The sequence below is a fragment of the Pinus tabuliformis genome, chromosome 7 (assembly GCF_031772625.1).
Source record: "Pinus tabuliformis cultivar Carrire ecotype Pingquan chromosome 7, CPIR1, whole genome shotgun sequence".
NCBI classification, from domain to species: Eukaryota; Viridiplantae; Streptophyta; class Pinopsida; order Pinales; family Pinaceae; genus Pinus; species Pinus tabuliformis.
Window position 1 is genome coordinate 517174818 of NC_142293.1, and position 288358 is coordinate 517463175.

Consider the following 288358-nt stretch of genomic DNA (forward strand, 5'->3'; position numbering starts at 1 on the left):
TCAAACAAAACATAATAGTATAAGGTTCAATGCTATGAAAAGAATATGGAAAAAAGTTCATATCACCAGAAAGATGGAGGAAGATGAAAAAAAGGTTCAAGGAAAGAGCGAGCAACATATCTCCACTATGATTAGATGGCCTCCCTCACAAAATGGATCCTATCATAAGCTCTTAAATCTTTAGATATGACCATGATATTAAGATGCATCGTGGCATCATGAAAGCATTAGAAGCAAGAGCTTATGGCATCACCATGGGAATCATGGAAAACAAAATCCATGACAGTCAGACATGAAGGACATAACTCTTGGGAACCTCATTGGACATTGAAGCAAAGGAATAATTCATCCAAGACAGGTCTCATCATACATCAAGTCAAAAGGGAAACATCTTCCATATGAGGATATACAAGATCCTCAAAATTCTCTGATAGAATCCTAGTCGGAGGATTCACTAATCAAGAGAGGAAGCAAGTGTTTCATCAAGAACTCCAACTTATGGAATTTATGGATGATGGTATAATGTCATAAGAGATGAAGCAGATCAAGAGATTGAAGACACTTCAATCAAGGAAGCTGTTGGAAGAATCCTTGATGACCTAAAGATAAAAAGAGGTATATATGCTTGTATTTAAATTTTATAATGTCATATCATATGGTTGCAGGTAATATAGATCATCACTCCTATCTTAAGAAGCATTATCGAGGGAAAATGATCTCCTCCTCTAAAAGGATGCAAAAAGGCATAAGTCACACTAGATGAAATCAACATAATATGTCATCATATAAAGTATGAGGTGGTTGACTATGATTACTCTGAGTAGAAACCCCTAAGAATGGAATGTGTGAGGAAGGAAGAGATTGTGAGCTTTGCAACCATGATGAAGGCAATCAACATCCAAAAGACCAAAAAGAGTTGACTAGGAAATCTCCATGAAATATGAGAAGACTCTGATGGAAGTCTGGAAAAGATAGAGACCCTTGACAATGTATATCTTTGGGAAATGTGTCAACAAGTATGCAGGATGTTGATACCTACAGAAAGATGTCATGATAAAGAGCCATATCGAAAGGTACGATTTGATTTAATGCCATGTTTTTGAATAATATCTGGATGAGTTTATGCAGGACTACTGGAACAAGAGTTGTAAGCGCAAGTACAACTAAGCATTCATGTGGTGGATGGAAATTCCTGAAAGAAGCATGAGGAAGAAGTAGCCATATGATGAAGGTTTCGGATATGTATCAAGAAGGCCACTTTCCATGAAGAAAGGAGTGACATGACGAACCAAGAAGGAAAGTGATGGATGGCCAAATCCCTACACAGAAGAAGCTCGACTGAATTTCATGACGTCAAGGAAAGAAGTTGATCAAGCAACTGAAGGACCCACGAAGAAGAAGTTGTTGATGTATTGAAGAGTCCCTAGCTAAGAGGAAGCTCCGACAGGTCCCTGATTAAGAGGGAGCTTGAATTAGATCGCCCCTTATTACAAAGGAGTGACCGTTGTATTTTTTCTATTTCATGTGTCATGCAGTAGACCAGGACTAACAGTCATAAGTTTAGGTGGAGGCCATGAATGGAAATGTAGACACATGATATACACAACATTCTTGTCTTCAATGGGAAGAAAGAATGGAGGGTTAGGTAATCATCTGGCATCTGATACTCTTTGAGGATGTGTAGGGCATCCAAGATAAGAGTAGGCAAGAGGACCTATATTCTTTGAGGGTTGGGAACCCAAGATAAGAATAGTCCTAGAAGGTCATATTCAGTGAACACCCGGGTGGGTATGTACCTTAAGAGACAATGATAAAGGTGTCTATAAATCATTGGTCTCGCCAGCATTGTAGCTCATGGTCTCGTGGAGAGATGGAATTGTTAGTCAAGGCCTTACACTGTGACAATGCTGGTTAAGATGATGTTATGCATATGGGATTACCAATTCGATTCTTGTATGAGAAATTCTTCAGATTGAGAATGACCAAGTACCATTGTAAATACCTCCCTAGTCAAGAGGGAGTGTTGAAGAAAAGTGTAACTAGGTTCAATATTTGTCTATGTAATTTTAATCTTTGTACTTGTCAAGAAAAAGAAATATTATTTTTGTAAATTATATGAATGAGTTTCTTGCTCATTCCAAAGGTCTAGAAAAGTCAAAGAGTCAAAATCATGTTAAAGAGATCTTCTTGAGCATTTATGTAATGTACATAGGTCAACCTAGTGTCAAGTAACCCTCCAAGACAAGCACCATCCTCCAAAGAAGAAGCCTACCTGCAAAAACGATGTGGAAGTCAGCTAAGTCGGCATATAGATGACAAGTCAGCTCAGAGAATAAGTCACAACGATTCACCATGACATGTCGGCTTAAATAGGTGGGTCAAACCACTATAAATAGGCGAGTGAACTCAGAGTCAAAGCAAGAAAAATTCGGATACATCTCTGAAGCTTCGATGGCACAGTAGATAAAGAAATCTCGCATGAAGACAAGGTTACAATGCTTCGATGGAAGAAGGATTCTACGATCTTCGATGGGTATAACAGTATCACGCAAACACGATCTCGACACTCTATCTCGGTGAAGGAGGAATGCACTTTGTCTCGGCAGCCTTATGCTATCTCCACGCAAACATTGTCTCGGCATTCCTGTCTCGATGCTCTGTCTCGGTAGATGCTCTGTCTCCTTCTCAATGATAACAATCTCAGGATCGAAGTCACTGGAATATACTCTCGGCACACCTGTGATGAAGGATCACGTGACATCTCAGTCACCATCTCGGGGTAGCTGTGTAACACACTCTTGCAAATTCGGAACACAGTCACAATTGAACGCAGTTATAATAAATATCTGCCTCGGTACACAATCACGACATAACAATGATGGTCTCGAAGATAGATAGACACAACATAATTATGAAGTCTAAGATCTTAGTCATATATTCATAGTCTCAACATACTTGTAGATACAATTACAATCTCTGCATAGTGATAATTATGATTATCATGATTCTGAAGAAGATAAGGAGAAGATCTCGGTAATGGAGCAGCGACATTGATCTAGTTGACATTATGAAAGAACAACAGTGTAGTAGCAGTGATGATCTCGACAGTGACAAAGCAGAGGATTGGTGTCTTGGTCTTGGACTGGCTTACTAAGTCAAGGGTCGTGGTCTTGGTGTTCGTCAATAAGAATCTCTATAAGAAGAATTTTGTGCGGGTTTTCCTCTCCAAAAGGGAGAGGTTTTGGCCTTGGCAGAGTGTCATATCTTGTGCTCTTGTCTCTTTATTTTGATAGATATTTGTTGAAGTAAGAAATACTCACACTAATGATAATAAGCAAAAGATTGTGCTAAGACAAAATGCCTCACAAATAGTTATCATGCAAGAAGAATCTCATTAACTACCTGCCCTAGATTCTTCAAAACATCTCATTCCTCATTCCACTTAACTTTGAGGGCATTGCACAAAAAAAAAATAGATTAAATTTTTTGTGATGTAAAAAGATCATATAACATTATTTTCCAAAATGTGAAACTGAATAAACACAAGTCAACTCTTATTACTTGTGAACTAAGTCACAGGACACGTCCTCCAAGGTCCCGTGTCCCGTATTTTACATGCCGGACACGAAAACGGCCCTAAAACGTGTCGAAAACGTTTTTCATCGTGTCCTATAAAATGTAAAATGTATTTGCCGGTTTTCGTCATGTCCTACATCTGGAAAACGCGTATTCCGTTGATAGAAAACGTTCCCTGCATAAGCTACAATTTTTTTTGAAAAAAACAAATAATTTTTGAGTGGGGCAGCTTAATTATCAAGTCTAGACCCTAGTATTGATATGCTATTCATGGTAATGTTAAATTCTTAAATTAAAAGTGACATTCTCCTTAATCTTCATTTTCATCCTTTTACTTAAATTTTTAGCATTACCATGAAATGACTCAGGATGTTTGAGAGTGGTTCCAGCCTCATTGGATCTCATATGGAGAAAGTAGAATTTTAGATTTCATTCAAAATGCAGCAGACTTATCAGTTTTTCAGGATTTCAAGATTGGGATATTGTAATGTTTCCAGGTGACACCACTTGCCCGGGCTACCCCTGCCACCAGTAGAGGACGTGGTCTACCTCCTATAGCTCCTACTTCTAGTTCTTCAGCTTCTAGAGCATAGCAAACTCCACTGCCAACTCCACCAGCACCAACATCTACATCTAGAGGGAAAGGGAAAGCTGTGGCATTTTCTCGCAAGAGGGGCAGAGGAAATCAATAGGATTAAACTTTAGTTATTTTCTTCATTTTATTGTATATGACATTATGACATGATGAGATACATTATTATATTTTTTGTTGATATTTTGAGGCTGAGTTGGGACTCAGGAATCAGGACTTACTATTCAGGACATGATTCAATGTTATGTGTGATTTTAGCACTAGAAATGATATTAAACATCTTATATATTAGTTCTTTTATCATATTTATGTGTCAATGTATTTATTTTATGTTGTAGATGGTTTAGATATTAAAAAAATTGAAAAGAAATGGAAAAAAATGAATATTTTTGTACCAAACGATTTTTTCCCGATTATTTCCAATTATTTCCCAATAATTACGATTTTTTCCTCGCGCCGATATTATCCCAATAACGATTAATGCAACATTGTTGTAAACACTGAACAGTGATACATTTTGATTTTGATGACTTAATGGAAAATCTGCATTTTATGGTTTTAATATCTAAGTTCTAAATTTATAGTTAGTAGTAAGTACTTAGTAGTTTCTTATGTGCTTGTAAGTTGTACATGAACATTGAATATTCAAGAATCAAGACCAAGCATATCACATTCTAATTTCTAAATAGTAAATTTTGATTCTATTTATTTTTTTTAAGTGAACTATGAACTTTGAGAAGTAATTATATTTTAATTTAACTAGATAAGCTGCAACCTGCAATTTAATATGGATAAAAAACTATATTTCGGTATATATATATATATATATATATACGTGTCCCCCGTGTCCTGTTTTCAGGTCGCTGAGTTTCGTATTGAACACTCGTATTTACGTGTCCTCCGTGTCTCGTGTCCTCCGTGTCTCCGTGTCTCGTGACTTAGCTTGTGAAATGTTGTAAGAAAAAGTATGTGAATTGACATCATAGTTAAAACATGTTTGTGTGAGTGAAATTTTATCAAAGTAAAAAATAATTAGTGTTTCAGATATATAAATTAAGTAAATTGATATGATAGTGAGAATGGTTTTATGTGAGGAAAAATTTATCCAAGAAAAAATTAATAAGTATTTTAGATATATAAATTACATAAATTGATATTATAATTAAAATGTTTTTATGTGAGATAAATTTTATCCAAGTGAAAATTAATAAGTATTTCAAATATCTAAATTATGTAAATTGATATCATAGTTAAAATATATATTTTTAGGTAAATTTTATCCAAATAAAAAACAATATGTATTTCTGATATATAAATTACTTAAATTGATATCATAGTTGAAATAGTTTTCTGTGAAATCAATTTTATTGCAGTAAAATTTCAGCTGTGCAAGTCCATGTTGACAATGTGGATGCATAATAAACAAAGTTACATTTGAACCCTTCAAAGCATGCAAAATCTACCTTTGTGTTCATCAATAAGAAACTTGACAAGAAATTTTGCAGGGAACCTGAGCTTATGTGAAACCATATTATATTTTGAGGCCACTAAAGTCTTCTGAAAAAAAAAAAACATATACATGAAATAAATGGAAGCAAATAAAATCCCAATCCCTTTTTGAAAGGAAATCATAATGTACAACCCTGGAAGTAAAAAAGCTCACAATTTAATCATGTTTAGACCCCTCCAAAACGCCAAGTCCGTACAACAAAAGCTAAGAATCCCAGACAAACAATAACTGAACCAACATAGAGGGTTATCTTAACCCATAAAAAAGAAGTGAAAGCTTTTAGCACAACAGCTTTCCAGAGCGAAAACCAAACAATTGCTGCCACAGAACCCAGTAGTGCTCCCACTAATACTTGATCGTAAGTGTGCAACCCCTCTGATACTCGTAACCATGCCTACAAGAGTAAACACAACTATTATATCAAACATTTCTGTGATTCATTTTTCCTCCCCTTTTTAATGTTGTTGATGAGAAAGAAGCTTCCTTTGGTAGTCTAACATGTTTATAGAGCTAGATTCCATTAACTGAAAGATCACAAGAAAACACTATTATTTGGAAAAATAGAAGATCACAAAACAAGATGACAAATCAGCTTACACTCTTGGAACAGAGCAATAACAGAAGCAAAAGTTATATGTCAAGTACAACTAGTAGTATTAAGTAAAGTGCCTTAGTTTAGAAAAGTATCTCAGATGTAGAGAACTTTTTTGAAGCTATTCTTTCTTCTAAATATAAAGACACTTTCGACAGGGAATAATGGTAGCCTCCTGTCCCTTTAAAAAATTCTGATATTTGGCTATCAAGACACAACTTAGAGAACAAACACAATTTAGAGAAGCACTAGTCCTACATTGTTTGGTGCACAGATAACTGATCCTCTTTCTCGTTTAGGTGCTGTCCTTTTTTCTTTTACTGAGGAAATAACTAATGCATCTTTTTTTGTCAGTAATCCCATGCAGTGTCAAAGAGTTATCAACTTTGAAATACTCCCCAAACTACTGAAAACCCATTGGTTCTTTTAAGGTTCCAAAGGCTTTCTCCATATACCACTTATTTACGGTTTATGTGACTCGCGATTTATATGGTCATAGCACATTTCAAACTCAAAAGAAAACATTAGAAATCGAGGGTTTGCTACAAAACATAAAATTTTCATTGTAACAATACAATATTGAGAAACTTGATCCTACCATTCCCTTGGACATCAAAAAATGGTGACCAATAATATTTCATTGTTACATTTGTTGGTCAGTAATTTCAACAAATCACTTGTCAAGCCTTCCACTATTTAAGAATTAGAATCAACATAAGCCTTGCAGCAATCGTTTTGCCAGAAACTATATGTTTAGATCTTGTTGATTGAGGGTAAATTCGGTTGATAATAAAATAAATTCGTTGGAAGAATAACATATGGGAAGAGATTCTGATGTAATTTCCGATTTCAAAGACATTTAGGGTTAATTATTTTCTTCTATGTGACATTCAGTATTTTAAGGTTTAGTGGAGCTTGCATGACCTTGAGGTTGAGGCTTTTCATGCTTATCATAAGAGCATAGGGGATTGTTTAAATGGCACTCTTTTGTTTGAAATGGTCATTTTGGCAACATACAAGGAGAGTTCAATCCAAGAGCCGGTTGGCATGGTTTCTCCCAAGGCCCTGTGAAAGCTCACCTTGAAGGCAGTGCATGAAGTAATGAGACCCCCCTTGACAAGTTTCCTATTGATATTCAAGATTTTGGTATTATTCAGTATGTGATAATCTCAAAAAGCAGTTGGTATATGATAAATTGAAAAGGCACATGCTATTGGGGTATTTACTATTTTGTGGGTTGTATCTCACCAAAGCCTACGATAATTTTAGGTCAAGGAGGCCTAGGCACACCATGGAGGGATTTGCACAACCATTTGTAGCTGGAGCAAGAATTTTTCCAAGTATCCTTGGAAGAAAAAATCATTCTCATGAAGTGATATTTGACAAAACTTGGATGTGTCTGAACACCTTGGTTTTTTTGTTCAATGGAAGGAAGAATTCTTTTCTAAACAAGCCTTCAAACTGTATTGCCTAGTTTGGGTGGAATTCATAGGGCTCCAAATACAATTCTAGGATTTTTGGAACAAATCTCAGCCCCAGTTGACATCTTAATCTGCCACAAGCCAGCTTGATTCTTTAACCTGGGTCCTCGAAAAAGGGTTTGTCTTAGAGTTAATACTTCCAAAGTTCTAAAAAAAATTGTGTATATTCAAGACTGGGGGCAGGGTTGAGTTTTCTAATAGCCAGTGCAATATATCGAACTCCTCGACACCTACTTAAGGTGCCAAAGTCCCACCATAGAATCAAATAATGTCCCTTGATGACAAAAGTTGACACATGAACCTTCAACCTTTGGTACAGTTACTGCTCCTGTTAGTAGGGATTGTTGAAGATCCATACAACCCTACGCAGCCAACACACATAGGACAGAGGCCCACTGTCACTTCAGCCTAAGTCCCCACTCTTTAAGCCCAATTCCCACCAAAAAGGGTTATGGGAGGCTTCTTGTGGATGACTCCAGCCAACCAACACAAGACCGTTGCCTTGTAATGGGGTCAAATGGCTGAAGTGGAGGAGTTTTTACTACTGTCCAATTGTCCTACTACGAAAAATCTGCATAAAATACACTAAAATAGCACAAAGTGCTCCAAATACTAACAAACTATGGTTAGTAGTTAAATTTGAAGTACAAAAAATATTCTAACAAATGTAAATATTTTTATGATTAAACACTTGGTTTGGGGGATTGCTGTGTAAAACAGCTTGCTGCCCTGTTTTTATAGATTTGTAATTTCAACAAAAAATATGGAAATCAACAAGCTAACCCATTGAAAACTCACCCATAAAGTGCTTAAACATTTATAGATCTTGGATTTAGGGGTGGGAAGGCTAGAAGGGAGAATATTGGTCTATTTAGACCACTTCTGAGTCTCCAGATTTACAATAAAATGAATTTTCAGCAAGTTGAAAATCCAATTTATGAAGTTTTAGGGTCTAAAGTTTGGAACCCTCACGACCTCAATAACTCGGCCTCCCTGTCTAAAGAAGAACTCTGGGAGAATTCCTCCTCCGGATCTTAAAAATTGGAAGAATACTGATGAAAGAAAACCCCATAAAATATTCACTGCTTCAACCGCTGTTGAAACCCTCACTGGTGTCAAACTCAAAAACCATGATCATGATCTCCAGGGCTGTCTGTCGTTTTCCTTTATAATTTCTCATTGAGAAATCAACAACCAAGATCTAAAAATGAAATGATCTAATCAATGGCTAAGATCTCTTAAAAACTTTTCTAGAAAGTCTCTAGAGGAAAATTGACCATGTCTCAATTATTACTAATTAATTAATCTATTTCCCTAAGTTAAAACTTAGGAAAATATAAAAATTTGATTAATTAATTTAATCAAGACATTCCCATTCAAAAGAATAACTTAGGCTTGGAGATATTTTTTAATCTTGTGTTCCTAGCCTCATTGACACCACTTGAGGCTAGAACACTTGTCCAAGCTACATCAACCAACAGTCCCAATTAGCTTTTGAGCAGTAATTCCCTCACCTACAATAGAAATTGAAGACAATTGAAAAGAATTTCCTCTAATCAGGGAGGAAATGATGGGACTTAGTCATAAGAAACTGCTAATAATGTATTATAGTTGTATTTTTGCACTTTTATATTTGTACGTCACCCAACACTCCGACTACCTCAACTATAGCTTATCAATGCCTATCTGAACTGTTTATAAAATATTCCCTACATACTAATGTCCTACTTCTTTACATATCGAATGAAATATGGTTTACATCATGTGCACAGTTGCAGCAATTCTTCTCTTTCATTTGCTTCCTTATTTTTCCAATCTGATGTTCAACCCCCACAATTGCTTTGGTCTAAATCCGCTGGGCAGTCATCAATGACCTGCCTTCTGCCACTTGAAGGGCTGTTTTCAGTGAATCCAAGGTCCCCCTCCTGTATTGGGATCTGGCCACCTTGCTAAAAAGGACCCCAGCTAGCACATTTGAGACCATCTGCCAACTATTGGACTTGAAACTGAGACCTCCTGGAGCTCCAAAGAACTGAAGGAGGGTGGATTTGCTAATTCACCTACATGACTAAGCCCTACTTATGCACATATTAAACCCATTCCCTGAATATCAACCATGAGCGCGTAGTTAGGATGCAGTTGAAATGTTATTCATTGAGGAGAGTAAAAACTGATGTTCATGCAATGTCCCATTATCACCTATTCTGATTAATGACTGTTTTCTCATCATTAATCAGCTAGCCCATAGGTTGCAAGCCAGCCATGCCTGATGAAGCTTTAGCTTTCTAGCCCAAGAGTGGTTTTTAAGACTTGCTTGATAATTCTATAAATAGAAGTATAAGTTAACCTAAGTGGGCAGGAGTCTCTGAATAAACATGTGGATAGAAATTGAAGAGCTTCAACTAAGGCTAAGATGACCAACGGAATGGACCATAACTAAAAAATAATTCCACCAGTTGAGAGTGGAAATATTCGAAGTTCTATAGCGGCTGTTCCTAGTCCTAAAGAGCTGTTCACTGCTTGCCTGGTATTCTTGTTTACTGTATATAAGCAAATACTAGAAGTGATACTTCAGGGATGGTTTTTAGAGAACGAGTTCAACAACTGAATAGGATGGGAACAACAAAATCACCATAACCAGGGCATAAGTTGCATACAATGTGTATAAGTCTGCTATGGTTCCCACCGGCCTATTCATGACTCTTAACTGATAGCATAGCCCATCTTCTAACAGATAGTCATCTTCCACCTGACCTAGCCCATATAGCCCTTATTAAAAGTATTCCTGTTAATCAGTGACTGTTGATAGATGAGTACTGTGCAAGTTGCAGTCTATTATAACAAATGCTAAAATAAGCAAACTGGAAATCCATATTGTAGAAAATAAAAAAGTCCACATATAATAGCATTATGGTTTTAAAAGAGTTAGAGTTTTACATAAAAATTCCATTTATATTTGCTAAGAATATCTAAATCTAGGGGGTGAAATGAGTAGATCTACTACAAAAGACACATGTAAGACAATAGAACTCTACTATTTGGGAGATCTTATAGCACATACAAGTTCATTCAAGCAGGATTTGAATTCTCCTGGAATATTGGAGACTACAGGATTTGTTGGACTGAATATAAATGCATAGTTTATCCAGTACAACTAATCTCTCCATTAAAAAATATGAAGTTATCACAATTGCTCCACTTACCAAATATGCACCACATATTAAGATTGCAAGTCCACCCACAACAGTAAGTATGCTGAAACCTTGCCAAGAAATCACTGCAACAAAATGTCCACTTATTTTATTCCTTCGAACTTTGATACAGCACATGGCATGAAAAGCAGCAGCTCCAATTAAAATACCAAGTCATCAAAAAATAGTGCATGCTAAAAATTACAAGCAAAGAGGCAAGGAAGCATACCAAGTAATCAGTAAATAGCACATAATAAAACCTACGATTGAGAAGGCAAGGAAGCTAAGTTGATGAAATGTTGAAGCACGTACAAGTTCCCAAATCGGGAATGCTTGGAAACTTGACCCCCCAAAAAATGGGTATGTAGAGGAAATGTAATAATATAAATTAATATAGATATATAGTTTTTTTAAATAACACATTATCTTGCCAGAAAATAAGAATGACACACATAAATGACACTTGAGAAGGAAACCCATGTCTATATTAACTCTCATAGATGATTACATGATGCAAAATCCCATAGCTTTGTGGTCTTGACTAATACCAATCCCATACCTTCATACATAACAAAATCCAATGGAAATGCTACAATCTTATGAACCTTGAAATCCTAAAAACTGTTTAAGTCTGCTGAATCAGGAATGGGTTATGAAATTCTACTTCCTCCATATAAAATCTGATGAGGTTGAAAGCACCCTCAAGTATCCTGAAATAATTAATGGTATGTTAAAAATTTAAGTAAAATGATAGAAAATGTGAGATAAAGGAGAATGCCAACCTAAAAGGTAAGATAAAGGAGAATGCCAACTCCGTTATCTTACCTTTTAAACTGACATTCTCCTTTATCTCACCTTTTCTATACCTCGAGAATTGAGTATTACCACTAGTTACCAAGGTGACAAACTCCTCAAAGCTCAATCCCCTATGTTTGTTTTGTCTTAAAGGGTGATTGACATGGATAGAGCATTACTTTCCTATGGGTCTTGTTAACCCTCTTTCAGCGAGGCTACGTATATCTATTACAACATTCTTAAACACCATTGTAAGCCAAAGGTCATGTTGACCCTGTCGCCTACACCTACCTACAAGTCAGTGAGAAAAGCCTTCAACCCCACAAGGTTTGGTTGGTGGCAGGGAACTCAGAGAAGGGGCTGTCACACTAATCCCGACTCTCTCCATTTGAGCTATCTCCTAGGTTAGCTAAGGGGGGTGGTCCCTAATGAAAAGTTAAGTTAAAATATGTGAATTTCTAGGAGAGTGTTATAGTGAAAATGGATTACTTTAAAGGATTTATGGGCAAATATGAAGTGAGCAACTTGAAATAACAATGTCAATCATTAATATGATTAAAAACCATAAAACCAATGCCTTATAAGGAATTTGCTCAACAATTTAAAGATATATTTGCTCAAAGTAAAATGCAATGCTCTCAAAAGAGAAAACAAAGTAACCCTGAAATGTAAATAAGAATTGTTAGCACAACATATGTAAGATACAAAATGCTTTTGAGATAATCAACTTTATAAATCAAAACATGTGAATCATATCTAGCCAAAACCCAAAAATTAGTAATTAACTTGGAAATGTAAAAGAAAGAAAGTGCTAAACCAAGACATCAATATGCAATTAGGCTTGAAACATGAAAAGAAAACAATTGTTTGAAATGATTACAATACTTGCTTTTGGAATAGACTTTGCATATGAAAAATCAAACCATCAAGAGACAAGTAAAGTAAATGTAATGTAAAGTGTTCTTGGTTAATTTTATTAATTAACTCTACAACAAGATTACAATTTAACTCTTCAATCCTCAGACCTCACTCTCGCCCAATGATATGGATCTCACAGTGAGGAGTCAATAGAGGAGTAGAGGATCCCTAAGATGTTTACTTCAACCAACTTATGTTGGAGGTAAAATTTTAATGAGGCTTGAGGCCTTCCTACACTAAAATGCCTAGATGAAATGCAAATTGTGTTAATTCCCCAAATTAAAATAATGATACATGCAAATGCTTCAAAGAGATTGATTTGCAATGCTTGAAAATGAAATAGTGTTCAGCATAAGTTGCAATTATAACTTCAATTCAATGTTACTTGGGAGCGGGAGCGAAAGCGGGGAGCGGGAGCGAAAATGGGAGTGGGAGCGACATTTTCAGAAGCTCCCGGTTTGGAAGCGAATCCCAGAGCGTTTTTTATATAATATATATATATTTTATATTTTGATACATATATGTCAACAAAAACATGTAGAATAATGAATTAGATATAAAAAACATAGATTGAACCATACAACAACAATCATCTAGAAGTTATAATCTTCATCAACCACGTCCACAAGTTAGTAACATAGTAACATACAACATATTGAGTCTCATGATTCATCAATCTTAAAGTTTCAAGCTTTCAAAATTCAATATATAACATTTATCATCATTGATCACCAAAGTTGTACTTGTAAGCTAAGTGTAACCATTACAACAAATAATATCTAACATGAAATGAAATGTTATAAAATGAAATGAAATGAAACAACTTTCAACTTTCATGAAGCATCATATTCATAATTCATTACTAATGAGTTATAATTGCCAACTTCAAACTTAAATTGTCATATATTGTTTAAAAAATATCATAATAAATATGAAAGAGTCAATAGTTATAAAAGCTACTAGAAACTAGAAAATAGAAGTAAATCTATTATATATTTCTTATGCTTGGGCCTCTTGCCACCACGAGAAATGTCTAATTTTTTAGTCTTGTTGGAAAATCAGGATCTTTGTCATTAATATCACCCTCTAAGCATTAATATCCAGAGGTATCTTTGTCATTAGCTCTGTATCTGTAGGAATCTTTGTCATTAATATCACCCTCTAAGCATTAACATAAGATAGAACAAGCATAGCATGTCAAGTCAAGATTTTGTTTGAGTGATGCGTACATTTTTAGGAGGGTCATGATAGAGGAGTTCGACAAACAATGTCACTAACATCAAGGTACATAGAGGGATTGGTGTTCTTGATTAAATACGAGTTCCATACCCTAATACATGACAAAAGTCAATGGAAACATTGCAATCCCCGAATCCTGAAATCCTAAAAAACTGATAAGTCTGCTGGATTTTGAATGAAATCTAAAATTCTACTTTCTCCATATGAAATCCAATGAGGCCGGAACCACTCTCAAACATCCTGAGTCATTTCATGGTAATGTTAAAAATTTAAGTAAAAGGATGAAAATGAATATTAAGGAGAATGTCACTTTTACTTTAAAAATTTAACATTACCATGAATAGCATATCAATACTAGGGCCTAGACTTGATCATTAAGCTGCCCCACTCAAAAATTATTTGTTTTTTTCAAAAAAAATTGCATTTCAAACACTACTACAAAAAAAAAAAAATTGCAAAAAAGGCAAAATGCTCCCGAAATCGCTCCCATTTCGGGAGCGCGCTCCCAACCCGCTCCCACCCGGAGCGTGGATTGGGAGTGGAATCGAGGGGGGGGAGGGCGCTCCCCCGCAACATAGCTTCAACTGGAGGAATAAAATTAGCTTACAAGTGTTGCATGTGTTTCATCAATGAATTAAAATGATACAAGTAATTTGCTTGAAAGTAAAATTTGTTTCAAATAGACAATGACAATAAATTGCTCCAATATTCAAGATAACAATGTAGCATAAAATTGAAGCATGTATTCAAGTGCTCATGAAACAATTTACCAAGGTAAATGGAAATGAATCAAAGTTTGTTAAGAATATAAATTGCTTGCATGTAAAGGATGAATTGCCCAAAGTAAAGTGTAAGCTTGTAGCTCCAAACAACAATGAGAAAGAAAATGCAAAGCTCAAATGAAATTGTAACGAACTTTAACTTAATGAAATGTGATAGTGAGGTTGTGTTAATTCCCAATTAAAGCATGCATGTGAATGAAGTATGAAAGCTTAAACCATGCAAATGTCAATCCACCCAAGAGAAGCCTCCCTTTAAATGGGGAGATAGGATACCATGGGAGAAATCCCAAGCTTCCACAAGCAAGTTAGATCTTTTATTAATATTACAAGGAGAAGAGGGCCCATCAAAGTTCTCAACTATACTTCAAGGAGAGTCCTCACAATAATTGCTTGAAACTTGGACACTAGACCTCCTTTCTTGAGAAAGTAGTGACAAGATCTCACAAAACTTATGCAAGGGAAACAAAGTGTGAGATTCCTCCAAATGCCCATGGCTTAAAGAGGAAAATGGGCAGCCCTCTAGTGAATTCGACTTGGCCAAAATAAGCCTCAAAAGGGCTCACGACATCCTTGGAAATCGAACCCCCAACACTTGCCAAAGGTCTTGCAAACACTTGTTAGATGTTGCGGGAAGTTGCTCTTCAAAATATACCACACAAGAGTTAGCATGGGCAGCCCTCTAGTGAATTCGACTTGGCCAAAATAAGCCTCAAAAGGGCTCACGACATCCTTGGAAATCGAACCCCCAACACTTGCCAAAGGTCTTGCAAACACTTGTTAGATGTTGCGGGAAGTTGCTCTTCAAAATCTACCACACAAGAGTTAGCAAACAATCCAAACAAAGGCTGCAAAATAAGTTAAGTATTAATGGAAAAATAAGCAAGATAAAATGTATATGTACAATTATAATTTACAAAAAGCTAAGCTAAAGAGTGAGTAAACTCTCGTCTTTGCTTAGCCATCTTCAAGCTCTTAGATAGCAAATGAAATAAATGAAGTACAATGTTTTTTTAAAAGAGATTTAAATTTAGAAGTTCTCAGCTTGTGCACAAGCTATGCCGAAATCCCTGCGAAACCACTTTGTAAGATAAGACTATGAAGGTTCAAAGAACAAATGAGAACTCCTTTAAGAATGTATCAAAAGTGGGTTGGTCTCTCCAAAGACTTCCCTCACACTTGATTCTGTAATCCCAACAAGATGTTCCCTCTACAAAACTTCAATCAAGATTTTTTTTTTTTTTTTGTAGGTAAGCCACCCACGAGGGATTTGAACCAGTGACCTATCGCAAGGAGTGCCTCAACAGTGCACCCATTCACCGTCAATCCAAAGCCCCGTGGGCTTTAATCAAGAATTAGTTCCATATAGACTTAGCAATAAACAATGATAAGAAACTCTAGAGATTTATTTAAAACCAACTAGAGCATTCTATACCTAGAGCATACTTCTAAATCAAATGTCAATGCAAGATAGCTCTACATTAACAAATCTACAAGAGCATATGGAAGCAAATTAGATCAAAGCATGAGTAAAAGGAATTATACCAATGCTCAACAATTCATCACACTCGAAAAGGAGGAACACCTCATGAATGAAACCCCAAAGTCTTTATTGATATTTTTGAAAGTGTACAAAGCAGTAGCGCTTCTGCAAGCACAATAGCTAGTAACAATATGATGCAATGTGAGAGCCCATGGCTCTATTATATAGAGAGTTGGGAGCAAATCCCAATGAAGAATGACAATGACAAATGGCATTGGAGCCAATCCCAATGTAGAAGTGATTAAACAAGTGGCATGAGGTGACAATCCCAAAGAGAAATTCGAATTTGTTGAATGGAGCTCCAATGCCAAGTGTAAAAATCGAATTCTGGCAAGTGGACATCATTTTCTTCTTCCCTTATGTGCCAAATTCGAATTTTATGGTGGAATGACAAGTGTATATGGGTGGTAACCCATGTGGGGACAATTTCCCACAAAAATCTCCACCAAATATTCTCCCAAATCCTCCCAAATGTGCATTAACTTCACAAATTCGAATTTCCAAGCAGTTTTTTCATTTAATGCCAGAAATTCGATTTTATTTGAGCACATGTCATTTCCTTGATTTTAGGAGTCCACATCACCTTGGGACTTCACTTTAACTCCCCTATAATTTTCTACCTCATTTCCACAACATTTAGCATGTGTGGATATTTATTTTTCTCCATTTATTTAATTTCTGGCTTAATTAATTGCCAAATTTCTCACTAAACTTAAGAAAAGTGGGTTTTAAAGGTCTAAAACACATTATCAACCCTTCAAAGTGTGTCATAATAGAAAGTTGAAGGTGAGAAGTGTAATTTTGATTACTCATACCCCATACAACTTCTTTAGACTACACTTATTACAATTTAAATACAATTTTATTTGCAATTTTTAACCTACAGGAAATCTAAAAAATTAAAAAATGACTACCTAGACCTAACCAAATTCCACAATATTTTTTGTGTGATCTAGTATGGTAATATACATCGACTCTAGACACTAATATGTGTCAGGGGTTCAACCTTCAAACCGTCACCCCGACTTTGGGGTAAAATGTGAGTGAAAAAACCTAGAAAATTATCCGCCTTTGAAAAAAAAGGGATAATTAACTAGATAAAAAAACACTCCAAGGTGTACTTGTTTGTTGATCGAGTCCCAACATCCTAGGCCTGTTACAGACTCAAAACTCATCATTACTAGTATCACTTATTACAATTCTCCGTAGGGTGTGGAATCTGGGTACAAGAAAGATGATGAGAAGATAGAAGTAGAGTTAAAAAACTCTGTTGACTGGCGATATCTGATGGTCCAAGTGTCCTCTGGATCATCCTTGGGCATGAAGTCTTCATATTATCATCAGGTGCCACTCCAGTGGTCAACAGGTCACAAATCAAAAACCATGTAACAACCATGTGAGGTCCTATAGGCATCCTAGACCTTGTGTCATATTGAGTCAATTGGTTTTTCATCAGACCATGGCCAATACCATTGAGTTCCATCTCGGGTTCCTATCATCCTATATAGGATTGGCAGGTTTTAGATGGGCTTGTATGAGGACTCATGGTTTTATGGGAGCCTTGCTTATGTAGGGGTGATTGTTGAGAAATCAATAGGGCAGCAATTAGGGTGATTTCTCTTTCCTTGATAATTTCTTCTGAAGATATTGTTGACATTGGTAGCTTGGGAGGTACTCTAAACCCTAGGGTACAGGGTTGTGGAGGAATTTAGCACCACAAACTCACTTGTGGGCTAAGAACCCAAGATGTGGGCTTTGCAGTTTGCACCCAAGCTTGTGGATGTGAAACCATGCATGCATTTGATGATTTGACACTTGGAGATGATAGAGCACCCTTAAAGGAGCAAGGGGTTGCTTGAAACACCATGAGAGGCCTTGTATGTGTTTCAAGTGGGCAAATTGTCTTAAGTTTCAAGTCAGCCTTAGTTGAAGAGACCCCTCTTGGAAGGGCTAGACAATACCTAAGGAAGCATATAAATAGAGAAGGCTTGGAACCTCATTCACTATCCAAGTGCAACACTTCATAGTGGAAGACACCTATGAAATAGCCACAGCCAAGGGAAGCTTAGTGAAGGAGAGAAAAGGAGCAGTTTGTGGGTCTAATTTCTCATGACAGCAGGCCGAGTTCTTGGAGAAGGCAGTGAGTAAGAGGAGTATTTTTGGGCTATTTTTTTGTTAGTTTGTCTCTATTTAGCATTCTGCATTATCTGTGATACCTCAGGTTGGACAAAGCCCTAGTTAGGGCAAATCTGGGCCATACGAAGTCTGTTATATCAACTTAGGAGGAGGTCGAGCACAGTCAAGAAGCAAGGCTAACGACAACACAGGAGTTGAAGGAGTTTTGAGGCCGAGTTGAGGGCTGTTGCAGTGGCACAGAAAGCCCTAACCAGTGGGCCAAAAAACTCAGAATCAGGGTCACAGAACAGAGTCGCATCTCAGGCAGAAGAGGTATGCTTTTGTCTTCTTAAGTTGTTGTGTTGCTAGTGGATTAGGAGTCCTAATTTAGGACAAATTTGTTGGACATCTAAAGGTTTGTTTGGAGGGTAGCAATAAGGTGTTCTTGATGCCCTAGATCAGTTTGTTGAGAAAGACAATGACAGTTGTAAGAAGGGTAGATTTGGAGAAGCCTAAGGGTTTGTCTCTTGGAGGAATAAGGGTAGCCAAGTAGGTTTGTGAATCAACCCTAAGTTGACCGTTGGAGAAGGATGTTTGACAGTCATAGTGGGAAGCCCTCCATGCCCTAAGTTTGTCTTCATTGGAGTAGCACAGGAAGGCAATAGTGGGAAGAAGTCCCTAAGTGTTGAGGAGCAGCAATGGGCAGCCTAGGAGTTGTTCACAAACGGAGTTGTGAACAACTCACAAGAAGACCCTATGTGTTGATTTGTTGATGGAATAATGATCAGCTAGAAGGGAAATTGGATCCATGTTCAGTGACCTGAAGGATGTCTATCACTGATAGAGGCAGATTTGTGTTGTTGCATATTGGAAGCAGAAGGACCAAAAGAAGTGTTCAAGACACGTGGACTGAAAGGGCTGTGGGGTGCCACATTAGCAAGTGGGTCAAGTGTTGTCTTGTTCACGGTAAATTGGTTGTCGAAGGACTGACACCAAACCCTAGTTTGTATTCTTGTATCAGTGATTGTATGAGGGCCATGATCCTTGGTACAAGAGCCCTAGACTGTTGTATTGTAGATTTGATAATATAACGAAGTTGGGTTGTTGAAAAATTGTAAGAAGTTCTCTATTTGTGCACTAGTTAATTTGCTGTTGTATTTATTCTGCTGTGCAAAGTAGTTTGTTGTGGCATTTGAGTTGGTTGTGTCAGAGATTCTACAACCCTAACCTAGATTCTCCAGTGTCATGGAAAAACAACAGATAGGTTGGCTTCTTATTACTTTTATTATGTTCTTTTCATCAAACAATTACCAAAACCAAATCCAAGAACTCGACCTTCCACAAGATGCAAGTTAATCCTCCTTCCAATCTCTTCCAACAAGTCAAAGTCAACTCAAGTCAATGATAATCACAGCGCTCCAAGCTTGCTCAAACTTTATATTTTCGGCCCTATAACAAAATTTCGACCCCTGCAATTCTTGAAATTTTCACACGTGTGGCAGATTTTAGGGCAGATTCTTTGCATGTGTGGCAAAATTCTTCCTTCCTTGCATGTGTGGCAAAATTCTTCCTTCTCTTGACTTTTTCACTAGTATTTCTCTCTCTTCTTGGTACAAAAATCAAACTTGCTTGCTTGTCTCCAAATGAGGTCGAATTGTTCTTTATTTATACACATCCAGGAGGTTAAATGGGTCCCTTTCAGGGCCGACTTGGTCTTGTGGGGACAAAATTGACAATTTTTACTTGAACAAAAAATATTTTTCCATCTCTTTTCAAAAGTCCAAATGGGACTGTTGACCACTGAAGATTACTTGAAGACTCCAGGTCCAAGGATATGTCAGAAAATTCATGTACCTGCAAAGTTCAGATATCATCAGATCTTTTTAGCTCTTTCTTCTTCTTCTTCTTTTTCTTTTCTATTGCACTCAGATTCCACAAGCCCTGCGGGGATGTTGTAAAGTGATGCTAGCATGATGAAGTAGAGTCATATAATAGGCCTAGGTAGCTTGGGACACTGTCATCAAGTGAGTTCACTCTGGAGAGGTATTTTTACATGGTTAATTATTGGTACTTTTTAGCACTTAACAATTAATTGAGTTTTTTCAAAATATAACCCCAAAGCTGGAGTGCGGCTTGATGGCAAGGCCTTGGGTGAGTCCTAATGTCTATTACCATGCTAGATCACTCATAAAATTTTGCGGAATTTGACTAGATCTACGTAGGATTTTTTAATAATTAAAATTTTACTACTACACGAGATTTTTTAATTATTTTCTATGTAATGATGTAAATAAGTGGTCCTAAGAAATGTCTGGGCCGTGTGACTATTCGAAATTCATCCTCATAGGCCCATCATTATCCTAGGACCCACCCTCAAAAGCCAACTTTTCTAATATTAGTGGCAAAAATGAGGAAAAAATTCAAAAAAAAATAATAATTGGAGAAAAATTTATATTTTCTCCAAGGCCAAGAGGAGTCAAAAGGGTGACATGGAAGTTCAATTGGAGAATCAAAGGTGATATGTAAGCTACATGGGGCCCACCAAAAGGAGCCTAACTCAATTACAAAGTCGAAGCCAACTCAACTAGAGTGGCTACCCACTCTTGGTGTTTCAAGCAACCCCTTACTCCTTTAAGGGTGCTCTATCATCTCCAAGTGTCAAATCATCAAATGCACGCATGGTTTCACACCCACAAGCTTGGGTGCAAAGCCCACATCTTGGGTTCTTAGCCCACAAGTGAGTTTGTGGTGCCAAATTCCTCCACAACCCTGTACCCTAGGGTTTGGAGTACCTCTCAAGCTACCAATCTCAACAATATTTTCAGAAGAAATTATCATGTAAAGAGAAATCACCCTAATTGTTGGATAAATGCAAGTCGGACGACATTTGTATGATGGCGTTTGTCACAATACAAGTGGTTACACAAACATGATGGGTGGTGCTGCAAGCCGGACAACGATGCGTCACGACGAAAGAGCGAAGGCACAGTGGTTACCCTCGTTGTGGTTGCGCGGTATGTGAAAGCGTTGGCACAAGGACAGTGTCGACGTGGGTACGATAGCTGATCACACTTGCTAGCGTTATCAGCGCATGTGGTGGTCTAAGAGTTCTGGCGGGAGTGTGTACGATGTGGATGACAGGGAGGTAGATTAATTTGGATGGATGGTGCACCCTAACAATTGGATGTATGGTGCAAATGGGAACAACAACAGGGTCAAGGATGGCTTGGTGGCAGTGAGCAGAAACACGGATATTACAAATCGGCAAGTTAGGCGTGTATCGTCAGGGTAAGGTGAATACACAATCGGACACGTTCTACAATTGACTGTTGTCTAGACTGCGAATGCTGGTGGGTGCAATAGAACAGTAACAATGCTATTAATGATGGTGGTTGCTTGCAGGATGTGGGCTCGGGTCGTGCGGTGGAGACCAATGAGCGTTGGCAGCCAGGTAAGGTTTGTTTGTTTTTTATTATTATTTTATATTTTTTTTTATTGGTTTGATTTATGTATATACTTTTTTTTTTAATATAACCCTTTTGAAAAAAAAATTCCTTTTTAGTTTTTTTCTTTTCTATAATTTTTTTCTCTATTTTTTTTTAATAGATATAATCTCTTCTTCTTCTTTTTTAACCTTTAATACTATTTTTTGGGCCTTTTTTTTGGCCTAGCGATAAATGGGAATCTCCCACTATATAGAAAAACGCTTCAATTACGACAACAATCAAGTTGACGACGAGTTGATGGCCAAAAGCCAAGATCAGCCAACGTGGCTCTGATACCAAATGGAACAAACAAAGTTCGTTCTTCAAATTAAATACTCCAAAAAACTTGGAATATAAAGATCTCCATTGAGATACAAGAATATATATTAAAATGTATGAATGAGAATGATGTTACAATTGAGGGTGAGGGGCCTGCTTATATACCAAGCAGATGTCCCTTTATGAACGGTCATGTCTCCTTAGACATGTCTCTTTGTTTAACTAATTATTATTTATTTACATATTATTATGTTTATCTATATTTATTACTTTTACATAATTATACTCGTAACACCAAAGCTAGAGTGTTGCTTGATGGCAAGGCCTTGGGTGAGTCCTAGTGTCTAGAGTCATAGTATATTACCATGTTAGATCACTCATAAAATTTCGCAGAATTTGACTAGGTCTAAGTAGGATTTTTTAATAATTAAAATTTTACCGCAAAACAGGAATTTGACCAGGTCTAAGTAGGATTTTTTAATAATTAACATTTTACACAAATGTGATGGGTGGTGCAATAAGCTAGACAATGATGCATCGCAGCAGAAGAGCGAAGGCACAGTGGTTACCCTCATTGTGGTTGCGTGGTATGTGAAAGTGCTGACGCAAGGACGGTGTCGACGTGGGTAAGACGATTGGTCACAATTGCTAGCGTTATCAACGCATGTGGTGGTCTAGGAGCTCTGGCGGGAGTGTGTATGATGTGGATGACAGGCAGGTAGATTAATTTGGATGGATGGTGCACTCTAATGATTGGATGGATGGTGCATACGGGAACAGCAACAGGGTCAAGGATGGCTTGGTGGCAGTGATCAGAAGCACAGATATTACAGATCAGCGAGTTAGGCTTGTAGTGGCGGGGTAAGGTGAATACACAGTCAGACACGATCTGCAACTGACTATTCTCTGGACTGCGGATGCCGATGGGTGCAGTAGAACAATCGCAACGATATTAACGATGGTGGTTGCTTAGAAGGTGTGGGCTCAGGTCGTGTGGTGGAGACCGATGAGCGTTGGCGGCCAGGTAAGGTTTGTTTTTTTTTATTATTGGTTTGATTTATGTATATACTTTGTTTTGTTTTTTTTTTAATATAACCCTATTGAAAAAAAATTATTTCTTTTTAATTTTTTTCTTTTCTATAATTTTTTTCTCTATTTTTTTTAATAGATATAATCTCTTTTTTTAAAACCTTTAATAAAAAAAATTTGCCTGGCAATAAATGGAGAATCTCCCACTATAGAGTGAAACGCTTCAATTATGACAACAATCAAGTTGACGACAATTTGATGGCCAAAGGCCAGAATTAGCCAACGTGGCTCTGATACTAAATGGAATGAACAAAGTTCGTTCTTCAAGTTAAATACTCCAGAAGACTTGGAATATAATGATCTCCATTGAGATACAAGAATATATATTAAAATGTATGAATGAGAATGATGTTACAATTGAGGTTGAGCAGTCTGCTTATATACCAAGCAGGTGTCCCTTTATGAATGGTCATGTCTCCTTAGACATGTCTCTTTGTTTAACTAATTATTATTTATTTACATATTATTATGTTTATTATTTATTATCTATATTTATTACTTTTACATAATTATATTCATAACACCAAAGTTGGAGTGTGGCTTGATGGTAAGGCCTTGGGTGAGTCCTAATGTCTAGAGTGATTGTATATTACCATGTTAGATCACTCATAAAATTTCGCGGAATTTGACTAGGTCTAAGTAGGATTTTTTAAAAATTAAAATTTTACCACAAAACGAGATTTTTTAAATTATTTTCTATGTAATGATGTAAATAAGTGGTCCTAAGAAATGTTTGGAGTGTGTGACTACTCGAAATTCATCCTCAGAGGCCCAACATTATCTTAGGTCCCACTTTGAGGGTCAAAAAACGACTTATAGTTCCTCAAAAGCCAATTTTTCTAATATTAGTGGCAAAAATGAGGAAAAAATTATTTTCTCCAAGGTCAAGAAGAGTCAAAAGGGTGACATGGAAGTTCAAGTGGAGAATCAAAGGTGATATGTAAGCTACATGGGGCCCACCAAAAGGGGCCTAACTCGATTACAAAGGCAAAGCCAACTCAGCTAGAACAAGATGGCCCATGAGTTGCAAAACTACGTACAAGCAAATGTTGAAGCTCATAAAATTATTAAGGGAATGAATGAATGAAATTTTAACATCCACGAGACTAGAAATAGTCTATGGGACCACCAGCTTCCCTACTTTTCGCCTTTTGCAATTCAATCCTTTTATTATTCAAATTAATGATGCGTTGACCCAACCTTCTAACAGTCCCCTCACTGAAAAGACAATGCCAAGGAATCGATGTTAACATATTGTTGTAACTGTCTCTAATGTCTCTGAAAGAATCACATTCCAAAATGAAATGTTTTTCCGATTCCACTACCCTAGAAGTGCAAAAAGTACACACCCATTCTTCCCAAGCTTCTTTAGGTCTTTTCCACCGACCTATTTCACACCGTAGTTGATGCGAATTAGTTCTTAATTGAGCAATAAGAATCTTTGCTCTCCATGAAATGTTAGATCCAATGTACTCTTTTTGTTGGAGATCACAAGTGGGGTTGAATTCCTAAACATAGTACTTCTTCTTTCCCCATATACGCTTACAAAACTGCTCCATAACAAAACTCTTTAACTCCTTGCTATTTGTGGGACATGCATTGAGGTAAATAATCCATTTTTGCATCCATTTGTTGTTTTGTCTCATCCATGATTTCGTTCTTTCACTCATTCCTTCATTGGAGATAACTTTAGGCCATCTACATTCCCCCATTTGCTCAATTCTTTGTAGGTACCTTATGAGATGAACCATAGCAATTGCTTCGATGGGAGTTGCTCCTATTTCACTCAACATTATCTCATAAGGAACCAAACTTTTTATTTTAAACTTGCTCATGATCAAACGCTTTTGAATTTTCTCAATTTGTTTCCATTTTGAGACAGGGATGCTGCTAGCCCACAGTTCACACCCATATAATATCACTGGACAAACTAGGAGCCCAAAAAGCACTTTAATCGTTTTCCAATCCCATAACTCTTCCTTTCTACATCAGTTTTGAAGAGCATATAAGCTTTCCACCCTCCTAAAATTCTCTTCTTTCTGCAGTCCTCCCAATTAAGCTTGTTGAAATCAATCCTAAGGTACTTGTATTCATTTACTTCTTCAAGAATGTTGCCTTCAAAGAAGAACGTATGCTGACTCTGCTTCTTTTTATTTGAGAAAATCATTATTTTGGTCTTGCTGGTATTGATTTGCATCCCCACTACTTTACAAAAATGCTCAAGGGCATAAAGGTGCATCTGCAATCCCTGGGCCGATTTAGCAATCAGTACAAGGTCATCAGCATATAAAAGAAGCTTTATCACAAACTCCCCAACCGAACACCATCCCCACCTTGCAGATTTAGCCACTCTTCAAGGTGGGGAAGAAGGTTAAAGTCTAAAGTTAAAACTTTTTAGAGAAATGAGTGGGGAATGGACCCCACCTTATCTCAACGCATGGTTTACGAAAGGGAATTACGCACATGCAGAAAAGAAGTCCACACTGCCCAGCAAAGGATTGAACGCAAATTTGAGGGTTGAGTAAAGTTAAACATTACATTAATTAATGAGGCTTGTCTCCACTCTCAAATTCGCTCCAAACTCCATGTATCAACAAGAAGATGGCACTTTTCCAACGCACAGCCAGTGCTACAGCTAATATGCAGTCCCAATGACAATACGCATCAATTTTGGAAGCACACATTTCAGGGGCAACTACCACTTGTTTGTTATGAAGATTTTTTTCCAGATTTTGTGGGAGTATTTTCCCTCTTTACTTCACATTCTTTTCACACTTGGCAACCAGGCATATCTACATTACTCTACGAAGATGACACCTACAAAAACTCACACCAGTCAGGTAACATTTGTTAACAATCACCTATAGCAGTTGGTTACACTAGGACAGTTTAGATGCCACTTGAAAATTCGTTTTTGCCTTGGTATTGTTAGCTTCTCCACTTGTCACTTGCATTCTACATTGGGATTTGCTCCCATAGTTCTATTTAAATGAGCCTTGGGCTCTCATTTGGTATTATTGATACGAGCTCTTATGCTTGCAGAAGCTCTGCTACTTTGTATACATTCAATATCAATAAAGACTTTGGGGTTCACAAATTGGATGTTCTTCCTCCTTGAGCATGGTATGGATTTTTGTTGATTAATGTGCTTATTTCCTTTTACATGTGTTATCTATTTCATGCTTCCATATGCTTTAGAGATGTATGGGTGTAGAACTATCTTGCATCAATACATGATTTAAAAATTTGCTCTAGATTTAGATAGTCCTAGTTGATTTCACATAAATCTCGAGGTCCCATTTTTCATTGCATAATTTTTTTAAATCTATATGTGGAACTAATCATTGGTTGAGTTTTGTAGAAGGAAATACTTTTGGTGGATCAATGATCAAGTGTGAGAGGAAGTCTTTGGAGAGACCAACCCACTCTTGATACGCACTTGAAGGAAATCTTATTTGGTTTAGCCTTATAGTCTAATCTTTTGAATTTTATTGTAGGGGTGCTAGCCATAGTTTGTATACAAGCCAAATTACTTCAAATCTAAATTATTTTTCTCAAAAAATCTCTTGTGCTTTGTTAGTGTCCTATGTTATAGTAGTCAAAGCTAAGCTTAGTCTTTTTTATTATTTTGGTCAATTTGTAAAGTGTTGTTATGATCTCATTGAGATCAAGTCTTAGTGTCAATAAGATATACTAAAGTTCGAGTGGTGAATAAAAATCAAGTTGTCAAAGTCTTAAAAAGTCTAGGTTTAGTAAGTCTAGGGTAATGTGTTATCCAAATCATGAGTGAAGATAGTAGTGGGCCTTTGTTTTCTCATCATTGGGACAAGTCAGTGTTGTCTTATCAAGAAAGTTGCAAGGTCACATCAAATACTTCATCGTATCATTATCACCACAAGTTGTTGTTGCACTTCTCCATTATGCTGCACTTGAACATTTCAAATTAGAAAGTCATCATTACAGTTAAAGGGAGTCCTGGGCCACGTGGAGGATTGCAAATACATGCATTGGCTCTCAAGAAGGCATCGAGCAGGTTTCTCGTTCTCCTCAGATACTCTGAACAACAAATGAAAGTCGTTGTGTTTTGGCTGCAAGGGATCTGCTGCGCTTCTACAAGTTGAAGGTTTTCTTGCTACCATGACCATCCTTAGGTTCCAAATTTCTCTTTTTTAGCATAATTCATGTTATGTGTTGTTAGTTTCATCTTTAGCAACCAAGGAGAGCGCCTAGAAGAGCTTGCAACCCTCATAACCTCTAACTCGTTGCGCCTGTGTATTGGCAAATTCGCTGCATATAGAAACAACAAATTGCTGCATTTTGGTCTGTGAGTTGAGTTCTTGTAGTTTGAGCTTTTAAATATAGGGGATTTCCATCCAAAACTTGCCAGAAACCCTCATCTAAACCATAATTTCATAATTGTTGCACTCTTGCTGCACTAAGTTGTTGAGCGTTGTTACTGCATTTTGAAGCCCTATAATTCCCTTTGGGAGGGTTTATCAGTATCACTTCAGGTTGTTGATGCATTTCATAGGTAAAATCCCCGAGTATACCTTTCTACTTGTTTAGGAGCATTAGTAAGATGGTAGATAAGGTTCAAGGTAAAAAGAGTCAAGTAGAGCCTAGTCTCTTTCATTTATCTTTCATCAAATTGTTAGTGGTGGAGGAGCTGAAGAAGAAAAACCAGTGATTGCAAGCATTTTTGGATTCATCCAAGTTGATAGTTGAACTTTCAGATAGTCCCTGGAGCAAAAATGATACACCCTCATCAGTGGCAAAGAATGTTCAACCAGTAGTAGAAAGCTCAGTCAAAAAGCCATAGACTTCAGTTGACCAATCTGACAGGAAAAAAGGAAAAAAGCTTCATTTCTCTCCTGAGGTGGTGGAAGTTCCCAAGAAACCACACACAAGAGTTGCTACAAAGAGGTTATCCATGGAACAAACCCCTGAAAATCTCACTGAAGTCCAAGACACCATATCAGAGAATGTTGATTTAGATGACAGGGATAAGGAGATTATGGAATTGCGGGAACAGTTGAAAAAGGCTCATTTGGTCATTGCTTAGCTTCAACACAACAATAGGGAGTTGAAGAAGAACATTTTGGAGAAGGTATCTAAAGCTGATGAAGCAGAACTTGTGATGAAGACAACTTCACTTGCCACCGAGTCTAAAGGTAAAGGAAAGGCAAAAACAAAGGACATCCAGGAGCTAGAGACTTCACAATCAAGGGTCCCTATGACCAAATCTTCAACTAGGAAATTGGAGCTACAGAAAGAAAGTCTGATCAAAGGAGAGTCAATGCAAGAAAAGAAGAAGACTGAGTTGGATGAAGGGAAACACACTTTCCATAGGCTGAGGAAGCAATTGAAGAAAGCTCAAGATGAAATTACTAGGCTTAAAGAACAAGATGAAAGGGCCAAACAAAAGATACATGACCACTTGAATATCTGTGAGTCAGCATTGTTTGAGGCTAATTATATGTTGAAGAGAACTTTGCCCTTACATAGATATCTCAAGAACATTTGCAAGTAAAATCTCACTTTGAAAAAGGAGTTGAGGGCTGCAAAACAACAATTACAAGAGGCATTGCAGGAAAAACAGAAGGCAGAAAGAGGAAATCTAGACTAGTTAGCTGGGACAGCTAATGTTTGAGTTTGGAAAGGAACCCAAGATAATTTTTGCTTTTTTGCCTTTTTGTTTGAAGTGCACTAGCCCTATATCAATCATACCCTCTGCATTTTTGGAAATTTTTTGTAAAGGAGGCAAGTGACATAATAACGCAGCAAATTTGTTGCGCTACTGTCAAAAGCATTAAAATTTGATAGAGGACTAGGATTTTGGCACTATTTCTTATGTATGGAGGCTCAAGAAGGTTTTTAAGGTTGTCAACATCATCAACTAACTATTTTTCTCGGTCAAAGACCCCAAACCTTAGTCAAACCTATGCAGGTTCAAATTTGATGCGCTCAGTCATTGCGCTTCTGCTATTGGTGATGATTTTCAAAGATGGGAGTTTACAATTTGAAAAAATGTTATCCAATAGGTATTTGATGTTTTAAAAGTTGTCTTTCACATGTGTGACACATTCAGAAGTCTAGGAGGTGATCAAAAGCATGCAAATCATAAACTCGCTGTGTTTTTTCTTGCACTTTTGCTAAAGAAAGGAGTAATGCAGTGAATTTGTTGTGCTTTCACATAGTCAGCAATTTGACCTTTCAATTCGACTCTAGACCTCCTGAAATTGGTCATATGATTATTACAAGTGTCATTAAGTGTTTTGGAGGTTCGAGCCTCATCCTTATGCAGGTATTCAATGTAATTTGTTAAAGATTCCTTTAGTCAAAACAATTCCCTAATTTCTAGAAAGTAGTTCTATATTCGCTGCTACAAGCAGAAAACTAAATCTTTTTGGGGAATTTGGTTCCTAAAGGGAGGAACTAATAGTTTTTTATGTATATATGATGTATTTTTTACTAAGAAAAGGGTTGGTCAGGGTGTGATAGAGAAGACATTGAGCATTGTACATTTTCATTAAAAAGTTTCAGTGAATGATGAAGGTCGAAGTCTACTTGTTCAAGGATTCATGTGTCAGTCATTTATGGTGATGTTTATCTCCTGTTTTTGTTTCATTATCTTATGTTATTGCCATGCTTAAATGTCATGTCTTCAATGTTTAGTTAAGCAAAATTTATTTCAGAATTCACTTTTAAGTGCTCTGTTATAAGTAACTGAACATTTTAGTGTTTTTCCTCCATTGTAATATCTAAAATTCATCCTCAGCTAGATGCTTTAGATGTTATCAATTCCACTACTCCTCTGCTCACCTCTCTACAATGAAATTTGACAAAGACACCATAAGGATTGCCTACCTTGCCCCTATCTAAGGATTCCTCATTTTCCCATCATATCACTGAAAATCATTAGCTCAATATGACTCCATGCCCAATGGATTTTCCCTCTTCCCTACCATCAAACTGTTAAAACCTATTCCTCTCTGATCTTAATACCTAGCCTAAAACCTAAGACAACCAATCATCTAAGTGACTGAAGATTCATATAGAGAGAGCCCTCTCTGAAGCTGGAAGGGCTAGATTCCAATTTTAAAGTGGTTTGTGGTTACCTTTGGGTTCCTCTCCTCAGCCTGAAGAAACTACGAAGTGATAACATAGTGGCGATGTTGTCAGATAACGAAGCTTGAGAACGTCCCTGGAAAATTCTGCTCTTAAGGACAATTCTGGTTCCTGAGGGTGACAATGAACTAGAGACTGAACAGGCTGAATATTTACCCAAGTATTAGTGTTTCCAGAACCAGCTGTAATCATTTTCTTTAGGAAAATCTGGCTTCAAGAAGAATACATACTAGGCATCATCTGAATCCCAATCCACTTGAGATATTGACCAGTCTAGAGAAGCTATTTAGGAAAAAGAGGCCTGCAAAAGAAACGAATACCAGTTTTCTAGAAAGATCTTTGTCCCTCCCTGAAAGAGTAAAATCAGTTGATGAGGTTCAATTTGATTTAAAATTTGAACAGAGTTTATTCAGATCTAAATCAGAAACCAACCTATCAGAAGCAGTCTTTGATCAGGCTAAGCTAAAATCCTATATTCCTTTTCAGAAAGTGAGTGTATCAGAAGCAGATAGGGATATTTGGGTACAGTTTCATAAACTAGAACATCTTGTGCATCAGCTACAAGAAGCCCTCCAAATTTCAGCATCCTGTTCCAATAGTTTCTGCTCCATTTTTTTTGCTCCACTGAATATTCCATCTTGTTTTGCTCCTATTGTTTTTGTTGTTTTTACTCCTCCCTCCTCATCAATTGTTCAAACAACAGTCTCCTTACCTCACTCATCCTCATTACAAATCCCAAAGGTTAGCACAAGTCCACCTCACACAGTCATGGCTGCTCGTTATGCTCCTTTAAATTTACAAGGCCCATTGCATGATTTGCCACAAAATTATGGTCAGCGCTTGCCCCAGTTTGATGGTACAGGAGTTATTACAGCACAACAACATCTTGATAAGTTGAATGACTTCATAGACCTAGAAGAGGTAGACCATGAAGATGCTAAGTTGAGACTCTTTGCTCAAAGTTTTTCAGGGGAAGTCAAGAAATGGTTTAGAAGTCTATCAGCTGGGAGTATTGCCAATTTCTAGCAGCTTGAGCAAAGTTTCCTTGCTAGATGGGAAGTAAAGAAGAACCCTCTGCAGATATTAGCTGAGTATGACAACCTAAAGAGAGGTCCAGGAGAATCAATTCAGGAGTTTTCAGCCAGATTTAATAAGGTGTATAACTCAATACCTACTGAGATAAAACCCCCCTCGGGCCATCTTTGCTACATTACGCTGATGGTTTTGATGTTGAGCTTGCTTATCAGCTCAGGAAAGGAATCCAGCCACATTGGAGGATATGCAGAGAAATGTTGTTGGAGTGGAAGCAAATTTACTGAACAAAAAGGCCAAAATGAAAGCTAAAAAGGGGGAGTGGTTAAAGAGGAGCCTTTATCGTCATCGGATAACAAGTTGGATGATATGGTGAAAAGAGTGGAAAAGTTGGTAGAAAGGTTATCTTTGGAAAACAAAGTTGTTGTTAGAGAACAGGCTCCCCCTCAAGTAAGAAATCCCAATTTCCGAAGACTTCAAGTTCAAATAAAACAAAGAGAACAAAGAAATCAGGGAGATTAGCAGCAAATAAGACCTCTTTTCCAAGAAATATTTGCGGAAGAAGATGAAGAAATACCAAAAGATCAAATAAATTATTTTGGTGAGGAGGAGGAAACAATCCTTTTGACAAAAGAAGAAAAAGATTTGTTCTTTCAGCCACGGGAAGATATCATGCTCATGGAATCATAAAATTATAAGAAAGGGTACCAAAATGCAATCATGGAAGTGAAAAGACAATATAACTTGAGAAACAGGAAGGTTCTAGTAAATCCTCCAGAGAAAGGCCAAGTTGATGTACCTGCTCCCAGTTAGAAGAAAGATGATCCTGCAAAGGAGATTTCAGAAAAGAAAGACACAACCATCAAAGAGGTAGATAAAACTCAATCTTCTTTTAGTTTAGAAAATGAAATATCCAAAATCAAAATATCCATTCCATTTAATGAATTGATCAAGAATGAGAAATACAAAATTCAGATTGTCAAAGCACTAAAGATAAGAGATGTTTCAGATACTGTTAATTTGAATGATGATCATCCTGAACTTCTATTTGGTCCAAAAGTTGAAGAAGATTCTCAAGATGGATATGTCCCACCTTTCTATGTTAGCTTGAATGTACATGACCTGATTTTACATAATGCAATGTTAGACTCAGGTGCATCACATAACCTAATGCCAAAGGTTATCATGGAGAAACTTGGTTTGGACATAACTAGGCCATATAAAGACCTCTTTTCCTTTGATTCAAGTAAAGTGAAGTGTTTGGGTTTAATTAAGGATATGGTTGTTTCTCTCACTCAAATTCTAGCAAAGAGTGTAGTAATGGATATAGTTGTTGTTGATATTCCTCCAAAGTTTGGTATGCTTTTGTCAAGATCGTGGGGTGAAAAGTTGAAAGGCGCTTTACAGATGGATATGTCATATGCCACCATTCCTGTTTTTGGACAGCGAAAGAGATTGTACAGAGAAACCTTGATGAAATACATGGTAAGTGGCAAGGAAAGGCCTAATAATCATCCTATTTACTCAGTTCATTCTGATATGGATTCTTTCATATTGTATAATGACTTGTGTTTGGAGGAAGAAAGTCAAAACAGGGTCAGCCTATTAGAGGAGAAAGAAGGTGAATTGCAGGAAAAGAAATCAGATCACAAAGATGAAGATGATGGCCTTTGGAACATGGATTTTGATGGAGCAGTTAGCAAAGAAGGGGTTGGAGCTGGTGTGATGATAGTTAGCCCAAAGATGGACAAGTCAAAACTATGTTCTTTCAAGCTAGCCTTTGACTATACAAACAATGTGGCCGAGTATGAAGTGTTGATTTTGGGATTGCAAGTTTTGAAGGATTTGGGGGCAAAAAGGATTTCAGTTCATGGGGATTCAGAGCTGATTATCAATCAAATCAAAGGTGTGTATCAGACTAAACACCCCAGGATGAGAGCCTATAGGAATGTTGTCCTAGAATTGCTACAACTTTTCTCAGAATATAATTTATCTTTAATTCCTAGAGGACAGAATATGATAGCTGATGCATTGGCCACTTCAGCTAGTGTGTTTAATATTCCTATCTATCCCAATAGGAAGTATGAAATAGAAGTCAAACATAGACCAGCAGTCCCTGATAATGTAAAATATTGGCAAGTGTTTGAAGATGACAAGAAACTTAATAGTTTTTTGCAAATGTCTGAAGAATTTTCCAGCTTGCGCATAGATGAGGAAAATTGTTTTGATGAGGATGAACAACAGGTTTTTGGTTCAGATTCAGATGGTTTTGAAAATCAAGTTGTAGATCTTGAGGTCATACAATTGAAGAATAATGTAATACCAAAAGGTTTGGTTCCTCTTGAGAAGTTATTTGATCAAAATGATGTAGCTAAGAACCCCAAAGTAATTCCCACTAAAGCTAAAGTAGAGGACTACAATATAGGGACAGAACAAAAGCCTAAAATTGTCAAGCTTTCCAGATCTTTGACCTATGAAGATAGACAAAAATACCTTGATCTTATGAAGCAATATTCAGATATTTTTGCTTGGGGATATGAAGACCTCAAAGTGTATGATAAGAGCATTATCCAACATACAATACCAATTAAGCAAGATCAGAAGCCTTTTAAGAAAAAACTGAGAAGAATCAATCCCTTGTTGCTTCCTCTTATTGAAAAAGAAGTGAGAAAATTGTTTGATGCCAAAATTATTGTTCCTTTAAGGTTTTCAAAATGGCTTGCTAATTTGGTCCCTGTAAGAAAGAAGACTGGTGAAATAAGAATTTGTGTTGATTTCAGAAACCTCAACAAAGTATCTCTTAAGGATAACTATCCTTTACCCAAGATGGACCATATACTGCAAAAGGTGGTTGGTGTTGAAGAATGTAACTAGGTTCGGTCTTCATAAATTATATTTGAGTCACAATGAAATGTATTTATCAAAAGAATGAAAAATATTTTTTTATTATTATTATGACTTATTAAGGCATGGGTTTCATGCTTAGGTCATCATGTTTTAGGTCCCCCATTGAGGACTTCTAAGATTTACTCTGAGTCATTAAAATCATTGTCCATTTAAAGAGACCCTTCTTGGGCTTTTGAATCATGTAAAAAGCTAAGTCACCTGACACGGGGATTCGGGATTCATAGGATTCGGGATTCGTAGTATCGGATTCGGACACGTTGACCCCCCGGAACAGGACACGTAGGATTCGTTATATATTATTTTATTAAAATATATATATATATATATATTAAAAATTAGATATTTCTTACACAAATTTTAATTAATGATACAAATTTATTGATTTCAAACATAGATCTTCATCTATAGCATGCATAGTACATACAAAATTCAAATACATGTCAGTGGTCACATAAATCATGATTCATAATTCATAAATGAAAGACAACTTACAACTACAAGATAGTAAGATAAACACACTGACAACTGTAGTTTTCTCATTAAGTCATCAAATCAAAATGTGTTACATAGGTAGTGTTGGTGTAATGCCAATGGCAAATAGAAATAGAAAATATAAAACAACTACAGGTATACAAGCCTCAAGGCATCAATCCTCATCATCAGCATCAAAATCAGCATCAATGTCCTCATCATCATGGTCCCCACTACACTCCTCTGCATCCTCCTCCTCCCTCGTATCCATAGTCGCCTCTGCATCTGCTGCTGTGGAGGATGACCCCTCTAAGTCATCAAATCTAACAGGGTCTAGCACTGGATCATTGAGATCCATGTTGGCCAATGACAACTCAACACTGGTGTCTAGACCCATATCATCAAGAAAGACATCCCACATCTTTGTCTTTCCCCTCAACCACTCTTCCCTCTGCCTGTAAATAAGACGAAGGTTGGTGTGCACATACACCATTGTCTCTGCCCTGGACTGCTCAAGCCTGCTCTTCTTCACACTATACAAATTCCCATATGTGCTCCAATTCCTCTCGCAACAAGAGGATGAAGTCACCTGAGAGAGGAGCCTCATGGCTAACTGCTGAAGAGGAGGGCTTGTTGCCCCATGATTTGCCCACCAAGAATAGGGCTTCTTAGCCCCCCTGTCTCTAATCACATCATAACCTCCAAATCGACCACTGCCAGTGGAAAACTCTGCAAAGGCATCCTCCACCTCATCAAGCAATGCACTATCCTGAAAAATCCGCCTGAATGCCTCTTTCCTCCCCTGTGAGATTTCACCATCCATGTGAGGAGGGAATCTGCAAGAAGGTCCACCATTCAGCCACTCATGGCTGTAGTATTTGGGGTTCAATGAGTGAGCCAAACAATGTAAAGGTGTACAATTCTTGTCCCATCTGCTGACAAGAATATTCTGTATAGTATCACAGAAGGCCTCTAGTGATGTCTCATACTCGGGGCACTCACTCTGTAGAATAATGCTCCTCACAGACTCAATCATGGAATCCCATCCCTCATAAACCTCTCCTAGGATGGGTTTGTCTGTATCTACAAATCGAAACAAAGAAATGATAAGGTCCATGATCCGAATAATTAGATCTACCCTCTCCCACCAAGCATCATCTAGCACTATGTCCTTCACTCTTTTAGAGGCTACCTGATCTGTCTTTCTCCAAAAAGACCAAAACTCAAAAATAACCATGGACCCAAGAGCAGTCTTGACCTCCTTCAACCTCTTCAACATCATGAATGAAGAGGCAAACCGTGTATCAACAATCTTCAACAATGATAGATTGGTGTACTCCTTGTAAATAGTGAGGGCATTTGTATGATTTTGCACAAAGTTACGGATATGTCTTGCATTCTCAATAATGCTTCCAATCCAAAGCACATCAGAAGCAATGGATTTCAGTGCTAAGTTCAATGAATGGACAATGCAAGGTGTCCAAAACACTTGTGGATATTTAGCTTCCACAATCATGCCAGCAGCCTTGCAAACAGGTGCATTATCTGTAATGATTTGCACACAAGAATCAACACCTACATCTTCAATAACTTTAATAAATAACTCACCAATAAATTGTGCATCCTTGTATTCTCCAAGTGTATCCACTGCTTTCATGAAAACTGGACCAGTCAAGGAAGACACCATGAAGTTGATGATTGGGTGTCATGTTGGATCTGTCCATCCATCAAAAACAATGCTAACCCCAGATGTTGACCATGATGCTACATCAGGCTCAAGCATTTTTTGCACCTATTTTTTTGCCTTCGTCAACAATGTGGTTCTCAGCTTCTCTGACCCAGAAGGCACATACCCTGTTGGAGCCCCTTGAGTTAGAGCTCGGCACATCTCAATAAATAGAGGTGAGCGTGCAACATTAGATGATATGAAGTTTTGATAGAAGAAGAAGGCAATGGTGAGATCAAGCTCTTCCCGTCTCTCTTTTTGGAAAATCTTGTCCATTGGACCAAGTGCAATTGCTCTTCTTTTTGCTGCTTGTCCCCCAATAGAAGTAGAACTCTCAAATGGAAATTTGGTGGTGGCTTTCCTCAAAAATGGAAGGGGGTCTTCATTCTTGGGTTTTCTTGATTTTGAAGCCACATTTTCCATACCAACAGTGGACTCCTTTTCCAATTCTTTTCTCTTTTGTAAAGAAACAACTTTACAAGCTCCAATCCCACAACCCAGTAAAGCCAACAAATGTGCTTTCACACGGAAATATGTGCTTTTGAAAGCAATGTGACAAAAGTTGCATCTCCATTGCACATTGCCTCCTCCCTTCCCCTTGGTGCTTGTCCCATCCTCTCTTGTGACATATTTCCACAATGGATATTTATCAATGTTGTCTCTAGGTCCTCCTCTTCCATCAACATTACTTGCAGCAGACTCTGATGATATTGGGGGAGGAGGGGCATCTCCAATGGAGACATTCTTGCCCTTCCTTTGCCCCCTAACTGCTGCCTTTGATTGAGCCATGAATACTGTAAAAGAAATGAACAAAACATGCACAAATTTGTAAACAAAAAATCATATACAAACTGCTGTAATAGAATAAGAAATGCAAAAAAATGGAGCTGAAATGCACTTACCTGGTGCTTGAATCTCCTTGCCGAACACTCTACTCCCTTAGCTCCTTGCTCCAAACCCTTCTCTCCTTGCAAACAGCTCAAACAATGCAGACCCAAATGATAAACAGCGTGAATGAAATGAAGAAATGCGGCCTTTTTTAACCCGCGGCAGTCACTTTTCTGGGATACGAATCCTGGAATCGTGATTCGCTGGCCAAAATCGGGATTCGTTTAGGATTCGACGAATCCTAATAGGATTCGAAGAATCCGAGTTTAGGATTCGATTTTTGGGCGAATCGTACCGGACACGCAGGATTCCGGTTCGCCGGGCTATATGGACGAATCCAGTTACTTAGGTAAAAAGGTATTTGTCACCTCCACGCCAAGTCAGCCTCAAGGAGATCAAGTTGGCCTCAAACTGGGTAATTCGACCTCACCAGATTCATTTGGAGCACTCTTTCACTCAAGTTCGATATCCAAGAAGAAGAACTGGAAAAGTGCAAAGTTGGAAAAGGAGGCTAAAAGGAGTGCAAAGTTGGAAAAGGAGGCTAAAAGGAGTGCAAAGTTGGAGAAAAGGAAGAAAAGGTCAAGATCAAAATGTTAGGCTATCTATCTCTCTCTAGTGTGGATTCCTCTAGGAGATCAAAGTATCTCTTGTCAAGTCGAAGTTATTGTTGCTGCTGTTGCTAGTTGCTGGGTCGAAATCGCTGTTGCAAATTGTTGCTGCAAGGTCGAAGTTGTTGCTGAAGGGTGATCATCTACAAGAAGGAAGAAAGGGTTGACTTGGTGTAGAGGAAGTTTGTGTCTAGGTCAAGAGTCTTGAATTATCTCAGGATGTTATTAAGGAAGAGTTGTTGACTGGGTTTTCCCTTAGATAGGGGTTTTACCCTGGCTTTCCACCTATATCTAGTATCTATGATCTTTGTGCTATTGTTTTGATAATTCTTGGATGAACATAAAGATAAGAAAGTCACAAGTACTTATCTATATGAAGAAAATATTTCTACCTTTATGATTTGTTAAGTTATGGTATGTTCTATGCTTAGAGCAGTTTACTTATCTTTCTTATTATTATCCACAGATTAGCAATCACATGTACATTAAGTAAAGTGCAGATAGAACATTTAAACGATCAACAGAAAACAAGCCAAGACAAGAGACACAAGATGTGGTGGCTAGCCAGGGACAAACCCCAATATGGGGAAACCCTTTGATCAAATCTTCTTTTATCTTCAATAATTCAGCAGAGAGAAATAGTACAAAGATCTGATTTATATCAGCAGAAGCAAATCCTAGATCAGCCCTAGGGCCTAAACTAGGGCAGCAAACCCTAGATCGAGCTTGTCAAGTCTCCACCAGTGAGTCGTTCACCGTGCACCAGTCCAAGACTTCGCCGTGCACCAGTCCAAGACTTCGTCGTGCATCAGTCCAAGACTTCGTCGTGCATCAGTCCAAGACTTCACCGTGCATCAGTCCAAGACTTCGTCGTGCATCAGTCCAAGAAATCTGCGTCCTTCTTTTCACACGTGTGAGAGAGAGAGCCTTTCTACGCAGGAGAGAGAAGAGACTCTTTTTCTGCGCAGGAGAGAGAGAGATATGATGAGAAGTGAGTGACCAAATGAGGAGTCATCCTGTATTTATATCCAAACGTTGAAGGTGAATAAATGTGTCTATTGGGTATCTGAGCCTACATAAGTTGCTGGCCGACTTTGATAATTTGTCAATAATCAAAATAAATTCATATCTCCATAAATACTTATCGGAATCGGATGATCTTTAGATCAATCCTACACCTCTCGACGAGAGGAATCTAGGAAAAATATTATCAGCCATGAATAAGGTGAACCACATGGAGTTTGGCCCTAGTTGCCAATTTTAACACTTCAAGACTTCGCTGTGCACCAGTCCAAGACTTCGCCGTGCACCAGTCCAAGACTTCACCGCGCATCAGTCCAAGACTTCGTCGTGCATCAGTCCAAGAAATCTGCGTCCTTCTTTTCACACATGTGAGAGAGAGAGCCTTTCTGCGCAAGAGAGAGAAGAGACTCTTTTTCTGCGCAGGAGAGAGAAGAGACTCTTTTTCTGCGCAAGAGAGAGAGAGATATGATGAGAAGTGAGTGACCAAATGAGGAGGAGTCATCCTGTATTTATATCCAAACATTGAAGGTGAATAGATGTGTCTGTTGGGCATCTGAGCCTACATAAGTTGCTGGCCGACTTTGATAATTTGTCAATAATCAAAATAAATTCATATCTCCATAAATACTTATCGGAATCGGATGATCTTTAGATCAATCCTACACCTCTTGACGAGAGGAATCTAGGAAAAATATTATCAGCCATGAATAAGGTGACCCACATGGAGTTTGGCCCTAGTTGCCAATTTTAACACTCCCTCTCAACTAGGGAGAACTCCATCTGCAATTCGTCTGACCGTCGCTACTATTCATCCATCAAATGCACTGCCTTGTACAGCTTGACCCCTGCTTTGCTCTGCTCTGCTCGAACTATGAAGAAGAAGAAGTGATCGAGGATGTCTCATACCATCCTCCACTGACCCGAAGTCAGTCTGGAGTGTGTACCACTTTCACTGGTCCTAGACCAGTCCTCTACTGACCCAAAGTCAGTTTCAAAGGGTGTACCACTCTCACTGGTCCCAGACCAGTATCATTGATCCCAGATCAATGGAGGTCATCCTAGCATAGGGAGTACGGTAGATACAACGATGCATCCATCAATAGAACTACTATGGTCCCTATCCTCATTTCCCTGCTCATTGATCAGATGAGAGGTACTTCCCATGAGTCCCAGATTGCATGGGTAAGATGCCTCGACAGGAGAACTAATCATCCTATCCACAAGAGAACGAATCATCTTGTCCAGTGGATGCCACGGAGAACTAATCATCCTGGCCTACAGGAGCACGATCATCCTGTTCCATAATCGCCATGGAGAACGAATCATCCTGGCCCACAGGAGAACTAATCATCCTGTTCCATAGTCGCCACGGGGTGTCAGGGGAAGGTTGAACCTTTTACCTTGTACAAAGTGCACCAACAGGGGATGGTGAGTTACCCTGTGGTCATATGTTGCTCCAAGAAGTACCCCGCGCCCCCCTGGAGCTCCCAGAGCTCAGTACATCATACTTGACCCTCAAAAGAGGGTCTCTGAATGACTCCAAGTTGTTCTCAGAAAGTCAGAAATTTGACCTTTCCTAGGGGCTTTGTCAAAATGTCAGCGACCTATTCATCTATACCGATATGTTGGAGCCTTATAGCTCCCCGCTGCACCATGTCATGAATATAATGGTACCTGATATTGATATGCTTGGAGCGATCATGGAATATGGGATTCTTTGATAAACGAATCCCGCTCTGGTTGTCACATAGGATCACGGTGGTATCCAATGTAAATCCAAACAGCTCACTAAAGAGCTTTCGTAACCAGACTGCCTCACAGGAGGCCATGCTAGCAGCAATGTACTCTGCCTCGGCAGTGCTCAAAGCCACAGACTTCTGCTTCCTGCTCATCCAGGATATCGAAGCAGATCCCAAGGAGAAACAGCACCCGGAAGTGCTCTTACGGTCCACCACATTGCCTGCCCAATCAGCATCAGTATATCCAAGTAGTCTCACATTTCCGGCAGTGTATCTTAACCCATAAGTAATTGTGCCACGAAGATATCTCAGCAGATTCTTGGCACCAATCCAATGTATGTGGTGAGGTTCAACCATGTGTTGACTCAACGTGTTGACTGCAAAGCATATATCTGGATGGGAGTTCACTAGGAACATCAATGCTCCGACGAGTTGATGATACTCTGTGGTATTTCATAAAACAGGTCCAGCAGCACTACCGCTTAACTTCTTGAAGTCAAGCTCCATCGGGGTGGTTACGGGCTTGCAGTCCACCATGCCGAATCTCTCCAATATCTTCACCACATATTTTCCTTGAGATAGGAAAATCTCCCCTGGTTTCTGCCAGACTTCTAGTCCTAGGAAATAGTGCATAAGTCCTAGGTCTTTCATCTCGAACTCAGAAACTAGCTCCCTCTTACATTCGTGAATGAGAGGGTCTGCACCTGTTAGAAAGAGGTCCTCAACATATAGCACCAGTATGAGAGGCTTGTCATCTGTAACCTTAAAGTAAAGGTTGGGGTCGACTTCACTCCTAGTGAATCCCAGCTTCATCAAGTAGCTATCGATCCTCTTATACCATGTTCGAGGTGCTTGCTTTAGCCCATAGAGGGCCTTCTTCAACTTGCACACATGAGATTCTCGATCATGAATCTCAAATCCTTCGGGTTGCTCCACATAGACCTCTTCTTTGATCGAACCATGTAAGAACGCAGTCTTGACATCCATCTGATGTAGGTTCCATCCTTGCGAAGCAGCAAGGGCTATGATCGAGCGGATGGTGGTATATCGGGCAACAGGTGCAAATATCTCGTCATAGTCTATACCTTCCTTCTGGGAGAAGCCACGAGCGACAAAACGAGCCTTATACTTTTCCGCACTTCCATCAATTGCATGCTTTATCTTGTAAAGCCATTTTGAAGTGACAACTGCCTTGTCCTAGGGTCTGGGGACTACATCCCAGACATCGTTCTTCATAATAGACTCATATTCTTCGGTCATAGCATCCTTCCATACTTGATGCTTGACGGCATCTGTGAATGATGAAGGCTCATTTTGGATGATTGTGCTCATGATGGTCAGGTATCCCTGATACCTGTTTGGTTTCTTACTTTCACGGAAGGTTCCTCGGGGTGTTGTGTGTCCTTCAGCGTCATCAAGTGTCCCCCTAAGCCATGAAGGCCTCTTCCTTGAAGAGGAGGGCTCAGGCGGAGGAGGATCAATAGGATCCAGGGGTTCTTCCACATCAGGCATTGTCTCCTATTCTTTTTCTTTCGGTTCCCTGGGGTCAACTTCTTGAGTGTTCCTCAAAGTAGGAAGATTGTCCATCTTGCTAAGGGCCATATCTTTGTCAATGGTGACATCATGAATAATCTCGACTTCCATTTGACCAACTACATAGATTCTCTAGCCCTTAGTATTTTCACTATAACCCACAAAGATTCCTTTCTTTCCAGATGCACCCAATTTATTCCTTTTCTCTTTCGGCACATGAAAATATACCGGGCTTCCAAAAATTCTAAAATGAGATACGTCAGGTTTCTTACCGGTGAACATTTCTTCAGGAGTTTTGGAACCCAATGCTTGATGAGGGCATCGGTTTTGTACATATACAGCAGTGTTTGTAGCTTCGACCCATAGAAACTTCGGAAGTCTTTGATCATAGAGCATGGCACGGATAGCTTCCACAATCGTACAGTTCTTCCTTTCCGCCACACCATTTTGCTCAGGAGTATAGGGTGTAGTGGTCTCCCTCTTAATGCCAACCTCTTTGCAAAAGTCATGAAACTCATTGGATTCATATTCAGTCCCATTATCAGTCCTTAGGATCTTGATCTTCTTTTCGATTTGATTCTCGATCAAGGCTTTGAAGTGTCGAAACCAGGAGAACACTTCATCCTTCTTTTTCAAGAAATATATCCAAGTCTTGCGAGAATAATCATTTGTAAAAGTGAGGTAATATAAATATCCTCCCAAAGAGTTCACAGGCATCATACCGGATATGTCTGAGTGAACCAACTGCAATATATCAGAGGTCTTGCTTTGGCTTGAGGGGAATGGTCCCCTTTTGAGCTTCCCTTCGGCACATCCTGGACATACACCTTCTTGCTCTAATCTGAACTTGGGCATCCCAGTTACCATTTTTCTTACATCAGGTAGAGCTTTATAATGAAGGTGAGCAAACCTCCAATGCCATAATTCGAACTGAAGAGATGTGTCACAAGTCATGACACCCAACGGACTTCCTCCGACCTGATATAATGAATCAACTTGAAACCCAAGAGTAAAAGCATCTTTAAAGTTCTTTTTCCATACACGTACCTTGCCATCGCTGAAAGCCACCTTGTAGCCTTTGTCTTCCATTGCCGAAATGGACACCAGGTTCTTTTTGAGATCAGGTACATATAATACATCTTGTAAGTGGATGGTATTACCCTGATTTAGTTGAAGAGTGACATTTCCTATGCCTTTCACGGGATATTTTGAATTGTCTCCAAGAACAATTTCCAGGTTGGTTTCTTTCTCTACCAGATTATAGAGAGCTTCTTTGTAACCAGTGAAGTGCCTTGAGGCACCACTATCAATAAGCCAATTTCCCAACGAGTCCGGGGGAGCAGTAGTAGATAGAGCAGCTGGTAGATAATATTCATCTTGCTTATTGTCAACAGTGTTAGATTCATACCTGGAATTTCTTGCCTTCTTGAATGGTTGTCCTCTTCCTTGATTTCCGGCACTTCTTTTACCTCTGCCATTTGACTTGCCATTCCTTTGATTGCTTTGAGAGGGATTTTGATCATCGTCCCGGTGTGAGTCCCTTTTATCAGGGCACTCCCTTGCATAGTGACCTGTTTTATTGCAATTGTAACATCGTCCTTTTCTTCCACCCTTTGGTCCAGCCTTTCCTTTGAATTTAGCCCCGGAATTGTTTCTTCTTTTAGTATGAGAAGAAAAGGCAGAGGGATGACCTTTAAGTATGGGTATTTCTTGCTCTTCCATCCTTGTTTCTTCTTGAATGCATCTGGCCATTAATTCCTCAAATCCAGGAATTACGTTATTGTTGAGAAGAGTAGTCCTGAATATATACCATTCAGATGGTAGTCCTCCAAGAGTGGTGAGTGTCATTTCCCTGTCAGGAATTACTTCCCTAATAGATAGGAGATCGTTCTTGATCTCGGTGATTCTTAAGAAGTATGCTTGCATACTCTCATCTTTGCCCTTCTTAATTTCCTTCAGCTTATTTCTAAGAAACAAGACTTGATTTGCATCATTAACTTTAAATAAACTCACCAGTCTATCGTAGATTTCCTTGGAGGTGTTCAACTCAGAAACATAGGCCACCAAGCGTTTGTCGATAGAGTCCCGGATGATCTTCTTTGCTTTGACTTCTCCCTTGGTCCATTTGTTCCTAGCAGCAGTGGATGCATTTGATGGAGGCTCAACAATTCCGCCTCTCACATGGTCCAACACTTCCTGTTCTTCTAATGTTAGATCGAGAGACATCTTCCATCCGTGATAGTCAGACTTCTCACAGAGTTTGTCTTCAGCAGGGAAGTGTGTTGAGGACCCCATGATTTCTTTCAGATAGCCTTGCCAACCTTCTCTTCGGTGATTGCTCTTGCTCTTGCTTGGGCTTTGTCTTCACCTCAGCTCTGATACCATGTTAAGTTATGGTATGTTCTATGCTTAGAGCAGTTTACTTATCTTTCTTATTATTATCCACAGATTAGCAATCACATGTACATTAAGTAAAGTGTAGATAGAACATTTAAACGATCAACAGAAAACAAGCCAAGACAAGAGACACAAGATGTGGCGGCTAGCCAGGGACAAACCCCAATATGGGGAAACCCTTTGATCAAATCTTCTTTTATCTTCAATAATTCAGCAGAGAGAAATAGTACAAAGATCTGATTTATATCAGCAGCAGCAAACCCTAGATCAGCCCTAAACTAGGGCAGCAAACCCTAGATCGAACTCGTCAAGTCTCCACCAGTGAGTCGTTCACCGTGCACCAGTCCAAGACTTCGCCGTGCACCAGTCCAAGAAATCTGCGTCCTTCTTTTCACACATGTGAGAGAAAGAGCCTTTCTGCACAGGAGAGAGAAGAGACTCTTTTTCTGCGCAGGAGAGAGAGAGAGATGATGAGAAGTGAGTGACCAAATGAGGAGTCATCCTGTATTTATATCCGAACGTTGAAGGTGAATAGATGTGTCTGTTGGGGGTCTGAGCCTACATAAGTTGCTGGTCGACTTTGATAAGTTGTCAATAATCAAAATAAATTCATATCTCCATAAATACTTATCGGAATCGGATGATCTTTAGATCAATCCTACACCTCTCGACGAGAGGAATATGGGAAAAATATTATCAGCCATGAATAAAGTGACCCACATGGAGTTTGGCCCTAGTTGCCAATTTTAACATGATTTTCTAACATGGTATCAGAGCTAAGGTGAAAAGGGGAAAAAGGCAACTCAAAGATCCATTGAAAGGAGAATAAGGAGTTCCAAGAAGCTTTGAATAAGGATCATCAAAAGGAACATATAAGAAGTCAAATCTATCATCTTCAAGGATAATGTCTAACTTAATGAAGGGTGAAAACAAACTAGAAGGAGCATCTAACTACAGGGCATGGAAGAAGAGGATAGACCTCATCCTCGAAAAGAATAAATTTTGGATCTAGTCAAGGGAAAGGTGAAGAAGCCTACAAATGAGTCAAGTGATGCAGAAAAGACAAAATTCAGAGAGACAAAAATATTGGCTATGACCCTAGTGGTAGATGGAATAAAAGATAACCTCATCCCCTATATATCTAACATAGACTCTGCTCAAGAGACGTATGAGGCATTATCAAAATTATTCACTATCAAGAATCTTCATCAAATAGCAAGCCTTAAGAATGAACTCTGTGTTGAGAATTCAGTCGGGCAATGAATATGTTAAATCTCTTTAACTTGATAACTGTTTATGTTACCCTTTTTCTTATTAGCTTAGTTCCTTATTATTATAATGTGCGATACATCAAATAGCTACCAAAACAATAAGAACAGTGACACAGTATATAGGCTGCAAGCCAGGGCCAAAACCCCTCCTCTTGAGGGGAAAACCCTTAAATATCTTCTCTTCTTATAGATCCTTCAATTGACGAATACCATAACCTTGTGACTCAAACAAATACCCTCCAAGATCAAGATCAACCACTAACTCGGCCTCTTGTTGCAAGAACTTTGACCTCCTACTGCAGATCCAGAATTTAGTCTCCCGCAACTACTGCAACTGCTACTGCCACACTAGAAAACTTTGATCTTCTTCTTAGATCCTTCCTCTTCCCTTCGCTTGCCTTTCCTTGTGACTTAGGGCTAGAGAGATGCCTTAAGTGACCTTCGCTTGACTTCTTTCCTCTCTTCCTTCCAAGATCAAACTAGGGATGACCCTTGCACAGAAACCCTAACATCGTCTTGCACGTGGGAGAGAGAACTAGCCCAAACACTTTTACTTCCTTCGACCTCTTCTTCGTCCTCTTCTTCGGATAGAATGAGAGATGAGTGAGTAATCCTTTTGAACACAAGTTCCTCTCTTTATATAGGCCTCTTCTAGGGGTAGACGTGGTTCTTCACTTAGGCCGACTTGACATCTTCTATGCTGACTTGATCTTGGAAGACATTTTGACACTTTAAAGACAAATATTTTTTCTTTACAAGATACAATGTGCCTATTGGGATCTTCAATATATGACAATGACTCTTAACCTAGGACAAACCCTAGAATCAATGGGTGCTTGACCTATAAAATAAAAGAACTTGAGCATGAAACCCATGCTCCAATAATAATTTCTTTTCATTTTATAATATACAAGAATGCATTTCATACTTATGAAGAGTGAACCTAGTTACACATTTTTCAACACTCCCTCTTAACTAGGGAGGTATTCATAAGAGGTACATGGTCATTCTCAATCTGAAGAGATCTCATAAAAAGAGTCAGATTGGTAACCCATTTGTCTAGCATCATATTAACCAGCGTTGTCACATAGAAGGGCCTTGACTAACAGCTCTATCTCTCCACAAGATCAAAGCACAATGCTGGGGAGACCAATGATTTATAGACACCATCATCATTGTCTCTCAAGGCACATACTCCACCCGGGTGTTCACCGAGTATGACCTTCTTTGGACTATTCCTATCTTGGATAGCTAGTCCTCAAAGAATATTGGTCCACAACTACTCTTGTCTTAAATGCCCTACCACATTCTCAAAGAGTATCGATGCCAAATGGTTACCCAATCCTCCATTCTTTCTTCCCAAGTGAAGACAAGAATGTAATGTCTATCTCTCCCTCTCAATTAGGGAGGATATATCAACCAAACCAAGCTTGTCTCTCAAGTACACAAGCTTCAAGTATTTGAGAATCCAATAGAGCAATGAATATGTCAATTCTCTATAACTTGATAATTGTTTATGTTACCCTTTTTCTTATTATCTTAGTTCCTTATTATTATAATGTGAGATACATCAAATAGCTAATAAAACAATAAGAATAGTGACACAGTATATAGGTTGCAAGCCAAGGCCAAAGCCCCTCCTCTTGAGGGGAAAACCCTTAAATCTCTTCTCTTCTTATAGATCCTTCAATTGACGAATATCATAACCTTCTGACTCAAACAAATACCCTCCAAGATAAAGATCAACCACTAACTCGACCTCCTGCTGCAAGAACTTCGACCTCCTACTGCAAATCCGAAATTCTTTCTCCCGGAACTACTACAACTGTCGCTGCCACACTAGAAAACTTTGATCTTCTTCTTAGAGACTTACTCTTCCCTTCGCTTTCCTTTCCTCAAGACTTAGGGCTAGAGAGATGCCCTAAGTGACCTTCGCTTGACTTCTTTCCTCTCTTCCTTCCAAGATCGAACCAAAGATGACACTTGCACAGAAACCCTAAGTTCATCTTTCTCGTGGAAGAGAGAACTAGACCAAACACTTTTACTTCCTTCGACCCATAGTTGCAGGAAGTGCCCCCCCCCCCCCGGATCCTAGGCCGGAATCGCGTCCCGTACGGAAGCGTTCCGGAACCTCCAGTCGAAGCGCGATTCCATTTTTGACGAAGCGCGGTTCCGAGTTTTTGGAGCGATTCCTGGTTTTTAGGAAGCGTTGCCCCCGATCCGCGCTTCGGAGGGCGCTTCGGGCCTCCGGAAGCGCCACGCTTCCATATATGGATTGGCATCACATATAATTGTGTGTTCGCTTTTACATCATGTGGACATTAGACATACACATACCGTTGCAAAAAATTCGTTTCTTTTCGGTACAGATCTATACTTGATATAAATGGGCACACAGCTTCACGCAGATTATATTTTATAAATAAACTTTCCAGAATGGACAATAGCTATAGAGAGGTTGGCTTGATTACTGAAGTCGATATATGTAAATCGCATAATAATCAAATACCATCTGCTTGTCACCGTGAAAAAGTGATAAAATCCGTAAGTATTGTCTGTCTCCTGCAATCATTCAATGTAGCAACACGATATTATATAGAAATATAATAAGTAGCTTATGGTTGGTAAATGTGTATAGAAATCATTTCACCATAAATATTTTTAATATTTATGTTAAAAATAAATAAATTTAAAACTATAAAAAAAAATCATAAAAATTAATTAAAGCATAATTTTATTTTAAATTATTATGATTAATTATAAAAAAATTAATATATGAATTAAATAATATTTGTAATTATGGTAATTGCTTTTTTATTTTACTATAAAAATTTTAATTTGCAAATAGCTTTTATTATAATGGGTAAATATTATAACTTATCAATACCAAGTATTTAATATAACATATGTTGATATAATATTTCGTGTAAATTAATTAAAAAATCATAACAAATTTGAAGATAAATCTTAATTTTGATATATGTATACAACTAGAATATTCCAACATATTCCATAGAAGTTTTATGTTTTATAATATGCTTAAAAATTTGATGTATGTTTGTAATAGCTAGAATATAGATGATTGTTGTACATACTAGTAACTACAATGGAATCATGGATGCCATATCTATCTTGATTTATGCAAAAATATGCATGTTTTCATGTCTTCTACAATTAATTTGGTATTTGGGATGTTTGTTTTGAGTATAAATGCAAAAAAATATAAATATATATATATATATAGCAGACGCTTCCACGGACGCTTCGCTTCCTAGATTTTTGGAAAATGACGCTTCCGCGCTCCCGCTTCCGCTTCCGCTTCGCTCCCGCTTCGTGCAACATTGCTTCGACCTATTCTTCGTCCTCTCCTTCGACCTCTTCTTCGCGTAGAATGAGAGATGAGTGAGTAATCCTTTGGAAGATGAGTTGCTCTCTATATATAGGCTTCTTCAAGGGGTAGACGTGGCTCTTCACTTAGGCCGACTTGACAGCTTCTAGGCCGACTTGATCTTGGACGGCATTTCGACACTTTAAAGACAAAATAATTTTTCTTTACAAGATACAATGTGCCCATTGGGGTCTTCAATATATGACAATGACTCTTAGACCTAGGATAAACCCTAAAAGCACTCAATGGTTGCTTGACCTATAAAATAAAAAAACTTCATCATGAAACCCATGCTCCAATAATAATTTATTTTCGTTTATAATTTACAAGAATACATTTCATACTTATGAAGACCGAACCTAGTTACACATGCTTCAACACTCCCTCTTAACTAGGGAGGTATTCATAGGAGTTAAATGGCCATTCTCAATTTGAAGAGATCTCATAAAAAGAGGCAGATTGGTAGCCCATCTGTCTAGCATCATATTAACCAGCATTGTCACATAGAAAGGCCTTGACTAACAGCTCTATCTCTCCAGAAGATCAGAGCACAATGCTAGCGAGACCAATGATTTATAGACACCATCATCATTGTCTCTCAAGGTATATACTCCACCCGGGTGTTCACTAAGTATGACCTTCTTTGGACTATTCTTATCTTTGATAGCTAGTCCTCAAAGAATATTGGTCCACAACTACTCTTGTCTTGAATTCCCTACCACATTCTCAAAGCGTATCGAATATCAGATGGTTACCCAATCCTCCATTCTTTCTTCCCAAGTGAAGACAAGAATGTAGTGTCTATCTCTCCCTCTCAATTAGGGAGGATATATCAACCAAACCAAGCTTTTTTCTCAAGTACATAAGCTTCTTGTTCAGAAGTTATTTCGTAAATATATCAGCTACCTGCTCATCAATGGAGATATAATGTAGTTGCAGCACACCATTTTGTACTAGCTCTCAAATATAGTGATACTTGTTGTTTATATGCTTTGTCTTTCCATGAAACAATGGATCTTCAGACAAACGTATACAACTGGTGTTAGTGTCTATCTCTCCCTCTCAATTAGGGAGGATATATCAACCAAACCAAGCTTTTTTCTCAAGTACATAAGCTTCTTGTTCAGAAGTTATTTCGTAAATATATCAGCTACCTGCTCATCAATGGAGATATATTGTAGTTGCAGCACACCATTTTGTACTAGCTCTCAAATATAGTGATACTTGTTGTTTATATGCTTTGTCTTTCCATGAAACACTGGATCTTCAGACAAACGTATACAATTGGTGTTATCACAAAGTATCACTGTAGGGTTCATCGGTCCTTCAAACAGGTTGGATAGCAGCTTCCTCAACCATACTGCTTCTCTACTTACTTCACAGGTTGCAACATATTCAGCCTCAGCACTACTCAAAGCAACTATGTCTTGCTTTCTGCTCATCCATGAGACCATGGAGGATCCCAAACTGAAACATCCTCCTGTAGTGCTCCTTCCATCTTGCTCACTGCCTCCCCAGTCAGAATCTGTATATCCAATCAATTGGACATCATTCCTTCTATCATACTTCAAACAGTAGTGGATGGTTCCTCACAGATATCTCAGAATATGTTTTGTTGCTATCCAATGATCATGCTTTGGCTCCACTTGGAATTGACTGAGAACATTTACTACAAAGCATATGTTGGGTCGAGTATTCACGAAGTACATCAATGAGCCTATAAGTTGTCTATACTTGGAAGGATCTGCAAGGCTTGACTTGGAACTCCTTAGTCTCTTCAAGTTTGTGATCATCGGAGTGGTCATAGGTTTGCAGTCCATCATGTCAAACCTCTTCAGCATCTTGATCACATACTTTCATTGACCCAAATAAACTTCATTAGGCTCTTACCAAACTTTTAGTCCCAAATAGTAATGCATCAGCCCAAGATACTTCATGTCAAATTCTGCTCCTAACTACTTCTTACATTCTTCAATTCGACCTTCTACACCTGTCAAGAGAAGATCATCTACATATTGAAGAATGATTACAAGTTCTCCATCTACAACCTTGATATACAAGTTCAGATCAGCAGAACTTTTTGTGAAGCCTATTCTTTGTATGTATGCATCCATTCTAGCATACCACGCCCTTGGAGCTTGCTTGAGGCTATATAATGCTTTCTTCAATATGCAAACATATGCCTTCCTATATTTAACTTCGAATCCCAAGGGTTTCTCTATATAGACTTCTTCATCTATTGTGCCATTCAGAAAAGCAGTCTTGACATCCATTTGGTGGATGTTCCATCCCATCGATGCTGCCAGAGAGACTAATGAATGAATCGTTGTATATCTTGTTGTAGAAGCAAATGTCTCTTCGTAGTCGATGCCTTTTAGTTGAGAGAAGCCCCTAGCCAAAAATCTTGTGTTATACTTATCTATACTTCCATCTGTCGCATGCTTGATCTTGTAAATCCACTTGGAAGTTAACATAGATTTGTGTTCGGGCCTAGGTACGATCTCCCAGACTCCATTCTTCATTATAGATTTATACTCTTCATTCATGGCATCTTTCCATTCTTGATTATTTACAGCTTCTTCAAAAGTGGATGGTTTTGCTTCTATTAGTTTTGTCATGTATGCAGCATACCCAGAATATCTTTTGGGTTTCTTGCTTTCTCTAAATGAGCCTTTCACTGCCTCATGACCCTTTGCATCAAGTAGTGTAGATTTCAACCAATTAGGTATTTTCCTCATTTCAGGGATGAGCACGGGTTGAACAGGCTCACTAGGACCTTCTTCTTCATGGTGTGATTCTTCTTCTCCCTTGTCAACTTCCTCCTCAAATACCAGAAGTTCTTCATCATCAAATTCTATGGAAAGTTCCTTTGATTTCTTGAATGTTATGCTTTCATCAAATATGACATCTCGACTGACTTCTATGTGATGTCCTCCTTTTATGTAGATCCTATAGGCTTTCGATGAGTTGTTGTACCCAACAAATGTTCCCTTCATGCCTAATGGATCTAGCTTCTTTCTTTTGTCCTTAGGTATATGGATATATACAGGACACCCAAAGATCCAGAGATGATCTACAGAAGGCTTCTTTCCAATGAACACTTCCTCCGGAGTTTTGATGTTTAGGGACCTGCAGGGACTTCGATTCTGAATGTAAACAGTTGTCTTCATGGCTTCTCCCCACAGAAACTTAGGTAGATCCTGATCATGTAACATTGCTTTTACACTTTCTTCAATGGATCTATTCTTTCGTTCTGCAACTCCATTTTTCTTGGGATTATATGGGACTATCAGCTACCTCTTAATCCCAGATTCCTTACAAAATGCTATAATCTCTTTGGATGTATATTCTCCTCCATTATCATATCTTAGTATTTTGATTCTTCTTTTTGTAAGGTTCTCCACTTCAGCTTTGAATTCTTGAAATTTTGTGAATACTTCGTCCTTGGTTTTCATTAAATAAACTCAGGTCTTTCTTGAATGATCATCTATAAATGTGACATAATATAGATGACCTCTAAGTGATTTAGGAGTCATAGGGCCACATAAATCGGAGTGAATGAGATCCAAGATTTCTTTTGACCATGAAACACTACTTCCAAATGGTCTCTTGGTATTCTTACCCAATGCACATCCCTTACATACTCCTTCATGATCTTCCTTCAGTTCAAGTATTCCATCTACTATGGAACTTAGAGTTGGAAGGATCTTGAAATGTAGATGACCAAATCTTCTATGCCAGAGTTCACACAGGCTAATTTCAATGTGAACTGGGGCTTGGGCCACAGAAGATATCAGTTTGAGTCTTCCTTCTTGAATGCCAATGACTTTAGCTTGTTCTATACTTAAGTCTTTACTCCATACAAGGACCCTTCCATCAGTGAAAGCTACTCTATCACCCTTATCTTCTAAAATTGAAAGGGAACGTATGTTCTTATGCAAACCTGGAACAAATAGAATGTTGTTGAGGTGAATGTTGCTTCCATACTCCAGCTTTATAGAAGTCGATCCAATACCCTTTATGGGATAGCTCTTGTTATCTCCAAGTTCCACTGAATAAGTGGATTTTCCTTTTGATAAGGTCTTCAATTGTTTGGAATGCCCAGTCATGTGTCTCGATGCACCATTATCAATTACTCAAATGTCTTCATCTTGGAATATGCCAGAGAGAGCTGAGAAGAGACCTTCATCCTTTTCTTTGATTGATACCTTCTTTGAAGAAAATAGGAGACTCCATGTTTTCTTGATACCTTCCTTGAGATGGCTTGCTATCTTGGAACACTTCTTAATGAACTTCTTCATTGTAGAGATCTTCATGATGTCCTTTGCTAACCTTAGCAATGTTGCAAAAATCACGATTTAACCGCGATTTTTCAATGAAACGATTAAATTGGCGATTTTTTCATTTTGAAAAAATCACAATTTAATCCTAATTTTTTTGAAAAAATGGCGATTTTTCCCCAAAAATCTTGATTTTTGTATTTTCTTTTGTATTTTTTTTTTTTTGCTGATTTTTACCGATTTTATCCCAATTTTTTCCAATTTCGGACCCTCGCCGATTTAATCTCAATTGCGACGTTCGCAACATTGAACCTTAGCTCTGATACCATGTTGAGAATTCAATAGGGCAATGAATATGTTAATTCTCTTTAACTTGATAATTGTTTATGCCCTTTTGCTTATTAGCTTAGTTCCTTATTATTATAATGTGAGATACATCAAACAACTACCAAAACAATAAGAACAGTGACACAGTATATAGGCTGCAAGCCTGGGCCAAAACCCCTCCTCTTTAGGGGAAAACCGTTAGATCTCTTCTCTTCTTATGGATCCTTCAATTAACGAATACCATAACCTTGTGACTCAAACAAATACCCTCCAAGATCAAGATCAACCACTAACTCGGCCGCCTGCTGCAATAACTTCAACCTCTTATTGCAGATCTGAAATTATGTCTCTCACAACTACTGCTGCCACACTAGAAAACTTTGATCTTCTTCTTAGATCCTCCCTCTTCCCTTCACTTGCCTTTCCTTGAGACTTAGGGCTAGAAAGATGCCCTAAGTGACCTTCGCTTGATTTCTTTCCTCTCTTCCTTCCAAGATCGAACTAGAGATGACCCTTACATAGAAACCCTAACTTTGTCTTGCACGTGGGAGAGAGAACTAGCCCAAACACTTTTACTTCCTTCGACCTCTTCTTTGTCCTCTCCTTCGACCTCTTCTTCGTCCTCTTCTTCGCATAGAATGAGAGATGAGTGAGTAACCCTTTAAAGGACAATTTCCTCTCTTTATATAGGCCTCTTCAAGGGGTAGACATGGCTCTTCACTTAGGCCGACTTGACAACTTCTAGGCTGACTTGATCTTGGAGGGAATTTCGACACTTTAAAGACAAAAATAATTTTTCTTTACAAGATACAATGTGCCCATTGGGGTCTTCAATATATGACAATGACTCTTAGACCTAGGACAAACCCTAGAAGCACTCAATGGGTGCTTGACCTATAAAATAAAATAACTTGAGCATGAAACCCATGCTCCAATAATAATTTATTTTCATTTTATAATTTACAAGAATACATTTCATACTTATGAAGACCGAACCTAGTTACACATTTTTTAACACTAAGATCTATAAAAATCACAAAGGAAGACATTGTGGCATCTTTCTTTGTGAGAATAGCCAAATTAAGAGATGAACTTCAAGTGACTTCAAGTGATTGATGAAATAATACTAGAGAAGGAACTTGTAATTACTGCACTTCTAGGTTTATCAACATCATGGAGTGCCTTCTCATCAAGTTTCAACAGTTGGAAGGAGACTCCTACATTTGAACAACTATGGAATGCTTGCAGTCAGGAAGAAGTCAGGATTTCTCTAGTAAGCAACAAGGAGAATGAAGAAGAAAAAGTTTCAATAGCCTACTCCACTTATCACAAGAACAAAGGATCATTCAAGAAGACTAAAGGGCCTAGAAGGAAGATTGACATATCCAAAATCAAATGCTACCACTGTCACAAGATGGGTCACTACCAAAGCGATTGTCCTGAAAATCCATGAAATAGAAAGAGATATAGACATCATGCAAATGTTGTCGAAGAAGGATCTCCAGAGAAGCACAAGACAAAATAATCATAAATAAAGGACTTATACTACTAAGCCCTTCTACTTTGAATATTTGATTTGTTTTGTACTTTGATTTCTAGAACTTATAGGTTTAACATTCTTTGGAAAAACATTGTTTAATTGTTCTATTAAAGTTTTAGGTATCCCTCAACATTGGATTAAGAGGGAGCCCTCACCATTTTCCAAAGATAAGTATCTTACTCCATGTATTATCTTTTACATTTGGTTTTCCTTTTCTTATCTAGATGTGTTTACACTAGATACTAATCATATTTCTTTTATATATTTTCCTTGTTTAGGAAAAGCTTGTTGTTATGATCAAGGGCTATGGAGAAGACCTCACAAGACAAAACATAGAAGTTCTATTGGAATTGATGTCCTATAAGGTTTGTCTAAATTCAAAGGTATGTCTTGACCTTAAGTTTTATTTCTCTTCATAATAAAAGTACATTCATTCATTCTAAGAAATCTGCTTTACATTACTAACAAGTGTTATGTCTAGGACTATTGAATCATAGAGATTCTTGTTTGGGAGATTAATCATTAGATTGAATCTACCCTCATTAATCATTATGTTTGTGGAACCCTAATAGGTTCCCTGTAAAACCCTAACCTAAGGGTATGCCAATGTTAATGTGATAAACCCTAGTCTACTTAGGGTTACTGATGAAATCTAGAAAATATTATTCTTTTGATGTTTGGGGTTTTGATGATAATGTCATGTTTGGTATCTTAGTATTGTTATGGAAACCCTAGTCCTTTAGGGGTTGGTTGTTCCTAGACCTTGAGATTTTGGTGAATTAGGGTTTGTAAGTAAAATCATTATGTATCAAGAGTTAGCTCCTAGGAATGAAACCCTAGGTATATGTTTGTCTATATGATCAAAACCTTAGTTTGATCTAGATTATTATATGTCTGACTTTAAATGTATTGATATTTGTGTCTTGGGTTTGTCCTATAAATATTATGATATGCTTGTGCATGATTATCCTAGATGTGTATTTGTGCTAACCTATTTGTTGATAAGTTCTAAGGTTTGTAACTAAGCCCCAGTAGAAGTTCGATATTCTAGGATGTGGTGATATTGTTTCCATTATGATTATAAAATCTAGGGTTTACAACAAACCCTAGTAGAAGTTGGTCATTTAGTTGAAACCTTAGATTGTGTTGTGATTGGTTTATTTGTTGACATCTAAGGCTTAGCGTCTCAAAGATGGAATCTAGGGTTTGCATTTAATCCTAGTAAAAGTCTAACATATGAATTCCAAAGTTTTTGGATGCATTGTAAAACTATACTTGTTTAAACTGCTTCTAGGGTTTTCAATATATTATAGTAGAGTATGCCATATCTCTAGAAGAAATATTGAGGCCCTAGATATAGTAAGACTGATATCTTGATTGAATTACTAATGTGATCTCGGGGTTATAACCTAACCCGTAAAAGTAGTTGAAGTATAAAAGTATGTGTCTCTTGTTTGTGAACCTAACTAAGTTTAGGTATTAGTTGTCTAAAGTCTAATGCTTCCATTATTGTATGATTATGATAAAGTTAAAGTTCATGCCTCTACATATGTATTTGGTTGTACTTGTTGTCCAAGTTGTGCAGGTATTATTACCCACCATTTTGTGGGTGATATCCCTAGGAGAAAAAAATTCTCCAAGATGGTCCTCAGTCGGCAACCAACAGCGCCTTGCAACCGCCAACTAGCTCGTTGTGCCATTTCTCCGCCACCTAAGCCAGCTATGTGGGCCCTCACCCATCTTTCATGATCATATGATTGAAGGTGGGCCCGCCAAACCTAAAGGTATGCCTTATCATTTGGTAATTAAGTGTTGTAGTTTGCTTATCATGGATACTTCTGGACATAGATTAATGGGGGGATTCGACAGAAAAAGTGGGCTAGGTCTGTGCTCTTGTCCCCTAGAACAGCAAAACACATGGAGCACACATAGGTTAATAATGAACAAGTGCAAGTTTATAAAGATTTGAAGATTTCTATGGAAAAGTATGTATTGCATTCTGATTTTTATGCTTCAGATATGGCTAATGAGGATGTTGTTTTGGGATACCCATGGATGGAATCTGTGGGTACTATCAATATTAATGTGCAGAAGAAATTCTTGAAGCTTTGGTATAAAAAGAAGAAAATTACATTACAGGATATTTCCATCAATAAACAGGTAGAGTACGTGGAGGCTGAAGAAGAAGATGTTCCAGGGACTGACATCTCAGATGATGAGCCAGTGATGATCGACAATCAAACACAAACAGAGGCTGAAGAAGAAAAGGTTACAGGTGTTGATACATCAGATGAGGGCTCAGTGGTTGAAGTAAAATTGGAAGATAAGACACCACAGCAAGCACCACAACATGCACCAAATAACAGTTAGGCTCCAGTAAAGGGTGAATTAAAGAAAAAGACATTGTGGGTTAAAACTTCAACATATCATCACCCACAGCACCCCGCAAGAAAACAACCAACAAGATGGCAACCAATTAACCACAAGGACAACAACCCCCGCATGATGGATAGCGAAGAGCACAGATCCACTTACTACACATCAACACAGAAGAGTTGCCACGGTCAACTTCCATCTCAAGCAAGCGAGGCACCAGCAAGATCGACGGTTCACCTTTCTCTTGGATGGCTAGATGCACGTGCATGGTACCAGTGGACTACTCTTTTGAGTAGATTTTATTATTTGTGTTCTTCCCATGTTTCGGGGACGAAACATGCTAAGGGGGGTGGAATGTTATATACCTAGGGGGGATAATATGGGATACAAAGGGAGGTACCCAAGGTAATAATGTAATAATGGGATGGGCCATAGTAATAAATAAGGTGGTTAACCCATATCATGTAAGGGACCACAAGTAGTTAGTAATAATGTAAGGGGCCCATGATATTAGTTCGATGGTATGAGGGAACCATGGTAATGATCCATGGTATTGTATGTATGAGGCTTATATAGAGGCTAGAGACTCCACATGGAGAGAGGTCAAGGAATATTGTATGAACAGGCATATGGCTTGTGGAGTGTTCTCCTTCCTTAAGGAGTGAATGTATGGTGTTGCCCTACCTTAAGAGTTTTGATATCAATAAAGAGAATCATTTCTATCTATTTCAATCTTATTATTCTTGGGTTTATTTCTATTATCATATATTTTTGGGTTAGATCTATAACAGTTAACCTTGGACCCTAGTCCTGTGGGATCTCTTTTACTGACCTTTGGGCTTTAGGGTGTTGATTTCTAGTAGCATCGGATGTGCTCTAAGTCTCAAAATTTGCAAGGGGGATTAGACACATGCATTCTCCAATACCCATAAATCATTTTGGAAAATTCCACTCGGAGACAGCTTTAGTAAAAAAATTAATTATTTTTAATCAGTCCCTAAATCTAAACTTAGGAAATTAAAATAATTAATGAGTATTAATCTAAACTGTGGGTGAAACTTCTAAAAGAACATGAAGATCAAGTCAATATGATCCTAGCTATTGATTAGAATCTAATCTGGGTCGTTGATTGATCAACGAGAGGATTACAAGAAGAGGCTTGATGGGCACTTGGAGAACACATCAAATGGAGATCAGAAGATCGAATTTCTAAAGCACGGCAGTTGCCAGGAGAGGAATTCGAAGTGATCTTTTGCAATGAGGGGTAGGGATAATATCCGGTGGGGAGTTTTCCTGGGCCAGAGAGTACAAGGCAAAGATGGCAGAGCAACGTCGAGAGAGGCTGACGCTGGGCCATGCAGAGCCTGAAGGGAGATCAAATTCCTGCTAAGGAAATCGAGTTTCAGAAGCCAAGAGTCGGGGTGTGAGACCGAGAGGCTGAGAACTGAAGTTTCCAGCTAGCAAAGGGTCAGAAGGAGGTGTAGCGCAGTCCTTAGTTGCAATGACGCGGGAACTGCGTGGGAGTGACACAGAACTACGTGGAGGCTACGCAGAGGTAGGGTAGAGGGGCATCTCGAGTGCAGACCAGTGTCGATTCTTCCAGTGACATAGTGACATCATCTCACTATTCATTTTGTCCAATTTCTCTCTATATCGGATGGCCAATTGGGCATCCAATGAATTGTACTCAGAATTACTACTGCATAATAATAAAACCCTCAGTTGTTGCACCGGTTATCCCACACTGGGTTTTTCCAGGGACATTTGTCCAAAAATAATTGTGTAGATGTGTGTGATTATTATTTCTCGTGTTGTTTTTAGTTTCTGCAGTTTTTATTAGTGTAGGTTGCAATGTATGTATTTCAATATTTACCATAGATAACTACAAATAACTTGTTCAAGTAATTTAACAAGTAGGAGAAATATTATCAGTTTGCTGCAGTAGGAATCAGGTAACCAATTTTTCACATAGGGATGGTACTACATGGGAAACCTTCATTTTGGTTGCGTGGCCCCGCTCCCTCATCCACATATATCACTCCCCTTCCACTCATTATAACTCCATTCATCATTTCTCCCACCTGGATCCACATTCCTCCACTGGGTCCAAATAGGGTTAGCCTTCCCCCTCCCCTTGCCCATACCTTGGGTCGAACTTGGAATGATACCCTAGAGGTTGATGCAGCTGAAAAGAAAAGTAAAAGCATAATTGGCCACATTCAACAGGAACATGTACCACAAAATGCAAAAGATGATCGAAAAAAACACATTTAGCACATGGGCAAAAGCCAATACATGAGCTCTACCTCATCATCATGGCCATCACCCTGGTTCTTATAGGGCTTGTTGTCGCACAAAGTGTCTAGACACCACGATAACACTCAGAGTAAGGGCTGTCACTCTTGATCCTTACTCACTCCATTTAGACTCTCTCCTAGGCAAGTCAAGGGGAGTAGTCCCCAAGGTAAATGGATAAGGATAGCCTGTGAAACACAGAATCTAGGAAATTTTAATGATGGACAACTTGATGAATCTAAAGCAAGTCTCGGCCAATTAAGATGGATACATTAAAATAAGACACAATCGCAAGATATAAATAACTACAGACCAATGCCTTTATGTTCAATTAACCGTAATTAAGTAAGAAAACAAGTTATCCAGAAAAATTTTCCAATGTGTGAAGAATAGTGACAATCATGAATGATCAATGTAAACGCCCAAAACTTTAACATGCAAGAGATTTAAAATGATTTTCGTTAGGAATTCACATCTAGAATATTCAACTTTCTCGTATAGCCAATATGATTTAAAACATTTATCGCACTTGACAATAGAGAAATATCAAAAACGCATTTAATCACCAAATAACACTAAGGAACTTCAAATTTATTTAATTATTCCTTAGGGAATAACTTTAAACTTTTTAAATTTTTTAGATTTTTTAAGATTTTTAGAATTTTTTAATTTTTTAAATGTTTAGATTTTTATAAAAATTTTAGATTTTAATTTTTTTAGATCTTTTAAATTTTTTGAATTTAAAAAAAAATCAAAGTCAAAATGAAACAATGTCAAATCAAAATAAAAATAAAACAGAAATCGAATTTTTAGTTTTTGGGACTTTTAGATTTTTTCTTTTTTTTTTTTCAACATTTTTTAATTTTTAAAAAAAATTTAAATGTTTTAGATTTTTTTTTTTATGTTTTTAATAAAAAAATTTAAATTTAAAATCACAAATTAAAATGATAAACTTTTTCCCAAAATAAAATCAATTTTCTCAAAGTGAGAAGCACTCCAAAAATAAATGACGTCAAAGCTTCTAAGAGGAACTTTTTATAAAAAAAATTGCTTTTTATGAAACTATTCTTCTCAAAAGGGAACAATTTTTCCCAATTGAAATCCTTTAAACAATTTTTACGTTCAAACCTAAGGAAATCAACACAATTTAATTTTTATAGTCTCAAAAAAAAATTATGAATAAAATCCCTCTGCCCCAGATTTTCTTTTATTCCAAAATGCAGACCTCAAAGAAACTTCGGCCACTCATCGATTTGATTCTTATGTCCATGAAAAGCTTTGCACCAGGCAAAAGAGATCAGCTCCCTAGGGCTTGCGGCCTCACTGGAGTGGCTAGGAAAGTATTTTTAAGAAATAGCTATGACTTCAAAAAATTGCAGCAGGCCCAAAAAATCATTATGCTATTAGAAATCTAAAGACGGCTTCTTAAAGAAAATGATTTGAACTTTGCAGGCTTTTAAAAAAAAATCGATTTCTTCCAACAGCAAACCAGAAAAAGGCTTGACACCCTTTTAGAAAAAAGAAAACAGAGAATCCACCCTCTGCATAGACTGTTAAACGTCTAAGGAAGAATGGTACAACAGAGCGGAGAGTCAAAGAAAAAAGAGAAGAGGAAATATATATGCTCAGAAAAATATACATGGCTTCCTCAAAATAAAAATAAAAAATAGATTTCTTGCCAAACGCTGATGAAAATCCCTGTCACAACAATGGTTATTCTCTACAACAGATTTCAAAGGTTAACAAATTTAATAATGAAGAGAAATCGAGCCTCTCAGAACTTCCAAAGCAGAGGACTAATCCCAAAACCCCTGTGGCTTCCTCAGAAAAAATTTAATGGAAATTACGAGCCACAAATGTTCATATCTCAAAAATAGTTTTACTCCAATGATTGCAGCGTCAACAAGGAAATAAAATCTTGCGGCTTGAAGAGAGATTTTAAATTTGATATACAACTTTCAAAGGGTTTGGCCCTGGATTTGTTGCAGGGATGGTGGATGGCAGCAGCGAAGAAGTAGCGGAAGCGGTTTGCAGATTCGCGTGAAGGTTTGCGGCTACTGCAAGGAGAGGAACGCAGCGAGATGGTGATGACAAAAGCTGGAATGGAAAGGTAGCAAGCAGGTAAAGTTTTGCAGATGGACATGTGTAGGCAGCGTGGAGAAAAGATGGATGGATGAGGAAGCTGCAGGCAGAGGAAAGGCTGCGGGGTGAAAGGATGACGAGCTTGTTGCAGGTTGAAGCTTCGATGGCAACGAAAGGGTTGGATTGGATAAGGTTGAAAGCTGGATGGAATGTAGATCGAGTGAATGGGACTGTTGGATATGCAGAAGAATGGCAGCGAACAGCCAAGAGAGAACGCAGACAGGGGTTTGATAGCTGAGAGGGTAAAAAAAAACGAATTTGCACAATGAAACCCAAAAACCAGGCAACAAATCAAAGAAATCGAACAAATGGTAGCCCAGAAAACTCCAGAAATTCTGAATAAAATGTTAAATCCTTTTGCTTCAGATTTATTTGAAACCCTCATAAAATTTTCCAGATTCAAAACTTTTGAAAACCTTGAGCTGTAAAATCTTTTGAATAGTATCCCTGCAAAATGATGTTGATGAACCCAAGAGATCCAGATCTTACCCTCCAGGGCGTAGATCTGGACTCTATACAGATTTCTTCATTAGACCTGTAGTTGTAAGGCAACAAGAAACACCCAAACGATATATACAATGATAAAACTAAAACCCAGAAAAACCCAAGTCAAGAAACCAAAAATAATTTACAGATCTATGCACAGAATTGACAGATCTATCAGATCTAAGGAGTGCGAGTCCAATTCCGCTCCCAGACCTGATAGTCTAAGGCTCTCAACAGCCAAATCTATCAATTTCGCACATAAAAATTAAAAAAAATTAAAGTTTAAAGGAGGTGCTCAAATCAAAACCCTTCATGCATCACCCATAAAAAATCTTATGATAAGCTTGGGATTAAATTAAGTTGGGATCTTCAGAAACATGGATCGGGAGTTGACTGGTCCAACTGAAAACTTCCCCGAACTCCCGATGATCTAAAAATCAAGACTTTCCTGCGAAACTCAATTCAACCATCAAAACACAATGAGAAAATGATAATAAAATTCAGATAAATAGAGATACCTGCTATCACATTCAAATTTAAATTATCACTTAAACCCCAGCGACTAAGCAAGATACCTGTATTCAAATCACTCTTCAGAAGCTATTATTAATAGCTAAAAAAAAATTACGCATAAAAAACGATACATCTTACAGTATTTCCATGAAAAGTAACACCGACAAAAATTAACCCCAAAGTCATTCTTTATTATCTGAATAAAAATTACAGAAGAGCTTTTCACTTAGCACACGACTCAAAGGTCAGATCGATTGACTGACAAATGACTTCCTATTTAAAGATAAATCCTCCAACAGCTAGTTCGACTGATCCTCGTCAAAGCAATCTCGACCGTTGATGAGGATCAAAATTTCTTTTAATCTCATATGTCGAAATTTTAAATTCTTGAGGAAATTCGAATTTTTCAATTAAATGCATTTTAATTAGTTCAAAAAATAAATTTTTGAATTAATTTCCTCAAAATTTTGACTTTAACTTAACCTTAGGGACCAAAGGCTTAAAATTTAGCAAAATAATTAATTTACCTTAGTCCCGGGACCTCTTAAAATTTAATTTTAAGGACCAACGAAATTTTGCCTTCGGAAAATTTAAATTTACCTAGGACCTAGAATTAATTAAATTTCTGGCTTAGGATTTTAATTGATTTTTGGCCAAAAAAATTAATTAATTAACCTATGAGAGGATAAATTATTTTTCCAACCCTCAAGACACTTTACATCAAAATTTTCATTTCTTTTACATCATAAGGGGAAAAATCCATCTGTAACAGACCCTCACAGACTACCCATTTCTACGACACAAATATAATCCAGCAGACCAAACAATTTGTAATAAAATAACCTAACCAAAAAGTTAGGGTTATTTCCAAATCACTTTTACATAGACTCGATCTATAACACCAGGACTCGCCTAAGATTCCAGTGACAAGATACACTTCGGCTCTGGGGTAAGGCTAAAGGAAAACTCTGCCAACCATTCGAGAATGGACTGGTGAGACAAAAAACCTCCCAGAATGTAGATCGTCACCAGAAAAGTAGGTTTACCTACGCAATTACATACATAACACGGATCTGCTGAGATTATTTACTTCATATACATGCAGAATGGGTTTACATTGTAACATGATAATCAAGCTGATGATGATAGCTAAACGGCACGAACACATCGATCAGGCGCTATCCCTTTTGCGAAAAAACGGGGTGTACTGCTATGGGTCATTGACACTTAGTGGTCAACATCTGACTCTACTTGGGAACACGTTGTTGCATTGGAGGAATGTGAGAATCCAGAATCTGCATCCACGCAACACAACATAAGTAGCATCCATCCAAAAACATCATATAACGTTAAGCAAAGGAAAAATATAAGCTCTTCATTTATTAACTATCCTAATAACATGAAAAACACAAATCTAACTACAAAATGAAATACTAAAATAACAGGGTATAAGGTTAGAAATACAATACAAAGATGCCCAATGGCATCATATGTGTTCAATATAGTGCATGCTGGCATTTGCTTGCTTTCAGGCAAATCTGTCGGTTGTTTCTCAGATGTGCCATGTTTAATCCTGCACACGATAAGACCTTTTCCTATCCGAAAATCAAGCTGCTCTCATCCATCTGATGCATCAAACCGCTTTTCCATTCTCTTTCTCTTGCGTTTTTTCTTTATGGCAAGTTGTATCACTAATGTTGTGGAACATTTTGCTTCAAAACTCTCAGATGAAGTATGTAAGATATGCATAACACGTCTTTCTTCATTCTGCATCTGCTCTGTCAAGAATAATGGATCAGTCTCACAGGGGTCATGAGCTATAACTTGATCTTTTATGACCGGTGAATCAAACATGCAAGCATCAACCTGATTCTTATTAATTTCCATTTTATCCGGGTCACCTTCAATTAGCCACTTTCCAATGGAACAAATGACCTCAAAATAAGATGGAGCTTGCTGCCGCAGATAGGGAGGCTTATGATCTGTTGACGTTTCCTTGTTTCTTTCATCCTTTGACTAATGCTGAAGTTTCTGTACCTGTATTGTTATGGCATCCATTTGGGTAGAGTGTTCAACCTTCATAGCACTGACTTCCTTGGCATGGTTGTCCTCCATGGTCAATAACTTATTCTGAAGACATATCTGACCAACGTCCATATTTTTTATTACTTTGTCATTATCTGCTTTTATGGTCATCAAGCAGTGTTGCATAGAGTTTATCTCTTTCTCATGATTTGCTTGTATGATAGTTAATTGGTTATTATAATCAAATCTAATGATGGTCATTTCTTCATCCATAGTTGACAATCTGTTCTAAATCGAACTTATTTCTTCTTGATAACTTGTTTCCATGGCAGTCACGTGATTTGAATGATTAAATTCCATGATCGTCATATTTTCCTCTAGGGCTAATAACTTGCTTTGCATAGAATTAATTTCCCTATCATGATTAGCTTTCATGGTTTCCATTTCCTTAGCATGCTGACTCTGCATGTCGGTCCTCATATCCTCCATATTCTGAGCACACTTTTCTACTATGGTGGCTACGTGATCGGAGTGTTTAATTTTCATGATTTCCATCTCCTCATCACGTTTTTCCAGTTGAGTGTACAAAGTTCTCATATCCTTGACGTAATCAGTTATAAATTTTTCTTGATTAAGCTCCATATTTTTTACCAGCTGTGTTTGACTGAACTGCATGTCTTTAACCAACTGCTTTAGTTCTTCTATAAGATGCTTATCATTCTCCCTTTCACTATCGACACTGATTTGATAACTTGTTCCTGCTTTTCCACTATCATGGATTCGTCCTGCAACAGTACAAGTGGATGGCACATTCTGATATGGAGAATTGTCTTGAAATCTTTCATTGACAGTTGGATCCTTTACAAGATCACTCTCATTCTGTTGCATAATGTTAGGGCCACAAGGCGAGCTACCTTGATCACCATATCTATATGTAAAAGCATTGACAATGTCTTGTAAAGAAGCGAAAGAATCTTCAAGACAATTATGAAACCAATTCAAAGCATCACCCTCTAAAGAAAAGGCAAATAAACGCATTTTGACGTCTTCATTTTTATATTGGGGAGAGCTACAATATTTGATTATTGTATGGGTAACCTTGCATAGATGCTTTCTAACAGCGACTGAAGCACCACCCGAGAACAAAGGTAATTTACGAATGGCCACTTCCAGCATATCATGGAGAAAATCAATAAAATGACACGGAGTAAACAAATCAACCATGATGACTTGCTTAAAGGGATAAGGAGGGACCAAATGGATGCTAGAGAGAGACCCCTGCTCAAGAAAATCAAGAGATTCACAAGAAGCGAGCTTCTAGTAGAAAATTTTGCAAGAAATGAAAAAAGTGGAGTTGCCACTTAAACATGAATCTAGCTCTAGGATCCAAAAGACAAAAACAACTGGATATAAGGGAGGGCTTCTTGTCTAAGAAATAATAAATGAAAGAAGTGGAGTCACCACCCAAACAAGAAACGAACGGATATGTCCGGGTGCTAAAGGTGCAAATGAAACGATTAATGAGATGACGAAAGATGAAGCGATGAAAAGATCAAATGACGCCAAGAAATGTTGTGCCGCTTGACCGGCTAATGAATGGCGAAAAAGATGAGATAATTAAAATGATGTTGAAGAAACCATGGACAGAAAAAACTCTATCCCCGTCAACGGTGTCAAAAAAAGTTGTTGTTTCCGGCTCAAATGAAAAGATGAGAAATGAGAAGAATGATGAGGAAATGTCATTGAAGCGCCGAGAATAAAATATCCCCGACGGCTGCACCAAAAATGTTGTCGTTGCCGGCAAAAATGATAAAGATGATATGAGGAGAATGAAGATAAAATGTCATTGAAGCGCCGAGAATAAAATATCCCCAACAACGGCGCCAAAAATGTTGTTGTTGCTAGCAAAAATGATAAATATTATATGAGGAGAATGAAGATAAAATGTCGTTGAAGCGCCGAGAATAAAATATCCTCGGCAACAATGCTAAAAAATGTTGTCGCACAAAGTGTCTAAGCACCACGATAAAGGTCAAAGTAAGGGCTGTCACTCTTGATCCTTACTCCATTTAGACTCTCTCCTAGGCAAGTCAAGGGGGGTAGTCCCTAAGGTAAATGGATGAGGATAGCCTGTTAAACACGGACTCTAGGAGATTTTAGTGATGGACAACTTGATGAATCTAATGCAAGTCTCGGTCAATTAAGATGGATAGATTAAAATAAGACACAATCGCAAGATATAAATGACTACAGACCAGTGCCTTTATGTTCAATTAACCGTAATTAAGTAAGAAAACAAGTTATCCAGAAAAATTTCCCAATGTGTGAAGAACAGTGACAATCATGAATGATCAATGTAAACGCCCAAAACTTTAACATGCAAGAGATCCCAGATTTAAAATGATTTTCGTTAGGAATTCAAATCTAGAACATTCAACTTTCTCGTATAGCCAATATGATTTAAAACATTTATCGCACTTGACAATAGAGAAATATCAAAAATGCATTTAATCACCAAATAACACTAAGGAACTTCAAATTTTAATTTTAATTATTCCTTAGGGAATAACTTTAAACTCTTTAAATTTTTTAAGATTTTTAGAATTTTTTAAATGTTTAGATTTTTATAAAAATTTTAGATTTTAATTTTTTACATCTTTTAAATTTTTTGAATTTAAAAAAAATCAAAGTCAAAATGAAACAATGTAAAGTCAAAAAAAAACAAATCGAATTTTTAGTTTTTGGGATTTTTGGATTTATTTTATTTTTTTTTATATTTCAAGATTTTTTAATTTTTAGATTTTTTTTAAATGTTTTAGATTTTTTTATGTTTTTAATGAAAAAAAAAATAATATCACAAATTAAAATGATAAACTTTTTTCCCAAAATAAAATCAATTCTCTCAAAGTGAGAAGCACTCCAAAAATAAATGACGTCAAAGCTTCTAAGAGGAACTTTTTATAAAAAAAAATTGCTTTTTATGAAACTATTCTTCTCAAAAGGGAATGAATTTTCCCAAATGAAATCCCTTTAAACAATTTTTACGTTCAAACCTAAGGAAATCAACACAATTTAATTTTTATAGTCTCAAAAAAATTATGAATAGAATCCCTCTGCCCCATATTTTCTTTTATTCCAAAATGGAGACGTCAAAGAAACTTCGGCCACTCATCGATTTGATTCTTATGTCCATGAAAAGCTTTGCACCAGGCAAAAGGGATCAGCTCCAGAGGGCTTGCGGCCTCACTAGGGTGGCTAGGAAATTATTTTTAAGAAATAGCTGTGACTTCAAAAAATTGCAGCAGGCCCAAAAAATCATTATGCTCTTAGAAATCTGAAGACGGCTTCTTAAAGAAAACGATTTGAATTTTGCAAGCTTTAAAAAAAATCAATTTCTTCCAACAACAAACCAGAAAAAGGCTTGAAACCCTTTTAGAAAAAAGAAAACAAAGAATCCACCCTTTGCATAGAGTCTAGACTGTTAAACATCTAAGGAAGAATGGTACAGCAGAGCAAAGAGTCAAAGAAAAAAAAGAAGAAGAGAAAATATATATGCTCAGAAAAATATACATCACTTCCTCAAAATAAAAATAAAAAATAGATTTCTTGCCAAACATTGATGAAAATCCCTGTCACAACAATGGTTATTCTCTGCAACAGATTTCAAAGGTTAACAAATTTAATAATGAAGAGAAACCGAGCCTCTCAGAACTTGGAGAGCAGAGGACTAATCCCAAAACCCCTGTGGCTTCCTCAGAAAAAATTTAATGGAAATTACGAGCCACGAATGTTCAAATCTCAAAAATAGTTTTACTCCAATGATTGCAGCTTCAACAAGGAAATAAAATCTTGCGGTCTGAAGAGAGATTTTAAATTTGATATACAACTTTCAAAGGATTTGGCCCTGGATTTGTTGCAGGGATGGTGGATGGAAGCAACGAAGAAGTAGCGGAAGAGGTTTGCAGATTCGCGTGAAGGTTTGCGGCTACTACAAGGAGAGGAACGCAACAAGATGGTGATGACAAAAGCTGGAATGGAAAGGCAGCGAGCAGGTAAAGTTTTGCAGATGGACGTGGGTAGGCAGCGTGGAGAAAAGATGGACGGATGAGGAGGCTACAAGCAGAGGAAAGGTTGCGGGGTGAAAGGATGACGAGCTTGCTGCAAGTTGAAGCTTCGATGGCAACAAAAGGGTTGGATTGGATAAGGTTGAAAGTTGGATGGAATGCAAATCGGGTGAATGGGACTATTGGATATGCAAAAGAATGGCAGCAAACAACCAAGAGAGAACGCAGACAGGGGTTTGATGGCTAAGAGGGTAAAAACAAAAAAACAAATTTGCACAATGAAACCCAAAAACCAGACGACAAATCAAAGAAATCGAACAAATGGTAGCAAACCCCAGAAATTCTGAATAAAATGTTAAATCCTTCTGCTTTTTATTTATTTGAAACCCTCATAAAATTTTCCAGATTTAAAACTTTTGAAAACCTTGGGCTGTAAAATCTTTTGAATAGTATCCCTGCAAAATGATGTTGATGAATCCCAAAGATCCAGATCTTACCCTCCAAGGCCTAGATCTAGACTTTATATAGATTTCTTCCTTAGATCTGTAGCTGCAAGGCAACAAGAAACACCCAAACGATATATACAATGATAAAACTAAAACCCAAGTCAAGAAACCAAAAATAATTTACAGATCTATGCACAGAATTGACAGATCTATTAGCTCTAAGGAGTGTGAGCCCAACTTCGCTCCCAGATATGATAGTCTAAAGCTCTCAAAAGCCAAATCTATCAATTTCACAAATAAAAATTAAAATTTTTTAAAGTTTAAAGGAGGTGCTGAGCTCAAAACCCTTCATGCATCACCCATTAAAAATCTTATGATAAGCTTGTGATTAAATTAAGTTGGGCTCTTCAGAAAAAATGGATCGGGAGTTCGTTGGTCCAACTGAAAACTTCCCCGAACGCCCGATGATCTAAAAATTAAGATTTTCCTGCAAAACTCAATTCAACCATCAAAATAGAGCGAGAAAATGATAATAAAATTCAGATAAATAAAGATACCTGCTATTACATTCAAATTTAAATTATCACTTAAACCCCAGCGACTGAGCAAGATACCTGTACTCAAATCACTCTTCAGAATCTACCATCAATGGCTGAAACAAAATTTACGCATGAAAAACGATACATCTTACAGTATTTCCATGAAGAGTAACACTAGCGAAAATTAACCCCAAAGTCTTTCTTTATTATTCGAATAAAAATTACAGAAAAGCTTTTCACTTAACACACGACTCAAAGGTCGGAGCGATTGACTGACAAATGACTTCCTATTTAAAGATAAATCCTCCAACGGCTAGTTCGAGTGATCCTCGTCAAAGCAATCTCGACCGTTGATGAGGATCAAAATTTCTTTTAATCTCATCCGTCAAAATTTTAAATTCTTGAGGAAATTTGAATTTTTCAATTAAATACATTTTAATTAATTCAAAAATTAAATTTTTGAATTAATTTCCTCAAAATTTTGACTTTGACTTAACCCCAGGGATCAAAGGCTTAAAATTTAGCAAAATAATTAATTTACCTTAGTCCAGGGATCTCTTAAAATTTAATTTTTAAGGACCAATGAATTTTGCCTTCGGAGAATTTAAATTTACCTAGGACCTAGAATTAATTAAATTTTTGGCTTAGGATTTTAATTAATTTTTTGCTAGAAAATTTAATTAATTAACCTATGAGGGGATAAATTATTTTTCCAACCCTCAAGACACTTTATATCATAATTTTCATATCTTTTACATCATAAGGGGAAAAACCCATCTGTAACAGACCCTCACAGACTACCCATTTCTGCGACACAAATATAATCTAGCAGACTAAGCAATTTGTAATAAAATAACCTAACCAAATAGTTAGGATTATTCCCAAATCACTTTTATATAGACTCGATCTATAACACTAGGACTCGCGGATCTAGGAGGATCCGTTGATTTAATTGCAAAGGTGTTCAAGTGTTGTCATCAGTATTCAGTGTCATCATCAGCTTGCAGTTCATGGGTGTCGTTTAGTTTCGACAGTGTTGGTTATGATCAGGTTGTACAGGTAATGTTCATAGTTTTTCATGGCGTTCAGTTGATATGGGTTTGCATCTAGTTGTCGACTTGTGTTCATCGACAGTTCCGCCAAGATTAGTCGATGACATGTGTTTTGTCGTTCGACAAGCAAGATTTGGGTTCGACATGGGTGTCATCCGTGGCATAGGTTCATCGTCAGGGTTGTCATTGCAAAGATAGCTGGAGTCGACGATGTGCGTGGATTTTGTCGTCGCATGTGTTTTTATGTCACATTGTGACAAATGATTGTAAAGGGTTTTTTTTTTAATCCTAATGACCAAAACCTAATCTTAAACACCAAACCCCAAGTCTAAACCATACATTCATGTGTTAAAACTATGCTAAACCCTAACCTAAAGTCCAACCTTACCATATATTACAACACATTAATCCTCACTTATCACATTCAAAAAACCTAAGAATTATGTGTTAAAACCTAGTCCTAAACCTATCGCATTAAAACTATGCTAAAACCTAAGTCTCGGGCTATATGTTTTAATAAACAAAAACATTACAAAATACATAACATTGTCCAAACCGCCAACTAACTACATCGAAGGAGTCTGGTCATGTGAACAGCGGAAAGATAAGCCGTTGGGTTAGCATGACCGCAAGGTCCTAACCGTCGGGCTCGAAACCACAGCGGGACTGCATGCCATGTGAACGGCCAAGGGAACCGCCAGGGGTTAGCAGCGGACGTTAACCAAAAACCGCAGCAGAAATCGTAACTGTTATCAGAACCATCGGGGTTTACCATAACACAGGTCAGCGGAACCGCCGGAGTGATAACCGCAGGTTATTTAACAGTGTTCACATGCGTTGTCTTCTCCTCCGAGCGGTTAGCGAACAGCTAACGGGTTCCAGGATATTATAAGGTTTATTTTGGGTTTTTTATGGTTTAAGTTGTTAAAAACTATTGCGATGACCAAGAAATTCAGCTGAGGTGTCTCCTAACTACAAGATCGAGGGCATTTGTAACCCTAAAGTCAGCAAATTCATCCCTAATTCAGCCTGAGGAGGTTTCAATGTACTTGCAGCCCTATAAAAGGCAGTTTTGCTCATTAAAGAATAGGTTGGTGGTTTTGTGTTTTTGTATGCAAATTCTGGAGGTTAGAGGCTATTTTGTTTTCAATGTTTCGGGAACATCGGGAGTCGGAATTGGAAACCGTAAGTGGCGTTGGAAAGCTGGTTCAGAGGGCTATTTGATGACAGTGATCAGAAATACTTGTGTGCACATTCAGTCTGGTCTTTTCTCTGTGTAATCAACACCTTCTTCTCATTCCTAATCAAAACAGTCGTCCATCTTGAAAGCGGACCCGAAGATGTAGTCCATCGGGGACGAACTCCGTAATCAATCTTGTTGTCTGGTATAACTGTGTTTTTACTGTTTGCACTTCTATTATGCATCGATTTCAAGTTTAATCAGTTGTCGTAAAGTGTTCTACTCAAGCAGTTTGCCTTGATTTCTGTGCTTTTAGTTAACATTCAACTCATTAATGGCTAATCAATTCTACATCAATATTTAGTTTATGATCATTTCAGATCATATAATTTAGTATCAGAGCAGGTTGCATTTGTAGAATGTGTCATTGAATGTTAACTACGTCAAAGTCGCAACGAGGAGAAGGAATCCTTGAGCAGATCGATCCAAAGATTGGAAAGTGACGAGTCGTTCAGAAATCGAACATGTCAGGACCTGATGTAGGTGAAAACACTGAAACTAAGATGAGTGAGGAACAGTTTCAACAAGCATTCTTAACTATGCAGCAGATGTTGGGAGAATTGTACAAAGACAAGAAGGCGAGAGATGCTTCTTCTTCAAAGACATCGAAGAAGGACAAAGGTAAAGGGAAGACTGATAAACCTCCTTCACCTCCATCATCTCCATCATCCTCTTCTTCTTCTTCTTCTTCTTCTTCCAATGCAGAATCTGAAACAGAAAAGAAACCTAAGAAATCATCTCTTTTGAAACTTGATGTTAAATTTGAGTTACCCGTTTATGATGGCAAAATGAATCCTAAAAAGCTAGATAATTGGATAAAGTAGTTAGAAGTGTATTGTCGCATTCAGAACATTTCTAGCGATAAAACTAAAATTCAGTTAGCTACACTTAGAATGGGGGGAACAGCTTTAATCTGGTGGGAAAGTAAAACTCAGCTAGATGTAAAGCGTAAAGGAAAAGTCATCTCGTCATGGTCTAAGTTTTTAAAAGCTCTTAGGAAACAGTTCTATCCTTTAGGATACATGCAACAAGTTGTTATTGATCGGCAGCATTTGAGGCAAGGTAAAGGGCAGAGTGTTCAGGAGTACAGAAACAAAGCATTGGCGCTTGGTATTTCATTGGATACACATGAAACTTTGTTAAAATACATCAGCAGTTTACGTTCATATTTGCAGCATACTTTATTGATGTTTAATCCTGATGATTTTGATGAGGTGTGTGTCCAGGCCATACATATTGAATCAAGTGGCAGACCATTCAAGTTTTCATCTCAGTGATTCAAAGAGTTGGAAACCAAAGATTCCAATGACAGTAAGAGGAAGAACATTTCAAAGACAAAGAAATCAGCGATAGCTCAGAAAGAAATAGCTACTTGTTCTCATTGCCAGAAAATCGGTCATGATGAATTGAAGTGTTGGAAACTTCATCCAGAACTTAAGCCCAAAAAGTTCCTTTAGGCGAAGGATGAAAAGAAGGCCATTACAGCAGTCTAGCAGGATCTAGGTTCAGATTCAGGTGATGAAAGGAGGATAACCGCCATGGTTACAACAGGTAAAACTTCTGATACTAGTTCAAGTTCAAAAACTAATGTATCTTCTTCAAACATAAATCCTTCACATGAGGATAAAAGAGTTGAACTCTTCCACATAAGGATAACTTCTAAGCATACAAAGATTGACACAATGTTTGACAGTGGATCGCAAGCAAATTTTATATCTGAACATATAGTGAATCAACTGGGATTGGAGACACGGGAACATCCAAGACCATACCCATTAGGTTGGATTAATAAATCAACTCAGATACATGTCACAAAGCAGTGTCGGTTAAAATTTGCAATTACATCTAAGTACATTGATGAAGTGGATTTAGATCTGGTCCCAGTAGACATATGTGGAGTGGTCTTAGGAAGTCCTTATCTTTATGATAGAGATGCAGTGTTTTACAGAAGAGAACATAAATATCACCTAAAGAAAGAAGGGGTTGAATTTATTGTTAGGGCACATAAAGTCAAATCAAACTTGGATTTAATTGTTACAAATCAAGTTAAGCAGTTAATAAGTTCAAGTAAATATGTACTCATGTTTATTAAGGAACAACATAAGGATGATTGTTCGGAATGCGAGATTCAGTTTATAGATCAATTGGTCAAGGTGGTTAATTCTTTTCCAAGAAATCTTATTCATAAACAAGATAAGCAACATGAGATACATTTAATGTCCTATGAACATCTTCTTAAAGACAGAATGAATCTCAATTCATTCATTCAACTGAATTCTAGAAACTATCATCATCAGCAGTGTATTGCAGGGAATGGTACATGTGAGTCTAATCAGAGACTGGTTTCAGATGGTATGTTTATTTTCAGTTTCAGGGGTGCAGGTCAGTATTGGGGAAAGTCAGTGTTACATTTCTTTGGTATTGCATCATCATTTCATGCTTTAAAAAGTAATGAAGCCTCTTTTCAAGTGGAGAGGAAGTCTATAAGTTTTCATGACAAAGCATTTTCGAAAGCAGATCTAAAGTTTCCTTATCATGATTTGAAAACTAATGCATTAAGTGAAAGTGTTAGTCAATGGAAATATCAGTTAATAGACGAAGAAATAGTGATTCAAGTAAATCAACAATTACTTAGATACTTTCAAAGTCAAACTAAGTTGCAGCAGTCTTTACATCACAGTTGGATGAGTTCTATGCAGCAAGTTCACTTAGTAATCAGTCAATAGGAAAGTAAATCAAGTCAAGTAATTGATCTGAAGTCAAAATCAAAGGAGTCTTTGAAAATTTCAGTTATTCCAGAAAGTAGATTGTTAATACCCATCAGATGCATTGAACAAAGCTCTACAAATACTATTTTCAGCGATGTTTTTGAATCACTAACTCATGATTCTTCATGGAAAAAATTCAATTGCCATGTTGATAACAAGTTGTTTGCCCATCGTCGCAAGTTGTTCATACTGCGGATGGAAGAAACAAGTCACCGAATCAAAAAGTGCCATGGTCAGCGTCATCAGGGTCATCACATGCAAGTGATTGATCAAATGTATGGGTACATCGTCAGGTCAAAGTGGAAAGAGAGGGAGTTCTACCCTCACCAACTATTTGTTTAGTCAAACTTTTGTGGTCCAAAATCTTTCAAGTGGAGAGGAATGATCCAGGAGGATCCGTTGATTCAATTGCATAGGTGTTCAAGTGTTGTCATCAGTATTCAGTGTCATCATCAGCTCGCAGTTCATGGGTGTCATTCAGTTTCGACAGTGTTGGTTATGATTTGGTTGTACAGGTAATGTTCATAGTTTTTCATGGCATTCAGTTGATATGGGTTTGCATCTGGTTGTCAACTTGTGTTCATCAACAGTTCTGCCAGGATTAGTCGAAGACATGTGTTTTGTCGTTCGACAAGCAGGATTTGGGTTCAACATGGGTGTCGTCCATGGCATAGGTTCATCGTCAGGGTTGTCGTTGCAAAGATAGCTGGAGTCGACGATGTGCGTGGGTTTTGTCATCGCATGTGGTTTTATGTCACATTGTGACAAATGATTGTAAAGGGTTTTTTTTAAATCCTAATGACCAAAACCTAATCCTAAACACCAAACCCTAAGTCTAAACCATACATTCATGTGTTAAAACTATGCTAAACCCTAACCTAAAGTCCAACCTTACCATACATTACAACACATTAATCCTTACCTATCACATTCAAAAAACCTAAGAATTATGTGTTAAAACCTAGTCCTAAACCTATCGCATCAAAACTATGCTAAAACCTAAGTCTTGGGCTATATGTTTTAATAAACAAAAACATTACAAAATATATAACACTATCCAAACCGCCAACTAACTGCATCGGAGGAGTTTGGTCATGTGAATAGCGGAAAGATAAGTTGTTGGGTTAGCATGACCACCAGGTCCTAACCGTCGGGCTAGAAACCGCAGCGGGACCGCATGCCATGTGAACGGCCAAGGGAACCGCCAGGGGTTAGCAGCGGAGGTTAACCAAAAACCACAGGGGAAACCATAACTTTTATCGGAACCGTGGGGTTTAACATAACACAAGTCAGTGGAACCGCCGGAGCAATAAATGCAAGTTATTTAACAGTGTTCACATGCGTTGTCTTCTCCTCCACGCAGTTAGCGAACAGCTAATGGGTTCCAAGATATTATAAGGTTTATTTTGGGTTTTTTATGGTTTAAGTTGTTAAAAACTATTGCGATGACCAAGCAATCCAGCCTAGGTGTCTCCTAACTACAAGACCGAGGGCATTTGTAACCCTAAAGTCAGCAAATTCATCCTTAATTCAGCCTGAGGAGGTTTCAAATTTCAATGGACTTGCAGCCCTATAAAAGGCAGTTTTGCTCATTAAAGAATAGGTTGGTGGTTTTGGGTTTTTGTATGCAGATTCTGGAGGTTAGAGGCTGTTTTGTTTTCAGTGTTTCAGGAGCATCGGGAGTCGGAATTGGAAACCGTAAGCGGCGTTGGAAAGCTGGTTCAAAGGGCTATCCGATGACAGTGATCAGAAGTGCCTGTGTGCACATTCAGTCTGGTCTTTTCTCTGTGTAATCAACACCTTCTTCTCATTCCTAATAAAAACAGTCGCCCATCTTGAAAGCGGACCCGGAGACGTAGTCCATCAAGGACGAACTCCGTAATCAATCTTCTTGTCTGGTATAACTGTGTTTTTACTGTTTGCACTTCTATTATGCATCGATTTCATGTTTAATCAGTTGTCGTAAAGTGTTCTGCTCAAGCAGTTTGCCTCGATTTCCGTGCTTTCAATTAACATTCAACTCATTAATGGCTAATCAATTCTACATTAGTATTTAGTTTATGATCATTTCAGATCACTCGCCTAAGATTCCGACGACAAGATACACTCCGACTCTGGGGTAAGACTGAAGGAAAACTCCGCCGCCCATTCGAGAATGGACCGGTGAGACAAAAAACCTCCCAGAATGTAGATCATCACCAGAAAAGTAGGTTTATCTACGCAATTACATACATGACACAGATCTGCCGAGATTATTTACATCATATACATGCAGAATGGGTTTACATTGTAACATGATAATCAGGTTGATGATGATAGCTAAACAGCACGAACACATCGATCAGGCGCTATCCCTTTTGCGAAAAAAAGGGGTGTACTGCTATGGGTCGTTGACACGTAGTGGTCAACATCTGGCTCTACTTGGGGACACGTTGTTGTATCGGAGGAATGTGAGAATCCAAAATCTGCATCCACGCAACACACAACATAACATAAGTAGCGTCCATCCAAAAACATCATATAACATTAAGCAAAGGAAAAATATAAGCTCTTCATTTATTAACTATCCTAATAACATGAAAAACACAAATCTGACTACAAAATGAAATACTGAAATAACAAGGTATAAGGTTAGAAATACAATACAAAGATGCCCCATGGCATCAGATGTGTTCAATATAGTGCATGCTGAGCATTTGCCTGCTTTCAGGCAAATCTGTCGGTTGTTTCTCAGATGTGCCATGTCTAATCCTACACACGATAGGACCTTTTCCTATCCAAAAATCACACTGCTCTCGTCCATCTGATGCATCAAGCCGCTTTCTCATTCTCTTTCTCTTGCGCTTTTTCTTTGTGGCAGGCTGTATCACCGATGTTGTGGAACATTCTGCTTCAAAACTCTCAGATGATGTAAGATATGCATGACATATCTTTCTTCATTCTGCATCTTCTTTGTCAAGAATGATGGATCAGTCTCACAGGTGTCATGAGCTATAACTTGATCTTTTATGACCAGTGGATCAAACATGCAAGCATCAACCTGATTCTTATTAATTTCCATTTTATCCGAGTCACCTTCAATTAGCCACTTTTCAATGGAACAAATGACCTCAAAATAAGATGGAGCTTGGTGCAACAGATAGGTAGGCTTATGATCTGTTGACGTTTCCTTGTTTCTTTCATCCTCTGACTGATGCTGAAGTTTATGTACCTGTATTGTTATGGCATCCATCTGGGTAGAGTGTTCAACCTTCATAGCACTGACTTCCTTGGCATGGTTTTCCTCCATGGTCAATAACTTATTCTGAAGACATATCTGACCAACTTCCATATTTTTTATTACTTTCTCATTATCTGCTTTTATGTGTTAGGATATTCCGACACATAGGATATAGTTAAGTTCAACTTGGTCTAGTATAGAGTTAGGTTAGAATTAGGTAAAGTGTGTTTCTTTACCGTTGTACATTTTGTAACTTACAATCCGACGGTCACGATATGTAGTGATCCGACGGTTCACTCTCACCTCGGTATTACCGACACTTGATCCGTGGCTTGACACCCGATTGGTCCATGAGTTCTATTTAAAGCGCATGGAGGGTCATTGTTCGGGTAATCCGTGCATGAGAGAAGCTTATGTAAATTTTCATTCTTTGATTAATAAATTGCCTGTAGTACCCACGTTGGGACAGGCCGTGGACTGTTTCCCTCCTTGCACTCTGAGGGTTTTAACCACGTCAAAAATACTGGTGTATTGATTTGAGATCTGGTTGTGAGCGGTGTCCTTTTGGTATTCTTTCTGTGGAACTTACCCTGTAAATTCCTACATGGTATCGGAGCTATTTGAGGGCCGCGTCCGTTGGTGATCCAAATCTGAAGCCGGTAGAACTGCATGCGGCTGTCGTTTCCTAGATCTGCTGTTTCTGACTGCTTTCGGGCCGAGAGGACTGCTCTGTTGCGTTCGGAGCATCTGTTCCAGTGAGGAACCCCTTTCGTTTCACGCGAAAAGGTTTCCGGTAGCCCTAGCTGCGTCATTTTTCAGATCGGGAGGTATACAGTGTTTTTTTGCAGTTTACTGTTATTTTCTCTCTGCTTATTTCGGTCTCAGTTTATTTAGCCTTTTTTTAACCGGATCTATACCTTTCATTTCTGCGTATGCTCTTTGCCCTGCGACTCTGTGCGATCTGGGCAAATCAGAAACAGAAAGGAAGGATTTTTCTCATGCGTATGCTCTTTTCCCTGCACCTTAGTGTGATCTCGGAAAATCAGAAACATTGAGAAAAATATTTAGTTTTTCGGCTAAAGCTAACTTTGAGATTTTTTTTAAAATTTCTAGTTTTTTTGGCTAAAGCTAACTTCGAGCCGTAAGGTTCGTTTTTCTTTGCATATTCGTGTTGGGTTTTGTGTTTTGTGTTTTGTAGGGAAAAAGAGCTTTCTCAAGGCAAGCACGCAAACCAAGGCCCCCCCCCCCCCCCTCTCTCTCTCTCTCTCTCTCTCTCTCTCAAATTTTTTGTATAGATCAATTGGTTCAAAGCTATTTTAAGAGAGTAGAGGTCTTGGGTTCAAGTCTCCATTTTGTGGGGGCGGATTTTTTTCATTCCCGCACATTCGCGCACTTTGCCGGCAACGTCAACATTTTTTTTTCAAAAAGCCATAACTTCTTCATCCGGAAGCCTTTTTCAGAGCCGTTTTTTTTAAAACCGCCTATTTTTTCGAGATCTATCCATTGGAACACTTACTTTCAGCATCTTCAGCTTCAGTTTTTTTTAAAATGGAAAGTCCATGCCAAGTCATTCTTGACAGCACTAACTACTTCCAATGGGTAGCCTACATGGGAGATTTACTTAGAAGTAAAGGTCTCTACAGAATAGCCACAGACCAAGAGAAGAAACCAAAAGATGAAGACAAGGCGGCAAAATGGGAAAATAGACAAGATCAAGCACGTGGTTTGATAGGGATGTCTGTTTCTCCTGATCTTAGATTCCACATTGCAGAACTTGAGACTCCTCATGAAGCATTAGAAAAACTTGCTAAAGTTTTTGGAATTAAAAATGAAATTAGAGCCCATCAACTTGAAAATGAGCTGCTTACTTTGGATCCTAATAATTTTTCTTGCATTGAAGATTTCTTGTCCAAATTCAAGACCCTTAGATATCTCTTGGAAGGTGTTAAAGTTAAGAAAGAAGATGGTAACCTTATTTATTCCATCCTTACTAAGTTGGGACCAGCCTACTCTGTATTTGTTTCCACTTTCCATTCTACAAGGGAAGCTTTCATTTGTCAAGGACAAGACTACAAGGCCCCTTCCTTTGACTCCTTTTGTGATTCCTTAATAAGAGAACAAGAAAAACTCTTACACCTTGGTCTTCTTAATCTTGGAAACTCTTCCACGAAAGCGTTAGCCGCCCAGCAGCAACCAAATTCAAAGAATCCTAAGAAGTCATATCCTCAAAAGAATGGTCCTAAACCATCTCAGCCTCAAAATGAAAGATCATTTCAGCAAAATGATAAGACCAATAAAAACAAATGGAAGAAGACTGATAGACATTGTAACTTTTGTAATCGAGATGGCCACTTAGAATCTAAATGCTTTAAGAAGATGGAAGCCTTGGAAGCCGCAATGAAGAAACATAACATCCATGTGGAGCCTACTTCAACTTCAACTTCCGGAATGGCACTTTCTGCATGTCATTGTCAATCATCTCAGTCTGGTTATGCATTAAATGTATCTTCTTCTTCTTCTCATTCTCATGAGTGGCTCATTGATTCTGGAGCCTCTTGTCACATGGCCAAAAACCAAGCCATGTTTTCTTCTTTAAATGATTGTAACACCAAAAATATATATATTGGTGATGATAGATCTCTTAATGTTGTAGGGACTGGAACTGTTCATCTAGACAATGGTCAGTTTAATGATGTATTATGTGTTCCAACCTTATCCTGCAACCTTCTATCTGTCTATCAGATAACTCATTCAGGTGAAGGTAAAATTGTTGAATTTTCACCTCATGATGTTGTAATCAAGGATCTAAAAGATCCTAAACAGATTCTAGCTACTGGTCTTGCTGATGATTCCAAAAGGTTGTATAAGTTTCACAACTTTGGGTCATCCAATCTTCCCTCAGTATTTGTTGCTCATAATGATGAAGTGAGCAAACTTTGGCATGAGCGATTTGGTCACTTAAACTATCGCTCCCTTCAGCATCTATGTAAAGAAAATATGGTGACAGGTCTTCCTATGGTATCTTGCAGAGATGGTGTTTGTTCCGGATGTGTACTCGGAAAACATCATCGGGACAGTTTTGACAAACGTGCCTCTTGGCACGCCTCAGCCCCTTTACAGCTTGTGCACAGTGATTTATGTGGTCCTCTTCCTGTTGCTTCATTCTCTGGCTGCAAGTACTTCTTAACTTTCATTGATGATTTCTCCAGACGCACTTGGGTATACTTCTTAAAACTCAAGAGCGAAGTATTTAACACTTTTTTGGCCTTCAAAGCCTTTGTTGAAAAACAATCTGGACATCAAATTCTTAAGCTAAGAACTGATAATGGTGGAGAATATGTTAAAAACACATTCATCAACTTTTGCACCGAAAATGGAATTCAAATGCAACATACTGTTCCATACACTCCACAACAAAATGGTGTAGCTGAAAGGAAAAATCGCACCTTAAAGGAAATGGCTAATTGTATGCTGCAATCTAAAGGACTCAGTCTTAGTTTTTGGGCCGAAGCAATTAATTGTGCAAATTATATAATCAATCGCACTCCTACTAAGGTTCTAGAGAATATCACTCCAGAAGAAGCTTGGAGTTCCATTAAACCAGATGTAAGTCACTTTCGTGTGTTTGGAAGTGAAGCATGGGCCCATATTCCAGATGAAAAGCATAAAGCTTTAGAACCTAAGAGTGAGAAATGTACTTTTGTTGGATATTCTGAAGATGTAAAAGGTTATAGACTTATTCCATTTAAGTCCAAAAATGTTATCATTAGAAGAGATGTAAAATTTGATGAAAATAAATCGGCCTGCGAGCCTAGTCCGGCGGATGTGCCACCTCTTCCTATCTCTTCTACTTTTGAAAACATTTCTTCTTCAGATGATGAAAGCGAGGATGATAATCCTCCCCCACCTTCTCAGGATCCTCAACTTCCAAGATGGGTCCGTGCTACTCGGGATGCAGCAGGTGATCTTGCCGGTGATCCTACAGATCAGCGACGTACACGTTCTCAGTTTGAAAGAGCCTCTTCTTTACTGGCTCAAGCTCCAGTAAATCATGATCCTGACACTTTTGCAGAAGCTTCAGGCCATCCACATTGGGAAGCAGCTATGAATGAAGAATATCATTCATTGATGACAAATGATACATGGGATCTTGTTCCTCTACCAAAGGGACGCAAACTTGTTAGATGTAAATGGGTTTACAGAACCAAGTATGGACCAGATGGGAAAGTTGATAAACATAAAGCTCGTCTCGTTGCTAAGGGCTTTTCACAGGTTGAAGGCATTGACTACACTGAAACCTTCTCCCCTGTTGCCAAAATGAACTCTATCCGCCTTGTTCTTTCCCTTGCTGCCTCTTTAAAATGGGAAGTCCATCAGATGGATGTTAAATCTGCCTTCTTGCATGGGGACTTGCAGGAAGAAATCTATATGGAACAACCCATTGGCTTCATACAAACAGACTCCAGCCTTGTTTGTCGACTTAAGAAATCCCTTTATGGCCTCAAGCAAGCTCCTCGGGCTTGGTATGCCAAAATGGATAGCTTTCTTTTAGAATCTGGCTTTTCTAGGTGTCATTCTGACAATACTGTCTACACCAAGAAAGTGGGCAACTCTCTTATCATCCTTGTTCTTTATGTTGATGATCTTATTCTTACTGGTAGTGATCCCAACCTTATAAACCATGTGAAGTCAAGCCTTAAAAAGAAATTTGAAATGACAGACTTAGGACACTTACACTATTTTCTCGGTCTTCAAGTCTTGCAATCCCAAGAGGGTATTTTCCTTTCCCAGTCCAAGTATGCTTGTGATATTCTTCGTCATTTTCACATGGAAGACTGTAAGCCAGCCCCTTCTCCCTTTCAGTCTGGAGTCAAACTTTCAGTCTCTTGTACTTCTCCTGAAGTTGATGCTACCTTATACCGTCAACTTGTCGGAAAACTCTTGTATTTAACCCATACTCGTCCTGATCTTTCCTTTGCTGTTGGCCTTGTTGCTCGTTTTATGCAAAACCCCCGTGAAAGTCATTGGAAAGCAGCTAAAAGAATACTTCGTTATGTTCGAGGTACAGTACAGTTTGGGATTCATTACAGTGCCAAAGCAGCTCCTCTGTTAGTTGGTTTCACTGATTCTGATTGGGCTGGTGACCCTGATGATCGGAAGTCTACTGCCGGTTATGTCTTCACTCTTGGTTCAGGACCTATTACATGGGCTTGTAAGAAACAGGCTGCCATTTCTCTTTCGTCAGCAGAAGCAGAGTATCGTGGTGCCGTGGAAGCTAGTAAGGAAGCCTTGTGGCTTCGTCAGATCCTATCAGAGTTTGGCTTTGAGCAGCAGCATCCAACCACACTTTGGTGTGATAATCAAAGTGCCATTCAGCTATGCAAAGATCCAGTCCAGCATCAGCGCAGCAAACACATTGAACTACACATGCACTTCATCAGAAAGCTCATTCATGACCATGTTCTTGAAGTGCAATATTGTCCAACAGATGATCAGGTTGCAGACATCTTCACAAAGGCTCTCACAGAGGCGAAGTTCACTAAACTTCGATATATGCTTGGAGTTCAGGAAGTTGTCACTAAGGGGGGATAGGCTCTAGTGCCTCCTTCCTTCTCCTATTGTGTCATATTTGTAAATCCTTCAATCCTATCCCAAGTTGTTCTTAAGGGGGGATGTTAGGATATTCCGACACATAGGATATAGTTAAGTTCAACTTGGTCTAGTATAGAGTTAGGTTAGAGTTAGGTAAAGTGTGTTTCTTTACCGTTGTACATTTTGTAACTTACAATCCGACGGTCACGATATGTAGTGATCCGACGGTTCACTCTCACCTCGGTATTACCGACACTTGATCCGTGGCTTGACACCCGATTGGTCCATGAGTTCTATTTAAAGCGCATGGAGGGTCATTGTTCGGGTAATCCGTGCATGAGAGAAGCTTATGTAAATTTTCATTCTTTGATTAATAAATTGCCTGTAGTACCCACGTTGGGACAGGCCGTGGACTGTTTCCCTCCTTGCACTCTGAGGGTTTTAACCACGTCAAAAATACTGGTGTATTGATTTGAGATCTGGTTGTGAGCGGTGTCCTTTTGGTATTCTTTCTGTGGAACTTACCCTGTAAATTCCTACATTATGGTCATCAAGCAATGTTGCATAGAGTTTATCTCTTTCTCATGATTTGCTTGTATGAAAGTTAACTGATTATTATAATCAAATCTCATGACGGTCATTTCTTCATCCATAGTTGACAATCTGTTCTTAATCGACCTTATTTCTTCTTGATAACTTATTTCCATGGCAGTCAAGTGATTTGCATGATTAAATTCCATGATCGTCATATTTTCCTCTAGGGCTAATAACTTGCTTTGCATAGAATTAATTTGTCTGTCATGATTAGCTTTCATGGTTTCCATTTCCTTAGCATGCTGACTCTGCATGTCGGTCCTCATATCCTCCATATTCTGAGTACACTTTTCTACTATGGTGGCTACGTGATCGGAGTGTTTAATTTTCATGACTTCCATCTCCTCATCACGTTTTTCCAATTGAGTGTACAAATTTCTCATATCCTTGACGTAATCAGTTATAATTTTTTCTTGATTAAGCTCCATATTTTTTACCAGTTGTGTTTGACTGAACTGCATGTCTTTAACCAACTACTTTAGTTCTTCTATAAGATGCTTATCATTCTCCCTTTCACTGTCGACACTGATTTGATAACTTGTTCCTACTTTTCCACTATCATGGATTTGTCCTGCAACAGTACAAGTGGATGGCACATTCTGATATGGAGAATTGTCTTGAAATCTTTCATTGACAGTTGGATCCTTTACAAGATCACTCTCATTATGTTGCATAATGTTAGGGGCACAAGGCAAGCTACCTTGATCACCATATCTATCTATAAAAGCATTGATGATGTCTTGTAAAGAAGCGAAAGAATCTTCAGGACAATTATGAAACCAATTCAAAGCATCACCCTCTAAAGAAAATGCAAATAAACGCATTTTGACATCTTCATGTTTATATTGGGGAGAGCTACAATATTTGATTATTGTATAGGTAACCCTGCATAGATGCTTTCTAACAGCGACTGAATCACCACCTAAGAACAAAGGTAATTTACGAATGGCCGCTTCCAACATATCATGGAGAAAAGCAGTAAAATGACACGGGGTAAACAAATCATCCATGATGACTTGCTTAAAGGGATAAGGAGGGACCAAATGGATGCTAGAGAGAGACCCCTACTCAAGAAAATCAAGAGATCCACAAGAAGCGAGCTTCTAGTAGAAATTCTTGTAAGAAATGAAAGAAGTGGAGTCGCCACTTGAACATGAATCTAGCTCTAGGATCCAAAAGGAAAAAACAATTGGATATAAGGGAGGGCTTCTTGTCTGAGAAATAATAAATGAAAGAAGTGGAGTCACCACCCAAACAAGAAACGAACGGATATGTCCAGGTGCTAAAGGTGCAGATGAAACGATTAATGAGATGACGAAAGATGAAGCGATGAAAAGATCAAATGACGCCAAAAAATGTTGTGCTGCTCGACCGGCTAATGAATGGCGGAAAAGATGAGATAATTAAAATGATGTTGAAGAAACCAAGGACAGAAAAAACTCTATCCCCGACAACGGTGCCAAAAAATGTTGTCGTTGCCGACTCAAATGAAAAGATGAGAAATGAGAAGAATGATGAGGAAATGTCATTGAAGCGCCGAGAATAAAATATCCCCGACAGTGGCGACAAAAATGTTGTCGTTGCCGGCAAAAATGATAAAGATGATATGAGGAGAATGAAGATAAAATGTCATTGAAGCGCCGAGAATAAAATATCCCCGACAATGGAGCCAAAAATGTTGTTGTTGCCAGCAAAAATGATAAAGATTATATGAGGAGAATGAAGATAAAATGTCGTTGAAGCGCCGAGAATAAAATATCCCCGGCAACAGCGCCAAAAAATGTTGTCGCACAAAGTGTCTAGGCACCATGATAATGCTCAGAGTAAGGGTTGTCACTCTTGATCCTTACTCACTCTGTTTAGACTCTCTCTAGGCAAGTCAAGGGGGGTAGTCCCTAAGGAAAATTGATGAGGATAACTTGTGAAACACATACTCTAGGAGATTTTAATAATGGACAACTTTATGAATCTAAAGCAAGTCTTGGTCAATTAAGATGGATAGATTAAAATAAGACACAATCGTAGGATATAAATGACTACAGGCCAATGCCTTTATGTTCAATTAACCGTAATTAAGTAAGAAAACACGTTATCCAAAAAAAAAATTCCAATGTGTGAAGAACAGTGACAATCATGAATGATCAATGTAAACGCCCAAAACTTTAACATGCAAGAGATTCCAGATTTAAAATGATTTTCATTAGGAATTCAGATCTAGAACATTCAACTTTCTCGTATAGCCAATATGATTTAAAACATTTATCACACTTGACAATAGAGAAATATCAAAAACACATTTAATCACCAAATAACACTAAGGAACTTCGAATTTATATTTTAATTATTCCTTAGGGAATAACTTCAAACTTTTTAAATTTTTTAAGATTTTTAGAATTTTTTAATTTTTTAAATGTTTAGATTTTAATTTTTTTTAGATCTTTTAAACTTTTTGAATTTAAAAAAAATCAAAGTCAAAATGAAACAATGTAAAATCAAAATAAAAATAAAACAAAAATCAAATTTATGATAAAAAAAATTCGGCGTAAATCACATGATAATACATTTATCGACGTGTTTCGAACCAACGAGTGTGGTCCATCGTCAGGACAAGTTGAAGAATCAGATCATGGCTACATGTTAAATAGGGATAGCAGATCTTCCAACTGCTAGGTTTGATTGGAAAACGGCTATATTGACCTAGACTGGACAAACGGCTATAATTGACCATGAAATGGCTAGATTTGACTAGTCAAATTATTTAATTATAATAATATTATTAGATAAATAGTTATTCAATGTATTAGTGTTTAATATCAATATATTTTATAATGTTCTGAATGTCATTAAAGTCTAGAATGCTAAATACGAATATTATTTTAATACTTTTAGTACTTTATTAAAGTCTGGAATGCTAAAACTTAAAAGTATTAAAATAATATTCGTATTTAGCATTCTAGACTTTAATGACATTCAGAACATTATAAAATATATTGATATTAAACACTAATACATTGAATAACTATTTATCTAATAATATTATTATAGTTAAATAATTTGACTAGCAAATCTAGTTGTTTCATGGTCAATTATAGCTGTTTGTCCAGTCTAGCCCAATATAGCCGTTTTCCAGTCAAACCTAGCCGTTGGAAGATCTGCTATCCCTATTTAACATGTAGCCATGATCTGATTCTTCAACTTGTCCTGACGATGAACCACACTCGTTGGTTCGAAAAACATCGACAAATGTATTATCATGTGATTTACGCCGAAATTTTTTTATCATGAACTTGATATGGATCACAAAAGCCTCAATTTAGAAATCGAATTTTTAGTTTTTGGGATTTTTAGATTTTTATTTTTTATTTTTTATATTTCAAGATTTTTTTTTAAATGTTTTACATTTTCTTTATGTTTTTAATGAAAAAAATAAAATTAAAATGATCAACTTTTTCCCAAAATAAAATCAATTTTCTCAAAGTGAGAAGCACTCCAAAAATAAATGACGTCAAAGCTTCTAAGAGGAACATTTTATAAAAAAATTCGCTTTTAATGAAACTATTCTTCTCAAAAGGGAAAGATTTTTCCCAAATGAAATCCCTTTAAACAATTTTTACATTCAAACCTAAGGAAATCAACGCAATTTATTTTTTATAGTCTCAAAAAAAATTATGAATAGAATCCCTCTGCCCCAGATTTACTTTTATTCCAAAATGCAGACGTCAAAGAAACTTCGGCCACTCATCGATTTGATTCTTATGTCCATGAAAAGCTTTGCACCAGGAAAAAGAGATCAGCTCCCTAGGGCTTGTGGCCTCACTGGAGTGGCTAGGAAAGTATTTTTAAGAAATAGTTGTGACTTCAGAAAATTGCAGCAGGCGCAAAAAATCATTATGCTCTTAGAAATCTAAAGACGACTTCTTAAAGAAAACAATTTGAATTTTGCAGGCTTTAAAAAAAAAAACTAATTTCTTCCAACAACAAACCAAAAAAAGGCTTGAAAGCCTTTTAGAAAAAAGAAAACAAAGAATCCACCCTCTGCTTAGACTGTTAAACGTCTAAGGAAGAATGGTACAGCAGAGCGGAGAGTCAAAGAAAAAAAAAGAGGAGGAGGAAATATATATGCTCAGAAAAATATACATGGCTTCCTCAAAATAAAAATAAAAAATAGATTTCTTGCCAAACGTTGATGAAAATCCTTGTCATAACAATGGTTATTCTCTGCAACAGATTTCAAAGGTTAACAAATTTAATAATGAAGAGAAACCAAGCCTCTCAGAACTTGCAGAGCATAGGACTAACAATTTTCAGTAGCAATCACATCAACCATTAATCACATTGACAGTAAATGCAAATAGAACATAAAAACATATGCAGAAGACAAGCCAAGACAAGAGGACACCAGGTTTGGCTGATGCCAGGGAAAAACCCCGATGTGGTGAAAACCCTTTGATCAAATCTTCTTATTATTATTCAAAAGTTCAACAGAGAGAGAGAGTACAAAAGTCAAATAGACTAGCCCAATACAAAGTCAAATCAGCTCTGTCAAATTTTGTAGTCAACTGCATTCAAACTATAGCGCTAACCAAAAAGTCAACATTGGTCAAATCAACAGCAAGTCGCCTCCTTTGAAGTTTGGTCAAAGGTAGATTAATTCGGCCTCCATCAAGGGTCAAAGTCAACCCAAAATAGTCCCACAAATATTGGTCAAACAATAGTCAACCCTGCAATCTATGAAACCGGATTCGTCCAAAACCCTTGACGAATCGCGAATCGGTCGAATCGGACACGATTCTATGCGGACTCGTGTCAGGATTGCAGGGCACGTCGTGTCCTATTGTGGCACGTCGTGTCCAGTAACGTGCCCGAATTTCCAAATCGTGTCTCGACTTTTTATGACGAGTCCTGGTTTGCGATTCGTTTTGAGGGTTTGCGATTCGTTTTGAGGGTTCGGAACACCTGCTAGGTTAAAAAGGGGCGTCTCTCTCAGCTCATTCAGTCATTCTGCAAGGTGGTTGGCAAAGGAATGCTTTGTTGCAGCGAGGAGCGGACCGCCCAACGTCCACAGTCCACCCAACGTCCAGTTTAAACTTCAGGTAAGTAGGCACAGCCGCACAGGCATCGTTAAAATCACCATTCGGATTTGAAAACAATAGATTCATTTAACTGTTTATTCAAAATCACGTGGCTGTGCAGAACAGATTTTAATTTTTGTATGATGAACATTGAAAAGATAGCATAAGTTTCTATTAGAATAAAACCTCCGGTTACAACCTTCAATCGCCACCATGAAAGCCGTGAATGAGCATCAAGTTAGCACGTTTTGTCATGCTTCTATATAGATGAGTCGATGCTAAATTTAGTTTCTAAAGTTTTAGTATTTGTAATCATTTTGTAAATAAAAAATCCGTGTTCAACATTTAGACCCTTCATTCATATCCAGTTGATACGATTTGCAAAAATTAAAAACCCGTGTGGTTGTAAACCCAAACATGTGATTGGCTTCGGGATATTATACATATGTTGTGATTATCTTTAAGTTTAGGTAAATAGTTTCGTAATATATTTAGACTTTTCAAAGTTAAATTATAGATTGAGATACGTGAAACTGAAGAGTGTTCATTCATGTTGTAATTTTACAGTTAATGGTAGTATTATCTCAGGCTTCAGCATTGTCTGTATATAGAGCTTATCTCACAGTATATCGATCTACCTCGGTATATATACATGTTTGTGTGTCAGTGTATCGATCTATATCGATCTACAGCAGTTTGTTCATTTTTACAGCAGTTTGTTCATTTAAATTTTTACAGCAGTTTGTTCATTTTTTTTACAGGTTGAGGTAACATGGCTCAATCAAAGGCAGCAAGGAAGGGCAAGAATGTCATGGGTAGAGATGCCCTTCCTCCCCCAATATCATCAGAGTCTGCTGCAAGTAATGTTGAGGGAAGAGGACTTAAAGACAATGAAAAATATCCATTGTGGAAATATGTCACAAGAGAGGATGGGCCAAACAACAAGGGAAAGGGAGGAGGCAATGTGCAATGGAAATGCAACTTTTGTAACATTTCTTTCAAAAGCACATATTACCGTGTGAAATCACATTTGTTGGCTATACCTGGTTGTGGGATTGGATCTTGTAAAGTTATTACTTCACAACAGAGAAAAGAATTGGAAAAGGAGGCCAATGTTGGTATGGAACATGTGGCACTGGCTTCAAAATCAAAAGCACCCAAGGGCAAGAATGAAGACCCCCTTCCATTTTTGAGGAAAGCCACCACCAAATTTCCATTTGAGAGTTCTACTTCTACTGGGGGACAAGCATTAAAAAGAAGATCACTTGGTCCAATGGACAGGATTTTCCAAAAAGAGAGACGGGAAGAGCTTGATCTCACCATTGCCTTCTTCTTCTATCAAAACTTCATATCATTTAATGTTGCACGTTCACCTTTATTTGTTGAGATGTGCCGAGCTCTAACTCAAGGGGCTCCAGCAGGGTATGTGCCTCCTGGGTCAGAGAAGCTGAGAACCACATTGTTGACGAAGGCAAAAAAAGAGGTGCAAAAAATGCTCGAGCCTATTAAGGCATCATGGCCAACATCTGGGGTTAGCATTGTTTCTGATGGATGGACAGATCCAGCACGACACCCAATCATCAACTTCATGGTGTCTTCCTTGAATGGTCCAGTTTTCCTGAAAGCAGTGGATACACTTGGAGAATACAAGGATGCACAATTTATGGGTGAGTTATTTATTAGAGTTGTTGAAGAGGTAGGTGTTGATTCTTGTGTGCAAATCATTACAGATAATGCACCTGTTTGCAAGGCGGCTGGCATGATTGTGGAAGCTAAATATCAACAAGTGTTTTGGACACCTTGCATTGTCCATTCATTGAACTTAGCACTGAAATCCATTGCTTCTGATGTGCTTTGGATTGGAAGCATTATTGAGGATGCAAGACATATCCGTAACTTTGTGCAAAATCATACAAATGCCCTCACTATCTACAAGGAGTACAGCAATCTATCATTGTTGAAGATTGTTGATACACGGTTTGCATCTTCATTCATGATGTTGAAGAGGTTGAGGGAGGTCAAGACTGCTCTTGGGTCCATGGTTATTTCTGAGTTTTGGTCTTTTTGGAGAAAGACAGATCAGGCAGCCTCTAAAAGAGTGAAGGACACAGTACTAGATGATGCTTGGTGGGAGAGGGTAGATCTAATTATTCGGATCATGGACCCTATCATCTCTTTGCTTCGAGTTGCAGATACAGACAAACCCATCCTAGGAGAGGTTTATGAGGGATGGGATTCCATGATTGAGTCTGTGAGGAGCATTATTCTACAGAGTGAGTGCCCCCAGTATGAGACATCACCAGAGGCCTTCTGCGATACCATACATGATATTCTTGTCCGCAGATGGGACAAGAATTGTACACCTTTACATTGTTTGGCTCACTCATTGAACCCCAAATACCACAGCCATGAGTGGCTGAATGGTGGACCTTCCCGCAGATTCCCTCCTCACATGGATGGTGAAATCTCACAGGGGAGGAAAGAGGCATTGAGGCGGATTTATAAGGATAGTGCATTGCTTGCTGAGGTGGAGGATGCCTTTGCAGAGTTTTCCACTAGCACTGGTCGATTTGGAGGTTATGATGTGATTAGAGACAGGGGGCTTAAGAAGCCCTACTCTTGGTGGGCAAATCATGGGGCAACAAGCCCTCCTCTTCAGCAGTTAGCCATGAGGCTCCTCTCTCAGGTGACTTCATCCTCTTGTTGCGAGAGGAATTGGAGCACATATGGGAATTTGCATACTGTGAAGAAGAGCAGGCTTGAGCAGTCCAGGGCAGAGACAATGGTGTATGTGCACACCAACCTTCGTCTTATTTACAGGCAGAGGGAAGAGTGGTTGAGGGGAAAGACAAAGATGTGGGATGTCTTTCCTGATGATATGGGTCTGGACACCACTGTTGAGTTGGCATTGGCCAACATGGATCTCGGTGATCCAGTGCTAGACCCTATTAGTTTTGATGACTTAGAGGGGTCAACCTCCATACCAGCAGATGCAGAGGCGACTATGGATACAGGGGAGGAGGAGGATGCAGAGGAGAGCAGTGGGGACCATGATGATGGGGACAGTGATGCTGATTCTGATGCTGATTGATGCCTTGAGGCTTGTATACCTATAGTTGTTTTATATTTTCTATTTCTATTTGCCATTGGCATTGCACCAACACTACCTATGTAACAAATTTTGATTTGATGACTTAATGAGAAAACTACAGTTGTCAGTGTGTTTATCTTACTATCTTGTAGTTGTAAGTTGTCTTTCAGTTATGAATTATGAATCATGATTTAAATTTTTAATAGATTTATCATTTATGTGACCAGTACCACTGACATTTATTTGAATTTTGTATGTACTATGCATGCTAATAGCTATAGATGAAGATCTATGTTTGAAATCAATAAATTTGTATCATTAATTAAAATTTGTGTAAGAAATATGCTAAAGCCTAATATCTAATTTTTAATATATATATATATATATATATATATATATATATTTTTTTTATATATATTATATATATATATATATATATATATATATTTAATAAAATAATATATAACGTGTCCTATTCCGGGGGTCAGCGTGTCCCGAATCCGACACCACGAATCCTGAATCCGACACCACGAATCCCGAATCCTACGTGTCCCAAATCCCCGTGTCAGGTGACTTAGCCTGCAATCAATGCTAGTCAAACAGTCCCAAACACCTTGTTTTTTGTGCCAATCAATGCGGCCTCAAGAGAGTGAAATTATGCCTTCAAAAACGCAGTCAAGTTTGGTCAAATCAGCCTCGGTCATTGCTAGTCAACAATAGTCAACAATCTGAAAATTCAGTTCTGTTTTGGCCAAGAAAAACAGTTCTCCTAGTCGAACATGTGAGAGAGAAAGAGAAGATCCGCACGCTGTATGAACCAATCTGTTGTAGAGAGAGAAGAATGATTGAGTGAATGATGTCCAAATAAGGAGAGAGATCTCTTCTATTTATACACTTTGATGTGGGTGAAGAGGCACAACTATTGGGCTTCTTGAGCTTGCATTAAGCTGAGGCTGACCTTAACAATTTGTACATGTAAGAGAATAAATTCAAAAGCACACTTTTGCTTGTCCGAATGAGATGATCTTTATATCAAACTTGGACCTCTCAAAAAGAGGAATCCAATGCAATAATCATCTCCATCATATGAGTTGTCCCAAGGTGGAATTTGGCCCTAGTTGCCAATTTTAACAAGAGACTAGTTCCAAAGCAGTTAAGAGGAAGGTTACACTTAGAATAGGCATCTAACTTAAAATTAACCAAGATTTTGCATTTCACCTAGTTGGTAGGATTTGCATCTCATATAGGACAGTGAAGCATCCACTAAGCAATGATTGCTCATCCAGTTACTTGGTCTCTAATTAATATAAAGCAAAAAGTTCACTGCATAAGGCATTGGTTTCACATTTAATTATAATCTAATCCTTAAGTTTTGATAAAATTAACCAGGTAGCTAGGCCATTCAATCGTGTCTCCCGGACTCATTGGTTGCCAACTTGTCCTTCATCTCCACATTTCTGTAGGGACTACCCCCCATAGCCTGCAGTTTGGCGACAGCGAGAATGGAGTGAGTCAAAAAGGAGTTTCTAGCATAATATTAAAATAATGAAAATAAGATGCTTCTAGAGACTTGGAGATCTATCTATGGAGTTTTTGAAAGGAGGAGATCAATTGGGACATCCTTGAGTTGAGCATTTTTCTTGTAGAGAGGTTTGGAGAACCGGGAGTTCCCAGCTTCAATAGTAGCTCCAAGACGGAAACCCTCAAGTGATTCAGCGAGAGTGGGCAATTACTCATCTATCTCCTTGGTGAATTCATCCAGAATTCACAGGTTGTAGCTTATTGATTTTCAGTCAATTTTGGAGGCCAACTGTGGCATTGTTGCAGAGCTTTTTCAGGCTATCACCTCAGCCATTCCCATTTCTTTTTATCATAATAGTAGATATTAATAAAATAAGGTTGAGTTTGTTTCATGTGTAGCTTGTCTATTCTTTAGTTGCAGTTTATATTTTCTGTTTTTGCCATTACATTTGTGGATCAATTTGTGCAAATTGTTTATAGAGTTGACAGCTAAATATTTGAAGAAATTTTGCTGCCAAATTTATATTTGGAACATCACAAGGGTATCAAAGCTGAGTTGCAGATTGTATTTTCCAGATTTGTTGTTAAATTGATGGTTGAATTTGTAATTGACGACATAATTTTCAGAAGCAATTTTCAGCAAAATTTATATTTGGGACATTACAAAAATACTGAGAAAAATTCCTCCGGGCTCCTGCTCTCAAATCTTTGTTGAAACCCTTGCTTCAATGCTTTCACTAGCTTCAATTGTGCCCTTGTTGAAAACCTGGAGTTGGGTAGTCAAACTGCTTGTTAGTTTTTGTAGCATCGGCTGTGTTCTAGCCTTGAAATTTTGTGGAGACTAGAATAAATGAGATCTCTGAAACCCAGAAATCGTTTCCGAAAATTCCGCCTGGAAATGACTTGATTAGATTATTAACCAGTTTTTAAATATTTCCTAACTCTAAACTTAGGGAATAGGGTTAATTAATGAGTATTAATTAAGTCAAGGCGTGAATGATTTGGAAACTCACACAAGTCGACTCCAAGATGATCCTAGCCATTGATTATGTTTTAATCTTGGTTGTTGGTGCTCCAACAAAGGATTATAAGAGGAGGTCGAGGTAGTGATGGAGAAAACACTTAAGAGGTTCAATTTCATGAGTAGATCGATTTCCAAAGTAGCAGTAGTCAGTTGCCAGAGAGAGAGCTAGTGAGATCGAAGAAGTGAGAGAGGGGCAAAGACAGTGAAGTCGAAGGAAGGTTTCCAAATCTGGTGAGTGCATTTGCAGAGAGGTAAGAGAGCCACAGAGAGGCTGACGTTGGGGTAGCGCAGTAGCCTCTAGAGGTAAAGTCGATTCGCTGGGAGGCATTGACGTTTTCATTTCCAGAGGCTGTAAAGGAGTCCCAGAGTGCCGGAGAAGCCTCTTTCTGGTTAGCAGAAGGCAGAACAACTTCATCAGAGTCTAGTCTGAGGCTACACGTCCAGCCAGCTACGCAAAGTAACGCAGAGGCTCAGAGGGTCAAAATTCAAAAGGCAAGTTGTCCCGGGAGATTGCCTGTGGGGTGAGGAAAATTCCTCTCTAGATTTTTGCCAGTATTTCTCTGTAGGATTGCCAGTTTCGGCATCCAGTTGTGCTCAGATTATTTCACTTCTGCATAATAATAAAACCTTCAATTGTTGCACCGCTTTTCCCAAGATGGGTTTTTCCGGGACTTTTGTCCAAAAATAACTGTGTTACTTTTATGTGTGCGTGCTAGTATTTCTTCCAACGTTTATTCTTCTGCAACGTTATTTGTGTAGATTGCAGTGTGATTTATTCAGTATTTGTCATAGCAAACAGCTAATAAATTGTTAAATTAAATTAACAATTAGAAGAATAATTTCCAATTGTTACAATAGGATTCTAGTTTTCGGAATTTTCACATGGTATCAGAGCGCAGTTGATCAGCCGGAGAGCTCAGAGGCGAAGAGAGAAGGAATTTCGCTGCTCATTGTGGGCAGCAGGCCGAAATTCCCAAGGGCAACGCAGTCATTCTGCTAGGAGGCCGAGTTACTTGAGGAGGTTCGATTTTTCTGAGTGAGGGGCAGAAAAATTCGATCCTACCAGATCGAGTGATTCCAAAGGCAGAGGGAGCAGCCCAGATTTTTCATGGAGCAGATCTCTAGCTGGACGCAGTGGTTTTTGCAGCAGTTTACTAGAGAAAAGCTAGCGTCGAGTGGAAGGAAGAAGAGCACACACAGAGGGAAACTTTTCCTCGGGGAACTCCTAGTCTCAAGAAGTTTGATTTTTCCTTGCAGTCTTTGTGAGCAGATCTTCTCACTCTAGAAGGGAGTGCAAATAGCATAGCAGCAACTGCGCAGAAGGAAAGAAGAGATTTTTGACATTTTATTGAGATGGCCACTGCTGGGCTATGTGATCAGGACAAGTTGGATGGAGCTTCCAACTATGTCATCTGGAAGGTAAGGATGTCCTTCCTTCTAGATGAGTTTGGCCTGAAAACATATATTGATGCAGTGGTAGCAGTTCCCACGGATGCACATCAGCTAAAAGAGTACAAGAAGGAGATGGCACAAGCAAAGAGGTTCATCCTAGATGGAGTCCGGGATTATATTGTCTCACACATAGCTGGCAAAGATACAGCCAAAGAGATGTGGAAGACCCTCTCTACGTTATATCAGGGTACTTCCGAGAAGCAGAAGAGTACTTAGAGGAGAAGCTGAGGTGCATCAGGATGCAGAAGGGGCAAGGCATAAATCCCTTCCTCATCAGGATTCAGGAGGTCTGAGACCAACTTGCAGATGTTGGGGCAGTGCCTCAACCCATGGAGCTAGTGCGGTTGGCACTCAACAGTGTCTCAGAGGAGTGGCAGGTATTCGTCCAAAGTAGCTTGGGCAGAGCTACCATGCCAAGGTGGGACAACATGTGGGTCGACTTGCAGCAGGAGGAATTGAGGCAAGCTCTTCTAAAGAGTTCCATCAGTGGCAGCAGCAGCGAATAGAAGCAAGTGAAGGAGGAGGAGAATCTAGCCCTCACATCTAAGGGTCCCAATCAGGGACGAGGGGAGCAGAGGAAGAAGAAGAATGTTAAAATTGGTAACTAGGGCCAAACTCCACATGGGTCATCTTATTTATGACGGTTGATATTTTTCTTGTATTCCTCTCTCCGAAAGGTGTAGGATTGATCTAAAGATCATTTGATTCTAACATGTACAAATGAAGTTATGAATTTATTTTGATTATCGTCAAATTGTCAAGGTCGGCCTGCAAACTTATCTAGGCTTAGAAGCCCAACAGTCACGTCTATTCATCCTCAACGTTGCATATAAATAGAAGGTGACTTAGCCTCATTTTTTCACACTCACTTCACACTTCTCTCTCTCTCCTCATTGATTGGGTACGGATTTTTTGGCCTCTCTCTCCACACGTCCGAAATTTCAGGAGACTGAATTTCTAGATAGTTTGACCCAGCGTTGACTGTAGCTAGGGCTAACCACAGGTGGGTTGTTTGACCAGACTTTGACTGGGCTAAATTTGACTGTTTTGAGGGTTGTTTTATCTTGCTGTTTGGAGGCCGAAGTTGACTGAAGTTGACCGATTTGCTGAGGGTCAAATCTACCCTGTTGACCAATGTTGACTTTTCTAATTAGGGCTCTTTGGTTGCTGTTATAAATTATCAGAATTTGTAAATTGTACTATCTCTCTTTGCTAAACTATTGAAGACTAAAAGAAGATTTGATCAAGGGTTTCCCCACATGGGGTTTGTCCCTGGTTGGTGCCACATCTTGTGTCCTCTTATCTTCCACTGCTTATGTTTATGTTCTATCAGCATTTTACTTACATGTTTATGTGATTGCTAAACTGAAATTGATATTGGACTCATAAAGAAATTGAAGTAAAATTGCTCTAAAGCATAGAACATACCATTGTTGCCTAAAATTAACATGGTATCAAAGTTGAGGTGAAGACGAAGCCCAAGCAAGAGTGAAAAAGCAATCACCAAAGACAGTTAGACAAGGACAAAAGGTTCAATGGGTTCCTCATCCTACTTCCCAGCTGAAGACAAGCTCCATGATAAATCTGACAATCATGGATGGAAGATGTCTCTTGATTTGACCTTGGAAGAAAAAGAAGTGAGGGACTATGTGCAGGATAAAAGACCTGAACCTCCTTCAAATGCATCAGCTGCTGCGAAGACTGAGTACAATAGGGCTGAAGTCAAAGCAAAGAAGATTACCAGGCATTTCATTGACAAGCATCTGGTGGCCTACATCTCTGAATTGAAGACCTCCAAGGAGATCTACGACAGGTTGGTTGGCATGTTCAAGGTTAGTAATGCTAATCAAATTCTATTTCTCAAGAATAAGTTGAAGGATATTAAGAAGGGCAAGGACAAGGATATTCAATCCTATTTCCTGAGGATTACCAAGATCAAGAATGGTCTACTCTCAATTGGAGAAGTCATTCCTGACAAGGAACTTACTCTCACCACCCTTGGAGGACTCCCACCTGAGTGGTATGTATTTAGAACCACTATACTCAACAATGATCAAATTCCAGGGTTTGAAGAATTGATGTCGATATGCATTCAAGAAGAAACAAGAATGGTGGAGCAAGAAATGCCTTCTAATAGAAGCAACCCCATTGCATTCTCTGCTCATGCCAAGAGGAAGAACAATGCAGGTTCAAAGAAGCAAAGTCAAGGAAGACCAGGATTCAAAAATGGAAGGAAGGGAAGATGCTTTGTTTGCAATAAGTTTGGCCACTATGCAAGGGAGTGTCCTAATAAAAGGGATACACCTCGAGATGATGACTATCATAACAACTCCAGGGGCAACTTCAACAACAACAATCAAAGGAATGGCAGGTCCAATAGCAAAGGAAAAAGGAATGTGGGACATCAAGGAAATGGTCGACCCTCCAAGGAATCAAGGAACTCCAGGTATGAAGAATCAAATGTTGTTAACAATAAGAAAAAAGAGTACTATCTTATATCGGCCCTCTCCACTGCCTCTCGTTCGGACACTTTGGGAAATTGGTTGATTGATAGTGCTGCCTCAAGGCACTTCACCGAATACAAAGAAACCCTCTCTAATCTGATAGAAAAGGAGACAAACTTGGAGATCATCCTTGGAGATGATGCCACCTATCCCGTGAAGGGAGTAGGGAATGTTACTCTTCAATTGAATCAAGGTAACACTATTCATTTGCAAGAAGTACTATACATACCTGATCTCAAGAAGAACCTGGTGTCCATTTCAGCCATGGAGGGCAAAGGATTCAAGGTGGCATTCATCGATGGAAAGGTACATGTTTGGAAAAGAAATTTTAAAGATGCTTTACTCTTGGGTTCAGGGTTGATACTTTGTATCAAGTTGGAGGAAGTCCATTGGTAGCCATGTCTTGCGACACATCTCTACAATCTGAACTATGGCACCGGAGGTTTTCCCATATTCATTATAAGGCCCTACCCGATGTGAGACAGATGGTGACAGGTATGCCCGAGTTCAAAGTAGAGCATGAAGGTGTATGTCTGGGATGTGCCGAAGGAAAACTTACAAGAGGACCATTCCCCTCAAATAATAGCAAGACCACAGATATATTGCAATTGATCCACTCCGACATATCTGGTATGATGCCCATAAACTCTTTGGGAGGATACTTATATTATCTCACCTTTACGGATGATTATTCTTGCAAGACCTGGATCTACTTCTTGAAGAAGAAGGATCAAGTGTTCACCTAATTCCGACGCTTCAAAGCCTTGATCGAAAACCAATGCAAGAAGAAAATCAAGATATTGAGGACTGATAATGAGATCGAGTACGAATCCAATGAATTCCAAGGTTATTGCAAAGAAGCTGGCATTAAGAGGGAGACTACAATGCCATACACTCCTAAGCATAATGGTGTGGCTGAAAGGAAGAATCGCTCTATTGTAGAAGCAGTTTGTGCCATGCTTCATGATCAAGGCCTTCCGAAGTTCCTATGGGTTGAAGCTGCAAATATTGTCGTGTATGTTCAAAACCGATGCCCTCATCAAGCATTGGACTCCAAGACTCCCGAAGAAATGTTCACTAGTAAGAAACCCGATGTCTCTCATTTTAGAATTTTTGGAAGTCCTGTATATTTTCATGTGCCGAAAGAGAAAAGAAGCAAATTGGGTGCATCTGGGAAGAAAGGAATCTTTGTGGGCTATAGTGAAAATTCTAAGGGATATAGAATTTATGTGGCTGGTCAAAAGGAAGTTGAGATAAGTCATGATGTCACCTTCGACGAAGATATGGCCCTCAGGAAGATCAACAACCTTCCTATCCTAAGGAAGGACAAAGAAGCTGACACCGGAAATCAGGGTGCAAAAGAAGACGAAACGATGCCTGATGTTGATGAACCTATGGATCCTATTGATCCTCCTCCTCATGAACCCTCCTCCTCCAAAAGGAGACCCTCATGGCTTAGGGAGACTCTCGAAGATGTCGAGAGACACATTGCACCAAGGGGGGCTTTCCGTGAAAGCAAGAAGCCGAACAGGTATCAAGGATATTTGACCGCCATGAGCACTATCATTCAAAATGACTCTTCATCATTCGAAGAAGCCGTGAAGCATCAAGTATTTAAGGATGCTACGAATGAAGAATATGTGTCAATTATGAAGAATGATGTCTGGGATGTGGTCCCTAGGCCCCAGGACAAATCAGTTGTCACCTCTAAGTGGCTCTACAAAATCAAGCATGGAGCTGATGGAAGTGCAGAAAAGTTCAAGGCTCGCTTTGTTGCTCGAGACTTCTCTCAAAAGGAAGGAGTAGATTACGATGAGATATTTGCACCTGTTGCCCAATAAACCACCATCCACACGATCATAGCCCTTGCTACCTCGCAAGGATGGAACCTACACCAGATGGATGTCAAGACCGCTTTCTTGCATGGTTCAATCAAAGAGGAAGTCTATGTGGAACAACCCAAGGGGTTTGAGGTTCATGATCGGGAATCTCAAGTATGCAGGTTGAAGAAAGCTCTCTATGGATCGACGCAAGCACCTCGGGCTTGGTATGAGAGGATCAATAGCTATCTGATGAAGCTGGGATTCACTAGAAGTGAAGCCGACCCGAACCTTTACTTTAAGGTTGAAACTAATAAACCTCTCATTTTGGTACTTTATGTGGACGACCTCTTTCTGACAGGTGCAGACCCTCTCATTCACAAATGTAAGAGGGAGTTGGCTTCTGAATTTGAGATGAAGAACCTAGGACCGATCCACTATTTCCTAGGGTTGGAGATCTGGCAAAAGCCAAGTGAAATTTTCCTCTCTCAAGGAAAATATGTTGTGAAGATATTGGAAAGATTTGAGATGGTGGACTGCAAGCCTGTGACTACTCCGATGGAACTTAACTTTAAGAAGTATGTGGTAGTGTTGCTGGCCTTGAATTGGGAAATGTTTCTGAGTATTATCAACTCATAGGAGCATTGATGTTCTTGGTGAACTCCCGTCCGAACATATGTTTTGCAGGTAATACATTGAGCCAATATATGGTTGAGCCTCATCATATACATTAAATTGGTGCTAAGAACCTTCTGAGATATCTTCGGGGCACAATCACTCATGGACTTAGATACACTATCAGAGATGTGAGGCTGCATGGTTATTCTGATGTTGATTGGACTGGCAGTGTGGTGGATCGCAAGAGCACTTCTGGATGTTGTTTTTTTTTGGGTTCTGCATCGATACCCTGGATGAGCAAGAAGCAGAAATCGGTTTCCTTGAGCACCAGCCAAGGTCGAATATATAATTGTTAGTATGGCCTCCTGTGAAGTTGTCTAGTTGAGGAAGCTCTTCAATGAGCTGTTTGGACATGCGCTAGATACCACCGTGATCCTCTGTGACAACCAGAGTGGGATCCAATTATCAGAGAATCCCGTGTTTCATGATCTCTCCAAGCATATAGATATCAGGTACCACTTTATCCAGGATATGGTACAACAAGGAGCAATAAGGCTCCATCACATTGGGACTGATGAGCATGTCGCTGATATTCTGACAAAGCCCTTGGGAAAGGTCAAGTTCTTGGCCTTCCAAGAACGACTTCGAGTCATGGAGAGACCCTTGTATGAGATGGACATTGAGCTCTGGGAGCTCCAGGGGGCTTGGGGTACTTCTTGGAGCGATGAGCAACCATAGGGTGAGAGGTTCAGCCTTCTCCTAGTGGTTTGCTATGTACAGGGTGAGTGGTTCAGCCTTCCCTTGCGATACCCCTTGGCGACATGAAGGCAAGAAGAGTGGTTCATCCTTCTCCTGCTGAGACATCCTACCCATGTAGTCTGGGACTCATGGGAAGTACCTCTCATCTGGCCAATGAGTAGGGAAATGAGGATAGGGACCATAGTACTACCGATGGATGCATCATGTACTACCGTACTCCCTATGCTAGGATGACCGATATTGATCTGGGATCAATTGGAACTAACTTCGGGTCAATAAGAGTGGCATGAGACACTCTCTTTTGATTGGAACTGACTTCGGGTCAGTAAGAGTGGTATGACACACTCTCCTTTGATTAGGACTGACTTCAGGTCAGTAGAGAATGGTATGATACATTCTCGATCACTTCTTCTTCTTCATAGTTCAGCAGAGCAGAGCAGTGCATTGATGGCAGAGATAGTACAGATTGGCAAATGGATTAGCAAATGGAGTTCTCCCTAATTGAGAGGAAGTGTTAAAATTGGCAACTAAGGCCAAAATCCACATGGGTCATCTTATTTATGACAGCTGATATTTTTCTTGGATTCCTCTCTCCGAGAGGTGTAGGATCGATCTAAAGATCATCTAATTCTGACATGTACAAATGAAGTTATGAATTTATTTTGATTATAGTCAAATTATCAAGGTCGGCCAGCAAACTTATGTAGGCTCAGAAGCCCAACAGTCACGTCTATTCATCCGCAACGTTGCATATAAATAGAAGGTGACTTAGCCTCATTTTTCCACACTCATCTTCACACTTCTCTCTCTCCTCATTGATTGGGTACGGATTTCTGGGCCTCTCTCTCTCCACACGTTCGAAATTTCAAGAGAGCGAAATTTCAGGAGACCGAATTTCTGGACAGTTTGACCCAGCGTTGACTGCAGCTAGCGCTGACCGCAAGTGGGCTATTTGACCAGACTTTGACTGAGCTGAATTTCACTGTTTTGAGGGTTGTTTTATCTTGTTATTTGGAGGCCGAAGTTGACTGAAGTTGACCAATTTGCTGAGGGTCAAATCTGCCTTGTTGACCAACGTTGACTTTTCTTGTTAGAGCTCTTTTGTTGCTGTTATAAATTATCAGAATTTGTAAATTGTACTATATCTCACTCTGCTGAACTATTGAAGACTAAAAGAAGATTTGATCAAGGGTTCCCCACATTGGGGTTTGTCCCTGGTTGGTGCCACATCTTGTGTCCTCTTGTCTTGGCTTGACTTTCACTGCTTATGTTTATGTTCTATCAGCATTTTACTTACATGTTTATGTGATTGCTAAACTGAAATTGATATTGGGCTCATAAAGAAATTGAAGTAAAATTGCTCTAAAGCATAGAACATACCATTGTTGCCTAAACTTAACAAAGAAGGACCGTCAAAGGTCAAGTGCTTCAGATGTGGTGAACTTGGTCACTACAGTACCCAGTGTCCTCTCAAGAAGAAGGGCAAGGAGGAGAAGCAGGACCAACAGGCCGCTTCAGCAGAGATCGATAGGTTGTCCTCCAGGCTGGAGGAAGACTTCGCCATGTTTGCTGATATACCTCAAGGAGTGAGGTGGGGAGATTTGGTGTTGTAGCCCCTGAGTGCTACAGATGGGCAACATCCTTGAGGAGTCCACCTCATGGATCAGTACCTGGCTACGGGGGACCACAGTATTCAGTAGCAGAATGGATCAATGACAGTTGATACAATCAGATGCCAGAGTGACAGTTGCAGAGACTAGTAGTAGTCAGACGCTGGGGAGCGCAGTGCAAAGTTGGCAGTTGTGCAGTTGGCACAGTGAAGAGTCAGCAGCAGCGCAGAGTCTTCAGTGGAAAGTGCAGAGGCTAGTAGCAGTTGGAGACTCGAGTGACAGTTGCATTATACTAATCACAGTTGATTCAGTATTTTGGATTCTTTTCAGTTGCAGATGTTGCAGTTGCAGCACCAACAGATGAAAGGGAGTTGCAATGCAAATGCAATGTTGGTAGCAGTTCAACAAGGTCAGCAGCCACACAGATGCAACGGATATCAGAGCTGCACAGTGGTTGGTGGGCAAATGGCCAGACATCAACAGTGTGATAGGAGATGACCCAGAGACAGGGTGCTGCTTCAGGGTGTCCAGTAGCACTAGAACACATTCCTCGCTAAGAGGGAGTGTTAGTTTTTGTAGCATCGGATGTGTTCTAGCCTTGAACTTTTGTGGAGAGACTAGAATATATGAGATCTCCAAAACCCAGAAATTGTTTCTGGAAATTCCGCCTAGAAATGACTTAATTAGATTATTAACCAGTTTTTAAATATTTCATAAATCTAAACTTAGGGAATATGGTTAATTACTTGGTATTAATTAAGTCAAGGCGTTAATGATCTAGAAACTCACATGGATTGACTCCAAGATGATCTTAGCCATCGATTATGTTTTAATCTTGGTCGTTGGTGCTCCAACAGAGGATTATAAGAGGAGGTCGATGTGGTGATGGAGAAGACACTTGAGAAGTTCGATTTCATGAGCAGATCGATTTCCAAAGTAGCAGCAGTCAGTTGCCAGAGAGAAAGCTAGTGAGATCGAAGCAGTGAGAGGGGCAGAGACAGTAAAGCCAGAGGAAGGTTTCCAGATTTGGTGAGGGCATTTGCAGAGAGGCAACAGAGCCACAAAGAGGCTGACACTGGGGCAACACAGTAGCCTCTTGAGGCAAAGTCGATTTGCTAGGAGAGATTGACGTTTTAAGTTCCAAAGGTTGGGAAGGAGTGTCGGAGAAGCGTCTTTCTGGTTAGCAGAAGGATGAACAACTTCATCAAAGTCTAGTCTGAGGCTACATGTCTAGCCAGCTACACATAGGCTCAGGGAGTCGAAATTCTGAAGGCAAGTTGTGCCGGAGATTGCCTATTGAGTGAGGAAAATTCCTCTCCATATTTTTCCCAGTATTTCTTTGTAGAATTTCCAGTTTTGGCATCCAGTTCTACTCAGATTATTTCACTGTTGCATAATAATAAAACCCTCAGTTGTCGCACCGGTTTCCCAAGTTGGGTTTTTCGGGGACTTTTGTCCAAAAATAACTGTTATTTTTATGTGTGTGTGCTGGCATTTCTTCTAGCATTTATTCTTCCGCAATTTTATTTGTGTAGATTGCAGTGTGATTTATTCAGTATTTGTCGTAGCAAAGAGCAAATAAATTGTTAAATTAAATTAACAATTAGGAGAATAATTTCCAGTTGTTGCAATAGGGTTCCGGTTTTTGGCATTTTCACACTGCTCAACTCATACACTGTGTCTTCTCCAAACCCTTCGACCTACTCTTATAATCTCTCATTGGAGTCTCAACAGCCATGATTACATCTCAACCGATGGCTAAGATCAATTTGATTTCATCAATAGAAGCCTCTAGAGCAAAATCGAACTTCCTTAATTAATTCCCTTTAATTAACCAATTTTCCTTAGTTAGACTTAAGAATTTTTTAATTATTAGCTAATTAATTTAATTAAGGCGTCTCCAAGTCTTTTATCGTGAAACCTTTTTTGGGTTTTGGAAATCTCGTGTTCTTTAGCTTCTTAGACACAATCTGAGACTAGAACACCTGTCCGCTGCTACCATATCCAAAAACTAACATCCTTGGGATTTTTCAGCTGAAAGTTTGTAACTTTCCAATCTAGTAAAACCATTATTTCAAGTGAGAAAAAGAAAAACCTACTTTGTCCTATATAGATGGATAGTATATGTAATTCTTATCTGTGACAAGGATGTGAAGCTAAAACCAATTGAACCATAAATGCAAAGATTGACATTGCTGGAACACCTACATGATAAAGCAGCATACACGGCAAGATACCCAAGAGACTGTGCATGTGAAGATGGCATCCCTGGATCAGTCTTCAGACTCAAAGCTGAAAGAGGACGTTGTTGATTAAAGAGATATTTCAAAATTCTTGAACTCCCTGTATTAAGAACGCTGCCTGATACAGCCCACATGACTTCTCCATCATGTTTCCAAACCACTATAGCTGCAAAAGTCACTGAAACTGCCCACTTGCTCTGCAGTCAGTTGCATAAATAATCAGCATCATCAAAAAGGTATAACTAATAAATCATTGCAAGCCCAAATTTGCAGAAAACCTAAAATACCTTTTCAAGCCTCAAGTCAATGACCGTTCATCACAACAGAAACTTGAACTAAGGGAAACGATATGGAAAAACACTGAAGCAATCCAACCTAATATAAAATTATTTATGTGACATTTTCTTTTCTCTGAGCATTGCTCATTGTTTAGACTATCACGCATGTGTTATAAAATCCATTTACACCACCCAGACACAACTTTATCAGTAACAAATATTTCAGAAATACATATCACTTATCTATATGCATACATAAACTGCACTGGGTGAATCATCAAAATGACATAAATTGACCCAAGTTGTAGTAAGAATAAGCTTGATTTACAGCTATTCCTGTCAGAATCAGAATCAAAACTCCACAGACCCAAGGAGATTCCAAACTCCTAGGAATGCACTCCATAAAAAGAAGAAATTTTCTATGCAAGTAGCAACTGGGATAATTACAAATAGCATCAATGAGTGATTCAGCACTAACTGATCAATGAGTGATTCAGCATAAATTGATCCAAACTCCAATTACTGGTGTCTGACAAGAAAAGCCAAGTCTACTTTGGTGTACCATGGAACAAAAATCACATCAATCTAAGATCAAAATTACGAGGAAATTCCCTTCCTAAAAAAGCCAGAAACACTAACGTTTAAGCTGGTGCCCCATATAAGTAGGGACTGAACATCTGTACAGAATAAAACTAAATTTGGCTTTTACAAGCAAAGACAATACCTGCTTAAAAGGCCTGAATTACCCTAAGCTAAGAGGGGATGATTTCTCATGAAAAGTAGCCTTACACCTAGATTTCCCCAGGAAACCAATAGCACAAAGACAAACTTTGTACAATAAAAATTTGTAGCTCTCACTTATCGTCCAAGTGTCCCCAAGGGAAGGGCATTTCCAAGAAAGTAGGGCAGTGAAAAATTAGTCAAATTCAATGTGAAACCATCCCCAAAAGGACATCTCCAAAAGACATGCTCAACCGTTTCATCTCAACAACAAAACTTGCATACAGCATTTGTAACACCAACTTTTTGAAGACTGGTCTTGACAGCCAAATCTTGATGGAGCATAAGCCACCCCAATACTTCGTGCTTGAAAGAAGAAAGAGATTTAATGTGTATTTTTTAATCCCCATTAATGTATTTTACCCATAAAGCATACTTGGAAATTATGCCAATTCAATTCAATTACAACATTTTAGTTGCAATCATCTTTGGATGAAAATTGTGAACCAAGCAGTGGTATATAATATATCATATGTTTCTTTCTCAATTAGGTCTAGTAGAGTGGTAGAAAGGAGATATTGTTATCCCCCTGTTGTCACACAAAATGTCTAGGCACCGCGATAACGGCCCAGATCGGGGGTTTTCACCCCGATCCCCAATCTCGTTGTTTAAGCCGTCTCCCAACAGCAGACTAAGGGGGGTAGACCCTACGGAAATGGAATGAAGGAGAACTAGTTGGGAAACAACCAGTTCGGGAGACACAAGCGACCAAGTACTTGTTTTAGATTTAGCAAGACTTATAGGATTCGATTAGATTTAGATGATTGATACCAGTGCCTTATGGAGTCAACTATCTTGCTAGGAAATTTAGGACCAAGTAATTGATGAGCAATTGTTGCTTGGATGAATAACTATCTTATATGAAATGCAGATCCTAAAACTAATGTGAGATGCAGGAATCTTGGTTAATTTTAGTTCAATGTTTATCTAAGTTTTAACCCTTCGATATTTTCTATATTGAGCCTGATTTTGTAGTAAGTGGCAGAAAGAAGATAAGGTGAAACACACTCAGGTGTGATTAATGATACCTCTCCTGAAAATCTAACATACCCAGTGCCGCCGACGCTGTAGAGAATTGTGGCTCTGATGACTGCAAGGTCACTGTTTTAAGTACTAAGAGAAACGGGCTTCTCAAGCAAAGAGGCTTCTCAAGCAAAGATGGATGGGTACCTATCTTTCTATCAACCAAGCTTATTCTTCAAAGTAAATTTTAGTTATGCAAGACTAACTTAATATGCAAGTGCACGAGATGATTAGAAGATGGAGCAAGATGAAGCTAGATCAAGGATCAAAAGTGCTTATATCACGATTTATTTCTAAGTTATATGCCAAAGCCTTAATTGCCAAAACAAATATTCACTTCACAAGACAGTAACTGAAAGATAAACTACTTAAAACATTCAGCTCAGTGATGTGCTTAAAATATCACAGTATAATGCCAAAAATCACAAGCCTATCACTTCAATTTTTCTAGATTCTTTCCAATGCAATTATAGCTCAAAGAGAACAAAAATTTCTTCACAGTTATTTTCAGATCCTTCAAGATCACCCTTTCCTCAAAAATTTTCCAAGATAATTCCAATTATGTAGATGTTCAAAATACTCAATTTAGGAAACAAAAAATATACAATTTATCACAGCTCCACAACAGAGTACTTAATAAAATGTTGATCGAAATTACTTGAAAAAAATTCCAAACTTAAAACATTCGATAAATATCCAATAATTCAAGTAAATAGATGCAAACTTCGAGTTAGTTTCCTTCTTAGATAATGAGCGATTTCAATTAAAATTTAAAACCCAATGCCAATGATCATGAACCTTAGCTGAAGTGCATAAATAATGAGGACACAAACACTTAAATTTCAACAATTAATTACCATAAAAACAGTGAAATTTAAATGCTAAACGTTTTTTCAAATAATTCTAGAAGTCTATAATTTTCTAAATAACTCAAATCCAGAAAATTTATTTTCTCCTGTAGTCAAATTTAGAGGTATTCAAAAAATTTAAATTACTTTGACTATAAGAATCTTTCCCACAATTAAATATTTTCTCAAACCTAAAGATTTTAATTTGATGTCCCAACAATTTATTTTTCAAAATTTTACTTCACAAAAGTAAAATAAAAAATTGATTTTTTTCTTTAATGTGCTAATGTTAAAAATTTTCAACAAAAATTAAAATTAATAAATTAATAAATAAATAAATAAATTTACTTTTAAAAGTTAAACTATGGCTTAAGATTAAAAGGGACAAAGCCACTTAACAAAATTTACTAAGAAAAACAAGGTTTGATTTTTGTTTTTTATTTTGGGAATTAGGTAAAGTTGAGGAGCGTAAAGGCAGAATGGACGCCAACTTGAGGAGGGAAACGACAAACGCAGGTCAAAGGGATGAGAGAGGGGTCCGAGGAGGAAGCAACGAGCTCGAGGAGCACAGAGGGGAGGAGCTCACACGGGAGAAGGAGGACGATGAAATAAGGGTGGGTTGCGGGAGGAGGAGGAGCATTGACTGCGTTCAGAGGGACAGAGCTCGGGCAGCAAGGAGAAGGGACGCAGGGAAGATGGGGGTTGCAGCTTGAAGAGAAGGGAGCAACAAAGTTAGGGCAGTTGTGTGAGGGAGATGGCAACGGCAGGAGGAAAGGAATTACGTAGAGAAGAAAAAGACGAGCAGAAAGATGAGGATTATGCGAGCAGAGAGGAGAATGAGAAGGGAGGAGTTACGAGGAGGAAGGAGAAACGGGTTTGTAGAAGAAAAGACTGTGAGTTAGGGTCGCGGCTCAGAAAAAAGAGAAGAGCAGCGTTTGAGCTGCTGAGGAAATAACGCAGGGATTTAGCAGCAAATAGAAATTGCTTTGAAATGCAATGGAGCAGGAAACAAGGGAGCAGAGAGTTGGAGCTTGAAGGTAGCGAATAGGAGAAGAAAAATGGTAGCCCAAGGGCCCTAAAAATTAAAAAAATAAATTTCCCATAAATTTATATTTCAAACAGATGTATTTATACTTCAAATTTGTTCTCAGAATTCACTTCGAAAACCTCAAATCTAAACCTTTAAGCAAATGATTTCGTCGCTTAATCCCTGCACATAAAAGTTTGAGGCTAGATCTTTCCCTCCAAGTCCTAGATCTGCCTCAAAACCCCAAAATTTCTTTGACAAGTTTTAGATCTGAACCTGCACAAAACAAAGATAAAAACCCAGATCCCACATGTACAAAAATCTTAAACAAAAACCCAAATCCCAAGTTAGAAAACAAAGAATAAAAAATTAATTTTTCAAATCTACACACTTGTATTACAGATCTATCAAATCTAAGGAGTATGAGTCCAACTCCTCTCCCAGGTCTGTAGATTTGAGACGTTTTCTAGTCTGATCTAACAAATTAGCACAATATTTTGAAGGTAAATAATTTTTTTTAAATTTAGGCATTAGCCCAAGACACCCCTGCAAGATATAATTCGTTAGATAATCTAGGAATTTTAATCCGGAAGGCTCTCCAAATCTTAAGTTTCAGGAGTCGGCTGGTTCAACCGAGAACTTCCCCAAATGCCCAAAATTTCTGAATCAAATGATTTATGCACACTTATAAAATAAGCCATTAAACCAATAGAGGTATAAAATAACTATTAAATCTTTAAAAATTAGAGATACTTGCTAATCAATTAAAAATCTTAATGCTATCTTAAAACCCAACAGCCTAAGATACTTGTGCAATAGATTGATCTAGAAGAGCTATTAACCAGTAGCTTATAAATAAGATCAGCAAAACTTTAAATACAAGTTGCCATAAGACACCAGAGAGGAACACTACCATCAAGTCCCCATAGACTCTGCGTTGTATTATTTCAAAAAAAGTTTACAAGAGCTTCAAAAGTTAGTACACGATTCAATGATCGGATCCTTTCGACTAACAAATGACTCCTAATTTATAGATTAATTCTCCAATGGTTAGTTGGTTTGATCCCCGTCAAAGTAATCTCAACCGTTGAAAAAGATTTAATTATCTTTTAATCTCCTCCGTCGAAATTATTTTATTTTTTGAGGAAATTCAATTTTTTTATTTAATTGAATTTTAACCAACTCATAATTAATTATTTTGAGTTGATTTCCTCAAAAAATTGACTTTGACTTAACTACCAAAGCCCAAGGGTCCAAAATCTCTTGAAATTTTCAATATTCCCTTAGCCAAAGACCTCCAAAAATTAATTCTTCTAGAACCCACGAATTTTTTAATTTGGAGAATTAATTTTTCCTATGACCTAAAATTAATTAAATTTTTGCCTTATAATTTTAATTTATTTTTGCCAGAAAATTTAATTAATTTACCCATGATGCGATTAATAATTTTTCCAACCCTCAAATAATTTAGCCATAGTGTCTAAATATGAGGGACCATGCACTAAAATATTTTTTACATCAAGATATTACAATTTAACACATGAAAGGGGAACACCTATTCGTTATAGACCCTCAAATATCTAGCAAATTATGCGACTCAAAATATGATCTAGTAGACCAAGTAATTTGAAATAAAATAATCTAGCTAATTTGCTAGGATTATTCCCAAATTATTTTTACAATGACTCGATAAAAAACACTAGGACTCACCTAATATCTTGACAACAAAATCCACCCTAGCTTTTGGGTGAAGTTGGAAAGAAAAACTCTACCGATCATTTGTGTCTAGAGATAGATGTATCAATGAAACGAAAAACCTCCTAGGATAGAAATCATCACCAAAATATTATACTTACTTAGATTGTTACATACATGTGGTCTTACTACGATCATTTACATTATAACCATGCAGAATGGGTTTACATCTTTAACAAACTATCGACTGATAATGAAATCTGAATGATGCGAACACTTGAATATGATAGATCCTTTTTGTGAAAAAAAAGGTGTACTGTTATGGGCTCGTTGACACAGAGTGTTCAACAGCTCCCAAACTGGGTTGAAATACCACTTGTGACATGTTTTCTCTTTGTGAGACAATTGTTGTTTGGGGCTCTTTATGAACTAAACGTGAGTTGGGGCTAATAACTTAACAAGGTACAAGCAATCTCACTCGAAGTATATATTTCATAGATACAAAAATATGCATTATATTCCTTATTTTAGAAGAATTTCAGCCTCACAAAGGAAAAATAAACTAGAAAAAATAATTCATTTCTTGAAAACGTATCAATGTAATTTATATTTATGAGTTTTTTTAGTGTTTTGTTTTTTAATATTTTTGAGGATTTTGGGGTGTCTTATTGGGGCTTATAGGTTAACAAGTATCAATGACAAAAAAAAGTAGGTTGACCATACCATATCCATATTGCATCAAAAATTCATCGAATCTTTTACTGCTACAGAATTCCCTTAAGCAAAGGCCAATATGGCCAAATCTTGCTACTATGTTGTGAATTACAAAAATATAGACTTCCTAACCTTTGAGATCAACTAAAGTGTAAGGATAAAAATCCCAAGTTTAATTTATAAATTGAATGTTATATCAAATAAAATAAAACGAAGGATGGCAATAGTTGAAGAGCTTCATGATTTGTCATCAGTGTAGGCACTTGCAACCTGCAGGTGCAAATACATGTAAATTATCAATGTACCACAGGGGTGGAGGGAAATCCCCTAGATTTCCTATGCCCCAAGAACATAGGGATAGTTAGGAAACATCCCCTGCCATCCCCAAAATGAAGGGGACAACTTGCGCACATCATCTAACCATCCTCTATCCAGTGGGAACATCCCAAGAAAGTATAAGAAAAGTCCCTTGTCATAGGGGACACCAGGACGTTCCTCAAACCCCGTGAGAGGTATCCAACCATCCCCTTCGATGGGAGCAATTCCCAAGGAAAAATATTTGCAAAGAATAATCTCTTATGGGCAACTTCCCCGGGGTTTTGAAACCTCCCACTTGTTTTGAAAGCTACCAACGCAGATATGTCTTCACCCAAGATCTATCAACCGCTAAGAGAGATCATCCATTAAGGTGCAAACATTTTTGAGAGTGCCAAGACTTGAGTAAAGATTTGCACCTCAAGAGATTTGATCCCTCTTGACATTTGATAGATCCAGAGTTAAGATGGATCTAGGTTGGTTTTCTTGTGAAAAATTCTAACCCGAAATTCTACTGCAGCAACTGATTTATTTCACCTACTTAATCTTCACAATAAGTTACTTACAAAATCCCTTCAGCAAATATTAAAATAAATTATATTGCAGTTATCAACATAATTACACAGATAAAATACATACACAAGAACCAATCACATCAACGCAGTTGTTTTTGGACAATTGTCCCTGGAAAAACCCAATGAGGGAAAACTGATGCAGCAAATGAGGGTTTTATTAATCTTCAACAACAATCGCTTTTACAAGGAATGATTTTACAGAGAAACTGAGAGAAAACACTTGAGACTTTCCCCTGGTAACTTTCTGACACCTTGGAGACCCTTCTCCCCCTTCTGCGTCACTTTTGCGTGGCTCAACGTGGCTCTGCGTCCCTCTACGTCAACCTGCGTGAGGGTTGTGCCTCCCCTGGACTACGTCTCCCTCTGCATTGTCTCTCAATGTCCCTGTGTCACCTCCTCCTCAGTCACTGACTGTTGCTGATGCCCTCCTCTTCCTCCACCCTACAACTCTCTCTCTGAAATCGATCTCCTTCTCTTTGAGAATCGATCTTCCGTGATATACTAAGTACCTGTCGGTGTGTCTCCAAATGAGCCTCAAATCTTCTCTTATACTTTTCCTGTTGATGAATCAACGACCGAGATTAAGTCTCTAATCAACAGCTAAAATTAAAACAGACTTGATCCTCATCTCTTAGAAGCTTCTCACCCTTATCTTTATTAATGCCCATTAATATTTTTATTTTCCTAAGATTAGACTTAGGAACCCATTAAAAATATTAATTATTTTAATAACTCCTCATCTGGGTGGAATTTCTCCAAACGATTTCTAGGTCATGGAGATCTCATGTGCCTTAGCCTCTCCACCAAATTTCAAGGCTAGAGCACATCTGATGCTACCCAAAATCAACACTCCCTCTTAGTGAGGAATGTGCTCTAACAATGCTTCACCATAGAAGCATCACACTGATCCTTCGCATTGGTCCTCTGTCCTAATGCTTTGCCTCACATCCACTGCACTGCTGCTGCCCATGACACTGCCACTGCCACTACTACATTTGTACTTCAGCTCGCTCTCAACATGTTGCATCATGCTGCCCATAGCACTGCCACTGCTAACTGTTGCACTACAACTCCAGATACCTATCCAATTCTGCTACTGAAATGGATTCTTCACCATTCCCATCTTCTCGCTGAAATAAACAAACTTTGTTCTTCCTAGAGCCTTGGTGAGGATGTCTGCCACCTGTTCTCCTGTAGGAGTGTACCTCAACTGTACTGCCTCTTGTTGGACACAGTGTCTGACAAAGTGACACCTGATATTAATGTGCTTCGACCGGTCATGAAATACTGAATTTTCAGAGAGCTTGATGCAACTCTAATTATCACACAAAATCCTGGTCGCTTCCATCTTTCTCCTGAATAGATTCACAAGCAATTTCCTAAGCCATATGGCTTCGCACGAAGTTGTGCTAGTTGCCATATATTCGGCTTTAGCTGAGCTCAGAGCCACAGATTTATGTTTTCTACTACACCAAGAGGTCATTCCTAATCCAATGTTGAAACAATACCCAGTTGTACTTTTCCGATCTACTGAACTTCCAACCCAATCTGCGTCAGTGAACCCACTCAGCCTGATGTCATTTCCTTGGGTGTACAATAGTCCATGCTCCATTGTTCGTAGTATATACTTGAGAACATGTTTGGTTGTTGCCTAGTGCGCCCTCTTAGGTTCCACCATGAACTGACTGAGGGTGTTGACAGCGTAACAAATGCCTGGCCTGGTATTGACCAGATACATTAGAGACCCTATAAGTTGCCTGTACAAGGTGGGATCGACATCCTTTTCTTTTGCTGCATCATCTTCTTCCAATTGGTGATCATTGGAGTAGCCATAGGTCTACAGTCCTGCATCTTGAATCTCTTCAAGATCTTTGTAGCATATCTCCCTTGTCCAAGGAAGATCTCACCCTTCTGCAACCAAACTTCCAACCCCAAGAAATAATGCATTTGTCCCAAATCCTTCATGTCAAATTCTGTGGCTAGGTTTTTCTTGCAGTCTTTGATGAGCCTGGATGATCCTATCAGGAAAAGATCATCCACATATAATACCAGGATTAGAGGCTCATTTTCTACGAGAAAATAGTAGAGATTAAGATCTGCGTCACTCTTGACAAACCCCATCTTCTGCAAGTAGCCATCAATTCGACCGTACCATGCTCTAGGTGTCTGTTTAAGCCCATACAAGGCTTTCTTTAATCTGCATACATGAGATTTCTTCTCATGTGTCTCAAAACCCTCTAGTTGTTCAATGTATACTTCCTCTTCTATCACCTCGTTCAAGAATGTCGTCTTGACATCCATCTGGTGAATCTCCCACCCCATCTGTGTTGCAAGGCATATCACAGTTCTAATAGAAGTATACCTGGCTACTAGGAAGAAGGTTTCCTCATAGTCTATCCCTTCCTTCTGAGCATACCCCTTAGCCACAAACCTGGCTTTGTATTTCTCCACACTGTCGTCTGCAGCATATTTGACTTTGTAGATCCATCTCGAACCTACCACTGACCTGTCCTGAGGCCTAGGTACCACTTCCCAGACATCATTGACCATTATAGAACTGTATTCCTCCACCATAGCATCTACCCATACTTGATGCTGAATGACCTCCTGAAAACTAGAAGGTTCCCCAACCTGAGCTACTAGGGCCTGGTATCTATTTGGTTGTCTTCGCTCCCTTTTATCATTCCTGGGTGCACCAATGAAGTCCTCTGCATCCCGTAGAATTTGTCGGAGTTCTCGGCTCGTTCTTCCACTAGTAGTGGGTACATCTATCAGCTCTTTCTCTTCCTGAAATTCCTCATGTTCCGAAGCTTTGCCTTTAGGGGAATTGCTGGTACTAGTTGTTATAGACATATTTGGGCACTGCAACCCCAATCACATATGTCCATAAACCAAGGGCTTCTAAACCCCTAAAAGTGTTGTTTCATACCCTAAAAGAACAAGGTTAGCGGATTACATCATCTCCTAGAAGTTCTCCATGAAAAACTACTCAGAACTGGTCAAAACTGGACCATACAAACTGCTCCATGCATAGGGTGCAATGCATCTCACCTATTACACACGGGGGGTGCGATGCTTACTGGAAAGCCCTTCTGTAAGGTGCGATGAGCGAGAGCAGACAAATGGCAGAAGCAGTTTGCTAGGTGGAAACCCAAAGAATCTTCTAGAAACATATGACACTTGCCTCTCTGAATTCGCCCAAGGATGAGTAAAAGCTCTGAAATCTCCAAGTGGAACCAAGAACTATCAGTGAAATGACACTAATCAAAATCCCAGACGCTGACTCACTCTCTTGTAAACATCTATATATGGATCCCTCATCCAAGAGATCCAAAGGCTGGAATTTTGTAATTTGCAAGGAAGTGTTGTTGGTTTCTCTTTGAAGACATTGTTGGGTGATCTTGCTTTGTATGAGGTGAAGAGAGCTTTCATATTGGGAGGATGATGCTGGATCAGACAGCTTGGTTGTAATCCTCTCTTCTACTACTTCTATCAATAAAGCTATTTGAGTTTTCCTCCATATGTTTGTATATCTCTGAATCTTGTATTTGTATATGCATTTATATGGTTAATGTACATTTGATCCTACATTGCTTATGATTATAGATCTCTATGCTTTGATGGTATTTTGCTGCCTTGACTCTACAGGTGTTCTTTGAAGCGGGACAAGCGAGAAAGGAGTGGCGAAAGCTCTATCAAAGGGGAGAGGAAACAAGCAAGGAGACTAGCGAAAGACTGAGGTTGGTACTCTCTGCTTCTCTCTCATCTATCTCTCATAAAGGAAAACACAAGTAACTTTAGTTTGTTTGTTTCTAAGATAGCTACCCGTCTTAGTGGGACTAGCAGCTCTGAATGGACACTAGTTTTCCCGATAACACTAGTTTCTGCTGGTCGAAGTGGTTCGACCATTGGATTGTCTTTTGATTGTTCCTCAGAAGGCATTTCTTGGGATTTCCTGAAAGCTCTGTCCTCCATGAACTTTACATCCCGCAGAACTACTACCTTCCTACTCCCTTGAAGATAGACTCTATATGCCTTAGCATTTTCACTATATCCCACAAAATATCATTTCTCAACAATTTGATCTAATTTCTCTCTTTTCTTTGGGTATACGGCAATACGCCAAACTCCCAAATATCCTAAAATCACTGACTTCGGGTGTCTTCCCGGTGAACACCCTTTTTGAAGTGATTTTTCCCAATGCCCTGTGTGGAGTCTTGTTCTAGACATAAATTGTCATGCTGCATGCTTATACCCACAAGAATTTGGGCATATCCTAATCATACAGCATTGCCCTAGCTGCGTCCACAATAGTCCTATTTTTCCTTTCTGCTACTCCATTCCTCTCCGAATTATAGGTAGTTGTCCACTCTTTTCTGATGTCTTCCTTAGCGCAAAAATCGGTGAAGTGCTTGTCAACATACTCTCCACCATTATCTGAGCACAACACTTTTATCTTCTTTCCTGTCAGATTCTCCACTAGAGCTTTGAACTCTTTGAATCGACCAAAAACTTCATCCTTGGTTTTCAAAAGCAGATCCAAGTCTTCCTGGAATGGTCATCGATGAAGGTGACGAAGTATTCGGCACTGTTGACCACTACGTGTCAACGACCCATAGCAATACACCCCATTTTTTCGCAAAAGGGATAGCGCTTGATCGATGTGTCCGTGCCATCCAACTATCATCATCAGCCTGATCATTATGTTATAATGTAAACCCATTCTGCATTTATATGATGTAAATAATCTCAGCAGAACCGTGTCATGTATGTAATGGCCTAGGTAAACCTACTTTTCTGGTGACGATCTACATTCTTGGAGGTTTTTTGTTTCGCTGATCCATTCTCCGATAGTCGGCAGAGTTTTCCTTCAGTCTTACCCCAAATCCGGAATGGATTTTGTCACTGGGATCTTAGGCAAGTCCTAGTGTTCTAGATCGAGTCTATATAAAAGTGATTTGGGAATAATCCTAACTATTTGGTTAAGTTATTTTATTACAAATTGCTTGGTCTGCTAGATTATATTTGTGTCACAGAAATGGGTAGTCTGTGAGGGTCTATTACAAATGGATTTTCCCCCTTATGATGTAAAAGAATGAAAATCATGATGTAAAGTGTCTTAAGGGTTGGAAAAATAATTTATCCCCTCATAGGTTAATTAATTAAATATCATGGCCAAGAAATTTACTAAAATCCTAAGCCAAAAGTTTAATTAATTCTAGGTCCTAGGCAAATTTAAATTCTCCAAAGGCAAAATTTGTCGGTCCTTAAAAATTAAATTTTAAAAGACCCAGTGACTAAGGCAAGTTAATTATTTTGATAAATTTTAAACCTTTGATCCCTGAGGTTAAGTCAAAGTCAAAATTTTAAGGAAATTAACTCAAAAATTTAATTTTTGAGTTAATTAAAATGCATTTAATTGAAAATTTCGAATTTTCCCAAATATTTAAATATTTCGATAGATGAGATTAAAAGAAATTTTAATCTTCATCAACGGTCGAGATTGCTTTGTCAAGGATCACTCGAACTAGTCGTTAGAAGATTTATCTTTAAATAGGAAGTCATTCGTCGATCGATTCATCCGATCTCTGAGTCGTGTGCTAAGCAAAAAGCTCTTGCGTAATATTTTTTCCTAGATAATAAAGAAAGACTTTGGGTTAAATTTCACTGGTGTTATTCTGCATGGAAATACTGTAAGATGTGTTGTTTTCATGCGTAATTCTTTTTTAACCATTGATGGTAGATTCTGAAGAGTGATTTGAGTACAGGTATCTTGTTCAATCGCTGGGGTTTAAATGATAATTTAAATTTTGAATGTAACAGCAGGTAAATCTATTTATCTGAAGTTTATTATCATTTTCTTGCTCTATTTTAATCGTTGGATTGAATTTTGCAGAAAAATCTTGATTTTTAGATCCTTAGGCATTAGGGAAAGTTTTCAGTTGGACTAGCGAACTCCCGATCTGTGTTTTCTGAAGAGCCTAGCCAAATTAGCTCCGGGCTTATCATAAGATTTTATGTGTGATATACGAAGGGTTTTGAACTAAGCACCTCCTTTAAAATTTAAAATTTTAATTTTTGTGTGGAAAATTGATAGATCTGTCGAACCTTAGATTATCAAAGATCTGGGAGCGGAGTTGGAGTCATACTCCTTAGATCTAATAGATCTACCATCCTTGTGCATAGATCTATAAATTTTAATTTTTTTAGTTTTTTGACTTGGATTTCTGGGGTTTTCTTCTTTTTTTTTGTATATCTGGATTCTGGGTGTTTTTGTTTTCAGGTATAGGTTGCAGATCTGAAGAAGAAGTTTGATTTGAAGCCAAATCTAGGCCCTAGAGGATAAGATTTGACCTCAATACCATTTTGCAAGGGCATTATTTTGCAATCCAAGTGTATGAATTTTTTTTTAAATCTGGAAATTTTTATAAGGGGTTCTCTGACAAATCTGAAGCAGAATATATCAACTTAATCAGAAATTTCTGGGAAATTTTTAAGGGTTTTATTGGGCTACAATTTTCCTTTCTATTTGCTTCATTTTCCCCTCCAGAAAATTTCGAAAATTTTTCTTTTACAGTTTGTGTTTCGAGGTTTTCTGGAAAATTTCAGATTCCTTTATCCTCTGCCCAAACCCTCCTCTCTACTGCCATTTCCGCTACTCTCTTCTCCGTTTTCTGCTACACTATTACAACTCCTTCAACCTGTAAATTGTGGTCTCCCTTCCTAGCGCAGTCTTATTCCATCGCTGCTGCAAACCCTCCATCTACAGCCACGCCAAACTTACTTCCCTTTCCGCTTTTCCTCCTCGCGTACCCTCCTCTCCATCCGCAAAATATCTGAGTTTCTTCTCCTATCCGCAGCCTTTCCCTTCGAAACCTGCAAACAGGTTTGCTCCCTCTGCCAGCCCACATCCTCCGTCTTTCTCTGCGGCTCTCTTTCCCTGTGATTTCCTCATCAGCGACTGCCTCATCTCCCTCCTTCACTTCGCTGCTATCATCGTCCAGCGCCCCACTGCCATTGAACTCGCTTCCGTAGACTCCCTAACCCACGGCTCTGTCTCCCTTCGAGCCTCCTGCATCCGTCATTGAACCTCTCCACACCTGCACACACAACATTCAAGCCATTCGACTTTTTCATTTTCATTTCATTTGTATTGTTATGAGTTAGGTTAGATTTAGGTTTGATTTTTATTTTTTAGGTTTGGTTAGGTTTCATTTCGTTTTAGTTTTAATTTGATTTTTTTTTTACTTTTCATTTCATTTTGATTAATTTTTTATTTCATTTAAAAAATCTAAAACATTAAAAATTTTAAAAATTAAAAAATCTAAATTTGTATTTGATGACTTTACGATTGAAAATGAAATAAATTAAAAAAAGGATTTGTGCTTTAAATATTTTAATGTGGCCTATGGCCCATTAAAATTTTAATTTATTAACCCTTTGATTTGTTTTACTTCTTCATTTACCACATTCAATTAATTGTCTAAGGAATAATTAAATTGTTAAACTAAGTTTCCTTGGTGTTCTTTCCTGGTACTTATTTCTCTATTTTCAGGGGCGATAAATGTTTAAAAAAATCATATTGACTTTTGGAGAAAGATAAAATTTGCTACATTATCCCGCTTGCTAAAGTTTTGGGCATTTTACAATTAATTGTTCATGATCATCTCTTTGCCACATCATAAATGGCTCTGGGTGACTTGTTATTATTTAGTCTTTTGTTAATTCAAATTAAAGGCACAGGTCTGTAGTTATTTTTATCTTGTGATTGTGTCTTATTTTAATCTATCTATCTCAATTGACCAAGACTTGCTTTAAATTCATCAAGTTGTTCATCCTTAAAATCTCCTAGAGCCTATGTTCCACGGGCTCTCCTCATCCATTCAACTTAGGGACTACCCCCCTTGACTTGTCTAGGAGAGAGTCTAAACGAAGTGAGTAAGGATTAGAGTGACAGCCCTTACTCTGAGTCTATGTTGCAGGAAACGTGGGGGGGAGGTGCGTTTCCGGCCGGAAACGGGGGCGAAACGCGGAAACGCGTTTGGTACGGCCGTGAAACGCGTTTCCGGCCGTACTGCCACGTTTCCCGAAACGGAAACGTGGCCAGTACGGCCGGAAACGCGTTTCACGGCCGTACAGCCCACGTTTCCCCAAAAACTTGTGTTTTTTTTTAATTTGTTTTTTAATTTTTTTTAGGCTGTCTAGTGAGTTCTAGAAGCCTGTCTAAACTTATAAAAGAGAAGTTTGTCTCATTCTCTCATCACACTATTCAGCAAGTCGTTTCTCTTGGAGACTGGCAGTTGTTTAAGCTAGGGTGTTTTGAGCAGTGAGCAAAGTAGATTTCAGCAGCAGGAGAAAGAGATTTCAGCAGCAAGAGAAAGAGATTTCAGCAGCAGATTTCAGCAGCCACAGATTTGGCTCAGCTACAGCCATATTTCTCTTCTCTTTTCTGGCATTTTGGGGTAGTTTCAGCCACAGAAAATTAATTTGGGTAAGCCACATTCATTTTGTTAGTTTTTTCTTACTATTTCTTCAATTTTTCTAGGGTTTATGCAGCCAGAAATATGAAAAACGTTTTTTATTTATGGATTTGTTTTTTAAATTTATTTTTGCAGCAGATTTGGCTCAGCTACAGCCATATTTCTCCTCTTTTCTGGCATTTTAGGGTAGTTTCAGCCACAGAAAATTAATTTGGGTAAGCCACATTCATTTTGTTAGTTTTTTCTTACTATTTCTTCAATTTTTCTAGGGTTTATGCAGCCAGAAATATGAAAGACGTTTTTTATTTATAGATTTGTTTTTTAAATTTATTTTTGCAGCAATGGCTTCCAGCCAAAGTGCAGCTGCAAGTTCAAGCCCTAGGGCCAACCCAAGGGCTGAATATTATCCTCTTTGGAGGCATGTGACGAAGCTTCAAAGATGTGGAGGTGGTGGCTCATGGGAATGGCGATGCAATCTTTGCAATAATACGTACAAGGGCTCCTACCCAAGAGTGAAGGCACATCTATTGCATGGAGGAGGACAGGGGGTTTCAGGTTGCACAAAAACAGCAGATCCATTGGCAAGGAGGGCATATCAAAGAGAGCAAGATGAGGCGGATGGTACTAAGAGAAGGCATGATGACCTTACTCAAGCTCCATCTAACATTGAGCCAAGGATTGTAGCTGAAGCAAGAAAGAAGAGCGCTGGTCACACTCAACAACATGAACAACCAGCACCCAAAAATACCAGAGACCCAGGGGCATCCCCTTCAGTTCAGGATAGCAGAATTGCTAGATTGGTGAATGGGCAAGCAAGAGAGGAAACTGATTCTAGAGTGGCTAGGTGCATTTATGCTTGTGGTATCCCATTCAATGTTGTTCGCTCTCCTTACTGGCAAGATATGATAAGGGCAGTTAACAAAGCTCCTCAAGGGTACAAGGGGCCCAACTATGAGAAAGTCAGAACCCAGCTTCTTAAAAATGAGAAGGACCTTGTGGAGGAAATTTTAGCTCCAATTCGTTCTTCCTGGAGTAGCTCTGGGGTTACCATAGTCTCAGATGGTTGGACAGATATAAGGCGCAGACCATTGATAAATATCATTGCCACTTCCCCCAAAGGAGCAATGTTTATCAAGGCAGAAGACTGCTCAAGAGAGGTGAAAGATGCACAGTTCATTGCTGATGTTATTATAAAAGCTATTGAACAAATAGGGCCTAACAAGGTGGTGCAAGTTGTCACGGATAATGCACCAGTTTGCAAAGCTGCAGGTTTAATTATTGAGGGGAGGTATGACCACATCTTTTGGACACCATGCATTGTCCATAATCTGAATCTGATCTTAGAGGAGATCGACAAGAAAGTTTCCTGGATAAAGGAACTCACAGGGGAAGCAAGGGAGATTATCAGATTCATCACCAACCACCACCAGTCTCAGGCCATATTTCGAGAGTACTCCAAATTGGAGTTGTTAAAAGTTGTTGAGACAAGATATGCCTCAAACTTCATGATGTTGCGCCGCCTTGTTGAGGTTAAGCATGCATTAGTTTCTATGGTGGTGAGTCAACTTTGGATTGAGTGGAGACAAGCAGATTCAGAGCGGGGATCTATGGTGCGTAGATTGTGCCTTGATGAGGATTGGTGGAGCAAGGTAGATTTCTTGCTAAAGTTCACAACCCCTGCATTTGAGCTTCTCCGGAGTGCTGATACTGACCAACCTTTCTTGGGAGAGGTATATGATGGCATGGATTCCATGGTTGAGAAAACTATGGAAATCATTTCGCAAGAGTCTCCACAACTTTTGTTTGTTGATGATCATTTTGCTGGTTTGATCAAGAAAATCATTGTTGATAGGTGGAACAATTTCAATACTCCATTGCACACTTTAGCACATGCTTTGAACCCCAAATTTTATGATGAGGAGCTTATTGCTCAAAGCAATGGGAAGAGGAAGGCACCCCATAAGGATAGAGAGGTGGCTAATGGGGTGAAAAAGGCCCTTATGAGAATGTTTCCTTCTCATCTACATAGGGAGGTAAAGGAGGAATTTGCCAGTTTTGCTGCAGGAATAGATGATTATGCAGATATATCAGCTTTGGAGGAGAGAAGCACCATGAATCCAGTTAGGTGGTGGATTTGTCATGGAGCAAATGGTGTACATTTGCAAAACCTTGCCATTCGTATTCTTTCACAAGTGGCAAGCTCTTCATCAGCAGAAAGGAATTGGAGCACTTATGGTTTTATTCATTCTGTGAAGCGCAATAGGTTGGGCTCACAGAAAGCAGAGGATCTTGTTTATGTGCACTCCAACCTTCGCCTTGCATCTCGTAGGGGTTCAGAATACAACAGTGGTCCTTCTAAAGAATGGGATGTGGATGCAGAAAATCCTGATTTGGAGCTCTCTCTCGCTGCCCTGAATGTTGAGGCCGAATCTGGAAGTGGAATTGGTGCATCATCTTCTTCAGCACCACCATCCAATGTTGAGCATTGTGCTGCTTCTATTTTTGATGAGGATTGTTATGATGAGGATTAGTCTTTTGTCTCTATAGTTCTTGCAGCCTTATAGTCTTTGTTGTACTTGCAGCCTCATATACTAATATAAATAAAGGCTGATTTTGAGATTTTGCCCTTGGATATATAATAAAGGTTGCTTTGGGATTTTCCTATATTTTTATTTTCATTATGTGATCATTCATGACTCATGAGTAAATGTGATGTAAAGTTAATCTTAATGTTTAAATGTAATAAATTATAATGTATCATTAATGCTTTATGATTGCACATATATATAATAATTTTTAAATATTTTTAATATATATACATGTATATATATATATATAAAGTTAATCTTAATGTTTAAATGTAATAAATTATAATGTATCATTAATGCTTTATGATTGCACATATATATAATAATTTTTAAATATTTTTAATATATATACATGTATATATATATATATATATATATATATATATATATATATATTCGCGTTTCCCCGTTTCCTAAATTTGGGGAGGTCGCGTTTCGTATCGCTTCCCGTTTCGGAAACTCGTTTCCGTTTTCCCGTTTCGTGCAACTTAGCTCTGAGTGTTGTCGCGGTGCCTAGACACTTTGTGTGACAACATTTTTTGGCATTGTTGCTGGGGACAGAGTTTTCTATCCTTGGTCCTCTCATCTCTTCTCATCATTTGGTCCTTCCATCTTCATCTCATATCATCTTCTGTGTATAAGTTAGATTTCTGTCCGGGTGGCGACTCCACTTCCATCATCTTCTACAGGGGCATGTACTAGGAGGAATCCAAGCAGCTTGGCTAATCCTACTCCAGATCCTGAAAGGGCTCTCAGAGTTAGATTACACAAGCTCTCTTCTCGTACACTCCTTGACAATCTCGGCTAGGAAGCTCTCCGTGACATCCATTCACTCTTCTTCCAGACATCATTGATATCTATTAGCCTCTTAACTTTGCCAACATCCAAGGTTATCCCCATAACCTTCCTAATACTGGTCTAGACAAGCTACCCGCTTTCCAAGGAAATAATGCAATCACTATTAAAAATCATTTATATGCTTTTCAGACTTGGTGGGCTAAATTCTCTCAGACTCAAAATTATGAGGATGTGCAAATGAAATGCTTCGTCTTAACCCTTGAGCAGGATGCTATGAATTGGTTTAGGGATAGGCCTGATCATATCATTGATTCATATGATTCCCTCCTTAATGCTTTTAGAGAGAAATTTGGTGATAAGAAAGAAGATCGATTTCTAGCAAAAGCCATTAGCGCCATTAAAAAGAAAGAAAATGAGACATGTGAAGAATTTAATAGAAGGTTTAATGGTATGCTTAAAGAGATATCAATTGATTATAAACCAACTGAGAAAATGCTTCTAGAATACTATCTCGATGCTTTCAATCCTGACACTTCTTATGAACTAAGAAGGTCCAAGCCTGGTGACTACAAGGCTTGTCAAATCACAGCTGAAGAGCTGGAAAAAGATAAGAAGGCTTCTGGAAAATCTGAAATTCCTAGGTTTGATAGATCTGATGTTAAATTAAAAGAACCTAAAGGAAAAGAAAAGGAATCTGAAGAAGAATCTATGCAAAAATTGCTTAAGAAGTTAGAAAATATGGAGTTAAATCAAGCTAGGATGATTGATGATCATGCTAAAGAGATAACTACATTACAGTCTAGGTTGATTCAAATGGAAAGAGCTCAAATGCAAAATCATCAACCTAGGGGTCAGGATAATAATAATAATCGAAATAATTGGCAAAAAAAAGATCAAACCAGTGAGCAGAGGCCTCCTAATCCTCTCGAAACTAATAATCTTGTGGAGGATACCCCGCCTTACTGTAGGGCCTATGACAAGCTTCATGAAGAAGCTACTTGTCCTGTTATCAAGAGAATCATACATCATGACATGCTTAAGACAAATAATCAGATAAACATGGTTGGTAAAGAATATCATTCATCGTACGAGAATTTGAAAGAGGTCAAGGAAAATAGTCAACCCATCATACCTTTTACATCTTCATATAGCATTAATAATTTTGGTCAAGAAACTGATGTCTTGGTTAAACTTTTTAGTGAGGAGCCTCCTCCTAAGCGAGTTCTTGAAATTGCTAAGGACAAGGGGTTAACCTATCAGAGAAGAAGTCAAAATGATAATCAAGTTAATTCTCGAAGTCTTAACCCCGGATCAGCTTCTGGTATGAATATTGATTTAGGAGGTTGGTTTAATAATTCTAAAGTTTTGGTTCCTGTCACCGAAATAGTGAAGATCCCCTCCCAGAAGGCCAAGTTACTAAGTGCTATTGGCAGTACCCAGGTGAATGCAACTCAAGAGGAAACTCATGAGGCTTTCTACCAGGATGCTCCCGTGTATTTGCAAAGTATGGAATCCGATAACAAAGGGCATTCTCCTTTTTTCATTACTTTGCTTGTTAATAATTATTAGTTATATAACTGCATGCTTGACTCTGGTGCTTCTGCTTGTGTGATGACTAAGAGAGTCATGGAGCAACTTAACTTAAGGATATCTAGGCCTTACTATAACATATGTGCCATGGATTCAAAGAAAATTGAAGTTCATGGGTTGATTAAGGACTTACAAGTCCATCTGTCTGTCTACCCTGATATCATGATTGTCATGGACATAGTTGTGGTTGACGTGCCTGATGCTTGGGGTATGCTTTTGTCTAGGAAATGGGCCTCTGATTTAGGAGGAAGCATTCAAATGAATTGGTCATATGCTACGATTCCTTCCCCTAATGGTCAAGGATTTCTTAAATTAAACAGAGAGCCCAAAAGGAGATTCCATGTCGAAGATCCTAAAAGTCCCCATAATGAGATAATATGTGAGCAACCTAACCTTGGGAATCATGCTATTTTGTCTAATTCGATCATTCCCATAGAGGTCAAGGTTGATAAAAAAGAGGGTGATTTAAAAGATAAGGTTTGGCATTTATACTTTGATGGTGCAGCATCTAGGCATGGTAAAGGTGTGGGAATTGTCCTAAAATCTCCCCTTGGTCATATTTTCAAATTTGCCTATCGGTTAGAATTTGAAGCGACCAACAATGTGGTTGAATATGAAGCCTTGTTGTTGGGTATTGAATTGGCAAAAGCTTTAAAAGTTAAATTGATAAGTATCAAGGGTGATTCAGATTTAGTTATCATGCAAATAAAAAATAAATTTACATGTAAGAATCAGAGATTAAGAAATTATAGAAATGTTGTGTGGGATACCATGGAGTATTTTGATGCCATCAATCTTGAAGCTATCCCAAGAGAGAAAAATTGCTTAGCTATTGTTGCTTCTACCATGCAGTTGTCTGATAAATTAATTGAAGATAAAACTAGGACGAATATCATTTTTAAACCTTCTATCCCAGATAAATCTGAACATGGGCAAACTTTTGATAATGAAACAAGTGTTATTCACTTTCTAAATAATTTGGATAAATTTCAAGGTTTTTAGGTATCCAAACGGCTTAATTTTCAGAGAAGGAAGAGTCCTACCATATGCACGATTAAAAATGGCACGTCTGAAAAGCAGCCTACAAATTTATCTGAAAACAGGCAAATGCTTAGCATATTAGAATATATCTCTATTTAGTAATGCTCAGTCTTTTAGATGTTTCTATTTTTATTCTTTTAGCAGTTTCTTAGATGAAACTGTTTGTTCTATATTCTACATAGAAACCTGATGTTTCTATTCTTGTAAATATCTTTGTATTATCATTGAGCTGTTTGCTCCATGTGAATTAATTCATTCAACATTCTTTTATGGTATCAGAGCAAGGTTAAGAGATTCTTCTTGAACAGTAATTCTCTTTGCATCGTAATCTCTTGAGTCCTTTCTAAGGTCGAGCCCTCTGTAAGCCAGGCAGCCTTCACTGAGTCTTAGCCTCGGCTTTGCTCGCTGTGATAAAAGCTTACAGTCGTCCATCTCGATACAGAAATGGATTCTTCTCTTGCATGATCATTTTATTAAGGAAATAACTTTGTGGCGGTGACTGTTTTCGTGGGAGCGGAATTTTTTTGGCTGGCCAGTTTTGCTTGGAATCGTGGATCCGGCTATCTTCTTCTTCACCTGGCGGCTACTCGACCTCACCGTGGAATTTCTCAGCATTCGTGATCCAGGTGTTTTCTCTCAAAACTCATTTGTTTGTTTGAAAGTCAGACTCGTGGTTTGAAAATTCGATCTGCGGGCAAATTTGTGGTTTTATTTTCAAAGCTGTCAAACCCGTGGATACGCATTTTGAAACCTGTGGATATATAGTTTTGTGTGATTATATATTTCCGACCCGTATTTGAAACCCGTGGCAGTTGAAACCCGTATATACAATTATTATATACAGTCCATAATACGGGTCCATATTACAGTCCATAATACGGGTTTATACAGTCCATAATACGGGTATATACAGTCCATAATACGGATCCATATATACAGTTGAAACCAGTGGCAGTTGAAACCCGTGGATATATACACCTGTGGATCTATATAGCTGAGCCGTATATAGCTGAGAAGTATATCTCTGAGTCGTTTACAGCTGAGACGTGACGTGAAGCCTTGATAGCTCACGTGGGCCAACGTGTTTAGATATTCGTATTTGATTTATCAGCGTTACCAATCCGTGGTGCTTGCCGGAATTTTTATCCGTGGTATTTGTTGTTCTGGTTGCCGGAATTTTTTATCAGCGGAATTCAGCGTTACCAATCCGTGGTGCTTGCCTGAATTTTTATCCGTGGTATTTGTGATTCTGGTTGCCGGAATTTTTTATCAGTGGAATTTTTTTTGGTATCCTGACAGCCTTCTTTACAAGCTATACACGTGTGGTAGACTTGCATGCTCCTGTGGGAAACTGTATTCTCAGAAATATATATTTTGTGCTAGCAGTATTACCATTGTTTTAGACTGGAGAGATATCTTTGCTGGGTAAAATTTTTTTTAGCAAGACAAAGTCTGTTCTTTAATTTACACCAGGATAAACAGTCAGCTACATTGTTCTTGTGTGTCATACTTCTGTATTTTCTTTGTGAAAATGGCCACACTTACCAATCTGATGTTAGAAGGAAATCAACGCTTTAATGGCAGCAACTATAACATTTGGAAACAAAGAATGTTGACCATTTTTTAGTACAGGCGTCTTGATCAACTCATTTTGGGCAAAGAGCTTCGTCCAGGTACAGCCGGGACCGATCAAGATAAATTTGATGATCGAAATCGAGAGGCTGTTATGCTTCTCAAGCTCTCTGTCGCTGATGATCAATTACCACAGATCCCTTCTGGCAAGACAGCTGCTGAAATCTGGCAACAGTTGAAAGAATTGCATGAGACATCTGATAAAAGCAGAGCTTTTTTTCTCAAAAATCAGTTGTTCTCCATCATGATGGATGAACATATGTCTTTACAGGAACATCTCAACAAAATTAAAGACATTCAAGATCAGCGCGAAGCCATTGGTCGGACCATGGAGGAAGAAGATATGGTAGTCATTACTCTGAAGAGTCTACTAAAATCTTATGAACACTTCATTGAAACACTCAACATTACAACCACAAATGTTGATCTGAAGTTTTCAGATTTATGTACCAAACTTCTGCAGCAAGATAGGTGGAAACAGCAGTTTGGTAGTGGTACTTCATCAGTGCCCTCGGAAAATGCATTTGCTGCAAAATATCAGTCCTCTCAGTCTTTTCAGCAGAAAGGATCATCTCAGTCTTTTGATCCTAACAGGAAGAAAAGTGTACAGTGTAATTACTGTCACAGGTTCGGTCACATGAAGAAAGATTGCAGGCAGAGGATTGCTTCTGAACAAAAGAAACAGGGAGGGCCACATCAGACAGCGAATGTTGCAGAACATTCCGAGCCGACAGATTCTGCCTTTTACGCCTTTATGGCTAAAAGGTCTTCAGAACATGTTCCTTCCTCTGCATGGTACATTGATTCTGGTGCATCACGCCACTTCTCTCACAGGCGTGACTGGTTTATTGACTTTTCACCTTTCAGTGATTCAGTAGTATTTGGTGGAGGTGAAAAGTACACTGTTGCTGGCAGGGGTACAGTTCAAATTCAGTCTGGTGGACGCACGCTCATATTTCTAAATGTATACTATGTTCCTGGTATGGAGATTAATCTGCTCTCTGTCAGTCAGATTATGAGGAATTCTCCTCAGCTTGATGTTGTGTTCAGTGCACACAAGTGTTCCATCATTGACAGGGAGACCAGTCTGACAGTTGCTACTGGCCTCGAGGACCATGGTCTATACAGGCTACTTGACACCGGTGACTTTCCAGAAGTGGCTCTAGCAGCTCGTGTCTCTCCCATCAATACTCTATGGCATCAGCGATATGGGCATCTCAATATGCAGTATCTCTCTCAGCTCTCTCGGGAGGGACTTGTGTCAGGATTACCTGATATTCAGACTCAGCAGTTGGGGGTATGCAGCGCCTGTCAAGCGGGAAAGCAACATCGGTCGTCATTCAAAAATGGAGAATCTTGGCGCGCATCCCAGGTACTTCAGCTACTTCATGCTGATATTTGTGGTCCTATGAATACAGCTTCTATCACTGCTTGCAAATACTTTTTACTTATTGTAGATGACTTCAGTAGAAAGATGTGGGTGTATTTTTTAAAAAATAAATCTGATGCTCTTAGTACCTTTCAGAAGTTTAAAACTTTAGTTGAAAACGAATCTGGTTGTAATATCATGACCCTTAGGACCGACAATGGGGGGGGAATTTTGTTCCTCAGCTTTTGCCAACTTCTGTGATATTCATGGCATCAAACGTCAATTAACCACACCTTACACTCCCCAGCAGAACAGTGTTGTCGAGCGTCGCAACCGCACGGTTGTTGAAATGGCTCGTTCCATGTTACAACACCGGAGTGTTCCAAACAAATTCTGGGCTGAAGCAGTATTTACTGCTGTTTACCTTCTTAACAGATCCCCTACTCAGGCTGTTAAAGGGAAGACTCCTGAAGAAGTGTGGTCTGGTCGTAAGCCTAGGATCAGTCATCTCAAAGTTTTTGGCTCAGTTGCATATGTTTGGATTCCATCTGCTAAGCGATCTAAGTTGGATTCCAAAAGTCAGAAACTCATGATGACAGGTTACAGTGATCATCACAAGGCTTATAGGCTGATAGATATAGCCACTGGTCGACTTAGCTTCAGTCGAGATGTAGTATTTGATGAAGACAGAGGATTCTTTCAGTCTTCTTCTTCTGAGCAGCGCTCTGAGGATCCGCCTCATAGTGTTCTTCTTCCAGTCAGTCCATCTGATGGGAGGGATGATGTAGCATCAGGATTTGATACTACTCTATCTGAGCTTCCTCCAGAAGCTAATCCCCCTCTTGTTGTTCCTATTGCTCTTGAGCCTGCTTCTCTTCCTCCTGATATTGGTTCCTCTAATCCTGATATTGGTTCTTCTTCTCTTCGGCCTAAATGGTGGGCTAAAACCATAGGTGATCTCCGGGATGATGAGCTCCTTGAAGGTAGAACTTCTAGGCATAAGAACAGACAACAGTCTACAGTCAATTTTGCTCTTATGGCTAACCTTCACAGTACTTTTGAGCCTCAAACATATTCAGAGGCTAAGGGTACATCTGAGTGGGAACAGGCTATGGAAGCAGAATTTCAGAGTCTTCAGAAGAATCACACATGGACACTTTCTGATCTTCCTGCAGACAAAAAACCCATAGGCTGCAAATGGGTGTATAAAGTCAAATACAAAGTTGATGGAACCTTAGACAAGTATAAAGCTCGGCTTGTGGCTCGAGGATTTTCACAGAAGGAAGGCATCGACTATGAGGAGACTTTTGCTCCTACAACCAAGATGAGTACCATAAGGCTTGTTCTTGCCCTAGCAGCTCAGTTCAATTGGAAAGTTCATCAGATGGATGTAAAAAGTGCTTTCCTAAATGGTGATCTCCAAGAAGAAGTCTACATGACGCAGCCTCCAGGATTCAAGGTTGCTGGTCAAGAACAGAAAGTGTGTCGGTTAGTTAAAGCAATCTATGGATTGAAACAAGCTCCTCGGGCTTGGTACATGAAAATTGATCAGTACCTGACAGATCAGGGTTTTCAGCGGAGTCCATCTGATGCAAACCTGTATATCAAGCATACTGGTGATGATATCTTGTTTGTAGTTGTCTATGTGGATGATCTTATCATTACTGGCAGCTCTGCACATTTGATCCATGGGATCAAACAAGATCTATGCAGAACTTTTGAGATGACAGACTTGGGACTTCTTCATTACTGTCTGGGGGTTGAAGTGTGGCAGACTGAAAATCAGATCTTTCTTTCTCAGTCCAAGTATGCCAAAAATCTTGTGGAAAGGTTCAGAATGCAGGATTGCAAACCGGCCACGACTCCTATGGAACCAGGGCTCAAACTTTCAGCACAGTCATCCTCTCCTCCTGTGGATGAAACTTTATTCAGGCAATTAGTGGGCAGTCTCATCTATCTTACTGCTACCAGACCTGACATCAGTTTTGCAGTAAGCTACATTTCTCGCTTTATGTCAGCTCCTAAAGCTGATCATTGGATAGCAGCAAAGCGGGTGCTACGATATGTGCGTGGTACTTCTGATTATGGCCTCTTATATACTCGCAGCTCCAATCCTATTCTCAGTGGCTACACTGACTCTGACTGGGCCGGTTCGGTTGATGACCGTAAATCTACAGCTGGGTATGTGTTTAGTCTAGGATCTGGAGCTGTTACTTGGACTAGTAAGAAGCAACAGGTAGTGGCTCTCTCCTCAACAGAAGCAGAGTATCGGGGAGCAGTTAAGGCAGCCTGTGAGGCAGTTTGGCTTCGTCGTATGCTTGCAGATATGCATGTTTTTCAGACAGGGCCTACTTCTTTGTTTTGTGATAATCAGGGAGTGCTCAAACTTGCCAAGAATCCAGTCTTTCATGAACGAACAAAGCATGTGGAAACTCACTGCCACTACATTCGACAGCTGGTTGAAGACGGCTCAGTTCAGTTGCACTATGTTCCCACAACAGAGCAGCCCGCCGATATTTTCACCAAGCCTCTTGGTCCTGATAAATTTGTAAAATTTCGCGGGTCTATTGGTGTTGTAAATAGATTGAGCATTAAGAGAGGGTATTAGAATATATCTCTATTTAGTAATGTTCAGTCTTTTAGATGTTTCTATTTTTATTCTTTTAGCAGTTTCTTAGATGAAACTGTTTGTTCTATATTCTACATAGAAACCTGATGTTTCTATTCTTGTAAATATCTTTGTATTATCATTGAGCTGTTTGCTCCATGTGAATTAATTCATTCAACATTCTTTTATAGCATGCACTACGTTGAACATATCTAATGCCATGGGGCATCTTTTGTATTGTATTCCTAACCCTACCCCTTTTATTTCAGTATTTTATTTTGTAGGTAGATTTATAGTTTTCATGTCGTTAGACTAGTTAATAAATGAAGAGCTTATATCTTTCCTGTGCTTAATTTTATATGATGATTTTTGGATGGGAGCTACTTATGTTATACTGTGTGTTGCGTGGATGCAAATTTAGGATTCTCACATTCCTCTGGTGCAACAATGTGTCACCAAGTTATTACAGATGTTGACCACTATGTGTCAACGACCCATAGCAGTACACCCCCTTTTTTCGCAAAAGAGATAGCACCTGATCGATGTGTCCATGTCGTCCAACTATTATCATCAGCGTGATCATCATGTTATAATGTAAACCCATTTTGCATGTATATGATGTAAATAATCTCAGCAGAACCATGTCATGTATGTAATGGCCTAGGTAAACCTACTTTTCTGGTGACGGTCTACATTCTGAGAGGTTTTTTGTCTCACTGATCCATTCTCGGATAATCGGCAGAGTTCTCCTTCAATCTTATCTCAAAGCCGGAATGGATTTTGTCACTGGAATCTTAGGCGAGTCCTAGTGTGTTAGATCGAGTCTATGTAGAAGTGATTTGGGAATAATCCTAACTATTTGGTTATGTTATTTTATTACAAATTGCTTGGTATGTTGGATTATATTTGTGTCGCCGAAATTGGTAGTCTGTGAGGGTCTATTACAAATGGGTTTTCCCCCTTATGATGTAAAAAATATGAAAATCATGATGTAAAGTGTCTTGAGGGTTGGAAAGATAATTTATCCCCTCATAGGTTAATTAATTAAATTTTCTGGCCAAGAAATTAATTAAAATCCTAAGCCAGAAGTTTAATTAATTCTAGGTCCTAGGGAAATTTAAATTCTCCAAAGGCAAAATTTGTCGGTCCTTAAAAATTAAATTTTAAGAGGCCTAAAGACTAAGGCAAATTAATTATTCTGATAAATTTTAAACCTTTGATCCCTGGGGTTAAGTCAAAGTCAAAATTTTGGGGAAATTAATTCAAAATTTTAATTTTTGAGTTAATTAAAATGCATTTAATTGAAAATTTTGAATTTCCCCAAATATTTAAATATTTTGACGGATGAGATTAAAAGCAATTTTAATCTTCATCAACAGACGAGATTTCTTTGACGAGAATCACTCAAACTAGCCGATGGAGGATTTATCTTTAAATAAGAAGTCATTCGTCAGTCGATTCATCTGATCTATGAGTCATGTGCTAAGCAAAAAGCTCTCGTGTAATATTTTTTCCTGGATAATAAAGAAAGACTTTGGGGTTAAATTTCGTTGGTGTTACTCTTCATGGAAATACTATAAGATGTGTTGTTTTCATGCGTAATTTTTTTTTAGCCATTGATGATAGCTTCTGAAGAGTGATTTGAGTACAGGTATATTGCTTAGTCACTAGGGTTTAAATGATAATTTAAATTTTGAATGTAATAGCAGGTATCTCTATTTATCTAAATTTTATTATCATTATCTCGCTCTATTTTAGTGGTTGGACTAAGTAATGTAGAAAAATCTTGATCTTTAGATCCTCGGGCATTAGGGAAAGTTTTCAGTTGGACCAGCCAACTCTCGATCTGTGTTTTCTGAAGAGCCCAGCCAAATTAGCTCCGGGCTTATCATAAGATTTTATGTGTGATATACAAAGGGTTTTGAGCTAAGCACCTCCTTTAAAATTTAAAAATTTAATTTTTGTGTGGAAAATTGATAGATCTAGTTGTTGAGAGCCTTAGATTATCAAATCTAGGAGCAGAGTTGGACTCATACTCCTCAGATCTGATAGATCTACCATTCTTGTGCATAGATCTATAAATTTTAATTTTTTTAGTTTTTTGACTTGGGTTTCTGGGGTTTTATTTTTATTTTTTTGTATATCTGGGTTCTGGGTGTTTTTGTTTTCAAGTACAGATTGCAGACCTGAAGGAGAAGTTTGATTTGAAGCCATATCTAGGCCCTGGAGGGTAAGATCTGGCCTCAATACCATTTTGCAAAGGCATTATTTTGCAGTACAAGGGTTTGAAATTTTTTTTTAAATCTGGAAATTTTTATAAGGGTTTCTCTGATAAATGTGAAGCAGAATATATCAACTTAATCAAAATTTTCTGGGAAATTTTTAAGGGTTTTATTGGGCTACCATTTTCCTTTCTGTCTGTTGCATTTTCCCCCTCTAGAAAATTTCAAAAATTTTTCTTTTACTGTCTACGTTTTGGGGTTTTCTGGACAATTTCAGATTCCTTTATCCTCTGCCCAAACCCTCCTCTCTGCTGCCATTTTCGCTACTCTCTCTTCTGCATTTTTTGCAACACTGTTACAACTCCTTCAACCTATAAATCGTGGTCTCCCTTCTTAGCGCAGTCTTGTTCCATCGTTGTTGCAAACCCTCCATCCGCAGCCACGCCAAACTTACTTCCCTTTCCGCTCTTCCTCCTCACGTACCCTCCTCTCCATCCGCAAACTGTCTAAGTTTCTTCTCCCGTCGGCCTGTCCGCAGCCTTTCCCTTCGAAACCTGCAAACAAGTTTCCTCCCTCTGCCAGCCCGCATCCTCCGTCTTTCTCTGTGGCTCTCTTTCCCTGCGATTTCCTCATCAGCAACTGCCTCATCTCCCTCCTTCACTTCGCTGCTATCATCGTCCAGCTCCCCAGTGCCATCGAACTCGCTTCCGCAGACTCCCTAACCCACGACTCTATCTCCCTTCGAGCCTCCTGCATCCATCATTGAACCTCTCCACACCTGAACACACAGCATTCAAACCATTCAACTTTTTCATTTTCATTTCATTTGTATTGTTATGAGTTAGGTTTGATTTAGGTTTGATTTTTATTTTTTAGGTTTGGTTAGGTTTCATTTCGTTTTGGTTTTAATTTGATTTTTTTCTTTACTTTTCATTTCATTCTAATTAATTTTTTATTTCATTTAAAAAATCTAAAACATTTAAAAAAATATTTACAAAACATTAAAAAATTAAAAACTTTAAAAATTAAAAAATCCAAATTTTTATTTGGTGACTTTAGGATTGAAAATGAAATAAATTAAAAAATGAATTTGTGCTTTGAATATTTTAATGTGGCCTATGGCCCATTAAAATTTTAATTTATTAACCCTTTGAATTGTTTTACTTCTTCATTTACCACATTCAATTAATTGCCTAAGAAATAATTAAATTGTTAAACTAAATTTCCTTGGTGTTCTTTCATGGTAATTATTTCTCTATTGTCAGGGGCGATAAATGTTTTAAAAAATCATATTGACTTTCGAAGAAAGATAAATTTCGCTAGATTATCTTGTATGTTAAAGTTTTGGGCATTTTATAATTAATTGTTCATGATCATCGCTTTGCCACATCATAAATTGCTCTAGGTGACTTGTTATTATTTAGTCTTTGGTTAATTCAAATTAAAGGCACTGGTCTATAGTCATTTTTATCTTGTGATTGTGTCTTATTTTAATCTATCTATCTCAATTGACCGAGACTTGCTTTAAATTCATCAAGTTGTTCATCCTTAAAATCTCCTAGAGCCTGTGTTCCACAAGCTATCATCATCCATTCACCTTAGGGACTACCCCCCTTAATTTGTCTAGGAGAGAGTCTAAACGGAGTGAGTAAGGATTAGAGTGACAACCCTTACTCTGAGCATTGTCACGGTGCCTAGACACTTTGTGTAACAACAGGCGCCACTAAGAGCTTTTGTGGACATTGGTCCGTAGATGTTTGAGTGTATCAATCCTAGAACACTCTTAGTTCTATTGTTACTTCTGGAAAACACTGCTTTGGCATACTTGCCTAGAGCGCACCCTCTACATACATCATCTCGTTCGGTACTTAGTTCTGGAATTCCTGATACTATTTTCTTGAGAATTCTCAGAGCCCCATGGTGTAAGTGTCCCATCCTCTTGTGCCATAGTTCATTCAAATCTTTATCTCCATCGTTGCCTATCAGTGCCATTGGAAATTCTCGTTGTAATCTATACAATCTGTTACTTATGATTCCAACCTCGGCCTTCTTTTTCCAACTCAGGTATTTGACATATACTTTCTCCTTAATGAAGAAAACGTCATAGCCCTTGTTTTGAAGTTGAGATACAGAGAGTAAGTTCATCCCCAATCCTAGCACATGCAGCACATTGGTTGCTCGAAGCCGCTCTCTTGCTTCGGTTTGAAAGACTACAGTACCTCTTCCTATGAGGGTACACTTTGCCTTATTTCCCATGGTGATCTGAAAATTCATCCTTTCTTCCTGATAATCTAAAAAACATTCTCGAATTCTTGTCATATGCCAGGAAGCTCCACTATCTATATACCAAACCTCAGAAGAGGCAAAGCTTGCTAGGCAAGCGACTTTTTCTTCCAGTCTGGAAGCTAACATAGAATAATTGTGATCCATGCCCCTTGTGCTTTCTTCTGGAAATCTGCGAGTCCCTTTGAGTTGATGCCTCTGCATCATGCTCTTGACCCATAGCCGATTCTTCTCTCATGTTGTCGGATCTCTACTCTGATACCATGTGAAAATTTCTAACCCGAAATCCTACTGCAGCAACTGATTTATTTCACTTACTTATTCTTCACAATAAGTTATTTACGAAATCCCTTCAGCAAATATTAAAATAAATTATATTGTAGTTATCACATAATTACATAGAGAAAATACATACACAAGAACCAATCACATCAACACAGTCGTTTTTGGACAATTGTCCCCGGAAAAACCCAATGCGGGAAAACCAGTGCAACAAATGAGGGTTTTATTAATCTTCAGCAACAATCGATTTTACAAGGAATGATTTTACAGAGAAACTGAGAGAAAACACCTGAGACTTTCCCTTGGAAACTTTCTGACACCTTGGAGACCCTTCTCCCCCTTCTGCGTCACTTCTGCATTACTCAACGTGGCTCTACGTCCCTCTGCGTCAACCTGCATGAGGGTTGCATCTCCCCTGGACTGCGTCTCCCTCTGCACTGTCTCTCAATGTCCCTGCATCACCTCCTCCTCAATGACTGACTGCTGTCGATGCCCTCCTCTTCCTCCACCCTGCAACTCTCTCTCTGAAATTGATCTCCTTCTCTTTGAAAATCGATTTTCCTTGAGACACTGAGTATCTGCCGGTGTGACTCCAAATGATCCTCAAGTCTTCTCTTATACTATTCTTATTGATGAATCAACATACGAGATTAAGTCTCTAATCAATGGCTAAGATTAAAACAGACTTGATCCTCGTCTCTTAGACGCTTCTCACCCTTATCTTTATTAATACCCATTAATATTTTTATTTTCCTAAGTTTAGACTTAGGAACCCATTAAAAATATTAATTATTTTAATAACTCCTCATCTGGGTGGAATTTCTCCAAACGATTTCTAGATCTTGGAGATCTCATGTGCTTTAGCCTCTCCACCAAATTTCAACGCTAGAGCACATCCGATGCTACCCAAAATCAACATTTCTTATCACTTTGTAATGTTAACCTATTTTTTTATTATTTTATTGTTCTTTTTATTTTATTATTAATATATTATTTATGATTTATGAGGCCAACCTTTACATTTTATGAGCGTTACACATGTTACATTACATATCTCCCCCACTTGGGCAGTAGAATCTCAGTGCAACAAAGCTTATTTTATTAAGATAAGAGAGGGAAGGACCATATCGGTAGAAGAGTTTATGAGCAACAGTAGCCAGTTTGTGCTTGGAGGAGAGACTTTTGGATTAGGGTACCGAGATTTTCAACTTGGATTAGTGGAGGAAATTTTTTGGGATTGAGAACAAGCATATTTTGAAGTTCTCTCTCCAAGTTGTAAGATTTTTATTTCAAACATTTACTTACAGCCATCAAAACTTGAAAAAAAAAACTATTTAAGCAAAACTAACCTACACCAAAGACAAATGGCTCATTCTGATCATTCCAATTCTGAGCAAATGGAAGAAACAAAGAGTGGGAAAGCAGTTAGAAGGGGGGTGGTAAACCAATTCCCTTCCAATGTTCTGTTATTATTTTGCAAAGGGCCCATAGAACCTGTTGTCACCTGGATTGTACAGGCACCGAAACAACACTCAGGACGGGGGTTGTCACTCTGATCCTCGCCCACTCCATTCTAGCTGTCTCCCAACAGCAGGCTATGGGAGGTAGTCCCTATGGAATGAAGTGAAGGACAGCAAGTTGAAATCAACTTACTTGGAAGACACGGATGAGTGGCCTAGCCACTTAGTTGAAATCAAGCAAGATTATGATTAAATTAGATTTTCTATTATGAGACCTGTTATCACCAAAATAGGACCCTGATAGGCTGCTGATCAGACTATCTCAGTGTAACCATTTCAAACCAATCTTTTAGCTAAGGCTTAGCCTCCTTAGCCTGAGAGGGCTCTCTCAAAGGGTTAATGATATTGATTAAAGATATGGATAGATGGCTAACTCTATGGTTTGTGATTTTATATGTTTATAGATTGGAAGATGGAGACTTGCTACCATTGGGCTATGGAGTCAGTGATAGAGATAAGGATAACAAATAGCTCTTCTTATAAAACTGAGGCTTGTATATACTTCAATGAAAGAGTGACACATTCAAGAAAGTCTCAATAACTTGAAGTTCATAGGAGTCAGAGCATGTGGGCATGAATTCTGAGTAATGATACATCAAGGTATTCAAAAGGAAAGAATTTAAAGTGATAGATCAGAGTTTAATACCTAAAGGAAGTCAGAGCATGAGTAACCATGAATTCTGAGTAATAAGTATTAAAACATTGAAGAAAAACATCCAAAGATAGGACCCAAGAACTCAATTCACCATAGTTTAACACTTAAAGGAAGTCAGAGCATGTTCCTCCATGAATTCTGAGTAATAAGCATTAAGACTATGGAAGTAAAGCATATTAAATATAAAATATGAAGCTCACTGAAGTACACTAAGAATCTCAGCTTCAAAAAAGTCCAACTGCTTCTGTATATATCAATCCCTGCATAGCATTTACAAAAGTAGTCTTTTTCTCTAACATTTTCCAACCCTTTGTACATTAGTTCTTCTCCCATATATAGAGTTCATGTAGATTCCTTCCTCCAGCATGAGGGGAATTCGAATTCCTCCTAATTTGACACCTATTGACACTTAAAACTAACTATTTAATACAAAGGACAGCTAACTAGGAGTCCTAGAGACCTAATACAACTAGGAGTGTAACTCCTTATTATGATTACAACAACCTTATCTAAACATTTAAAACATTCTTTGACACCTAAAACTCCATGAAGTCGAATTTGATGGTGCTCATAACCTTCCAGCTGGCCCTTGATGACTCATCCCTTTGTTGTTCCTAGAAACTAGGAGACTGTCCCTTGCTCTGTTCTGGCTGAAAAATAGGTCTTGGGACAGAGCTCATAACTTCTCATAAAAACTGTATTTGGAAAAACTGAAGGAGGCTTTTGTGAAACAATCCATGCTGAACAAAAACCTCTCTTGGTTTTTTGAAACATCTTTCCTACCGCCCAGAATGAGTCTTTGAAAAACAGGTGTAAAAATATGCTTGTGAAAAACTGCACCTACAGCAGTTTCGTAGCGCAAGTTTGATCATTCATTTCTCTCAAATAATAATGGATTTGAAGAAAGTGGAAGAGGTTTTTGTACTTCAGTATCTTAAGAATGAAAACCTCTTTCACTTTTCAGAGATGAGTTTTCCATTGCTTGGTAATCCCCTTGGAAGTTGGCTGCTGTTTTCATAACATGAAATTTTGGAGTTCACAAATGTCCTTCTTTGTTTCTTTTAATTTGCATAAAAATGCATTTGATTATTTTGTTTTCCATGCCAGGTGTACCTTGCTCCAAAAATATTTCCCTTTGTTCTTCAAAATTGGCCCATCAAATGATAATATGTAGCTACAGCAGTTTCGTAGCGCGCTACGAAACTGCTGTGTAATTTCAAAAACACAGCTTACATGCCAAATTCAACTGTCTTGAGCTTCTTTATCTTGAAATGTCCTTCTCATCTGCCTTGAAACTATTCAAAATTGAATGCAGAGGCACCATTTTTCAAGGAGAACTTCAAAAAGGTAATTCATATCAAAATTTAGGATTACCTTACTTGCCTTGCTTGAGCCTTCAAAGAACTTTGATGTATGCTGACCCTGAGTTTGCCAAGTGCTTCTTATGCATGAAAGGAGCATGAGAATAACCAAGACCAAATCTTTCTTACCTTACCCTTTTCCTTTGAAATTTGTTTAGTGATAACAGTGGCTCCACTTGGGATAGTGTGCTCCTGTAGTACACTAAGAACTCGCAGGTCCAGTGCTTTATCCTTTTATGACAAACGAAAATTTGCTTGACAAGTGTTCCCTTTAAGCTTCTTGAGCCTTCACCTCGGGCTTAAGCTTGATGATCACTGTAGGAGAAAGAAATCTATATCTACTGAAAAAAATGCTCAGTCAACTTTGAGCTTATTTGCATTTTCCTACCTACCTACTAGCTGCAATTTCCACTTTAGGTCAAGCAACATGATATTTCCAATAAAGCCAATCAATTGTCCTTTCTGATATTGGAGGCTCTTGACTGCATTCAACCTCAAAATAACCATGATAGTGAGATGACCAAATCAACTTATAATGTATATGATCTTCATAATGCAAATGAAAATGAAATACTGATGTGCAAAACTTTGCCATGTATTCATTTATAGGGTCAAAGAAAACATGGTTATTTTGATAATCATCATAACATTCTATCTCTTCAGACAACTGATCCTCAGCCACACAAAATTCCTTTGATGTGCTATCCAACTGCTTTTCTGCATGATTCTCATAGACATTGTAATTTTCCTCACTATTGTGATCATTCTTTGAAGTACGCTGTTGCAAGGAATTACAAAATTGAACAACCTTTTCCTCTGCCTGAGGGCTATAAAACCTATTTTCCAGTACTTCTTCTTGATGTTTGCAATCAATTTCATACTCATAATGATCTAAAGCCTGAAAAATCTGCTGCATCTCTACATCAATCTCAGAGGATGTAATATGATTTTCATAAGTAAACCCCTGCTGATCTTCATGCTGCATTTCATGAGATGTTATACTTTCTTCTTGGTGTTGAAATGCATTGTTATGAAGAGCCTCTAAAATTTCTTCATCCATAAATTCATCATCATCATAACAATCCTCCAAGTACTGAATAAGACTTAAAGAATGTCTACAACAATCTTTGAGCAACAATAAGGAAGGATAACATTCTTTATACATCTCATAGAATTCATGATGAAAATTAGCAAGCGAATATATTGAACCATTTTCCAAACCTTTATACCAAGACCATGCTTTTCCTTCTAAAGTGGTCATAAACATCTTCATGAGACAATCCTCAGGAAACTGAACCTTAAGATTGCGTACATGCATATGAAACCTAACCAAATGAAGAGCAGCATTGTCTTTCTTTTCATCTTTGAATATTGGAAGATCATCTAACCAATCAACCTTTGGCATAGGATTTGGAAAACCAGGGATATGAGACCGATTCATAGGAGCATACCTGGCATTCATTCTTGCAGTGGAACTCATCTTGAAACTTCATCAAGCTACTGATCTTCTAGCAGTGGAGTCACCTTCCAATTTCTTATTCGATGTGTGGAGTCGCCAAGGTAGATTTGCAGCCTCAAAAAGAAGTCTGAGCTCCTGCTACCTTCAGAAGTTTAGCCTCTTAATTTCGGGAATGAATAGACTTCAGGCTCCCGACAGACGCACCAAAATGTTATCTCAAAATCAGGCCCTGGAAGGCTGCAGACCAGGAAGACTTCAAGTAACTGTTTCAGACCAATCTTTTAGCTAAGGCTTAGCCTCCTTAGCCTGAGAGGGCTCTCTCAAAAAATTTAAGGTTTGTGATTATAATTGAGATGGCTAACTCTTTATGAAACAAATAGGAATGAGGCTGGTAAATTCTAAGTTAACAAGCATCCATTGGGCTCATGGAGTCATATGTCATTTAGCATTAACAGTGAATTGGCTTTGCAATAAAATCAAGGCATTCAGACTTCAATATAGATAAAGTACATTAGACACAAAGGAACGGTATATGAGCATATGAAGGAAATTAGAACACTGCAGGTGATTTCTAAGTAATCAAATACTCATAATACTGTAGACAACATGAAAGACAACAAGAGGAATTCTTACATTGAAGTCACTATGATTCTTGAGCCGCTGAAACCATTTACTGTATTACCAAAATAAACAGAGTCTTTACATAAGCTTGACAACAGAGCTTTTTTACATAAACTTCCAACCCTGATTACATTTCCCTTTCTCCTATATATAGACTTGACTGAGATTCCTCCTTAAACATTAGGGGAACTCGAAATCTACTTCTAATGACACCTGTTTAACTTTTAACTGCCTATTTAATGCAACAAACTTCAACTAGACTTTCTAAAGATCTAAATCAAGTAGGATTCTAACACCATGTTATGCTAATAATAGCCTTGATTACAATGGTTCTCGTTCTTTGGCAGCTGGTTCTTTTTTAGTTTGGCTGTGAAGAGTGTTCAAAACTCCATGCTGGTCTTCAATGCCACATCTTCTCCATTGTCCTGAAACATAGGAAACTACCCTTGCTCATCGGTCTTTAGTTTGCCTTACAATTTTCGAATCCAAAGAAGCATGTCCTTTATCTTTGATTATCCAAAATGTAACAGATGGCCACGTCCTTGATGTGCTGTCCACCTCCTTTATGTGTAAAGGCAAAAACTCTTTCAAGTTGTTTTGACATATCTTGAACGGTGGTAAATGTGCTCACTTTATGACAAAAAATTTAAAGTTGGATTCGAATCCATATTTTCTCCACCTGTCTTGACCTGGTTGAATGTTGAAGCTTCAGATGATGCCTTGTATATATTCCCCTTTCAAATTTCCCGCTTATGTTTCAAAACTGGTTGATTGATATTGGATTATTTAGCTTCAGCAGTTTCGTAGCGCGCTACGAAACTGCTGAGTTGTTTCAAAAATCACAGTTTCAACCCAAAACTTTGCTATTTGAGCACTTTGTTGTTAAAACATTCTTTCAACTGTTTCAAGACCTTCCAAAACTGAATGGGAATGTTTGAAAAGATTATACCAAGCAAAACCATCAAAACTTTGAAACATATCCTTACTTGAAGTGAGATTTCTTTATGGAGATTCTTTTTGCTGGTTCAATTGTATCTTTAAGTCTTCAATTTGTTTCTTCATTACTTTGATCCCAGACCTAAGGTTTGTGTTGACTTTTCTGATAAATTGAGCTTCTTTTATTGCAGGAGTAGTCCAGCTACGGAATTGAACATTAAAATCAACCACTTCAGGAATTTGAAATGTTTGGTCCTCCCATCGAGCCTGCATTTGGTTGAAATAAGCCTCCTTAGCTGCAAATTTCCTAGCAGCTTTCTTCAATCTAGCAATCTCAAAGTTGGCAGATTCCAATCTCCTTTTCAAGTCTTCCACACTACCTTCTTCTTGAGTGGCAACTGTTTTGCCTTTATCCTTTCTTTCATGAGGCCGTGTCACCTCCCCTGTTTCATCAGCTCTTGGTGGTACCTCCTGTACTTGTTTGAACTTCCTTGTTATGGGTCTCCTGGGCTTAAAAACAAATTGATCAACTTGATCATCAAACTTGAGTTTCTTTGAGGCTTTGACCTTCTTAGCCTCCTCTTTTCCTGACTGTATCAACTCAGCTTGAACTAGTGGGGACTCTTCAATGTCAATTGCTTGCAATAAATCATTTAAGTCTCCCTTTGAAACAGGGCTTTCTTCAATACTCACTGACTTACCTTTTTCTTTGGTCACCTGGCTCCTAGTTCTTCTTCTTTGAACTCCTCCACCTGTGCTTGATTCATGTGCAGTTTCTTTGACCTGAGTTTTTTCTTTAATTGACTGCTGGGGTGTATCCTGAATAGTCAGTGGCTTGGTAGACTCTCCAACTTGTTTCCTTGCTTTTAACTTTGAAACCCTCTTGGCTCTTGTTTCTGCTTGAGGACTGGTTGTTGTTGAAGGTTCTTTTGCCGCTTGAGGGCTGAGACCGGTCTTGCTCTTGAAACTAGACATGAATATGAATGTGTCCCAGTCTCTGCCTACCCTCTGGAGTTCATGCAGAACCATTAACTTAACCAAGCCATGGTGGAATAGTGAAGTCTCACAGGCTTCTTTTCTCAGTTGTACCTTGTCACACATTTTACTTAAGCTGTGGAACAAGTAAAAAGGTAGATCAATAGATGTTTTCCCTGTGAAATGCAACAGCAGTTTAAAATGGTATGAATACACTTTGTTATATCTCCCTTCACAGGTCAGATACTTCTGTATACAAGTAAGCAATTGGGCATATGATTCTTTAACATAACTTCTAGGAACAGACTTGCTCAAATCTGAGTTAATGAACTCCTGCTTTAGAAATTCTTTGCATGGATTCATGTCAAATTTGAAATTCTTGAACCAATTTTCTTGCCCTCTTGGAATTTCTGTAACTGTGGATATCATGTCTGGTGAGACCTGCAATTCCAGCATGCCAACCTTTGAGTTTAGCCCTGTGAAATTCAGTGCAAATTCCTTAGTCACTTGTGCATGTCCTCCCTGGAGCTTCTTGCAAAAATTCCAACATCCAGCTTGTTTAAATGCCTGTTCGACCTCTCTGTTCTTCAAGGTTATATCCAAACCTTCAGGCTCGTTTCTCAGACATTTGCCTGATCTATGGTCTTTCCTTTCTGTCGATCCCTCCATGAAAACTCAGTGTAATGGAGGCTGAAATGCTAGCACTGCTCAAACTCCAAACTCTGCCTCGCTTGAATTGCTGCCTCGCCTGAATTGCTGCCTCGCTTGATGACAATGTTTTTCAAATTGAAATCTTGCAGATTTGTTTCTCATGCAAGGCTTACAATCATCATTAAAACTGTGCATACCTGTCTTTCCTTGGAACTTGTATTCCGTGTGTATCAACGTACCTGGTGGTTGTAATAATTGAGATAAGCGGTTGGACGTGATATGTGGAGTGCACAAACTGACAATGAATGACGCAACCATAGATTAACTTGACAGATTTGACAGTTGGGAAAGATTCGCTGCAGAATGCACGAATCTCCGATTTCGCAGCGCGGTCAGTGTAAATTTTGAATGATGCGCTGCGAAATCACCTAAAACCTAACGCGCTGCGAAACTGCTAAACAGGATTAATGCGCTACGAAAACACTTCAGAATGGTTACATGTGCTACGCAATCACCTAAAAAGGCTTTGTGGTACATAATGATTTTTAAACCAAACTGACACATGGCTATGAGATCGGTGATGAATGAGGGTGACCAGTGATAGATGAGAATGCATGCTTGACTCAAGACCTCCTAAGACTCAGACTCTAAGGAAAAACGACATCAAACTTAGACTAACACTGACCTTTATCATCAAGCTAGTATGAGAAATTTTGGCATTAGAATTCTTAAGTGATAACAAGACCAGTGCTTTAATGGAGTTACAAATTCTTGCTTCTTATGAATTGAAACCAAATGACCGGATGGACACCCATTGCTTTGAATGATTGACTAACCTATGTGAGATGCTTATGCAAGAGATTATGAGTGAGGTTTATCTTGAGTTAAGATTCCCTTAAGTTGTTTGAGTACTTTGATTAGAGACATTTTAATGGTACTTTAACAATAGCGAAATGCAAATCTTAACAAGATAAATTGCTTATAGATACAAGTGCAAATTTCACAAGATATCAAATAACCCAAAATGCCAAATGCTAAAAAGAGTTAATGAAGACGTTGATCACGGATTTATGATAGTTTATATCAGCACTACTACAGAAAATTCAGATTTATCAATGTATAACAGCAGTGCATAAACCACTCTAAATAATGAAAATTACTTAACACATTGAAGCATAAAATTTCCAAATTAACCAGTAATGTAAATTAGCTTCTTTAGCACACTTTACGATAGAGTATTCAGCAATATCAGCAAGAAGTAAAGACAGATCAGCGAGATAAAAACTTTCCAAACTAGATATCCAATATGCCCAAAAATAGCAAACGCACCATAAATTTAAAATTTTAAAATTTAGGGCTCTAGGTGAGTTTGCCTTAGCAATTTTCAGATCTGATATGATTATTGCAGCAATGAATTTACCACAGATCAGCAAATTAACTCAGCCAAAAACAGCTGCCCAATACTTTCTAAAAATAGAAACTTTTCACCAAAATTGAAAAAAAAATGATTTTTTGAGTTTTTAGAGAATATGATTCAGAAAATTCAAAACTAATAAACTAATTACAACAGTTAGTTAGTTACAGATCAGCAAGCTAAAAACACTGAATAGGCTGCCCCAAATGTCTAAAAATAGTAAGTTTTTGCTAGAGAACTGAAAATTCAAAATTTTAGTCCTAATTAAGTATATGCTTCAGAAATATTTCAAACTCGAATTTCACAGTTATGCAGTGAATTCCAGCAAGCTAAAATGTTAGATCTATGTCAAAATAGAGATACCCAAATGGCCAAAACTTGTGAAAACTTAGATTTTGCAATTTAAATCAATTTTGACCAATTAGAATATGATTTTAGGGCCTAAAAATTAATGATTTAACTGTTGTAATGAAACTAAAGCAAAATGAGGGTTTGGAGGTCAAACCCTAGGCCCAAGGCCTTGAAGATCCCACCATTGAAAATCGTTGAAACTTTGAGATTACATTGTCGCTTGCTAGATATGAATTTTAAGACCTTAATCCTGCAAAACCACCAAGTATTTAGCCTTAAATCTTCAAATTAGGGTTTCAAGTCAATTTTGGGGCAAAAGAGGCCAAAATTTGGAGAACTAGAACAAAGGAAGCGAATTTGCGGGGATAAATGGGCTAGGATGATAGATCGGGCCACAAGGAGACTGGAAATGACCTAGGGCCTAAAGGCTCCACAAGGGAGCCGCAACCCCCTAAGGGGTTGCGGCTAGGGGAAGAGGAGAGAAGGTCAAGGGAGGAGGGTTGAAAGGAGGAGAGGCCTGTGCAGGTCTAGGAAGGGCTAACGGCTAGCCTAGGAGGGCCGAAAAGATTATGCAGAGGGCAAGGAGGGCTAACACAGGCCAAGAGAGAGAGACGCTGGGCCTAGAGGAGGTAGATTTAGCCCCAGGAAAGCCAAAAACTGAAAACCATTGCTCCAAAAAAAAATTATGCTTCAGCTCTTTGATTTTCTGAAAATTTTGTCATGGGGAACCTACAAAAAATTCCAAAAGCCTAGATCTTACCCTCAAGGGCCTAGATCTAGCTCTTTTTCCACTTAACTCCTTGATATACCCTACGAAAATGAAAATAAAAACAGCCAAACCCTAAATATATACAAAATAGATCTAAAACCCCAACCCAAGTTAGAAAAAAATAAATTACAATTTAAATTTACAATCTTATTTACAAAATATAAATGGGTTTTTAAATGGTTTTTGAGAAAATAATTTTTTCAATATTTTTTACTTGAAAGAATGGCTAAAATACTTCAGAAAAATTAATGATTCACTATAGCCCAAGCGAAGATTAAATCCACCATATAAAAACTATAGATCCAAGCAACAGTGATTCTTGCCCAAGTTTGTGAACTTGGAGGCCAAGGACTAAAGTACCTGCAAACACTATGTATTTATCTCAAAAAATAATTTGTTAGATCACATGGGGAATCAAACCACCTAAGATTAGCCCAAAACTATCAATAGCATGATTTTATCTCCATCTAATAAAAAAACAATTCTTACCAATATTGAACACAACATAGAGATGTCCGTAGTCAACACATACCACAAATCAATAAGCAAGAACACCTTGAATTGCACCCCAAAGTCTTTTATTATGATAGAAAAAATAGTTCACAGCAGGACAATAGTTTACACAATGCTTCAGCAGTAATTCTAACCAGAGATCAAGATGACTAGAGACTCAAATGACTCTAATTTATAGATTAATCCTCCAAATGGAAAAATAACGGCTAGCTTCTTTGATCATCGTCAAAATAATCTTGACCGTTGATAAATACTTCAAGATCTTTTAATCTTGACCCTTGATTTCTTTTTTTTTTATGAATTTTCAAATTTATCATTTAATTCCATTTTAATTAACTCAAAATTAATTATATAGAGTTAATTTCCTCAAAATTTTGACTTTGACTTAACCACCAAAGTCCAAAGGTCCAAATTTTCTTGAAAAAGACAATATTACCTTGGTAAAGGACCTTTAAATTTTGATTCTTTTAAGACCCCACGAATTTTTCCATTGGAGAATTTATTTTCCTAGACAATTTAACTTGACTCTAATTAATTAATTTTCTGACTTAGGATTTAATTTTATTTTGCCAGAAAAATTAATTAATTTACACATGAGGGGATTAATTATTTTTCCAACCCTATAATACATATGATTTTTCATTTAAAGACTCAAAGAGGGAATACACATTCGTCTTAGACCCTCAAGACACATAACCCATGTGCGACTCAATATGAACTAGTAAACCAAGTGATTTGTAATAAAATAATTTAGTCAATTAACTTAAATTATTCTCAAACCACTTTTACATCAGACTTGACTAAAACACAAAGACTCACATAATAATTCGACAATAAATTTCACCCTAGCTTTGGGAGTTTAAGTTGGAGGGAAAAAACTCTTCTGATTAACTGTGTTGAAAAACACAAGTGATGAGTGAGGTTAAAAACCTCCTAGAACGGAATTCGTCATCAAATTATAGGCTTACCTAGATTGTTACATAGACTCGAGGTTTTACTAAGATCATTTAAAATATATAACTTGCAGAATGGGATGACTTTGACACACAGAATGCTGATACGTGATCCGATCCTTGTTGAAAAGGTTGTTACGTCTACTTCCTTGGAACTTTGACAATTTCAGTGCAACACAACCCATGAGAACCACTCCATTATGTTACAAAGATAACCAAGGGGAGTTGGGGGAAATCAAATTATAGTGGGTCACTTAAATGGTTGTGCAACGTGCTGCATTTGTGTTGATGATTTTACCAAAATTTACAGCTGGGTAAAACAAAACCTTCCATGCATCTCTAACAAGGGAGTTACAATCTGCTCGTTAACCTTGGAACGAAGGGCTAAAATACTTGGGTTGCATTTAGCTTCAAAAACTAAAGGAACCCTTTCTAGCAAGAATGTCTCTTCATATTCTAAGCCCAATGGATCAGCGAGGAATAAACCAAGTGTTGAAGTGAAGGAAGAAGGAAGGCCTTTTTCTAGAAACGAGATTGTTGTGGCCACAATCTCTGAAATGTATAATGTTTAACTACATGAAAACATGACAATGCAGTTGAAACAGTCAGAAGATTTAGTTATGTTAATGGCATTAGCTTCCATGTTTCCTGCTTTCGTTTTTTGAAGGAGATGTTTAGGAAGGGTTTAGTTGTAAGGACTTCATAGTTCATGCATCTTCCCATCTAAAAAATAAACTCAAGACTTCACTGCTAGAAAAAAAAATGTTGAAGATTAGCTTGCAGATGAAGGAGCTAAGAGACTTGTGTGAGGGCAAGGTGATTCATTCCTACGAGATGGTGGACTGATATTAGTTGGAAGCCACTCATTTCTATCATAGTTATATCTCTAGTAGGTCCATTCTTTCTTAGAGCAGTTGATTGTTATAGAAAGTGTAAGAATTCAGCTTTCCAGTTTGAGGCTCCTTAAGATGCTATAGAGGACGTTGCACATGTTTATGGGATAACAAGGTCATTAGTTCAAAGCAGGTACAAACATATGTATGGGACACCACATTGTGTGCATGCAATGAACAACACACTCAGGAATATTGGTAAGAGATCACAGATATCAAATGTGTGAAGGTTGATAAGAGATGCGTAGATATTTACCGAAAACCACCACACCTCCTTAGCTATGTATAAGTCTCAATAAGGAATTCATTCTTGTTTATATGCCAATTACTTCCTCTTATTGGAGACAATACATGAGGTACAGAAGGCATTACGGGCAATAGATGCCAACGCTGATTGGTTTGAGGTTGGGAGAGACCTGTTAGAAAACCAGAAAGGCAAAAAGATTTTCTTATGTTGATAATTACTTGTGATATTTTTGTAGTCTTATTAACTTTCTTTATGCTCTTCTTTTATCTTCTTTTCATCAAGCAATCATCAAATCAAAACATGAAGATCAATGACACCAGATATAGGCACTCAGCTGAGGCTAAAACCCCTCTATAGGGGAAAACCCAATCAAACTCTTCCACTAGTAAATCAAATTAAGATAGACCAAGACCTTGTCATATGTTGGCAAGTGGCAATCCCCCCAAGTGAATATAGGGTGATAGATTAATCTACCCTATTGACCATGGATATAGGGTGGTAGTCGGAGCTGCCCTATGATGATTCTTCTTCATTAGAGTGAGACATCATTGTTCTAAATGATACAAAGCATAGATGAGCAGAGAAAGCGGAAATCTTTTGTTGCAGAAAGAAATTCCTCCATAGCTGAGAGGGAGTGTTGAAAATTTGGCAGCGCAAGGATGAATTTCTAAAAATAGAATTCCTAAAAACAAAAAGTCTCAAGTATGACGTTCCAAAAATAGTAAATCACCTTGCATTAATTGGTAATCAAGCATTGTTGATGGAAAATCCCTTATGATCATTAATCAATCCTAATAGTTCAATTTTGACTTAATCATCAATATTATCATTAATAATAATAGTAATAATGTTATTATTATTATTAAAAGAAATTCAAGTCTCTCGATCATGGCTCTCAGTAATGTTATCTTACACTCTCATTAATGCTCTTACACTCTCTTACACCCATTAAAAGATTTGTCTAAAATATTCCTCTTACGCATGTCATAAAATATTCCTCTTACGCATGTCATAAAAGATTCCCCTTACAAGGCATGGTATGCAAGATTTCTCTTACACACTCATTAAAGGCACGACATAAAAGATTCCTCTCACCCTCTCATCTAAGGCATGTGTTGCCTCTCCATAATCAAATTCGAATTGTCTCTCTTTAATGGCATGAGTTATGTCATGTCCCTTCTCAAACACATTTGTAACAAGGTGTCTCTACACATTTTTTGCACATTTTTGGCTCGGGAAAAGGAAGTTGGGGACCACCCATGTGGGAATTCGAACTCGGCCATTCAAATGGCTTGGAGGGAATTTGAATTGCTGAATGGAGGGCCCACATGAGGCAAGGAAGGCCCACGAAGATAAAAGGAGGAGGCTCTCATTTGCATATTGACCTTGCAAATCAAATTTACTTGACTGTTTGCTCAGCTGCTTAGCCGAGTCAACTGGTTGTTAAGCCACAAATCTCTCAAGCGGGAGATTCAACCTTACCTTCGGGGGACCTTGAGTCCCTGCCCTAGGAAGGCAGTTCCATTAGCGTTTTCAAGAGATCCGGGAGTTTTTCTACAACACCATCATTCAGCCACATTCAAGAAGTGCGTATTTCTAGGCTACCAAGAGAACACACAAAAGGAGATTCAGCCACAGCAGATCAACCATTTGCCGGACGAGGCGAGGAATCTGAAGGGCAGCCTTAGGCCAGCATTTCTTGAGAGTTTTGGAGCCAAGAAGCCAGCAACCCAGCAATTCGAATTCTAGGCCTGGGAGATAGCGCAGAGGGCCAGTCTAGCAATTTCGTGGGACTTGGGGGCAAGTGCTACAACCCGGAAACTCATTCGGGAAGTCAGGATATTTGTAGGAGGGAGCAGCCCGGCATTTTTTGACACTTTCCAGGGGTTTTATAGTCAGAATCCAGCAATCCGAGTTTTGCAGTTGTAGTTGAAGTTGGGCTCCTTGGGGGTCAAATTTCAGAAGTCTGAACCAGCTAAATTCCTTCATGGGTTTTTCTAGGTTTAGGCCAAGGAGTCAAGAGCTCGAATCTCATAATTTTTTGAGCACGAGAAGTGGTGTTTCCAGTGATTTGAATTCAAGAGAAAGAGCAGTTTTCTAGGCAACGCAGTGCAGATTGGTGCAGCAGTTGTAGCAGCCTTCAATTCAGCTATTGCTCACTTGGGTTTGGCCATGCTTGTCTCTTGAGACAAGCCCAGGTGCACCATTTTATTTACTATTGTATTTTGCTCTTCCAGAAGTAATAAAATGGCTCAATAGTCCCTTATTTCTAGTATTTCCATGGGTGTTTAGTGTCTATTTCGTTTTCTATTTGTTGAACTGATTGTATGCTTGTATATCACTTACATTCCTACTTAGGAACATTACAGTGGTATCAGAGCCTAGATCTTGGCTCAGCTGTGGGGATTTTCTCCTATGAGGGAAGGGGACCAACAGAACATCACATACAGAAGGCAGAGGTACCAGAGCAGAGAAAGAGAGTTGGAGATTACTCCAGACATGGAGGACAAGGGGAAAGCAGTGGTAGAAGAGGAGGACATGGTGGAACCCAAGAGCAGGGAAGAGATGGCTTTCGACAACCTCCTGAGGGCTTTGAATGACTTAGCCAAGGGACAGAAAGATATGCTAAAAGATAAAGATGCAGAACAGAGAGAGAACCACTCCTAAAGGGTTTCTATTTGGGGAAACTTCTAGGGCCTACCAGCCATTCGATCACCCCTCACCAATAGCACCACACCAATCAGCTAGTGGGCATACTTGAGCCACACTGCCCTCTTTCGTACCTGTGGCACAAATCGAACCAGCAAGGGGTGAAGACCCCACACAAATGGGAGACCATTTCAAAGAGTGGCAATCTATGGATGCAGAATTCAGGGAAGCACTCTCTTTTAGAGATTTCTGCAAGCTTAAGCAGAGTGAGAAGAACAAGGGCTATGAAGGACAGGGTACACAGAGCTATGAGCTGCAAAGGACCATATGGAGGATGTACTTCCCTACTTTCGATGGCATTTCCAAGTGCACTGTTAGGGCTTGGGTTGAGAAGATGGACACCTACTTCCAGCTCAACCAGATGACAGAACAGGAAGCCATCAAGATGGCCACGTTGCACATGGAGGGGGAAGCCCATGACTGGTGGTTTCATGGCTTGGCCACCTTAGGGCATGCCAATGTGGCTTCTTATGAGGATTTCACCAGGAGGGTGGTGGAACGTTTTGACCAGAGGGATCCGGAGGCCCATTTCAGGGAGTTGACCCAACTGTGCCAGACAGGCAACCCAAAGCAATATATTTCAGAGTTTCTGCTAGTGTCAGTGATGGTTCCGGATCTATCAGAGGCTCAGAGGGTATACACCTTCATTGAGGGCTTACTTGAGCCCCTGCGTGGACTGGTGAAGTCACGCAGACCCTCCACGCTGCAGGAGGCAGTTTTGTGCACTAGAGATCTACAAGGGGCCATCCCCAAGACTAGAGTGCCTTTTCCTGCATGGACCCCTTTTCCACAGAAGGGGCATGACACTAGACCTCCACCTCAGAGGACCACACAGGGACAGCGGGTGTCAGTCCTAGTTGACAGTAGGACTACCCACAACTTCATAGATGCCCAGTTGGTTCAGAGGAGGGGCCTCACCACGACTGAGTTTGAGGGCTTTTTAGTCCTAGTACCAGGTCACCATACCATGCAATGCACTCGGTATGTGCCTACTTTGAGAGTAGTTATGGAGAACTACTTGATGACGGACCACTTCTTTGTGGTCAATGTGCTAGACACCAACGTGGTGATGGGTGTCCAGTGGCTGTACTCCCTTAGGTGAGTCACTACAGACTGGAAGAAACTAGAGATGGAGTTTACCAGGCCGGATGGCAAACCAGTAGTTCTCAGAGGCATGCATTCCTATCCACCCCAGACAGTCTCAGCCCACAGGATGGAGGCAGATCTACGACATGGGGACATCGCATGGGCAGTGGAGCTGAGGATTTCGGAGGTTGGGGGACAGGCCCAACCACCACCACCAAACATATAGGCCTTGCTAGACAGATACGCAGTGGTGTTTGGGGACATTCCACCAAGGAAGTCGCCAGAGAGGGGATTCGAGCACACTATTGAGTTGGAGCCAGGTGTGCAGGCAGTGATCACTACCCCTTATAGGCATCCCAAGGCCTATAAGGATGAGATTGAGAGGGCCATTCAAGAGTTGTTGGCATTGGGCCATATCAAGCCAAGCTCTAGTCCGTTCGCTTCTTCAGTAGTACTAGTGAAGAATAAGGATGGGACCTTACGCATGTGCATTGACTACCGGGCCCTCAACCAGAAAACACTGAAGAACAAGTACCCCATCCCCCGCATAGATGAGTTGATGGATGAGCTTAGAGGAGCCAAGTACTTCTCTAAGATCGATCTGCATTCGGGGTACCACCAGATCAGGGTGAGGGATCAAGACATCGCCAAGACAGCTTTTCGGTGCCATTATGGGCACTTCGAGTTCCTAGTCATGCCATTTGGGCTGACCAACGCTCCGACTACCTTCAACTCATGCATGAACCATGTCTTCCGGAGACAGTTGAGGAGGTTTGTGCTGGTTTTCTTCGATGATATTTTGATTTACAGCCGGACGTGGGAGGAGCATCTCCAGCACTTGGAGGAGGTGCTACGTATTCTGGAGGAGCAGCAGTTTTATGCCAAACTATCCAAGTGCGAGTTTGGCTTGACAGAGATGCTCTACTTAGGGCATATCATCGGTGCTGATGGGGTGAAGGTCCATGAGGAGAAGATATGGGCTATCCGTGACTGGCCAGTGCCCCGAGATGTGACAGCGCTGAGGGGTTTCTTGGGCATCTGCACCTACTACAGGAAGTTTGTCAAGGGGTTTTCACAGCTGGCAGCACCCTTGACAGATTTGACCAAGAGAGGGGCTTTCGCATGGACTGATGGAGCACAGGTAGCCTTTGATCGCCTCAAGGAGGTGATGAGCAGTTGCCCGATCTTGGCACTTCCAGATTTTTCCCAGCCCTTCACCGTGGAGTGTGATGCATCCAAGGAGGGAGTTGGAGCGGTTCTATCACAGGATGGGCATCCCATTGCTTTCAAGAGTCGGAAGCTCCTACCACATGAGCAGTCATATTCCATGATGTTGGCCATCATGCATGCATTGGCCAAATTCCGACAGTACTTGCTAGGCAACAGGTTTCAGGTGAAGACTGATCACAACAGTCTTCATTACTTCATGGGGCAGCAGGACCTCAACGACAAGCAGCAGAGATGATTCAGCCAAGTGCGGGCCTACGACTTCGATATAGAGTATGTGCGGGGAAAGCACAACGTGGTGGCCGATGCTCTATCTCAGAGACCCGCTAGTCTATCACTCATGAGCATCTGCCATGATTGGAAGGCTCAGCTACTAGTGGAGTACTCCAAGGATAGGAGGGCATGTGAGATCTTGGAGGGTACCCACGTAGATGAGTGCTACCGAGTGATGGATGAGGTCATCTATTACAAGGGGCACATTTTTCTGGTGCCCAACTCGCAGTTGAGGGAGAGAGTGCTCCAGGCAGCACATGACTCGCCATTATCCAGGCACCAGGGGTTCCGAAAGACATATATGGCAGTCAGGGAGAGATTCACATGGAAGGGCCTCAAGGGGGACGTGCTGAAGCACGTACAGGAGTGTGAGGCATGTCAGCGGAACAAGGGGGAGTTGATTCACCCTGCAGGATTGCTACAGCCGCTTCCCATCCCCGAGGGGAAATGGGAAAGCATATCTATGGATTTCATCATAGGGCTCCCCACAGTGCAGGGCAAGGACTGCATTTATGTAGTGGTCGACCGGTTGACCAAATATGCCCACTTTTTCGCCATCCCCACCAGGTATTCGGTTGCACAGGTTGCAGAGTTGTTCTTTAGGGAGATCTTTCGGTTGCACGGGCTTCCTAAGAACATTGTGAGTGACAGGGATAGCAGGTTCATGGGAGGTTTTTGGCAGGAGCTTTTCAGATTGGTCGGTACCGAGCTCACTCCTAGCACGAGCTACCACCCCCAGACAGATGGCCAGACAGAGTGAGTTAATCAGTGGCTGGAGGGGTATTTGAGGAACTACGTGACAGGACAGCAGAGGGCTTGGATCCGGTGGCTGCATTTGGGCGAGTACTGCTACAACACCACCCACCACATGTCCATTGGTATGACTCCTTTCCGTGCTTTGTATGGATATGATGCATTATCTTTTGTTGATGTTGTTTTTGGAGACAGCCGGGCCCCAAAGGCCAAAGATTGGATCCAAGAGAGCCAAGACATCCTCAAGGCTCTCAAGGATAACTTGGTGATAGCACAGCACCAAACAAAGAGGCATTTCAAGGAGGGGGACTTGGTGTACATCTGGCTACAGCCATACAGGCAGTCCACATTGAAGCAGAAGGGGGCCAAGAAGCTACATCCCCGCTTCTATGGGCCATACTGGGTGATCAGACAAGTTGGGGAGGTGGCCTATGAGCTGGAGCTGCCTCTGGGGAGCAGGATTCACAATGTATTTCATGTCTCGTGCCTTAAAAAGGTGTTGGGGCAACAAGTGACAGCAACAGCAGAGTTACCCCCACTAGATGATGAGGGCCACTTGGTTTTGGAGCCTGAGACCATCTTGGAGAGGAGGGAGAGGAAGCTGAGGAGCAGGACCATCAGGGAGTTCTTGGTACGCTAGAAGAACTTGTCGGATGAGGATGCCACCTGGGAGGGTGAGCACATTTTGGAGCACCCAGCTTTGAGGTTGCTTGAGGGCAAGCAACATTTGGGAGGGGAGGACTGTCATGTCCCTTCTCAAACACATTTGTAACAGGGTGTCTCTACACATTTTTTGCACATTTTTGGCTAAGGAAAAGGACCCAGCAGTTTCGACTTAGGGACTTAGGAGAAATTTCGGCTTAATTTGGTTGCTAGTGGAAGGTGGGGGCCACCCACGTGGGAATTCGAACTAGGCCATTCGAATGGCTTGGAGGGAATTTGAATCGCTGAATGGAGGGGCCCACATGAGGCAAGGAAGGCCCACGAAGATAAAAGGAGGAGGAGGCTCTCATTTGCATCATTCATTCACCTTGCAAATCAAATTTACTTGATTGTTCGCTCAGCTGCTTAGTCGAGTCAACTGATTGTTCAGCCATGAATCTCTCAAGCAGTAGATTCAACCTTACCTTCGGGGGACCTTCAGTGCCCGCCCTAGGAAGGCAGTTCCATCAGCGTTTTCAGGAGATCCGAGAGTTTTCTACAGCACCATCATTCAGCCACATTCAAGAAATGCGTATTTCTAGGCTACCAGGAGAACACACAAAAGGAGATTGAGCCACAGCAGATCAGCTATTTGCCGGAGGAGCCAAGGAATCTGAAGGGCAGGCTTAGGCCAACATTTCTTGAGAGTTTTGGAGCCAAGAAGCTAGCAACCCAGCAGTTTGAATTCCAAGCCTAGGAGACAGTGTAGAGGGCCAATCTAGCAATTTCGTGGGACTTGGGGACAAGTGCTACAACCCAAAAACTCATCCAGGAAGTCAGGAGATTTGTACGAGGGATCCGCCTAGCATTTTTTGACACTTTCTAGGAGGTTTTATATTTAGAATCCAGCAAGCCAAGTTTTGCAGTTGCAGCTGAAGCATAGTTGCAGGAATCCCCCCCCCCCGGATCCTAAGCCAGAATCGCGTCCCGTACGGAGGCGTTCCGGAACCTCCAGGCGAAGCGCGATTCCGGTTTTTCTGAAGCGCGATTCCTATTTTTTGAAACGATTCCTGGAATATCCGCTTACCATCCGCTATGAGTTTATTTTATTTATGGTGACGCACAAGTCTTATTTAAAGTTTTGTTGTAATGCTAATGGGGGTAAGGATTGTTGGAGCCCCGCCAACCTAGCAGCCCCGCTAAACCATTAGACAATGTTATCAATGCTTGAAACTCATGGATAGCAGCAACTCAGCGCGAAGTCAATATGGCGGAGTATGTCTAAACTTTGGTTTATATGTCCGCTGGTTCATTATATTTGGCATTCCGGAGTTGGTTAGCAACACTCCAAATATCACAGGAATCTCCACCAAACTCGGCGTGGAGAAATTTTACGGCAACACCATATTCCAAAGTCAAATCGTATATCACGAATATTCCGCAGGGAGCTATGTCAAACTTTGGTTATATTTGATATATGCCACGGGTCGGAGTAATATTACACCGTCAATGTTTGCCACACCACTGAGGGGAGTTACATAACTATCGGAGTTCATGCGCTCATATGCCAAGGTTACATTTTTTATAATTGTCATATCCAATCACGGATGGCGCACCGTCGGACTTTGGTTATAATGCATATGCCAAAGTTATCAAATATATGCCATGCGGAACTCAAACATATCATCTGTCGGTTCAATTGAGCTTATGTTTATCATATGGTTACGACTATATCATATCTGATGCCACAAGGCCTTGTCACTGTCGGGTCTTTGTTATACCATATGTAGTATATGGTTGCACCAAAGCGAAGTGTTAAGTGCAAACTTCGGTTTTTTAACCAAAATGTGCCACAGAGATTCGTATATCCGCTTAAAAATTTGATGTATGTTTGTAATAGCTAGAATATAGATGATTGTTGTACATACTAGTAACTACAATGGAATCATGGATGCCATATCTATCTTGATTTATGCAAAAATATGCATGTTTTCATGTCTTCTACAATTAATTTGGTATTTGGGATGTTTGTTTTGAGTATAAATGCAAAAAAATATAAAAAAATATATATATATAGCAGACGCTTCCGCGGACGCTTCGCTTCCTAGATTTTTGGAAAATGACGCTTCCGCGCTCCGCGCTTCCGCTTCGCTCCCGCTTCGTGCAACATTGAGCTGAAGTTGGGCTCCTTGGGGGTTGAATTTCAGAACATTGAACCAGCGAAATTCCTTCGTGAGTTTTTCTGGGTTTAGGCCAAGGAGTCAGGAGCTTGAATCTCATAATTTTCTGAGCACCGGAAGTGGTGTTTCCAGCCATTCAAAGTCAACAGAAAGAGCAGTTTTCTGAGCAGCAGAGTGCAGATTGGTGCAGCGGTTGTAGCAGCCTTCAGTTCAGCTATTGCTCACCTGGCTTTGGTCATGCTTGTCTCTTGAGACAAGCCTAGGTGCACCATTATATTTAATATTGTATTTTTCTCTTCTAGGAGTAATAAAATGGCTCAGCAGTCCCTTATTTCCAGCATTTCCATGGGTGTTTAGTGTCTATTTCATTTTTCTATTTGTTGAACTGATTGTATGCTTGTATATCACTTGTATTCCTATTTAGGAACATTACAAGTTACTCTTCCCTAAATGGAAAATGTAACTCTTCCTCAAGGCATGCGTATTGCTCCTCCTTTATGTCAACAATTCATTACTCCTATATATATGTGTCTCATATCATCTCAACTCACTTACTTGTGCATTGTGAATTCGAACTTGAGAGGGAGTTGGAGAGACTTGAAGGAGATTGTGAGAGAAAGAAACTTGGAGAGTTAGAGCAGAACTTGGTGAGCCAAGGTTGATTATTTGTTTGCTTTAGTTGCTGCTAGTAGTGATCTTCAAGCTACAGTTTGTTCAGATTTGGGTGAACTTTCTCATTCTCTTGATCTCTCATTGTACTTTGTATCTCTACTGAACTATTGATATCTAATAGAAGAAGAATCTGGTTGGGTTTTCCCCTTGTGGGTTTTGCCCTGGTCATTGGACCGAATTTCTGTGTCTCATTGTGTTCTTGGTTGTCTTCTATTGTGCATATGGTTTATGTTCTATCTACAATTGCTTAATTAATATTGCAGCATAAAGAGGTTTTGTAATAAGTGATTGTTACAACATAGAATATCTGAATTTCAACATGAGGGGTTTTCTTCTCTCATTTTTCTATATAAGGAAGCTATCAAGCTCCTATGATCTATCTTTGGATGAAGTAATTTTCAACTAATGTACTAAGCTTTGCTCTGCTGGAATTATTTTTCACACAATAGAAAGACTTTGGGGTTTCAGTTCATGGTTTCTTCTATCTGTTGATCTGTGGTTCTTTCATGCTCTATATTGTGCTAAAATTCATAATTGTTATTTCATTTCTTGGTGATAAGAACATTTTATTGGCACAATTATCTTACCTTAGGTGATTTGATTCACCTCATGATTTAACAATTATTTTCAAGATTAAATAGAGATCTACAAGTACACTAGCCCTTGGACTCCAAGTTCACAGACTATGGGGAAGGATCGACCTTGTTTGAGCTTTGGGCTTTCATTTTGACGAATGATTTTGCAGGAGGGTTTTGGCTAGTGATTTTTTGAAATTATTCATCCATATTATCTACTCTAAAATCTCAAAATTTATTTTTTTTATTTTGCGCTATAAAGATTTGATCTGTTAATAAGAGCAAACTTTTTAATTTTGTAAATATTGTGAATATTTGTAAATAAATCTAACCCTTGTTTATTTTTTGAAGTTTTGTAAATAATTAATGGGGTTGTGGAGTTTTATTTCAATTTTTGTATATATTGGGCTCTTGGGTTTTCTTCTTTTCATTTGTGCAGGTGATAACTCAAGGTTTTGAAGCAGCAATTATTTTTTGGGTTATTCATCCAAGAGAGGAAGGTTGATCTAGGCCCTTAAGGGTAAGATCTAGCCTCTCTAGCTTCCAGCAACTCAACGCACATCCAAAGAGAGAGGGCCGCATGCCCTACAAGGTAAACTTTGAGGTTTTTATGGTAAAATTTGTGTTTTCCTAACTCTCCTTGTTTTGCAGGGGTCCGAAAAAATATTGAGGCCTCCAAGGGCTCTTTTCCTCTTGCGGAAGCCCTATTTTCCTCATTTTGGTGAGTCACAGCCTTGTTTACCCTTTTTTCTTGGTGTCGCAGGCCATAAGGCTTCTTCTCCCCTCTCGACAGCCCCTCTCCTTCTTCTTTTTGGTGTGTCGCGGGCCTATAGGCCTCTTCCCTTGCCACCGCAGGCCTTCTAGGCCTTGATCCCTTGAGCTGTAGCCTTTTGGCCCCTTCAACCCTTGAACAAGCCCCTTTTTTCCCCTACCATGAGCCCTAAAGGGGCTTCTCTCCCTTACGACAACCTCTAGGAAGCTTCTCTCTGAGTGTCACGGGCCTAGAAGGCCTTTTTCCTCATATTTGTGGCCTTATTAGGCCTTGAGGCTCGAACACTAGGTCGAGGCCTTATTCAAGCCTCCTATCCTCATCGTTGTCCTTTTTCTGACCCTAGTTTATCCCTCCTAGTCATATCTTGGTCATTACTTGGTTTTGCAGTGGTATTTTGGACTAACAATTTTTTTTTGTAGGTGTTTCAAGTGGTTTTGGAGCTAACATTGGTGGTTGCAAGTTGACATATTCATTGAAGGATCCCTAGAAGTCAAGTTGGTCACCAACAAGGGCCATAGGGCCTAGTGGTTTGCCTCCTCAACCTCTCTTTCTGATCACTATTTCATTACAACCTTAAGATACATTTTTACAGTGGCATAAAAGGCATAGCAGTGGCCCCTAAACTTATTGGACATTCAATCTTTGCATCCCTTGCATCTTTGGTAATGATCTTGTTGTTGGCAAAATAATTTGAATGGGCTACTTCTCTTGCTGCTATGATCATTGGTCTCTTGCATTTCATTGCTAACTCTTGCATCCATCTATCGCATTCTTGCATTCATAAGTATTTCACTATTAGCAATCTCATCTAATTGACAAAATATGTGATGCTCTAAAAGATATTGGCATTCCTTATATAAGATAGGCTTGTTTCTCTCACGAGTTTCCTCTTGGTCTTTTAATGTCATTAACATCAAGTAAAGAATAATATCTTTGAGCATATCATCATTCTCTAAGTTCCAATTGCAAGCATTCCTACATGTTATTGGTTGTCAAATTAGCGAATGTTTTGTAGCTTGCTCTCTGCCTTTCATTGTCATTGAATATCTCCTAAACGATTGCTAGCATTGTGAAATTTGGGTACTTTTTCTTGTCATTGCTATTAACCAAAGGAATTGGATATTTGCTTACCATTTGAAAGTTAAATTGCTTTCCATAATTAACATTATAAATTTTTCTTGTGAGTTTACTTTTGTAATAAGTGCACTAACATATTGTCTTGCAAGTGAGCATCACATCCAAGAATCATAATCTTGTAACATTGAAGTTAACTCACTCTTAAAGCACTTAATTGATCACCATATTGATACTAGGATAAGAGTAATCTTGAAGTCATCTAAGTAATCTCAAGAATTGTTAATTGCGTTGATATCTTATTGAAGGATTGGCATTAACTAATTGGCACATTAACATTGTTAAGAGAAACATCAGACTTGTGCACTTTATGTTTATTTTCATTTGATAAGCAATCGTCCATTGTGAGATTTCTAATCTTGAATTGCCTTACACTCTACTTGTCATTGTGTAACCTAATTGAGGAGTTCATTGAGCACCGCTTTTGTTAAAGATTGTCCTTGTAATTGTTAAGTACTTTCCTTTATTGCTCTAAATCGAATATTCTTGTTTAGATAATTTGTCTCAAAGTACTTAAAACATTTAACGATCTCACCTAAAGCTAATCACTCATTTTGCACTTGCATTCTAGGAGTAGTAGTGCATTAAGCAACTTACCTCCAAGCATAAGCTTGGTTGATCGAAAGATAGGACCACCTTTCTTACCCAACTTGCGGAATTTAGACCCTCACTTGTGGTTAACACGGTGACCTTGCAGTCGTCAGGGCCACAGTCCCTGCAACACCAGAAGCATTCGGGTGGTTAGAACGCCAGGGGAGGTATCGTTAATAAAGTCGTAGCTTTCTTCCCCTTAGTTTCTCTCCACAACTTACACTTGAGACTAACTTCAAAACAGTTGAGAGAGAGGACCCACTTAGATAGGAATCTAATCTAAAATTTACCAAGATCTTGCATATCACATAGATCTAGGTGTCACATCTCATATAGGATAGTTTTCATCCTAGCAGCAATTGTTCATCTGGTGACTTGCAAATTAATCCATATTATGCAAGTAAATTGACTCCATAAGGCATTAGTCTTTCAATAATCTAATTAAATCGTGCTAATAATTAAACTTGTCAATCATCATTAACCAAGTTGCTAGGCTATTTAGTTGTCTCCCGAGCTTGTCGATTCCCAACAAGTCTTTCATCCTCACATTTCATAGGGACTACCCCCCATAGCCTACCTGTTGATTTTTCAGTAGCTTGGGAGGTACTCCAAGCCCTAGGGTTCGGGGTTGGAGGTTGAAGCACCACAAAAGTCATGGTAGGCTTGGAACCCGAGGTTGGGGTTTTGCACCCATTGGTGTTTGGGCCAAAACCATGGAGCATTTTGGACATGTGATGGATGGAGATGATAGAGGGCATTGACGAGAATCCAACGCAACGAGAATCATCGAATTCCGAGTTGTCTATGATGAGATGAATTTTTGAAGATAATGGTGGGCTTTTGGACAGTCAAGTCATGTAGGCTTGAGATGGTTATGTCCAAAAGACATCTCTCTTCAAGGAATTCGTGGAGCCCTTCTTTTGGATATAAATAGAAGGTGATGTGAAGTCATTTCATGATCAGCAAGTGCACAAGTCATAGCAATTCTTCAATTTGAGGTAGCCGCAACTAAGGAAGGGAGGCCGAGTCGGAGCGGAAGCAGGCCGAAGCCTCAAGGGACAAATCTGGGTTGGTTTGGGAAGTATTTGTGTCATCACTCATTATTGTTTGGGGTTGCATACCGTACAGGTGTATGAACAAGGAGATCAAGCTCAGAATAGAGGGTTGTTGGGTAAGTTCAAAGGCTGGAATTTAGCCCAACATCTCAGCGACAGTCAATAGCAAGGAAAGGAGGTTATGTCGTGGTTGTAGGAGGCAATTTAGAGGTGGAAAAGAGGGCTGAAAGGTAGTTGTTGGAAGCTCTAACCAGGCAGCCTCATCAACAACAGTTTACTCCAGTCCAAGGGTAGTCAAAGGTATGTGTGATTGTTGAATTGGTGTTGAATTTGTTGCTAGGTGGATAGTTCATGTTTGGACAGTTTGTTGCAGCCTGTGGGAGCCATGTGTTAGGGTTGTCTTGGGCATTTAGAAACCCTAACTAGGAGCAGATTTCACAGTGAATTTGTGACAGAAGTATTGGGCATCATTGGATTGTTGGAGGGCAACATGTTGGTAGCCCAAAGTAACCCTAGAGAAGCATACAAGAAGGACATTGATTGTTGCGTGATTGGGTGAAGATTGGAGCCTAATGTGCAGTACATTGATGGACTAATGGATTGCTAGATTGGCATATTGGAGCTCAGGTGTTGGCCAGCCTAGAAGAGCAGATTGGATCAGCACGTGTTCATTGAGGTACAAGTGACTTGCAGCAGTGACAGGTGGCAGCATTCCTGGAGTCTCTATGTGTTGTTTCTTGATGGACTAAAGGGCAGCTAGAGATCAGAATGGAAGCGAAGGACCGGTAGGACGAGATACGACATAAAAGTTGTGATTGTGCACTAGAGCAGCGTTATTATCATTGTATCTTGTATTCTTGTACTTATGGATTGTTGCACTCAAATTATCAAAGTTCCAGGGAAGTGGAAGTACAAGCCTTCTTTCAACAAGGATCGGATCACATATCAACAGTCCATGTGTCATGGTCATCCCATTCTGCAAGTTACATATTGTAAATGATCTTAGTAAAACCTTGAGTCTATGTAACAACCTAGGTAAGCCTATAATTTGGTGAAAAATTCCATCCTAGGAGGTTTTTTAACCTCACTGATTACCTATGTTTTTCGACATAGCTAATCAGAAGAGTCTTTTCCCTCTAGCTTAAACACCCAAAGCTAGGGTGAAATTTATTGTTGGATTATTAGGTGAGTCCTAGTGTGTTAATTGAGTCTGATGTAAAAGTGGTTTGGGAATAATTTAAGCTAATTGGTTTAATTATTTTATTACAAATCACTTGGTTTACTAGATCATATTGAGTCGCAGATGGGTTATGTGACTTGAGGGTCTACGACAAATGTGTATTCCCTCTTTGAGTCCTGTAAATGAAAAATCATGTGTATTAGAGGGTTGGAAAAATAATTATATCCCCACATGTGTAAATTAATTAATTTTTCTGGCAAAATTAAATTAAATCCTAAGCTAGAAAATTCATTTATTAGAGTCAAGTTAAATTGTCTTAGGACAATAAATTATCCAAATGGAAAATTTAGTGTCTTAAAAGAGTCAATTTTTAAAGGTCCTCCACCAAGGGAATATTGTATTTTTCAAGAAAATTTGAACCCTTGGACCTTGGTGTTTAAGTCAAATTCAAATTTTTGAAAAAATTAGCTCTAAATAATTAATTTTGAGTTAATTAAAATGGAATTAAATGATAAATTCAAAAATTCCTAAAAAATAAAAAATCAAGGGCCAAGATTAAAAGATCTTGAAGTGTTTATCAACGGCCAAGATTATTTTGACAAGGATCAAAGAAACTAACCATTATTTTTCCATTTGGAGGATTTATCTATAAATTAGAGAGTCAGTTGAGTCTCTAGTCATCTTGATCTCTGGCTAGAATTGTTGTTGAAGCATTTTGTAAACTATTGTCCCACTGGGAACTATTTTTTCTACTATAATAAAAGACTTTGGGGTGCAACTCGAGGTGTTCTTGTCATTGATCTGTGGTATGTATTGACTACAGGCTTCCTATGCGGTGTTTTATATTACCAGCATAGATCCATCTTAAATACGGATCTAACATGAGCCGAGAGGGATCCACTTTCTTTACGTGCAAATTTATTTATAACCAGACATTATTTAAATCTTTTGTATAGTTATTTAATTTTTATTTTTATTTTTAGATTTTTTTTAAATTTTTAATTTGGTCGACATGAACAAAATTACTTTGATGATGAACAGACAGCATTACACATCATACTGGGTTGTAGAATGAGCCTCTTGGCTCAATTATTTTGGGATGATACATAGTGTATGCAGGTACTCAATCCTTGGTCTCCAAGTTCACAGACTATGGGCAAGGGTTATTTTGCTTGGATCTCTAGTTTTTATATGGTGGATTGAATCTTCGCTTGGGCTATAGTGATCATTAAATTTTTTTGAAGTGTTTTAGCCATTCTTTCAAGGAAAAAATATCATCAAAATTATTTTCTCAGAATCTATTTTAAAAACCCATGTACAATTTGTAAAATAATTTTGTAATTTTAAGTGTAAATTATTTTTCTAAGTTGGGTTGGGGTTTTAGATCTATTTTGTATATATTTGGGGTTTGGGTGTTTTTATTTTCATTTTTGCAGATTGGATCAAGGGAGAGAAGAGCTAGATCTAGGCCTTTGAGGGTAAGATCTAGTCTCTAGACAACTTTGCAAGGACATTTACTAAAGGTTTGACAGCAAAATTCAGATCCAGTAAAAAAAAAATTGTGACACACGTTTTCAGTTTTCAGCCTCCTCTTGCCATTTCAGCCCCCGATCTATCATTTCAGCCATTTTATCCCCACAAATTGGCGTTCATTGGCCTTGTTTTGCCTTTTCTTGGCCTCTTTTTCCCTAATCTGCCCTAAACCCTTATCTGAAATTTTTAAGGCTAAATACTTGGTAGTTTTGTAGGCTTAAGGTCTCAAAATTCATATTTTGCAAGCGGCAACGTGATCCCAAAGTTTCAACAATTTTCAATGGTGGGATCTTCAAGGCCTTGGGCCTAGGGTTTGACCTCTAAACCCTTGTTTTGCTTCAGTTTTATTACAACAGTCAAATCACTAATATCTAAGCCCTAAAATCACATTTTAATTGGTCAAAATCAATTAGAATTGTAAAATCTAAATTTTCACAAGTTTTGGCCACTTGGGCATCTCTAATTTGACCTAGATCTAACATTTTAGCTTGCTAGAATTTACTGCATAACTGTGAAATTCAAGTCTGAAATATTTCTAAAGCATACACTTGATAAGGATAAAAAAATTTGAATTTTCAGTTTCCGGTAAAAACTTACTATTTTTAGACATTTTGGGCATCATCTTTAGTGTTTTTAGCTTGTTGATCTGTCACTAATTTACTGTTGTAATAAATTTATCAGTTCTGAAATTTCTGAATCACACATCCTAAAAGCCCTAAAAATTGAAATTTTTGAGTTCTGGTGCATTTTTACTATTTTCGGGCATATTGACCATCTATTTTTGGCATATTTCATTTGTTGATCTGTGGTTGTTTACTGTTGTAAACAAACCAATCAAACTTGAAATTTCACTGAATACATCATTATGAAGTGGGCTAGATAAGTAAATTTACATTTGTTGGTCATTGAAATTTTTTGTGTTTTATTGTCTCAGGCAAATTTCATGTTTTCAAGTGGTTTCCTCACTAACGTTGATTAAGTCTGAATTTTCTATATATTTACTGCTAATATAAATTGTTATGAATTTAAAATTGGCTTTTCTCATCGCTGCACTCAAAATCTGACATCGATTTTGTTAATTGGCATAATATCTTGTGTTAATAATCACTGGAGGATAAAGCTGGTTACTTGAAATTTAAACTTGCATCTCTTAGCACTCATCTTGTTTAAGATTGCATTACAACATTGTTAAGTACTTTTGCATTAAGACAAATTTCACATGAGTACTTAAATAACTTAAACAATCTTAACTCAAGATAATCTCACCCATAATCTCTTGCATAAGCATACTAGATTTAGATTGCATTAATAATTTACCTCCTAGCATAAGCTAGGTTGATAGAGATATAGGGAAACCCTTCTCACTTAGCTTGAGGGGCCTCGGCAACTCTTCGGTGGTTAACACGGTGACCTTGCAGTCGTTAGAGCCACAGTCTCTGCAGTGCCAAAGGCATCGGGTGATAGGAGCACAACAGAAGGTATCGTTAATCAGGCCCTAGCTTGCTTCCTGTTGGCCTCCTTCCCACAACCTACCTTGGAGCCCAACTTCAAAATAGTTAAAGGAAGGTTACATTTAGATTAGGCATTTAATTAAAAATAACCAAGATCTCTGCATCACACATAGGTCATAGGTTTGGATATCCTTCAGGATTAGCCAATCATCTTAAGCAGTGGGTGTCCATCCGGTCATTTGTTTCCATAAGCAAGAATTTGTGACTCAAGGCACTGGTCTCATACTTTAAAATTTAATCTCATCAATAGTCTTGCTCGAATTTAACCAATTGGCTAGGCCACTCATCCGTGTCTCCCAAACAAGTTGGTTTCCAACTTGTCTTCCTTCATCTCATTCCATAGGGACTACCCCCCATTGCCTGTTGTTGGAAGACAGCTAGAACGGAGTGGGCGGGGGTCAAAGTGACAGCCCCCGTCTTGAGCGTTGTCGCGATGCCTATGCAACCTGGTCGACAACATGGATAATTGAGGGCCACTATCCCTTGTATGGGAGCCCTAGATTGTTGTATTATATGTTGATTAATATAACGAAGTTGAGTTGAAAAAATTGTAAAAAGTTGTTGATAATTGTGCATGTGTGATTCACTGTTTTTTATATTTCGTTGTGCAAAGTAGCTTTGTTGAGATTCTTGGTTTGGTAGCGTCAAAGATTTTAAGATTCTATCCTAGCACTAGGGTACCTCCCTCGCTAAGAGGGAGTGTTGATTTTTGAGTAGCTTGAGAGGTAATCCAAGCCCTAGGGTTCAGGGTTTGGAGGTTGAAGCACCACAAAAGTCATTGTGGGCTTGGAACCTAAGGTTGGGGTTTTGCACCCATCGATGTTTGGGCCAAAACCATGGATCATTTTGGACATGTGATGGATGGAGATGATAAAGGGCATTGAGGAGAATCCAACGCAACAATAATCGTTGAATTCCGAGTTGTCTATGATGAGATATGATTTTTTGAAGATAATGGTGGGCTTTTGTATAGTCAAGTCATGTAGGCTTGAGATGGTTATGTCCAAAAGACATGTCTCTTCAAGGAATTCGTGGAGCTATTCTTTGGGATATAAATAGAAGGTGATGTGAATTCATTTCATCATCCACAAGTGCACAATTCATAGCAATTTTTCAATCTAAGGTAGCCACAGCTCAGGAAGGGAGGTCGAGGTTGGAAAAGAGTGTTGTTTTAGGGTTGTTCTTACCCTTTCCACAGGCCGATAATCAGGCCGAAGCCTCAAGGGACAAACGTGGGCTGGTTTGGGAAGTATTTGTGGCATAATTCATTGTTGTTTGGGGCTGCATACTATACAGGTGTATGAACAAGGAGACTAAGCTCAAAACAGAGGGTTGTTGGGTAAGTTCAGAGGCTGGAATTTAGCCCAACAGCTCAGCGAGGGTCAGCAGCAAGGAAAGGAGGTTATGCCACAACTATAGGAGGCAATTTGGAGGTGGAAAAGAGGATTAACAGGGAGTTGTTGGAAGCCCTAACCAGGCAGCCTCATCAACAACAGTTTACTCCAGTCCAAGAGCAGTCAAAGGTATGTGTGATTGTTGAATTGGTGTTGAATTTGTTGCTAGGTGGATGGCCCATGTTTGGACAGTTTGTTGCAGCCTGTGGGAGCCATGTGTTAGGGCTGCCTTGGGTGTTTAGAAACCCTAACTAGGAGCAGATTTCATAGTGAATTTGTGACAGAAGTATTGGGCATCATTGGATTGTTGGAGGGAAACGGGTTGGTAGCCCAAAGTAGCCCTAGAGCAGCATACAAGAAGGACATTAACTGTTGCGTGATTGGGTGAAGATTGGAGCCTAATGTGCAGTACATTGATGGACTAATGGATTGCTAGATTGGCAAATTGGAACTCAGGTGTTGGTCAGCCTAGAAGAGCAGATTGGATCAGCCTGTGTTCATCGAGGGAGAAGTGACTTGCAGCAGTGATAGGTGGCAGCCCTCCTGGAGTCTTGATGTGTTGTTTCTTGATGGACAAAGGGGCAGTTAGAGAGCAGAATGGAAACGAAGGACTGGCAGGACGAGATGCGACATAGAAGTTGTGATTGTGCACTAGAGCAGCGTGATTGTCATTGTATCTTGTATTCTTGTACTTGTAGATAATTGAGGGCCATTATCCCTTGTACGAGAGCCCTAGACTGTTGTATTATATGTTGATCAATATAACGAAGTTGGGTTGAAAAAATTGTAAAAAGTTGTCAATAATTGTGCATGTGTGATTTATTATTGTTTATATTCCGCTGTGCAAAGTAGTTTTGTTGAGATTCTTGGTTTGGTAGCGTCAAAGATTTTAAGATTCTATCCTAGCACCAGGGTCGTGGAAATTCAACATACACTAGGGAGACAGCTTAAACGGAGAGGGTATGGATCAGAGTGACAGCCCCTGCCCGGAGTCATTGTCGCATTCACTTGTACAATTTGGGAGACAACAGGGTGTACGTCCCAACACTCAAAAAGGCAGTGATCAGTGATGATGTGAAGTTCGAGGAGGAAATGGCTCTCAGGAAGTCCTTGAAGCGTGAACAGTGTGTAGTGTTGAGAAACCAAGTGCTAGAAGATAATGATTGATTTCTCTTAACTTGATAATTACTTGTGAATGTTTGTTGGCTTCTTATTACTTATATTATCTTCTTCATCAAGTAATTATACAAATATGCAAAACATAAAGATCAAAAAGAGACAAAGAACACCAGAAATTAGGCTCCAAGCCAGGGCAAAACCCCACAAGGGGGAAAACCCAACAATCCTTCTCTTATAGAATCAGATCAAAATGAGATATCCAAGACCCAAGACTAAGACCCAAAACTGCCACCAAAATGTCAAGTCCAACCCTCCTCCAAGTCACCTCCAAATCTGGTCAACTCTTGTCAAAGTCAATGATGGTCAAACTATCAAAATTTGGTCACCACTCTAAAATTTCAGACCTGCATTGAGAGGCTGAAATTCAGCCCTATGGAAACCTCAAAAAATTCAGCCCTTTTCACAAAAATCTCAGTCACACGTGCAAGCTGCTCCAAGGTCAAAATTTCGGTCAAACTTGGAATTTTCTTCTTGCTTTTGACTTCGTCCTTCTCTCTCTTTTGACTCCTCTTCTTCACTGATTTCAGATGTATCTTGTTGGTTGAATGGATGATCTTCAATTGGATTGAACTTGCCTCTAATATATAGTTGTCTAGGAGGTCAAATAGGTGGCTCTTGGAGGCCCAGGCCAACTTGTTCCAAGGAGGGTCGACTTTGACCATTTTGGTGGACTTTGACTCAATATAAAATTATTTTTCTTTTCTTTACAAAAGTCCAAATGGGACTTGACTCAAATACATTTTCTTTTTGACTCATAATAAATTATTTTTGACTCTTTAACTCTATAAGCATGAAGAACATGCTTTGACCAAAAATAAAATAATAATAATGAATATAATAAATATGTCAATGATAAAAATTACATTTTATTACATTATGAAGACCGACACTAGTTACATTATCAACATGAAGCACAGGAGGAGGAGGAGCAGGCTCCCAAGCAGGAGGCTCAGCCAGCTCCTCGAACTTCATCATAGCCAGTTATTGGGCAGGCCGAGCAGCACGTATATGAGGAGAAAGCGCAAGAATAGGAGGAGAGAGTAAAGCGAGTGGGGCCCACTCGGCTAGCAACTCCCAGCACAGGGACAGGACGAGCCAGGTGGGCAGATCAATTGATCAAGGAGGCTCAAGAGAGAGTTGGAGCCCCTAGCCCCACATTCGTGCAGAGTCAACAAACACAAAGATACATAAGGCACATGGCGCTAATGACTGAGTTGATAGACTCAAAGCCTTCTTTCTATAAGGAGGCAACCTCTCAGCAGGTATGGTGAGATGCCATGATAGAAGAGTATTCCTCTATCATGATGAATGATGTTTGGGAGATAGTGCCAAGACTAGTTGGCAAATCAGTGGTTGGTTCACGATGGGTGTATAAGATTAAGCACGCAATTGATGGGAGTGTGGAGAAGTGCAAGGCTAGATTTGTGGCCAAAGGGTTCTCTCAGGTCGAGGGGATAGACTACAATGAGACGTTTGCACCCGTGGCCCGATACTCATTCGTTAAGACCATATTGGCGATTGCAGTGCAGATGGGGTGGAATATCCACCAAATGGACATGAAGACTGCCTTCCTTAACGAAGTTGTTGAGGAAGAGATTTATGTTGAGCAGCCTAAGGGGTTTGAGACTTTCAGCGAAGACACACATGTTTGCAAACTGAAGAGGGCCCTTTATGGGCTCAAGCAGGCACCAAGGGTATGGTATGCCTGGATAGGCAACTACCTTCTAGGATTGGACTTCACCAAGAGTGACGTTGACCTAACTTGTATTATATTGTGGTTGGGGGACAACCTCTCATTCTTGTGTTATATGTTGACGATTTGATACTGACAAGGGACGAGAAGCTCATCAGTGACTGCAAGAGAGATCTTGCATAGGAGTTTGAGATGAAGGACATAGGGTTGATGCACTATTTCCTTGGGCTGGAGGTATGGCAAGGTGATGGGGAGATCTTCTTGGGGCAGGGCAAGTATATAGGAGATTCTCAAGAGGTTCCACATGCAGGAGTGCAAGCCCATGACCACGCCTCTAGCCACAAACTAGAGGAAGGTGGACGCTACCAGAGCAGAGCAAGTTGATGCCACACTTTACAGGCAGCTTATTGGGTCGTTGATCTATCTGGTGAACACATGACCCAACATTTGCTTTGCAATTAACCAGTTGAGCTAGTTTATGGTTGAGCCAACCAAAGTCCATTGGGTTGTTGCTAAGCACATGTTGAGGTATCTCAGGGGCACAACAGATTATGGGTCGTTGTACAGGCAAGCCGATGGTGTCAGCCTTCAAGGATTCACAAATACAAATTGAGCAGGGTGTTCAACGGATAGGAAGAGCGCTTGAGGTTGTACTTTCAATGTTGGGTTTCCTGGTTTAGCAAGAAGCAGAGATCAGTGACACTGAGCTCAACTGAGGCCGAGTACATGGCTACCAGCTTGGTAGCCTGCAAGGCCATATGGTTGAGGAAACTACTTGTTGGGTTATTCAGTCAGAAGTTGGAGCCCACAATCATACACTATGACAATCAGAGTTGCATCAAGCTCTCTAAAAATCCAATGTTTCATGACCGCTCCAAGCACATCGAGATCCAGTACCACCATATCAAAGATTGTGTTCATAGGGGTAAAGTTAGACTCCAATACGTGCCTATAGAAGAGAAGAAAGTTAATTTTTTAACTACTTCGAAGATAAACTAGGTGTAGTACAGAACACCTTCTTCCCTAAGAGGGAGTGTTAAATGGAGTAGGAGGAGGAAGGGTCAAATAAATTTAGAGGTGCACTACTTTTAGAAGGGGGACCCACAGGTGGGCCAAAGGCGCAGTTTACACTTTATCTCATTGTTTTGACATAGGAAAATTAAAGTTTTCCTATAGTCAAAGAAATTGAAGTGATCTCAACCATCCATTGAGATTTAATCTTAGCCATTCGTGGAGATGGTGGGCCGAGGTCCACTTCAAAGGAGGAAAAGGGCACAGACTAGGCTCATTATGCACTAGACAGCTTGTGTGTTCAGCTCAACAGAGGAAAGGGTGTTTAGTTCAATGCCTAGGGTTTTCACATTAGCGCATCTAGGGCAGACAGAGAGGTCGAACAACCTCAAAAAAATTACAGCCAGCGTACATCTTTATCAAGGCCGCATTCAGCTGCGCAAAGGGTCGTATGGGCCTGTATGATTCCGTACAGTGCGCATACAGGCAGGTTGAGTGGGGAAGAAGGGCGCATATTAGTTGTGTTGAGGGATTTGTTGAGTGAAGGGAAGTCTTCCCTCCTCTTTGTAATATTTTCTGAATATTTCGTTGAGCATAATAAGAACACACAAGTTGGCAGGTTTTCCCCAATTGGAGTTTCCTGGGTAAATTTCTGGTGTATTATTTTTATGGTGTGCTTGTGTCTTCAAGTTTGCTTTTTTCGCTGCAATATTGAGTTAGGAAACTCAATATATTTGATGAATGGTTTTTGAAAGTTCAGGTTCAGCTCTTTCATTTTCAGAAATTTCATTAAATTAGTTGTTGGGTTTTAAAACTAACAGTTGCTAGCGAATAGAGGGAAGAAAAGAGCCTTGTTGACTAGCAATGGCAATCTATGCGAGCTTTGGCATAGAAGATTTGGTCACCTGAACCATGTTTCCTTGCTTCTTTTGAAGGCCATGGTGACTGGATTCCCTGACTTCAAGGTGGAGTAGATAGAAGTGTACAAGGGATATACAGTCAACAATCATGAAAAGTTACTTTTCCAATCAGTGAGCACAAATCAAGAGGGACATTTGATCTGATTTATTTAAATGTCTCTGGACCCATGTCATTAGCATTGTAGACAAGTAATCTTTATTCTGTTACTTTCATTAATGATTCTTCCAAATAAACTTGGACATATTTTATGAAGACCAAAAATGAGGTATTTAACAAGTTCCAAGAGTCAAAGCTCTTATTGAAAATAGGACAGGTAGGAAGATCAAGGTATTGAAATCAGAAAATGGAGGAAACTATACCGCTAATGACTTTGATTTCTTTTGCAAAAAAGCAAGGATCAAGCGGGAATTGACAGTTCCTTACAACCCATAGTAGAATGGGGTTGTTAAGAGAAAGAACAAATCCATATTAGAGAATTCTAAGTGTATGGTTCATGACTTGGATAGACCCGTGTTCCTTTGGGCAGAAGCATATTGTGCTGCAATCTACACACTAAATAGATGTCTTCATAGGGTGTTGAATAATAAGACTCCAGAGGAAGCCTTCACAAAGGATAAACCAGATGTTTCTCATTTTAGGGTGTTTGGGGGTCCAATTTATATTCATGTTCCAGAGAAGAAGAGGACAAAGCTTGAACCCTCCAGCAAGAAGTGTGTTCTAGTTGGCTATAATGAGTCCTCTAAAGCTGATAAGATCTAAGTTCAATTTTAGATGAAGGTTGTAAGTCAAGATGCGAAAATTAATGAGGATGCATAGTATTCTAGGTCATAAGGGCTCCCAATAGTGATTGAGGAAGAAACAACACGCACTACTCCAAGTGTTGATCCATAGGTTTCAAGGAGTTTCGGTTCTAGTATAAGTACGAGGACAACTTTAGCACCTAGTACATCCAAGGGACTTATGTGGCTTACACAATCATTGCAAGAGGCAAAGGAGCAAGTTGGTGCTCTAAATACTTCTTTTCGGGTGAGTCATCCTCCTAAGAAATTTCTCGATTACATTGCACTAATATCTTCCTTTATTGATGGGGAGCCTTCCAATTATGAAGAGGTAACAGGTGTGCAAATATAGCAGAATGCCATGGTGGAGGAGTACAACTCAATCATGAAGAAAGATGTGTGGAAGATTGTGCCAAGACTAGAGGGGAAATCAATGATTAATCCCAAGTGGCTATGCAATGTGAAGAATGCAATAATGGCAGCATAGAGAAGTACAAGCGTTAACTCATAACTAGAGAATTATCCTAGAGAGAGGGAGTAGACTATGAGGAGACCTTTGCTCCAATTGCTAGGTATACTTCTGTCAAGACCATTGTGCCTTTAGCATCAATTTTGGTTGGAAGTTATAATAGATGGATTTTAAACATCCTCATCGATGGCCTAACCGAGGAAGAAGTATAGATTAATCAGTAGAAAGGGTTTGAGGTGCATGGGCAAGATACCCATATCTGCAGATTGAAAAAAAACCTTTACTAGTTGAAGCAGTTATGTTGTGTTTGGTGCTTCAAGATTGATGAGTACCTATTAGATTTGGGCTTCACAAAAATAGTTGCATATCCCAATCTTTATTATATATTTGACAGATCTAACCTACTTGTTTTGGTCCTATATGTAGATGAACTAATACCTACAAAGAGTTCATAGAAGCTCATTGTAGGATGCAAGGCTAACTTCGCAAGAGAATTTGACATGAAGGGCATTGGATTGATGCACTATTCTTAGGTCTATAGGTGTGGCAGATTACAGGTGAGGTTTTCCTTGCGCAGGGAAAATACACAATAGTGATCCTGAGAAGGTTCTGGATGATGGACTATAAACTCATTACCACAGCTATGACACCAAATCTCAAGTTGCATGCTAGCTTGGATTCAAATTTGGTAGATTTTTCAATGTATAGATAGTTGATTGGATCCTTGATGTATCTAGTTAACACCAACCTTGATCTATGTTTTGTAGTGCACCTTGAGCCAATTCATGGTTGAGCTAAGGCAGATTCACTAAATAGCTTCAAAATATGCGCTCCAATATTTGAAGGGCACAGTGCATTATGGTCTAAGATATGCAAGAGATGGTGAGTTGATCCTACATAGATCCATTGATAGTGAGTTGCTCTTACTTGCAAAAGATGCAAGTGATAAGAGTACTTCAGGGTGCTGTTTCAATTTGAGTTCAGGAGTAATTTCCTGGTTCAGCAGGAAGCAAGTTTCAGTGGCATTGAGTTCAGCAAAGGCAAAGTACATGGTAGCCAACACTGCTAGTTGTGAAGCCATGTGGCTTTCCAAGTTGATTGCATAATCGACAAGCAACATTTTGGAGCCCACTATGGTCTACTATGACAATCAAAGTTGTATCAAATCTCTGAGAATCTAGTATTCCTTGACCACTCCAAGAACAATAACATCAGGTACCATATTCTCAGGGACAGAGTTCATAAGGGTGCTGTAAGTCTAGTTTAGATAGGGTGCAGGCAGTATAGTGGTAGGGCACATATCCCAAGAAGATCTTATCTCTTTGGAGTGCACAAACTAAAGACTGCAGTAGACCATTATGAAAAGATAGGGTGCAAATCCCAAGGATACAGTAAATTCAGGAGTCAGGTCTAATTTTGTAACCCTAAAGCAACCTTGTTTCACCATATAAGAAGGCTGGGATATGCGTTTTATTTATTCAATTCAACAAAGTACAATGAATTAGTTCTCCGGCTTTCCCTCTAGCAGATTTCATTTTAGAGTTTATGAGAAAGCAGTAGCAAGTTTTGAGAGTTTGTTTAGTCAGTTTCTGTTATATATTTTCTGCAGTACATGTTTGTAGATTCAAGATTACTAGAGTTGCAGTTTTGAGGGGCTTTCAATGTTCAATTGACTAGTTCTTTTAGGAATTCTTTTAGTGTAGACTTTGCTTACCATGGTCCACAAAATTGAACAGCTAGGAGAAGCTTTGTGTAATGCCTTGGTAGGCCATGATTGTTGGTTAAGGTTTTGTAATGTCCTCTTCTAATTAGTTTACCAAGGGAGGACGAAGTAGCCTATCTAACCCCATAGGCTATAGTCTTTTGTAAAAGGGGAAACCCATTACTTGATGTTGTTGGGGTAAGATTGGGTAATTTGGGGTAATTGGAGAAAACTTGTGATAAAAGCCAAATTTGGGATAAAATGGAGAAAAACTTGTTAGCCCCTCAATTTACAATAAGGAGGAAAGAGTCCAAAAGGAAATTTATAAAAAGGAGAGAGGAGAATCATTTTTCTCATCATGGATTGTTGATTTTGTCTGATTTGTGAGCTGAGGCTCTTGAGGGTTTTAAGACCCCTTTTCTCTGGTTGGTTTTGGTGGTGAAAGATTCCACCCTAGCCAATCCCTCTCTCCCTTTACTCTACTTAGCATAATTTCTGAGGCATCATCCATCTGTATTGACAAACAAGGATTTCTGAAGGAGTTTTCTGTGGCAGTAAAAATTATTGAAGCGATAAACTTGATAGCAGAGCATCCTGAGGCAGCAGCCACCTTAGAGAAGCATTTTCCTGTGGCAGTAAATGCCCTAAATGAACAGCAAGACCTACCTGAAGTAGCAAGGCATAATTCTGTGACAGCAAGGCTTGTTTGGTGCATTGCTTGTGGCAACGAATGCCCTAACTGGATAGCAAGGGCCTCTGAGGCCACTTTTCTGAAACAGCGTTGGACATCTGAGGTTTCCCTGGGCAGCAAGGTTTGAAGGTGACATCCTGTAGCTGCAGGCCACTTCTGGAGTTCTCTGTATGGCAGCGGCCCCTCTTTAAGATCATTTCTGGAGGCAGCAAAGGCATATATGGCTAAACTTGGTCTGTTCCAGGCCAAATTCTGTGGCAGCAGGATTCTGTGACACTATCCGGGCAGCAAAGGGCAATTCTGGGACAGTGTATCTGTGGCAGCAAGGTTTTCGGGCATTTCTGGGCAGTGGATCACTTCTGTGCCCTTATATGAGGCCAATCGTGGTAGTCAAATGCCTTATTTGGACAGCGAAGCCTATTAGGGATTCTCTAGATGGCAGCAAAGTTCTGTTCAGCCAAATTTGTGAAGTGCAATTTGAACAGTAAAAGGGATTGTGTGTCCTGAGGCAACAAGGAACTGATAAAACTTGTAAGTTGGTCGTAGGTGTGTGGAATCAGAATAATATACAGTATTGCTAATAGGATTAACCGATATTGTTTTCCAGTTGCACTAAAATAAAGATTGCTACTATTTGTGAATTGACGAGTACTGTACAGCAAGGTTTGGTAGAGTAACAGTACTTGGAGTAGGATTGAGAATTGTAACTTGCTACATACTGTTGGTATCATTGGTAAATCAGCTGCTTGTTTAGATTGTGGCATTCAATAATCATCTCTGTTTGAAATTAGTAAAAACACTGTGATACTGGTGCAAATTGTCATCTGCTCTTCCAACCCTAAGGGTAAACTCCCCTAAGGGACATTACAGGTTTGCTATTGATGACGGATACCCTAGCGAAGATTTGGATGCATTGAAGAATCCTAACTTGTCATAAGCTTAAAGGATTCTCTTGTACCTGCTTTGATAAGTTGTTTGCATGTACTTGTAACTTCATTCTTGTGCCTATATGAAGTGTACTTTGCTGTCCAAGATTTGTGTACTTGCGGCTCTGATTTTCAGCTTATGTTCTCATGGCAATTGAGTAGTTTCTAGTGTGAGTTATGTATGCTGATTTAACATAACAGAGCTTTTGATGAGAGATTTGACGAGTAAATAGAAGTTAAGAGGGCAGATTTGTGGCTATAACAAATCTGTTGTTTATAAGTTATTTCCAGATCTGTTATATGTTGATGATTGTACCTTAGGGTTAAAAATATAATTCCCTTCAAGTACAATTGCTTGGTGTTTATTTTCTTGGGCTGCCTTGTGTATTTGGTTTGACAAAAGTGAAATATATGCAGCTGCAATTTATGTTTCAGATTGAGCCATAAGGTTGACAAGTTCAAAGATCTAGAAAACCTCAAGTAAATAAGGTGAAATTTCTAAAATTGTCTTAAACACAGATTTTCGAAATTTCCAGAGAATGGCTGCTATATAATGTTAACTTTCTAGAATCTAAATTTATTTTTTCTAAAGAAGCAATTGCATGCTTTTCGTACTAGTGATATTCATTCTCTAGTAGATTTCTGTATTGAAATTTTCCCATTCAAAACTATTCCATATCACCACATATCCAAATTCGTATATGGTAATTATGACTTATTTGTGATTATTCATGATTCTTCGATTTTTTTCTCAATATTTTCTAGAGTCTTCTATAGAGGTTCTCACGTCTCTACCCTATGTCCCTTGAAACTTGAGGACCTCTCTTGCTATCTCAAAAACTTGTCCACCAGTTCCCAACTTCGCTGAAACATAATGAAACACCCTGGATACCGGTCTTAAGTGTTCTATAGAGCACCAGTATGTTAAGCCTGGTCCCACTGGGAGTGGTGAACGCGGGAACTGATTATCAATGTGGCTCAAACCTGCACCCTGTGCATTTGTGATCCCCATTCAGCAATTTAAACCACTTGCAATAAGTTCAGTCAAGATAATCAAAAAATTGAAAGTAAGAAGAGATACACTGCAGGAAGCCATCCAAATTAAAGTTCCAAAGCTGGGATGTGGAATCCCCGGAACTGAAAAACGGGGATTCAACCAGTGGCTTTGGGGTAAAGAATGATAAGTCGGGACTTAAAAATTTTGACACACATTATGCCTGAACTAAAGAAAATTTGCAATCAAACAACACGGAGAAACAGAGGGGGTGGGAAGATTATTAACTGCTTTGTTGACATAGTGGTTGAATCCTCTTAAAGAAGGTGCTGAAGCAGAGGGGAGCCCATTCTCAATTATCGCTTCAGTTTCGTCAGATGATTCATCTGTTCCCATGCTGTCGCTGCTACCTTTTCTGCTATGTGTCCTGTTCATCATGGAGATTGAGAATAACACTGAGAGTGGACTACGCCTTTTTCGCCTGCGCAAATCACATACAATTCGAGGACTGCTAGAAAGATTGCAATATTGAGGAAGATGAGATTGGTTTCTACTGCAGTTTCCAACGCTATCAAAGCAAATTGGTATGATTGATTTTGCACTTGCTGTGATAGCTACCATGTTCGCAAATGGCCTCGGCAAAAGAATAGATTATTTGTGTTTCAAAAGTCGTTAACGTCTTCCATGGGAGATTGTATCCGATTAACTATGGGCTAGTACTTTAAAATGTTATCTTAATTTATTATAAAATCTTTACAGACTTAAAGTAGAAAGGAAGGTAACATGAGGGGGACATTATTTTAAAGTAAAGTTAATTTACATAAATTTCAAAGTAAAAAAAATATATATTTTTGTAATTAAGTAGAGTAGAAGAGATTAAGTATTTATACGAAAAAGAAAGAAAGAAATTATTTTAATGTCTATGAGGTTAAAAATAGTCTATGTGACACATTGCTTCTTCATCTGCTTGATGTATTCGGCTTTTTTTGTGAAGCTTCACAATAAATGCTCTCAGTTTCTCGACAAACCCCTCGTTAAATAAATTATCCCAAGAGCTAGCTGCCAGCATATCTGAATAACTTTCCATGTTGTCTTTGAAGGCCTTGCATTCTAAAATGAAATGTTTTTCTGTTTCCACTTTTCTGGAAGAACAAAAAATACATATTCTTTCCTCCCACACTTCTTCTGGCCTTTTCCAACACCCAGTTTCACAACGGAGTTGATGAGAATTAGTCCTTAACTGAGCAATAAGAATTTTGGCTCTCCAAGAGATATTGGCCTCTATGTATGCTTTTGGTTGATGACTATGAGTGGGATTAAATACTTCAATATAGTACTTTTTCTTTCTTCCTAGCTCATTATCCCAAGTACGCTTGTGGAACTTTTCAATAACAAAATATTTTATCTCTTTGTTGTTTATGGGACACGTGTTCAAACAAATACCCCATTTACTAAACCATTTGTTATTTTTTTTTTTGCACAATCTGTCATTAAAGACAACTTTAGGCCATCTACCCTCTTCCATTTGCTCAATTTTTTTTAAATATCTTATGGCTCGCACCATAGCAATCGTTCAATAGGAGTAGCTCCTGTTTCACTTAACAAGATAGCATAAGGAACTGCACTTTTAATCTTGAATTTGTTTGTAATCAAATGCTTCTGAATTTTCTCAATTTGTCTGCATTGCATGTCAGATGTACTGCTGGCCCATAGTTCACAACCATAGAGAATCACCAGAATCACTAGAAGCCCAAAAAGAGTTTGAGTGGTTTTCCAGTCCCATAACTCTGTCTCTCTACACCTATTTGGAAAAGCATAAAATGTTTTCCAACCCCCCAAAGTTCTTTTCTTTCTACAACCATCCCAGCTTAGATTTTTGTTGAAGTCAATTCCAAGGTATTTGTAATCTACAACTTCTTCCAAAATGTTGCCTTCAAAGTAGAACTTATGCTGGTTATTTTTCCTTTTCATAGAGAAAACCACTACTTTCGTGTGGCTTGAGTTTTTTTGTTTGTGACAAAGTGAGAGAGGGAAGAATTTTTTAAGTGTGGCTTGAGTTTTTTTTGTTTGTGACAAAGAGATGGAAGAAGGGTGGGAGACTATTATTTTAGAGAGGATGAGAAATCGAAAAGGTCAAACAAGTATATTTATTATATATCCTATTAATTATTATGTTAGTGGATGAGAACATTATTTTACTGTTGTCAAGTAAGGGTAGATTAAGTGGTTGAGGTGGGTTGTTAATTCTCTCGCTACTCGTGTTTGATCTCCTGAAAATGGTATGTTTAGCCTATATTGATTAGGCTCGAGGAGTAGGGAGCCCCACGGAGTTTTCATTCCATCTGTGGTAAATAAATGACGTCTCAGCTCTTGCTTAATAATTGGGTCATTATTGTTAAAAAAAAAACATTATTTTATGGTTGTTTTTTTTAATACTAGTTTAGATTTATTTTTGGAATTCACACCCATTGTGGGGGTTAGTGAATCTGGAATAAAATAGATCTAAACTAGTATTAGTGAAGACAATTTTCATAACCATGCAGGCAGTGCGCAAATTAGACAGCCATTTGGCTCACATAAACTTCTCTGCAGATTAGCACGCGTGGTTTTATTTCATAGTGATGCATGTCCTCTTTCATTTCAGGTTCTAGTACGAGGTCTCTCTCGCGGCTCGCAGATTAATCATGAAGTCTCATTATTTTGAGGAAAGGTTTCAATTGGGGTTGTGTGAGGGTAGCGCCATGGCTAGCCAACACATTTCCTCAAGTTTATATCAAGACCAAGTGCACCACTCAGTTAAGTCAATACTCTATTTAGTTATGTTTGTGCCTACGTTTTGTCATGCTCACCTTCTTGATTCTCTCCGTACATTTGTTGGTTGGCCCCTACATTGGCTTGTACTGGTCTTCACGAAATTGGAGTGTTAGTATCACCATCCTCCTCTGTTTCGGCACCTTTCATCCTCCACCGAGAACATGGGGAATATGGGGCTTCACCTAGCCTTCTCGATTCTTTGTGATGGTGCACCTCTCAAGGAGGTTGCTCTGCTTCCTCTCGGTGAGAAAGAGGCTTTATGTAATGTCCCAAATATAAATTTTGCTTAAAATTGCTTCTAAAAATTATGTCGTCAATTTAAATAACAATTTGCACAAAGTCAACCATCAATTTAACAGCAAAATTGGGAAATACAATATGCAACTCATCTTTGATACCACTGCAATGACCCAAATAAAAATTTACCAAATAATGCTTCAAAAAATATAAATTTGCTCCCAAAATTCACATTGTTAATTTTACAAACAATTCGCACACATTGAACCACAAAATTAATGGCAAAAACGGGAAATTAAATCTGCAACTTGAGAATAGACAAGAAAGACATGCAGAAAAACTCAACCTTATTTTATATTAGTAAAATAAGCTAATACAAGAAACTGAGAATGGCTAAGGTGATGGCCTCCAAAGATATACAATAATGTCGCAACTGGCGTCCAAAGATAAATTGAACAGCTGAAAACACTTGTGAATTCTGGATGAATTCACCAAGGGGAGAGATGGGTTCTCACCCACTCTCACTCAATCTGTAACAGCCCTGGTGAAAATTTCATGTAATAAAAGTTAAAAACAATCACTACAGATGAATGGGACACTTATTCCAAGTTGAATGTTGGGAAAGACATCATAAGGGGTGTTCATTTGGTTGTTTATGGCTAAGGAAATTGGCAAAGGCTATGGCTAAGGCTTCGCCAAGGCAAAATGGCATTTTCGGCGCAATTATTTATGAAAATAACGGAAATTAGGAGAAAAAGGAGGTGAAAGGTCTCAGGTTGCATGTGAGGAGGAAAATGAAGAAAATGGAGGTCTCATTCATAAAAAGGCTTATGAGGATCAGTTGGTAACATTTTGTCAGTTTAGCTTTGGAGGTCTTTCATTATTCTCTCTCTCTCTCTCTCTCATACTCTTGGACACTTAGAGTTTTCTTGGGGCACTTTGGCATTGGAGCAAGAAAGGCAAAGGAGGCAAGAGGAAGCAAAGATCAAGCAGGGAAAGGCCAGATCAAGTAGCTACAGCAGGTTCCATTGCAGGTATCGACTTGCAAGTGTATTTTCCTTGCTAGAATTGGCATGCATGGGATTGTGTGTGTTTATTTTCTACCATGGCATGCGTTTGCCAGGTGTGACAGTATTTTCAGCCTAGCCTTGCCATTTCTTGATAGCTTTGACGAGCTGGGTTCTCTCATTCGGTTTATGTGGGATGGCCGATTGGATTTGAAGCTGAGTGGGGTGGATCTTCGAATTGACAAACACATGGTGTAGTGGTCCTTGAACCAGACTGAGGATGCACGAAGCCACTGGCCTAGTACACCCTGAACCGGACTGTGGGTTGCGGTAAAGCCAGATTGTCTGCCTTTGTGGGCTTAGGAATCCTTGTCGATGAATGGTGGGATATAAGGTAAATCCAAAAGGTGGATTTTCTCTTCGTTGGGCCTAGTGATCTTGGGATGGAATGCGCGGTAAAGCCTGAAGAGTATATCTCGGTGTAGGGCCTAGTGATCCCTGGATCAGACTGCCGATGCACGATAAAACATGAGAGATTAGGAGGCAATCAAATTCCTCGTGGTGTAGGCGGAGAACTCCGGTGGCATCCACATTAATTAGTGTTTTTTATGTGTTCAATGAGTCCCACATTCATTGTAACAACCCTGGTGAAAATTCCATGTAATAAAAGTTAAAAACAATAACCATGGATGAATGGGACACTTTTTCCAAGTTGAATGTTGGGAAGGACATCCTAGGGGGTGTTCATTTGGTTTAATATGGCTAAGGAAATTGGCAGAGGCAATGCCTACGGCTTTGGAGAGGAAAAATGGCATTTTTGGCACATTTATTTATGAAAATAATGGAAATTAGGAGAAAAAGGAGGTGAAAGGTCGCAGGTTGCATGTGAAGAGGAAATTGAAGGAAAATAATGGAAAATGAAGATAATAAAGACCTCATTCATAAAAAGGCTTTTGACGATCAGTTGGTAACCTTTTATCAATTTAGCTTTGGAGCTCTTTCATTATTCTCTCTGCCTCTCATACTCTTAGACACTTAGAATTTTCTTGGAGCACTTCGGCATTGGAGCAAGAAAGGCAAAGAAGGCAAAAGGAAGCAAAGATCAAGCAGGGAAAGGCAGGATCAAGCAGCTACAACAAGCTTCATTGCAGGTATCAACTTGCATGTGTATTTTCCTTGCTAGATCTGGCATGAACGAGATTGCATGTGTTTCTTTTCTACCATGGGATGCAAGTGTGAAAATATTTTCAACCTAGCCTTTCCATTTCTTGATAGTTTTGATGAGATGGGTTCTCTCATCCGGTTTATGTGGGATGGCCGGATTGGATTCAAAGTTGAGTGGGATGGATCTCTGAATTGACAAACACATGGTGTAGTGGTCCCTGAACCGGACTAAGGATGCACAAAGCCACTGGCCTAGTAACCCCTAAATTGGACTATGGGTTGCGGTAAAGCCAGATTATGTGCCTCAGTGGGCCTAGGAATCCTTGCCGGTGAATGGCGGGATATATGGTAAAGCCAAGAGGTGGATTTTCTCTCCGTTGGGCCTAATGATTCTTGGATGGAATGCACGATAAAGCCTGGAGAGTATGCCTCAGTGTAGGGCCTAGTGATCCCTGGATTGGACTGCGTATGCACGGTAAAATCTAGAGAGTATGTCTCGGTGTAGGGCCTAGTGATCCCTGGATTGGACTGCGTATGCACGGTAAAATCTAGAGAGTATGTCTCGGTGTAGGGCCTAGTGATCCCTGGATTGGACTGCAGATGCACGGTAAAGCCTGAGAGAGTAGGAGGCACTCAAATTCCTCATGGTGTAGGCAGAGAACTTTGATGGCATCAACATTGCTTGGTGTTTTTATGATGTGTTCTATGAGTCCCACATTCATGCTTGGAATATGGCACGGGTGTGATTGGCTGAAGAGATACTTGGTTCAGCCAATCTATGGTCGGGTGGAATGTGGTAGTCCCATCACCGGTTGGTTCATTCCATTGATTTTCATATATATATATATATATGGATTTTGATGGTTGATATGTTCATTGTAATTCTATTCTTATTATGTTGGTTAGATGTATATTTTGTGACAACAACTATGTATGGCTATCAACATTTTTTTACTTGTATTTGAATGGATATGGTATCTATGACCTAATATGTGATAAGGAAGCAAATGACATGAGGAGACAATGGTTCATGGCGATTCTCAAATAAGTATGAGACCCCTACACTTAATTATGTTGTTTACACATGTAGGTTAAATGGTGACAATATGTTTGATGAAATGCCTGTCATGGCTAGTAGGGGTCCGGTTAAGGTCTTCATCAACTATTTACTATTGCAGCATTATTTCCCTGTACTTTACTTGATTATGAGCTTTCATTCCATTTTGGGCAGCGGCCTGGGCTCTGGGCCTAAAAAAGTGGCTTAAATCTCATGGTTGTTGGCACAGAACTGGCAACTTTAGTCCACGATCGCTGGTAGGCAGACCTATGAGAGTGACTTTAGGTCTTTGGCTCCCTTTCCTATAGCATGAGAGCGACTATGGCCTCAAAGATCCATAACAGTAGTGGGACCCAAGGACAGGTTGTCTGAGTGGCTGACTTGTCTCCTAAGGATTTTGTTGATGATGTTGGATGTTTGTGTTGTCTGTGTGCGATGTTTTGTCAATTCTGCTTCCTTAAGTAGCCTCTCGTCTCATGTTTACCCTGGTTGACATGGTTACTTGGGTGGATGTGGGAGGAGGGTGTTACAGAGTGGTATCAGAGCATGGTTCAACTCTCAGACTGGATGGGTTGAATGTGTTAGTCATGCATGCATGTCAGTTGCATGTGTGTCTCTTACACTTATATACTTGTTACATTTGCTTGATGTTGGATTAGGGTTGCAGTATGGTTATCATGGAGAATTTGATGTTGATTTCGTGAAGAGTATTTTACATGAGTATGTGACTGACTGTATATGGTTATTTGTCGCTTACATGTTGATTTTATATCACCTACTTACATCCTTATATGTTAGGTTACATTCTTGAATTTTTTGCTTACATGTATCACTCTTGTAGGTTGATTGCAAAAACTAATCGTTTATGTTCAAATACATGTGTTTATGCGTAGGTGTAGTTGATTTGGCATTGCTTATGCATATTGTCGGTTGCATGTAGCAATGTGTATAATGGAGTAATGGTTGTTATCATGCATGAGGCCATAACATGCACTGTTGATATGGCCTTGCATTGATGACTGAACCCTTGTTAGACTAATGTTTATATGTTGATACATTCATTTGCATATGTCTATATGTTGCTATGTTTGTGTTATACATGTATCACGTTGATTTGGTGATTTGGAGACAAGGTATCCTCCCCAAGTTATATTTAGGTGGGTCGATTTATTATGATTTGGTTTATCTGACATATTATGCATTATAGGAAGAGAGATCAAATCGCAAGCAAGGTGGTAGACTATGTAGAATCTCCCTATGCGTCAGATGAGAAGCATGGTGTGGGGCATACTTTTGATTTGGGCGAAACATTGAGAAGCTTGAAGGAAGAGATAAGGATTTGTAAGGTAGATAATGATCGGATCATATAGGCACAAGAGAAGCAAGCAGAGGTCAATGCTATACTTCTTTAGAGTTTGTCAGAACTGCAATGACAAGGGCCGCTTCAGATCAGCCATGCACATGACGATGGGACTAATGGAGCATATGGCAATAGGTCTCCTGGTAAACATCGGTTGGATTGATCTGATACAGTGGGAGATGGCGAGTTGTTGGACACTCTAGAAAGGAGGGGTGATGACTATAGGTATTATTCTAGTTATGGTTCTGATAGACATCATGATCGTCATCGCTATCATCCTTACAGGAGGAATGATAGAGGATACTTGCCCGATGAGTTTAAGAAAGCGAAGCCACCTACTTTTGATGGAGATGTGAAACATATGGAAGATGCAGAGGCTTGGATACTTGGAATGAACAAATTCTTGGAGTTGCATGAGTACACAGATAACATGAAGGCCAAAATAGCTATCTTCAATTTGAAAGATAAAGCAGACATTTGGTGGGAAGATGTTAAGCGGGTTAGAGACATCAAGACAGATGACTTGAGTTTGCGGGAGTTCAAGAGACTTTTCAAGAAGAAATACTTGTCAGAAAGGTACTATGACAGTAAGGCAAAATAATTCTATGAGCTAAAGATGGGATCAATGACAGACGAAGAGTATATGACCAAATTTATGGAACTATTGAGGTATATACCGTATCTTACCGATGAGAAGGCAAAAGTTCAACGATTTGTCAGTGGTTTACCATTAGCATTTAGAGATCGGATTGAGTATGATGAGCCTCGATCACTTGAAGAAGTTATTGGGAAACTGAAGCATTGCAATGAGAAATCAAAGTGCAAGAATGAATCTCAACATGGATGGAAGGGAAAAGACAAAGGTAGAAGTAAATGGCAGCTTAAGAGGACAAGGCCTCAACATGCAGATGGGAAAGAAAATGTGACTCCGCAAAAGATATTTAATGCAGCTAGACAGGGACATGGTTCATAACAACAACAACAATAGCATAGAGGTGAGGGCACCAGTCGGTTGGAGTGTTGGACATGTGGCAAGGAACACCTTAGGAGAGATTGTCCATAGCATCAAGGTAGAAGGCCTAATATATACAATGCACAGGAGGTGTAGACCGTTGGGGATGTTGGTCAGATTATTCCATGTATCTATGCAGCAGTGGACAATGGGCAAGAAGAACACCAGGCATCTATCATTGGGATGGACGGTAAGCCTTGTGATCAAGTTATTTCTATTTTGATTGACCCTGGATCTAATTATAGCTATGATATTCCTGTCTTGGTGGATACGTGTGGTTTGAATAAGGAGTTGCATGCAGAGTCTTCGTTAGTGTAGTTGGATACAGGTATGAAGAAGTGAGTGCATCATTGGGTAAGAGCTTGCACATTTGACTTAAATTGTATGCCTACAAAAGTACATTTGAATGTATTACCGTTGGGATCATATAGTATGTTGTTGGGCATGGATTGGTTATATCTACATAGAACCAAGGTTGACTGTTATGAAAAAGATATTGAGTGTGTTGACGACAATGGAGAACCAAGAGTCTTGCAAAGTAAGAAGAATGCCACATCAGTTAGGATGGTGACAACTATGCAAGCAAAGCGTAGCCGCAGGAAACGGTGCAAGCTATTTGCAGTACACATTTCTAGTGGTAAGGGTAAGGAGGCTGAGGATGCAGATGTGTTGAGTAGATATCCAATGTTGCAACAGTTTCAGGATGTATTTCCTGAGGACATTACAGAGTTTCCACCTCACAGGGAGGTAGACTTTTAGATTGAGTTAGTTCCAGGGGCAACTCCAGCGTCAAAAGCACCTTACAAGATGAGCACACCTGAGTTGGTTGAGTTAAAATTGTAGTTGAAGGAAATGTTGGACAAAGGATACATTAGGCCAAGTGTATCACCTTGGGCGCACCGGTCTTGTTTGTGAGGAAGAAAGATGGTACCCTCAGATTATGCATTGATTACAGGCAGTTGAAAAAAGTGACTATCAAGAACAGGTTCCCTTTGTCGAGGATTGATGACTTGTTCGATCAGCTAAAGGGAGCAATAGTGTTCTCAAAGATGGACTTGAGATCCGGATATCATCAAGTACGCATCAAAGAGGAGGGCATTTACAAGACTACATTCAGGACCGGGTATGGGCATTATGAGTTTGTTGTTGTTCCATTTTGCTTAACTAGTGCTCCAGCTACATTCAATTGTTTGATGAATAGTGTGCTACATCCATATTTGGATAAGTTTGTTATTGTGTTCATTGATGATATATGGTATATTCTAAAAATTAGGAAGAGCACCGAGCACTTAGCAGCAGTGTTGAGATTGTTGAGAGAGCATCAGTTGTATGCAAAGCTCAGCAAGTGCAGTTTCTTTCAGACTGAGGTACACTACTTGGGGCATGTGGTCTCCAAGGAGGGCATTGCAATAGATCTAGAGAAAATAAGGGCCATCGTGGAGTGGGTAGCTCTTAAGAATGTGGATGAGGTGAGATCTTTCATGGGGTTGGCAGACTATTATAGGAGGTTCATGAGGAACTTCTCGCAAAAGGCTTATTCCATTACATCATTGCAAAGGAAAGGTAAGAAGTTCGAATGGACTGAGGAGTGTGAGGCTAGCTTTGAGTAGCTTAAGTAGTTGTTGACGCATGCACAAGTGCTATAGATTGTAGATCCAGACAAAGAGTTTTTGGTATGCACAAATTCTTGCAAGAGAGGGCTTGGTGGAGTCCTTATGCAGGATGGACAGATGGTATGTTATGAGTCCCGGAAACTAAAAGAGAACGAGCAGAACTACTCGACACATGATCTTGAGTTAGCAACGATTATACATGCATTAAAAATGTGGAGGCAATATGTTCTTGGCAGGTGGTTTGTGCTTATGAGTGATCACATTGAGTTGAGATACTTGTTTGACCAACTGAATCTGAATGCCAAGTAGGTTAGATGGTTGGCCATGATCAGTGAGTTTGATTTCAAGATTCGATACATCAAAGGTAAGGAAAACAGGATGGCAGATGCTCTCAGTAGACGGGTACAGGTACATCACTTGGCTATTATGAGCTCCTATGGGACGAACTTACAACATAGGATCTTGCAGGCAAGATAGTAGGATGTCAAGTATATGGAGATTGTGCATAGGTTGCATCAGGGTGATAGCACAGGTACATGTAATGGTACAAGTACAGGTACAGGTGCGGGTGCATAGGGCATGGACTATTGTCTTACAACATATGGATTGGTTAGGTTTTGAGACAGGATATATCTACTAGATAGCAGTGAGCTCAAGAAGGTGATCTTGAGGGAGTTTTATTCGAAACCATATTCAGGTCACTTGGGTTACTAGAAGACACTAACAGTGGTGAAGAGGTATTACTATTGGCTGAATTGGAAGAGGGATGTAGTAGAGTTTGTGGCTAGATGTTTCGACTGTCAGTGAGTGAAAGCAGAGTGTAAACATCCAAGTGGAATGCTATAGCTAATTGCGATTCCATAATGGAAATGGGAGGTTATTTCCATGGATTTCATCACAGGGTTGTCAAGGACAATGAAGCAGCATGATTCCATCATGGTCATTGTGGACATGTTAACAAAGGTTGCACACTTCATTCCGGTGAAGTCTACATTCTCATCTAGTGATGTGGCACATGTGTTCATCAGAGATGTGGTTAGACTACATGGTGTTCCAAAGAATATTGTGTCAGATACGGATGCGAAGTTCACTTCCAAGTTTTGGAAAGAGTTATTTGCAGGTTTGGGCACAGAGTTGGCCTTCAACACAGCTTATCATTCGTAGACAGATGGATAAATAGAGAGGGTCAACATGCTATTAGAGGATATGTTGAGGATGTATGTGATGCATCAACAAAGGAAGTGGGAAGAGTATCTCTCTTTTGTCGAGTTTGCATACAACAATGGTTATCAGGAGTCACTGAGGATGAGTCCTTTTGAGGCATTGTATGGGTGTAGTTGTAACACTCCCATTAGTCAGAGTGATCTGGTTAGTAGATTATTGATTAGACAAGATATGTTGGTAGACATGGAACAAGAGATGCAGGTGATCAAGAAAAATCTCAAGGCAACGCGGGATAGACATAAGAGTTATGCAAATAGGAATAGGTTGTTCAAGGAGTTCCAAGTTGGGGAACAGGTGTACTTGTGCATCAAACCAAAGAAGATCTCCTTGCGGATTGGATCATGTGCCAAGCTGGCACCACGGTTTTTTGGACCCCTCAGTATCATTAAGAGGATTGGGCCAGTAGTCTATCGATTTGCACTGCCTCTGACAGTGAAAGTCCACACTATTTTCCATGTTTCTTTGCTTTATAAGTATGTTAAGGATGTTGATCATGTAATTGACTGGTCTGTATTGCAGGTGGAACCAGATGGAGAATTCCAGACGAAACCTCATTGTATATTACAGAAAAAGGTGTTCATGCTCCGGAACCGAGAAATCGAGCAATTTAAAGTGCGATGGAAGCACTTTGGGCCTGATGAAGCTACAACGGAGATCACAGATCAGATGTTGGCCACCTACCCTTCCTTGTTTGTTTGTTGAGGCAAAGCAACTTGACATGGTGGTTTGGTATTTGCTTATGGTGGTTTGGTATTTGCTTTATGGTGGTTCGATATATGCCTTATGTTGGTTTGATATATGTTATATGATGTTTTAATATTTGCTTAGATATGATGACTAATATATGTTTGATATAAGTTTTGATATATGATTTGGCATATGTTTTGGTATCGATATTTTTTATGATGTTGATATATGTACACCCGTGTATGGATGTCAATACTGTAACGAGCTATGTTATAAAGCTCCACTATGTGATATGGGTGTCATGTCATTATGGTTATGTTATCATGTTATTATGCTATCATGTGGTTATGTTATCATGATGTTATGATTGTATATGAGTTGGCACTCAACAAGATGATCATTGTAAATATCGTAATTAGCTATGCTATAAAGCTCCACTATGTGGTATGTTGTCATGATGCTTTTCTCTTGAGCATATCTTTCATTGTAAATACTGCATGGAGCTGTGTTATAAAGCTCTATAAGTAGTATGTCTTCTTTCAGGAGGTTGCTGAGGTATATGTTTGATTGAGCATTCAGGATGGTGTCCCCCAAGGGGGATGGTTTTGTAACAACACTGGTGAAAATTCCATGTAATAAAAGTTAAAAACAATAACCACGAATGAATGGGACACTTATTCCAGGCTTAATGTTGGGCAGGACATCCTAGGGGGTGTTCATTTGGTTTAATATGGCTAAGGAAATTGGCAAAGGAAATGGCTAAGGCTTTGGAAAGGCAAAATGACATTTTTGGCACATTTATTTATGAAAATAATGGGAATTAGGAGAAAAAGGAGGTGAAAGGTCACAGGTTGCATGTGAGTAGGAAATTGAAGGAAAATAATGGAAAATGAAGATAATAGAGGCCTCATTCATAAAAAGGCTTATGAGGGTCAGTTGGTAACCTTTTGTCAGTTTAGCTTTGGAGCTCTTTCAGTATTCTCTCTCTCTCATACTCTTGGAAACTTAGAGTTTTCTTGGAGCACTTCGGCATTGGAGCAAGAAAGGCAAAGAAGGCAATAGGAAGTAAATATCAAGCAGGGAAAGGTAGGATCAAGCAACTACAACAAGCTTCATTGCAGGTGTCGAATTTCATGTGTATTTTCCTTGCTATATTTGGCATGCATGGGATTTCACGTGTTTCTTTTCTACCATGGCAAGGGTTTTTCCAGGTGTGACAATATTTTCAGTCCATCCTTGCCATTTCATGATAGCTTTGATGAGATGATTTCTCTCATTTGGTTTACGTGGGAAGGCCGGATTGGATTCAAAGATGAGTGGGGTGGATCTCCGAATTGACAAACACATGGTTTAGTGGTCCTTGAACTGGACTAAGGATGCATGAAGCCACTGGCCTAGTAACACCTGAACCAGACTTTGGGTTGCAGTAAAGCCAGATTATGTGGTTTGGTGGGCCTAGGAATCCTTTTTGGTGAATGGTGGGATATACGGTAAATCCAAGAGGTGGATTTTCTCTCCGTTGGGCCTAGTGATTCCAAGATGGAATGCACGGTAAAGCCTGGACAGTAGCCTAGTGATCCCTGGATCAGACTGTGAATGCACGGTAAAGCCTGGAGAGTAGCCTAGTGATCCCTGGATCAGACTGTGAATGCACGGTAAAGCCTGAGAGACTAGGAGGCACTCAAATTTCTCATGGTGTAGGTGGAAAACTCTGGTGGCATCCACATTGATTGGTGTTTTTTTGATGTGTTATATGAGTCCCACATTCATGCTTGGAATATGGCACGGGGGTGATTGGTTGAAGAGAGACTTGGCTCAACCAATATATGGTCAGGTGGAACGTGGTATTCCCGTCACTGGTTTGTTCATTACATTGATTAATGAGAAATTCATTCCATTGATTTTCATGTGTGTGTGTGTTTATATATATATATATATATATATATATATATATATATATATATATATATATATATATATATATATATATATGTGTATGTATGTATACATATATACATACATAGATACATAGATTACACACACACACACACACACATAGATATATATATATATACATGTACATATGTATATGTATATGTATATGTATATGTATATATATACATGTACATATGTATATGTATATGTATATGTATATATATATATATATATATATATATATATATATATATATATATATATATATATATATATATATATATGTTCCTATTTTACTGGCTAGATGTATATTTTGTGACAACAACTATGTATGGCTCTTGGCATGTTTTTACTTGTATTTGGATGGATATGGTATCTATGACCTAATAAGTGATAAGGTAGAAAATGACATGAGAAGACAATTGTTCATGGCGATTCTCAGATAAGTATGAGATCCCTACACTTAATTTTGTTGTTTACACATGTAGGTTACATGTTGACAATATGTTTGATGAAATGCCTGTCTTGGCTAGTAGGGGTCTGGTTAAGGTCTTGATCAACTATTTACTTTTGCAGCATTGTTTCCTTGTACTTTTCTTGATTCTAAGCTTTCATTCCATTATGGGTAGTGGCCTGAGCTCTTGGCCTGCAAAAGTGGCTTAAATCCTAGAGTCATTGGCACATAACTGGTGAATTTAGTCCACATTCGCTGGCAGGCAGGCCTATGAGAGCGACTTTAGGTCTCTGGCTGCTCCCTTGCACATAGCATGAGAGTGACTTTAGGTCTCTGGTTGCTCCCTTGCACATAGCATGAGAGCGACTATGGCCTAAGAGGTCTAGAATAGCAGTGTGACCCAGGTACATGTTGTCTGAGTGTCTGACTTGTCTCCTGAGGGTTCTATTGATGATGTTGGATGTCTGTGTGTGATGTTCCATCGATTCCACTTCCTTAAGGTCACCTAGGAGGTCGAATTTGATCACAATAGCCTCTCATCTCATGTTTACCCCAGTTGGCATGGTTACTTGGGTGGATGTGGGAGGAGGGTATTACATTCATGCTTGGAATATGGCATGAGGGTGATTGGCTAAAGAGAGACTTTGCTCAACCAATCTATGGTTGGGTGGAACGTGGTAGTCCCATCTCCGATTGGTTCATTGTATTCATTAATGACAAATTCATTCCGTTGATTTTCATGTGTAAATGTACTGATGTATATATGGATTTGATGGTTGATATGTTTATTGTATTTATGTTCCTATTATGTTGGTTATATGCACATTTTATGACAACAGCTATGTATGCCTCTCAGCATGTTTTTACTTGTATATGAATGGATAATGTGTCTATGACCTAATAGATGAATATGCAACAAATGACACGAGGGAACAATGGTTTATAGTGATTCTCAGATAAGTATGAGACCCCTACACTTAATTATGGTGTTTACACCTGTAGGTTACATGTCGATGATATGTTTGACGAAACGTCTGTCATGGCTAGTAGGGTTTTGGTTAAGGCCTTGTTGAGTTTATTGTTTTTGCTTCATTGTTTGCCTATACTTTTATTGATTTCAAGCTTTCATTCCATTCTAGGCAATGCCCTGGGCTCTGGGTCTAAAAAAGTGACTTAAATCTCGGGGTCGCTGATCACAGTAGCCTCTCATCTCATGTTTACCCCAGTTGGCATGGTTACTTGGGTGGATGTGGGAGGAGGGTGTTACATTCATGCTTGGAATATGGCACGAGGGTGATTGGCTAAAGAGAGACTTTGCTCAACCAATCTATGGTTGGGTGGAACGTGGTAGTCCCATCTCTGATTGGTTCATTGTATTCATTAATGAGAAATTCATTCCCTTGATTTTCATGTGTAAATGTACTGATGTATATATGGATTTTGATGGTTGATATGTTTATTGTATTTATGTTCCTATTATGTTGGTTATATGCACATTTTATGACAACAGCTATGTATGGCTCTCAGCATGTTTTTACTTGTATATGAATGGATAATGTGTCTATGACCTAATAGATGAATATGCAACAAATGACATGAGGGAACAATGGTTTATAGTGATTCTCAGATAAGTATGAGATCCCTACACTTAATTATGTTGTTTACACCTGTAGGTTACATGTCGATGATATGTTTGACGAAACATCTGTCATGGCTAGCAGGGTTTTGGTTAAGGCCTTGTTGAGTTTATTGTTTTTGCTTCATTGTTTCCCTGTACTTTTATTGATTTCAAGCTTTCATTCCATTCTAGGCAATGCCCTGGGCTCTGGGTCTAAAAAAGTGGCTTAAATCTCAGGGTCGCTAGCATAGAACTGACAAGTTTGGTCCACAATCGGTGGCATGCAGGCCTTTGAAAGCAACTTTAGGTCTCTAGTCGCTCCCTTGCCCATAGCATGAGAGAGACTATGGCCTCAGAGGTATAGAACAACAATGGGACCTAGGGACAGGTTGTCTGAGTCGTTGACTTGTCTCATGAGGGTTTGTTTGATGATGTTGGATGATTGTATGTGGTGTTCCTTCGATTTCACTTCCTTATGGTCACATAGGAGGTCAAATATTATCACAGTAGTCTCCTATCTCATGTTTACCCCGATTGGCGTAGTTACTTGGGTGGATGTGGGAGGAGGTTGTTACAGAGTGGTATCAAAGAATGGTTCAGCTCTCGAACTGGATGGGTTGAATGTGTTAGTCATGCATGCATGTCAGTTGCATGTGTGTCTCTTACACTTATATACTTGTGCATTTGCTTGATGTTGGATTAGGGTTGTAGTATGGTTATCATGGAGAATTTGATGTTGATTTCGTGAAGAGTATTTGACATGAGTATGTGACTGACTGTGTATGTTATTTGTCACTTACACGTTCATTTTATGTCACTTACTTACATCCTTGTAAGCTAGGTTACATTTTGAATATTTTGATTACATGTATCAGTCTTGTAAGTTGATTGCAAGAACTGATCGATTATGTTCGAATACAAGCATTTATGCGTATTTGTAGCTGGCTAGGCATTGCCTTTGCATATTGTCGATTTCATGTAGCAATGTGTATAATGGAGTAATGGTTGTTATCTCTATGTTTCCAACTAGAGCATGTAGTATCCCTTATCTCTAAGGACCCTTGTTGTATTATTCTCCTGACTAAGAATGACACTCCATCAATAGGATACCAACTCATGATCTCCTGCCAATCTACCCCGTGGAAATAATTGAATGCATAGACACTTATGTAGGGAACAAATATATTATGTTATCATTGGTCCATGCTCAAATCATGTTGCTCTTCCCAGTCCATCAATAAGATTTGTTTAAGAAATCCTGCCCCTCTCCCTAGAATGGGCCAAAGTGGGAAAGTTGTGTTGCAAGCCCTGTCTATTTACTCCTGGAGAGGGGCGCTTCCTAAAAATGTTTCAGCTTTGTTGGTTGTCCTTGCATCTGTTTGCACCTCACCAATGGGTAGAACCAAAAATGGATGCACCACCATCTCCCCTGTCTAACAGGGAAATCCATGCTCCTTCAATCTACCAACCTCCTGCAAAACTATCTTGTCAAAGTCCAACACCTCCTGATGGCAAGTGTTTGCAAGTATATCTATATGCTCCACACCAATGGCTGGCCTAAAGGATCGCTTCTTATCCTCCTCCAATATAGGCTCAACATGAGTAGCTAGCTCACTCTCCACAAACGGCTCAGCATGCATATTGTGCCTATCATCCTCCTTAGTTGAGTTGTGCTCCTCTATGTGCTCTCCATGTTGAATCACCAATCCCTCCTCTCTCTAGTCTGCTCCCTAGTCGTCTTCCCCATGGGAACAATATACTACTTACCATACTCCTCCATTTCACATAGATGGATATTGGGGTTGTTGTCAATAACTCCATATGACTGCATATGCTACTTATAGGTATTCTCGTAAAATATCATGGACTCAACTATAGAAAAAAATCCTCATCCTGAAAGTCAGAAGGATTCTCCTCCTTATCTACCCCTGTCATCTCCTTTATGTCACTCAAATAGGAGTGGTTAGGCCCCCAAGGTCCCTTGCAGATGAAGTAAAGACTATTCCTCCTCAACTCATTCTTGTTGCATGGTTGGTTACCACCAATCCTCTGCAACTCCTCCTAGGTCAATCGTCTCTTGAACAAACCAATATTCTTCTTAACCAATCTTTCGGCCAGTTCATAAGTAGTAGGTGAGACCAATTTTTCTCTCCTCCATATGGCCAACAACCTAGATTGCAACTCCCTGCAAATGGCCACATGGTTTCCCATGCATGAAGATAAGATGGACTGCATGTTTATTTGGACTATGTTAGGATGATGTCTTTTAATGCTGAAGAAGTGTTAGAACATTTGTAGGATCAAGTCATCACACTCCATATCAAACATGATGTCATAATATCTAACCAAGGCCATGAATTCTAGAATCTCAAGCTTCTTTCCAAAGGTGGGACCCTCGTTTTCATCCAAATCCTGAAAGGTATCTACTATCAGTTTGAAGACTCTCTTGACTACGTCATCACTGTAAGGAGGTATAGGTGTGGTTCGCATCATGATGCTACTGAGACAAGAGGCAATTGGAAGTTTGACTCCTATACAAGGGTGCTCCAAATACTTGTGTTGTATTAAGGCAAGCATGACTGGTTTTAGAGCCCAAATTAAGTTTTTCCAATTTAGTTGATACACCTTGGAAAGAAGTGAAGCAAGTTATTCCAATTTGAGAAGGGATTTTTCTGAAAATCCTATGAATCTAAAATATGTCCCAAGTGCATAGATTTTGGGTCCCAACTCAAGTTATTCTTGTGCTTGTCCTTGTTGTAGCATAGAAAGTATCCCCTTGGAAAGGTATTTGTTGATTGTGGTTTCTAGTTTATTAAGAGAGTTTATGAAGGTTTGATCCATGTTTTAGTTCAATCAAGTTGGCATTCCTCGTCCACTCAACATGACATCAATAAAATCTTAATTACATGGCCAACTGACTCAATAAATAGACCTCTCACATCAAGACATACTCATCCCTCACAAGACACATTCAACAATTACATAGAGGTCTAAATATAGTATGAACACCTCATATAGACTCACCATACTCTCTCACTAACTCAACAAATATTAAAACTTTCTTTGAAAATGTTTAACAAACAGTTAGCAAGCAATACTTTTGTCAAACACTTTGGAGATAAGTGGAAACACTTGTAACATAAATATATATGATACCACACTTCATGCATGCAAAACTCAGATGAAATGAAGTAGACCCAAGTGTTGGAAATGACCCAAATAGGTAGCACACACTGCCCAAAAAATACTATTGTTGTTGCTGAAGAAAATTGGAGCTTTTTCCCACAAAATTGCTCAAATAATTCTGAAAATTTAATTTGGAGATCCTCACACCAAACCCATAAAAACCCTAAAATGGTTTGGCTTAACTCCAATCCAAGATCAAGCCCACCAAGTGGTGCGAATTACCTAGTTTACCAATAAGACGCATTAATGAAGGAATGTTCATTTACAGCTCGAATGTTGCCTAGAAAATTTTGAAATTGTAAGCACATACTCCTCTCACAAAACCTAGAAAAATCTTGGGCAAATTTTAACTGACCCAGAAAGCCCCAATTAGTGCAAATTCCCCTATCTACCTAGCTCTGCACACTGCTCCAAATAAGATAAATTCGTACCATAATGTTCCAACTCTTCAGTCCTACAAACCAACTACAAAATCACCATCTCAAATGAAAGAAATCTCTTGCAAAACCTTCGACAAATAAACTAGGCTTCGACAAATAAAATGGGTTCTAGCAAATAAACTCAGCCCAACAAATAAACTAAGCCCCAATAGATAAATATAGTTTCGCCAAATAAATTGGGCTTCGGTAAATAGACTAAGCCCAACAAATAAACTCGACCCCAATATACAAATATGGGTTCAACAAATAATTACGATAAATGGGACAATAATACGCCTTTGTAAAAATTTCTTCAAAAAATATCAAGAAGTAATATTGCCAAAATTTTAATAAATTCCAACAAAAATTGGACAGACAATGAATCCCAATTTTTATTAAAAAATGCCACAACAGGAAACTTGGCCAAATTTATTAATAATACTGAGGAAGAACTTCTTCACCAATAAATTCAACTGCTGCAAAATAATTCGACCCAACAAAATGGATTCGGCCAACGAAATAATTTCAGCCTAGCAGAATAATTTCAACCCTACAATAAATCTGGTCCAACAAGTTTTTTTTTGACACACCTGCAACAATTATCCAATCGCAAATGATTAAAAATTTTAATCCACAAACTTGACTCACTTATTCTTTAGGAACAATACGCTAATACGACAACTTTGATTTTAAACCACAACTGGCCAAAATCATGCTCTAATACCATAATAATGTCCTAAATATAAATTTTGTTGAAAATTGCTTCTGAAAACTATGTCGTCAATTAAATAACAATTTGCACAAATTCAACCATTAATTTAACAACAACACTGGAAAATACAATTTGCAACTTAGTTCTGATACCTCTGTAATGACCCAAGTAAAAATTTTACCAGATAATGCTTCAAAGATATAAATTTGCTCCCGAAATTCACATCATTAATTTTACAAACAATTCGCACACATTGAACCATGAAATTAATTGCAAAAATAAGAAATTAAATCTGCAACGTGAGAATAGACAAGAAAGATATGCAGAAGAACTCAACCTTATTTTATTAATATGAAATAAGCTTATACAAGAAATTGAGAATGGTTGAGGTGATGGCCTCCAAATATATACCATAATGTCACGGTTGGTCTCCAAAGATAAACTGAACTGCTCAAAACACTTGTGAATTCTGGATGAATTCACCAAGGGGATTGATGGGTTCTTGCCCACTCTCACTCAAGCACCTGAGGGTTTCCATCCTGGGGCTACTGCTGAAGTTGGGAACTCCTGATTCTCCAAATCTCTCCACAAGAAAATATCACAACTCAAGGATGTCCCAAATGATCTTCTCCTCCTCCTTTAATGACTCCATAGATAGATCTCCAAGTCTCTAGAAGCATCTTATTTTGATGATTTTAATATTATTCTAAAAACTTATTTTTGACTCAATCTAAGTGACTTTTAATTTTATTTTATTTAACTAAGTCACTTTTGGCCATTTTTCTTACAATTAATTATTTTCCCCTCTTTTTATTTAATTAAGCGACTAATTAAAGTCAGTTTTAATTTGGGAAAATGGACAGCCACCCACCATACTCTATTTGACCAATCGAAGTCACTTCTAAGCATCCCATCCTGTAGATCTTCTCGTTTCAGTTCCAATGAGATATTACATTAAGGTATTCAATCAAGTATTCCTCTCGAAATGACACCTCAAGCATAATTAATTAAGTCAGGCCCATTAATAACTATTTTTTTTAAAGTTGTCAGACTGGAACTGAACGAAAGATAAATTTTGTGACAAATTGTGCAGATGATGGTATATGCCAAGTGAATTCCATCGAATCCCATAAAAATTCTTTAAAACTCTTCTGAGACCCCTAATGACATAATACTGCTCCTGTGACCTGGCCATCACATACATTGGAAACCCATCCTGGTTGTACTATAGAGGAAATAAAAATGGGGACATGACACTTTAACAATTCTTCAATTCGAGGGCAACTCTCTTATTGACCAACAATGGCCTCTTGTTTTCATCTCAGTACTTAGTCTTGCTAGCTTGGATTTGTATGTTGTGGGACCTGAAAATCTCCCTCTGATGTCTCAAGCAGTTTATGGCTCTAGGTGGGGGTTTTCCTTTGTTTGTGCTTTGCTAATTTTGTTCATCTTCTGTTGTCACTAGGATGGTGTCGTCAGGGTGGCCGAGCTTCACTTGCTTGTTGTGGTAACCCTATGGTGGTTTACCGTTGCTGCCAAGGCTTTTGGTCGACATGTGGTTCATGGGTGGATTGTTTGTGCATGGTTCTACAACCATGGCCTTCATCATGGCTCCTCCTGCTCTATGGTAGTTTTCCATGATGTTCGTGGTTCTTGGTCAACTAATGGTTTGTGGGAGGAGCATTTGAGTGTGGCGTTGCACCCGTGGCCTTCACTGTGGTTCCTCCACCTTTGTGGTGGCTCACTATTGCGGCGAGGTTCTTGGTTAGCTTGTGATATGTGGGTGGAAATTTTGCGTGTGGCTCTACACTAGTGGTTTTCTACACGGTTCTTCCAATTTTTAACAAAGCCTTACTTTATGTTTTAATTGCCAATGGGTAGCTCAATTTTGTTACAGTTCAACAAAATATACTCTGCAAAGCAAATATCCCATAATTCTTCTCTCTTGCATTTCTATGTATTTAGTGACAATGTTTTCTTTTTGTCTACCAAACTGTTAAAGAGAGACCAAAGAAAAGGCGAAATTTACACTAAAGAAAAAAAATTCCAAATTTACTTAGCATCGTTAGGAATAAAATCTCTTTTTACTCTAAAAGAGGTTTGTTCCTCAATAAATTTGTTCCCTCTCTTCCCTTGGTAGATCTAGAGTTAAGATGGATCTAGGCTGGTTTAATTATTAGTTTTTATTAAACTATTATGATATGAGTGCATAAATTGCTCTCAATTTTATATCTGAAAGAATTTTATAAGTCCCAATAAAATCTTTCTCCTTAGGAAAAAATAAAAATTCATTGGAATTTTATGTTTTTAAATAGGCTACATTAGAGAAGAATACCATGGGAAAAACCACGGGTTGCCAAAACCGCGAGCCTAAAAACTGCTAATATTTACATGACATAACAACATCTCTTCCATATTAGACTCAAGATTAATATAAATTTATCTTAAATCTAAATTTACTACATCAAAATAAAAATTACTAATATATACCATTTCTATAATTGAATAATTTGTTTATACAAAATAACTAAAAAATTATATATAATTTTAAAATTATTTTTAAATTTAAATTTATTAAATACAAAAAAAAAATCACTTTGTAATTTTTTATTTTTTATTTTTATTTTTTTTTATGATTAAAAAAATCATACATACCAGGGAGGCTGGAGCGGGAGGGGTAATCATCAACCTCAAAGAAAAAACAAAAGTAAAGTATGCATGGGGTCTTGGCATTATGACAAATAATCAAGCGGAAGCCCTTTCCCTTTGGCAGGGTTTGAAAATAAGTTTGGCTAATGGTATCAAAACTCTGTCCATAGTTGGCGATTCCATGATGATCATCCAAAAATGTGTAAAGCTCCTCGAGAACGTCATTCTCCTAGATGATGAAACCTCCTCAATCATGGTAAGGATTATTTATTTGCTAAAAAAATTTGAAAAGGTTTATTTGTTCCACGTGTTGCGTGCCAATAACCATATGGCGGATGGTCAGGCCAACGCGGGGGTGTTATTAGAACAAGGTTGAATATGCATAAATCAAAACAACTCTTCATGTCACATCCCCTGAATGGTTGCAACAGGTCAGCGTTGTATTGTGGTGGTACGGGTTGTCAGAGTATTAAGATGGTAGTTAAGAAGGCCAACTCCCTGAGGTTCCTTCGCAAGATGGTAGTTAAGAAGGCCAACTTTCCGAGGTTCCTTCGCAGTGCCTTGGTTGCAGGGTCAGTAGGTGGTGAGTTAAGGCACAGGTGTGGTGCCGCTGGAAGGAAAATCATGTACGAGGATAGGTGGGCGTTGAGGCTTCGGTTACTCGCCGAAATATGTAATATAGCTACTCCTCCTGGGGAAGAAGGTACCATCGTATTATGATCCTGGTTATTTCTGGCGGTGGGAAATATGGAAGGAATTGGCATTGACAAGACTCTGAATCGTCTTGCATTTATGAAGGACAAGATCGGGGGGAATGTAGGGATTGATCAGGCTATTATATATCTCAGCTGGCTACGGTCAGTTAACCAAAAGATTGTTATTGTTCAGAGGCGTATTGCTGCAAAGATGTCCTCTACGCGAAATGGTAGTGGGGGAGGTTTAGGGCTTGGTAGCTCGAGGTCTGGCCATGGTTCGGGGCATGGAAGCGTTGAGAACTTGGTGGAGAGCTCCTGTAAACAAGTAGTAAAGGATATCGTCAAGGAAATGAATGAAAATATGGCTATTATTTACGCCCAATTATCTGGAATGGGCAAATATTTGGAACTACTGCAAAAAACCATGGAAGGCCTGTGCATAGATGTATTGAGTGTTCAACAGAAGGTTGACAACATCGAAATTAAGGTGGAAACAACGACTGTTGGGGTCTTAAAGGAAGTTTTCGGGGTTGGGGGTGCTACGGTCATCAACGCTGCTGATGCCGAGATTGTTGTTGTTGTGCAGGTCCTGGATGAAGAAGAGAATGACGCGGAGGAACTGACCACTTCTATGGATGATCCCGCAGGTGAAGAAGTCGAGCCTGGTAGCAGCTGAAAGAATTCGTCTTAATTTTATATATATGTTATATTGATGTATAGAATATAGTGGTGTTTTCTAGAGAGTTTACAGTTATAGTTTTGCTATAAAAATATATGTAAATAATAATGGTAGCAAGAAGGTCCCCATCCAATGCAAATTGATGGAAGTGGTGGAAAGAGCAATCTTGAATTCTGTACGTGACCTCGCCCTTTTCCAATTTATATAATGGAAATGCTACCTGTTTCTTTATAAAAAAATCATACATAAAGAAATTTAAGATTATATTTTTATCTTTATTTTTTTAATATAATATTATGTTCTTAAAAACATCTCATTTATATTTAATTATATAACATTAATTGATATAAACACAAATCAATTCAAAAAATTAAATTTCAAAATTAAAAATTATAATATATATAAATATCAATTCATTTTTGAACGAGGGCTACATAGTAGCTAATACCTGGCGCTTAGTTTAAATATAACTTAATTAAACTAAAAAATAATAAAAATAAAAAATTCATCACAAAAATAAAACAACTAATAAAATGTTGTATTGTTGAATGCCATCACCAAAAATTAAGAAATATAATTAACTAATATTGTTTATATTAACATATATATAAAGAAGTTAAGCATATGGCTTGAAAGTGAAGGTAAGCGGGCTAAAGGCCAAGCAGGTTTCAGAAGGCATCACTCAACAACAGACCACCTCGTTACGCTTAGGATCATTGCGGAGGAATGTCGTAATGATAAATCCAATTTATTTTGTTGCTTTGTGGACTTTAGAAAGGCTTTCGATACAGTTCCTAGATACAACCTTTGGAATATATTAGAAGAGCTAAAGGTTCCTCTCGAGTTGAGAGCTGCCACTATAAGATTATACGAGAATGTAATTGCCAAGCTAAAGAGCAATGAGGGGTGATCGAAAGATATTAAGTGTAACATCGGAGTTAAACAAGGTTGCCCCCTCTCCCCTACCCTATTTGGCATTTACATCGATAAGCTCGAAGGCTATTTAGAGGAAGCAGGATGTGATGGCACGATCCTAGCTGGGATAGTCATCATCCTTCTTCTCTATGCTGACGACATTATTCTTTTGGCAAGGTGCCCATCTGATCTTCATAAGCAACTCAGGCTTCTTAAGGATTTCTGCTCTACCATGGGTATGACTATTAACACTGACAAAACAAAAGTTATGATTATCAAATCCAAGAAGGACACTTACGCTAATTTTATGTATGACAATAATAACTTGGAGGAAGTGTATTCTTACAAGTACCTAGGAATTGATATCCATCACAAGCTCAACTGGAACCATAGCATTGAGAAAAGGATTAATGGGGGGTGGAAAGCTTATTTTGGTCTTGAAAATAATTGTAAAACAACAAACCTCGTAATGTGGGATAAAAAGCAGTTCCTCTTTGAAACTTTAGTCACTCCTGTTACCTTATATGGTTGTGAGGTTTGGGGTTGCAGCATCTCCAGAGAATCATGGAGAAAGATTGAGCAAATCCAGAAGCGTTTTATAACTTATAACCTAAAAATTAAAAGTAATACACCCTATCCTATTCTCCTTATAGAAGCAGGTATTTCCCCTATTGAAAGCCTAGCTATGATTAGGTTTCTGCTGTACAAGCACAAACTCAATAACATAGACGATCATAGACTTCCTAAGCTAGCTTTAAATTCAAGCCAAAACCACCTGAGGCTCAATTGGGGGTGGCATAAAGACACAAGGGCCTGGTTAAACTATTGGGAGATCCATGAGAATGATGCATTGCAAAACATAAATAACATTAAAGATATTGTTACTTCTAAGTTCAAAGAAAAAATGTGGTGTGAGAAAGATTTAGCGGCTAAAAGAAAATTAAGTTATTATAAGAAGGTCATCAACCCCACCCTAGAAGATCAAAAGTATCTCTCTATTTTAACTAGCCCATAGAAGAAAATTAATATAGCAAAGATTAGAACGAATTTTCATGAGCTCCATAGTGAAACAGGTCGTTGGGCAGTTCCTAATGGAAAGGATCTGCCATATATGTGAGAATAGGAACATTGCGGATGAAAACCACTTCCTCTTAGAGTGCCCCGCGTACAACCACATTAGATCTCAGTTTCACAATCTTTGTTACAATACTGACCTTCCTAGCCTTTTACAATGTCAAAATTATAGTGAGCTCGGGAGGCTTCTCTCCAAGCTTTTTGAGCATAGGAATAAAATCTTAAATCAAAATAAATAATTTGTTTCTTTAGGTCCGATAGACCAATGTTTGGTCTCAACGGACGTTAACCATCATCATCATCATCATAATTTACTAAAATTTATTTTTAAGATAATAATAAGTTATCTTAAATTGAAAATATAGAGAAAAAACTAGAATTCATAAAAATAAAAATAATAAAAAAATGAAAAGAAAAAAAAGGTTAAATAAAAAGAAATAAATCTAAAAACAAAAAATTAACAACTAATAAAAATGAAAGTTACTAAAAAAACCCATAATAAGACGTTAACCAATCACTTTACAAATACATTTAAATAATAATAAAAATTAAAAAATTGAATTCTTAATGTTAAACTATGGATAAACCGCAATTTTTTAAGTCAAAAACAAACTAATACACAAATCAAAACAAAACTATTTATAATAAAATTTTGTTTATAAGTAAGTATTATTCACGATATTCAAACCCGGAGTTGATTTACGACATATGATCGGATGACTTTCTTGAAATTATCGAATTATTATCCATACTCGTTTTTATTTTTACGCCGTAAGGCGTTCCCTCTGAGAAAGACATCCCTAAAATGTGACGTGTGCGATTCTGAGCCATTGATTCTGTGTGTTAGATGATTGGGGTGTTTTCTGCCGTTGATTTAATCTGTTTTTTTCATAGAATGATTTAATCTGTTTTTTTCCACCAGCTGGAAGACAGAGAGGGAGGATCTGGCAATGGGCCATGAAACGCCAGGCCTCCTGGCGATGAGACTCTTCGCAGTGACTGAACCGAAACTCTTCGCAGTCACTGAACCGAAACGTGTCTTCGCAGTGATGAAACGTGTCTTTCTTCTTGGTTTCGTGTCTTTCTTCCTGCCTGAGGGCCGCGTAGCCAGCGCAGCCTTGTGCTGTTATATCACTATTTCTACTGTCTGCTTCACACATGGGATTTCTGCTCTTCTGGTTGCAAAATTCTTAGCAGTCAGTGTTTCTTGCCCTTCTTTCTTTATGCTTTATGATTTATGTAAGCTATTCTTCCTCTTATGGTTTCTGATTTATTCTTTTAAAGCTGTTATGGTTTGATTTGTTCTTTGCTCTGCTTTCAGTAAGCCCAGTACTATGTTTTCTATATGTACAAATAGCTTGAATCATGAAGACAATATGTACGTTTAACCAGTGGTGTCAGCCTCGCTGCAACCATTTTTTGTAATAGAATTTTACCAGTTTCTGCTAGAAAAAATAGTGCTTTAAATCTCAATCATGCAATTGGTGCATTGAATATAGGTCTCAGCACAGATCCATCTGCTGAGGTTGTTGAGCACCCTGTGCTCTACAATCCGGATGCACGTGGAGGATCAATCAACAATTCCTTTGGATATCAGTGCATTGGAATTAAATGACGAATTGGGTGGACGGAATAAAGACCTCAGCGCAGTCCCATCTAAACCCTGATTTGATATGAGATTATTGGGTGCACTGATTATGGACCTTAACGCAAACCCATCTAAACCCCGCTTGGATATAAGTTACTGGATAAATTTAATATAGACGTTGGCACACACCCATCTAAACACTGATCTGATCAGAGGTTGCGAAACTAAATGATGCATACCTCAATTTCACATAAATGGCCGATGCAACTGTAGATGGGTCGTTGCTTTAGTCTAGAGATTATTGCTGCTACAATCACTCTTTTTACAAATGTAACACAACAAATATCTTCACCATTCCTCTACAGCTCTGCTTTCAGTAAGCCCTGTACTATGTTTTCTATATGTGCAAATAGCTTGAATCATGAAGACAATATGTACGTTTAACCAGTGGTGTCAGCCTCGCTGCAACCATTTTTTGTAATAGAATTTTACCAGTTTCTGCTAGAAAAAACAGTGCTTTAAATCTCAATCATGCAATCGGTGCATTGAATATAGGTCTCAGCACAGATCCATCTGCTGAGGTTGTTGAGCACCCTGTGCTCTACAATCCGGATGCACGTGGAGGATCAATCAACAATTCCTTTGGATATCAGTGCATTGGAATTAAATAAATGACGAATTGGGGGGACAGTTTGTTCCTTTATACAAAAGATTGATATTACAAAGAGTTGAGAGCTGCATAAGAGCATCAGCCATAGGCCCCAAACCATTTTCATCAGCTGCAGATATATTGTCAGATTGTAGATTTTCCAGTTCTTCATCTGCCCTTGCTGTGATGCATTGGAAGATTGCAAGCGGCCTCTCCAGAGGGAAACTCCCTGGACCTTTAAGGAACTTTTCTTGCTCCTCATGTTCCTATCTCTCTGTGGATTTTACACTCCTATTCACAAACCAACAAAAGAGAGTATACAATAATTACTCCCAAAGTGATGATTGGGATTGCATAATTATATGGAGGAAACGTTAACTTCTTGCTGCCATGAAATGGGAAAGAGGGCATAGTATTCAGATGAGCTGGAACTTCTAGATAAAAGAAATCAGATCCTTCCTTCTCTTGATATCGTTTTGCACACCTTTATATTAGTCATCCATTGGTGATTCACCAACATTCATTTTAACTAATTCCAGGAGCTTACTTCTCATTGAATCGAAATGTACAGTTTGGGCATAGTCTTGTACTATAAGCCTTGATCATTGTAAAAGAGGCATCTCTGTTTAGCTGGGAATTTTTTTTTTGTTTATTTAGTTGTCTAATACCAAATATTCAATAAGAACTTTTCTTGCAAGGTGTGCTTCTAGTTAGTATAACTTGAATCCCCTGTTGTCAATTAATTTGCTGATTCATTGTGGTCAAAATTTTCTTGGGCAGAATTTGGCAAAAGAAATTGTAAGATCGAGGCAAGCTATTCAACGCCTTTATGAGAACAGGGCACACCTGAATTCAATATTCTACGCACCTTGGAGGAAGTGTTGGTAATTTTTTCTTTACTACTTGTTCTCGGATCATCTTGCATGCAGTTTAATCTCTGTTCTGTTATTGAATTTGGATGCTATGCGTAATTTGGAAAAGGCTTACAAGGTAACATTTCCCCAATTTTTTTTGAAATCATGGTATATATTCTGAGATTTTGAGGAGCCATTTACCTGAGGCATTGTGGCTGTTTGTGTTCTTAGTGTCACTGCTAATCTAGATAGTATCATAAGGAGAATCCTCACTAGTGCATTGAACAGAGCTGTCTTGTTGTCCATCACATAGAAATATGCTGGCTTCTTGGAGGCCGTCTTCAATAATTAAAGCTGAGAGCACCCTTTGAACCAAAGCCACCATTGTCTAACTACTAATGCTTTCAAGCCTGACTGTAGCTAACCTTAGCATAGAAAAATTAATAAAACTTGAGATAAATATAATGCCTCAAATAGACCTGTGTCATTCTAGTATCTTATGATTTTGTATATTTAACTTGGAAAGATACACCTTCAAAACAAATAGTTACAAATGCCATCAGATTTATCTATAACATTGCCTTCACGTGAGAACTTATTGATCTACACTACCTGCACATGTTTCTAAATGTATTTTTCCCACATCAATACCACTTGAGACTAGATGGACTACATCCTGGTTACTCATGGGTTCACCATTCTCTTGATATCATTTTGCACACCTTTATATTAGTCATCCATTGGTGATTCACCAACATTCATTTTAACTAATTCCACGAGCTTACTTATCATTGAATCAAAATGTACAGTTTGGGCATAGTCTTGTACTATAAGCCTTGATCATTGTAAAAGAGGCATCTCTGTTTAGCTAGGAATCTGTAGCTAACCTTAGCATAGAAAAATTAATAAAACTTGAGATAAATATAATGCCTCAAATAGACCTGTGTCATTCTGGTATCTGATGATTTGGTGTATTTAACTTGGAAAGATACACCTTCAAAACAAATAGTTGCAAATGCCATCAAATGTATCTGTAACATTACCTTCATGTGAGAACTTATTGATCTACACTGCCTGCACATGTTTCTAAATGTATTTTTTTCCACATCAATACCACATGAGACTATATGGACTACCTCCTGGTTACTCATGGGTTCACCATTCTCTTGATATCGTTTTGCACATCTTTAGATTAGTCATCCATTGGTGATTCACCAACATTCATTTTAACTAATTCCAGGAGCTTACTTCTCATTGAATCAAAAAAGTACAGTTTGGGCATAGTCTTGTACTATAAGCCTTGATCATTGTAAAAGAGGCATCTTTGTTTAGCTGGGAATTTTTTTTGTTTATTTAGTTGTCTAATACCAATGATTCTATTTGCAATTCTGAGACAATAGAGGAGAGTTATGTTCGCCTTCCCATTCCAACCCCCTCAAAGTGCTTACTATCACTAAGTTAATTGTGTGCACACATCAAATACCAATGACTTATAATTCTTGCCACGACTGCAATTAATAGACTATTGTTCTTCAACGTCACAAGCTGGTTGGAATTCACATCAAGTACAGGCTTTGAATTGCACATTTCAACAATCAATAAATTGTCTTTCTCCCAAAAATTGAACTAATTTACTTCCTCTGTAGCAGGTGACTGAACAACACGTCTAGAAATGGTCCTTGTCAAGGTCATTATCACCGATAGAGATATTTTGACAAAGGAAATTTGACACTGCACGCAATCTACAATCACAAACAAATAAGAGATGGATTAAAAATAAAATTCCTATTTCCCACAGCTAAAGTGATGATCAAAGATTTTAGTCGATATTTTCAATACAGCATAACAACACTAAACATTGATAAATCATAAACAAAAAGAGGCATGCCTTCATTGCAAGTTCTTGATCGATGTTGCAACGATATCTAGCAGCACCTTCTAGGGGACAGTTTGTTCCTTTATACAAAAGATTGATAGTACAAAGAGTTGAGAGCTGCATAAGAGCATCAGCCATAGGCCCCAAACCATTTTCATCAGCTGCAGATATATTTTCAGATTGTAGATTTTCCAATTCTTCATTTGCCACAGCTGTGATGCATTGGAAGATTGCAAGCAGCCTCTCCAGAGGGAAACTCCCTGGACCTTTAAGGAACTTTTCTTGCTCCTCATGTTCCTTTCTCTCTGTGGATTTTACACTCCTATTCACAAACCAACAAAAGAGAGTATACAATAATTACTCCCAAAGTGATGATTGGGATTGCATAATTATATGGAGGAAATGTTAACTTCTTGCTGCCATGAAATGGGAAAGAGGGCATAGTTTTCTATATGTGCAAATAGCTTGAATCATGAAGACAATATGTACGTTTAACCAGTGGTGTCAGCCTCGCTGCAACCATTTTTTGTAATAGAATTTTACCAGTTTCTGCTAGAAAAAACAGTGCTTTAAATCTCAATCATGCAATCGGTGCATTGAATATAGGTCTCAGCACAGATCCATCTGCTGAGGTTGTTGAGCACCCTGTGCTCTACAATCCGGATGCACGTGGAGGATCAATCAACAATTCCTTTGGATATCAGTGCATTGGAATTAAATGACGAATTGGGTGGACGGAATAAAGACCTCAGCGCAGTCCCATCTAAACCCTGATTTGATATGAGATTATTGGGTGCACTGATTATGGACCTTAACGCAAACCCATCTAAACCCCGCTTGGATATAAGTTACTGGATAAATTTAATATAGACGTTGGCACACACCCATCTAAACACTGATCTGATCAGAGGTTGCGAAACTAAATGATGCATACCTCAATTTCACATAAATGGCCGATGCAACTGTAGATGGGTCGTTGCTTTAGTCTAGAGATTATTGCTGCTACAATCACTCTTTTTACAAATGTAACACAACAAATATCTTCACCATTCCTCTACAGCTCTGCTTTCAGTAAGCCCTGTACTATGTTTTCTATATGTGCAAATAGCTTGAATCATGAAGACAATATGTACGTTTAACCAGTGGTGTCAGCCTCGCTGCAACCATTTTTTGTAATAGAATTTTACCAGTTTCTGCTAGAAAAAACAGTGCTTTAAATCTCAATCATGCAATCGGTGCATTGAATATAGGTCTCAGCACAGATCCATCTGCTGAGGTTGTTGAGCACCTTGTGCTCTACAATCCGGATGCACGTGGAGGATCAATCAACAATTCCTTTGGATATCAGTGCATTGGAATTAAATAAATGACGAATTGGGGGGACAGTTTGTTCCTTTATACAAAAAATTGATATTACAAAGAGTTGAGAGCTGCATAAGAGCATCAGCCATAGGCCCCAAACCATTTTCATCAGCTGCAGATATATTGTCAGATTGTAGATTTTCCAATTCTTAATCTGCCCCTGCTGTGATGCATTGGAAGATTGCAAGCAGCCTCTCCAGAGGGAAACTCCCTGGACCTTTAAGGAACTTTTCTTGCTCCTCATGTTCCTATCTCTCTGTGGATTTTACACTCCTATTCACAAACCAACAAAAGAGAGTATACAATAATTACTCCCAAAGTGATGATTGGGATTGCATAATTATATGGAGGAAACGTTAACTTCTTACTGCCATGAAATGGGAAAGAGGGCATAGTATTCAGATGAGCTGGAACTTCTAGATAAAAGAAATCAGATCCTTCCTTCTCTTGATATCGTTTTGCACACCTTTAGATTAGTCATCCATTGGTGATTCACCAACATTCATTTTAACTAATTCCAGGAGCTTACTTCTCATTGAATCGAAATGTACAGTTTGGGCATAGTCTTGTACTATAAGCCTTGATCATTGTAAAAGAGGCATCTCTGTTTAGCTGGGAATTTTTTTTTGTTTATTTAGTTGTCTAATACCAAATATTCAATAAGAACTTTTCTTATGAGCCTTATGAGCTCATCTTGAATCACCTTCTGTATCATCTGGGACCTCTTATACTCGTCCACTTCCTGAAGCCACAGGTCTGCGAATTGACAATCTTTCCAGGCCTCGAACCAAGGACCTCCCATTGTATAATGTATAGCTTTGGGAATTTTTTTTTGTTTATTTAGTTGTCTAATACCAAATATTCAATAAGAACTTTTCTTGCAAGGTGTGCTTCTAGTTAGTATAACTTGAATCCCCTGTTGTCAATTAATTTGTTGATTCATTGTGGTCAAAATTTTCTTGGGCAGAATTTGGCAAAAGAAATTGTAAGATCGAGGCAAGCTATTCAATGCCTTTATGAGAACAGGGCACACCTGAATTCAATATTCTACGCACCTTGGAGGAAGTGTTGGTAATTTTTTCTTTACTACTTGTTCTCGGATCATCTTGCATGCAGTTTAATCTCTGTTCTGTTATTGAATTTGGATGCTATGCGTAATTTGGAAAAGGCTTACAAGGTAACATTTCCCCAATTTTTTTTGAAATTGAGGAGCCATTTACCTGAGGCATTGTGGCTGTTTGTGTTCTTAGTGTCACTGCTAATCTAGATAGTATCATAAGGAGAATCCTCACTAGTGCATTGAACAGAGCTGTCTTGATTTGTTGACACGTCATATCGTCTTATCTCTATATAGTTATGCTCTTATGGTCTATACCATAATTATGTAGGTATTTTGCATGCAGACTTCGATTTAATAGGTTTGCTAAAAAAATTGATGGTTCCATGTGTGGCTAAAATACCATAAGCGATATTTCTAAAATGAAGAGAATATAGAAGTAAACAACTCCTTTATTTAGTCTTGAATTCGATCCTATTAAAATAGTAGATTAACATTCTATTTATATATATTCTCTTGATACTTTTAATGAACAAATCAATCTTTCTAAATCAATAAGTGTAAGGGATTTCTAATCTTGCCCAAATTAATCAGTTGCAAAGTTATATCGTTACTAACTCTAACGTGTAAACTTATCATTTTTACTTCATTTTGTCCCACTGACACAATTTCTATCATTACATTAAACTAAATTTTCTTTAATAATTTCTATCATTACATTAAACTAAATTTTCTTTACTTTAAGGAAAAATAAGTATAATAAACCATATTTTGTTTTGTTCATATTAATTTCCCACTAATTCTTCTCACCAACTTCTCAACCAAAATAATTTGAAAAATCATATTAAAAATAGTAGTGGTTTAATTACGCCGTAAGGCAAACTAGAAAATTATTAGAAGTAATGAATCTGATCAAATAAAAGACACCACCAATTTGATAACAAATCTACTCTGCCAAATTTGTGCAACATTAAATATAAATCTAGGCTTCAACTTGGTCTTCAAGGTCTTATTCAGATCTGCTTTAAGAAGGACTACAATGTCTGCTCCAAACTTTTGCTCCAATACTCTTCCAATCTGCACTAAAAGTGAGCCCCAGATTTTCTGCTCCAAATCTTTTCAAGTCTGCAACAAGGAATCTCCAAGTCTGCTTCAAGAGAGGCTACAATGTTGCTCCAAAAGTTAACCCAAGGTCTGCCCCAAAAGGTACTTCTTCTACTTCTGGTTCAAGATTTGTTCAATAGGCTTCAAGATTTCTCCAAAAAACTCTCCAAGATGCTGATTCAAGGCTTATTCAAAAAGCTTCAAATTCTGTTCAAGAGGTTGATACATAATGTCTTTAGAAGCTGCTCCAAAGCTCTTCAAGGGTTACTGAGAGTCATTCCAAGTACATCACTCGACATCACTGGTTTGAGATCATTGCACTGGTCAATGTTCTGATTTGGAGCTCAAAACATAGAACCTATTTGCACAATCGCATTGATTCCTCACAGTGTTCCACTATTCATCATTTATTCCATTGTACATACCGACACTTACTTCGGACTTGCATCAACTGAGCATGGCCAGTTTTCCTAATCAGCAGAGATCTAAGCCTTGCATATTACCCTTTGCAATCGACTTCTTAAACTGTTATATGTACCTTCGCTGACAACTTGAAGGAGGTCTGAAATTTTTATTCAAATAGGCTGAATAGAACTTCAGATGATGTGTCTGTGATTTCATCAGGTCCCATAAATAACCTGACAAAAGCGTGACAGTGTGTCCCTCAAAGAGGTATTCCAAATCATTTCCCAACATCAACATTGTTGATTGCATCAAATCCTTCTAGGTAACAATATTTTGATGCATTAATCACTCCAACAGGGCCTTGAACATGGTGGAGTCCAGAAAAAAAGCTTAGAATTCCGAAGCAACACACCTATGCCTTACAGCATATGTAGAAACCAATGATGCATAATTGATCAAATTCACAAATGGTGTTTCCAATAATTGTAAAGTTGCAATTGAGCCCTCGACTCTCCGAAGGGGTATCTTAGGAAAAACAATGGAACTCTATAGTATTGGATATATCTCAATGTCTAAACAATTAAGTTCTCACGGATAACTAAGGTAGCATGAGGCAAAGGAATGTTTAAAAAGAACAATCTTTTCTTTGTTAAATTCTTGAAATTGCTGTGACTCAAGCTTTGGACGACTCCCCCCAACTGTATTCTCTGTATCTGGGTGGAGTTTTCTCATTGACCAAATCAGGTACAGGTCCCACCATAACATAATACGGAGGATTTAAAAATAATGGGACAGGGAACCTTTCCTTCTTGTCATTCACCACCACCGTATGTTCTATACTTTCATATTTGTCTTTGCTCCAAACCTGCACAAGACAAAAAAAGGCTTGTTTCTATGAAAACTGTAGGGTGCTTAATATACAAGACAAGTTTAGCCTCTCTCTGTAAAGAGAAGAACAGAGGAAACAAAATTGGTACTTTACAGCAAAGTTTCCACAATACATACAGAGTCTATAACTTGTATGCAGTGCCGGGATCATAACCCTCGTCTTTTTCAGGTTCATGCTATCATGGTTTGTTCTCAGAAAGTTGTGAGGATGTTGAGAAACAATTTTATTTTAAATTGTCGTCATTCTAAGATCTGCTGTGTAAATCAATGTTGGTAAATTATCCTCATCTAAATAGCAGGGATCCCAGCTGGTCCTATTGTTTATTTTATATTGTTGTTGAGAAATTCGTGTTGATTTATATGTGTAGTGGCAATGTCTATCCGCTTGTTATTGCTGCACATCCATCAGAACCTAATCAGTTTGCCATTGGGTTGATGACCCTTTAGTGAATGGTTTATGTTGATTTGAAAGGTAGAGAGTGATGGTGATTACACACACTAATATCACTGAACCTAATGAGATGCAAACAATAGCTGTTGTTCACACAGAAGCTGTCCATTTACACAATCAATAGATAACACTATGAATATAATCTAAAGGATATTTAATACAAATCTATGGAATCTGATTTGTAATATCTAGTTCTGTTATCACCTTTTGGTTGTCTGGCAGATATCCCACAAAGTCATCCAATCCAATAGCCACAGAGACCTGGATTTCCAACAAAACTGAGGCAAAAATCGTTCCCATCAGATAAAATGTACAGACTTGAGAATATCAAGAAGAAAACTGAATTTGATCTAGAAATAAAATGTGTTCATTATATCTATACCTTTCTGGGGTAAACCTTGTAAAGTTCTGTGTGACAGGAATATTCCCAGACAAATTGTTGTGGCAGAGGTTTCTGTAAAACAAATTGATCGTTTCCAGTATGAATAAGTACGAGTTGATATACGAGGATTGTTTCCTCTATAATTTCACGATGAAATGAACAAAAAATAGCACCAATTCAGGCAAATTCTTATAGAGTAGTAAGGCTAAAGCAGTTGTTCAATTGCCATGGCATCTCCTCTGATAAACTGTTGTTATTCAGTATCCTGTATATTATCCACTTACAGAGTTATTTTCAGAATAATTGTGAGGGTATTAATAAATTGTAATTTAGGGACAATAAAGAATGTAGTAAATGATATTTATAGACAATATCCACACTAAAGAATAGTTAGACAGAAAATGAGATGCTAATATATATGTCACATAAAATGTGTAACAAAAATGAAGGTGGCATTGTTTATTTTGGGAAATGCTAATGTATTTACAAGCGTTCCAAGTATTTTTGTTCCAAGCAACCTTTAAGGAAAATCAAAGAGAAAGATGTAAAGATGGGATTATACAATGTCATACAAACCAAGCCATTTGTAGATAAATTGTAGAAGAGAAGATCTATGGTTTATATGTTAAGCTAAATGTGCAACTCTGAGTAGAAGCTATGGGTTCATACTATCACCTAAATGTACTATTATGGGTATTATTCTTCTCTTGAAATTGATGTAATTATTTTATCTCTATTTAATAATCCTCGTTGTTGTTCAGCTATGGAAATCTCTTTTGAAAAAGGGTTCAATAAGATGCTAGTGTTGTTCATGGGGCAACTTGGACTGTCAGAACTTAGACCTATGACAGCATGGAGAGGAAGAAATACTCAGAGAAAATGCAGGGTTAGATAGCCTAAAAAAATCTCTTCCTATACAGAATCCAGATTGCTGTGGAGACTTGAGGAAGGGATGGAATAACATCAAGAGAAAACTATCAAGATTCAAAACTAGTTTAGATAGACGAAGAAGGACAATAGTTTTGGTGCTGTATCTCAGGGTACAGCAACCAGAATTACAGGAATTAACAACAGATGTGTCTGAGCAAGTTGAATTCTGCTATGTGATGAACTAGGATTTGGTGCCTATTATATTGATGAAATTTTTGTATTGAGGGTTACTTTTATTTCAGATCTTCTTTTTCCAGGTTTTTTATTAGGCAAAATGTTTGTTCTTTTAAAGTAGAAATATCATTATACTAAGAGGAATTTAGTCTTAGAAGAATTGTTTAGAATTTAGCTTCAATAACAAAGTTCGAAGTCATTAGAATAGAGCTCATCACATCACTTAAAATAATTGAACTTGGATGAGTCCTTTGCATGTTGTTGGTTATAAGAGCCCTATGCACATTGATGATGTACCCCAAGTTGCAGATGTGGAGAGGGCAGGTCGGATATACCATAAATTCAGAGATCAGCCAGAGGCCAAATGTCATACTGGTCATTAGCAAAAGGCTTATTCCTATCCCTCTTTGGAAGGAAGTCCTTTTGACTGCATCCTTAGTAGCACTGGAAACTTGTGGATCATATGTAGGTCCATATTTTATAAGTGCCTTTATTCTGTTTCTAGATGGAAAGAAAAAATTTGAAAGTCAAGGCTATGTGCTAGTTTGCGAATTTCTTGTGGCATAGGGTCTTCATCAATCTCAAATTTTAATTTTAGAAGTATCCATTTACTAACAAAGTTCCATTCAGTAAACTCAAGGCTAACACTCACACTCAGATATATTCTTTTCTTAGGAGACCAAGAAGATCAACTTCTTTTATTTCTTCACTTCTTATGTTAAATCTATTGTTTGCTGCAACTTTGTGATTGATATCAAGCAGGGGACAAATCTTGTGAGGTGTGTTTGCACTGAATGCTGGCTGATGTACTGCTTTCCATCATTTTTTATGTTTCTTGGGTTGAACCTCCAGTAACGATTCTTGTTATATTTCTCTCTAGTACAATTTCTAAATTTAATGATATCATATTGTACTAAATTTAACGATATCATGTTTGTGACTAAAGAACATCAGCAAGGTTGCTAGTGCTCAGAAACAGGCTTTGCTTTTATCTTTAATGAGTCAATATTTTCTTGGGCAGAATTTGGCAAAAGAAATTGTAAGATCGAGGCAAGCTATTCAGTGCCTTTATGAGAACAGGGCACAGCTGAATTCGATATCTACGCACCTTGGAGAAAGTGGTGGTAATTTTTTCTTTACTACTTGTTCTCGGATCATCTTGCATGTAGTTTAATCTCTGTTCTGTTATTGAATTTCTCCCTACCTTTATCTGACAATATCCATTTTTTACTATATGTCAAGCAGTTGCAAACTAATTTGTAGTTGCTGTTCAACTTTCAGCGTTGAAGGACATTTCTGGACGTTCTCTGTATTGCTTCAACTCCGGTAACAACCTTAATCTCCTTTCCGAGTTTTTGCTTCATTTCTATTTCATCCATGGACCATGATAGAAAATCCTCTTCCATCAATTGTACATTAGCCACTCAGCAACTATAGAGTCTTACTTGAAAGCAGAAAGTGTTTTTCATATATTTAACATTATGTATATTATAGAAGTAAAAGATGAGTCTTTTATCATATTGTTCAAGTTCCTTTGGAGACAATGCTTAATAGTAAGTGGGTATTATGGTAAACATTTTTATTTGCTGGGGCACCCACATTTGCCTAGGATTTTATAACATAAGAAAACCTTTAAATCCCTGCAAAACCTTCCTCGTGAGGATTAGATTGTGTGGATTATGTTGGGTTTTCTTCCCGCAAAGACTATTAATTTGCATAGCACTGTGCAGCTTATGTTGGTTACTCACACAACAATGTTAAATACAGATACTTTGCCTTGGCCTACTCTGTTTTGTCACTGGGCAATCCAACTTTCAGCATTGAGGGACATTTTTGGGCATTTTCTGTATTGCTTCATCTCCGGTAACAACCTTAATCTCCTTTCCGAGTTTTTGCTTCATTTCTATTTCATCCATGGGCCATGATACAAAATCCTCTTCCATCAATTGTACATTAGCCACTGAGCAACTAAAGAGTCTTATAAATTTCATTCAAAATTATTTCCCGATTGAAATGATTCAGTTATATATATGCTTTCTTGATAATTTAAACTTTATTCCTTTGTGTTAAACTAATGCAAAGTGGTGCCATCGTGGCTGTCTTGTTTTTAGTGAACAGACTCTAGAAAATCTTAGATACAAACTTCAATAGCTTTGCTTATGTCTGTCGGAATTCTGGACTAGTCATATCCCTGTATTGATATTATATTCCACTTGGCATTTTTTTTGTCATCCACACATTAAGAAAGCGGAAAACAAATACATGCATGTACATTTACATTTAGAATGCATGCGGAAATTGATTTAGGACTTTGCGTGTGCTCTCTGCTCTATGTTGAAACAATTTCGCTTCTCTTTCCTTAGTAGCTAGGATTTTCACTACAAAAAAGAAAGTAAACGATTGTTTATCATCTTAGGTTGCATATTTAGGAATTGTATATGTACATCACGCGATCAACCTTAAAGGCAAACTTCTTAAGAAAGATCAACTGTAAAATACATTTCAATAAACATAAAAATGCTTTGGAACCTAATGCACACCATTTAGAAGTCTAGGCTAGAGACGTGTTCCGGCGTCGTAAAGCCTGGTAACTATCACTTTCATCGTAGGTTGGGTGATTCCTCCTCTTTGAAATGACAAGTGCCAGTACGGACTTGTGCTCCCACGTACCGTCGAGTATATATTTGGAGACCACAGTAGGCTATATCCTTTATCCTTAGGAAGCCATGTCTGCCGCCCTATCGATCGCAATGCACTGAACACAGCATTCTGGAAGATTGACTGCCGTACCATAAAAAGTATTCTGCAGTTGTGCGATTGGTTTGGTAATCCCCCTGTCTAGATATCCAGAGTAGTCACTTTTGTTCCTTTTCAGACTCCTTAAAAGAAAAGGACCATCTGAGCACTTGTCACTTCAGGCTCGTTAAAAATCGAAGGCGACTAGAGTCATCTTTAGCTTTTTCTCGACTCTTAAAAATTGAAAAAGCAAATTGTGTCAAAGTGTCATAAAATTTATTTAAATCGAAATAACCTCACTGTTCCCTCGTTGGTCTTAGGGTGAGAAAATGGAGTCCACCAATCAAGGATTTCCCCTTCGAGGAATCCTGCTCCCTTTTCCTCTAGGGGAGATGTTGGTGCACCTCATATGGCTACATTGTCCCTTCCAGGGCTTGCAATTGGCCTGCCAATATGCTTTTTCTCGACCTTTGCCGTTCAAAACACCGTGATTATTGAACAATCAACTCAGCAACCAGATGATACTAGAGTTACCGAAATCGAAGGCGACTAGAATCTTCTTTAGCTTTTTCTTGGCTCTTAAAATTTGAAAAAGCAAGTTGTGTCAAAGTGTCATACAATTTATTCAAATCGGAATAACATCACTGCTCCCTCGTTGGTCTCAGTTTGACAAAATGGAGTCCACCAATCGAGGATTCACCCTTGGGGGAATCCTACTCCCTTTTCCTCTAGGGGAGATGTTGGTGTACCTCATATGGCTACATTGTCCCTTCCAGGGCTTGCACTTCGCCTGCTGGTATGGCTTTTCTCGACCTCTGTCATTCAAAACACCATGATTCTTGGGCAATCAAATCAGCAACCAGATGATACTAGAGTTACCCCCAAACCTTCTATTTCGTTTGTTTCTCCCTCTCCTTCCTCTGCGCTTCGTGGAAGTATGCTTAAAAAAAAATGAATGTATAAAAGTTGTTGTAATAAATATCTTTCTTCATTATGTTTACAAGCTTAGATGCCCACTCATTTAGAAAAAAACTGAACATGCTTCTTTCAACATTTTTGTGTTTTGTTTTGTACCAGAAAATGACATCAAACCTCACTGAAAATGCAATTTCCTCAATGTTATCTGGATCAACTCATATTCAACCATACCTACAAATTGCTGAACTTGAGCCAATACAATCAATGCAAAATTCAACTCCACGATATCGTACTGCAATTTCAGACGGAACACATAAGAAACACATCATGCTTCCAAAAGATTTCAATGATCTCGTAGCAACAGGCTTGCTACAAAAGGGTTCTATTATAAATGTTAAAAGTTGGACTACCTCAGCTATTGGTCCTTCAACGTAAGTTTGTTATAAATTTCTTATTTCAAATTTAACATTTTTTATTTATAACACAACCGCTTCTAACAGTTATTCCTTTGACTCTCATTTGTCGTGTAGGTCTATAAAGCTAATAGACTTTGAAATATCTACTTCATTTGCACCCTTAATTGGCAATCCAAAAACTATGAGTATCCCCATCACATCTGATGAAAACTCTCCATCCTCATCGGATCCACATCCTCCATCAAAAAGGCACTGCCCTCTTCCAACTACTCCAACCGCGTCCGTTCAACCAGTTCAAATTCCCATCAAATCGTTAAACCCTTACCACTCAAATTAGTGCATAAAAGGATACGTCCAAAGGAAAACAACTCTTCGACAGTTTCAAAATCAATACGGACCCGGTAAAGTGTTTGGTTTTGACCTGTTCGATACAGAGGGTGGAGAAATACATATTACATGTTTCAACAATGTCGCAGATTATTTTTTCGACAAAATCCAAAATGGAAATGTCTACATTGTCTCTAAAGGGAATGTAAAAATGGCTAATAAGCAATACAACCACTTGAACAATGACTGGGAAATTTTGTTGAATGCAACATCTACCATAGAACATGTTGCCAACAAAAAAAAACATAATCCAACAGTGTGATTCAATATAAAATCAATTGATGATATCAGAACAACAAACGTCAGCTCCATTGTTGATATTCTTGGTGTTGTCACAGACATTTCAAGTGTATGCACTATACGTAGAAAAGATGGCTCTGAAGTCAATAAACAAACAGTACAGCTTCGAGACATGTCAGGGTATAGCATAGATGCAATCTTTTGGGGAGATAATTTTAATGCCGTGTCACAGGAAATCTCCTCCCTATGTGCTACAGGAAATAACCCCATCATTGCAATCAAATCTGCACGTGTTGGAGAATTTAATGGAAAAAATATCGGCACTACAACGAGATCCATTGTTCTTGTAGATCCTGACATTGAAGAGGCCCATGCGCTAAAGTCGTGGTTTAAAAAAGAAGGCTCGACTGCAGCTTCTACATCTTTGACAACAAGATCTCCTTTTGGCCACCAACAAAAAAAAATAACAATTGCTGACATTTACAGTATGGATTCCTTAGAGAAACCAACATTTTTCCAATTAAAGGGCACAATAACAAAAATTGGTATGGATAGTTTTTACTACATTTCTTGCCTGTCGATTGTTGGTGGGAAAAAATGCATGAAAAAACTTATTCCACAAAATACAGGGATGTGGTTCTGTCCAAAATGCAACGCTGAAGTAAGCGACTGTGATTACAGATACTTATTGAAAATTGACATACAAGATCACACTGGTGAATTGGCTTCAACTGTTGCTTTCGAAGACGCGGGCTCTACAATTCTTGGAAATAATGCCAAAGACTTCTATCTATTATCTTCAGATCCAGAACTAATCAAGGAAATTGTCTCTAGAGCTCTATGGACAGATCATATCTTCACACTATCGGTGAAGACAGAAACTTTTAAAGAAGTCCCACGATTGAAATGCGTTATCATAAAAGAAGAAAAACTGCATTTCACGACAGAATGCAACAACATCCTTCGAGAAATTCAGAGCATCTCAACATTGTAGATAAATATTGCAGAGTGTATTCCTTGCTTTTTGGCAATTCCTATTGTCCAATTTTATAAATACAACTTTACAAGATATATTGTTGCATGTCTTCTTATGAAATTTTCTTATATACCATTGAAATAAATATTCGTTCTCCATTGTATCTAGCATTATGTTAGTAGACAAAATCACATTTTTTTTTTCCTTTTATCAGCTTTACACATGAAACTACCTACATGTATGCAGAAAAAATACTAATACGTTCTTTCAAAAACATTTCTCAAATAAAAAAATTCACATGGCACTGTTCAGAACTTAGATTTTTTTCCCCTTCTTTCGCTTTCGCTTGCATTTTTTACCCTTCTTTCGCTTTCATACAATAACATGGTTGTTGTCTCCAAATAACATTCTTCTTTTCCCCTCCCTTGCTTATAGGTACCATAAATTTTGCGAATGGCTTCTTCTTCTAATAATGAACGTGCTCGAAGATACTATGCAACAAATAAAGAACGAATAAATGCACGGCGCCGTGAGCTTTACCAAGCAAAAAAAAACATCATAGAATGTCAAAAACACAAAAAACAAAAGGGTGACCAACCTTCCTCGTCTGAAATGGCCCACCCTGAAAACAATCCTCCCTTGCAATTATCAGACTCTTTATCTTCTCAGCAAACCTCTCAAACAAATACATCCATGCCTCATTGCCCTAACCCCTCCTTCGCACATGCTTTCAGCAACGTTTATACTGATCAAGCACATCGAGATTTCCGTTCAAAGCTTGATAAACTTCCACCTAAATGCCCATGCTCCATTTGTCTTGAATCATATCCTGGAATACATATCCGCAATTCCAACCACATGTATTGCTGCTCCAGATGCGTCTCTGAAACAAAGGGTCATCGCTTCTCATTATCAAACAACATGGACCCTGGCCCTCAACCAGCTACCCTTACGTCTCTTTCACAAATAGAAGAAATGCTCATTGCTAGGGTTAACCCTATACTGCAGGTAACACATGCACGTGGTGGCCAGTATAAATACAGTGGCCACACAATTTGTTTTCCTCAAGACATTACAAAAACTGCAAACATGTTGCTACGACGTGTTGAGCACTTGGACATCCTAATTGTCACGCGTCATAGTAATGACCATAAGGCTTATGATTTCATTGTCAGTAGACATCGCGTTCTTGCTGCATTGGAATACAAATTGGCTAATGACCCATACTATAAGAATGTTCGTATTGATTCCAATGCACTGGCATCCTTACCAGCAATCCCCACCGATGTCTCCTCCTCCCTTCACCATTCCAATACTACAGAAACCACTGTCCGCCTTCCACTTGAACCACCCCATGAGCTCACCGAAGATTTCACAGACCCATCCGCTGGCCAAACATCATCGTTCGTACCCATCATACCCAATACAAATACAGAAATCCAAGAAATCCGCCATTATTTGCATGCTTACAACCACCAATCTGATACTACAATTGAGTGGCCAACAATTGGTTTATCGCCAGTCAATGAATACAACACAAAAGGTCTACTCTCTATGGCTTTCCCCGCCCTTTTCCCGACAGGCGCTGCAATGCCAAATCAGCCAAGAATGAAAGCAGTGCAGTTACATGAATATGCACTTCATCTCATACGTTACTACGATAACAGATTTGGAAGCCACCCTCGCTTTCATTATTACATATATAATCTCATGATGTGGCATAGCAGTCAAGCAACAACGTCGATTTTTGTGAAAAAAACATCACAGATAACTTTCCAATATCTATTCAAGATCTGAACATTCGATTAGAACAATTTCCAGATGAGCAATTGGCAGAGCAAGTCATGCGATTTGGTAGCTCTTTACGTGGAACAAGGTCATTTTGGCACAAAGCTAAAAATGAACTAATGGACATGATATCTCAACTCGGTTGCCCGACGTTCTTCTTCACATTAAGTGCAGCTGATACAAAATGGCCTGATCTTCATGCAGTCATGCCCGGATGTCTTCCTACTGATATTGGAAAACAACAAAAGTGGAGAAATGATAACATTATCTCTAACCCACATTTAACATCACTATATATGCACCATAGATTCACAACATTTCGTGAGATTATCTTAGAGAAACACTTGAATACAAAAGATTACTGGTACAGGTACGCATTCTACCGCATTTTTTTTCCTCCAAGAACTCTAAACAACATTCCTCACCTATTGCAAAATTATCTTACAAAAACGCATACTTGTTAGGTATGAATGGCAACATAGGGGATTTGCGCACATCCATGGTTTCCTTTGGATAGAAAATGCACCTGATATGGAGAATCTCAACTGGGAAGACACAGAAGCAGTCGATATTGCAAGGCAGTTCTTCGACAAATATATTTCCGCTTGGAACCCTCGTGCTCCTTCGACTTCAAACCAACCAAATGCTTGGACAAATCCCGAAGACCCTTGCCTATTGTCCACACCGCAAATCTTCAGAACCAATCCTTTCAGTGACTATGAACAGCTCGTCAATTGTGTTGAACGTCACACAAAATGCTCAGAAAGCACGTGCCTAAGAAAAAATGGATCCTCACTCCAATGTCGTTATAAAGCACCGTGGGAATTACATCCAAAATCGGCCTTATTCATTGATTCCAATGGCCAAAAAACATACACCCCTGCTCGGAACGAGGATCGAATCAATAGCCATAACCCTACCATCCTATCTATTTGGCGTGCAAATGTTGACTGCCAACCAGTACTCTCCATACACGCTGTACAAAAATATATTGCCAAATATGCATCCAAAGCAGAAAAAAATCTGAAAGCTTCCACCACATGCTACATAGAATTGTCCTGGCTTCACCCATTGCTGACCCAGCAACATCCGCATTTCGAAAATTTCTTGCAGAAACCCTTGTTGATCGTGACATTGGAGCACAAGAAACCTGCCATATGCTGCAAAAATTACCATTAACATTATGTAGTCAGCCATTCATTTCTTTAAATGTAAACCAAAAAATTCTTATGCGCCTTCCACAAACGAACACCACCTCCACTACATCCCCGCACTTCATAGATACATATATCCAACGCCCTTCTACCCTAGAGTCCACATCACTAATAGAGTTGGCAAGATCCTGGTCATATGATCCTTGTCGCAAAACAAACAAATGGAAACAAAGGCCTACAAAAGCAATTGTTCGGGTCATACCACGTTACTCCTCCATACCATCCACAACAGAACCTTGCTACGCTGACTTTTGCAGGGTTGAACTTATGCTATACAAACCTTTTCGCCGTATCATACAAGATATAGGAGATTCTGCTGCAGAATTCATCGCAAATTGGCAAACATTTCGCCCATTCTACAATCCTTGGCATCAACACCGCACACTATCTGATATTGAATCTGTCACAAATGATACCTCAACTATGAATGAAGCCAATCCAACAGACACCATGGAAATAAATGAATGGGAATTACTTTCCCAATTACACCCTACAAATGAGCTTCTCATAAACGACCTTGACATGCTTGGTCTTCGTGGCTTTGATGACACCCATAACTGGAATCATACCACTATCCCATTGGATCTACAAAATAATGCAATACAATTCATTGAGAATAACCGCTCCATCCACCGCATTCTTCAAACACATCAACATACCCTGCCGACCCTTACTACATTATCTCCAATGCAAAGAAAAGCTCTAAATATTATTTTTAATCATTTTGCTAGGAAGGATTATTTACCCGCTCTCAGAATGATAATACAAGGCACTGCTGGTACGAGAAAATTCCTCCTTATTAATTGCATCAAAGATATGCTCATAGGCCTTGCAAGCCTGGAACCTTCACTGATCATGCTCCTCGCCCCTACAGGGGTTGCTGCCTTCAACATACAAGCATCGACAATCCATTCTGCTTTGCACCTTCCTATAAAGGATCTTATGCCGTTAGAAGGTAGTGCTCTTGCAAAATTCCAAGAAGAACTCAGGCATATAAGATACATACTAATCGATGAAATGAGCTTCATTGGGCCAAAGCTTCTCAGCCATATTGATGAACGTCTTCGCGAGGCATTTCCCCACCAAAGAAACACTCCTTTCGGTGGTTGTTCCATAATATTGGTTGGTGATCTCGGTCAGCTACCACCCGTCAAAGACATACCTCTATATGCAGGGACGAGCCACGGAAGCGCACTGTGGAACACCTTCAACACAGTCATCACATTAGACACAATATTTCGTCAACAAGGCGACGACATCGCACAGGTTACTTTCAGGAACATTCTCCAGAACATTAGAGATGCAAATCCAACAATCGACGACTACAACGTACTCATGTCGCACACAGATTCCTTTTTATCAGAAGAAGAAATATGTTCATTCCATGATTCCATGCATCTATTTCCAACAAATGCTCAAACAATGGTCCATAATAAGCAAATGATGAAATCTCTAAACACTCCTATCGCACGATCCATTGCTGAAGATGACAACACATATTCCAGTCTTTCCTCTGAAGACGAGCAACTTGAGCGAATTGTATTGCTATGCAATGGCGAAAAAGTTATGTTGACTTCCAACCTTTGGGTTTCAGCCGGTCTTGTTAATGGTTCCCTTGGAAAAATTGTAACCATCTTTTACAAAGAATCAACTGCACCACCACAAATTCCAACATTTGTTGTCGTAGATTTCCCCAAGTACATTGGGCCTCCTTGGGATGAAAGAAACCCCACTCACTTGCCTATTCCAGCAGTAAAAAGAAATGGTCGTGCACAAATTCCACTGAAGATGGCTTGGGCTTTAACCATACATAAATCTCAAGGTATGACACTTCCAAAAGCAACAATTGACATTGGAAAAACAGAACGTCAAGGTCTCACATTCACAGCTATTTCAAGAGTGCCTTCTCTACAAGATCTTCGGATTAACCCCGCATTCAGTTTCGATCGTTACAGTAAAATGAAGGACAACAAAAACATTGCTCGCAGAAAACACGCAGAAGAAATTCTCCGTTCAATGCCGCCTCCAGATAATCTGCTCCAACCCGTACTTTGACATCAACAAAAGGTTTCCTCCATTTATTTACCTCATTCTATTTCATAACATACTTTTCATATCTTTCAACAACAACAAACTTTAATCAATATTATTAAATAAGCAAATATTAGAATGTCTTTATATTATCTGTACATCTCATTCTAACCTTTTCTTTCTTTTGTAGCAGGCCACATGGGCTCAGAAATAACATACCTGCACAACTACATGTAGATTGGCAAGCAAAAAAACTGCATCTCCAGCTGTGCATTAACCTCCAATGGTGTTCAATATGCCGTTATTCACCATGCATCTTCCACTAACAATATATGGATCCCCATAGCAAAGGTAACTTCATTACCATTCATTCCAGATTCATTTTAACACAACTCACCTGCAAAGTATTACTAATAAATTTCTGCAGCTGATTTACATATTACTAATTCTAACAAAATATAAATTTTGCAGGTCCATTACTGCTTCTTCAGGCCTTCGCTACCTCCACCATGTTTTCGTACAACTTCAAATATGGAATGACAAGCACAATGTTCTTTAGACTATTATATTCCTTCTCGAACCTCTTTTGTTACAATTCACTGTTTGTATTTTCCATTTCAAACTTGAAAAAGGATGTTTCAAGATCAAATACCGTTTTCATGGTTTGTTTCCTCACAACTATTTGTGTTTTCCATTTCAAACTTTAAAAAGGATGTTCCAACACACTATTTGTATTTTCCATTTCAAACTTTAAAAAGGATGTTACAATACACTATTTGTATTTTCCATTTCACACTTAAAAAAGGATGTTTCAACATCAAATACCATTTTGATAGTTTATGTCCTCACAACTATTTGTGTTTCCCATTTCAAACTTAAAAAGGGATGTTTCAAGATCAATGCCATTTTGATAGTTTATGTCCTCACAACCATTTCATTGTCAATGGGTTTTAACATATTTTGTTTACAAAATCAATTGACTTTAATGATTATAATACATGTTTTCAATATATCTTCATATTAATTTAATTTTCCATTTGAGTAATGGTTTCTTAAATAGCCCTTTCCAAATCAATATGGTTGCCCGGTTGTTGTTCACATATTAATTTAATTTCCCATTTGAATGATGATTTCTTAAATAGCCCTTTCCAAATCAATATGGTTGCCCGGTTGTTGTTCGCGTGGATTCATTCATTTATCTTCACCTTTAACTCCACAATTTTTACCAACTACAAACAAAGGTCTCTAAATAGGTTCAATGCATATTTATGGCTACTTTCATTCCATTTCAACGGTTTTAGGCATCGCTCCCTCAAATTAAAACTCGAATTCATCGACCCTTGCTTCCAAAAAAGCCCGCAAAAGCCTATTCACGTTTCAATATTCTTCCACACACTATGCCTTATGGCGTTTCCTTTGCAACACTAGGTGCAAATGCTAGTTTTAAATGTTCAGTTCACTTCCCATTCAGCTGCCTTTGCTCTGATTCCTTTGTCAAATTATTTTCAATATTTACATATGGATTTTTTTTTAAACGTTTTTGATTCACAAGTAAATGAGTCGGGGATATTCACGAAGGTCACGAGCATGGATTTCTTATTTTTGTTTTTAATGTTTGGTCTTTATCCATTTTTTTACAAGTATGTAATTTAGTTATATTTTATTTTTTTAAATTATTAAGTTAAAATGTTTATTTTATAATTTAGTATAAGGAAAATGTATAATTTTATTTGTAATTAATATATAATTATATATATATATATATATATAAAACTTAGTAGAAGGAAAATATATAATTTTATTAGTAGTTGACACATATTTTATATATATATATATATATTAAATAAGAAAAATGTAAAATATAATAAAAAAATAAAAATGAATATATTTATTAGTTTGTTTAATTAAAAGTATTATAAAGTATTAATAATTTTTCTCTCAAACATATTAGGGAGAAGTGGTAAAAATATTTTACTCTCATTCTCACTCTCAACCATAGATAAAATATTTCACGAATGTAATAAAAAAAATGAATATATGTGTTTGGTTTGTTTAATTAAAAGTATTAAAAAACATCAACAGACTAAGCATAAGTGGTAAATATATTTCACTCACTCTCAACCATAAATAAGCTATTTTGATATCCATATGAAACAACATAATCTTATATCAACTTTCTAGAGAAATAATATATATATATATATATATAGAGTCATTGAAAAAAATATGTTTGCACCTCAATAAATATATGTGTTTGATTTGTTTAATTAAAAGCATTATAAAACATCAATAATCTCACTCTTAGTGGTCATACTAAGGAGAAGTGGTAAAAATACTTCATTCTCACTGTCAACCATAAATAACATATTTAGATATCCATATGAAATAACATAATCTTATATCAACTTTATAAAGAAATAATGTAGTAAAAAAAAGAAACTCTATATACATTATATAAAGTAATTGAAAAAAAATGGTTAACACATTTTAAGTAGTCTCAAAATATTATGCCCAAGTAAATTTTGAAGACATTGAATCAATTTTATATATTAAAAAATGCAACTTAAACAACAAAAAATTGCAGGTAGTTTATATATATATATATATATCTTAATCTTAATTATAAATCTATCAAGCTTCAAGATGCATCAAATTTGTTGAGGTACAAGTTTTTAATTTAAGTTTTGCAGTTTAAAGAGGTTTGCATCTCAAGAGATTTGATTCCTCTCGACTCTTGCTAGATCTGTGGTTAAGATGGATCTATATTGGTATTACTTCTAGTCTCATGTAATGTGTTTCATCTCTTTTTGGGCTTTTGTGAGTTTGACCTTGCTTCCATCTAACAAAGTGGTCAAGGGCGATGTCAACAAGGCTACTTTGCGTAATACTCCAATGTGAGCATCAAGGTTATGGAGGTTCTTAAGCTATTCTTCAACTGGAAGATGTTCTTTTAAACTTATGAATTCAACAACATTAATGGTAGGATCTTTTCAGGTAGGACCAAAGGGTTAAAGAATGTTTATTTTTGGGGTGCTAAGATGTTAGAGTCTATGATAATTGGGTACATTCTTGATTTCAACTTCTTGAGCATGAAGAAAAGAGTTCTTCTTGGCGTGGCCATCATTGCAATACTAGGGACTGCAATTTGGCAAGGTGGTCTTGCTAATTAGCTTAGATATAGTAGAGATTAACCCTTGTAGTAGCTTGATTTAACAGACTTTGATGTTATTTTCCAAGGCCATTTGTTTTATATTTAAGCTATGGATTACTCGACTCCATGTTCCAAACTTTGTTATTGCATAATAAAACCTTTTGCAGATGACCCCCCTACTCTAAGAAGATATAGCAGACTCTTCAAAGTCGTGTAGAGTGCAAGAATAGTGGTGGTCAGGGATATGGATAGACAAAGTGTTTTTATGTTGGATGAGCTCATAATCAATTGGAGTCTTGTTACAATCAGCTACTCATTCTTGATTATCCTCATTGTGTTGGCTATCAATTATTGTGAGACTGCTACTTCCATTGAACATAAAGCAGGCTTCCAAGCTGAAGGGTAGTGCAACCTGTGAGGCCCTTTGTTAATTAATAAAATGATGGAAAATGTTAAAAGTCAATTGGGCTTGATTTATGAACTCAGAGACATCCTCCTTCTATTCACATGGGTTTGTCTGTCAAAGTTTGGTTCTGTCGATTTCTTCCTGGGAAATTAGGGTTCTATAGAACTCCACGAAGATAGAAACCTACACCCGAGGATGCACAATCCCCAACCAATGGCCAAGTCATGATTGTGATGGTGTGCTATTAAGCAAGGGTACTTGGAAGTGGGAGCACGATTTTCATAGTCTGTCGGGTCGAGAGCTTTTTTGGGAGCATTTTTTATATAATATATATTTTTATATATTTTGATGCATATATGTCAACAAAAAACATGTAGAATGATGAATTAGTTATAAAAGACATAAAAGCATGGATTAAACCATATAACATTAACCATATAGTAGTTATAATCTTCATCAACCACAAGTCCGCAAGTTACAACATCTCGATTCTCATCAACCTTAAAGTTTCAAAGTTTTAGAATTCAATATATAAAATTTGTCATCACTAAAGTTGTACTTGTAACTATTACAAAACTATAACAAAGGATATCAAACATGAAATGAAACTTTTCATGAAGCAACATATTCATAATTCATTACCAATGAGTTATAAATGCCAACTTCAAACTTAAATTGTCATATATCATTTACAGAACATACCATAATAAATATAAAAGAGTCAATAGTTACAAAAAGTGCTAGAAAGTAGAAACTAGAAAAGACTAGTAAATCTATTATCTACTAAAATTTATTCTTACCACAAGGAAATTTTTAATTTCTTTTCTCATGATTTATGAACAATGGGAGTCTCCTCCCACGTAGTCTGACTCTGCAATGGTTGTGAATCACGTCTAGAACTAGAAGGCACATGACCTCCATGCAATGTTGTAGATGGAGGTGGTGGCAAAGCTAGTGCAACTTGAGCCCTGCTAATGGATGATGGGGATGGAATTATTGTTGATGTTGTTGTTGCTGCTTCATCCTCATCATCCAAAATTTTTTATTCCAATTGTTCTAAATGTAAGGATCCATCCTCCAAATTATCCTCCGCTGGGTTGTTGTCCCAAATGATATATGCTCTATCAAATCGAGCCTACTCATAATAATGTGTCAACAACCTCAAGTTGTAGTGTACATAAACCAAAATTTATGCATGATTTTCACTGAGGCGACTTCTTTTTACATTGTGGATGAAGCTATAGGTGCTCCAACACCTCTCTACAAATGAAGTATTAACAACTCGTGAAAGTACTTTAACTGTTAATTTAGCTAAAGGTCCCCCAAAGCCATACATGTTCTGCCATTCAACAAGATCCAATCTATCTCTGTCATCGATTGCATGTAAAGAACTAAAAATTCCAGTTTGACTAAAGTGTTTGCTTAATTCCCAACACAATCTAGCACACTCCTCCCTATTATAGACCAACTTATCTAATGCTAACATGTATGCATTTTGTACCTCTGGATCTGTATAGGGTTTTCTCCTAACGCCACCCCTAGGTGAAGGATTGGGCAACCAATATGGATAGTAGTATTTTAATGTAAGAACATATTCCAAGGCATGGAGTGGAACATTAAGATTATCTCACCTTTTGACCACATGTTTTTTAATATGATCATACAAGATGGGATCTTTCAATTGAACAATATGTTTGATTTTCCCTAGCATGTTATCCACATGCTCATACAACTTTCCAATCCCTACCACATCTGTATCTATAAAATGAATCACTTTATAATTAGGCTTAGTGAACTGCAAAACATTCTTCACATTTTCCCAAAACTTACCATCAAGAATGGTATCCTCCACCTCTGGAAAATCATCCTTGTCAAATGTGTTTGCAACCCTATCCTTTAATAACTTCCATGATTCATTTGATACCATGCTAGCCAATGCCCCTATTACCTTCAAAATGCTTCTGAAGGTGAGGTAATAGCCAGAAAATCTAATCTTTGCAATCTTAAATAACTCCAATCTTGAGTGACTATGGAAAATTCCATGGGCATTGCTATGGTTGGTAATAAATATTATCATGTATTTTCCTTTCTTGTACAATGAACCAATCCATTTGTATTCAAGTTCCTTTATCTTAATAATGTTATGTGAACCAAACACTCAAACCAAAATATTTTGGTGTATCTGTCCCCAATGATTGCTCTTTTTGCCTTACAATTAGAAGCATTATCAGTAATGACTTCGATGACATTGTATAGCCCAATAATTTCAATTATTTGAATTAATGGTTCTACTATGTTGATGTTGGTCTTGAACTTATCTGAGTAGTCATGAGATGAAAGGAAGGTTGCAATAGTAGCAGACACACCAAGAACACTTATTAGTAATTTCCCTTTTACATTTTTCCAACCATTAGATAAAATTTATACCCCATATTCATTCCAAGCATTTGTGAATTTATCCAAAGCATTTCTTATTTTGGCTTTTTCTTGATCAAGTCCCACGGTTATAGATTTGTCATACCCAGGGCTCTTGTAGCCTGCATTGCACACTAGTGGGCCACTGCTCGAAAGCCTGTAATAAGTATGCAATTCATTTTTATAAAATGTTACAGGTATGCGGGCTCCAACTCTCTAACAATTATATATATGAGTGGGGACCAGTGGCTGTTCAATGATGGTTTTCATGTATATTAGTGACCAAGGGCATAGAGAAGTTATAAAGGGAATTAAGCCCCCCCGCAAGCCAGCAAAGAGGCTTAGCACCTAGAGGCCTAGCTTGAGGTCACATCACTTGGTGGTGGAAGAGTAGGCTAGGGGGCTAGCAAAGAAAGAGCAAAAGGCATTTTGATGGATCTAGAAGTAGTGTTTGTTAAAATACCTTTGGGCCTATAGTAAAGTGCCTTAGGGGCACATGCATGTTGTGATGAGTCAACAACTTTGTGACAGGAGTCCATCCATATTTGGCAGTTATGCCAGTTTGGCTATTCGCCATAAAATGGACTATGCAAGCGTGGATGATGTTGTATTTGTTTCTCAAAGGTAGTTCTTAGCTGCGAAATTGTGCCGAGAAACCAACTCGACCAATCTTTAGGTTCAAGCTGGCCCTCGAACCAGAGTGGACTCCCTCAAGTGTTACGAGGCTTTTTAATGTTGTTCCCTGTCATTGGGCAACAACCTATGAAGCAAAACAACCAAATCTATGATCTGTATAGGTGGTTGTTGATGAGTATCCAATCTCTACTCATAAATAAAGCCCTCTCTTTCTAAGACTTGATCAAAATTCCAATGTCCAACTTCAACATAATAACATAGCTTTAAAGAGTTTGGTAGAGGAATAGAAGAGAAATTAGATAATCAAGTATCCTCCCTGAATACTTAATCATCTAATAAGAGAAGATGCCTACAAAATAATCTCTATAACCCACATAAATATGTTTAAGAGACGACAAAAGGCAATAATTTAATGATGTAGAGGTACTAATTTAAACAACATGTCCAATTAGCTAGTCTCAGTGTAGATGATAACTTTGCAGTGCGTTATCAGGGAGGTTGATACTCAACCTAGCCTTACCCTAACTTCTATATCACCTTAAACATATACATAAACAAATTATGAAATCATTGGAAAAATATATAGAAGAAACATATTTTGTCATGAACTAGAGCCAAAAAACTTTAATTCAAAATTATGCAATAGAAGTCTTTACAAAAATGACAGGATTTTGGTATCAAAATCCAACTCGAAACAATATATAGAAATTACAATCAACAAAATGTTTATAATTCCTAGGAGTAGAAATTTAAATTCCAAGAATCAAAATTAATTAAAATTTCTTAAAATAAATGCTTAGAAATTTGTATCATGTTTTTTTGACCACATATTCACCCTAAAAATGCTCAACTTAATACTCTACCAGGTGCCTTATCACTACTGAAATATACTTTGATTTTTTCAATTGATTGGATTTAGTTATTCAAAGAAGATACACTGATTGACATTAGTCATCGGTTTCCTGGATATGTGGGATTAATCCTTTCAAATCTAGAGTTGTTATCTTTGATTGTCGTTTTAGCTTTCAAAGTCAACAACTCTCCCTTTAGTAGTTTTTGAATGTTGATTTCTCGTTTCTAAAATTTGTGATCCGGAGAATTCGATGCTTGTACGAAAAAGTTGGTAATAATTTTTGACCTGCTGGGTTTGTTTGACTAGTTACCACTGGAAAAATTTCTTTGCTTGATAATATGGAACTGTCTTGTTATGTTGATGGCCATCATATTGGAAAAAACTTGTTGTTGTGTCTGATGTCAAAATGTCAGAATTTTTCCTTGGCTCTGAATCATTATATTCTTGCATATTGGACCTTGAATAAAATGATAAACATTATTTTCTTGATTAATACAATTAGAAGTCTAGTTTCCATCTCCTCTGCTCTGATTTCCTTGAATTCGATTGAGAGCGTCGAATTTGAAATCTGTCAATTTTCCAATTTTAAGGCTTCATCTAATTGTTTTGATTTTTCACTAACTCCCATAAAGGCATGTAACATCTGCGACTCTCATACCATCCTCGACAGGAGGTCTGCAAGATGGCACTAGTATGGACATCAAATTGCATTAATCTTGAGTCTTATTTTGTTTTTGGCTAAGGCTTGAAACAATTGTTGAAACAATAAGTGTCCCCTGTACTATCAATGTAAACCAAAGCGGAATTATGGAAGGGGGTACCAACTATAAGGGTTTTTCACCAAGGGTATGTCATAATTCATCAATTGTTGCCACTATTTCACTTCATCTATTGATATATAAGCATTGATCTTCATCATTCAAAGTTGCATAGAATTTACTCCTGTACTTTCTCTAAGCTTACTATTGGATGAGATGTCACAATGACTTTCTTATGCTGCACTAATATGTTGTCTACAACACTATTTCCATCCCATATAGGCATTAAGGCTCACAAATCCTAAAGAGCCATGAAAATACCTTAACAAATAGAAGTACAAAGACTGATAACATGAAGGGGGCACATCATTGCCAAATTGATAGCTGTTGTAATTTGTAGGGGTATTGTAGGACTCTTAGAGATGCCCTTAAATCATATGATGGATTTGGATATTTGTAACCTCTTGATAGAGTTGTTGGGCTTCTGCTTCCATTGCCGTAGGATGAACCATAGATGGATTATCTTGACCTATCATAATTGCTTTAGCCAGGTAAGTTGTATGAAGAAACTGCACCAACAGGATATTGAACCATACCTGAAGGTCAATAGAAATTCTTGTCAAAAATATTAGATGAAGCATAAGCATTAGGAGTCTTTCCCGATTTAACTAGAGGCATATGTGCTCTAGATCCCCCTAGAATTTGATCGAGAATGCTTATTCTGATACTTTGAAGGACCACCAGATCTTTTCCTTTTTGCTCGTTTATTCTCTAGATCAACCACACGGTTTTGGAGGTTATTAGTAGGAAAGAGTGATTTGAGATCATGTTATTCAATGCACATAATAAAAACTTTCACGAGAACAAGTTATTTTGTATCTACTTCATTCATAGTAGCATAATTATTTCCACTTTTCAATGTTTTTAGTGCAACTTTCTTTGAATTCTTCAAATATGCCTCCAATAATGGGACTGAAGGAAACCTTTCAAAGAGTCTTGTCGCATGTGAAAAATATACAACCTAAAATTGTTTTCCCTTGTTGATTAATCCCTATACGATATCTGTTATTTTCTCTATAAGCTTGGGAGCACCATAGAGTTTCAGAATCTGCACTTGGAATTTAGCTTGCACCTAGTGTTCTCTTTCCTTGACAAATAAAATAATTTTGATAGCAATTATCTTTAGAACTGGGCACCCATTTTCCTTTATATCTGAACTCTCAGTGTGTTTGGGTGTTTGGAATCTTTGAAAACTAGACATTTTAATGGCTTAACACATATGAATACCGCTTTTTCATTTTCTTATGAATAGGGATAATCTCATATGTGCAGTTGGCATGATAAAATATTCTTTACAATTCCCTTTGCTTTTAATACATTTCAAAGCACTGAGCGTATATGCCTTTGTGTGGCTCCTTCGTTGGCTTTCAACTAGTGCTTGTGGGATTTGCATTGTGCATTGAGCGTTGTTGGTTGCATGGTATATATATCCCACACACAAGAATTGAATGGATGCATTAACATTTATATACACCACTACAGTGTTTCCCCGACACGTAGTGCACATTTATGTACCCTTGTCCTATGGCTTGGCATTTGATGTTGTGCGCTGGCCCTTGTAATGTTAAACTTAGACTTGTAGCTTGGTCGATGGTGGACTCTCTGTGTAGTTTGATAACTTGGAGATTGGACCATAGGTCCAATAGTTTTATTTATTATGTTTTCCATTTAAATAACAATTTTAATTTTAAACTAATTTTTTTTTTATAAAAATGTATACGATGATATATTTTAATAAAATTAAAATCATTTAAAATTAAAAATATTATTATTATAAAATAAAAAAACCAATATTCTGTATTAAATGATTTTGTCCGCCAAAATTTACACATGCCAAGAGCCCACTCCGGGAGGTAGACTGGCCGGAAACTAATTGGAAAAATTCAAAAAAAAATTAAGTAGCATTTCCTTTGATAAGAAAAAGCTACAACATATGAGTCGACAACTGGTTACCAAGGCAACAAGGACCACGGTGCACAAAGGCATTAATTGAGTCAATGGGGATTGTTGAAGGCAGGAGACTAAGTCAATTAAGAGAGGACAATGATGCACAAATAATCAATGGAGCCTATCTTGAAACAAAATTAGTCCTTGGGGTTTCTTGCATGCTAAGTAGAATTAAATGGAAAAGATGGTTAAGTGCAGAAGCTCTAACCACAGTCCAGGAGAGCCATGACCGAATATACAATCTGAACTCTAAGGACTCTAATGGTGTGTTGCATATGTGGTCGCCATATAGTAGACACCACAATAGGCATGAGTACACTCTCAGACAGTGGAATTGATAGCAAGGACTTCATTGTTCCCTATGCATCAGAGGAACAAAACCTAGGAGTGCAGTTGAGCAAAGTGGGGGAATGCAACATTGTTTCTAGAGTTGTGTGGAGAGCTCTATGAGGGAGTGATTACTGCTGAGAAGAGGCCATGTGTGCCTAATCTATAAAGAGAGGCCAAGAGTGCATATGCAGATGAAAGAGGTAGAGAGGGCCTGAGGAAGAGGGTTGAGAGAAGAGAACTGAATGATTGAGTGTTGCAAGGGTCGAGTATGAGTGTATGATGCTGAGAGAAGAGGGTTGAGAACAAAGTGTTGTTGTAGAGTGGGCATAATACAATATTGCATGGTTAGAGTATAAAGGAGGTTGTAGAGGAGAACAAAGAGATGAAAATAGATAGAGATGATGCCATATATAGTGAACATTAGGTACACATTGAGAGTAGGTTCGAGCCTACAAAATAGGGATTTGGTGACTCCATCTTAAGATGTCTGAGTAGAACTTGGGTGTTGGTGCCACCTACAAGTTGGTTCCTGCAACACATCCAAGAATTTGGTGCTTCAGTTGGTGCTTCTGGTAAGCTGATCAGGTGTCTACAAAAAAGGGGAGTTGGTGCTTCCTCTAAGTGGTGTCTCAAAAAAAAATTGATGTAATAGAGTAGGTGATCTTATTTTTACAAGAAATAACAAACAAATATTTGGTGGCTTTTCTCCTCAAATAGTTTACACGTTAAACCTTTGTGTCCCATGTGTATGCTGATCATGGTGTGTGTGTTCATGAGGTGATTTTTGTTGCTATTAACTATGTGTTGTTGTTGGTCACATGAATGGTTGCCATTTTTGAATGATGAAATATAAATTGGCATAAAAATTTTAAATTAGCCTTAATATTGGTTCACCCCCCTCTCAGTGTTAACATTGTTTGCAACAAAAAATTGTTATGATCCCTTTTCATCTGTTTTGAATATCGACTATTAATGTACCATTGGTTTTCTTTGTTTTGTGCATACATTACAAGTCCACATTCTTCCTTCTTCTATTCTTATTGCTTCCTTTTCAACATCTTTATGTATTCTTCTCTATCCCGGGTAAGAACATCTTCTTCCTTCTTGTGTTCAGGAGAATTTAGTATGCCTCTTCTACCATCACGTGTTATGCGCCCATAGATTTTTCTTTTTCTATGTGGTTCATGGACCTTGGATATTGGTGACAACTACATCCATAGAATATTTGTACCATGTAGATCCACCTGAAGGGATCACTTCCTGTCGGCTCAACCACTGAGCCTGACCCCGAGAGTGTTGAGAGAATTAAACCCATGATCTCTCAATAATAAAGGTGTTTTTAACAATGAGGACTTGACCAATTGAGCTAACCCTTGGAGCTAAAGCTATGTTCCCATAGTTATTACACTTATAACATTCAATATTATAATCCAGTAGGGGAGCAAATTGTGAAAATTTCTAACCTGAAATTCTACTACAACAACTTATTTGTTTCACCTACTTCATAATAAGTTATTTATGAAATCCCTTCGACAAATATTAAAATAAATTCTATTGCAGTTATCACATAATTACACAGAGAAAATACATACACAAGAACCAATCACATCAACATAGTTGTTTTTGGACAATTGTCCCCGGAAAAACCCAATGTGGGAAAACTAGTGCAGCAGATGAGGGATTTATTAATATTCAACAATAATCGCTTTTACAAGGAATTATTTTACATAGAAACTGAGAGAAAACACTTGAGACTTTCCCCTGGAAACTTTCTGACACTTTCGAGACCCTTCTCCCACTTCTGCGTCACCTTTGAGTCACTCTGCACGACTCTGAGTCCCTCTGGGTTAGCCTGCGTGAGGGCTATGTCTCCCTTGGATTGCGTTGTCTCTCAATGTCCCTACATCACCTCTTCCTCAGTCACTAACTGCTACTGATGCCCCCTCTTCCTCCACCCCGCAACTCTCCCTCTAAAATCGATATCCTTCTCTTGAGAATTGATTTTCCTTGAGATATTGAGTATCTGTTGATATGTCTCCAAATGATCCTCAAGTCTTCTCTTATACTTTTCCTGTTGATAAATAAATGACCGAGATTAAGTCTCTAATCAACGACTAAGATTAAAACAGATTATCTCTTAGAAGCTTCTCACCCTTATCTTTATTAATGCCCATTAATATTTTTATTTTCTGAAGTCTAGACTTAGGAACCCATTAAAAATATTAATTATTTTAATAACTCTTCATCAGTGTGGAATTTCTCCAAACGATTTTAGGGTCTTGGAGATCTCATGTGCCTTAGCCTCTCCACCAAATTTCAAGGCTAGAGCACATTCGATGCTGCCAAAAATCAACACTCCCTCTTAGCGAGGAATGTGCTCTATCAATGCTTCACCGTAGAAGCATCACACTGATCCTCTGCATCGGTCCTCTGTGCTGATGCTAGACCTGCTGCCCCACATCCATTGCATTGCTGCTTCATGTATTGCTTCCCATGACACTGCCACTGCCACTCTTACATCTGTACTGCAGCTCCCTCTCAACATGCTACATCATGTTGCCCATAGCACTGCCACTGCTAACTATTGCATTGCAACTCCCGACACTTATCCATTTATGCTACTGAAATGGATTTTTCACCATCCCCATATTCTCCCTGAAATAAACAAACTTTTTTCTTCCTAGAGCCTTGGTGAGGATGTCTTCCACCTGTTCTCCTGTAGGAGTGTACCTCAACTGTACTTCCCCTCATTGGACACAGTCTATGACAAAGTGACACCTGATATCAACTTGCTTTGACCGATCATGAAATACTAGATTCTCATAGAGCTTGATGCAACTTTGATTATCACACAAAATCCTGGTCACTTCCATCCTTCTCCTGAATAGATTCACAAGCAATTTGCTAAGCCATATGGCTTCACATGAAACTGTGCTAGCTGCCATATATTTTGCTTTAACTGAGATCAGAGCCATGGACTTCTGTTTCCTACTACACCAGGAGGTCATTCCTAATCCAATGTTGAAACAATACCCAGTTGTACTTTTCCGATCTACTAAACTTCTAGCCCAATCTGCATCAGTGAGCCCACTCAACCTGATGTCATTGCCTTGGGTGTATAATAGTCCATGCTCGATTGTTCCTTCTATATACCTAAGAACATGTTTGGCTGTTGCCCAGTGCACCCTCCTGGGTTCCACCATGAACTAACTGAGGGTGTTGACATCGTAACAAATGTCTGGCCTGGTATTGACGAGATACATAGGGGACCCTATAAGATTCATGTACAAGGTGGGATCAACATCTTTATCTTCTGATGCATCAATATTCTTCTAGTTGGTGATCATTGGAGTAGCCATATGTCTATAGTCCAGCATCCTGGATCTCTTCAAGATCTCTATAACATATATCCCTTGTTCAAGGCAGATCTCACCCTTCTGCTGCTAAACTTCCAACCCTAGGAAATAATGCATCTGTCCAAAATCCTTCATGTCGAATTTTGTGGCTAGGTTCTTCTTGTAGTCTTTAATGAGCCTGGATGATCCTGTCAGGAAAATATCATCCACATATAACACTAAGATTAGAGGCTCATTGTCTACAACAAGATAGTAGAGATTACGATCTGCATCACTCTTGACGAACTCCATCTTCTACAAGTAGCCATCAATTCGACCGTACCATGCTCTAGGTGCTTGTTTAAGCCCATAAAAGGCTTTCTTTAACCTGCATACATGAGATTTCTTCTCATGTGTCTAATAACCATCTAGTTATTCAATGTATAATTCCTCTTCTATTACCCCATTCAAGCATGTCGCCTTGACATCCATCTAGTGAATCTCCCACCCATATGTGCTGCAAGAGATATCAAGGTTCTAATAGAAGTATACTAGGCTACTGGGGCAAAGGTTTCTTCGTAGTCTATCCCTTCCTTCTGAGCATACCCCTTAGCCATAAACCTGGCTTTGTATTTCTCCACACTGTTGTCTGTAGCCTATTTGACTTTGTAGATCCATCTCGAACCGACCACTGTCCTGTCCTGAGGCCTAGGTACCACTTTCGAGACATCATTGACAATTATAGAACTGTATTCCTCCACCATAGCATCTACCCATACTTGATGTTGAACAACCTCCTAAAAACTATAAGGTTCTCCAACTTGAGCTACTAGGGCCTGGTATTTGTCTGGCTGTCTTCGCTCCATTTTATCATTCCAGGGTGCACCAATGAAGTCCTCTGCATCCCGTAGAATCTGTGGGAGTTCCCAGCTCGTTTTTCCACTGGTAGTGGGTACATCTATCAACTCTTCCTCTTCCTGAGATTCCTCCTGTTATGAATTTTTCCTTTAGGAGAATTTATGGTACTAGTTTCTGCTGGTCGAAGTGGTTGGACCAACGGATTGTCTTTTGACTGCTCCTCAGAAGGCATTTCTTGGGATTTCCTAAAAGCTCTGTCCTCCATGAACTTTACATCCCGCCAAACTACTACCTTCCTACTCCCTGTAAGATAGACTTTATATGCCTTATCATTCTTGCTATATCCCACAAGATATTCTTTCTCAATAGTTTCATCTAATTTCTTTCTCTTTTCTTCGGGTTTACGACAATACACTAAACTCCCAAATATCTTGAAATGACTGACTTCAGGTGCCTTCTCAGTGAAGACCCTTTTTGTAGTGATCTTTCCCAATTCCCTGTGTGGAGTCCTGTTCTGGACATAAACTCTCTTGCTACATGCTTCTGCCCACATAAATTTGAGCATATCCTGATCATACAACATTGCCCTAGTTGCTTCCACAATAGTCTTGTTTTTCCTTTCTGTTACTCCAATCTTCTCTGGATTGTAGGGAGCTTCCCATGTTGTGTGTGGAGAATGATTGTTCAAAGCTCTTTGTTTCAGCTGGATGTATACCCCAGGAAGTTTGTACACCCCTCCACGCGGGGGGTTATGGGGGTTCGGGGCAGCGCCCCCGAAGCCAAAAATAGATGTAAAATTGCCTTGTAAAAGTATAGTAATTTCTAGTCAATCTGGGCTGTTCATTAGGCAGATGATCTAACGGTAGAACTTATGTTTAGTTTAGGGTTTTTTTTGCCCTAGAAGGCAACCCCTCTCTTTGTATGAGGGCATTGTATTTGAGGCTGTGACATAGATGTGTATTCTCTGAGCGAGAAACAGAGAGGTGAGACTGTGAGAGAAAACAGAGGATATTACAGCGGATTTGTTGTAGGTTGTGTCTCTTCATTTTGCTGGATAATAGAAAGGAAGGACTGGCTGTTCGGGGTGGACGTAGCCCAAACTAGGTGAACCACGTATATCTGTGTCTCTCTTGTTTTATGCATTTTCTGTGTTTATATTTCTGCAGTATTTTATGTGTTCCATTGCTCCGTAATAAATAATTCTCTAACAACTGGTATCAGAGCCGAAGGTCTATTTGGCTGATAAACTCGCAGGAAAGAAGGGTTCCTCATTCGAGTGGGAGCAATGGCGGAAGATGGTAAGTTTAGGGTCGAGAAATTTAACGGCCAAAACTTCTCGCTATGGAAGATGTAGATGGAAGATTATCTGTATCAGAAAGATCTGTACCTACCATTGAGTGGAAAAACAAAGAAGCCGACGGCTATGATAGATGAAGAATGGAACCTTCTCGATAGAAAGGCACTCAGAACAATACGGTTGTGCCTCGCTGCGTCAGTCGCCTTCAACATTTCGAAGGAAACAACGACAGAGGGTTTGATTCAGGCGTTGTCGAAACTATATGAAAAACCCTCGGCCTCAAACAAGGTATTTCTTATGAAACGATTATTTAATATGAAGATGTCGGAAGGTGGATCTGTTGCAGATCATTTAAATGATTTTAATACAGTTACAAGTCAGTTAAGTTCTGTAGGGGTAAACTTTGAAGATGAAGTTAGAGCTCTGTTATTCTTGTGCTCATTGCCAGAAAGTTGGAATGGTTTAGTAATGGCCATTAGTAACTCTGTCTCTGGATCTAGTACTTTAAAGTTTGATGATGTTGTCGATGCTATCCTTAGCAAGGAAATGCGATGGAAAAGCTCCGGTGAGACATCAGGTAATGCTTTGAGTGCAGAGTCTAGGGGAAGAAAAATGGAAAGAGGAAAGAGCTCAGGATATCACAGTAAATCAAGGAAAGGCAGATCCAAGTCTAGATCGGGGATAGTGTGCTAGAAATGTGGAAAGAAAGGACACCTAAAGAAAGACTGTAGATCTCGGAAGGGAAAAGAAGGAGATGCACATCAAGAAAACAATCATGAAGCAAATGTGACAGGTGAGGTGTTACAAGATGCTTTGATTCTTTCTTTCGAAAATATTACTGATTCCTGGGTGGTAGATTCAGGGGCCTCATTCCATGCCACACTTGATAAGAAATACTTTCATGACTATGTTCAAGGAGATTTTGGACAAGTTCGTTTGGGTGATGATAAACCCTGTAAAATTGTTGGAATGGGTAAGGTTCTTGTAAAACAACAGAATGGAAACCAATGGCTACTAAAGGAGGTAAGGCATGTTCCAGATCTAAAGAAAAATCTGATTTCAACAGGGAAATTAGGCGGTGAAGGTTGTGTGACAACTTTCACAGATAAAGCTTGGAAGGTCACCAAAGGAGCCCTGGTAATAGCAAAAGGCGAAAAGGTTGGTACATTGTATTTATGCAATGTTATTTCTAACTCTGTTAATGCTTTAACTTCCAAAGGAGCAGATGCAGCATTATGGCATCATAGGCTCGGACACATGAGTGAAAAGGGGATGAAGATTCTTCACTCAAGGAATTTGTTGCCGGGTTTGAAGAATGTTGATTTGGAATTCTGTGAAAATTTCATTTATGGAAAACAGAAGAGAGTCAGATTTCTCAGAGTTGGGAAAGAAAAGAAGAGCGAAAAATTAGAGCTTGTGCATACATATGTATGGGGACCTGCTCAGGTATCATCTCTCGGTGGTTCTCATTATTATGATAACTTTATTGATGATGCAACTAGAAAAACTTGGATTTATTGTATTAAGAATAAATCTGATGTATTTGATACTTTCAAGAAGTGGAAAGCTTTGGTTGAGATTGAGACAGGAAAGAAATTGAAGTGTCTTAGATCAGAAAATGGAGGTGAATATTGCAGCAAAGAGTTTGATAGGTACTGTTCAGAGCATGGAATTCACAGAGAGAAGACAGTTCCAAGAACATCACAAGAAAATGGTGTGTCAGAAAGGATGAACAGAACAATCATGGAGCGTGCAAGGTGCATGAGATTGCATGCAGGATTGCCTTTACAGTTTTGGGCAGATGCTGTAGATACTGTTGTTTATCTAATAAACAGAGGGCCCTCAAGTTCCTTGGATGGTGGTGTTCCAGAGGAAGCATGGACAGGTAAAAGGGTAAACTACTCCTTTTTAAAGCCTTTTGGTTGTGAGGCCTTTGTCCATATTGATAAAGAAAATAGAACAAAGCTTGAGGCAAAGTCAAAGAAATGTACCTTTATTGGATATGGTGTTAATGATTTTGGTTATCGCTTATATGATTACGAAAATCACAAAATCATTAGGAGCAGAGATGTAATATTCAATGAAAAGGTCTTGTATAAGAATCAGTTGCAGGAAAAGAAGAAAGAAAAAGAAAACAAGGAATATGCAGTTCTTGACGAAATCACTGAAAAAGTAAAAGTGCCTGAAAATAATAATAATCAACAACCACAACAACAGCAACCACCGCAACAGCAACAGGTACCCCAAACACCTGAAAGTGGTGTTAGAAGATCTACCAGGATAAGTAGACCCCCTGAGCGATACTCTCCTTCATTATATTATTTATTGTTGACTGATTCTGGTGAACCCGAATGTTATGAAGAAGCAATGCAGGTTGAAAGCAGGAAGAAGTGGGAGGTAGCCATGGAAGAAGAGATGGACTCCTTAATGCATAACCAGACTTGGGACTTAGTCAGGTTGCCTGCAGGAAAAACTACATTGAAGAATAAATGGGTTTACAGGCTGAAGGAAGAAGATGCAGGAAAACAAAGGTACAAAGCTAGACTTGTGGTGAAGGGGTTTGCACAGAAGAAAGGTATTGATTTTGATGAAATATTTTCTCCTGTTGTTAAAATGACTTCAATCAGAACTATTTTAAGTCTAGTAGCAGCTGAAGATTTGCATCTTGAGCAGTTAGATGTAAAGACAACCTTTCTCCATGGGGATTTGGAGGAAGAGATATATATGCAGCAACCACAAGGATATGAGGTGAAAGGGAAGGAGAAACTAGTGTGCATGTTGAAGAAGAGCTTGTATGGCTTAAAACAGGCTCCAAGGTAGTGGTATCTAAAATTTGACAAGTTTATGTCTAAACAAGGTTATACTAGATGTCACTCTGATCATTGTGTTTATCTGAAAAAGCAAAATGATGGCAGCTATATTATATTGTTATTATATGTAGATGACATGCTTGTTGCAGGGTCTAACATGCAGGAAATAAATGTGCTCAAAAGAAAATTGGAAAGTTCATTTGCAATGAAGGATTTGGGAGCTGCAAAATAAATCCTTGGTATGAGAATCACTAGAGATAGGAAAAATCGCAAATTAACATTGTCTCGGAATGAGTACATACAAAAGGTTTTGAAAAGATTTAATATGCACAATGCAAAACCAGTTAGTACACCTTTTGCTAGCCATTTCAAACTTAGTAAGGAAATGTGCCCAAAGACCCAAGAAGACATGGATTATATGTCTAAAGTTCCATATGCATCAGCAGTTGGAAGCTTAATGTATGCAATGGTCTGCACAAGGCCTGATATTGCACATGCAGTGGGAGTTGTAAGCAGGTACATGAACAATCCAGGAAAGGAACATTGGATGGCAGTGAAATGGATTCTCAGATATTTGAAAGGTACCACAAATCAAGCATTATGCTTTGGTGGTTCAAACATTTCTCTACAGGGATATGTTGATGCAGATATGGCAGGTGACAGAGATAACAGGAGGAGCACTACAGGATATGTATTTACTGTTGGTGGAACAACTATCAGTTGGGTTTCAAAAATCCAAAGTGTTCTTGCGCTATCAACAACATAAGCAGAGTATGTTGCTGCTACAGAGGCTAGTAAAGAAATGATTTGGTTACAAAGGTTTATGGGTGAATTGGGTAAGGAGCATGATATGGGCACGTTATATAGTGATAGCTAAAGTGCCATTCATCTTGCAAAGAACTCAGCATTTCATTCCAGGACTAAACACATACAGCTCAAGTACCATTTCATACGATCAATGTTGGAAGATGGAGAGTTGAAGCTAGAAAAGATACACACTAGCCAGAATCTTGCAGACATGCTAACAAAAGTTGTAACCAGGGAGAAACTGAGAACATGCTCAGTTTCAATTGGTCTTCAAGGATGACGATGAAGATGAGAAACATCCAGGTCCAAAAGAGTCCAAGTGGGAGATTGTTGTGTGTGGAGAATGATTGTTCAGAGGTCTTTGTTTCAACCGGATGTATACCCCAGGAAGTTTGTACACCCCTCCACGCGGGGGGGCCGATCCCCCCGGCTGGGGGGTCCGGGGGCCAGCGGTCCCTCGGCAGGGGTTCGAGGGCAGCGCCCCCAAAGCCAAAAATAGATGTAAAATTGCCTTGTAAAAGTATAGTAATTTCTAGTCAATCTGGGCCGTTCATTAGGCGGATGATCTGACGGTAGAAATTATGTTTAGTTTAGGGTTTTTTTTGCCCTAGAAGGCAACCCCTCTCTTTGTATGAGGGCATTGTATTTGAGGCTGTGACATAGATGTGTATTCTCTGAGCGAGAAACAGAGAGGTGAGACTGTGAGAGAAAACAGAGGATATTACAGCGGATTTGCTGTAGGTTGTGTCTCTTCATTTTGCTGGATAATAGAAAGGAAGGACTGGCTGTTCGGGGTGGACGTAGCCCAAACTGGGTGAACCACGTATATCTGTGTCTCTCTTGTTTTATGCGTTTTCTGTGTTTATATTTCTGCAGTATTTTATGTGTTCCATTGCTCCATAATAAATAATTCTCTAACATCCCACTCTCTTATGATGCCTTCCTTAGCGCAAAAATCAGTGAAGTACTTGTCAACATACTCTTCACCATTGTCCGAGTGCAACACTTTTATCTTATTTCCTATCAGATTCTCCACTAGGGACTTGAACTATTTGAATCGACGAAAAACCTCCTCCTTGGTTTTCAGAAAGTAGATCCAAGTCTTCCTGGAATGTTCATCGATGAAGGTGACGAAGTATTCAGAATCACTAAGAGATTTTGGGGACATCGGTCCGCAGATGTCTGAGTGTATCAATCCTAGAACACTCATAGCTCTATCGTTACTTCTGGAAAACACTGATTTGGCATAATTTCCCAGAGCGCACCCCCTGCATACTTCATCTCGTTAGGTACTTAGTTCTGGAACTCCTGACACTGTTTTCCTGAGAATTCTTAGAGCCCCATGGTGTAAGTGTCCCATCCTCCTGTGCCATAGTTCATTCAAATCTTTATCTCCATTATTGCCTATCAGTGCCATTGGTGATTCTAGCTGTAATCTATACAACTTGTTACTTCTGATTCTTGTCTGGGCCTTCCTTTTCCAACTCGGGTGTTTGACATATACTTTCTCCTTAATGAAGAAAACATCATAGCGCTTGTTTTGAAGTTGCGATACAAAGATTAAGTTCATCCCCAATCCTGGCACATGCAACACATTAGTTTCTCGGAGTTGCTCTCCTGCTTCGGTTTGAAAGACTACGGTACCTCTTCCTACTGGGGTACACTTTGCCTTATTTCCCATGGTGATCTGAAAATTCATTATTTCTTCCTGATAACCTAAAAAAACATTCTTGAATTCCTATCATATGCCAGGAAGCTCCACTATCTATATACCAAACCTCAGAGGAGGCAGAGCTTGCTAGGCAAGCGACTTCTTCTTTCAATCTGGAAGCTAACATAGAATAATCGTGATCCATGTCACTTGTGCCTTCTTCTGGATACCTGCGTGAGTCCCTTTGAGTTGATGCCTCTGCATTATGCTCTTGACCCATAGTCGATTCTTTTCTCTTGTTGTCGGAGCTCTCCTTTGATACCATGTGAAAATTTCTAACCTGAAATTATACTGCAACAACTGATTTATTTCACCTACTTCACAATAATTTATTTCCAAAATCCCTTTAGCAAATATTAAAATAAATTCTACTGCAGTTATGACATAATTACATAGATAAAATACATACACAAGAACCAATCACATCAACACAGTCGTTTTTGGAAAATTGTCCCTGGAGAAACCCAATGTGGGAAAACCAGTGCAACATATGAGGGTTTTATTAATATTCAGCAACAATTGCTTTCACAAGGAGTGATTCTACATATAAACTGAGAGAAAATACCTGAGACTTTCCCCTGGAAACTTTCTGACACTTTGGACACCCTTCTCCCACTTCTGTGTCACCTTTGCGTCACTCAACGTGGCTCTAAATGGCTCTGAGTCCCTCTGAGTCAGCCTATGTGAGGGCTATGTCTCCCCTGGACCGCGTCTCCCTTCGCGCTATCTCTTACTGTCCCTGCATCACCTCCTCCCCAGTCATTGATTGTTGCTGATGCCCTCCTCTTCCTCCACCCTGCAACTCTCCCTTTGAAATCGATCTCCTTCTCTTAAGACTCATTTTTCCTTGAGATACTGAGTATCTGCCGGTATGTCTCCAAATGATCCTCAAGTCTTCTCTTATACTTTTCCTTTTGATGAATCAACGGCTGAGATTAAGTCTCTAATCAACGACTAAGATTAAAACAGACTTGATCCTCGTCTCTTAGAATCTTCTCACCCTTATCTTTATTAATACCCATTAATATTTTTATTTTCCTAAGTTTAGACTTAGGAACCCATTAGAAATATTAATTATTTTAATAAATCTTCATCCAGGTAGAATTTATCCAAACAATTTCTCGTCTTGGAGATCTCATGTGCCTTAGCCTCTCCACCAAATTTCAAGGCTAGATCATATCCGCTACTACCAAAAATCAACACAAATGAATTGTAGTTTCTATCAACAAACCCATGACAAATTTTGGTTTTGTTGCTCACATAATCATTCTTTGAGGTCTTATAAGTTCCTTTGTTTATATCCTGGACATAATCACTTCCGCAATCTATTGTTTTATGACCAATACTATTGCAAGAAAAACAATAGCCAAACTAAGATATTCTGGTACCAAGTTGTGAAAGGCCTTCTTGGTGAAAAAAACTCTTCTGAAAACATTCTTATTATTCTGGTGATAAAAATCAAGTTTCTATTCATCCACATTTACTTTCCTATTGTTATTTTCATTACTAATGTAGCCTTTGATAATATTAGCATAATTTTTAGGATTTTCTTCAAACTTGCTTTTCTAATGGCTTGTTGACCTTAATGCTTGCATCTCCTTTGGGGTGTTTTTTTTTTCATCATAGATAAGAATTGTCTTGATGAATGGCGACCTTTTTCAATCGATAACATTATCTAATATTTCAACACCCTTTCCAAACTTCAAGCTTCTATTCAATTGATCGGTTGTTTTCTCCAGTTCCTTTCTTAAGGAAATGATTTCAATTCTAGCTTCTCGCAATTTTCTTCCTTTTCTTTCAGTTGACTTCTCACCACTTCCTCTATCCTTTTTTCCTCTTCTAGTTGATTCTTAAGGATGATAATTACCTTTTTTTCTATTTTATCAAGATCATGATCCTTCTTTTCATATTTTCGCAATTTCTCCTTATGATTTATATACTTTCCCCTTAGTTTGTCTATTTCTTCTAAGGCACTAATGAGTTTTTCTCCAAGATTCACTTCCCCATTAATGTCTTCCTTTACTTAATTTGTCATTATGATTGTCTTGATTTTCTTTATCATTAGACTTTGTATTCATGGCTATAAAAAGGAGTTCTTCTTTGACAATAGCATAAACATATCCACCATTTTCTTCAAACGAGCTATTGTCTTCTCTAGAGTCAAAACTCTTCTTCTTAGTATTTTTTTCCCAAGGAAAAATCGCAATTTCCATTAAGTTTGATGAAAATTATATTTTTACATATGCACTCCATGCATGCCAAAATTGTTGTAGAAAACAACATGCCTAAAAAAAATCAGGGTTTTTTCCCATTTTAGATCTCAAAAAGTAAATATGAGTTCAGATCATAAATACATAGAAGTTGTATATAAACATTGACCATAGTCTATCATGACAAAAAATTATATCTTGTAAGCATAAACAAAAATTAAAGTAATAAAAACATGATATCTATTCATCCATATGTGGCTCTTCAAAGAAATGCTTATGATATTACTTTGTGAGTGCATCTGCTAGTTGCTCCTCAATCTTTCGAGTCATTAGTAGAAATTATGCTGAGAATTTAATAGGGAAATGGATATGTTAATTCTCTTAACTTGATAATTGTTTGTGTTATCTTTTACTTATTAGCTTTATTCATTATTATTCCAATGTGCAATACATCAAACAACTACCAAAACAGTAAGAACAATGACATAGTATATAGTTTGCAAGCCAGAGCCAAAACCTCTCCTCTTGAGGGGAAAACCTGTAAATTTATTCTTTGCTTAGATATGTCAATTGAAGAATATTGTTCAGTCAATTTAATGTCTTAAATTGCGAACATAAATTATCGACCAGGGTTAGTAAACTGATGAAGTGTGGTGCACAATATGTGCTTAGTTAACCTTGTTTCTTACTTCGTTGAGTATGTTTTTGTATTGTTTTGAGAGTTTTTTCTTTTATGTCTAATGATTTTAATGGATATTAAGTGTCAATGATCAACTAAGTCTCATGGATGTTTAGTATAAAAACTAATTTCTAAGAAGGAAGAAAAGGAAATGTACTTCAACTAATTTAATTTGCATAAAATCAAATCAAAAACTTGAATGGTTAGTCTAATATAGGCCGGCACTGTGTCTATGAAAAGCAGAGCATTATTATAGATACAATTGTATTCATTGATAAGATGAAAATGAAATCACTTCCTATCCTTATCCTTGAAAACTCTTGATCAAAAATAAAACTAATCCTATTCTATGAAATGAAAGCAAGCAATATAAAAACAACTATGATCTACTGCATGCTCAAATACTATTGTGAACATTCAATATTGGAAGATGTCGAAATCATCTTCTTGAAATGACTTAAGTAATTGAGTATACATTATATGTGATATAAGAAAGCATCATAAAAGCGTGGAAAGGAAAACTTGCAACTACTATGTGATATAATGCCTCTTAGGCAACCCAAATTGGAAGAACTACCTTCTTGGACTTGTTGATCATGAGATTACACAATCGATGAACACTTAATATAAAAAACATGACAAAAGCATAAGGAAAGAAACTAAATCACTGTTTATTCTTAATGGCTCAAGCAACCAATATTGGAAAATCGCTGAATGCTACCTTCTTGAGAAGCTCTTTGGAAAACATAGGGTTAAACAGTGAATATAAAGCTGAATCTAAGAAAGCATTGTAAAGACATGTGAAAGAAAACTAAGTCACTGTATGCTCTAATGCTTCAAGCAATCCAATTTTAGAAAATAGATAAAACAATACTTTCTTGAGATGCTCTTAGGAAACATAAAATTACACAGTGAGGTAAATCTACATTTGAAAAATAAAATAACATTTGCAATAGAAAGCTAAATTATTTGCATGAATCAAAGTAAAACAAACTAATTAATCTTACAAATTTACAAAGGGATGCACATGATTGATGGGGGCCCTTCCATTGTCCAATAGCATTCCAACTTGCAAAACTCACATTATAAAATTCAATAATAGAAAAGAACCTTCTTTATTGATAAACTCACAACTTTATAGAATGAAAATCTACACTCCTAATCTCATTACATCAATAACTCTTCTCTTTACATCCAATTCCATCTCAAGCCTTGTTACAAAACATTGTATAATTGTTTCTCTTCTTTTCCTCCTTTCCCCCCCCATGATAGGAGAAAACTTCCCCTATTTATACAAAATTATGAGAAGCTATTTCATTAATGAGAGTCCATGAATCTCTCCCTATATCTCTAGAGTTACAATCAAAATAGGAAATGATAAGACACATGTCTTCTTAGAGTTTCAATACAAATAGGAAATGAGACACATATCCTTATGATCCCATGATCTTCTCCACTCAAATTCGAATTTGGTTTTGGGAGGCCACATAAAGGTCTTTTAGAAGCTTCCTTTTGACCTACACATGTCAACAATCTCATCCCACTTGTTAGGTATAAGCATATGCACATTATTTTCTAATTTTTAACCATAAATTCATTTAAAAATGCTAAGAATTAATAAAGTTTGGAAAAACATAAATGTGACCCAATAATGATAATGGTAAGGTAAATGTAATGAAATGGAGGTAAATGTAATGAAATAGAGGTGGAGTGAAGGTGACAATATGGAAATATAAGTGAAAATGTAATGGAAGTGAATGACAATTTCAAGACCCAAAAAATACCATGACCTATAGACTCAGACAAATACCCTCCAAGATCAAGTCTACCACGGCCTCCTGCTGCAATATCTTCAACCTCCCAGTAGATCCGAAATTCTGCTCCCCAACAACTATTGTTGCTTCTCTAGGAGACTTCAATCTCCCTCTAATAGTCTTCCTCTTGACTTCACTTACCTTTTCTTAAGTCTTAGGGATACTAAGATGCCCTAAGAGACCTTTTCTTGCCTTCCCTTCTCTTTTGCTTCCAAAATCGAACCACAAGAGATCCCAGTGCAGAAACCCTAACTTCGATCTTCCCAAGAGAGATAGATAAGGCCCATAAACACTTCGACTTCTTCGCACTTCCTTCTTCTACTTCTTCTCATAAGAGATGAGTGAGTGATCCAAGGGGAGGACGAGTTCCTTTATATATAGGCTTCTTCAAGGGTGGACGTCGCTCTTCATGTAGGCCGACTTGATCTTTGAGGTATTTTGACACTTTAAAGACAAAATTATTTTTTCTTTACATTTTACAATGTGCCCATAGGGTCTTCAATTTATGCCAATGACTCTTATACCTAGGAAAAACCCTAGAAGCACTCAATAAGTGCTTGACCTATAAAATAAAAGAACTTGAGCATGAAACCCATGCTCCAATAATAATAACTTCTTTTTATTTTATATTTACAAGAATACATTTCACACTTATGAAGACCGAACCTAGTTACACATTTTTCAACACTCCCTCATAACTAGGGAGGTATTCATAAGAGGTATATGGTCATTCTCAATCTGAAGAGATCTCATAAGAAGAGACAGATTGGTACCCATCTATCTAGCATCATATTAACCAGCATTGTCACATAGAAAGGCCTTGAATAATAACTCTATATCTCCACAAGATCATAGCACAATACCGGTGAGACCAATGATGTATAAACACCATTCATCATTGTCTCCCAAGGTACATACTCCACCCAAGTGTTCACAGAGTTTGACCTTCCATTGGAATATTCTTATCTTGGGTAGCTAATCCTCAAATAATATCAGTCCACGACTACTCTTATCTTGAATTCCCTACCACATTCTCAAAGAGTATTGCATGCTAGATGGTTACCCAATCCTCCATTCTTTCTTCCCAAGCGAAGACAAGAATGTAGTGTCTATCTCTCCCTCTCAATTAGGGAGGTCAAATCAACCAAACCAAGCTAGTCCCTTAAGTATACAAGCTTCTTGTTTGGATGTGATTTTGTCAATATGTCAGCTACATGTTCATTAGTCGAGATATACTGTAGCTGTAGAACACCATTTTGTACTAGCTTGAATATAGTGATACTTGTTGTTGATGTGCTTTGTCTTTCCATGAAACACTGGATTCCTAGACAAACTAATACAACTGGTGTTATCACAAAGTATCACTGTAGGGTTCATCGGTCCTTCAAATAAGTTGGATAGCAACTTTCTTAACCATATTTCTTCTCTGCTTACTTCACATGCTGCAACATATTTAGCCTCATAACTACTCAAAGAAACAATGTCTTGCTTTATGCTCATCCATGAGACCATGGAGGATCCTAAATTGAAACATCCTCCCATAGTGCTTCTTCCATCTTGTTCACTGCCTCCCCAGTCGGAATCTGTATATCCAATCAAGTGGACATCATTCCTTTTATCATATTTCAGACAATAGTTGTTGGTTCTTCACGGATATCTCAGAATATGCTTTGTTGCTATCCAATGATCATGCTTTGGATCCACTTGGAATTGACTGAGTACATTTACTGAAAAACATATGTCTGGTCAAGTATTCACCAAGTACATCAATGAGACAACAATTAGTTTATAACTGGAAGGATCCACAGGGCTTGATTCATAACTTCTCAATCTCTTCAAGTTTGTGATCATCAGAGTGGTCATAGGTTTACATTCCATCATGTCGGAATTCTTTAGAATCTCGATCACATAGTTTCCTTGACCCAAATAGATTTCATTTGTTCCTTGCCATAATTCTAGTCCCAAATAGTAATGCATCAACCCAAGATCCTTCATGTCAAATTCTACTGTCAATTTCTTCTTACATTCTTCAATTCGAACTTCTACACCTATCAAGAGAAGATCATTTACATCCATACGAATAATTATAGGTTCATTATTTTCAACCTTAATATAAAGGTTCGAGTCAACAAAACTTTTTGTGAAGCCTATTCTCTGTAGGTATGCATCCATTCTAGCATACCATGCCCTTGGTGCTTGCTTGAGGCCATATATTGATTTCTTCAATTTGTAAACATATGCCTTCCTATATTTGACTTCAAATTCCAAGGGTTGTGTTGTTCTATATAGACTTCTTCATCTATGGTGCCATTTAGAAACGCAATCTTGACATCCATTTGGTGGATGTTCCATCCCATCGATGCTTCCAAAGAGAATAATGATCGAATCATTGTATATATTTTTGTTGAAGAAAATGTTTCCTCATAGTTGATGCCTTCAAGTTGAGAGAAACCTCTAGCCACAAATCTTGCTTTATAATTATCTATACTTCCATCAGCTGCATGCTAAATCTTATAGATCCACTTGGAAGTAACCAAAGATTTGTCTTCGGGCCTAGTTGCAATCTCCCAGACTCCATTCTTCATTATAGATTGATACTCTTCATTCATGACATCCTTCCATGCTCAATGTTGTACGACCTCTTCAAAGGTGGATGACTTTGCTTACATATTTCTTGGCTCTCTTACTTTCTCTAAATGATCCTTGTGCTACCCCATGACATTCTGCATCAAGTAGTGTGGATTTCAACCAATTAGGTCTTTTCCTTGTTTATGGAATGACCATGGGTTGAATAGGTTCACTAGGCCCTTCTTCTTCATGGTGTGATTCTTCTCCTTCCTTGTCAACTTCCTCATCAAATATTGGAAGTTCTTCATCATCAAAATCTATAGAAAGTTATTTTGACTTATTGAATGCTATACTCTCATCAAATATGACATCATGACTAAATTCAATGTGATGTGCATCTTTCATATAGATTCTATAATCTTTCGATGAGTTACTATACACAAAAAATATACCTTTCATACAGGAAGGATCCAACGTCTCTCTTTTGTCCTTTGGTATATGAATATACACAGGACACTCAAAGATCCAGAGATGATCTACAGACAACTTCTTTCCAGTGAACACTTCTTCAGGAGTCTTGTTATCTAGAGATCTGTGAGGACATTGATTCTAAACATAGACCGATGTCTTTGTTGCCTCTCCCCATAGAAACTTAAGTAGATCTTGACCGTGTAACTTTGCTTTTACACTTTCTTGAATACATCTATTCTTTCTTTCTGCGATTCCATTTTGTTCAGGATTGTATGGGACTATTAACACCCTTTTAATCCCAGAATCCTTACAGAATGTTATGATCTCTTTGGGTTTATATTCTCCTCCATTATCAGATCTTAATATCTTGATTCTTATTTCTATAAGATTCTCCACTTCAGCCTTGAATTCTTGAAATTTTGTAAATACTTCATCCTTGGTTTTCATTAAGGAAACTCAGGTCTTTCATGATTGATCATCTATGAATGTGACATAGTATAGATGGCCTCCAAGTGATTTTGGAGTCATAGGGCCACACACAACAGAGAGAATGAGATCCAAGATTTCTTTCAACTGCAAAGCATTGCTTCCAAATGGTCTCTTGGTATTCTTGCAGACATCTTCATGATCTTCCTTTAGATTCGAGATTCCATCTACCATGGAACTTAAAGTTGGAAGTATTTTGAAATGTAGATGACCAAACCTTTGACGCCAAAGTTTAGTGTAAACTAGGGCGTGGTTTACATGAGATATTAATCTGTAAAGCCTTTCTTCTCGGATACCAATAACTTTAGCTTGATCTAAGCTTGAGACTTTTCCCCAAAAAACTACTTTACATCAATGAAGGCTACTCTATCTCCTTTGTCTTCTAAAATTAAAATAGAAAGTAATTTTTTATGCAAACCTAGAACAAATAGAATGTTGTTGAGGTGGATGTTGCTTCCATATTCGAGCTCTATGGAAGTTGATCTAATGCCCTTCACAGGATAGATTTTGTTGTCTCCAAGTTCCACAGAGTAAGCATATTTTCCTTTTGATAAGGTCTTCAATCAGTTGGAGTGGCCAATCATGTGCCTTGATGCACCACTATCAACTACCCAGATGTCTTTGTCTTGGAATGTACCAGAGAAAGATGAGAAGAGACCTTCACCTCTTTCATTGGTTGATGCTTTCTTTGAAGAGAATAAGAAACTCCATGCTTCCTTGATACCTTTCTTGAGTTGGATTACAATTTTCTTGATGAACTTATTTATTGTAGAGGAGAACTTCATGATGCCCTTAGAGAACTAAAGCTCTGATACCATGTTGAGAATTCAATAGGGCAATGAATATGTTAATTCTCTTAACTAATAATTGTTTGTGTTATATTTTACTTATTAACTTTGTTTGTTATTATTCTAATGTGCAATACATCAAATGACTACCAAAACAATAAGAAAAATGACAATATATAGGCTTCAAGCCAGGGCCAAAACCCCTCCTCTTGAGGGGAAAACCTGTAAATCTCTTCTTTGGTTAGATCTTTCAATTGACGAATACCATGACCTAGAGACTCACACAAATACCCTCCAAGATCAATTCTACCACGACCTCCTCCTGCAATATCTTCGACTTCCCAGTAGATCTGAAATTCTGCTCCTCAACAACTACTGCAACTATTGCTGCTTCTTTAGGAGACTTCGATATCCCTCTCATAGCCTTCCTCTTGACTACGGTTGCCTTGTCTTGAGTCTTAGGGCTACTAAGATGCCTGAAGAGACCTTCACTTTCCTTCCCTTCTCTTCTGCTTCCAAAATCAAACAACAAGAGATTGCAGCGCAAAAATCCTAACTTCAATTTCCCAAGAGAGATAGATAAGGCCCATAAACACTTCAACTTCTTTAACTTCCTCTTCCTCACACTTCCTTCTTCAACTTCAACTTCTTCTACTTCTTCACATAAGAGATGAGTGAGTGATCCAAGTGGAGGACAAGTTCCTTTATATATAGGATTCTTCAAGGGTGGATGTGGCTCTTCATGTAGGCCGACTTGACAACTCATTAGGCTGACTTGATCTTGGAGTTATTTTCACACTTTAATGCAGAATAATTTTTTCTTTACAATTTACAATGTGCCAATAGGGTCTTCAATATATGACAATGACTCTTATACCTAAGAGAAACCCAAGAAGCACTCAATGGGTGCTTGACCTATAAAATAAAAGAACTTGAGCATGAAACCCATGCTCTAATAATAATAAATTTTTTGTTTGTTATATATTTACAAGAATACATTTCACACTTATGAAGATCGAAACTAGTTACACATTTTTCAACAAATTATGCAGCAGCCTTTGAGAGATTATATGTAATAGTGTTTCTTTCCATGTAGATATGGATACATGAAATTTGATTAAATGAAAACTTTAACCTTTGAATTTCATCAAGGATATGTTAAAAAGTGTGTGTGTGTGACATATGTTTGTCTCATTAAACCAATTTATCACAATCAAAGAATCACCAAAAATTTGAAGACTTATGCATCCTTCCTTAATGGCAAATAACATTAATAATTTGAGACTAAGAAACTCCACATAATTATTAAATCCCCTGCCTAATTCACTTTGAAGCTTGAAGAAGTGATTTTCAAAAAGATATAATATGACACCACCCCCACACACTCCCCCACCTAGAGAAGCCCCATCAAAGAATGCCCATGGAAAAGAGTGATCTAAATTTTCAGTGAAAACATTCCTGGATCTATTATATGCAACTTCGTTAGGGATGAGATCATAAATGTCTATAATTTGACCCGCTAAATGGGGAGTAGTTGGGATTGGGAGATGAGTTTATTTTGGGCGAGCCTTATTCTTAGTATATTTTCCTCTTTTGTCATGCTCTTCTTCTTCATCACTATCTTCCCTTTTCATATATGGACATTTAGTATAAAAATGTCCTACTTTGCCACAACTAAAACATTTAAATATTAGCTTGCATTTGCATTTGCCATATTCTCTTTTTAGATTTCTCACAAATTGTCCTTCTTCTATCTCTGATTCATTGCTAGAAAAATCATATGATATGTGTTCTTTTGTCTTCTTTGATGCTTTGATATATGCTTCCTTTTGTGCCAACTTTTCTTTTATGTCCTCATTTCATATGTGACGAGAATTTCATGCATCTCATACATCATCAATTTCTCTAGATCCATCATTTCGTCAATGGTAGAGACCGTGGCATCAAATATTAAGGGGAGTGACCTTAGAACCTTTTTCACAATCAATGGTTCTTAAAATTTCTCACCAATCCCTCTGATGATGTTGACGATTTCATCCACATGGAGGAAATAGGATGCAACATGTTCTTCATCTTTCATTTTCAAACTCCCAAACTGTATTCTATGAGTTTAGAGCTTTTCCTTCTTTGCCTTTTCATCTCCTTCATAGATGATTTGAATTTTATCCCAAATTCCTTTTTTCAATTCACAATGCATCACCTTGAAAAATTCTAATTCTAATATATGACACAAGCTAACATTCATGGCTTTTGCATTATGTTCACTAGCCTTCTTCCCATTCGTATTTATTGGAGGAATTTTTGGGGCTATATAACCAATTACAATTAATTTCCAAACATCAAACCCAACAACCATTAGATAGGTTTGTATCCTTATACTCCAAAATGCATAGTTTGTTCTATCAAACAATGGGACTTTATTTGTGGAGAAACTTTCTTAACTGACCACATCTTCTCTTGAGATCTACATTCCAACACTTACACTATTTTCGAAGGAACCGTCACTGATAACAATTGTTAGCACACATTTATACTAACAAGGGAGGAGGGTGAATCAATTCAATACATTTTTTACTTATTTAACATTCAAGAATTATAAGAAAGTAATCACATATGAGATATATTAATTGCATAACACGGAAGACGATGTTTACGTGGAAACCCTTTCGAGAGAAAACCACAAAAAATCTTTTTATAATTCTTTGTAGGCACCAACATATAGAATACACCAATCCACACTGTTGCAAATATTCTTAGGCACTAACCTACTAGATACACCAATCCCCACTGCTACAAATATTCATAGGCATCAACATACTAGAAACACCAATCCCCACTACTGAAAATATTCATAGGCACCAACCTACTTCACTGAGCCTACTTGTTACTTCTACCTTCACATGGTTTTCTAACTTCTTCTGGCTTCACCAGGCCTGCTTGTTGATTTTTCCTTAAACAAGTCTGCTTCTCCCAAAATTTAATTTTATTGGCCTCTTCTTAAGAATGAAATTGTGCAACATGTCATGTATCAATTTTGCAGATATAATGTTGAAATGTTTACTTAAGGAATTTTTACATGTCTCCTCAAATCTCTAAAAAAATCACATTCTAAAAATTCTTAGAAAAATAGTTATGGAAAAAATTATAGGCTAACCTAATTTAAACAGATTTCAGGATCATTTAGAAACCCTATCTTCCACAAGGCATGTCTACAAAACTATAGAGCATTAAATTCTGAAATTTTACATGAGTTATTGCTATATGTCTCCAAAGTTCTCTGAAAATTTCATAGTTTAAAACATCTGTGAAAATAAGTTATAGCAAAAATGCCAAATTGACATATTTTAAAATGATTTCAAGCCTATTAAAAAAACCCTAATTTCCATAGGACATATCTTCGAAATGATAACAAACCAAAGAAATTTTGACCACATATACTTAGAGATCTCACCTCATTTTCCTCAAAGTTTCATTGTTTGTGTTATCAGTTAGAATTTTCTCAAGGTTAAAGAAAGAAATTTTCGAGATAACCACAAACCAATATTTTAGACTTAGGTGCTAGCCCACCTAAATCCAGAGAGGGCTCTCTCTTTATGATTTAGCTATGTTTGAAAGGATTTTAGGCTAGTATTAATGTTCAATGAGGTTGTTTTGTTTGAGAGTGGTGGGGTTCTGAAACAAATGGGCAAACTAGGCTTTTAGGCCATTGGGTTATGGAGTCAAACAGGGATAATTCACTAGAATAAGTCAAATTGTTGAGGTAGGATTTCAACAGGCAGGATAACAGAGTAAAAACAAACTTTGAGGATTGAATGGTTGATAGTTCTGATTAAAACTAGAGGGCAATCAAGAATCCTCAAGTTAGGATCAAAAAGAGGAAGGGAGATAGGTCAACCAGTATAAGGCAAATAAGAATCCTATACCAGGGATTTATAAGAAAAAACTACAGGGATAGAGAAGCAATTAAGAATTCCTTTATCTAAATAGCTTAGAAGAAAACATGTAAATGGTATACTGTTGATAACAGAGAGCAATAATGCTAATTCTGATATACTTTGACTATTTTACCATTTAGATTTCAGATGCATGAAACATTGAAACATATAGAAAATACATAAAATCACAAGGATAGATTACTTATTTGCAATTATATTGCATGAGAATCTGATGAAATGTCCTCAACTTTCATTCCTTTTCCAGCAAAAATCTAACTTTGAGTACAAAAGCTTTCTTAGCTTGATAGCATAGATTTACAAAGATGTTATAGAATCCACACCAAAATACTTCAAATGAAGAAGTATTTATACTAATTCTAAACTGAAATATCTTGAAAAAAATATAAAGTTTGGTTTCACAAATATCTCCAACTATTTTACATTAATAGAACTTAAATAAAGGACACTCAAAACTAATGAGTCTATTTGGCACTATGTTTATGGATTTATGATGACAAAGAAGAGAAATTCGAATTTGATAGCAACTCTTAGTTGATGATGAGGCATCCCAGTCACTAACTACCTCCTTCCTTTGTGCATTCTGCCCCAAAAATTCTGCAAACTTAGGGTCCAATGATACACTTGTATATCTCAATCCGAGATAGATATGTAAAAAGTGAAAGAGGTTATTGTAGATAAGTATGCTATTGAGATAGAACTCTCTCAATTTCCCCAAATTCATCTCCATATGTTCACAATATGCTCTGCAAAACGATGTCAAAACAGGACTTTGCACAAACTGAAAAATAGGCTGTGAAGACATGCACTTATCTCCCTTTTGGTAATACCTGTGTAAAACGTGAGATAGGTTTTTGTATATTGGATTGTTAGGAACAAAAACCTCCTCCAGTTTCTCAAAATACGTCTTGGATTGGACACAATAGTTTCTGCAAAAATATGACTTAAACAGGAAATTTCTGAAGAATGTACCATTTTTGCTCTGATTTCATCTGTTAACCTTAAATTTCTTTAACTGTTTTTCACTTTTACTTTGGATAAACTTCATAGTTGCTAGTGAAAGTATTTTAATCTCTGTTTAACCCTTACTGCATCCATTTTTACTTTTACTATTTATTGTTTACTGTTTACCACTCTGTTTTTTCATCTGTCTTCACCTTGACATGAATTTGTATGCTCTGTAACTCTCTTCCCTGCTGTTTATCTTCATGCTAGATGATTTACTTGACTTGGTCTTAAATCTGATACTCTTTAACCCTGATACACTTTTACTGTTATTTACTGTGTCCTTTTACCTTCATTGTATATTTTAGGTTTTTACTGTCTATTTCAATTGTAAATCATTTAATTCCATGTTTCCTCTGTTTTTCTTTTAACTATATGTTTTATTTTCCATCTCTGTTTGAATAGATTTGATAACAATCTCAAAGTAAACAGGTCTTATGACTAGTATTAACACTATTTATTCAAGGCTGTGGTATTTTGATCACCTGTAAAACAAAACAAACTGTTAGGAAAATGTTGGGTTGACAGGGAGGGTCATTAATGGATTTATCAAGTTTTATAGATTTATGAAGTGAGTCCAAAATGATTTTGGGAAATAAACCATGCTTGAATTGGTTAGCAGAGGTTTCAGGTGGAGCAGAAGGGTTTCATAAGTTTATACAATAGAATGAGCGAAGGGTGAGAAAACATGGATTCTTGGGGTTTTGAACTTTGACGGGAAAACTTTCAAAATATGGCACGAACTAAATAGTAGATGGTTTGTCACGTAGCGGGCAGGCGGTAAGTGGGATCCATCGCACCACTTTTTGAGGTTGGTGGTTGTTACACAATAATTTGTCACCATTTGTCACCGTCCCTGTTACCCCTTTTCTCGTACTTTGGAGGACTCATTCCGGGACCTGTGAGAAGTGACATAACTTGAAAACACTTGCATTATGTTCCCCTAAGTATGGACTTCATATGCCTTGAAGACATCTCCTGCAGAATATCCTTAAAAAGTCCCCTTTTTCCATTAGCGCGGATCCACAGTGTATCACCCGCGCCAATGGGGGAAATTCTCCAAAGAGGGCGCGCCAGTTGGCGCTCTGTCTCAGAGTCTTACCCGCGCCAACCAAGTTTGGGAAAGCTTTTTAACAAATGCATGCCCGAAAGTTTTTTCCTTTCGACTCATGAGGCTTTTCAAGGATAATGCCAATCTCATGGATGTCGAGATTCATCGTATCTCTATCCATAATAGCTTTTCGAGGATAATGCCAATCCCATGGATGTCTGGATTCATTATATCTCTTCCTCCTCCTCCATCTATAAAAGCTTGTTCTGTTGCATTTGACAAGCTAGTTTTTGAGCATAGGGAGAATTACACTGTCAGAAGTCTGAGAGATTGCTGTAAGAGTCTTCTTTGCATTCATAATCAAAGAGAGAGAGGCTTGTTCCCAATCCTGATAAGCTTTGCAAGACATATGTAGCTGATCACCCAGCCAAAGGAGGATTTGATGTCAGAACTATGGTTGTATACTCCTTTATTGATTATCAATAATAGATGACTATCATTATGGTTCCATTCTTGTTGTTCATTGTGATGATGTTTGAGTTATATCTTTTTTGACCGATATATAATTGCATCTATTGGATTTTATGCTTGTATTCGTGTCGTTCTTTGCATGTGCAGGTGTCCATTCACGGAGATCGTGAGGATCGTGATCGGCCGGAGCAAAGGAACGGGAGTGTCAACTCTTCTACAACACTAGCGTTGGAATCCAAGTAGGCTTTCATAATCCACCTTTAATTTGCAATTAGGAACTTGCGTGATAGCATTGTTTGATTGTTGCTAGACCTATTTTGGGCTAGTGGGGATCGCCTCTATCCGCAGAGGGGATTTACCTCTCCAACAATTTGGCGACTCCGCTGGGGAAGCTATTTGTTGTTTGATTCGTAAACTTTGGACGGAGCCTGAAGTACGGCCATGTAGCCTTCGAAACGCTATTGCTCTGCATTAGCGAAATAGATCAACGCCACTTCAGTCAATCTCCGGTTTGGTTTACGAACCGAACAGCTTGGAGTTTGTCTTGCACTTTGGTTTTCTCTTGTTAAGGCTTTCTGGGTTGAATTTTTAAGTTGTTTCTTGCTGCCTGGTCTGTCTGGAGACTGTTGATCAAGCCCTGGACTGCTTGTTTTTATTTTTAAGCTAGCAAACTTGATTAGCGTGATTTTTTCCCTGACAGTCGCGCCAGTGGGCGCATGTTGCACAAAAGAAACTCGCGCTAATCCCTTAAAAGCGCGAGTTACAGACTGACAGTCACGCCAGGCCTGTGAACTTTTCCAGTTTGCTTGTTTGGAAGTCTTCTGAGCTTGGATTTCTGTCTGGTCACATCTTTTTCAACTACTGGAGTGTGTCAGAGCTTTGTTTGACTGGTTTTTGACCTTCATCCTTCGGGTGTTTGCCTCTTTCCATCGATTTCATATTCCAACCCTAGAGCATCTAGTGGCTTTGTGCATCGAGCCTTCCGTGGGAGTTTTTGGTTCTTTGATTGTCCAGTCGACTTCTTGGCTACCTTTTGCACTTGTCTAGTAGTTGTGAAAAATTTTTATTCTGTTCTTTGAGCAATTTATCTCTTTTTCGTTTAGATTTCGCTTGGCTTCGTTTGGGCTTAGATTACATAGCTCATTGAGGTTTTTGTGATTTTGGTTTGAAAGATTGTCTTGGTGTTTCAGACTTGATTCTATTTTCATTGAGTGAAATTTGTCTTTTTACTCTTTGTTATTATCTCTCAAAATTTGTTTAGTGCATTTTGCCATCGAAAAGAAAACAAACAATCTCTTTTGCATTGCATTAGTTAATGGAAATTAGAGTTTTTCATTGTTATTAGCGATTAGTCACTTTTAAAAAAGAAGAAGAAAAGTTTCGTTTATTGCCATTAGCTGCATTAGAGTCATTGTTGGTTGTTTGATGATCATTTTGTTTGATTGAAAGATCTCAACTCTTCCGTAGTTAGCATTCATCGAATGGAATGATATATTTTGGCATATAGCTTACATTTAGGAAATTGTGAGAGATTACATACGGTAGGACCTGGAAACTGAAACCTAATCAAAGATCAACTGTAAAATGAACTGAATGAATCTAAAAACGCATTGGAACTTAACGCATACATCTAGAGGTCTAGGCTAGAGACATGTTCCGGCGTCGTTAAACCTAGTCACTGTTGTTTCACATTATGGTTGGGTGATTCCTCCTTTTGTGACTCGATAGTGTTCTAGCACGGATTTGTGCTCCCACGTACCGTCGAGTATATGTGGAGACCCCACTAGGTTATCATCCTTTATCCACAGGAAGCCGTGTCTGCCGCCTTACAAGCCGTAATGCACTGAACACAGCATTCGGGAAGATTGACTGCCGTATGGGAAGTCCTTGGTTTTCATATGATTGCCAAGGTGTATATGCAGTTTTACGGATTGTTTGGTAAACCTTTTGCCTAGTTCTCCAGAGTAGTCACTTTTGATCCTTTTCGGACTCCCTAAAAGAAAAGGTTCACCTGAGCATTTGTCACTTCGGGCTCACTAAATATTCGAAGGAGACTAGAGTCACCTTTTCGTCCTTTTCTCGACTCTTAAAACATGAAAAGGTCAAGTTCAGTTCCTTTGTCTTAAAATTTATTCGGCCACGATTCACATGCACCCGGTTAGATCTTGTTTGCGTTAGTTTGAGTAGGGTCCTTTCTCGTTAGCTTCCCTAGGATTTTGTGAAGTTTTCATCCTGGCGGAATTACCAATTTCGTCTTCATCCTTTGCCGAGATACTGATTGTGAGTGAGACTCTTCCTGTTATTCCGAGTATACAACCGATTAATTCTCGTGCTCCAGGCGACGAGACTTACGAATTTCATTGGAACCCCGTTTGGGAACCTTCTGAAGACGGTATCCCTTTTTGGGAATACACTTCCCCTCGTGTTTTGGCCCCACTATTTTCTTCCGATATGGAGGAAGTATCCCCTACTTCGACTGAAGAATCCGTTGCGACGAGCGGTGAAATTCCCACCGCAACAGAACCTATACTTGTTAGTAGCACCCCTACTACTGGGAGACTACCTCCAGGCTATAAAGCATTACAGGATGTTATGTCTTCTAGGACTCCCTCCACGAGTTCTATTTGGTCACAACTCGCCATTCCCACCACAGAGCCTTTTACTCCACAAAGTCGCAGTACGTCTGTTACCTCAATCCCAACCATTCCAACGGTATGTGTAGCTTCTTCGACTCCTGTTTTCAGTGGTCCTTCGGCCTCTATATTCGGAGTCTTTGATCCTACGTCAAACGTCCCAGCAGAGGGGCCATACGACCAGTATTTACGACATCTTGGTAGGCCTTTGTCGTCTCAACCGACTGTTGAGATTTCGGTCCCATTGTCAATTGATTGGGGCGCCACCTATTATCATGGTGGCCAAGTATCGTCTGCGCAATCTCAAGGACCACCTAATCAAGACCAACAGTCTTACACAGGCCAACCTGGGAGCCAACAAGGACAACCCTTTCAGGGACAACCTTTGGCCTCTGGTGGTCCGTCTTTCACCTCTTATGCTCAACCTTCTGGTAACTCAGGTCAATCTTCTGTTCAACAAGGCCAGCCTGGTATCCAGCAAGGTTATCCTACTGGACAAATTGGTCAATCGTATGTTCACCCAAACCAACCTAATGTCTAGTATGGTCCAACATCTGGACAAGCTAGTCAACCGTATGGTCAACCCACCGTCCAGTATAGTCAAGCACCTGGGCAAGTCGGCCAGCCTCAAATCCAATCAGGCCAACCAACTGCCCAGCCCACTCGGCCATCTGGTCCGTCAGGACAACCCTCAGTTGTGCAACAACAACTCCACCCCCAGCAAGTACAACCTTCTGGGCAGGTGGGCCAACCTCAATATCAACTAGGTCATCCTTCCGGCCAGATAGCCCAACCTACAGGACATCCTTCTGGCGCTGCTCCACCCGGTTTTATGCCCCAGGCTGGACCCCAGGCCCCATCCGGTCTTCAAATGCAAGTTGGAATTCAATCCCAACCAGTCTATCAAACTCAGCCTGTTTCTCAAACTCAGTTTGGAGTCCAACCGCCTTATGGTTACCAGCAACCCCAAGGGCAACCTTCGTTTGCCCCATATCAAAATTATCAACAACTGCAGGCAAATCCTTATCAGAATTATCCACAACCGTATGGTGCTCCTGCAGGACAGTTTGGTAATCCATGGAACGCTGGGGGGCAGAACCAAAATCCCTATGGACAGAATCCCTACGGACAAAACCCTATGGGGCCAAATCTGTCTGGACAAAGCCCATGGGGGCAACCGCCAGTTGGTTGGAACCCTGGTGCTCCATCCTACCCGCAACCCCAGATGTCCTTCAACCCTCAGTTACCCTTCTTAGCAACCTTAGAATTACCGGATGTGTCCAAACTGACCAATGATCCCATTCTCCATAATCCGTATTGGCCTCCGGTTCCGACGAAAATTCCTGGTGATTGTCCCAAATTTGATGGTAAAGCTAATGAAGATCCTCAAGCTCACATCATGACCTATCACTTGTGGTGTTCATCCAATTCGTGGCTTGATGATTCGATTCGGCTTCGCCTTTTTCAAAGGACTCTCATTGGCTTTGCAACTAAGTGGTATATTGAGCTCACTCGCGGATCCTTTCAGGATTTTAACTCGTTGGCTATGGCATTTCTCACTCATTTTCAGTTGCCCATTCGATATGAAACGGGTACACACCTCCTGACATCCTTAAGACAGACAACGGTTACGCATATCTCTGATCATATCCATGAATGGAGACGGCGTCGACGTATGATCAAGTTTTGGATTCCCGACCAAATTCTTACCGACTGGTTTACGACTTCGTTCGTTCCTCCAATAGCACGAGACATTGCCATGGGGGTGTGTGTCACTGAAGAGCAAGCTATCGCGCACACTCAGTACCTTGACTTGGTTTATTCCTAGTCTAGTACATTGTATGATTATTTGCCTGATGCCCCGAGACCAGGAACATCCAAAGCCCCGCCAACACCAACTGTTGATGGTATTATTGGTTCTGTTAACTCATCCTCGAAGAAAAATTCCGCGAACCCTGGGAAGCAAAAATCAAATGCTTCGAATGAACACACTTCTCAGGCTACACCCAATTCGAATATTACTTCCGAGGTCAATGCTGTCCAGTCCACCATGGCAGACAAAGCCTCGAAAGGGAAAAAGAAAGGAAAAGGTAAGAATAAGCCAGATCAACCTAAACAGGACTCCCCTAAACCTCCGCCCAAGGAAGGTGCCAAGTGCAAACCCAAGTATCCTTGTCTTATCTATGATGAAGATCAATATACCAAAGACTACCCTAGGCGGTCCGAAGTTAGTCGTTTGTTGAAAGGCGCCCCTGGGACTCCTACGGTGCTCAAAGAACCCTTTCCCTCGCAACAAACTCAAATGGTGGCTGACCCCTCTCAACCTCCATCTTCCTTCGGTTCTCAAGTATTTATGGCTGGAACAATACCTGTCCACATCAGTACTCGAACAAAAGAATATCTGTCATCTGCCGGGAAAGAGCCTGAGGTTCCCTCTAGTGCTCCTCCGTCCAGTTCAGGCCCGCTCCACATCGAGAGACCTAGCACTGAGACGCCTATTCGACCCCCTCCAAAAGGAGTACTCCGGAAATCTTCTTACAACCCAAATGCTCGTGCTGCACAGCACTACAATATTGTTGAGGACTTAGCTCAGACTCCGTCGGCTATGTCCGCTTTAGAAGTCCTCCAGAGCTGCCCTTCTCAGAGGAAGTCCTTGCTATCGGCTATCGGTGGCATAGACCCGACCGACTCGGATCTGATTACTTTTGACTTGGAAAACCATACGCCGAGACTGCCTCACCAAATCACATTCCTTATACAGGTTATTATTAATTCCAAAACGATTCATCGTACAGTCATTGATGAAGGTGCTTCAACTTGCATCATGTCTATTGCCTGTTGGAAAGCTATTGGTTCTCCGACGCTGAGCCAGTCTCCCACAACCTTGGAAGCTTTTGATGGAAGAGCATCCCGTCCCTATGGTATACTCCAACGTTTGCCCATCTCTTTGGAAGGGAAGACGGTCGAGATGGAAGTTGAAGTTGTTGATGCTAATCTTACCTACAACCTCCTTCTCGGACGTAGCTGGATATATGCGATGCAAGCTGTAGCTTCATCTTTGTTTCGTATCATCCGTTTCCCTCATCAAGGGAAGATTGTTACCGTAGACCAGCTGTCATTCTTCGCTTCCTCTTCTGAAGGCAACATCCCTTTTGTGGAGCATACCTCCAAATCATCTGAAAGTCTAGGAGCCGGGCTTTTTAAAGATCCCGCCCTCATGGGTGTTTTTCCGCTCCCACCTCCTAACGTCGCTTCCGTCAATATGATTACTGTTCGTTCTGATCCATGGATCCTCCCTCCCACTGATCAAGTAGAATCTTGGGGCGATGAGATGCCGTTGAGTCCTGCCGAGCTCAACTACGTCGAAATCATTGCTGCATCGGCTCCCTCTCTTGAACCTGCTCCTTCGAGCAAGGTTCCCGACTTGTTCGCTCCATCCTCATGGCTTGGAGATGAGACTTCTTCGGACCCTTTAAAAGAAATATTCTCTTCTGACGAAGCCATTATCGAGACTATGTCTCCCGAGGAACCTCCTTGGCATGATTCTCACCATCGTTCCTCGTTTCTCCCTGCCCATCAGGATATGCTTACTTGTCTCGAGCGGTTTGCTCCTTGTCTCCCATTTCAAACCCTTCAAACACCTATCCAAGTTTATCAAGTGTCCTCTGAAGGAAATATGGTGAACATCACGCAAACCCAGCCTATCGACATCTCTGCGAAACCAGGGATTGTTGAACATCTTCACATTGGAGTCACTTGTACTCCGGAGGAGATTCAACTCTATACCAATATTTTTCGCGAATTTCGTGACGTCTTTGCATGGTCCTACGAAGAAATGCCCGGCATTGATCCTAGCATAGTGGTGCATGAGATACTCACGTATCCAGGTGCTAAGCTTGTTCGTCAACGTTTACGCCCCGTACACCCCCGCAAGGCTGCAGCCATTAAGGCGGAAGTGGAAAAGCTTCTTAAAGCTGGTTTTATTTACCCTATCCCGCTCACAGATTGGGTCTCCAACATCGTGCCTGTGAATAAAAAATAGGGTACCATCCGTGTTTGTGTCGATTATCGTGATATTAATCGGGCCTGTCCTAAAGATAATTTCCCCACACCATTCATTGATCAAATTATTGACGAGTGTGCCGAAAGCGAAATGTACTCTTTTATGGATGGTTTTTCTGGGTATAACCAGATCAATATTGCCCCCGCTGATCAACACAAGACTACTTTTATCTGTCCATGGGGCACTTTTGCTTATAAGAAGCTCCCTTTCGGTCTCAAAAATGCCGGTGCTACCTTTCAACGTGCAATGTCTTACGCTTTTCATGACATTCGCCACATTGTACAACCATACCTGGATGATCTACCAGCTCATTCAGCCAAACGTCAGGACCACCCTACTCACCTTCGCGATATCTTTCTTCGCTGCCGACACTACCGTATCAGACTCAATCCTCACAAATGTGTCTTCTACGTTGAATCTGGCCGACTTCTTGGGTTCATCGTCTCCCGAGAGGGCATCCGTTTGGATCCCCTTAAAGTCGAGGCTATTGTGAATCTTCCTCCCCCTGCTTCTTTACAACAATTGCAAAGCTTGCAGGGTAAAGCAAACTTTCTGAGACGATTCGTTCCAAACTATGCCGAGGTGGCTAAAGGTTTCACACGGTTGCTAAAGCGAGACGTCCCTTTCCATTGGGATACCGTCGCTCAGGAATATTTTGAGCGTCTCAAGGGTCTCCTTGTTTCCGCTCCATTGTTGCGTCCTCCGAACTATCATCGCGACTATACTCTGTATTTGGCCGCCGCCGACACCACTATCGGCATGGTTCTCGTTCAAACTGACGATGATGACACTGAGCATGTTGTATATTATCTCAGCCGCAACCTTTTAGACACAGAAACTCGATATGCTTATGTCGAGAAGTTGGCTTTGGCCGTCGTTTGTGCTGTCCAACGCTTCCGTCACTACATTCTGCTGCGCACTACCACCGTGATTTCTGATTGCAACCCCATGACGTACATTTTGTCACGCCAGTTGCTGGGGGGCAAGTACTCAAAGTGGATTTTCATCCTCCAAGAGTTCGACTTGGAATTTACCACTGCCAAGTCCAAGAAATCCCTTGTATTCGCTGAGTTACTTTGCTCTTTGCCATCTTCTTCCCCGCCCTCTCACTCAGAGGATCATATTCCGGATGAGACTTTGTTTCTCATTAGCACCCTCGATCCCTGGTACGGGGATATCATCATATATCTGCAAACGTCCTCCTTTCGCCCCGGCCTGTCCAAAGACGCTCGGCGAAGGATCCGTCATCAATCTCAACCATACCGTATCATTGGGGACACACTATATCGCCTCGGTGCCGACTCTGTTCTCCGCCGATGTCTAACTCTTGAGGAAGCTGAGCATGTTTTGAATGACTGCCACTCTGGCGCCTGTGGTGGTCACATGTCTGGATATGCCACTGCCCAAAAAATCCTCCGTGCTGGCTACTTTTGGCCCTCTATCTTTAAGGATTGCATTCTTGTCGTCCTCTCTTGTCATGAGTGCCAGATATACCAGTGGAAGATGCGTGCGCCTCCCGCTCCATTGCACCCTGTTGTCACCGTCGGCCCTTTTGCAAAATGGGGCATTGATTATACGACCTGTAACCCTCGCTCAGCCAGGGGGCATGGGTATATTATCATTGTCGTCGATTACTTCACTAAATGGGCCGAGGCGATGCCTACATTAACTGAAGACGGTCACACAACGGTGCAATTCTTGTTCAACCACGTTATCTCGCGATTCGGTGTCCCTCAAGCCATCGTCACTAATCACGGGAAGCATTTCCGTAATCATATGATGACGGAACTAACAACCCAGCTGGGCTTACGGCACGATAGTTCGACTCCATACTACCCTCAGGCCAATGGCCAAGTTGAAGCTATCAACAAGATTTTGGTTACAATGCTTCAGCGTACCGTTGGCATGCATAAGTCTAACTGGCATTTGATGTTGTTCCCTGCCTTGTGGGCCTACCGAACCTCCATGAAGGATGCCACCGGTTTCACTCCATTTCAACTAGTTTATGGACTGGAGGCTACCCTTCCAATCGAGTGCGAAATCCCTTCATTAAAATTGGCCGTCGAACTACTTCCCAACACTACTCCGCTAGAAGAACGCCTTCTTTACCTGGAACGACTAGATGAGACCCGTCGCCTAGCCTCTTTGGCCATTGAAGCACAAAAGAAGCGAGTCAAGACTCACTTCGATCAGACTGTCCATCCACGTTCTTTTGTTGAGGGAGATTTAGTCCTGCTATACGATCAGGCAAACGATAAGCTGGGAGCAGGAAAACTCGAGCCTATGTGGCTAGGTCCTTACATTGTCAAGAAAGTTTTGCAAAAAGGGGCCTACGAGCTAATTGACTATGAAGGGAACCCTCTCGGGAAGCCCCGAAACGGGCTGTACTTGAAAAAGTACTATGCGTGATGCTTGTACACTTTGTTTTGTACATACATGTACTTTAGCAGGTGTGTTGTGTGTGTGTGTGTTTTAGTTTTGAAGGCGTAACTGCCACTTATTGTGTCTTTCGCTTCTTGTGCAGATGTCTGATACACCTTATGTTGGTTTCGCTGATGGTGCCTGCCGCAGTACTCGTAACTTGTCCTCTGCGGCATGGGTGATCTATGATCCTCATGGCGAGTTGATAGATCTTCAAGGTGTGTGTTTGGGCCATACCACTAACAATGTCGCCGAATATTGTGCTGTAATTGAACTACTTGCTGAAGCAATTAATCTCGGCATTCGTGCATGGGTAGTGAACCTAGACTCTCAACTTGTCGTCCACCAGCTCAACGGGCAATATTCTGTTAGAGACCATCGCATTCTAAGGTTGTATTTACATGTGAGATTGTTAGAAAGGAACTTTGATTTCATCACATATCAGCATATTCCAAGACAATTGAACACATTAACTGATGCATTGGCTAACCATGTATTAGATAGACATTTGCGTAATAGATAAAACATCATGCAAGAAAGCATATAAAGCACAATAATAAAACCATAGAAATAGGCATATGTATATATATATGTGTGTCGCAATGTTTGCACCACGTGCATCATATAGTTCAAAAAATAATACATGTTCCTCTCAAATACATCCGGAGACGACATGTCTCTCAAAAAATATGCAGGAAAAAGAAACCTAGGAGTCTAGTCCCGGTGGTGCTCATGATAGCACAACACCGCGCGCACCAAGCGTCTCAACAGACGATGGACACGATTAGGCACCCCCACTGTGTGCCTCTGGTATGCTAGTGGCATATCTCCCAATCTAGCATAATCAGGAATCCCTCAGGCGAGTCCCTCGAGATTCTGAATCAGTTCATCCCCCTCGGCACCCTCTTCCTGAGGGTCAGCTGCGGGCTGGTTCCTCCGAGCGATGGGAGACATGCCAACTGGTCGCTCTAGGCCAACATCTGCATGTATATACAATTGTTGTTAGGACAAACATGTATTAACAAAATATATATATATATATATATATATATATATATATATATATATATATATATATATATATATATATATATATATATATATATATATAAAACAAAAAAACAAAAGGAGATCTTACCCAGCTCCTCGTCCCACTCCTCTCCCTCTGGCAGTGGGAGATCTGGGTCTCCGGTGAAGTCGGTCCCTGCGTATGGCCAATCCTCCACCACAATCAGCTGATGGCGGAGCCATATAAAGAACTCGGGCCTCCAGGACATCTGCTGGCCCCCTCTTCCCCTGGGCATCTGTGCTACCCAGCGAGCCATCCTAGGCTCTCGTGGCAAAGGATCAGCCACTATAGCTCCCTGTCCCTGAAAAATTGGTAATCGTTCCAAGAAGAATGATACTACGATCGAGCCATACCCAAACTGCTTTACCTTTCCTCGCTTGCACTTTGTAAGCTGCCTCTTGATGTTAGTAGTCACTGCGGTGGCCCAGTCAAAGATGGTAGGATTTAGGCATTCTGTGGCCAACAGAAGATGGTTCTTGCTTGCCTCATGGGGTGCCTACACTCCTGCAGCTCGAGTAATGGTGAATAGTATCACCCTGAGAATCAAGTCTGGAACGGTGGGAATATCCACCTTTGCACTGTTCCTTCCAAATTGTGCCCCTGGGCACACTCGGTCTCGAACTTCAGTCATCTTCTCCCCGGAAGGTCTACTCCCGGTCAAAATAGGCCTCACCCCTCTCCATGATAACCCCGTGATGAAGTAGACATCGGACACATCGAGCCCCAGCACTTGGTCCCGTAAACGGAACACTTGGTCATCAACATCCCACAGATCAATTATGAATTGTAGTAGCTCGGGCTGAGCGCGCAAGTAAGGCGTAAGAAAGAATTTCTTAAGCCCACAGTCCCTTAGGGCGTTCATGCACCCTTCATCCTCAAGGGCCAAAGCATCCTCGGCATCATGTTCTCGTTCCTTCCATTCTACTACCATTTTGCCTGCTTCTCTGCATCCACAAGAACATATAAATCACGATTAGATCACTGGTAAGCTTACAATCCAATCAGATTTAAAATGCGTTGAGAAATCTTAAGCGGAAAATTGAGTTGCGTGGTTGGCCAATGAGCGCGACCCTTTTAGAAAAATCGCCCCATTAGCGCGGGTCCGTGCCGAATACCCGCGCTAATGGGTGAAACCCTAAATTTTTTAATTCCCCCTTGCAGAGGTCAATCAGGAAGCAAAATGCATAAAAAATGTATTGAAATGGAGCTAAGGGAAGCGCCTCTTACCTGGAACCGATGAAATCCCGAATGGTTGCACAGATTGGCCGTAATCACTGTCTGAAGTTCACTCCCCAAACAGACCGCTGCTACTATTCAGAGAGGTCAAAAGTAAAAGTGATTCTATTTTTACCATTTTCACCATATTTATAACTTTTTGACTTATACCTAGGTTTAAAAAGTTAATTTTTGAATATTTTAATATATTTTTGGTCGAAAATGAATTTTATGCTTGCTTTTTGTGCAGCGACAGGTCTTTTACGCAACTTTGATGGTGAAACGAGTTGTATTTTATACTTTTTCGGACTCGGTAAATACACGAAAAAGTCACTATGGAGTCATCTTTCAGCTCTTTTCTGACTCGCTAAACATGAAAAGATCGCCGAGTTATCCCTCTTGACTCGTTAAACGTAAATAAGAGGCGGTCGTCTTTAAACTCTTTTCCGACCGTGTAAAAAACGAAAAGATCGTCGGACCCTTGTCGTTTCAGGTTCGTTAACGGTTACGAAGCGACGTGGTTTCGATCGCTTTTTTACTTTTTCAGGTCGAAATCACTACTCATGAAAAGTACTCCTCGATCGTAATGGTCGGGCGGTTCTTTCGAGCATTGTTTTATACTTTTTCGGGCTCGAGAGACACAACTTTACGAAAAAGGACACCCTTGGAGTTTTCTTTTCTGCTGTCTTTTCAAACTCTCTAAACATGAAAAGACGCCGAGTTCTTCCTCTGTCAGACTCGTTAAAACTTGATGACATTGGAGTCCGTCGAGATGACGTTACAAGCATATGCTATCCCCGTCAAGCTTGTTAATAAAAATAACTGGGGTACTCGCCAGAAATGGTGGGGGAAAATGGAACCATAATTATTGTCGTGTCGGCAGTATGTCACTCTTGAACATGGCACTTGTCTGCTTTCGTGTCTGGGTGGGGACATCTCATCTCGTTTTTCACTTGCCTCCGTGGATTTGGGTAATCCTGTTTGACCTCTCATCTGCTCATTGCCTCGTCACCATGACCTTTGATCCATTGATGTCAAATATTGCCAAGTCCACTGTCGTGCCGCCGATATGGTCAAGGCAAGTTGACCTCTGCAGAATAACAACCTCCCTCTGATAGCTCGCATAATTCTGATTTACCACAACATTCTTCCTCTGTCTCGTGTCGATGATGTGGGAAACACTATGGCCCACCTTCGATCAAGGTCACCTCCTGTCGACTTCAGCTCATTATCCAGGAAGTTGATCTAGAGACTCCCTTCCGGTGCCTTGGAGCCTGCATGCCTCAATGGCAGGTTCTTCGTGTTCGACGTGAGGTTTTCATCATTGGCCTCCGATCGAATGATTCTACGGGTGTTCGACGCCAGCTCACTGATTCACACGCCGTAGATTGTACCTATAGTACCTTGAGGGCCATTGTCATTATTGGTGGTACCTCTCGCGTCTGTTAACAGTTTTCATTATTGACTGGTAATCAGACGATGTTCATGCATGTTCGAATTCAACTCATGTATTCACATGCTTGAACTTGTACTTTTGTTCGGGTCGAGATGGAGCGCAAGACCCTGGATTTTGTCTGTTGGAATCCAGGCTGCAATTTTGTGGATTATTGTTACATGACTCATTCACTGGATGGCTGCGACCATGCCTGAGTCTATTCATCGATCCTCACCGGATGGTTGCGCCCATACCATGGATCTAGATTATTATGTACTCTGTTATGGATGGCTGTGCCCATACCACATATATCATGTACTTGAGCTATCAGTTGTATCTCTCTATGCAGATTCTCCGGCGGCAGCTGCATGTGTTCTTGTAAAGCATTTCACCCCTCTCTCTCTCTGGGGCCTCATGCTTTAGGGGGCATCTGTTACACAGTAATTTGTCACCATTTGTCACCGTCCCTGTTACCCCTTTTCCCGTACTTTGGAGGACTCATTCCAGGACCTGTGAGAAGTGACATAACTTGAAAACACTTGCATTATGTTCCCCTAAGTATGGACTTCATATGCCTTGAAGACATCTCCTGCAGAATATCCTTAAAAAGTCCCCTTTTTCCATTAGCGCGGATCCACAGTGTATTACCCGCGCCAATGGGGGAAATTCTCCAAAGAGGATGCGCCAGTTGGCGCTCTGTCTCAGAGTCCTACCCGCGCCAACCAAGTTTGGGAAAGCTTTTTAACAAACGCACGCCCGAAAGTTTTTTCCTTTCGACTCATGAGGCTTTTCAAGGATAATGCCAATCTCATGGATGTCGAGATTCATCGTATCTCTATCCATAATAGCTTTTCGAGGATAGTGCCAATCCCATGGATGTCTGGATTCATTATATCTCTTCCTCCTCCTCCATCTATAAAAGCTTGTTCTGTTGCATTTGACAAGCTAGTTTTTGAGCATAGGGAGAATTATACTGTCAGAAGTCTGAGAGATTGCTGTAAGAGTCTTCTTTGCATTCATAGTCAAAGAGAGAGAGGCTTGTTCCCAATCCTGACAAGCTTTGCAAGACATATGTAGCTGATCACCCAGCCAAAGGAGGATTTGACGTCAGAACTATGGTTGTATACTCCTTTGTTGATTATCAATAATAGATGACTATCATTATGGTTCCATTCTTGTTGTTCATTGTGATGATGTTTGAGTTATATCTTTTCTGACCGATATATAATTGCATCTATTGGATTTTATGCTTGTATTCGTGTCGTTCTTTGCATGTGCAGGTGTCCATTCACGGAGATCGTGAGGATCATGATCGGCCGGAGCAAAGGAACGGGAGTGTCAACTCTTCTACAACACTAGCGTTGGAATCCAAGTAGGCTCTCATAATCCACCTTTAATTTGCAATTAGGAACTTGCGTGATAGCATTGTTTGATTGTTGCTAGACCCATTTTGGGCTAGTGGGGATCGCCTCTGTCCGCAGAGGGGATTTACCTCTCCAACAGTGGTATTGGTAGAGGGTCGCGCGATGCCACAAATTGGATGACACGTAGCATCGACGAAAAATCAAAATAGCTTGTATCGCGTGGTTAACGTTCGACCAAAAGGCCAGTGCGATATGGGCGAGAGTCGTTGGATGAGGGAAGGCCGATCGGACGGTAATTGGCAGCGGAAAGTGTTAGGGAGTTAAATGGAGGGGCCCGATTATAATTAAAATGATTTTAATTATATCAGGGAGGATATGATTGGACGAATGAAGGATTAATAACTTTAATGATATCAGAGGTGATATGATTGGCGGGGAGGCTATTAATTAATCTAGGTGATTAATTAATCCCTTCTTAACACGTCAGGGTTTTTGGCTCTTAATTGATAGCGGTTCGATTAATTAATCCAATATAGTTAACTTTATTATGGTTTATTTTGCAAACCATCGGGACAGGATATTTATTTATTTTGGGATTTTTATTAATAATATATATGGGAAAGGGTAATTTCTTTCGGGATTTACATAAATAATAAAAATTAAAAGTTAATATGACCATGGAAAGAAAATGCGCTAAGTAAATGTTTCCGAAAATACATTCATCATCCAACATTATGACTTAGGCTAAAATGTGTTTGGGGGGTTTTATAAAGAACCATTTATTTTTCCTAAGTAAAAGAGTGATTTTACCTTAGGAAAAGGATTTGAAGGGGATGAATGAATTATGAAAGGGGGTGAATTTTGATGAAGGGGCTTTAGCACTTAGGCCTTACAAGTTATTGGGCCGAGGGTCCGGTCCCTCCAGAAGTTAGAGAAATGCTCTGAGCCCCTTTAACTTTCAGGTTGTTGGTGCCTTTAGTACTTATGGGAAATTAGTAAAATTTAGGGAAAAATGAGTGAGGAGGTTAATTAGTTTGACTTTTGTCTATGATGTAAATGTCTTCATTGTCATCCATATCTTTAAGTGCTTTTGATGATGAGAGTATATGACTTGAGCTTTTAACTTAACCATTCATCATACATAATTCTGCAACCAATCATCTACTTACCCACCTACACATCCTACCATTTTTTCTTCTTTTATTAGGGTGCACTTAAACTGGCAAACCCTTATCAAAACCTCTTTCTCTTCTTTTACAATGGTATTCTAACTAAGTCTAACCTTATTACATCTAAGGGCTTAGATTAAACTATTGAGCTCCTTTTATTCACTCTACCTATCTACTTATCTGCCAAGATTAAATAGTTTGGTCAGATTTTTATTCTCTATATCTATAAACATGAAATTCAAAACATGGAATAACCAAGATTAAACTATTTGGTTATCATGGATTGTGGCATAAGTAACAAGTTGCACACAATCTTTATTATACAAAAAGTAAAATAGCAGTGGCATTTGGACTTGCACACTTTCATGGTCTTTTTCCTTTTTCTTTTGGGGTTCATTTTCTTTCATTTTTTGACCTTTTCTTTATTCTTTTTGTCCTTTTATTCTTTTTCTAGGACATACCCTCTTTACATTTTTTAATTTTTTATTTTTTGAATATGGAAAACATTTGCAACCAAGTCAATCATGATATATGACACCTATTGGTATAGGAACCTAATAGTTTGAAACATCCCAAAACTTAAGTTATAGCAAAAATCCGAAGGTGACTCATCACAAACCATAAATTCCATAGGGCATGTCTAAAAAATTATAGTGAACCAATGCCTAAATTTTTTATCACATGTACACAAATATTTTGTCTTCATCTCCTCAAAATTTCATGGTCTGAAATGTTGTAGAAGAAGAGTTATAGCGAAAATTCCAAGGTGGCTCATTCACTCCACAAGTCACAGTTTTGCTCCACCTTTAAAAATCCACGAGTATTCCACAAATTTTCATGCACTCCTAAGATAATTTATTGTTTGTATGATCTTCAAATACACTCTATTTATAGCTTGTTTGTGTTCACTTATGGGGTCAACTTGTAAAACTAGTCAGGCCAACGTGTACTTTCATATCTCCTTATTCCTATGGAGTAAGAGGGATATCCATCTACCATTGGAGATATATTTGAATAAACTTTTCAACCATATATTTAAGGTGGCTAAGGTTTGGAATTCACAGTAATAGGGAGGAGACATCGAAAAAAATCCTTCATGTTAAAGGTTGGTGTGGCTTAGGTTCGATGCAATCCCTGAGTGGTTTTTCATGACTTAAATTTGTTTGGGTCGTAGTTTCTTACATCACAATGTAGTCCCACAATTCATGAACATGCCAGGACCAAAAAATTATAGAGAGCCCATGCTCCATTGTTTGACTATCATTTTGTATTTTTAATTTTTTCATAGAAATAAAAACACACCATTTAGACTCTTTAACTACCGAAACATATGAAATAGACTTCAATAAAAAAGCCACACAATGGGACATATTGTTTATGCTAGAAAACCTGTATGATGAAACCAACATTTAATTAAGTACATTGTCTTTGTCTTCTTATATTATGGAGATTACAATAGGAATTACAAAAACATCCAATCTTATTATGAAGTTATGAGACAATATGATATTTTGTAATCCTCTTCAATATGATTTTGTCTCTTTGTTCCAATAGTATCTCCTTCACATTCCTCCTCATATTATGGAGAAACTAATGGCTAGTTGTTATGTATCCAGATCAAAATAGCATAGAAACATAAGAAAAGATAAATCAACGACTAGATAATAAGCCACTTCGAGTGGGAAACCTTCCTTTACATCAAGTAAATAATAATTTTTGGATGATTCAAATGACAAGGGGCCTCCTTGGTATATATAAGAGTCTAAAGGGTCGAAATATAATTAGATCCTACATAACAATAATAATGTAAAGGCACAACAATAACAATAGTGGGTTTCCATGGGGAAAACAATAAAAATATGGGGGCTACACTAGTATTATAGGGACCTAACATGCTCCGCTCCTTCAAAAAAACGTTGTCCTCAATGCTTGAGCAGTTTTGGGTGCTTCTATATAAAATACTCTTACTCGCATGTGGAATCTTCAACATGTAAGTTCTTCCACTTAATGAGATACTCTAAAATTGATTGATCATGTAGCTGTTAGATTCTTATTTCCGTGATTTCTTCAGGTTCCAATATGATTTTTCCTTCCTGGTCAAGTTTTGGAAATATAGTTTGAACTGGAAGCCTATCACCTATAACCTTCTTTAAACATGAAACACAAAAAACTAGGTGTACTCACAAATATGCCGACAACTCCAATTTTTATGTCATAGTACCAATATTTTGCAACACGTTGTAAGGACCATAGTAATTGGGTGATAATTTATTATCCTTCTTAGCTTGCTCGAGGGGCATTTGTTTTTATGGTTGTAGACGTAAAAATACACAATTACCCACGTCAAAACTTATTTCACCATGATGTTGACTTGCATGTTGTTTCATTTGATTATGTGTCAGCGTCAGGTTATCCTTTAAGGTTTGGAGAACTTGTTGTTGATGCTTGACGTGATCTTCCACGGCTTGAACCTTAGAATTTTTTCTTAAATACAATGTGATGGACGGTGGATGATATTCATAAAGTGCCATATATGGGGTGATTTTTGCTATGGTATGGAAAATAGTGTTATACCACCGTTCTGCCAGAGGTAACCACTTGATCCATTGTGTTTATTTATTAAATACAAAGCAATGAAGATATACTTCTAAAAATTTATTCACTATCTCAAATTTCCCAACATATTGAGGATGATAAGATGAGTTATGAGCTAATTGAGTACCAAGACAATAAAATAATTCTATGCAATTTTTCCATTGAAAATGGGATCTCTGTCACTTACAATAATCTTTGGGTTTCCATGTAGATTTTGAATTGTTTCCACAAATGTAGTTGTTACTGTATTGGCTTTGAAAGGATGAGATAGTGCAGAAAAGTATGCATACTTAGTAATTTTATCAACTACCAATATGATGACACTCTTTCCTTCAGAATTGGGTAAACCCGTGATAAAATACATTGATACCTCCTCCCAATGTTAACTTGGAATGGCTAATGGTTGTAAAAGACTTGGTGTTTTAATTGTCTCAACTTTATTTTGTTGGAAAACCAAACGTTCTATCACAAACTTTTGAATATCAAATTTAAGGTTGTCCCAAAAAAATTCCTTATTGACCCTGTGGTAAGTTTTTAAAAAGCCTAAGTGCCCTCATATACGAGAGGTGTGCAATTCCAAAAGAACCTTTTGTTTTAGTTAGGAGTTCTTTCATAGATATAATCAATATTTGTACCACAGTAAATACTAGACAAATGTATCAGAAGCATTGGGATCTTGTTGCAACTTTGAATGAGTGTCCACAACTCTTTGTCATTATTCCATCCATCTCTTTCTTCATTTATCCAATCAGGTTGTAAAATAGAAATGGAAAAGAGAAATTCCTCCACATCCTCATCCCTTCTTTAGAGTGCATCTACAACAACACTTTGCTTCCCTTTTTTGTAGATGATTTCAAATTCATAACATAACATCTTTTTGACACATTTATGTTGATATTCTAAAGATAATATTTGTTCCAAGAAGTATTTAATATTGTCATGATATTTTTTTACCTTGAAGTGTCTTCCCATTAAGTAAGGGCGCCATTGCTTCAGGGCATGTAGTATTACTAACATTTCCTTCTCATAAATAGGTTTGTGTAAATACTTTCCCTTGATTTTGCGGCTTTCAAAAGAAATGGGTCTTCCCTCTTGCATTAAAATAACACCAATTACATTTCCTGAGGCATCACATTGCAAATTAAAGGTTTTTGTGAAGTCTGGTGTAGCTAAGATGGGAGCTTGGCGCATTGCCTCTTTAAGATTTTCAAAGGTCTTAGTTGCTTCCGGAGTCCCCAAAAATGCATCTTTCTTCAGTAATTTTGTTATAGGTGTTGCTATTTTCCCATAATTCTAAGAAATCCTCAAATATGCCTTAAGGTTGTGGGGATTTTCCATTCCTTGATGGATTTAATTTTGTTAGGGTCTACCTTAACACCCTCATGAGATACAATATGACCCAAATATTCCACTTCCTATACCCCAAAGAAACATTTGAAGGGTTTTGCATACAATTGTTTCTCCTCTAATAGTTTGAGCACCTTGTTAACATGTTGAACATGATCTTTCCAAGACTTGTTGTAGATTAGTATATCATCAAAAAATACTAACACAAATTTTCTAAGGAAGGGTTTAAAAGTATCCTGAAAGAAATTTTAACTTGGTGAAGTCCTTATGCCTTCATTCTAATTTCATGGTGTCCTGAAAGAAATTCCAACTTGGTGAAGTAAATTTTTCCATGTAGGTCATCCAACAATTCATCAATGACGGGAATGGGAAATTTATCTTTAACAATGAGCTTGTTGCGCTCTATATAATCTAGAAACACATGTCATGATCCATCCTTCTTATGCACCAATACTACTAGAGAAGATAGAGACTTTGGCTAGCTTGAATTATACTTGCCTCTAGCATTTCTACAACCAACTCAATTTCACTCTTCTAGGGATAGGAATATATGTAAGCTCTGATGTTTGGAGGAACACTTGAATCATGTGAATAGGAGTCCTAAATACCTTGAAATGATTGTCAAGGACTCTTTGGAGATTTGGAGAAATGGATGACTTAGATGTTTGAACATCTAGTGAGCATAATTGTGCAATTACCCCTCGTTGTTCCTTCTTCAAAAGATTTGTCATGTCATTAGAGTTTATTATCTTCCTAGGTTTCCCTATGATACCCCTTAATTAAATTTCCTTTCCTTCTCAGAAAAATTTCAAGAAAAGTTCTTGAAAATTAAAATCTAGTGTCCCAAAAGATTGTAACCATTAGACTTCTAATACAACATCATCACCATCCACTGGAATGGAAATAATTGGACTATTCAATACATATTCTCCCATGGTTATATTGATATTATGGAACTTCCATGAGTAGTTTATAGTTCCTCCATTTGCAACCATCACTTGACACTCTAGTGTTGGATATAAAAAGAAATTCAAATCCTTCGCTATCTTATAATGAATAAAATTATGGGTACTACCCGAATCAATTAGTACTATTATCTTTTTTCTTCTTAATATATCATTCTATATTGAGAGTTTGAGGAGTGGTAATTCTTGTCAGTGCATTACAAGATGTGGTTGGATTCATTTCTTCCTTTTTCAACCCCTGGGGTTGGTTCCTAGTGTATATCTTCTCCTTTTAATATTTCTTGTTCCTTTTCTTCCTCCTCTTCATAATATCTGTAAAATACTTTCTTCTTGGCACACTTCTGACCTTTAGTGCATTTGATATCACAACTGTAACAAATCCCTTTTTCTTTTTTTTTTCCTCCAATTGTTATGGTGTCAACCTTGTAGGTTGTGGGATGTTAGGAGCGAAAACACTTCCATATTTATAGTTGTGAGTGGTAGACCTCCTTGTTTCCATAATTTTGTGTTCAACTTTTCTTTCCACCCTGATTGAATTCTCCTATGACCTAGGTTCCCAAAGGCAAACCTCGTGTTGGATGTTATCCTTTAAGGCCCCTATGAAGACATCAATCAAATGCTCCCCTGGAATACTAGTTACCTTGATATT

General features: G+C 38.5%; 2 protein-coding genes and 1 long non-coding RNA gene across 4 annotated transcripts; 1 reads left to right on the forward strand and 2 right to left on the reverse strand.

Moving 5' to 3' along the window:
• Positions 1 to 5580: 5580 nt before the first annotated feature.
• LOC149248337 (lipid phosphate phosphatase epsilon 2, chloroplastic-like) lies at positions 5581 to 182337 on the reverse strand. Of its 2 annotated transcripts, XM_089458404.1 has the most exons (4): positions 181915 to 182337; positions 106474 to 106705; positions 10955 to 11028; positions 5581 to 6072 (listed from the first exon to the last, which is right to left on the reverse strand). In XM_089458404.1, exons 1-4 carry the CDS (start codon positions 182245 to 182247, stop codon positions 5845 to 5847), a joined length of 867 nt encoding a protein of 288 aa, XP_089314530.1. In that variant the 5' UTR covers positions 182248 to 182337; the 3' UTR covers positions 5581 to 5844. The 2 variants fall into 2 exon arrangements, with proteins under 2 accessions (XP_089314530.1, XP_089314531.1); XM_089458405.1 differs by lacking the exon at positions 10955 to 11028.
• Positions 182338 to 216320: 33983 nt separating this feature from the next.
• LOC149248338 (uncharacterized) lies at positions 216321 to 218979 on the reverse strand. The gene is made up of 3 exons (XR_016265719.1): positions 218754 to 218979; positions 218576 to 218649; positions 216321 to 216834 (listed from the first exon to the last, which is right to left on the reverse strand). It is a non-coding gene; the product is annotated as an uncharacterized LOC149248338 (long non-coding RNA).
• Positions 218980 to 220807: 1828 nt separating this feature from the next.
• Positions 220808 to 221782, forward strand: LOC149248339 (uncharacterized). Its single transcript, XM_089449166.1, has 3 exons — positions 220808 to 220981; positions 221139 to 221183; positions 221625 to 221782. Exons 1-3 carry the CDS (start codon positions 220855 to 220857, stop codon positions 221780 to 221782), a joined length of 330 nt encoding a protein of 109 aa, XP_089305292.1. The 5' UTR covers positions 220808 to 220854.
• The last annotated feature ends 66576 nt before the right edge of the window (positions 221783 to 288358 follow it).

Coding starts and splice junctions, on each gene's coding strand:
- LOC149248339 (XM_089449166.1), top strand. CDS start 220,855: ATGAGTCAATATTTTCTTGGGCAGAATTTGGCAAAAGAAATTGTAAGA. Junction 220,982..221,138: donor GCACCTTGGAGAAAGTGGTG/GTAATTTTTTCT, acceptor TTCAACTTTCAG/CGTTGAAGGACATTTCTGGA. Junction 221,184..221,624: donor TCTGTATTGCTTCAACTCCG/GTAACAACCTTA, acceptor TGTTAAATACAG/ATACTTTGCCTTGGCCTACT.
- LOC149248337 (XM_089458404.1), bottom strand. CDS start 182,247: ATGGTAGCTATCACAGCAAGTGCAAAATCAATCATACCAATTTGCTTT. Junction 106,706..181,914: donor ACCACTATGTCAACAAAGCA/GTTAATAATCTT, acceptor AACTGACTGCAG/AGCAAGTGGGCAGTTTCAGT. Junction 11,029..106,473: donor CGTGTATGCTGCTTTATCAT/GTAGGTGTTCCA, acceptor ATTTTGTTGCAG/TGATTTCTTGGCAAGGTTTC.